Source organism: Choloepus didactylus, chromosome 2 (genome assembly GCF_015220235.1).
Source record: "Choloepus didactylus isolate mChoDid1 chromosome 2, mChoDid1.pri, whole genome shotgun sequence".
In the NCBI taxonomy this organism is placed as follows: domain Eukaryota; kingdom Metazoa; phylum Chordata; class Mammalia; order Pilosa; family Megalonychidae; genus Choloepus; species Choloepus didactylus.
This window is the reverse complement of record NC_051308.1, coordinates 239,396,610-239,671,366: the sequence shown is the minus strand read 5'-3', so window position 1 is coordinate 239,671,366 and position 274,757 is coordinate 239,396,610. Positions and strand designations below refer to the sequence as shown.

The 274,757-nt window shown below is 40.3% G+C and overlaps 2 protein-coding genes and 2 pseudogenes across 5 annotated transcripts; 3 read left to right on the top strand and 1 right to left on the bottom strand.

Annotated features, from left to right (window-relative positions):
• Nucleotides 1-83,004: 83,004 nt before the first annotated feature.
• Nucleotides 83,005-84,117, bottom strand: LOC119514705 (flagellum-associated coiled-coil domain-containing protein 1-like). Its single transcript, XM_037810482.1, has 2 exons — nucleotides 84,009-84,117; nucleotides 83,005-83,919 (listed from the first exon to the last, which is right to left on the bottom strand). The coding sequence occupies exons 1-2, from the start codon at nucleotides 84,115-84,117 to the stop codon at nucleotides 83,075-83,077; spliced, it is 954 nt and encodes a 317-aa protein (XP_037666410.1). The 3' UTR covers nucleotides 83,005-83,074.
• A 26,062-nt stretch (nucleotides 84,118-110,179) lies between these two features.
• Nucleotides 110,180-271,690, top strand: UBE4B (ubiquitination factor E4B). 4 transcript variants are annotated; one of them, XM_037828567.1, is made up of 29 exons: nucleotides 110,180-110,871; nucleotides 177,727-177,913; nucleotides 198,332-198,467; nucleotides 201,978-202,065; nucleotides 203,385-203,529; nucleotides 205,156-205,384; nucleotides 205,809-206,219; nucleotides 206,973-207,125; nucleotides 212,665-212,806; nucleotides 214,370-214,470; nucleotides 215,520-215,634; nucleotides 218,861-218,944; nucleotides 221,429-221,485; nucleotides 222,069-222,185; nucleotides 222,273-222,371; nucleotides 222,951-223,064; nucleotides 224,569-224,767; nucleotides 226,582-226,720; nucleotides 234,093-234,192; nucleotides 243,462-243,589; nucleotides 244,432-244,530; nucleotides 245,305-245,540; nucleotides 253,045-253,171; nucleotides 255,895-256,039; nucleotides 260,629-260,763; nucleotides 263,250-263,441; nucleotides 268,975-269,149; nucleotides 269,717-269,863; nucleotides 270,184-271,690. In XM_037828567.1, exons 1-29 carry the CDS (start codon nucleotides 110,848-110,850, stop codon nucleotides 270,243-270,245), a joined length of 4,086 nt encoding a protein of 1,361 aa, XP_037684495.1. In that variant the 5' UTR covers nucleotides 110,180-110,847; the 3' UTR covers nucleotides 270,246-271,690. The 4 variants fall into 4 exon arrangements, with proteins under 4 accessions (XP_037684495.1, XP_037684492.1, XP_037684493.1 ...); XM_037828564.1 differs by lacking the exons at nucleotides 205,809-206,219; nucleotides 206,973-207,125 and having other exon boundaries at nucleotides 110,182-110,871; XM_037828565.1 differs by lacking the exons at nucleotides 205,809-206,219; nucleotides 206,973-207,125; nucleotides 218,861-218,944 and having other exon boundaries at nucleotides 110,182-110,871.
• Nucleotides 187,932-188,075, top strand: LOC119528403 (annotated as a pseudogene).
• LOC119527984 lies at nucleotides 250,916-252,467 on the top strand (annotated as a pseudogene).
• Nucleotides 271,691-274,757: the final 3,067 nt, after the last annotated feature.

Genomic DNA, 274,757 nt, shown 5'->3' with positions numbered 1-274,757 from the left:
GAGAAGCTTCCTCGGAGGCAGGTCTCTAGGTCCAAGTATTGTCAGTCAGCTGACTGCCTGATTGTGGGTGTGTCCCTTTCCGTACAATCATGAGATGTGTTCTGAGGACCCTTTCATCTCGGACGTGCTGTCAGCCTGATGGAGAGTTGGCATTCAGACGGACCTCTCTCTGCTCTGAGCTGCCACCAACCACATCGCTCCCTGCTTGACCAGGAAGTAGATCTCGAACGCTGATATAATGCCAGCTGCTAAGGGGATCACAGAAGAGCAAGACATAGTCTATGTCCTCAAGTTGCCTAGAGTCTCAGGAGGAGAAAATGTGACGGGTTGTGAGCATCAGTAAGAGACTCCAGAACGAGCGTCCTCGGGCCCTTGAGGATAGGCAACCAGGAAGGCAGGCATTCCAGTTGGGGCTCCTTAGGCCACAGGTAATTTGCTGTTGATTTGAAGTTCAAATTTTACTAGGAGTCCTGTTTTTGTTTTATTTTGTTTGTGCTAAATCTGGCAACCTTAGGTGGGAGGAGCAACTTAAGGGAAGTCTGGAGAAAAACAGGTGTGTTACCTGTGTGCTCCAGCAAGGAAGCCAGCCCCACGGAGGCCGAGCTGTGGGATGGGGTGGAAGGGCCCAGGTACGGTTTTCTGCCTGTTGGAGCTGCACCTGGTATGTGGTGTATCCTTCCCATTCTCTGGTTTTATTCTTCCTCCCGGGAAGCTCCCTCTCCTCTTGCTGTCATTTCATGGAAATTGCCACTTCAATTTCGAAATGAGAATCCAGAGTCATTTCTGCCTCTGGTGTCTTATCAAGCCTAAATGACTACAGAGAATAGTGCTTCCCCGGGCACGTCAACCTGCCCAACAGGTTTTCCCATACTAATGAATAATACGCCCAAAAGTATGTTTTAAAAACATTTTATTAAGGAAAAACTAAAAGTACACAAACTGCATACCTACGTATCTACATACCTACATACCTACATACCAATTTCAATCATAATGTTTTGCCAATCTTCATTTATACACCCCTCTTGTTTTCTTTTGCTGGAGTGTTTTAAAGGCAGTCCCATAAGTAGCTCACCCATAAATGCTTCAAGAAGAGGAATGCTTGAAACTAATTTCAACAATATGCAATTAAATGAAAACAATATGAAAAACTAGCAAGAGGATCTGATAAGCAAAGGATAGTTAGGAAAGGAGGTGGTATTTTTGTTTGTTTTTGCATCTTTTTTTTAAATTGCATTTTTATTGAGATATATTCACATAACATACAATCATTCAAGGCGTAAAATCAGTTGTTCATAGTTGTGCACTGATCACCACAATCAAGCTCTGAACATTTTCATTACTCCAAAAAATAAAATACCAATTAAGAATAAAATAGAACATCCAAAAATTCCATTCCCCTCCTCCCCCCGATGTTCATTTACTTTTGTTCCACAATGATTCAATGTTTTTTTTAACTTTATCAAAACATTAAAAAAACAGCAACATTTCAAACAAAACCAAAAAAAAAGGAATTAAAAAAAAACACAAATAACCTAAAACAACTACATTGCTTCCAACTTGTTTCTACCATACCCCAAGAAAATAAAGACTGTAACCCAACAAAGGAATAAGAAAAACAAATAACCTAAAATAACTTCATTTCTGCACACTTCTTCCTATCATACCCCCCAGAAATTAACAAACCACAGTCATTCCTGAGCATTCCCAGAACATTGTTTACCTTCCATAACTTATCTATTCTTATTAGATTGTTGTCCCCCCTTCACTATTTGCTGTCTATCGCTAGCTCCACTACATTCTACAATATAAACCATTTATTTTACATTTTTCACAGTGTTCACATTAATGGTAACATACTGTATTTCTCTTTTTGTGCCTGGCTTATTTTGCTCAGTGTTATGTCTTCAAGGTTCATCCATGTTGTCATATGTTTCACAACATCATTCCTTCTTACTGCTGTGTAGTATTCCATCGTGTGTATATACCACATTTTGTTTATCCACTCATCTGTTGAAGGACATTTGGGTTGTTTCCATCTCTCAGCAATTGTGAATATTGCTGCTATGAACATCAGTATGCAGATATCTATTCATGTCTCTGCTTTCAGATCTACTGGTATATACTGAGAAGTGCAATTGCTGGATCAAAGGGTAACTCTATATCTAATTTTCTAAGGAACCACCAGACTGTCCTCCATAGTGGCTGTATTATTATACAGTCCCACCAACAATGAATAAGAGTTCCAATTTCTCCACATCCTTTCCAGCATTTGTAGTTTCTTATCTGTTAATGGCAGCCAATATAATTGGTGTGAGATGATATCTCATTGTGGTCTCAATTTGCATCTTCCTAATAGCTAGTGAAGAACATCTTTTCATGTGTTTTTTGGCTATTTGTATTTCTTCTTCAGAGAACTGTCTTTTCATATCTTTTGCCCATTTTATAATTGGGCTGTCTGTACTATTGTCATCGAGTTGTAGGATTTCTATATATATGCAACATATCAGTCTTTTGTCAGATGCATGGTTTCCAAATATTTTTTCTGATTGAGTTGGTCGCCTCTTCACCTTTTTGATAAATTCCTTTGAGGTAGAGAAGCTTTTAGGTTTGAGGAGTTCCCATTTATCTATTTTTTCTTTTGCTGCTTGTGCTTTGGGTATAAGGTCCAGGAAGTGACCTCCTAATACAAGGTCTTGAAGATGTTTCCCTACATTATTTTCTAGGAGTTTATGGTGCTGTCTCTTATATTGAGGTCTTTAATCCATTCTGAGTTAATTTTTGTATAGGGTGTGAGGTAGGGGTCCTCTTTAATTCTTTTGGATAAGGATATCCAGCTCTCCCATCCCCATTTGTTGAATAGACTGTTATGTCCCAGTGGTTTTGGGGGCCTTATCAAAGATCAGTTGACCATAGATCTGGGGTCTATCTCTGAATTCTCAGTTCAATTCCATTGATCAATATCTATCTTTGTGCCAGTACCATGCTGTTTTGGCAACTGTGGCTTTATAATAAGCTTCAAAGTCAGGGAGTATAAGTCCTCCCACTTTGTTTTTCTTTTTCAGAATGTTTTAGCAATTTGAGGCATCTTCCCCTTCCAAATAAAATTGATAGCTAGCTTTTCCAAGTCTGCAAAGTATGTTGTTGGATTTTTTATTGGAATTGCATTGACTCTGTAGATGAGTTTGGGTAGAATTGATATCTTAATGACATTTAGCTTTCCTGTCCATGAACACAGAATACTTTTCCATCATTTTAGGTCCCCTTCTATTTCTTTTAGTAAAGTTATGTAGTTTTCTATGTGTAGGTCTTTTACATCTTTGGTTAAGTTTATTCCTAGGTTCTTGATTTTTTTAGTTGCTATTGAGAATGGAATCTTTTTCTTGAGTGTCTCTTCAGTTAGGTCATTTCTAGTATATAGGAACATTACTGACTTATGTGCATTAACCTTGTATCCCACTACTTTGCTAAATTTGTTAGTTAGCTCAAGTAGCTGTGTTGTCGACTTTTAAGGGTTTCCCAGATATAAGATCATATCATCTGCAGATAATGACAGTTTTACTTCTTCCTTTCCAATTTGGATGCCTTTTATTTTTTGTCTTGCCAGGTTGCTCTGGCAAGCACTTCTAGCACAATGTTGAATAACAACAGTGACAGCGGGCATCCTTGTCTTGTTCCTGATCTTAGAGGGAAGGCTTTCAGTCTCTCACCACTGAGTGCTATGCTGGCTGTGGGTTTTTCATATACGCCCTTTATCATATTGAGGAAGTTTCCTTCAATTCCTACCTTTTGAAGTGTTTTTCTCAAAAAAGGATGCTGGATTTTGTTGAATGCTTTTTCAGCATCTATTGGGATGATCATTTGATTTTTCTCTTTCAATTTGTTAATGTGTTGTATTACATTGATTGATTTTCTTATGTTGAACCATCCTTGCATGCCTGGGATGAACCCCACTTGGTCATGGTGTATGATTTTTTTAATGTGTCTTTGGATTCAATTTGCAAGTATTTTGTTGAGAATTTTTACATCTATATTCATGAGGGAGATTGGCCTGTAATTTTCCTTTCTCGTAGTATCTTTACCTGGTTTTGGTATTAGAGTGATGTTAGCTTCATAAAATGAGTTAGGTAGTGTTCCATTTTCTTCAATGTTTTGAAAGAGTTTAAGTAAGATTGGTGTCAGTTCTTTTTGGAAAGTTTGGTAGAATTCCCCTGTGAAGCCATCTGGACTTGGGCATTTATTTGAGTGAAGCTTTTTGATGACTGATTGGATCTCTTTGCTTGTGATTGGTTGGTTGAGGTCTTCTGTTTCTTCTCTGGTCAGTCTAGGTTGTTCATATGTTTCCAGGAAATTGTCCATTCCTCTACGTATCTAGTTAGTTGGCATATGGTTGTTCATAGTATCCTCTTATAATTTTTTTTTTTAAATTTCTTTGGGAGCCGCAGTAACGTCACCTCTCTCATTTATTATTTTGTTTATTTGGTTCTTCTTTCTTTTTGATTTTGTCAGTCTAGCTATGGACTTCTCAATCTTGTTGATCTTCTCAAAGAACCAACATTTGGTGTTATTTATTCTCTCTATTGTCTTTTTGTTCTCTATGTCATTTATTTTTGCTTTAATTCTTGTTATTTCTTTTCTTCTACTTGGGTTAGGATTAGTTTGCTGTTCATTTTCTAGCTTCTTCAGTTGTTCCATTAGTTTTTTGATTTTAGCTCTTTCTTCCTTTTTAATATATACATTTAGAGGTATAAATTTCCCCCTCAATACCACCTTTCCTGCATCCCATAAATTTTGATATGTTGTGTTCTCATTTTCATTCATCTTTATATATTTAGCAATTTCTCTTGCTATTTCTTCTTTAACCCACTGCTTTTGTTTAGGAAGGTGTTGTTTAACCTCCAGATATTTGTGAATGTTCTAAGTCTCTGATGGTTATTGACTTCTAATTGTATTCCATTGTGATCAGACAATGTGCTGTGAATAATTTCAATCTTTTTAAGTTTATTGAGGCTTTTTTTATGGCCCAGCATATGATCTATTTTGGAGGAAGTTCCATGAGCACTAGAGAAGAATATGTATCCTGGTGATTTGGGATGTAATGTTCTATATATGTCTGTTAAGTCAAATTCATTTATCACATTGTTTAGGTTTTCAGTTTCCTTATTGGTCCTCTTGTCTGGTTGATCTATCTATAGGAGAGAGTGATGTATTGAAGTCTCCCACAATTATTGTGGAAACATCTATTGCTTCCATCAGTTTTGCCAATGTTTGTCTCATGTATTTTGGGGCACTTGATTGGGTGCATAGACATTTATGATTGTTATTTCTTCTTGTTGAATTGTCCCTTTTATTAGTATATAATGACCTTCTTTGTCTCTTTAACACCCTTGCATTTAAAGTCTATTTTATATTAGATTAATATTGCTACTCCTGTTTTTGTTTTTGTTTTTTGTTTTTGTTTTTTTGGCTGTAGCTTGCATGGAATATTTTTTTCCATCCTTTCACTTTCAATTTGTTTGTGTCTCTGGGTCTAAGATGAGTCTCTTGTAAGCAACATATTGATAGTTCATATTTTTAAATCCATTCTGCCAATCTATATCTTTTAACTGGGGAGTTTAATCCATTCACATGGAATGTACTGTAAAGACATTTCCTGAATCAGCCATCCTATCCTTTGGTTTTTGTTTATCATGTATAATTTTTCCCTCTCTCTCTTTATTTCCTTTAATGTACCCTCACTAAATCTCTTTAGTTCTGAACCCTTCTCCATACCTCTCTTTCCTTTCTTTGTTTCTCTGCCGGTAGGGCTCTCTTTAGTATCTCTTACAGGGCAGGTCTCTTGTTCACAGATTCTCTCAGCATTTGTTTGTCTGTGAAGATTTTAAGCTTTCCACCAAATTTGGAGGAGAGCTTTACTGGATAAAGAATTCTCGGTTGGCAATTTTTCTCTTTCAGTATTTTAAATATGTCATACCACTGCCTTCTCGCCTCCATGGTGGTTGCTGAGTAGTCGCTACTTAGTCTTATGCTGTTTCCTGTGTATGTGGTGAATTGCTTCTCTCTTGCTGCTTTCAGAAATTGCTCCTTCTCCAGCATTTGACAGTCTGATCAGAATATGTCTTGAAGTGGGTTTATTTGGATTTATTCTGTTTGGAGTTCCTTAGGCATCTATGATTTGAATATTTATGTTGTTTAGAAGGGCTGGGAAGTTTTCCCCAACAGTTTATTTGAATACTCCACCTAGACCTTTATCTTTAAAAATCATTTGGCTCTCTTTGGTCTGCCTCAAGGTCTTAAGGAAACAATCTCATGGAAAATTGTGAATGAATAAGATCCCTAGATTTTGAAGGCCTGGTTACCATCCTTCCCTCTGCAATGCAGCACCAAAGAGCAAGGCTGAAGAGCCCAGTGGCCTTTGGGCATGTCCCAGCTCTGATTGGAGCAGCCCTAACCGGCCTCCTTCAAGGTAGATTCTTTGGGGTCCAAAGTTTCTCTTGATTAAAGAGTTTAAAGTAGTGGAGCTAAAAATATCGGTTACCAAAGCAGAAGATCTGAGATTCCAGCCACACTATTCATCAACAAAAATAGCCGACACTATTCTTGTTGAAAGAATACTACATGGAATATGGTATTTTATTTAGCATTTGTTTAGATCCACATGCTCAGAACTGAGCCATAATTCACACCTTTTGCCCTCAGATCAGTTTAAAAAGACAAGTAATTTGCTTGAGACAAGAGCCCCCTTGCTTTTTTTTATTTTCTGTATCATGATGTTTCCTGCTGCAAACAGCAGAAAACCTAAATCAAAGTGGTTTAATCAAGAAGGACATTTATTGGCCCTTATACTCAGGAGTATAAACATCGAGAAGGATTCAGGGTTGGTGGGTGCAGTGGTTCAACAGTGTCATCAGAGACCCAAGTCCTTTCCATCCCCTTCCTTGTAGAGGAGAAAATTACTCCTTATCCTCTGGGCAAATCCAGTCTATATCTGCTTCAACTGAAATTCAATCCTGTCCCTAAATGTATGACCCTTGCCCAAGATGGCCAAAAGCCATACCAACCGACACAAATGCTAAAATCATTATCAAGTTATTTCTGTGATTCATTTTCAGGCCAAGTTTTACAAAAATAAGATCTTAGGGGTAGGAAGTATGTATCATTTCTCCGTGTCCTGTTCCCTTGGTCATCTGGAATTTATGCAGGTTTCACACTCCAGAAAGCTGGTCAGAGTTCATAGTTCTGTGCCCTTTTAATGACAAGAGATATCTAATCCCAGGATTTGAGATCAGCCTGTCATATTCCACTGAAGGAATTAATGTCCGTAGTTATAAGAATAAAACAGCCTCATTCTGGGTGATGTGATGCCTCTCTGGCTTCTCAATAAAAATGGCATCTCACCTTTGGAAAAGGTCATAGTCATTCATTCAGTCATTCAACAACATTTATGAGTACCTTCCCCTGGCCAGGCCTTATACTTGACACAGGGGATACTGTAGTGGTGAGTGTGATGAACTTATATTCTAATGTGAAAGACAGTCAATAAACAAGTTTTTAGAAAGATAATTGAGGAGGTGATTCTTGGAGATTTGGAAGAGGCCCAAATACTTCCCTGCCCAAGTTCTAAGTCAACTGTAGAGTAAGACAAAAGAAACAACAAATAGAGAACCAAAATGGCACCTTTATTATGATAGCATCTAGGTTAGAAGTTGTAGCTTAGTGTGAGGGTCAGAAAAGAATTAGCTGTGGCAGATTGTATTTTCCAGTATGGCTGAAACACTATCTCCCATCCCACGTGCTCTTCTTACAGCGTGACACTGACTTACCTTTCACTGAGAGGTGAGGGCCATTGTCCCTCCCTGTGCATGTGGGCAGGCCTGGGACTCTGGCAGAAGTGAAGTCAGATGACTTTGAGACCAGATCATAGAAGATGAAACAGCATCTTTCCAGTTCTCTTGGGACTCTCCCTCTTAGAACCCAGCCCTGGAGCTGTGAGGAAATCTCGGCAGCCCTTGAAGAGACCCCCGTGGAGAGGAAGCTCGCCCCAGCCCCCAGCCCTGGCCGGGCTCTCAGCTAACAGCCAGCACCAATTCCCCAGCCATGAAACAGAAACATTTTGAAAGTGGCTGCTCCACCCACCCCATCTGAAGTTGAAGGGCCCCAGCTAAAGCACGCAGAACAGAAATGACCTGTCCCCAGTGAGCTCTGTCCAAATTGTGGATCTGTGAGCAAATTAATGATTTTTGTTATTTTAAGCCACTAATTTGGGGGGGGGCAATAATAACTGTGAGAATAACACCCCCAGATTAGGGAAAGTTGGGGTCTATGAAACAGATACTCCCAGGTGCACGTCAAAACGGAAAGAGAAAAAAATCTAAGTACCCTGGGTTTAACATTTTTGATGGTGAACTCTACCTGGCTGAGAAACATGATTCAATGGCTGTTGCCCCTAGAGCAACCAACTCATCCCAGTTTGCCTGGGAGTTTTCCAGTGTTGGCAGTGAAGTTCCCATATCCTGGGTTCTCCATCCCAGGCACACCAGGTTGGTTTGTTGCCCTGTTGCTTGGCCTTGCCTGCATCGCCAACCCCCTTCTCCTTTGCCTTCCTCTCCTGGAGAGTCCCCAGGCTCCCTGGCAGCTGGAAGTGCCATATGACCGTTTTGGCTAATGAGATGTAAACAGAAATCTGCTGTGTAGGTTTCTAATGACCAGAAACTGTGATCATCGCAGCTGATGCTTTCCCCTTCTTCCCGCCCTGAATGTGGATGCCATGGCTGGAATCACAGCAGTCAGCTCATCCTAATGAGGTAACAAGCAGAACTAAAAGGCCAACAGAATCATAGAAATGCCAATCCAGTCTTTATGGGGCTGCTGCATCATCACCAGCGACTACTTACTTCAGGACTTCTTGATAGGTAAGAAAAATAAACCCCTATTTACTGAAACCACTAGAATCGGGTTTATTGGTATTATGTTACTTGCAGTCGACACAGTATTTAATGCCCTGAGTTTGCATGAGATCATCTTGTCTTCAACATTTAGGCAGACAAAAAAGTGGGGGCCGGAGCACAGTCTGGGGTACACCCGTGTTTAGGGTTACAGTAGAGGAGGAGGGAGCCCTCAAGGAAAACTGTGGCGTTCCCAGGGCGATAGCCCGTGGCTAAGGAAGGTGGGAGTGGAGAGGGTTTCTAGAAGGCGGTACTGTGTCCAAAGGCCTCCCACGCACCCTTCCCTCTGCTGACCCCTCGCGGCCCCGCCTCCCCCGCCCCCCACCCGGGGGGCCCGGACCTAAGACCCGCGGAGCGCCCCCCGCCGCCGCCCGCCCGCCGACCTCAGCGGCGACAACTGTGAGGGCTCCCTGTGGGCCCTCGTAGGGCGGGAGGGGCCGCGGAGGGGACCCTGGGCTCTCGCCGCCCGCCTGGGGGTGGGGGCGAGGGTGGCATTGGCTTGTCCTGTCTGCCCGTCCATCCCCGTCGGTCTCTCCACCTGTCCCGAAGCTCTCCAGACTCCCGCGGACTTTGGCTGAGGCGCGGGCGGCGCGCGCCGTCTCGGGAGAGACTCGGGGGCCGGCTGGGTGCGGGGGGCGCCCCGGCCCTTGGCCCCTCCACCGGCGACCCTCCCTCGCGGCCACCGGCCCTCGGATTCCTTTAGTCCAGTGGCTGTCGCGGTGAGGGCCCCCGACCGGCAGCAGCAGCAGCTGGCAGCTTGTCCAATGCAGATTCCCGGGCCGGCCCCGGACCAGCGGAGTGAGACCCTCTGGGTGCGGCCCAGCCAACGAGCCCGCACTGCAGTTTTGAAGTTGTCTTGCTCGCCCAGACCCCCAGAGGACGCCCGCCCCGCGGACTGCGTGTGGGGGCTGCAGGGGCCGCTTCCGTCGCGCCGCGCGCCCGACCCCGGTGCGCGCCCGGCCCCGGGTCCCGCGGCCTCGTTTGCAAATTAACCTGCAGCTCACCCCCTCACTCCAGAGCTCTTTGGGGAGAGCCTGGTTTGTGTGGCGCGGTGGGAGAGCAGCTAGGTGACGTGGGGGGGGGGGCGCCAAGGTCTGACAAATGTCCTTGCTTTCCCGGTCACTTCGTCTCGTGCCGTGAGGGCAGAACGCCTCCCTTGCGAACAGGCTTCCAGTTTGTCCTACCCTTCGTCGTGCCTCGGATTTGGTGGGGTTGAGTCCCTGGCAGGTGCCAAGCGCTTTGGCCCACCTTACCCTCTTCTGCGGCACTTTTTTTTTTCTATCAATTCTTTTTTTTTTATTAGTAAGTAAGTTAAAGTAATCATCTGTTCTTGGTCCTTGCCTTGTTGGAGGGGCAGATCAACTCCTTTTACTCTAAACAAAACAAAACAAAAACAAAGCTACCAAACATTTGGTGCAAAAAATCTGACCACTTTTGTAGTCACATAGTATAGCAATACCAGTCCACATATGGCAAGAAGACTATTAACCACACAATTCTTGATCATGTATTTTATTATTGCAATTGCACTACACAGACTATAAGCTTCTTTGATCATTTTTTCATCTCCTTGCTAAGTACTGTCAAATTTGGAGAAATAATAAATTGTGGTTGGATTTAATTAACTGGGTATGAATATATGAATGAATGAGGATTGCACATCTATTGTAAACTAATAGATTATTCAATATTTAGCAAGAGAGAGAACCAGAGTGCCACCTTCTGTGTTACTGCAACCCCATTCTACTAGGCTGGATGAAGCAAGAATCCATCATGTCAAAGAATTTCACATTTTCTGGCTCTGTGTAATCCCTCTACAGTACTTGGAGGTACTTTGGATTTGTTCTGAATAAGATATGAAGCCATTGGAGAGTTTTTGGTAGAGGTTTGACATGATGAGATTTACGTTTTTAAAATATTACATTTAAAAAGACTTCTATGTCTATAATGTGGAGAGTAGAGTAGTCAGCAAGGGTGGACACAAAAAAACAATTTGGGAGGCTTCAAAGATAAAATTTGAGGATGGCTTGGAGTAGGTGTAGTAGTAAGGGCAGATTCTAGGTATTATACCCGATACGATTTATCTCATGGATGGGCTGTATGTTGCCAGGGAAGATAGAATGAAGGATAACTCAATGGTTTGTGCCTACGTGCCTAGAAAAATGTAATTTCTAATTCCTGAGATTTTGGATACTGCTAGAAAGGCAGGTTTGAATTGGAGGAAACAAGAATTCAGTTGCTGACAAGATACATTTGATATGCCTATTATAAATGCAAGTGATACATCAGTAAGTCAATTGGAAGTCTTCAGAACGGAAAGAATACTTAAAGATAGGATGAGCTGAGATTGCAGGTAAAAGTTTTGAGATGAAGCCCTGAGGCAATTGGGGTGTTGTGAAAATTCTGCAGCACTTTTGAAAAACGGGGAGAGATGCGAAAGTGACAAGAGCCAGGCTGGGGTAGAGAGACCTGATTTCATTATCAGACCCTGGGCCTCAGTTTCCCCATCCTTACATTGAGCGGGGATCCATGTTGGTTTATAAGATCTCTGAGCCTTTGGTTGGGTTTCCCCATCCCTTTCTCAAAGAAGTTTTGAGACTAAGCCCTAAGCAGGGAAGTCTCACGTTAAACCTGACTCATACAGCAGGATTCAACCTCATTTCTTCCCTCTATCCTACTCATAAGAAGGAATTACTATTTGGGGTGATGGAAGAGTTTTGGTAATGGATGGTGGTGGTGGTAGCACAACATCGTGAGCATAATTAACACCACTGAATTACATATTTGAATGTGGCTAAAAAGGGAAATTTTAGTTTGTATATATGTTACTACCAATTTAAAAACAAACAAAACCATAGGACTGTACAACACAAACAGTGGACTAAGGTTAATAATATAATTATAATAATATTCTTTCATCAATTATAAAAAATATGCCACATTAATGCAAGGTGTCAATAATTGGGGGTGTTAGGCAAAACTCCCCACCCCCAACACATACACAACACACCCTTAGAAACTCTCCCACAATAGACATAACTGTTACATAAAACCTGCTCTTAGCTAACGTAAAGCCTAAGCAAGAACAGAAACAAAAATTCTCCATAACATAACAACCTCCCTGATGACAACTCCTTACCCTACCCTGAGCAAACCAATCCCCTGACTCAACTCCTTACTTCTCTATCTTACCCACCAACAATTATTCCCCCAGCCCCTCTCCCCAAAAGCTATACAACTGTACTCCTGCCTTTGTTTGGAGCTGTGACCAATCTTAAGCTTCAGTGCACCTGCGCACGGCCACAATAAAACCTTCTCCAGTTGAGCTTTGATCTCTTCTCTTCCTGGTCAAAAAACCTAACAGGGGAGGTACGTGGGAAGTCTGTATTTTCCACATGATTTTTCTATAAACCAACAACTTCTCTAATAAAAAAAAAAAAAAAAAGGAGGAATTAATACTTATTTTCTCCAAGGTTGTGAGTCCTGATGTCCTGATATTTTATTTATATTCCCATCCCCCAAATAAAGTGACATGTGGCCATAAATGTTTCCTTCCCTGGATTCTCTGATTGCTTGTGCAAAGGGTAAAGCTTTACAATCAAGGGTTGGCTTGGAATTCTGCTCTGTAGTGCGTTCCTTTTTTTTTTTTTTTAATTGAGGTGAAATTCACATAACATACAATTAACCATTTTAAAGTGTACAATTCATGGTATTTAGTGTATTCACAATGCTGTGCAACCACAACCATCTGTACCCATTGAATAATCTCTCCCGTCTCCCCTCTCCCCATTTCCTGTTAGCCTCTAATCTGCCTTCTGTCCGTGTGGATTTGCCTGTACTGGATATCTCATATAAAAGGAATCATTCACTGTGTGACCTTTTATCTCTGGATTCTTTCACTTAGCATAATGTTTCTGAGGTTGTAGCATGTGTCAGTACTCAGTTCCTTTTTATTGCTAAATAATATTCCATTGTATGTGCTTCCCTTTTTAGCAATTTCCATGGCCTTTAAGCCAAACCTCTTAAAGAAAAGAACTATTTAACGGAGAATGGAGTCAGAATCAACATTTTAAGTGCGGCTGTACATCTTGTGCTGTGTGTCAACGGGGTGGCTGGTCTATTGTGGCAAAGTAGGCTTCTGAGTGTTGTAATTTGTGTTTTTCAGATGTGTATTGGTGGACTCCATCTGTCCCCAACACTATCCAGCTTTTCTGTATGCTCTGCTGTGATCCCCTTCTTTATACTTTTTTTAAATCATGATTTCAATAAAAACTTGTTGATTATTTGCCACATATTATCTGCCACTGTATTAAATCCTGGAAGCTAACAGAAGCTATTTATTTATTTGTATTTATATTATTTTTATTTATTTATCATTGAGCTCATTTCACAAAGGGTTAAGTCATATAGTATTGAGTCAACATCTTGCTATACAACTCCTGGTCTTATTTTGGTTCAAATTCCACAAAGATACTGAAATCCAGAAAACACATTAACTCTTATTTGCGATGTGTTTTCCAAAAGAAATATAAATGTGCTAGGGATTTCTGGAATAGAAAGACTATTTAGTGTAACAGTGGACTAAACTGGAAACCTGGATAGAGAGCTGTCTGATTGTTGGTAATGGAATCAAAGTCACCTAACTTCTGCATTCCTCCAGTTTCCCCACTTATTAAGTGGGGTTGGTGGACCAGATCTGATATTCTAAGAAGGTCTAAATTACAAACCAGAGGATCTCTTAGCATTTTATACAAAGGCTGAAATAAGCCTTAAACCTATAACCATTTCCCAATAAATGGGGAACAAACAATTTGTCACACATTGCCATTTGTGTAGCAAACATTCTCTTCTCCCTTCCAGATGTAAGAGACTCCCCAGTCCATCCATTTTACCCTGTAGAATATGAGGGTTTGGGACCAGATGGGTCTGAGGTCTCATTACTCAGGGACCACCAGCATCAGCAGCAAGCAGGGGCATCTTAGAACGGCCGACTCTCCTGCCTCACCCCTAACGGACTGAATCAGGTTCAAGGGGGAAGGTCAAAACCCCAAATATAAAAAGAACTCCTACAACTCAACAGTAAAAAGGCAACCCTATTTAAAAATAGGCAGAGGCCTTATAAAGCTCGTTACTGCAAAGGAGAGGCTAGACCTGCTTAATAATTGTGCCTGAGCGTCTCCCCCTGGGTACCTCTTTGTTGCTCAGATGTGGCCCTCTCTCTCTCTCTCTCTCTCTCTCTCTCTCTCTCTAAGCCAACTCAGCAGGTGAATTCACTGCCCTCCCCCCTACGTGGGATCTGACACCCAGGGGAGTGAATCTCCCTGGCAATGCAGGATATGACTCCAGGGGACGAATCTGGACCTGATTTCGTGGGATTGAGAACATCTTCTTGACCAAAAGGGGGATGTGCAATGAAACAAAATAAAAAGTTTCAGTGGCTGAGAGATTCCAAATGGAGTCAAGAGGTCACTCTGGTGGACAATCTTATGCACTATACAGATAACCCTGTTTAGGTTGTAATGCATTGGAATAGCTAGAAGTAAATACCTGAAACTATCAAACTGCAACCCAGTAGCCTTGACTCTTGAAGATGATTGTATAGCAATGTAGCTTACAAGGGGTGACAGTGTGGTTGTGAAAACCTTGTGGATCACACTCCCTTTATCCAGTGTATGGATGGATAAGTAGAAAAATGGGTCAAAAACTAGATGAAAAATAGAGTGGGGGGGTGATTTGGGTATTCTTTTTTACTTTTAATTTCTTTATTCTTATTTTCACTTTTTCTGGTACAAGGAAAATGTTCAAAAAATAGATTGGGGTGATGATTGCACAACTAGATGATGGTACTGTGAACAATTGATTGTACACTTTGGATGATTGTACGGTATGTGAATATATCTCAATAAAATTGAATTTTAAAAAATGAGCAGAGGACTTGAATAGCCATTTTTCTAAAACTTACAAAATGACCAATAAGCACATGAGCAGATACACAACATCATTAGCCATTAGAGAAATGCCAGTATAAACTACAATTCATACCAGTTCACATCCACTAGGAAGGCTATGGTTTAAAGGAATGGAAACTAAGAAGTGGTTGTGTGGATGCAGAGGTATAGGAACTCGCAAACTTTGTTGGTGGGAGTGTAAAATGGTACAGCTGCTGTGGAAAACAGTTTGGCGGTTCCTCACAATGTTTAACAGAATTACCGTATGATCTGTGTGCTGGTTTGGATTACATCATTTCCCTCAGAAAAAGCCATGTTCTTTAATGCAATCTTGTGGGGGCAGATTTATTAGTCTGTTGATGAGGGTGGAAACATTTGATTAAATTATTTCCATGGAGATATGAATCCTGCCCATTCAGGATGGGTCGTAATTAAATCACTGGAGTACTATAAGAGAGCTCAGACAGAAGGAGCTCAGAGGAGCTGAGAGGGACATTTTTGGAGAAAAGCTAAGAGCTGAGGCTGATGCTGACACTTGGAGATGCTTGGAGACATTTGGAGATGCTAGCCCAGAGTTTGCTCTGGAGAAGCTGAGAGACAAGTCCAGAAACATTTTGGAAAAAGCCATTTTGAAACCAGAACTCAGGAGCAAAGGATCAGCAGATGGCAGCCACATGCCTTCCCAGCTGACGGAGGTGTTTTGGATGCCATTGGCCGTTCTTCAGTAAATGTATCCTCTTGTTGATGCCTTAGTTTGGACACCTTTATGGCCTTAGAACTCTAAATTGTAAGCAAATAAACCCCCTTTATAAAAGCCAATCCATTTCTGGTATTTTGCATAACGGCAGCATTAGCAAACCAGAACAACCTGCGATTCCACTCCTAGGAATTTCAAAAGAATTGAAAACAGGGACTCAAACAGATATTTGCATCCCAAGGTTCATAGCAACATTATTCACAATAGCCAAAAAGGCAGAAGCAACCCAAGCATGCTTCAACAGGTGACTGGAAAAAATGTGGTCTATCCATACAGTGGAATGTTATTCAGCCATAAAAAAGGAATGAAATGCTGAAACATGCTACCACGTGGCTGAACCTTGAAGGCATCATGTTAAATGAAATAAGCCAGACCCAAAGGGGCACATATTGTTGATTTCACTGTTTAGAATGAGAAAATTCCTAGGGACAGAGCAGAACAGAGGTTACCAGGGACTGGGGAGAGGGGAGAATGGGAAGTTATTGCTTAATGGGTCTGAATTTCTGTGTGGGGTGATGAAAATATTCTGGAAATAGTGGCGAAAATTGCACAACATTGTCGTACTTGAAGTCACTGAATTGTACACTTCAAAATGGTTAAAATGATTTTTATGTTTTGTGTATTTTAGCACAATTTTTTAAAAAAAGGATTTGCCTTTTAACCAGATCCTCAGGTGACTCAGACGCAAATTAGAATTTAAGCAGCATTGCTTTTCGATATATCAAGTTCTCAGTGGGACAACTGGCAGAATGTAAAACCCATTGTCCTATTGATGTATGTTCTGATGCCAATTTAAACAGAAGTATTCAGACCTTTTGTGAGGACTTCTGCTTCAGGTAATAGCAAACCAATTAATTCGTATTAACACTCCCATTGAAGGCAGCTAAATAAAACTAGAAAACTATATTTTAGACAGAACTTCTGAAGGGGCACCAGGTTGCTAACGAAATAAGAAAGAATTGTCAGGCTGATGTCTGGGAGAGAGAAGGACCCAGAGAGCTGAGCCCAGCGCTTGGAGCGGCTTTTACCTGGGGGGTGTTTGTGATGCTCGGCTATAATTGGGGAGCTCCTGGCATTTAGTGGGGGAAATGATGGTGTCCTGGGTCTGCCGAGGGTAGAGGCTCCATAAATGCCCTTCTTTGGGCTGAGACTCAGAAAATCTGTGCCTGAGGAATAACGGTGTTTGAGGAATCAGCTCTTGAACAGACTGTAGCTTGGCTCTGAGCCATCTGGGCAGTCCAGAAAATCCCAAGACCCATCTCCATGTGCTGCTTCAGGCAGTGGCCATGTTCTCCCTGAATCCTGCCCACTCAGCATTCCCTATTCTGCGGAGGAGCATTTCCACCTCAAGTTTGTTTCTCCTGTCAAAAGTGTAGAGAAGTTTTACACAGAGACATTTTGTTTCATTTCAAGCTGGTGGTGAACTTCTGCAGAAAGGAGACTATAAATTTGGACAACCATCTCAAAAACCAGGAGCTGTTCTGGGATTTTAAAGAGTTTGGGAAACACCCAGAGAGATGGAAAATAATATCTTAAAACATAAAGCCCCTTTTAAATTCAGTTATTTGAACTGATTAATGAGTGTATTTTGTGGGTTAGCACTGTCTCCTATCCCAGCCACATCTTATGACTTTACACAATGAACTAAAACATGTTTTGAAACAGAAAGGTTTATATTTCAGGCGGATAAAGATAGCTCTTGTAAAAAACCTATCTTTTTACATTAGTTAGAAGGAAAACAACCAGGAAATCTGCCCCTTTTGGCAGAAAGCAGGATTTGAGGTCATTGTCCCAATTGAATATTTTAGTTAAACAAAACTCTTGGTATTTTATACGTCATGCATTCAGATTCTTTTTAAAATCTGCACATAGGAGGGGTTTGCATCTCATAACCTGAAAAATTACAATGGTTTGGTTCAAGAAGATTATTTCCAATTTTCCTTTCATTAGAGCAGATTCTCTTCTTAAAGGAAAACAGATTATTCTCTTTTCACATTCCTGCTGGTTATCAATTCCCTAAGGACTGGAACCACGCATTTAAAACTGACTTCTTTACCTTTCTTCCCCAGAGTAAAGATATTTAAATATTTTATTTGTCTGGAGAGAAGAAAGGAAGGTGCCACGGCTATTAGAAACTGTGTCCCACCTTAAGGTTACTTCAATCGACTCCACGAATCTTCTTTGGCTTTAATCTATTAACAAATATAATTTAGGCACTTCTTGAGTGTAAAGGGCTACAAGGAAGGTATTTAAAGAAGAAAGGTGCTGTCTGCTCTGTGGGGTTTCCTATTCCATCGGGGGGAGGGGGTGCCTTCTCCGACCTAGGGCTTTGCACATACTAGGCATTTAGTATATTTACCTTGAAGGAGGAAAATGTAAATGATAGAAGAAATTGTGCAAATTTAGAACATGACTGACCTAAGTGTGGAAGAAAATGCTGTTCTTTGGATAAAGTAGAGAAGGCAAATCTTTAATTCTAGCTATCAAATATTCATCAACTTTATCTAGTAGCTCCTAATATTTTAAGGTGTCAAGGACAGTATAACAGCCTATGTAGATTTCATGAGCACAGAAAGCAGGGCTTCTAAGTTAAAAAGGCAATTATGTGATTTGTAGGGGCAAATTATCTAAATGAGGGGTAAATATGCAAGTGTGTTCCTTTAGTGGAGATACTTTCTTCAAATTACAATATTGGCTGAAAGGACAAGTCAGCTATAATGTTCTAGAATTATTCAAAATTTAGGGTTAAATATACTTTCTTTTCCTTTGTGTAAGGAAAGATATTCTGACTAGAATCTGGGAATCATGTAAGTTCAAAACAATTGTCTGAAAATCCAGCAACTCTGCTGAAGCTTCAGATCTAGTTTGTGCAATTTCTAAGCACTTAAGTCATCCTTATAGCCCCAGTAGCTAATTATATAATAGTATAAGCATTAAAGCTTATCTAAAGGATTAAGCTAACAATCCTGAATATTACTGATTAACTTGAATATAAATTTATTTGAAAATTTTATACTTTATCATATACATGTAAAGAAAACACATTCCATTAAAAAAACAAAATAGGGACTATTCTGCGTAGATCTTTAAGTGTCTTGACGTAGGCCTATTAAGATATATTCTTTTTGGAGTACGCTGCACTTCTTGTATCTGTAATTTTATGTCTTTCATAAAAGATGGGAAATTTTCATTGATTATTTCCTCTATTATTGCCTCTGCCCCTTTTCCCTTCTCTTCTCCTTCTGGGACATCAATGATATGTACATTCTTGTACTTTGTTTCATCTTTAAGTTCTTGGAGACATTGCTCATATTTTTTCATTCTTTTCTCCATCTGCTCCTTTGCGTGTAGGCTTTCAGGTATTTTGTTCTCCAATTCTTGAGTGTTTTCTTCTGCCTCTTGAGATCTGCTGTTGTATGTTTCCATTGTGTCTTTCGTCTCTTGTGTTGTGCCTTTCATTTCCAAAGATTCTACTAGTTGTTTTTTTGAACTTTCGATTTCTGCCTTATGTATGCCCAGTGTTTTCTTTACAGCCTCTATCTCTTTTGTGAAATATTCTCTAAACTTTTTGAATTGATTTAGCATTAGTTGTTTAAATTCCTGTATCTCAGTTGAAGTGTACGTTTGTTCCTTTGGCTGGGCCATAGCTTCGTTTTTTTTGGTGTAGATTGTAGTTTTCTGTTGTCTAGGCATCTGACCTCCTAAGCCACCCCAATCAGGTTTTCCCAGACGAGAACAGGCTCAGGTCACAGAAGGAGGTAATATTCAGTATCTGGTTTCCCTGATGGTTTTTCTTAGAGGATTGATACACCTGTGCTTTCCTGCCCAGCAGGTGCACCTGTCAGCCTGTCACCGCCTGTGTAAGAGGGTGTGGCCTGTGGCTCTCCTCCCTCAGGCTTTGGGGTCTGGTTCCGGAAAGGCAGGCAGTAGAACTGGGCCCCTCCCTTTCCTCTTGGGAAGCTATGCCCCTTCCAGAGAAGTCATCTGCATATCAATAAGTTCTCTGTTTCTCTGACTCTGCTGATCAAAGTGTTTTGATTTTAAAATAGCTGAGGTTGTCTTTACTGCAAAGTGCTGTGGGCTGAAAATGGCTGAGGTTATCTCCACAGAGAGAGAAAGGGACAGAAAAACTCCCAGATTCACCTGTCAGCCAGAGATAGCACCTGATCCTCTGGGCTCCCCGTCCTGAGACCGATATGTCCCCCGACTCTCCCAAGGTCAGTTGTCACCAAAATCCTCTGTCTGCTTGTTGAGGATTGGCTGTCTGTATTGAGAAGTTAACATTAAAACCCCAGTTGGGGCTGGGCTGAGGGAGGGGCTCTTGGCTCTCGGCTCTCAGCGCCAGTCCGCAGTTTTACTTACAGATTTTATGCTGTGATCTCGGGCATTCCTCCCAATTCAGGTTGGTGGGTGATGAGTGAACAGTCACGTTTGTCTCCCCACAGTTATTCCAGGTTATTTACCAGTTTTTTGTGATTAATGAATTGTTCTGGGGGGACTAACAGTCTTCCACTCCTCTCTATGCCACCATCTTATCTCTTCCCTCTGCTTAGATCTTCAAACCATATGGTCTGGTGCGCGAAAAAGCCATGTTCTCTTTTTAAAAAGTAGAAGTAAATCAACCAGCAAGAACTGGCAGAGACTCTTTCTTAAAGTTCCAGAAAACAGTTAAAGGGTTACAGCAACAAGGTGCCAAATCAATGAAAAGGCCACTTGAAAGCAGTGGGATCACCGGTGCCCTATCTGACCACTCCCACCCCACCTGTCACCTGCTCGAGCTGGCCACACTCTAGTTGCAGATCCCCGGGCCCGTTTCTGGAGGGAGCAGAGTAATGCATATGCATATACTGGGAGCACGGATGTCTGGCCCCATCTGTCTGGTGGTGGCCTCAGGGATGTGCCATTCCAGAATTTGCCCTGCACGTAAGAGGGGGTCCACCAAGCCTTCCGGCAGAGTATTGTGGGACAGCAGCAAGTGGCTACCTGGAGCAAGGGATTGCTGGCTGTAGGACATGCAGTGCGTTGTCTGCGGTCGTGAGGAAACTGTTCAATAACCTAACTTCACACAAAGAAACTGGAACAAGAAGAAAAAACTAAACCCAAAATTACTAGAGGGAAGGAAATAGTAAATTAGAGTGGAGATAAATAAAATAGAGACTAGAAAAACAAGAGAGAATTAAGAAAACCACAAGTTGGTTTTTGAAAAGATCAATAAAATTGACAACCTTTAAGCAAACTGACAATGAAAGTGAAAGGATACAAATAACTGAAATCTGGAATGAAAGTGGGGACATTACTTCCAGCTTTAGAGAAATAAAAATGGATTATAAGAAGGTACTATGGACAATTATATGCCAACAAATTAGGAAACCTGGATGAAATAGACAAATTGCTTGAAAATACAAATGACCTAACTTGACCAAAGAACTAGAAAATCTCAATAGACCTATAACAAGTAGAGAGATTAAATTGATAGTCAAAAACCTCCCAACAAACACTCATTCATTGTTGATGGGAATATAAAATGGTGCAGCCACTATGGGAAACAGTTTGGCAGTTCCTCAGAAAGTTAAGTACTGAATTACCATATGAACCAGCAATCCCACTTCTAGGTATATTCCCAAAAGAATTGAAAGCAGAGACTCAAATAGATATTTGCACACTGATGTTCACAGTGGCATTATTCACAGTTGCCAAAACACAGAAGCAGCCCAAATGTCTATCAACTGATAAATGAATAAACAAAGCTTTCTCAGCATGATCAAATGTGGTATATACACACAATGGAATATTATCCAGCTGTAAAAAGGAATGAAGTTCTGATACTTGTGACAACATAAATGAACCTTGAATGAAATAAGCCAGGCACAAAAGACAAATATTTTGTGATCTCACTTATATGGAATAATAAGAATAAGCAAATTCATAGTCAGGATCTAGAATCTAGGTTACCAAGGGTGGGAGTGGAGGTGTAGGGGATAGGGAGTTAATGCATAAATTGTACAGCACTTCTATGTGGGATGATGGAAAAGTTTTGTTAATGGTTGGTGGTGATGGTAGCACATTGTGAACATAATTAACAGCACGAAATTACATGTTTGAATGTGGTAATGGGGGAAAATTTTAGGTTGTATATATATACTAGTACAATAAAAATTTAGAAAATCCATGGTACTATACAACACAAGCAGTGAACCTTAAGATAAACCATGAGCTATAGTTAATAGTGCAGTTATAAAAATGTACTTTCATCAGTTGTAACAAATGTTCTACATTAAGGCAGGTTGTTAATGGTATTTGGAAACCCTGTACTTTCTGCATGATTTTTCTGTAAACCTACAACTTCTTTAATAAAAACAAACAAACAAACAACAGCAAAAAAAACTCCCAACAAAGAAAAGTCCAGGACTGACGGTTTCACTGCTGTATTCTACCAACTCGTAAAGAAGATTTTACACCAATCCTTCTTATACTCTTGCAAAAAATAGAAGAGGAGGGATTACATCCTAACTCATGATACTGGCAAACTGAATCCAACAGTATATTAAAAGGATTATACACCATAACCAAGTGGGATTTATTCCAGGAATGCAAGAATGGTTCAACATATAATCAATCAGTATAATGTACCACATTAATAGAATGAAGGAAAAAAAAAAAAAAACCACATGATCATCTCAATTGAGGCAGAAATGACATTTGGCAAAATCCAAGTCCTTTCATGATAAGAACACTCAGAAAACTAGGAATAGAAGGGAACTTGCTCAAAAAAAAAAAAAAAAAAAAAAAAAAGAAGGGAACTTGCTCAACATGATAAAGGGCATTTATAAAAAAAAAAACCCACAGCAAATATCATACTTAATGTAGATAGCCTGAAAGTTTTCCCCCAAGATCAGTAATAAGACAAGGATGCCTATTGTCACCACTGTACAACATTGTCCTTGAAGTTCTAGCCAGGGTAATCAGGCAGAAGAAAGAAATAAAAGGCATCCAAATTGGAAAGGATGAAGTCAAATTATCCTATTTGCAGATGGCAGGAGCCCATATATAGAAAATCCCAAAGAATCTACAAGAAAGCCCTTAGAACTAATAAATTAATTCAGCAAAGTTGCAGGATACAAGATGAACATGCAGAAATCAGTTGGGTTTCTATACACCAGAAATGAATGATCTGAAAAGGAAATCAAGAAAACAGCTCCATTTATAATAGCATCTAAAAGAATAAAATACCTAGGAATAAATTTAAACAAGGAGTTGAAAGATTTGTACACTGACAACTATGAAACATTTCTGAAAGAAATTAAAGAACACCTAAATAAATGGAAAGACATCCTATGTTCATGAATTGAAAGACTTAATACTGTTTAGAAGTCAATACTGACTATAGTTACTACAAATTCAATACAATTCCTATGAAAATTCCAGCAGCCTTTTTTTTGCAGAAATGGAAAAGTTGATCCTAAAATTCATATGAAATTGCAAAGGGCCTCAAATAGCCTTGAGAAAGGAGAACAAAGTTGGAGAACTCACACTTCCCAATGTTAAAACTTACTAGAAAGCTGTTTCGGTTTGTTAAAGCTGCTGGAATGCAAAATATCAGAGAAGGATTGGCTTTTAAAATGGGGGTTATTCATTCACAAATTTACAGTTCTAAGGCCACGAAAATGTCTCAATTAAGGCATCAATAGGACAGTAACTTCACTGAAGAAAGGTCTATGGCATCTGGGGTTCCTCTGTCATATGAGATGGCACGGAGTCTGTTGGGCCTCTCCTGGGTTTAGCTTCTGGTTTCCATTGCTTTCTCCAAAATGTCTCTGGGCTCCTGTCTTAGTTTCTCTCTCTCAGCTCCTGTGTGTCCTTGCTTATTTCTCCCAGGGCATTTTTCTCTAAATGTCTGGGGGTCCTTTCTTAGCTTCTATTTGGCAAACTCTGGATCTCATCTCTGAGCTTCTCTCCTGGTTCTGGTTTCAATGACTGTCTCCAAGATGTCTCTGGGTGCTTTCTCTCCAAGCGTCTCTGAGCTTTCTCTGTGAGGTCTCTTAAGGACTCCACTAAACTAATTAAGACCCACATTTAAATGGGCAGGGTCACATCTCCATGGAAAGAATCTAATCAAAAGGTCCCACCCATGATTGGGTGGATCCCATCTCCATGGAAACAACCTAATCAAAAGATTCCCCCACAATAGGTCTCCCCCCACAAGAGGGATTAAAAGAACATGGCCTTTTATGGGGTACATAACAGATTCAAGCCAGCACAGCTGCCATAATTAAAACAGTGTGGAACTGGCATAAGCAAAGATGTATACACCAATGGAATAGAATTGAGAATTACAGAGAGAAATCCACACATCTCTGGCCAGTTGATTTTTGAGAAGAGTGCCAAGTCCATTCAATAGGGAAAGAATAGTCTCTTCAACAGACTATTGGGACAACTGGAAATCCACATGCAAAAGAAAGAATATGGACCCCTACCTCTCACCATGTACAAACATTAATTCAAGATGGATCAATGACTAAATATAAAAGCTAATATTATCAAACTCTTACAAGAAAACGTAGGGAAATATCTTCAGGACCTTACAGTGGGCAATGGGTTTTTAGATTTTACACCAAAAGCACTAGCAACAAAATAAAATAGAGAAAATCGACTTCAGCAAAATTTCTTTTGTATATCAAAGGACATCATCAAGAAAATGGGAAGACAAACCACAGAATGGGAGAAAATATTTAGAAACTGTATGTCTGATAAGGGTTTAATATCCAGAATATGTAAAGAACTCCTACAACTCAACAACAACAAAAAAGACAAACAACCCAATTTAAAAATGGGCCAAGAATTTGAATAGACCTTTTTTCAAGGAAGCTATTCAAATGCCAAGAGTATACGAAAGGATACTCAACATCATTAGCCATTTGTGAAATGTAAAGAAATTACAGTGAGAGTTCTCTCAAACCCACTAGGATGACTCTTATTTAAAAAAAATTCTGAAAATAAGTGTTGGTGAGGAAACGGAGAATTAGGAACCCTTGTGTATTGTTGGGCTGTAAAATGGTGCAGCCACCATGGAGAACTGTTTGGCAATTTCTCAGAATGTTTAACGTAGAATTACCACATGACCTGGCAATTCCACTCCTAGGTATATTCCCCAAAGAGTTGAAAGCAGGGACTCAGACATTTTTGTATACCATTGTTCATCACAGCAATAGTCACAGTAGCCAAAAGATGGAAGGAATCCAAGAATCCATCAACAGATGGATGGATAAACAATTTTGATCTCCCACACAGTGGAATATTATTCAGCCATAAGAAGAAGTGAAGGACTGTTACATGCTACAACGTAGATGAACTTGTAGACATCATGGTGAGTGATATAAGCCAGACATATGAGATACTTAGAATAAGCAAATTCATAGTGATTACCAGTGGTAGGGGGATATGGGAATGGGGAGTTATTGCTAAATGAGTTTGAGTTGGGTTTGGGATGATGATAATGGTCTGGAAATAGATAGTGGTAAAAGTTACACTGTGTTGTCAATGTATTTCATGTCAATGAATTATCTACTTAAAGTAGTTAAAATAATTTTTATGTTATGTGTATTTTACCACAATTAAAAATAAATTATTTTTTTAAAAAGGATATTATTGGGACATAAGAAAACTGGGACTGTAGTATGTAAGCTTTATATCAATGTTAAATTCTTGAAGTTGATTAACTGCACCTAAGGTGATTACAAGTTAATATCCTTGTTGGTAGGAAATGTACATGGAAATATTTTGTATTCAAGGAGTATGATATGTGCAATCTGCTCTCCAATGTTCAGAAACCAGATAGATAGATAGATAGATAGATAGATAGATAGATAAAGAGAGAGAGATAGAAAGAGAAAGAATGAGAAAGAAAGAAAGAAAGAAAGAAAAAGAAAGAAAGAGAAAAAGAAAAAGAAAAAGAAAGGAAGGAAGGAAGGAAGAAAAGGAAAGAAAGAAACAAAGAATTATATGACAAAGGTGGCAAAATATTAAAACTGATGTATCTGGCTATCTGGGGGTGAGGTTGGAGGCATGTTGAAATTCTCTGTATGGGGTTTGTATTATTTTTGCAACTGTCCTGTACATTTGAAATTATTTCAAAATAGCAAGTTTTTTAAAAACTAAAAGTGAGGTGAATATCAGCTGGCAGCAACAGTGGGGCTCAGTTTCGTAGTCGGGGTCCCATCCTGCAGCACATCCCACGCTGTGGCCTGGCCAGCCTCCCTTTGCCGTGGAGGGCACAGTTATTCCCTCCCTGGAAGAGCGTTCAGGAAATGGCCCTGCCACTCCGCAGTGTGGCTCTGGGATCGCTCTGCTAATTTCTGCTAAGCTGCAAGGAGAAGAAAGTCAAGTGGTCCTTTGGGCAAAGAACAACATTTCCTTGGGTTTTCACATCTAGAGGAGCTAGCCTGGGGTGTGGGAATTCCTGGTGGACTCCAAAGTGGCCAAGGGAGACCTGGGATGAGATGGTCGGAGCAGAGAGAAAGCAGGTGTTGAATGCCTGCAGGTGTCAATCATCTTGCCAGGTGGTCTCCTTTAGTCCCATTCCAAACCTGAGAAGGTGGTGGTGGCAAAGGGGGGATTTAAAGGCAGCTTCTCTTAGCTCCAAGCCCAAGTTGCCTCAAGATTAGAAGCTTTGGGATTAAGGGTTAAATATTAACAATTGAATCTTAGGTAAGTATGCATTTGTGCAAACTTCTTCGCAATCCTCTACTAAAGTGTGTATGCTCATACGATTGTAATATTATGCTATCATTTAGAACATCTTGCTTTCTGCTTCTACATCTTATTTCCTAGGTAATAGTGAACAGAATGGTTTGACCTGGATAAAAGTCTATGGGCACTAAAATCATTTGGACCACTGAGTTACTAAGTATGGATAACAGAAATTGTTCAAGTTTAAAACAGAATTTTGTCTTTAAAAAGTCAGCCTCATGTATGCATACAATGGAATATTGAGCAACTACGAGAAGGAGTGAAGCTGTGAGACACACAACGAAGTGAATGGATCCTGTACATGGTATTTGAGTGAAGTACGCCAGAAATAAAGGCAAACACTATAATGCTTCACCAATATGGACTAACTACAATGTGTAAACTCAGAATTGAATCTTAGAACATAGCCTGACGTGGACATGATTATTGTAATAGTCCCTAGATTGTAAGCTCTTACAGCAGTCAACTCTATTCCGGAATTGTAATGCCCATCTCTAAACTTTGAGATGCTGATCCCTTAGTGTATAACCTGATTGGTCTCTGGAACAATGCATATCTCTGAGACACCTGAAACTCGGAGATAGAGCTCGGCAGATATGAATGTCAGTATTAGTGCATACAGCAACTGTTAAAAAAAAGCTGAAAAAGAGCCCAGACTTCAATTAGTGATATGAATGAAGCAGATCTGGTTATGAGAAGGGCAAACTGGGCCAAAGGGTAAAGGTCGAAACTGACTGTGTTTTAAACCTTCAACTTCCAAGTGAGACCAAGGGAAGAGATGTCTACTTGGTGCAGGATCTATATTTTCTAAACAGTATAACTCTACAGTTGGTTTGTTCAAACACCACTATTGCATGGAGCTTTGAATAGGAATTGAGATACACTGGGTTGGTATAGGTTACAGTGAAATAGTGACACATCCCAAAGTAATTTGGGCAGAGAATAAAAAATGTATTTACAGGCCCCCTCCCCACCAAGCAGCTGGGGGAAGGTGCAGAAGTGTTGGACTTCCTCACCTGGACTGGTGTTGATGTTGTCAGAAACATTGGGACTGGCGGTTTGATGTGCCTCTATCATGGGACTTGCCCTTGTGGGGCTTGTTACTGCAAAGGAGAGGCTAAACTTGCATATAATTGTGCCTAAGAGTCTCCCCCTGAGTACCTCTTTGTTGCTCAGATGTGGCCCCCTCTCTCTCTCTAACTGAGCCATCTCGGCAGGTGATCTCACTGCCCCCCCCCCATGTGGGACCTGACTCCCAAGGGTGTAAATCTCCCTGGCAACACAGGATATGACTCCCAGGGATGAATCTGGACCCAGCATCGTGGGATTGAGAATATCTTCTTGACCAAATGGGGGATGCGAAATGAGAGGAAATACTTTCAGTGGCTGAGAGATTTCAAGTGGAGTCGAGAGGTCACTCTGGTGGACATTCTTATGCACTATATAGATAACACCTCTTAGGTTTTAATGTATTGGAATAGCTAGCAGTAAATACCTGAAACTTCCAAACTCCAACCCAGCAGTCTGGACTCCTGAAGACAATTGTATAATAATATAGATTACAAGGGGTGACAGTGTGATTGTGAAGGCCTTGTGGATCACACTCCCTTTGTCTAGTGTGTGGATGAATGTGTAGAAAAGTGGGGACAAAAACTAAATGACAAATAGGGTGGGATGGGGAGGATGGTTTGGGTGTCCTTTTTTTACTTTTATTTTTTATTCTTATTCTGATTCTTTCTGATGTAAGGAAAATGTTCAGAAATAGATTGTGGTAATGAATGCACAACTATATGATAGTACTGTGAACAGTTGATTGTACACTGTGGATGATTGTATGGTATGTGAATATATTTCAATAAAACTGAATTAAAAAAAAAAGTCAGTCTCCGCAACCATACATCTGTAAGGTAACAAAGTTATAACATGGTAGTATAAATTGTAAATTTACAAGCAACCAATCACCTCACAGATTTCAAAAATATTTTGGATATAAAGTAATTTTTAAAGTTGTTTTTTTTGGGGGGTGGTGGTGGTGGTGGTGGCAGTTTCCACTCACAGAGGAGGGTTTAAGGAAAGTCAGCAACAACCGTTGTTTTGTTTTGTTTTGTTTTTTTAATTTTGCTTGGTAGTGGTAATAATGGGATGAATATTATTGAGGGTTTAGTCTGAAAGCCAGTATAGCCTGGATCGTTTGCATCTCAAGCTAAAAACTGGATTAAAAAAAGCCTTTTTTCTAAGAAAGTTATAATTGTTTAGCTTAGGAATGAAGGCGACGAATATGATCCTAGAGGCGCCTCCCAGGGCTTAGCCAAGTTTTCCAGGCTGGAAACGGAGGTGGGGGGCACCTGGTGGGGAGGGCCACCCGTGTCCGGGGGGGTCCAATCAGTTAGACGAACAAAGTGAAGCAGGGAGCAATTCCAGGACTAATCCATCTGCAATGAAGTATGTAAGTCTCTGAAATGAGGATTCCTGGGGGAAAAAAATTTTTTTTTAACATAATGGGACAAGCACTAAATGGAACGATGCCTCCTGGGAAGGTCCCAGGTGACGAGCCAGCACCTGAGTTGTGGCGGCACCGATAGGTCGTGTCACCTGCTCTGATCACTCCAGGGGCTCCCGTCCTGGGCCATCCCACTCTGAGTTCAGCCCCGATGGTCCTTATGTTGCCTCCCACATCTCATCTCCACCTGCGCACCTTCCTCCTCGTTCCACCTCATCCTACCCCAGGTTCCTGCAACACACCTGGCACCCCCTCCTCCGAGGCCTCGGGCTCCTTGTGACCTCTACTGGAAACGTTTCCCCAGAAATGTGCATGACCCACTTCTTCACCTCCTTCAGATCTCGGCTGAAATGTCTCCTGACTACCCTAGGAAAAAGAGCAGTTCCTAACGAGGTGCTGATACCTGCTGCGACGTGTATGAACCTTGAAAACATTATGCTAAGTGAAAGAAGCCAGACACGCAAGGACGAATGTTGTATGATTCCACACATGAGGCATCTAGAATAAGCAGATTCATAGAGACAGAAAGTAGATTACAGGTTACCAGGGGCTGGGGGAGGAGGAATGAGGAGTTACTAATCAGTGGGTAACGAGTTTCTGTATTGGGTGATGATGAAGTTTTGGTAATGGGAAGTGGTGATGGTAGCATAACATTGTAAAAGTTACTAATGCCACTGATCTGTACACTGAAAAATGGTTAAAATGGCAAATTTTGTTACACACACACACACACACACACACACACATGTGTACTTTTTTTTTTTTTACCACAATAAGAAAAATAGCCACCCTTATCTCTAGCTGTATAATGTGCTCAAAGCTACTAAATGGAACTGGGATTTGAATTCACTGTCTGTTTCAAAACCCTTGCTTTTCTGAGAATTCCATATTTCTGTGTGCAATCTTTTAAAAAGCTTATTGAAGTTTTCTAAATGTATAGTAGTATATACATGATTGCAGTTGTTTTTTTTAAATCTTCATTTTATTGAGATATATTCACATACCACGCAGTCATACAAAACAAATCGTACATTCGATTGTTCACAGTACCATTACATAGTTGTACATTCATCACCTAAATCAATCCCTGACACCTTCATTAGCACACACACAAAAATAGCAAGAATAATAATTAAAGTGAAAAAGAGCAATTAAAGTAAAAAAGAACACTGGGTACCTTTGTCTGTTTGTTTGTTTGTTTCCTTCCCCTATTTTTCTACTCATCCATCCATAAACTAGACAAAGGGGAGTGTGGTCCTTACGGCTTTCCCAATCCCATTGTCACCCCTCATAAGCTACATTTTTATACAACTGTCTTCAAGATTCATGGGTTCTGGGTTGTAGTCTGATAGTTTCAGGTATCTGCTGTCAGCTACCCCAATTCTTTAGAACCTAAAAAGGGTTGTCTAAATTGTGCGTAAGACTGCCCACCAGAGTGACCTCTCGGCTCCTTTTGGAATCTCTCTGCCACTGAAGCTTATTTCATTTCCTTTCACATCCCCCTTTTGGTCAAGAAGATGTTCTCCGTCCCACGATGCCAGGTCTACATTCCTCCCTGGGAGTCATATTCCACGTTGCCAGGGAGATTCACTCCCCTGGGTGTCTGATGCCACGTAGGGGGGAGGGCAGTGATTTCACCTTTCAAGCTGGGATTGCAATTGTTTTGAAGGTGTTTTTCTTTTTTTTTTTTGGGGGGGGGCTTCAAATGACGTCTTTAAGTGTAAATCCCTAAAGCAGAAAAAGGCAGAGTTGCTCTGAATGAGGCTGGGGTGGGAGCCAGGGCCTCCCCTCTTGGTCTCCTTGTACCTCGTCAGCAACTGGGACAATGCCCAGAACTGCTTCTGCCACGCTGAGCTTCAGATCCATGACCAGAGGCAGAGCCAGCCTACTGACTTTCCCAGAAGCTGCTCAAGCTTTCTAACCAGCCTTGGGTGGAGGTTTGCCCAAAAAGTACATTGAAGTCATAAAAAAAATACATGCAATCAAATATAATGATTTTGAGGACAGCTACTGAATTCTTAGCTTTTGCATCGCAAGTGAATGTTGATTTATTTTCATCTGTTTTTAAAATTTTGTTTAAGGTATTGACTTTGCCACTCGTAAGATAGCCAAATTGCTGAAGCCACAGAAAGTGATTGAACAAAACAGGGATTCTTTTACTGTTCACACACGCAGCAGCCTAACAAACTATCTTGTTAAATTTAAAGTTGGAGAAGAATTTGATGAAGATAACAAAGGTGTGGATAACAGGAAATGCCAGGTACAAATTAAAGGAATAAATAGGCTGTCCATTTTGCAAGGTGAACTTGGCATTCTGCTTAGTAACTCTTCGGATCCTGCCAGAACAAACCAACATTCTTTCCCTTCTCTGGTGTAGAGCTTTGTCACCTGGGACAAGGAGAGGCTCACCTGTGTCCAGAAGGGGAAAAGAACAGAGGCTGGACCCACTGGATCAAAGGGGATCAGCTCGACTTGGTAGTCACTACATTTTATCCTTATGTTTGATGAGTTGATAAATCATTAAAGAAAATGTTGGACAGGAAACCATTATCAATAACCTTACCCTCCTGACTCAGTTGTTTTTAATGTTGCATGTTACCTGCCAAGTCTCTGTCAAATAGTCTTCCTTTTAACTTAACAGAAAAACGTTCTCCGGGCTTCTAAGTAGTCTTCCTGTTGAATTCACTATGTATTTGTTGAATGTATTTAATAGGGTAGCAAACTGGCTGCATAATTTTCCATCAGGTTGATGAGCTGCCATCTTAGTAAAACAGTCCCTTAATTTAAGGGTCCAGGAATATTGTTTTAAGTTCTTTTTTCTTTTTCTTGCTGTTGCTTAAAGCTTTTGCATCCGTTGATTTGCTCCCTTAGCATGAATTTTTAGATGGGATCCCTGCTGCCGGGACAGACACATCACTGCCCCTTGCTACTTTGTTGCATCAGTTTACTATGCCACAGCACAGCATGAATGTACAAACTAATCGGTCATTTAAAAAATTAATTTAGAAGGTATAACATTGTCTCTTAAAGTTTAATCATGGCTTTTTAAACAAGATTTCCTTCCTGCCATGTATATTATGAGAGCTCACATGTTTGAGTGCTAAATCCTTTAAGTGCATTATTTATTTAGTCTTCATCACTCTCCTGTGAAAAGGACACTACAGTTCCCATTTACAGATGAACAAACTGAGATTTAGAGATTCCCCGAGGCTGCAGAGGGGAGATCCCGGGTGTGACAAGAATATGTGCTCCCTACTTTATGTCTTTTTCCTCACTTTCCATGTGAAAGCTATGTGAAAGCTAAGTGAAATCCATGAAGGCAAAATTAAAGCATTTAACGTAAAGTTGGTATTGAAAGGTACTAAAGATATTTTGATTCTAGATTGACAAATATCACCCTCTTGTGACAATAAAAAGAAACTTGCCATCTCCCAAATATGGAACTACCAAGAAAATGCAAACAAGTCTGAGGATTGACATTAGTTGGCTGTAAGAGGAAACGTCCAAATTGCATACACGGGGTATGCATATCCTGTATATCTTCATGGAGCAGAGAAGGGCCTTTGCTTTAAGGAGCCTCACGTGACAATTCTTACATGCCAATTCTTCTGTCTTTCCATCCTCCTTGTCCTTAAAAATGTTCTGTGAAGGCCAAGTGTGCAAACAGACGTCCCAGAGAGCCTGATCCACACCCACTGTGGCCACAGCCTACTGCCGAATTACATCCCAGGATGGACAGAAGACAGCATGTGCTGCTTTGGTGATGGGGCCTTGTGGCGTGAGCGACGTTGCACAGTCCGTACCAGAAGCCATGTGGATTTGGGAGGAAACCGCTCAGATCCAATAAACCTGTCCAAATCACTCTGACTTGTTTTCTTTCTAAATTTAGCATAGCCCATTATTTGAAGAAATATTTGAATGCCTTCTAGGTGCACCAGGGGGCTCACCAACAAATAGGATGTAATTCCTGCCTTCAGGATCCAATGGGGAAGACAGACAAACAAGCGGTCTGAACAGTGGAGATCAGCACAGGCAGTCAGGAGGGCTCACAGGAGGGGCTCAAAACTTGACTTTTGGGGTGGGCAAGTGGTGGCATTGATAGGGATCTGGGGTAATGGAGGTGAGCTTTAAGCTAAGACCTAAAGCAGAGGCAGATATTAGCCAAGCGCAGAAGCAGTTGGGAAGCTTTCCAGGCAGAGGACTGGGGTAAGCTGGAAGGATATTTGAAAAACCGAAAATATTGCTTTAGCTGGAACATAGGGTGTGGGGGTGGGGTGGGAGAAATGTCAGAAGAGACTGGAGTCGCAGGCGGGGGCCATATTGTGAAGGAACTTGAATGCCAAGTGAAAGAGTTAAGATTTGGTCCCCAGGGTAATCAGAAGGTGGTGATGGGTAGGAAGCAGGAGTCTGCATGATGGGATTTGCTCATAGAACTAACTCCAGCCACAGAGGGAAGAAAGGACTGTGGGTGGGGATGCAATTCAGGAGGCAGTTGAGAAAGCCCTGGCAGAAATCTAAGAGCCTGGTGGTGGTGGTGGTGGTGGAGGTAGTCAGGAGTATCCGCAGTCCGGGTCTCAGATCCCGGGAAAGGACTCACATGACTCCTTGGGGCTCTAAAGAAATGGCCAATCAGTTAGGCAGCAGAATCATCAGTCCAAGGTCATGGGTGAGAAGTGGGGATGGTGGAAGTGGCAGGAATCAAGGAAGATGCCCTATTTCTGATCCAGGCAGCTGTAATGAGGTTGAAGCCCATCAGGGAGAAAGGCAGAAGGAGAAGAAGAGGGACATGAGTTTGGAGATCTAGATTTTGAGGTGCCTATGTCCGGCCAGAGTGGGGCTGAGCAGGAAGCAGTTGAATAGAGGAGTCTAGAGGCATGAAGATGTTGCCGAGCACATGAGTTATTGTTGAAAACATGCACATGGATGAGGCTGTCAAGAATATTGCATTTAAAGTGAGAAGAGAGAAGCATGTGGTACAAATATGCAAAGACAGGGTGACCAGAAAGTTGGTCAGGGAAGCCAAGGGAAGAAGATGTATCAGAAATGAGGGGGTCACACCAGTGTCCATCACAGCATTACCCAAAATGGCCAAAAGAGGGAGACAACTGAACTGTGTGTTGACAGATGAATAGATATATAAAATGTACATGCACAGAATGGAATATTATTCAGTCATGAAAAGGAATAATGTTCTGATATATGCTCCAACATGGATGGACCTCAAAAACTTTATAAGTGAAAGAAGCCAGATGCAAGAGACAAATATTATATGATTTCACTTATATGTGAGGCATCTAGAATAAGCAAATTCATAGAGACAGAAGGTAGATTAAGGTTACCAGCAGAAGGGGGAAACAGGGATTTATTGCTTAATGGGCACAGAGTTTCTCTTTGGGGTGTTGAGAACATTCTGGAAATAGATGGTGGTGATAGTTACACAACATTGTGAATGTACTTAATGCCAATGAATTGCAATCTTAAAAATGTTAAAATGGTAAATTTTATGTTATGCATATTTTATCACTTTATTAAAAAAAGGAAAGACGAAATCGGAAGGGGGTTGAGTGTTTAACACTCGCTGAGATGCCAGAGGTAAAAATATGGAAAGACTGGAAGATTTTGCCCCTGGATGAGGATGGTTTCAGAGGCCCACTGGGTACTGAAGGCAGCAGGTGGAGGGTTATGGGATGAGGGGGAGGTCAGGGGGACAGACCACAGGTGTTTGGCTGAGAAGCAGAAGAAACAGGATGGCAGTTTTGGGGAGAATTGGCGAGACTGTGGTGCAATTGATGAACTACAGAATCTATTCTGGATAAGGAGTTAGGAAAGGGTCCATTTATTGAGTGCTTTCTATGTGCCAGACACTGAGCTGGACTTTAGGGCTCCAATGAAGAAGAGCAAAGGAAAGGTCTATGCCTTTGAGGAACTTGCAGTCGGTGGTAATGACAGAATTAAACAGGATAAATTAAGGTCTGTATTAGAGTAAGCCTGGTTTCAAGTAACAGAAGCCGGCTTGTTGGTTCAACCTTAGAGATTATGAGTTTAGAGACCAATAAAGTCAGTTGTACACCCAATTGGATACCGTGGCCCCACCAAACAGAAAGAGGGTGAAACTGTTTCAGATCAGAATCAGGCAATAAAAGAATTAGTGGAGGTTGCAGTCCTAAGTCAGATTTGAGAATTACGTGGCGTGCCACTGAATCAGGTGATGTGGGCTGTGGGACCACCCCTTTTGGAAGCCCCCTTCTCCCTAACGTAACAGCTATTGCTTTGAGGCAAGTTGAAATAACAGCCTATGGTGGGAACGTAAGTTTTTATCAGCATTTATTAATTCATCTGAATATGAAGAACCTGCTATCTGAAGAACTGCAATAATTCCTGGAATGCCACAGTGAATAAAATGAAAAATCCCTGCCCTCATGAGCCTTCCATCCCGGTGGGAGGAGAGAGACAATAAACATAAGTAAAAGTATAGCATGTCAGATGGTGGTAAGTGTGAGGAAAAAACTAATTAGGGAGGGGAAGGGGGATAGGGAAGGCAGCCTGCTGGTGGTGCTCTCTCAAGTAAGACAGCTAGGGAAAGCCTCAGGAAAATGTGACTGTTAGGTGGGGTCTTAAGGTGAGGGGTCAGGGAGAGAGAACAAGTGCAGACAGAGGCCCTGAGCGAGAGGGCACACATTTGAGTTACAGCAGGGAGGTGGAGAGAGCAAGGCGGAGCATGGCGAGAGATGAGGTTTGCCCTTGTCTGGCAGAGGCAGGGGGCTTGGAGCAAGCCTGGACTTCAATCTTATCTGCAAAGACAGCTGCTTGGCAGCCTCTGGAAGTGCCAACTTTCATTTAGGGGATAGAAGTGGTTGACTTTTTTCAATTCTTCAAGGCTCCAAGTTATAGGACTCTGAAAACTTGGGACCAAGAAAGAGAATGTCTCCTTCCACCTCAGCTTGCCAGCTAACCAGTTCTAGTCTAGTTGGCTCTCACTCAGGACTTGACTGAAAGCTCTAAAAAATAACCAGCAACATTTATCTGCCTTTCTTGTGCAAACTATAGTTCAAGTGAAGCAAATAGCTAAGTAAGGAAAGTTCTTATTTCTAGAAGAATGCCAACAAATAGATGCTGAAGAAGTGGTCGATTTAGAAGGTAACCATTTTCCAGTCATTAATGCAATGATCATCAGTGACAGCTAAAAGCATTAGGTGAAGAATTAATAGGATCTTAAAATAGCTAGTTATCAATCCAAACATCATCAAAGTGGGACCATGGGGCACTGTGTGTGTCTGACACGATGCAGTAAGAGGTACGTGGCAGCACCTGTGAACCTTTGCTGGAAAATAAATGGAATCTAAACTAACCTGTAAGTCTAACTACCGGTTTTTGGGAAATATGGGGGATTGAGGAACATGTTAAATGACACCATGCAGATGAAATCAGTCAAGTCCAGAATGTGGGGTAGTCTAGAGAATAAGTAAGTAGTTCTTTCAACCAATAAACTAGGCAGATAAAATGGGGCTAAGAATTTTTCTATATTAAATGAAGTAAAGAAGTTTGAGTCATCTCAGTGACGTGCAATGTGTGGCCCTTGTTAATCCTGATTCGAACAAGCCAACCATATAAAGATGTTTTTTTTAGGGTAATTTGAACACAGACTGGATACTAGATAATTAAACATTATTAATTTTCTTGGTGTGTCTGTGTTATTGTGATTGTTAAAATCATTATCTTTTGAAGACATACCAACATATTTACAAGTGTGCCGGTTTGAGTGTATTGTGTCCCCCAAATGCCATTCTCTTTGTGGTCTTGTGTGGGGCAGAAGTTTTGGTGCTGGTTGGATTTGCTTGGAATGTGCCCCACCCAGCTGTGGGAGATAATTTTGATGAGATGTTCCCATGGAGGTGTGGCCCCGCCCATTCAGGGTGGGCCTTGATCGGTGGAGCTATATAAATGAGCTGACTCAAAGAGGAAAGAGAGTGCAGCTGGGAGTGATGTTCTGAAGAGAAGCAAGCTTGCTAGAAAGGAACGTCCTGGGAGAACGCCGTTTTGAGGCCGGAGCTTTGGAGCAGACGCCAGCTGCCTTCCTAGCCAGCAGAGGTTTTCCGGACGCCATTGGCCATCCTCCGGTGAAGGTACCCGATTGCTGAGGTGTTACCTTGGACGCTTTGTGGCCTTAAGACTGTAACTGTGTAGTGAAATAAACCCCTGTTTTATAAAAGCCTATCCATCTCTGGTGTTTTGCATTCTCCAGCATTAGCAAACTAGGACAACAAGTAACATTATGTATCTAAAAACTGCTTTGAAGTATTCCAGAAAAAAAAGTAACAAAAATTAGGAGTATAGATGAAAGACTTGCACAAATTTTGATAATTTATTGGAGCTGGATCTATAAGGGTTAGTTGAGTTAGTCTCTCTACATTTGTATAAGTTTGGAAATTTCCAGTGCATCTAAAAAGCAAAAAAAGTGCTTAGCACACTCTGGTTTCTCAAATTTTTCTTAGCATTCCCCTAATGTTATAGACTCAATGAGCATGTGGTGTCTTCCCAAAGTTGAGCAGGTGCCATTTTGACCAAAATGATTTACTGCCACATTGCTTATGTCACCAGAGTTTCAGTCCATAAAGATCAAGTCATCAATTCTCACTGCCAAATCTATTTAACCTGTTTCACATTTTAGGGACATTTTGTAACACCCTACTTCCAGAAACTAAATCATGTTACCATTTAGAAATGTGTTTAACAACACATAATAGAAAATGTGGCTAACAATTGCTTAAACAGGTGAAGATATTTTTTGTTAATCTCATATAACAAATTTAGACAGACAGTCCAACTCTCGGATCCAGGAAACTTTAATCTGTCTCTTGGTCTGTCTTGAACAGAAAGGACACAGAGAAACTTCAGAATACTTACCTTCAAAGAGGAAGAGGGGAATAGGCTGAGGGGGCTACTGTAATTCTGCATTTTAAAAGATTATTTATTTTTAGTTGTAGCAAAATATATACAACAAAAATCATTTTAACCATTTTAAGTGGACAATTCATTGACATTAAATATATTGACAATACTGTGTAACTTTTACCACTATTTCCAGATTATTTTCATCATCCTAACCAAAAATCATACTCATTTAGCGATAACTTTCCATCCTTCCTTCCCCCACCCCTGGTAACCATTATTCTGCTTTCTATGAACTTGCTTATTCCACGTATTTCACAGGAAAAATCATACAGTATTTATCCATTTGTGTCCTGTTTATTTCACGCAACATAATGTCTTCAAGTTTCAACCATGTTGTAGCTTGTACCAGCATTTCATTTCTTTTCACAGCTGAATAACATTCCATTATATGGATATACCATGTTTGGTTTTTCCATTCATTAGTTGAAGGACACTTGGGTTGCTTCTGCCTTTTGGCTATTGTGAATAATGCTGCTGTGAACATTGGTGCCAAAATAGCTGTCTAAATTCCTGCTTTCAGTTCTTTTGGGAGTGGAATTGCCAGACCATATGGTAATTCCGTGTTTAACTTCCTGAGGAAATGCTAAACTGTTTTCCACAGTGGCTGCACCATTTTACATTCTCACCAACAATGAATGAGGGTTCCTATTTCTCTGCATCCTCGCCAGCACTTGTTATTTCCAGTTTTTTTTTTTTTCATAATAATCATCCTAGTGGGTGTGAAGTGTTTCATTGTAGTTTTAATTTGCATTTCTCTAAAGGCTAATGATATTGAGCATCTTTTCATTTGAATATCACCTTTGGAAAAATGTCTATTTAAATCCTTGGCCCATTTTTCAGTTAGTTTGTTTATCTTTTTGTTGTTGATTTGTAGGCATTCTTTATATATTCTGTCTATTAAACCCTTATGAGATACATGGTTTACAAATGTTTTCTCCCATTCTGTAGGTTATTGTTCCAATTTGCTAATACCGCTGTTATGCAAAACACAAGGAATGGATTGGCTTTTATAAAGAGGATATTAGGTTACAAAGTTACAGTTCAAAGGCCATAGAAGTGTCCAGACTAAGGCATCTACAAGATGTTATCTTCATTCAAGAATTTTTAGTGTATTGGGATAGCTAAAAGGAAATACCTGAAACTGTTGAATTGCAACCCAGCAGCCTTGATTCTTGAAGATGATTGTATAACTATATAGCTTGTACTGTGTGATGTTGTGATTGTAAAAACTGTGCGGCTCCCACTCCCTTTATACAGTGCATGACAGATCAATAGAAAAATGAGGACAAAAAGTAAATGAATAATAGGGAAAGATGGGGAGTATGGGATGTTTTGGGTGTTCTTTTTTACTTTAACTTTTATTCTTATTCTTTTCTTTGTGTGGTAATGAAAATGTTCAAAAGTTGATTGTGGTGATGAATGCACAACTATATAATGGTATGGTGATTATACAATGGGAATGATTATACGGTATGTGAATATATCTCAATAAAATTGAATTTAAAAGAAAAAAAAAAAAAGAATGGCAAGTGGCATCCAGAACACCTCTGTCAGCTGGGAAGGCAAGTGGCTGGTGTCTGCTGGTCCTTTGCTCCGTGGTTATGTTGCAAAATGGCTTTCTCCAAAATGTCTCTGGGCTTCTGTCTTCACTCCTCTTTCTCAGCTCTTGTGTGTCCTTACTTCTTTCTCCCAGGGTGTTTCCCTCTAAGCATCTGGGGGTCCTCTCTTAGCTCCTCTGGGACAAACTTTGGGCTTCATCTCTTAGCTTAGCATCTCCAAATAGTCTGTCTGCATCTCCATGCATCTCCAAGCATCAGCATCTGTGTTGGCTCCCAAGCTCACTTAAGGACTCCAGTGAATCAATCAAGACCCACCCTGAGTGGTTGGGGTCCTCACTTCCGTGGAAATAACCCAATCAAATGTCTCGCCCACAGTTGGGTGAGTCACATCTCCAAGGGAACACTCAGTCAAAAGGTTCCACCCTAATCAAAAGACTATTAAGTCTGCCCCCACAAGATTTCATCAAAGAACATGGCTTTTCTGAGGGGCACAATATATCCAGACTGGCACAGTTGTCTTTTCACTTTTCTTTCCTTTGATGTACAAAAGTTTTTAATTTTGATAAAGTCCATTTTATCTATTTTTCCTTTTCTGTTGCTTTTGGTGTAAAATCTAAAAATCTATTGTCTACTATAAAATCCTGAAGGTATTTCCCTATGTTTTCTTGTAAGAGTTTGAGAGTATTAGCTTTTATAGTTAGGTCTTTGATCCATTTTGAATTAATTTTTGTAAATGGTGAGAGGTAGGGGTCCACATTCAATCTTTTGTGTGTGAATTTCCAGTTGTCCCAGCACCATTTGATGAAGAGACTCTTTTTTCCCCATTGAATGGTGTGGGAAACAGGGCCTGAAGTTTCTCCTCTCCTTCCCGCTTGCTTGAGGTGGGGGCCTGGGACACTAGGCTCCTGCCAGGACAGAACACTGTCAAGGCACACCTCGTTAAAGTATGCGTGGATGTGAGAATGTGGCTGAAGGTCTGTTTTCTGTTATTGTCCTTGAGATTAAGAGAAGACCCATTTGCAGACTGATGTAAACAACCATGTGAAAATGTCTACGTGCAAGCAATGCATTTCTCTACCCTAAAAGCATAATAAATAAGGGTCTTGGGAATGGGACAGACACACACTCGACTGACAGGCGGTGTGTCCCCTGCTCCCAGTCTGTCAAAGATATTTTTGTCTCTAATCTTCATTTCTGTGTCGCCCCCGGCAACAGAATGGACTTGGCTCCCTTGTCGAAAATCAACTGGCCATAGATGTGTTATTTATATCTGGACTCTCAATTCTATTCCATTGTTCTATATATCTGTGCTTATGCCAATACCACACTGTTTTAATTATGGTAGCTTTCTAGTAAGTTTTGAAATCAGGAAATGTGAGTTCTCCAACTCTTTTCTTCTTTTGCAAGGCAGGTTTGGCTATTCAGAGCTCCTTGCAATTTCATATGATAATATGAGGATCAGCTTTTCTATTTCTGCAAAAAAAAGGCTTCTGGAATTTTGATACAGATTGCATTGAGTTTGTAGATCATTTTGTAGAATTGACATCTAAACAATATTAAATCTTCCAATCCATGGAGCATAGGAAATCTTTCCATTTATTTGAGTCTTTTTAAATTTTAGCAATGTTTCATAGTTTCTAGTATAGAAGTCTTTCATCTCCTTGGTTAAATTTATTCCTAGGCATTTCATTCTTTTAGATACTATTGTAAATGGATTTTTTTAAATTTCCTTTTCAGATTGTTTATTACTGGTGTGTAGAAACCCAACTGACTTCTCTGTGTTTATCTTGTATCTTGCAACTTTACTGAGTTCATTAATTCTAAGGGCTTTCTTGTACATTCTTTGGCATTTTCTCTATATAGGATCATGTCATCTGCATATAGAGATAATTTGACTTCTTCCTTTCTGATTTGGATGCCTTTTATTTCTTTCCCTTGCTTGATTGCTTTGGCTAGAACTTCAAGTATAATGTTGAATAACAGTGAGGGACAGCAATTCTGTATTATTTTAAAGTGGAAGTGATGTTTAAACTGGCATCTCTCCAAACAAATTGGAACATTTCCACAACATAGCTCTCTCTTTTTTACAGCAAGAAGGGCCTCTCAGTGGGGTTCACCAAGGTGGGACTGAGGAAGAGGAGGATTCAGGGAGAGAGAGAGGGAACCAGAGGATGGAGACTGCAGAAGAAGAAGACAGCCTCAGACCCAGCGAGACACTTTGGATGCTCTGATTCTTTTTGCCCTCTCATGCATGCAAACCAGCAAGAGTGCAGCGTTGAACAGCTGATTCCAGGGCCAATCCCAGCTCCTTTAAGGTACAGCCAGAGGAGCACAAAGCAGGAAGAGCCAAAATCAAACAGGAAAAGGCTAATGTTGTAGAAGAGTGGGGAAGAAAATCCATAGATTAAAAGAAGTGAGGTCTAAAAGAATTGAATTGAGAGTTCAGAAATACACCCTCATATCTATGGTCAATTGATTTTTTTTTCCAGGGTTGAATTTTTTTTTTTTTAATTTAAAAATTAGCTTGAGGAAAGAATTGAAAACTGGGTCTCAAATAAATACTTGCACACCAATGTTTGTAGCAACATTATTCACAATAGTCAAAAGATGGAAACAACCCAAGTGTCCATCAACAGATGAATGGATAAACAAAATGTAGTATACACATAAAATGAAATATTCAGCTGTAAAAAGGATTAAGTTCTAATGCATGCTACAATTTGAATGAATCTTGAAGACATCATGTTGAATGAAATAAGCCAGACACAAAAAGACAAACACTGCATGATCCCACCTACATGAAATACCTAAAATAAGAAAATATAGAGAGACAGAGTAGATTACAGGTTACCAGGGGCTGGAGGGTGAGGGGAACAGGAAGTTATTGCTTAATGGGTGCCGAGCTCCTGTTTGAGGTGATGAAAACTTTGGATAATGGATATTGGTGATGGTAACACAACATTGTGATTGTAATTAATACTACTGAATTATACATTTGAAAGTGGTTAAGATGGGATATTTTGAATTGTATATACATTATTACAATAAAACATTTTAAAAAGTTAGTTTGTGCCATAATGCAATAAGTATATTTTGCATTTTTATTTTCAGTTACCCAGAAAGGATTTCAAATGTAGATAATGTATTATCACAATTTTAGGAACATTGGCTGAGATTTGTTAAACACCTTTTGGGTGATTATAGTTGAAGAGATCAATTATTTTTACCTTTTTAATTGAAATTCTCCCTCTTTGTATTATATTATATTTGCTTTACTTAGAAATAGTATTTTTGTGACAGAAATTTCCCTTCTTTTCTGTCTTATGCCTGTTATCACTGTGTCATTCTACCTTTGAGTCCACAGCCCTTTGATTCTCTTGACCCTGTTTGTTATCAACTTTATATTAAATTTTCTCTTTTTGATCTGATCCGCTGAGGAATTGTTTCTTAACAATGTCTAGATGTTAGTCTTGGGGGTGGGATAAAGTGACCCCTACTCATTTGTCATTTTCTTTTTTTTTTTTTTAATTTTATTGAGATTGTTCACATACCATACAATCATCTGAAGACCCAAAGTGCACAATCAATTGCCCATGGTACCACCATACAGCTGTGCATCCATCACCACAATTAATTTTTTTTCAATTTTTAGAACATTTTCATTACTCCTGGAAAGAAATAAAAATAAAAAAGAAAACTCAAATCCTCCCATACCCCTAACCAACCTCCCTACATTGTTGACTCATAGTATTGGTATAGCACATTGTTACTATTGATGAAAGAATGTTAAAATACACTAACTGTAGTACACACTTTGCAATAGGTATATTTTTCCCTATATACCCTTCTATTATTAACTTTTAATTATAGTGTCATACATTTGTTCTAGTTCATGAGAGAGATTTCTAATATTTGTACAGTTGATCATGGACATTGTCCACCACAAGATTCACTGTTTTACACATTCACGTATTTTAACCTCCAACTTTCCTTCTGGTGACATACATGACTCTAAGCTTTCCCTTTCCACCACATTCACACACCATTCCCCACTGTTAGTTATTCTCACAATAACATGTTACCGTCACTTCTGTCCATTTCCAAACACGTAAGTTCAACCTAGTTAAACATTCTGTTCATAATAAGCAACCACTCCCCATTCTTTAGCCTTGTTATATATCTGGGTAACTTATATTTCATGTCTATGAGTTTACATATTGTAATTAGTTCATGTCAGTGAGACCCTGCAATATTTGTCCTTATGTGTCTGATTTATTTCATTCAATACAGTGCCCTCAAGATTTCTTCATCAACCCGTTCTTTTTTCTTTTTAAGACAGTTTTGTTCACCCACCATACATTCTGTCCTAACTAAACAATCGACCGCTCCCTGTATAATCATGTATTTATGCATTCACCGCCATCACCACTATCTATATAAGGAAATCTCCATTTCTTCCACAAAGAAGGAAGAAGCTTCAAAGAAGGTAGAGAGACAAAAGAAAAAGAAAAAGAAAGAAAAAAATGACAACTAAAAAGCAACAAAAGAAAAGACAAAATTAAGCTAACGTCCAATAAAAGAGTCAGGCAACATCACCAATGCCAAGAGTCCCATACCTTCCCTTATGTCCCCCTCTTATAGGCATTTAACTTTGGTATATTATCTTTGTTACATTAAAGGAAGCATAATGCAAATGTTTCTGTTAACTATAGTTTCTAGTTTACATTGATTGTATTTTTTCCCCATACCACCCCATCTTTAACACCTTGCAAGGTTGACATTCATTTGTTCTCCCTCATGTTAAAACATATTTGTACATTTTATCACAATTGATGAGCACTCTAGGTTTCACCAAGTTATAGAGTCCCAGTCTTTATCTTTCTTCTTTCCTTCTGGTGTCTCACAGGCTCCTAACCTTCCTCTTTCAACCATACTCACAATCATCTTTGTTCAGTGTACTTACTTTGCTGTGCTATCATCACCCAAAATTGTGTTCCAAACCTCTCACTCTTGTCTTTTCCTACCTGTCTGTACTGCTCCCTTTAGTATATCCTGTAGAGCAGATATCTTATTCACAAACTCTCTCATTGTCTGTTTGTCAGAGAATATTTTAAGCTCTCCCTCATATTTGAAGGACAGCCTTGCCAGGTATAGGATTCTTGGTTGGCATTTTTCTCAGTATCTTAAATATATCACACCACTTCCTTCTTGCCTCCATGGTTTCTATTGAGAAATCCACAAATAGTTGTATCAAGCTTCATTTGTATGTGATGGATTGCTTTTCTCTTGCTGCTTTCGGGATTCTCTCCTTGTCTTCAACATTTGATAATCCAATTATTAAGTCTCTTGGTGGAGGTCTATTCAGATCTATTCTGTTTGGGGTATGCTGAGCTTCTTGGATCTGTAATTTTATGTCTTTCATAATGGATGGGAAATTTTCATTGATTATTTCCTCTATTATTGCTTCTGCCCCTTTTCCCTTCTCTTCACCTTCTGGGACACCCATGACACATACATTCATGCACTTCATGGTGTCATTCAATTCCCTGAGACATTGCTCATATTTTTTATTCTTTTCCCTATCTGTTCTTTTGTGTGTCGGATTTCAGATGTCTTGTTCTCTAGTTCCTGAGTGTTTTCTTCTGCCTCTTGTGTTTTTCATCTCCATACTAGTTAAAATACTAGTAACTGTAGTATATAGTTTCAATAGGTATATATTTTTTCCTGTATGCCCCTCTATCATTAACTTCTAGTTATAGTGTCATTTCCATACATTCTGCCAGTTGTTTTTCAAAATTTCAATTTCTACCTTATGTTTGCCCAGTATTTTCTTTATATCCTTCATCTCTTTTGCCACATCTTCCCTGAAGTTGTTGATTTGTTTTTTGAGTTGATTTAGCATATTTCTTTGAAAATTTTATTTGATTGTTTCATTCAAGTGAAACAATATCTCACCTGTATCTTAACTGAGGTGTAAGGTTATTCCTTTGACTGGGTCATATCTTCATTTTGTTGTTGTTGTTGTTCTTTTATTGAGATTGTTCACATACCATACAACTATCTGAAGATCCAAAGCATACAATAAATTGCCCATAGTACCATCATACAGCTGTGCATCCATCACCACAATTAATTTTTTTTTCAATTTTTAGAACATTTTCATTATTCCAGAAAAGAAATAAAGACAAAAAAAGGAAACTCAAATCCTCCCATACCCCTAATCACCCCCACTCTGTTGGGGACAATTAAGGTAGCATATATAATATTCACCTTCAGCGATACCAGTAACATGCAACATGGCCGCCAGGGCTGATGCAAGAACAGCCTAAGCTATAATTAGCCTTCTTCAAGGAAGTAACAGTAGTTCCTGCCTAAGCAGTAGCTAGTTCACGCCTAAACAGTAGCCGCCCATTGGCCATCCACCCCAGCAACAGCAACCGCCAATCCCCCTGCATCTGCTTTCCACCCTAGCAACAGCAGCAGCCAATCCTAGATCGCCACCCGTCCTTACTAGCCACTCCCTCCACCCTTAGAGTATATATACCCTGCCTCTTCAATAAAATTTTGCAGCTTGATCAGAAACCTGTCTTGCTGTCATTTCTCATGTCTCTTGTCCCATACCATTCCTCCCTCACAGGACTCGGAGCCTCCGTTGAACGTCCCGCGGGCCAGGACAAACTGGCGCCCAACGTGGGGCCCTGAATTCTGTGAGAGACGGAATGCCGCACTCAAGGAGAGAGGTACCTCACACTCACCGCACCCAGGATCGCCGCGAAGTAACTCGGTCGCGAGACAGATCCGTTCAGCAGTCAAAGAAAGAAAGAAAACCGCACCAGGGATCACCGCGAATAAACTCGGTCACGAGACAGATCCATTCAGCAGTCAATCAGTGCCGGCGAAAGGAAGAAACAGAAAGAAGAAAAGAAGCCAACAAAAGGTAAGCCCCCATCCCTAACATGGGACAAGTAACTTCCCAACACGAATTATATGTTAGTCAGGTCAAACAATCACTCAAGGCATGAGGAACTCGAGTTAAGAAAAAGGATCTTACACATTTTTTTGATTTTTTGTTAAAAACCTGCCCTTGGTTCCCCCAAGAGGGTACTATAGACCACCAATGCTGGCTAAGAGTCGGAGACTGTTTAAAAGATTACTTCCAGGCCTTCAGTCCTGAAAAGGTCCCGGTTACTGCCTTTTCTTATTGGAACCTAATTAATGAAATTCTAAAAGTTCATTCCTCAGCTCCAGACATTCAAAATCTCTGTAAAATAGGAGAGGAAGCTTTGAGAGAGCAATCTCGCCCCGCTTCAGCATGCAGCTCAGTAATTATTAACATGCCTGAATATCCCTTAAACAAAAACCCCAACAGGGATAGGCCAAGTACCCCAACCAGTCAAGCTAGTCTATTGCCCGATCAGCACAAAATCGAACCAGAGGCTGAAATTTCTCCCTCTTGGGAGGCACCGGAGGCTAAAATCTCTCCCTCTTTGGAGAACAACTCCCTTCCTCCGTTTCGGCCACCCCCTTACGCACCCGATTTTCCCAAATCATATTCTCATTTTTATCCAGTCACGTCCTTACCTCACTTCCACGCTTTAGAAGAAGCCACAGAAAATCTCCGGCTATACGCTGATAATTTTAGAGAAACCTTTAAACAGGAGTGGCTGCGAGCCGCCAATTTGCTCGCTGACCTCCGGTTGGCAACTCAAAGCGTTGCAGCCCTTGCGCTTCCAGAAAATGCCCGCTCATCGCGTCCCCATTGCACTCGCCGCGCCTATGCCTTTCCGGTTACACGTAGTCAGACCCAAGAGTCTCAAAATGGTGCCGCCGATTCTCAAAATGGCGCCGCCGGCTCCCAAAATGGCGTTGCCGGCTCCAAAAATGGCGATTCTAGTAGCGAAAGCGAGGAAGAAAAACAATCAACCCCCCCCCGGTTCTGATGCAGAGGAGCAAGAGGAAGCTAGTACTACCCCAACAGTTAAATATAAAAAACTCAGTTTAAAATATTTAGAAAAATTAAAAAAGGCAGTGAATGATTATGGCGCTACCGCCCCCTTCACGCTCACCTTATTAGAAAGCCTCAGTGAAAAGGAACTCACTCCTAACGATTGGTCCCAATTAGCCAGAGCTGCCTTGTCCAGCGGCGATTTCCTGTTGTGGAAATCTGATTATGAAGAGCACTGCAAAAAATATGCCACCCGTAATGCCCGTAAAGCCACCTCTAATAAATGGACATTAAAGAAATTTTTAGGTCAAAGCCCCTACCATCAAAATGATAAGCAAGCTCAATTCCCCCCAGGGCTCCTAGCACAAATACAAACGGCCGCGCTTAGAGCATGGAAAAAACTTCCACAAAAGGGTGCTGCCACTGCCTCTCTCGCTAAATTAATCCAGGGACCTGATGAACCATATACCAATTTCCTCAGCCGCCTGCAAAATATGGCTGAGCGTCTATTTGGGGCCAGCAAAAGCGAGAGTGATTTCATTAAACATCTGGCCTATGAAAATGCCAACGCTGCCTGCCAGGCAGCAATCCGCCCCTTTCGCAGTACTAATCTTAATAACTATATAAAGCTCTGTTCTGGCATCGGGCCCACTCAAACTCTTGGAATAGCCATTGGCGCCGCCCTTCAAAATTTTGCAGCGCAGCATAAAAATTTTACAGCACAAGCAAAGCCTCCAACATGCTATAACTGTAAGCAACCTGGCCATTTTTCAAAAAATTGCCCCGTGCCATGAACCAGTTCCTCTTTACCCATTACTAACAACAAACCCCCATTGCCGCCCTCTATTTGTCCCCACTGTAAAAAAGGGTTCCATTGGGCGTCTGAATGCCATTCTCAAGCAGACATAAATGGCCAACCCCTTAATCCCAAGCCCCAGGGAAACTCCCAATGGGGCCGGCCCCAGGCCCCAACCAGAACGAACCCAGGGGCAGTACGGTTTGTTCAGCCATCCCCAGTCGCAGTACCTGCGCTCCCAACCACAAACCACGCTGCCATATCTCAGACTTATGGAGAGCAACAGCAGGAAGTGCAGGAATGGACCTCTGTACTGCCTCCAAATCAATATTAACCCCAGAAACCAGCCCTCTCCTCATACCAACAGGGGTCTATGGACCTTTACCCCCAAATACCTTTGGTCTCATTCTAGGGAGAGCTAGTGTCACCCTGTGCGGAGTCCAAATCATCCCGGGTGTGCTAGATAATAATTTTAAAGGTGAAATACAAATACTCGCAGCCACTTCAAACAATATTATCTCTATTCCTCTTGGCACTCGAATAGCACAACTTATAATACTCCCCATTCAGCACATCAACTCAAACTTCAAAAAACTCCAGCGCCCTACAGAGGCCCCTGGATCCTCCGACATTTTTTGGGCACAGCCAATATCCCATAATCGGCCCACCTTACGATTAAAATTAAATGGTAAACCATTTGAAGGAATTTTAGACACAGGGGCTGACGCCACAATTATATCCTCAAATCACTGGCCTAAATCCTGGCCTCTCACGGCCGCTGCCACCCACTTACAAGGAATAGGCGAAGCCACAAATCCTCTACAAAGTTCACAAGCCCTGAAATGGGAGGATGAGGAAGGAAACACTGGTACAGTTATACCATATATTATCCCCCATCTCCCCGTTAATCTCTGGGGTAGAGATATTCTAACTCAAATGAAAGTTTTTATGTGCAGCCCTAGTGATACAGTTACTGCTCAAATGCTCAAAATGAATTTTCTCCCTGGCAAGGGCCTAGGCAAAACTAATCAAGGGATAAAACTGCCCATCTCTGTAACACCTAGTACAGCTAGAACAGGACATGGGCACCTACAAAATTTACCCTAACGGCCATTGACATCCCTGTACCCCATGCTGAAAAAATTTCCTGGAAATCCATAGAACCAGTATGGGTTGATCAATGGCCCCTGACTCAGGAAAAAACCCTAGCGGCGATAGAGTTAGTACAGGAACAACTTAATGCCGGACATATTGAACCTACTCAGTCCCCTTGGAACACTCCTATTTTTGTTATAAAAAAGAAATCAGGCAAATGGAGATTGTTGCAAGATTTGTGAGCCATAAACAAAGCTATGGTACCTATGGGAGCACTGCAACTTGGCCTCCCTTCGCCAGTTGCTATCCCTATCAACTTTTACAAAATAGTTATAGATTTAAAAGATTGTTTTTTCTCCATACCCCTTCACCCGGAAGATAGACAATATTTTGCCTTTAGTGTTCCTCAAGTTAATTTTCAAGGCCCTATGCCCCGATTTCAATGGAAAGTCTTGCCACAAGGCATGGCCAATAGTCCCACCTTATGCCAAAAATTTGTTGCTGAGGCCGTTAACCCTATCAGACAGCTATGGCCACAAATCTACATCCTCCATTACATGGATGATATCCTATTAGTAGGTCAAGACATGTCCAAACTACATTCTTGTTTTCAAAACCTCCTTAAAAATTTAACAGCAAAAGGTCTTCAAATAGCCCCTAACAAAGTACAAACTTCAGACCCCTTTTCCTATCTAGGGTTCGAGTTTTGGCACCAGCAAGTTTTAACACCCCGCATTCAACTGCGAACCTCCCATCTATTAACGCTAAATGACTTCCAAAAACTTTTAGGGGACATTCAATGGCTTCGCCCCTACCTAGAACTGCCCACTGAAACTCTTCTGCCGCTCAATAATATCTTAAAGGGAGACGCAAACCCCTCCTCTCCTTGAAGCATAACTCCAGAAGCAATGCAGGCGCTTACCATCGTAAATCAAGCTATCCAAAGTCAAATTTGCTATCAAATAAATTACCACCAACCTTTAATCTTTATAATTCTTGCTACAACTCACACACCTACAGGGGTTTTCTGGCAATCCAATTTAAAACAGCCAAATGGGCTAGGCCACCCATTGCTCTGGGTTCACCTCCCCGCTACTCCATCAAAAGTGCTCTCGCCATACATTTCTCTTATAGCTGCCCTCATAATTAAAGGCCGACAAACTAGTCGCCAATTGTTTGGAAAGGACCCCGATTCCCTTCTTGTCCCGTACACTCAAGATCAAATCCATTGGCTCTCCCAAACCGACAACGAGTGGGCTATTGCATGCTCTTCGTTTCTAGGCAATATTGATAACCATTACTCCAGCGATCCATTAATCCAGTTCGCTAAAATCCATCAATTCACCTTCCCAAAAGTTACTAAAACAAAACCAATAGACTCTGCTACCTTAGTCTTTACTGATGGTTCAGCAAATGGAACCGCAGCATACGTCATCCAAGGCCAAGCATTTTCCATGCACTCTCCCTATACTTCAGCTCAACTCGTCGAGCTCTATGCAGTCCTGCAGGTTTTCTCCCACCTTCAAAACCAACCTTTTAATTTATACACTGATAGCGCATACATAGCTCAGTCTGTACCACTATTAGAAACAACTCCATTTATCAAACCTTCCTCCAATGCAGTCCCCTTATTCTCACAACTACAAAAGCTAATTCTTAAACGACAGCACCCCTTCTTCGTGGGGCACCTCCGTGCCCACCAAAATCTACCAGGTCCTCTAGCAAAAGGCAATGCGCTAGCAGACGCTGCCACTCAGTTCATATGCCCCAATCTCTGTGATTCTCTAACCTTAGCTTCCCAAGCCCATGCTCAACACCACTTAAATGCAAACACCCTCCGCTTAAAATTCAATATTACAAGGGAACAAGCAAGGGGCATTGTTAAAGCCTGCAAAAACTGTGTAACCCAACTGCCAGTCCCTCATTTGGGAGTCAATCCAAAAGGACTCATCCCAAATGAAATCTGGCAAATGGATGTCACCCATTTTGCGGGTTTTGGGCGACTTAAATATATCCATGTTTGTGTTGACACATATAGTGGATTCATTCAAGCTAGTTTGCAAACAGGAGAAGCTTCAAAACATGTTATCTCTCATTTACTACATTGCTTCGCTATTTTAGGCCAACCTAAAATCATCAAAACAGACAATGGACCTGGATACACTGGCAAAAATTTTCAAACCTTCTGTCAACAATTACGAATCAAGCATGCTACAGGAATACCATATAACCCCCAGGGGCAAGGAGTAGTAGAACGAGCACATCGCACCCTAAAAAATGCCCTGTGCCGTCTAGCTGACAGCACCCTCAATCTCACAAAACAACGCCCCCGAGATCTTTTACATCATGCTCTTTTTGTTCTTAACTTCCTAACTCTGGATAATGAAGGACAATCTGCAGCTGACAGACATTGGCATCCCAAAGTGCAGATGCAGCAAGCCACTGTTATGTGGCGTGACCCCTTAACGTCAGAATGGAATGGGCCTGACCCCGTTATCATTTGGGGACGAGGCTCTGCCTGCATATATGACCAACAAAAGGAAGACCCTCACTGGCTTCCAGAAAGACTAATAAGACATGTTAATCCTCCACTATCAAAACAAACCCCAAAATCCCCCCTTCCCTTTAACAATAACCTTTCCAGGGAACAAACCCCTCCCTGAGAAAAAGTTTTTCTTTTTCTCTTCCAGCACGTCGCCAACCTTGCTGTAGCCTGCCCAGAATACGCCCAACCTATGTAGAGCCGGCAACCAGAAGAAGCCCAACTTACAGGTTTGCCCCATCACTGAGGCCACATGAACTATTGGCTCTTACTAATTGGCTCTCTGGCCTTGCTGTTTGCAGCCAGATTGGCAGCTGTTGCCCCAAAACATTGGAGCCCGTTAGAATGCCTCCTGCTTGCTATAACGTACTTGTGCGTTGTAGGGTGCATCACTCTCCTAGATTGCTTTCCTTAACAGAAGAAACCTATAGCCCCTATTAGTATGGCCTTGTTAAGCCTACTGCCATTTAAGGTTGCCACCTTACATTTTCTCCTGCAGAGTGTGCTTAATGACCCAGGTACCGCTATCCACAGTCCCAATCCCCACCAGCCTTGGAAATGGACCTTGGCACGATGGGAAGATTCCAAGATTGTGCAAACCCACGTTACCGCAGGACGTCCTTCCCCAATATTACATGTGCCCATCCTCAAACCCCGGGAAACAGTACTGCAATGCTCCCAACCAATACTACTGTGCATACTGGGGGTGTGAAACATTAGCCACTACTTGGAAGCCTCACGCCCCTGATCATTACCTAACTTTAAAATGGGCCCCTTTTGGCTGCAAGCCCCGTGACCATTCCATCAATCCTTATTACAATAAATATAATTGTCAAAAACTAAATCTCACCGTACAGCTCCCTACTGATCCCTCTTGGCTAATCGGTCGAACCTGGGGCTTCAGAGTCTATTTGGAAGGAGTCGACCCAGGGAGTCTTATCATGATAAAAAAGGAAGCGGTACAGCAAAAACCATCCGCCATAGGGTCAAATGTGGCGCTCGCTCCCCTGCGCCCAACTACCCCTCCTCGCAAACCCGCTAATTATTCCTCCACTACCATCTCCTCTAATTTTTCCTCTATTACCAACCCAACATTGCTACCCTCAAGCTCTTCCATAGGGCTTAACCCAATCTATAACTCACTTTGGTCAATACTCCAAGCCACCTTTCTCTCTCTAAACTCCTCCCAACCTAACCTTACTCGCAGTTGCTGGCTATGTTTCTCTGTTAATCCCCCTTTTTATGATGCTGTAGCCCTTAATACCTCATTTAATATTTCTAACGAAGACCATCCCGCCCAATGTCCTTGGAATACAACAAAAATTGGCCTCACCATGCAATCCGTTATCCACTCTGGGCATTGTATTGGTAATGTTTCCCCCTCCTTAAAAAAGGTCTGTGCACAGTCGTCCTTTCCATTGCAGGGTAAATTCTATATTCCCCCAACAGGGGCAAAATGGCTGTGCTCTTCCACGGGGCTTACTCCTTGCGTATCAGCAAGAGCCCTCACTGAAACAGGTGAAATGTGTGTCTTAGTAACTGTACTACCACATGTCCTCTTTCATAAAGAAGAGGACCTTTATCAACACTGGGATGCACAACCTCCAGCCACGCTGAGGAAAAAGAGGGAACTTGTCACGGCTGTCACCATTGCTTCTCTTTTAGGTTTTGCTGGCCTAGGCACCGGAATCGCCTCGCTTACCCTCCAAAAACAGGGCCTCTCTAACCTCAGAGCTGCAGTAGACGAAGACTTAGCCCGTATTGAAACCTCTATCACCCATCTTGAAAAATCCCTTACATCCCTATCAGAAGTTGTCCTCCAAAATAGAAGAGGCTTAGACCTACTTTTCCTTAAACAGGGAGGGCTTTGTGCTGCATTAGGCGAGGAATGTTGCTTTTACACTGATTATTCTGGAATAGTTAGAGATTCCATGACCAAGCTTAGAGAAGGAATTGCAGACCGCAAGCGTGAATGGGAGGCCCAAGGAGGTCCCTCCCTGGGGGTTCAGTGGAATCCTCCCTTACCTCCTCTCTTACCTCCTCCCTATATTAGGCCCCTTAATAACCATAATCCTTATAATATCTTTTGCTCCTTGGGCCATAAAAAGAATAATACAGCTAGTTAAGGATCAACTTGATTCTGCCCTAGGCAGGCCTATTCAAGTGCATTACCACCGGCTCCACCTCGCTGACCAAGGCGTGAATCTAGACTACTTGAATGCTACCCACCCTGACCCCTGACGGGTAAGAATCCCCTTCCTACGGGAGCAGCATATAACTCAAAAGTATGCTTCTAGCTTATGCTATGATTGGTACCGCTGGGTGCAAGGCAAAGCACTGCAAAGGAGGGCCAAAACAATCAAAGGCCGTTTTTGAGCTCCTTGAGAAGTATGCCTCATTTGCATAGGGGTTTGCTCTGCACTAATCCCCCTCCCCAGAAAAACAGAGCCACAAACAACTTGGGGAATGAGGCCTCTATTTCCCCCAGCAGGTTAATGCCAAAGGAATGCTCAATCAGCATTCTTCCTCCATCCTTTTGAAAAACAAAGGGAGGAGATGTTGGGGACAATTAAGGTAGCATATATAATATTCACCTTCAGCGATACCGGTAACATGCAACATGGCCGCCAGGGCTGATGCAAGAACAGCCTAAGCTATAATTAGCCTTCTTCAAGGAAGTAACAGTAGTTCCCGCCTAAGCAGTAGCTAGTTCGTGCCTAAACAGTAGCCACCCATTGGCCATCCACCCCAGCAACAGCTACCACCAATCCCAGACCCCCAGCAACAGCAACCGCCAATCCCCCTACATCTGCCTTCCACCCTAGCAACAGCAGCAGCCAATCCTAGATCGCCACCCGTCCTTACTAGCCACTCCCTCCACCCTTAGAGTATATATACCCTGCCTCTTCAGTAAAATTTTGCAGCTTGATCAGAAACCTGTCTTGCTGTCATTTCTCGTGTCTCTTGTCCCATACCATTCCTCCCTCACAGGACTCGGAGCCTCCGTTGAACGTCCTGCGGGCCGGGACACCACTCCATTACTGATTCATAGTTTTGGTATAGTACGTTTGTTACTATTGATGAAAGAATGTTAAAATACTAGTAACTGTAGTATATAGTTTCAATAGGTATATATTTTTTCCTGTATGCCCCTCTATCATTAACTTCTAGTTATAGTGTCATACATTTGTTCTAGTTCATGAGAGAGATTTCTAATATTTGTATAGTTAATCACAGACATTGTCCACCACAAGATTCACTGTTTTATTCATTCCCATCTTTTAACTTCCAGCTTTCCTTCTGGTGACATACATGACTTTGAGTTTATCCTTTCCACCACCTTCACACACCTTTTAGCACTGTTAGTTATTCTTACAACATGCTACCATCACCTCTGTCCATTTTCAAATGTTTAAGTTCACCCTAGTTGAACATTCTGCTCATAATAAACAACCACTCCCCATTCTTTAGCCTTGTTATATATCCTCATAACATATTTCATGTCTATGAGTTTACATATTATAATTAGTTCATATCAGTGAGACCCTGAAGTATTTGTCTTTATGTGTCTTATTTCACTAACTATAGTGCCCTCAAGGTTTCTTCATCAACGCATTTTTTAAAACATGGTTTTGCTCACACACCATATATTCTGTCCTAAGGAAACAATCATTGGTTCCCTTTATAGTCACATATTTATGTATTCGGCACCATCACCACTATCTATATAAGGATCTCTCCATTTCTTCCACAAAGAAGAGGAAGAGTCAAAGAAGGCAGAGACAAAAGATAAAGAAAAAAGAGAGAGAGAAAAAAATGACAGCTAGAAAGCAATGAAAGGAATAGATAGCATTAACCTAAAGTAGAATAAAGTCAGACAACATCATCAATGCCAGGAGTCACTTCCCTGTCCCCTATTCCTCCCCCCCCCATATGCATTTAGCTTTAGTAAATTGCCTTTGTTATATTAAAGGAAGCATAATACAATGTTTCTGTTAATTATAGTCTCTAGTTTGCATTGATTGTATTTTCCCCCCAATCCCACCCTATTTTTAACACCTTGTAATGTTGACATTCATTTTTTCTACCTCATGTAGAAACATATTTGTACCTTTTATTACAATCATTGAACACCCTAGGTTTCCCTGAGTTATACAGTCCCACTCTTTATCTCTCCTCTTTCATTCTGGTGTCCCACATGGTCATAACCTTCCTCTTTCAACTGTACTCACAGTCATCTTTGTTCAGTGTACTTACATTGCGGTGCTTCTATCTCCCAAAATTGTGTTCCAAACCTCTCACTCCTGTCTTTTTCTTTCTGTCTGAAGTGCTTCCTGTAGTGTTTCCTGTAGAGCAGATATCTTGTTCACATACTCTGTTATTGTCTGTTTGAGAATATTTTAAGTTCTCCCTCATATTTGAAGGACAGTTTTTCCAGATATAGGATTCTTGGTTGGTGGTTTTTCTCTTTCAGTATCTTAAATATATCACCCCACTTCCTTCTTGTCTCCATGGTTTCTGCTGAGAAATCCGCACATAGTCTTATCAAGCTTCCTTTGTATTTGATGGATCACTTTTCTCTTGCAGCTTTCAGGATTCTCTCTTTATATTTGACATTTAATAATCTGATTATTAAGTGTCTTGGTATAGGCCTATTCAGATCTATTCTCTTCGGGGTACACTGCACTTCTTGGATCTGTAATTTTATGTCTTTCATAAGAGATGGAGAATTTTCATTGATTAGTTCCTCTATTATTGCTTCTGCCCCTCTTCCCTTCCCTTTGCCATCTGGGACATCAATGACACATACATTCCTGCTTTTCATTTTGTTCTTAAGTTCCCAGAGATGTTGTTCATATTTTTCCATTCTTTTCTCTATCTGTTCTTTTGTGTGTAGGCTTTCAGGTGCCTTGTTCTCCAGTTTCTGAGTGTTTTCTTCTGCCTCTTGAGATCTGCTGTTGTATATTTCTGTTGTGTCTTTCATCTCTTGTGTTGTGCTTTTCCTTTCCATAGATTCTGCTAGTTGTTTTTTTGAACTTTTGATTTCTACCTTATGTACATCCAGTGTTTTCATTATATGCTTCATCTCTTTTGCTATATCTTCCCTAAACTTTTGAATTGATTTAGCATTAGTTGTTTCAATTCCTGTATCTTAGTTGAAGTGTAAATCTTTTCCTTTGACTGGGCCATAACTTCATTTATCTTAGTGTAGGTTGTAGTTTTCTGTTGTCTAAGCATCTGGTTTCCTTGGTTACCCCAATCAGGTTTTCCCTGACCAGAACAGGTTCAAGTCCCAGAAGAAAGAAATATTCAGTATCTGGTTTCCCTGAGGGTGTGTCTTAGAAAATTGGTACACCCTGTGAGCCCTCAGGTCACTGTGCTTTTCTGCCCAGCAGGTGGCACCTGTCAGCCTATAACTCCAGACTGGTGTAAGGAGGTGTGACCATGGCTGTTTTCCCCAGGGTCTGGGGTCTGGTTCTGAATGGAGGGTGAGTAGTGGAGCTGGGCCCCATCTCCTTCCTCTTAGGGAAGACAGACCCCCTAGGGAGAGGTCATTAGCATTTGAACAGTCTCTGTCTATGCTATCTCCACAATTGTCTGGGTCAGAGCACTGGGAACTGAAAATGGCTGAGGTTTTCTCCACTGAGCCAAAAAAGGGACAGAAAGCCCCCTTCAGGGCCAGTCCATGGCCACCCTCCAGCTCCCTAAGGTCAGTCATCACCAAAAGCCTCTGTCTGCTTGTTGGGGATTCATAGCTTGTATTGAGTGGACCACATTTGTTAATTAAAACCCCAGTTGGAGTTCAGCTGATTATATTTGCTTGCTTAGAGAGTCTGCTCTCTAGCACCATGAGGCTTTGCAGTTCGGGCTGTGGGGGGAGAGGATGCCTGGCTTGGATCCACAGTTTTTACTTACAGATTTTCTGCTGTGGTCTTGGGCATTCCTCCCAATTCAGACTGGTGTATGATGAGTGGATGTTCACATTTGTCCCCCCACAGTTACTCCGGATTATTTACTAGTTGTTTATAGTTGTTTATTAGTTGTTCCAGGGGGAGAAACTAGCTTCCACTCCTCTCTATAACACTATATTCTTCACATATCTTCATTTTTCCTAGCACAATTTGTAGTTTTCTGTTGTCTAGGCATCTGGTTTTCTTGTTGTCCCAATCAGGTTTTCCAAGACCAGAATGGGTTCAGGTCTCAGTATGGGGCTATATTCAGTGTCAAGTTTCCCTGAGGGTGTGTCTTAGAAGATTGACAGACTTTCCTGTGAGGTCTTGTCTCTAGTTGCTGTGCTTTTCATAACCTGCCCAGCAGGTGGTGCCTGTCAGTCTGTTGCTCCCAACTGGTGTATGGAAGTGTGGCCTCTTTAGTTTCTGTTTTGGCTGTTTTCCCCCAGGCTCTGTGGTCTGAGTTCTGAAGGGAAGGCCGACAGTAGAACTGGGCCCCACCTCTTCTCTCTTAGGGAAGATACACCCTCTAGGGAGTTATCTTCTGTATTTGAATTGCTTCTTTGTCTCTATGACTCTGTTATCTCCACCCCGGTCTGGGTCAGAGCACTGCAAACTGAAAATGGTTGAGGCTCTCTCCACTGAGCCACTCAGGTTGAGAGACAGAAAAAGGGAAAGAAAGCCCCATTTCAGAGACAATCCACAGCCCCCAACTTTCACCCACTGGTCAGAGAGAGCACTTGGTCTTCTGGGCTCCCTTTCCTGGGGCACAGGAGTTTTCTGTCTCTTTAAGGTCAGTTGTCTCTAAAAGCCTCTGTCTGCTTGTTAGGGGTTTGTCTATGTTTGTAACTTGTATTCAGAAGTCCATATTTGTTAATTAAAACCCCAGTTGGAACTGGGCTGAGCTATATTCGCTAGCTCCGTGAATGCTGCTTTCTCCCACAGTGAGGTCTTGCAGCTCAGCCTGCTGTAGGGGGAGGGGGCTCCCAGCATGGTTCCACAGTTTTTGCTTACAGATTTTATGCTGCAATCTCAGCCATTCTACCCAATCCAGGTTGGTGTATGATGTGTGGACAGTGACAGTTGTTCCCCAGGAGTTGTTCTAGATTATTTACTAGCTGTTCCTGGTTGTTTATTAGTTCCTCCAAGGGACTAACTAAATTCTACAGCTCTCTATGCCACCATCTTGCTCCTCCTCTCCTTTGGTCAATTGATTTTTGAGAAGGGTGCCAAGGCCGCCCAACTGGAACAGAGCAGTCTTTTCAACAAATGGTGCTGGGAGAACTGGATATCCATATCCAAAAAAATGAAAGAGGACCTCTGTCTCACACCTGATACAAAAATTAACTCAAAAATGAACCAATGACCTGAATATAAAAGCCAGACCCATAAAACTCCTAGAAGAAAATTTGGGGAAGCATTTTCAAGATCTTGTGGTAGGAGGTGGTTTCTTAGACCTTATACCCCAAACACAAGCAATGAAAGAAAAATAGATAAATGGGATTTCTTCAAAACTGAATACTTTTTGTGTTTCAAAGGACTTTGTCAAGAAGATGAAAAGGCAACCTACTCAATGGGATAAAATATTTGTTAACCATATATCCAATAAGGGTTTAATATCCAGGATATATAAAGATATCCTGCAACTCAATAATAAAAAGAAAAAAAAAAACCCAATTTAAAAATGAACAAAAGACATGAGTAGACATTTTCCCAAAGAGGATATACAAATGGCTAAATGTACGTGAAAAGATGTTCTACCTCACTAGCTATTAGGAAAATGCAAATCAAAACTACAATGAGATGTCAATTCACACCTACTAGAATGGCCACTATTGAAAAAAAAACAGAAAACTGCACATGTTGGAAAGGTTGTGGTGAAATAGGAACAGTTATTCACTGTTGGTGGGAATGTAGAATGGTGCAGTCATTGCAGAAGACAGTTTGGTTATTCCTCAGGAAGCTAAATATAGAACTGCTATATGATCCAGCAATCCTGCTACTAGGTATATACTCAAAAGAACTGGAAAAGGGGCATGAACAGACATTTGCACACTGATCTTCACAGTGGCATTATTTACAATTGCCCAAAGATGGAAACAACCCAGGTGTCCATCAAACGATGAATGGGTAAACAAAATTTGGAATATACATGCAATGGAATATTATGCAGCTATAAGAAAAAAATGAAGTTGTGATGCATGTGACTGCATGGATGAACCCTGAGGACATTATTTGAGTGAAATATGTCAGACACAATAGGACAAATATTGTATACCCTCATGTGCCAGTTTGAATGTATTGTGTCCCCCAAACACCATTATCTTTGTAGTCTTGTGGGGCAGACATTTTGGTGCTGATTAGATTTGCTTGGAATGTGCCCAACCCAGCTGTGGGTGATGACTCTGATGAGATATTCCCATGGAGGCATGGCCCCACCCATTCAGGGTGGGCCTTGATCAGTGGAGCCATATAAATGAGCTGACTCAAAGAGAAGGAACTCAGTGCAGCTGTGAGTGACATTTTGAAGAGGAGCAAGCTTGCTAGAGAGGAATGTTCTGGGAGAAAGCCATTTTGAAACCAGAACTTTGGAGCAGATGCCAGCCACATGCCTTCCCAGCTAACAGAGGTTTTTCGGACGCCATTGGCCATCCTCCAGTGAAGGTACACAACACTTTATGGCCTTACGACTCTAACTGTGTAGCCAAATAAACCCCGTTTTTATAAAAGCCAATCCATCTCTGGTGTTTTGCATTCTGCAGCATTAGCAAACTAGAACAGATTTTGGTACCAGAGAAGTGGGGTGCTTTTGCTGCTGAGTCTGCAAATACCAAACATGTTGGAACGGCTTTTCAAATGGATAAGGGAAAGTTTCTGGAAGAATTGTGAGGAGCTTGATAGAAAAGGCCAAAACTGCTTTAAAGAGACTGTTTATGGAAATATGGACTCTAAAGATACTTCTGATGAGGACTTGAGTAGAAATGATGAACGTGTTGTTGCGAACTGGAAGAAAGGTGATCCTTGTTTTAAAGTGGCAGAGAATTTGGCAAAATTGAGTCCCGGTGTCAGATGGAAGAAATAATTTGAAAGCAACAACCTGGAATACTTAGCTGAGGAGATCTCCAGACTACGGGTGGAGGACATATCCTGGCTTCTTCTTGCAGCTTATAGTAAAATGCGAGCAGAGAGAGATAAACTTAAAACTGAACTCTTGGATTCAAAGAAACCAGAAACTGATGGTTTGGAAAACTCCAGGCTTCCAGGGGGTGGATCCCCAGAAGCTATAGCCCAACATGAGGATTTAACTAAACATGGAACCCAGCCACCGTTTCAGTACAAGGCAAGATTGGAGATGGAGTTATCCAGAAAGGATTTGTGGAAAGTCCTATTGTCTGACTGCTTTGACCCCTGTGTGCTTCATGCAAAGCCAACAGAATTTTTGCGAGATCTTTATAGACAGAGCTGTTGCCAGTCTGGACTGGAGGAGACAGAGAAGGAACAAACTGAAGGAAAAATTTCTTCAAAGACAGAGCCATGGAGGTTAAGGTCTGGAGTCAAGAGGTCTCGGGCTGGGAGAGCGGAGCAGCCCACACGCATGGAAAGGGTGAGTTTGCCCCGGAGGTCGAGGGTGAGCCTTCCGCCTCGATGCTCAGGAAATGTCCTGCCACCCCAAGCCCCAAAGAGGGTGGAGCACATTCGCAGGGAATTGGGGAGAGCCTGGCTGCCACCACACTGTTCTGAAGGGGTTGAGCATGTGCCCCAGAGATGGAAGGGAATCCAGGAGCTGCCCCGATGTTTGAGGAGGGTGGGGCCGAGAAGGTGGTCTCCCCAGTGTGTGGATATGTTGGAGCACTCACCCAAGTGTTTGGAGAGGAAAGGGCTGCCACAAAGGCCCTTAGGAAGGGTTAGACTCCCGCTCTCTCAAGCCCCAAGGATGCAACGTTGTTCTGTAAATGACTCTGACTTTGAAATCTAATGGAGTTTGTCCTGCGGGTTTTAGGAACTGTTTTGGTCCTGTTAACCCTGTTTTTCTTACTCTTTCTCTTTATGGCAATGGGAATGTTTATCCTATGAATATCCCTCCTTTGTATATTGGAAGCATATAACTTGTTCTCAGTTCACAGGTCCAAAGCTAAAGGAGAATTATGCCTTAGGATCCACCATGCCTGTAATTGATTTTGAAAGGATCTTGTACTTAACTTTTGTTACTGAAATGATTTAAGTTTTTGTGATATTGTGATGGAATGAATGTATTTTGTATTTGGAAAGATAATGTCATTTTGGGGTCCAGGAGGTGGAATGTGCCAGTTTGAATGTATTGTGTCCCCCAAACGCCATTATCTTTGCAGTCTTGTGGGGCAGACATTTTGGTGCTGCTTAGATTTGCTTGGAAAGTGCCCCACCCAGCTGTGGGTGATGACTCCGATGAGATATTCCCATGGAGGCATGGCCCCACCCATTCAGGGTGGGCCTTGATCAGTGGAGCCATATGAATGAGCTGACTCAAAGAGAAGGAACTCAGTGCAGCTGTGAGTGATGTTTTGAAGAGGAGCTAGCTTGCTAGAGAGGAATGTTCTGGGAGAAAGCCATTTTGAAACCAGAACTTTGGAGCAGATGCCAGCCACGTGCCTTCCTAGCTAACAGAGGTTTTCCGGACACCATTGGCCATCCTCCAGTGAAGGTACATGATAACTGATGTGTTACCTTGGACACTTTATGGCCTTAAGACTGTAACTGTGTAGCCAAATAAACCCCCTTTTTATAAAAGCCAATCCATCTCTGGTGTTTTGCATTCTGCAGCATTAGCAAACTAGAACACCTCATTAATAAGAGCTAAATATGACTAGCAAACTCATTGTGTTCATATCTGGAACATCTGTCATCAGGGGGTGGAATGAGGGCAGAGGATGGGGAGCTGACCTTGGTTTGTGCCGAATATGCAATAAGGTTGAATGTGGATGTTTGGAAATTGATGAGGGTGATGGGAGTACATTGTGGTGAGTGTAACTGACAGCAGTGAAATTTGAGTGTGATTGTGGTTGAAGAGTAAAGTTTAGGGTCATGTATGTCACTAGAGGGAAAGTCAGAGGATGTAATATGGGACTATATAACAAAGTGAACACTCTTCAGAGAGAAAATGTTCTAGAATTGATTGTGGTGGTGAATGCACAACTCTGCAAATATACTAGAAGACATTGATTGTACATTTTAGAAGGACTGTATGGTATGTGAATTTATCTCAATAAAACTGCTAAAAAAAAAAAGAAGAATTGGGGTATATAACCAAAAGAGTTGAAAATAGGTAATCAAACAAATACTTGTACACAAAAGTTCAAGGTAGAAACAATCCAAATATCCTTTAATAGATGGATACACACAATGTGGTCTATCTATACAATGGAATATTATTCAGTCATTAAAAGGAATGAAGGGGTAAGGACGTTGTTCTGGCATGCTGATGCTGCCATTATGAAAATACCAGAAACAGATTGGCTTTTATAAAGGGGATTATTTATTACATTACAAATTTACAATCCTAAGGCCATAAAAGTGTCCAAACTAAGGCATCAAGAGGATACCTTCACTGAAGAATGTTTGATGGCATCCGGAGCACTTCTGTCAGCTGGGAAGGCATGTGGTTGGCATCTGTGCTTCTCCAGGGAAACTCTGGGCTTCATCTCTTAGCTTAGTATCTCCAAATGTCCTTCTGTCCACAACTCTAAGCATCTCTCAGCATCAGCAACATCTTGGTTTGTATCAGCTCTTTTTAAAGGACTCTAGTAAACTAATCAAGACCCACCCTGAATGGGTGGGGCCATACCTCCATGGAAATAATCTAATCAAAAGTATCACCAACAGTTTCGGTGAGTCACATCTCCATGGAAATAACATGTGCCAGTTTGAATATATTATGTTCCCCAGAAAAAGCCATATTCTTTAATGCAATCTTGCAGGGGACAGATGTATTAGTGTTGATTAGATTGGAATCCTTTGATTGAGTGTCTCAACGGAGATGTGACTCTATCAACTGTGAGTGAAATGTTTGATTGGATAATTTCCATGGAGGTGTTACCTCACCCATTCAGGGTAGATGTTAATTGGATCACTGGAGTCATATAAAAGAATTCACAGACAGAAGGATCTCAGAGCATCTGTGAGTGACATTTTGAAGAGCAACTGAGAGATACATTCTGGAGATGGCCATTGAAAGCAGACTTATGCTAGCTCAGAGTTTGCTCTGGAGAAGCTAAGAGAGCACAAAATACCCCAAGAGCAACATTTTTTAGAATGCACAGGAGTTGAGAGAGGAGCTGGAACCTAACCTGGGATCAGCAGATGGCAGCCACATGCCTTCCCAGTATTTTCTGGACACCATTGGCCTTCCTTCGGTGGAGGTATACTTGTTGATGCCACAGATTGACACTTTTATGGCCTTAAGACTGTAAGTTTGTAATCAAATAACCCCCCTTTATTTGCTTAGGGTGCCCAGTGCCTACCTCCCATCCCTGTGGCAGGCTACGGTGGGTACCTGATTTTTGGGGGAAGACATGGGGAGGGGTGGCAGAGCCAATCTGAGAAATGGCCAGCAAAAGAAACAAATAAAAGATAGAGATCAAAGACAACCAACAAGAAAGCCCTAAGCAAAATAAATAAATAAAACCAATCCATTTCTGGCATTTTGCATAATGGGCAGTATTAGCAAACTGGAACACAGCATAACCCAAATATCCCACAAGATTGGATTAAAACATGGCTTTTAGGGGAACATAATATATCCAAACCGGCACAGATGTCATGAATATGTGACATAAACAGCAACTGAGAACTTCTCTCCATAGATTCTATGATAAAAAGGACACTTGTGAATTGTTTGAAACTCCTGAGGAAGATATAGATTGAAGAAGGACCCTGCAAATGCTGCATTGAAGAAAGAGAAGAAATACTAGGTAGGAATCTTCTGTCCTGGACCAGCCAGACCTCTCCCCTCCCCCTCACTTGGTCTCATGTGGGAAAGGCACAGAATCAGCAGATAGAACCCTCCCACCATGGACACAGACTATAAAATCTCTCACAGCAGTGAGACATACCCCCAGTGTTGGAAGACCCAGGGGACAGAGGAGGACATCTCAAGGCCCAGGTCATTGAGGAACAAAGAGACTGAGAAAACATGGACAGAGACTGTTTTCCATCCCTAAATGCTCTTCCCCCACCCCTGAGCTGTCACATGATCCAGCAATCCTACTACAATGTATTATACTCAGAAGAACTGAAAAAGGGACATGAACAGACACCAGCAGCAGCCAGTGGCCATTTCCCTTCCTCGGGGATGGCTGGAGTACTGGGTCACTGAGGGAGTACTTTGCCACAGGTGGAGCCCCACATTGAGCCAGACTTTGGCTGGCAAAGTGAGGGATAGGAATGCCACATTTTCAGCTCACCTGTGGGCGCAACCTGTGCTTGGAGGCAAAGTAGCTTCTGAGGATAAGTTACTAAACAACACCAACTGTGGACAGTCCAAAAGGTGCAAGGAAACAAAAACACTTTTAAAAAGATGCTCCAGACCCTTTCTTAGCACCACAGGAGCTGGTCTACACACCCTATATGGAAATCAGCCCTGTTTTGGTTGAGAAATACTGAAGACCCAACTGTTAAAACAGGGCTCTAAAACAAACCCAGGTCTTGCTGGCCAGCAGAAAGAACAGCACCACTGTAAGCCAGCAGATTTGCATTATGACACACAGTCAACTTGCTAGGGTGCCCAGTGCCTACCTCCAATCCCTGTGGCAGGCTACGGTGGGCACCTGATTTTGGGGGGAAGACATGGGGAGGGGTGGCAGAGCCAATCTGAGAAATGGCCAGCAAAAGAAACAAAAGATAGAGATCAAAGACAACCAACAAAAAAACCCTAAGCAAAAGAAAGAAAACAACCTCCAGAATAAGCTAGTCAAGAAAATCATATGCCTAGACAGCAAAAAATCATGGGTCACACCAGGATACATGAAGATATGGCCCAGTCAAAGGAAGAAACTAAAACCTCAACTGAGATTAAGGAGTTGAAACACCTAATTAAAGATGTTCAAACAAATCTTCTGTATCAAATCAGTGAGCTAAAAGAAAATATGACAAAAGTGATGAACGATGTAAAGAAGACACTGGGTGACCATAAGGAAGAATTTGTAAACTTGAAAAAACAAATGGCAGAACTTATGGGAATGAAAGGCACAATAGAAGAGATGAAAAACACAATGGAAACATACAACAGACTTGGAGGGGCAGAAGAAAGGATCAGTGAACTAGAAGACAGGACATCTGAAATCCTACACACAAAACAACATATAGGGAAAAGAATGGAAAAATATGAGCACGGTCTCAGGGAACTGAATGACAACATGAAGTGCAGAAATATATGTATTATAGATGTCCCAGAAGGAGAAGAGAAGGGAAAAGGGGCAGAAAGAATAATAGAGGAAATAATCAATGAAAATTTCCCAACTCTTAGGAAAGGCATAAAATTACAGGTCCAAAAAACACAGCGTACCTCAAACAGAATTGATCCAAATAGACCTACTCCAAGACACTTACTAATCAGATTGTTAAATGTCAAAGACAAAGAGAGAATTCTGAAAGCAGCAGGAGAAAAGCAATTCATCTCGTACAAGGGAAGCTCAATAAGAGTAGGTGTGAATTTCTCAATAGAAGCCATGGAGGTGAGAAGGCAGTCACAAGATATAGTCAAGACACTGAAAGAGAAAATTGCCAACCAAGAATCCTATATCCGGCAAAACTGTCCTTCAAAAATGAGGGAGAGTTTAAAATATTTACAGATAAACAGACACTGAGAGAGTTTGTGAGCAGGAGACCTCCTCTACAGGAAATACTAAAGGGAATGCTACAGATGGATAGGAAAAGATAGGAGAGAGAGGTTTGGAGAAGAGTGTAGAAATGAAGACATCAGGAGACAGAAAGAGGGTAGAGATCAAGCATTTGATGCTGAAGGAGTATAGAATGTTCAAGAGGAAACTAATTGTATAGATCCAGAAATGGATAGCACAATACTGTGTGATGGTAGCATAATATTGTGAGTACAATGAACAAAGATGACTATGAGTACAGTTGACAGAGGAAGGTGTGCCGGTTTGAATGCATTATGTCCCTGAAAACACCATTATCTTTGATATAATCTTGTGTGGGCAGACGTATCAGTGTTGAATTCTTTGAGTGTTCCCGTGGAGATGTGCCCCACCCAGCTGTGGGTGATGACTCCGATTGGATAATTTCCATGGAGGTATTACCCCACCCATTCAGGGTGGGTCTAAATTAAATCACTGGAGCCATATAAATGAGCTAACAGAAGGAACTCAGTGCAGCTGAGAGTGACATTTTAAAGAGAAGCTATAGCCAAGAGGGACACTTTGAAGAATGCACAGGAGTTGAGAGAGTAACTGCAGATGAGAGACAGTTTGAAGATGGCCCTTGAAAGCAGACTCTTGCTCTGGAGAAGCTAAGAGAGGACAAACACCCCAAGAGCAACTAAGAGTGACATTTTTGAGGAACTGCAGCCTAGAGAGGAACATCCTGGGAGAAAGCCATTTTGAACCCAGAACTTTGGATCAGAAGCGAGCCACATGCCTTCCCAGCTAACAAAGGATTTCTGGACACCATTGGCCATCCTCCAGTGAAGGTACTCAATTGTTGATGCATTACCTTGGACACTTTATGGCTTTAAGACTGTAACTGTGTAGCCAAATAAACCCCTTTTATAAAAGCCAATCCATTTCTGGTGTTTTTGCATTCCAGCAGCATTAGCAAACTGGAACAGAAGGTTAGGGGTATGTATGACACCAGAAGGAAAGATAGAAGATAAAGACTGGGACTGTATAATTTAATAAAACCAAGAGTGTTCAATGATTGTGATTAAATGTACAAATTTAAGAATGTTTTTGTATGAGGGAAAATGAACGTCAACTTTGCAAGGTGTTGCAAGTGGGATAGTATTGGGGAAAAATACAAACAATACAAAGTAATGTCTATAGTTAACAGTAACATTGTAAAATTACATTAATTATAACAAAAGCAATATACCAAAACTAAATGTCTGTAAGAGGGGCATATAAGGGTGGGGTATGGGATCCTAGGCGTTGGTGATGTTCTCTGACCTTTTTATTTTATTTATTTTATTTTATATTTTATATTTTTTAGTTTTTTATTTTTTATTTTTCTTGTTTCTTTTTTCTCCTCTTCCTCTTTCTTTGCAGAAGAAATGGAAATATCCTCATACAGATTGTGGTGGTAAATGCATAACTATGTGATTATACTGGGAATGGTGTTTCAAAATGTCAACTTTTGTGTGAGACCAAAGAAAGAGATGTTTATTTGGTGCAAAATCTATATTTTCTGTAGCACACTACATAAGTTAACTTGTATGGTCAGTTTACTCAAACACCATAATTACACTGAAATTTCAGTAGGGAGTGAGATCTGATTGGTTTATACAGGCCAGTTGAAGCCCGGATACATCCCAGAGTAATTTGGGCAGAGAATAAAAATGTATTGGCAAAGCTCCCTTGAGGGACTGGGGAAAAATGTGGAAATATGAAACTTCCCTTCCTGGGGGAATTACCAATATTCTCACAAGCATTGGGGACTACCAATTTAGAAGGCCAAGCCCTCTATCATAGGACTTGCCCTTATGAAGCTTATTACTGCAAAAAAGAGGCTAAGCCTACTTATAATTGTGCCTTTATAGTCAACCTGAGAACCTCTTTTGTTGCTCAGATATGGCCCTTCTCTCTAAGCCAACTCTGCAGGTAAACTCACTGCCCTCCCCGCTACGTGGGACATGACTCAAGGGGATGAACCTGAACCCGGCATCGAGGGATTGAGAAAGCCTTCTTGACCAAAAGGGGGAAGAGAAATGAAACAAAATAAAGTTTCACTGGCTGAGAGATTTCAAATAGAGTTGAAAGGACATTCTGGAGGCTATTCTTATGCATTACATAGAAATCCCTTTTTAGTTTTTAGAGTTTTGGAATAACTAGAAGGAAATACCTGAAACTGTGGAATTGCAACCCAGTAGCCTTGCTTCTTGAAGATGATTATATAACTATGTAGTGTATACTGTGTGACCTTGTGATTGTGAAAACCTTGTAGTTCACATTCCCTTTATCCAGTGTATGGACAGATGAGTAGAAAAATGGAGACAAAAAGTAAATGAATAGTAGGGATGGATGGGAGGGATGGGATGTTTTGGGTGTTCTTTTTTAGTTTAAGTTTTATTTTTATTCTTTTTTCTTTCTCAGTAATGAAAGTGTTCAAAAATTAATTGTGGTGATGAATGCACAACTATATAATGATACTGTGAACAACTGTGCACTTTGGAAGACTGTATGGTATATGAATATATCTCAATAAAATGGAATAGAAAAAATAAAAGCAAAACAAACAAACAAACAAAACAAACAAAAAGGAATGAAGAACTCATACATGCTACACTGTGGACGAACCTCAAAAACACTGTGTAAGCGAAAGAAGCCAGGTACAAAAAGTCATGTATTGCATGATCTCATTTACAGGAAACTTCCCAAACAGGTAAATCCCAGGGGTTGTGGGGAGGAGGAAATGGAGAGTGATTCCTAACAAGTTTTCTTGGGGGTGATTAAAACACTTGGAACTAGATAGAGGTGGTGGTTGTAAAACAAAGTGAATGTACCAAATGCCACTGAATTGTACTTGTTAAAGTGGTCAATTTTATACTATGTGAATTTCACCTCAATGTTTTAAAAAAGGAGAGGGATCACTCATATTAGCTCTGCAGTTCACAGCCTTTTCCTGTAGGTCCTGAAGAATACGGGGTTTGGGAGAAAAGGCAGCCCAGGGAGGGTTCCAGGTTCCATGAGGACAACTGAGCGTAGAGCACATTCCCTGAGAAAGGGGGAATTTGTAAGCCATAGGACAGAGGACTTAGGACCACAATGGCAACACCAGGTCAATAGTGTTCAAGTGCTGTAGGCCCAAGCGGTACAATTCACCTGTAGAAACAGCCAACTACTTTTAACAGCCAAAGGACGAAATTTAGTTGAGACAAACAATGGTGTCACAGCTCCACTAGGTGGGCCTGTGGCAACTTCCTTCCATCCTTCCTGCTTTTTTTCCCTCCCTTCCTCCTCCCTTCCTCCTTCCCTTTTTTTTCTCTCTCTCTCCTCTCTCTCTCTTCTCCTCTCCTCCTCCTTCTTCCTCTTATGACTCCCCACAAAATTTTTTTTAAAATTTCCCCATATTGGTGCCCACACAAAATGTGGGGACTGTTCTTGGTTCTTTCCTTCATTCTTTTGCGCCTGCAGGTATGTTTCTTCTGGCATTAAAAAAAAAAAAAAAAAAAAAAGGTTTTTAAGTGTTAGAAAACAAACAAGGGCGTGGCTTCCCCACTACGCCTCGTCCTCTTTCAGCTCGCCGAGGAGAAGCCTGACAAACGGCCTACATGGGCTCGTTCTGGCTCGAGTTGCGGAGTGCCGCGGAGCCCGAGGGAGGCGCCCAGCAGGGCGAGGGCCGCGTGGATTGTTCCGGACCGCCCTGGGGAGCAGCGGCTACGTGTCCCTCTGGGAAAGGGGTGGATGGCGCGCTCGTTTCTCCCGGGACTGGGCGCCGGGCACCGGGGTGCACGAGCTGGCGGGAGAGGCGGAGGGTGACTCGGACAGGCTCATTTGGTCACAACGGTGACCGCGGGGGCCTCCGAGGGCGGCTCCGCCAAGGTGGCCGGAGGGGGAGGGATCCCCGCGGAGGTCCAGGCCGTCTGGGAGGGAAGCGATGAAATGGAAAATTTTTGAACGAGGAGCTGCGCCCCTGGGGGAGCAGGGGAAAGCTTCCTGGGGAGGGGCCCTCTGAGCGCACATCTGGAGGAGTTTTCCCGGGAAGGGCGTTTGCCAGGCTGCGGGTGCGCTCCAGAGCGTGGCATCTTCTGGAACAGCCGAGAATCCCCTGCGCCAAAGGCGGACCGGAGAGGCTGGGCGTGGGTGACGCGGGGGAGGAGCTCCGGCCTCTTGCGCGCCCCTCCCGTGCCCCCCTCCCGTGCCCCCTACGCTCCTCCCGTGCCCCCCTCCCGTGCCCCCCTCCCGTGCCCCCTGCGTTCCTCCCGTGTCCCCTCCGGTGCCCCCCTCCCATGCCCTCCTCCCGTGCCCCCTGCGTTCCTCCCGTGTCCCCTTCCCGTGCCCCCCTCCAGTGCCCGCTGCGGGAAGGAGGGAGGGGCGGCCTCAGATTCTCCCGGGGATAGACAGGATGGGTGTGCAGGCAGAGAGCAGGTAGGTTTGGTTATTAATCGCTGTATATTGTTTTTCACATTTGTCTCCCCAGGATCGACCCCCCTGCCAGTATCCGCTGAATTGACGTCCAAATAGCTGGTTGTGAGTAACCGCCGGCTGTGGGAAACCCTGGTGAAGCTGGGGTGCAGCGTCAGAAGATGCAAGCCACACACGTGGGTGGGGAGGGTGGATGGCTGCAGAGTTCTGATTTACTGCGACAGCGATGAATACGCAAGCCTTAGGGCTCCTCGTGTGCACGGGCCCCTGCCAAGAAGCCGGGTGGAGCCCTAGCGAGTCTTTTATTTATTTTTTTACACCTCCTCCCCCCCCCCAATAAAATTTGCAGACAGTTAAGACGGCTGCCTCTTTCCTCTTCGACCTTGCCTTCTCCTTTGGTCATGTTCGAGTAGCTAAAGGCCTTTTGGGGGAAGTTGAGCAGGCAATATGCTGGGTATTTTTCTTTTTCATTTATTTAAATGTTTTTAATTTTAAATTTAATTTTAATTAAAAAAATTTTTTTATTAGAGAAGTTGTGGGTTTACAGATCATGCAGAAAATACAGGATTCCCATACACCAACCCACCACCAACACTTGCATTGGTGTGGAAAATTCTTTACAATTACACTTTCCATTACAGTAACACTTTTTTGGGAATTCTTCTATTTTTTAACAGTTGTTACATTTGTTACAATTGATGAAAGAATATTAAAGTAGTGCTGAACTAAACTAAACTATGTAATCCATAATTTACATAGGAGTATTTTTTCCCTCATATTCCAAATCTTTTTTTTTTTTTTTAAGCATGTCTTTATTTTATTACTCATCTACCCATACACTGGATGAAGGCAGGGTCAGTCACAAGGTTTTTGCAATCACATGGTCACATGATAAAAGCTATATAGTTACACAATTATTATCAAAGATCAAGTTTACTGGATTATTGTTCAACAATTTCAGATATTTCCTTCTGGCTATCCTGATACACTAGAAACTAAAAAGAAATATCTATAAAATGAGTCAGTAGTCATGATCATTTGTCAAATCCTAATTTCTCAGTTACACCTCTTCCCTCTCATTTGATCATTCTCTCAATCTTCAGGGATATCTATGCAATGACTATTTTAGGTTCTTCATGCTGGAAAGGGGTGTGGACCTTGTTGGGTAGAGGAATGGAACTGGTTGATATTCGTGGAGAGACTGGTATCTCTGGGTTTCAGGGCTTATCTGGCATAGGAACAATCTGGAGGCCTTACATTTCTGAAAAAAATAAACTTATTAATACATTTATAGAGTCTTAGATGAAGCACAGGGTATTCTTTAGGGTTTTCAGGAATATTGTTGGTTGGGGCTTGGCATACTGTGGCAAATTGCAATATCTGGTTGCAGCTTGCATAAGAGTAACCCCCAGAATGATTTCTCAACTCTATTTGAAATCTCTTAGCCACTAAAATCTTATTTTGTTTCATTTCTTTTCCCCCTTTTGGTCAAGAAGGCTTTCTCAATCCCACAATGCCAGGGCCAGGCTTGTTCCTGGGAGTCATGTCCCATGTAGGGGGGAGGGTAGTGAGTTTATTTGCAGAGGTGGCTTAGAGAGAGAGGCCACATCTGAGCAACAACAGAGGTTCTCTGGGGGTGACACTTAGGCATAATTATAAGTAGGCTTAGCTTTGCCATTGCAGAAATAAGTCTCATAAGGGCAAGCCTCAAGATCGAGGGCTTGGCCTATTAAATTGGGAGTCTCTGGTGTTTGAGAGAATATCAGGAATTCCACAGGTGGGGAAGTTCAATGGTTCCATTTTTTTTTTCCTCCAGTCCCTCAAGGGGACTTTGTAAATACTTTTTTTATTTTCTGCCTCAAATACTCAGGAATGTATCAGGGTATTACATTAATCCTTATAGAGTAACAAGATCTCATCCTTATTCTAGGTTCCATGAAATTAGGTTGTTTAAATACACTGACCAGAAAGGTTAGATTTGATTGTATGCTACAGAAAATATAAATTTTGGACAAAATAAACATCTCTTCCTTTGGTCTCACACAGAAGTTGGAATTTTAAAATACAGACAATATCATCCTCTACCCTGTATTCTGATTTACCTTAGTCCTAACCAGATATGCTTCATTCATATCTCTAATTGAAGTCTGAACTCTTTTTCAGCTTCTTTAACAGTTGCTGTATGGAGTAATGCTGACTTTCAGAGCTGCAGAACTCTAACTCTGAGTCTCAGGTGTCACACAGATACCTAAAGTTTCAGGCAACTACCAGGTTAAACACAAAGAGCTCAGCATCTCAGAATTTAGAAACAGTTAAAACTCAGGGATAAATGTGACTGCTGTAAGAGCTTACAATCTGGGAACCTTTACAATGAGCCCTATTGAACATTCTGTACTCCTTAATCATCAATTGCCCAATCCCTGCCCACTTTCTATCTCTGTTAACCTTTGCTCTTGAATTTGATTCTCAGGGTTTGCTCATTATAGTTAGTTCATGTTAGTGAGACCATACAATATTTGTCCTTTCACTTCTGGCTTATTTCATTCAACATAATGTCCTCAAGGTTCATTTACCTCATTGCAAGCCTCATGACTTCATGCCTTTACTGCAGCCACACAATTTTCCATCATATGTATACACACAGTTTGCCCTTCCATTCACCAGTCAATGGACCCATAGGGGAATATACTGTTTTAACAGCAATTTGGAAAGATGTTTTGGAGTGGTCAAGTAAAACCTGGTTCACTGCCATTAACTGTTAGAAGCATTTAATCACAATTGCCTGCATGGAATTCAGTTCAGTAAGCGTTTATAGAGGTCCACCATGCATAACGAGGGCCTGGGAATATGAAACAAAGCTATGAAAAATGAGCGATGAAATCAATTGAGAGTATTCTGACACAGGGAAGTGAATTTTGACAAAAAAATTTTTTTTCTAGATTGTACCTAAAGCAGTAATTCGTTAAGAGGATAAATGTTAAATAGGAGAAATGAAAGGCTCTTGAATTGTTTGATAATGCAATTAATGAAAGGGAGAGAATCAAAAGATTTAAACTTAAATTGCTGGCTAATTTATAGAAAACACCGACACCAATGGAGTTAACATAAAACGTAACCCACAACAAACACGGCAAAGCCAAACTGGTTAATGCATGTACTCAGTTCAAAGAGTATTACAGTTAATCGGTGTAAGAAAACTTGAAATGCCCTGAAATCTTATGGTTCATCTCTGAAACTTCATGGAGGGATTCACAAATTTCAAAGCAGTCCTAAAAATTTACATATTCTTACCAGTAATTAATTGTGAAGCTGAAAGAGACTTTCCTAAATTATCAACAATACAAAGTAAATTTCAATCAAAGACTGGTTTAATTTTTGAATTGCTCCAAAAAAATGATAAAGTTTTCATACGAAGAGGCAACAAGTATTCTGCAGAAAAAATTTTTATAGAGGCAGTTAATAAAAATATGTTATTTCTCTGGATTCCGTGATTTATTTTCTTTTTGTAAATATTCACATTTGAGACTAATTTTGTTTTCTTTTTCTCAAAGAGGGACATCCCCCCAACTCATAAATTATTAATGTTTCAGGCACCACAAAACCTACATCCACCCCTGGTACTATCTAAAATAGCAAACTTAATAATACTATTTATTTAGTCACTTCTTTTTCAGAAGAAGCTGTCATTTAGTTTTCTAATTATTGGGGTGGATGATGGGACTTTTTTTTTTAGAATGCACACTTATTGAACTGTTCAGTATATCATTATACAATTATTTTGAGTTATTCCTTTAAAATACATTAATAATTAGCATTTTCCAATGTTTGGATTCTACTTTGAAGCCAAGTATAAAATGTAATTTGGTTTCATGTTGGTTAGAAACCAAGATTTGACTATAGTACACATTTCTTGGTTACTTCCCTTATATCCACTCACCCCCTTCCCCACAGCCACCAATTTTTGTTTAGGGCTCCTTTTTTTTTTTTTTTTTTTTAATCATCATTTTATTGAGATATATTCACATACCACGCAGTCATACAAAACAAATTGTACTTTCGATTGTTTACAGTACCATTACATAGTTGTACATTCATCACCTAAATCAATCCCTGACACCTTCATTAGCACACACACAAAAATAACAAGAATAATAATTAGAGTGAAAAAGAGCAATTGAAGTAAAAAAGAACACTGGGTACCTTTGTCTGTTTGTTTCCTTCCCTTACTTTTCTACACATCCATTCATAAACTAGACAAAGTGGAGTTTGGTCCTTATGGCATTCCCAATCCCACTGTCACCCCTCATAAGCTACATTTTTATACAACTGTCTTCGAGATTCATGGGTTCTGGGTTGTAGTTTAATAGTTTCAGGTATCCACCACCAGCTACCCCAATTCTTTAGAACCTAAAAAAGGTTGTCTAAAGTGTGCGTAAGAGTGCCCACCAGAGTGATCTCTCGGCTCGTTTTGGAATCTCTCTGCCACTGAGGCTTATTTCATTTCCTTTCACATCCCCCTTTTGGTCAAGAAGATGTTCTCCATCCCACGATGCCGGGTCTACATTCCTCCCCGGGAGTCATATTCCACGTTGCCAGGGAGATTCACTTCCCTGGGTGTCTGATCCCACATAGGGGGGAGGGCAGTGATTTCACCTTTCAAGTTGGCTTAGCCAGAGAGAGAGGGCCACATCTGAGCAACAAAGAGGCATTCGGGAGGAGGCTCTTAGGCACAACCATAGGGAGGCCTAGCCTCTCCTTTGCAGCAACCGTCTTCCCAAGGGTAAAACTTATGGTAGAGGGCTCAACCCATCAAACCACCAGTCCCCTATGTCTGTGGTCATGTTAGCAACCATGGAGGTGGGGTAGGTGAATACCCCTGCATTCTCCACAGGCTCCTCAAGGGGGCACTACATCTTTTTTTTTTTTTCCTTGTTTGTCTTTTTTCTTTTTCTTTTTTTTTTTTTTAACTTTCCCTTCTTTTTTAAATCAACTGTATGAAAAAAAAAGTTAAAAAGAAAACAAACATACAATAAAAGAACATTTCAAAGAGACCATAACAAGGGAGTAAGAAAAAGACAACTAACCTAAGATAACTGCTTAACTTCCAACATGTTCCTACTTTACCCCAAGAAAGTTACATAATATAGCAACATTTCAGTGAACTTGTTCCTACTACATCCATCAGAAATTAACAGACCATAGTCATTTCTGGGCATCCCCAGAACGTTAAATAGCTTATCTGTTCTTCTTGGATTATTGTTCCCCCTTCCTTAATTGCTCTCTACTGCTAGTTCCCCTACATTCTACATTATAAACCATTTGTTTTACATTTTTCAAAGTTCACATTAGTGGTAGCATATAATATTTCTCTTTTTGTGCCTGGCTTATTTCGCTCAGCATTATGTCTTCAAGGTTCATCCATGTTGTCATATGTTTCACGAGATCGTTCCTTCTTACTGCCGCGTAGTATTCCATCGTGTGTATATACCACATTTTATTTATCCACTCATCTGTTGAAGGACATTTGGGTTGTTTCCATCTCTTGGCAATTGTGAATAATGCTGCTATGAACATTGGCGTGCAGATATCTGTTTGTGTCACTGCTTTCCGATCTTCCGGGTGTATACCGAGAAGTGCAATCGCTGGATCGAATGGTAACTCTATATCTAGTTTTCTAAGGAACTGCCAGACTGACTTCCAGAGTGGCTGAACCATTATACAGTCCCACCAACAATGAATAAGAGTTCCAATTTCTCCACATCCCCTCCAGCATTTGTAGTTTCCTGTTTGTTTAATGGCAGCCATTCTAACCGGTGTTAGATGGTATCTCATTGTGGTCTTAATTTGCATCTCTCTAATAGCTAGTGAAGCTGAACATTTTTTCATGTGTTTCTTGGCCATTTGTATTTCCTCTTCAGAGAACTGTCTTTTCATATCTTTCGCCCATTTTATAATTGGGCTGTCTGTACTATTGTCATTGAGTTGTAGGATTTCTTTGTATATGCAAGATATCAGTCTTTTGTCAGATACATGGTTTCCAAAAATTTTTTCCCATTGAGTTGGCTGCCTCTTTACCTTTTTGAGAAATTCCTTTGAGGTGCAGAAACTTCTAAGCTTGAGGAGTTCCCATTTATCTATTTTCTCTTTTGTTGCTTGTGCTTTGGGTGTAAAGTCTAGGAAGTGGCCTCCTAATACAAGGTCTTGAAGATGTTTTCCTACATTATCTTCTAGGAGTTTTATGGTACTTTCTTTTATATTGAGATCTTTGGTCCATTTTGAGTTAATTTTTGTGTAGGGGGTGAGGTAGGGGTCCTCTTTCATTCTTTTGGATATGGATATGGATATGAAAAGACCATTATGGCTCAGTTCGGTGACTTTGGGGGCCTTATCAAAGATCAGTCGGCCATAGATCTGAGGGTCTATCTCTGAATTCTCAATTCGATTCCATTGATCTATATGTCTATCTTTGTGCCAGTACCATGCTGTTTTGGCAACTGTGGCTTTATAATAAGCTTCAAAGTCAGGGAGTGTAAGTCCTCCCACTTCGTTTTTCTTTTTTAGAGTGTCTTTAGCAATTCGAGGCATCTTCCCTTTCCAAATAAATTTGATAACTAGCTTTTCCAAGTCTGCAAAGTAGGTTGTTGGAATTTTGATTGGGATTGCATTGAATCTGTAGATGAGTTTGGGTAGAATTGACATCTTAATGACATTTAGCCTTCCTATCCATGAACATGGAATATTTTTCCATCTTTTAAGGTCCCCTTCTATTTCTTTTAGTAGAGTTATGTAGTTTTCTTTGTATAGGTCTTTTACATCTTTGGTTAAGTTGATTCCTAGGTACTTGATTTTTTTAGTTGCTATTGAAAATGGTATCTTTTTCTTGAGTGTCTCTTCAGTTTGTTCATTTCTAGCATATAGAAACATTACTGACTTATGTGCATTAATCTTGTATCCCGCTACTTTGCTAAATTTGTTTATTAGCTCTAGTAGGTGTATCGTTGATTTCTCAGGGTTTTCTAGATATAAGATCATATCGTCTGCAAACAATGACAGTTTTACTTCTTCTTTTCCAATTTGGATGCCTTTTATTTCTTTGTCTTGCCGGATTGCCCTGGCTAGCACTTCCAGCACAATGTTGAATAACAGTGGTGACAGCGGGCATCCTTGTCTTGTTCCTGATCTTAGAGGGAAGGCTTTCAGTCTCTCACCATTGAGTACTATGCTGGCTGTGGGTTTTTCATATATGCTCTTTATCATGTTGAGGAAGTTTCCTTCAATTCCTACCTTTTGAAGTGTTTTTATCAAAAAGGGATGTTGGATTTTGTCAAATGCTTTTTCAGCATCTATTGAGATGATCAATTGATTTTTCCCTTTCAAGTTTTTAATGTGTTGTAATACATTGATTGTTTTCCTTATGTTGAACCATCCTTGCCTGCCTGGAATGAACCCCACTTGGTCATGGTGTATGATTTTTTTAATGTGTCTTTGGATTCGATTTGCAAGTATTTTGTTGAGGATTTTTGCATCTATATTCATTAGGGAGATTGGCCGGTAGTTTTCCTTTTTTGTAGCATCTTTGCCTGGTTTTGGTATTAGATTGATGTTAGCTTCATAAAATGAGTTAGGTAGTGTTCCATTTTTTTCAATGTTTTGAGAGAGTTTGAGTAAGATTGGTGTCAGTTCTTTCTGGAAAGTTTGGTAGAATTCCCCTGTGAAGCCATCTGGCCCTGGGCATTTATTTGTGGGAAGATTTTTGATGACTGATTGGATCTCTTTGCTTGTGATGGGTTGGTTGAGGTCTTCTATTTCTTCTCTGGTCAGTTTAGGTTGTTCATATGTTTCCAGGAAATTGTCCATTTCTTCTACATTATCCAGTTTGTTGCCATACAGTTGTTCATAATATCCTCTTATAATTTTTTTAATTGCTTCAGGATCTGCAGTTATGTCACCTTTTTCATTCATTATTTTGTTTATATGGGTCTTCTCTCTTTTTGATTTTGTCAGTCTAGCTAGGGGCTTGTCAATCTTGTTGATCTTCTCAAAGAACCAACTTTTGGTGATATTTATCCTTTCTATTGTTTTTTTGTTCTCTATGTCATTGATTTCTGCTTTAATCCTTGTTATTTCTTTTCTTGTACTTGGTTTAGGATTGGTTTGCTGTTCATTTTCTAGCTTCTTCAGTTGATCCATTAGTTCTTTGATTTTGGCTCTTTCTTCCTTTTTAATATATGCGTTTAGTGCTATAAATTTCCCCCTTAGCACTGCTTTTGCTGCATCCCATACGTTTTGGTATGTTGTGTTCTCATTTTCATTCGTCTCTATATATTTAGCAATTTCTCTTGCTATTTCTTCTTTAACCCACTGATTGTTTAGGAGTGTGTTGTTTAACCTCCAGGTATTTGTGAATTTTCTAAGTCTCTGATGTTTATTGACTTCTAATTGTATTTCATTGTGGTCAGAGAATGTGCTTTGAATAATTTCAATCTTTTTAAATTTATTGAGGCTTGTTTTATGTCCCAGCATATGATCTATTCTGGAGAAAGTTCCGTGAACACTAGAAAAGTATGTGTATCCTGGTGATTTGGGATGTAATGTCCTGTAGATGTCTGTTAAATCTAATTCATTTATCAGATTGTTTAGGTTTTCAATTTCCTTATTGGTCTTCTGTCTGGTTGATCTATCTATAGGAGAGAGTGATGTGTTGAAGTCTCCCACAATTATTGTGGAAACATCAATTGCTTCCTTTAGTTTTGCCAGTGTTTCTCTCATGTATTTTGTGGCACCTTGATTGGGTGCATAGACATTTATGATTGTTATTTCTTCTTGCTGAATTGCCCCTTTTATTAGTATGTAGTGGCCTTCTTTGTCTCTCAGAACATCCCTGCATTTGAAGTCTATTTTATCTGAGATTAATATTGCTACACCTGCTTTCTTTTGGCTGTAGCTTGCATGAAATATTTTTTTCCATCCTTTCACTTTCAGTTTCTTTGTGTCCCTGTGTCTAAGATGAGTCTCTTGTATGCAACATATTGATGGTTCATTTTTTTTGATCCATTCTGTGAATCTATATCTTTTAATTGGGGAGTTTAATCCATTTACATTCAACGTTAAAACCGTGAAGGCATTTCTTGAATCGGCCATCTTATCCTTTGGATTATGTTTGCCATATTTTTCCCTCTCTCTATTAATATCCTTTATTGTACTCATACCGAATCTCTTTAGTACTGAACCTTTCTCCAAGTCTCTCTGTCCTGTCTTTGTTTCTCTGTCTGTAGGGCTCCCTTTAGTATCTCCAGTAGGGCAGGTCTCTTGTTAGCAAATTCTCTCAGCATTTCTTTGTCTGTGAAAAATTTAAGCTCTCCCTCAAATTTGAAGGAGAGCTTTGCTGGATAAAGTGTTCTTGGCTGGAAATTCCTCTCACTCAGAATTTTAAATATATCGTGCCACTGCCTTCTTGCCTCCATGGTGGCTGCTGAGTAGTCACTACTTAGTCTTATGCTGTTTCCTTTGTATGTGGTGAATTGCTTTTCTCTTGCTGCTTTCAGAACTTGCTCCTTCTCTTCTATGTTTGACAGTGTGATCAGTATATGTCTCGGAGTGGGTTTTTTTGGATTTATTCTATTTGGAGTTCGCTGAGCATTTATGATTTGTGTATTTATGTTGTTCAGAAGATTTGGGAAGTTTTCCCCAACAATTTCTTTGAATACTCTTCCTAGACCTTTACCCTTTTCTTCCCCTTCTGGGACACCAATGAGTCTTATATTCGGACGTTTCATATTATCTATCATATCCCTGAGGTCCATTTCGAGTTTTTCAATTTTTTTCCCCATTCTTTCTTTTATGCTTTCATTTTCCATTCTGTCATCTTCCAGGTCACTGATTCATTGTTCAACTTCCTCTAGTCTTGTACTATGAGTGTCCAGAATCTTTTTAATTTGGTCAACAGTTTCTTTAATTTCCATAAGATCATCCATTTTTTTATTTAGTCTTGCAATGTCTTCTTTTTTTTTTTTTTTTTTTTTTTTTTTTTAATTGGGTGAAAAAAATTTAATTTAGATAGTAGATACAAAAAGTATAGCTTAAAAGAAAAGTAAGAACATATAAAGGTTCAAATATTTCTTCACACATTTATCTGCTTTCAATCCAGAACCATTTAAATTCATTCCCTTCAAATTGTTAAGAACATGGTGTTAATAGCAGCATGGAAACATAAGACACAAGAAGACGAGGAAGTGGTGAAAGCAATTTCCCACTATAAATAAAGTAACATTGTTAAACTACTGGGAGACACTAAGTGTTAACCATAATCTCCCTCCCCGGTGAGAGGGTTGATAACCTCACCCCTGGTTTTTGTGACAAGTTTGGCTGACTGAGTGTACATTCTGTCAGTCAGAACCCGAGGTACAGTTGGTATCTAGGAGAATGGCAGCAGTACCCTCCCAAAATCCTGTGGGTAGATTTTTATCTGACTCAATTGAAAACATACAGCAACAACAATGAAACCCTCCCATGGTGAGGTCCAGTGCATGGTTCTCCCATGTCCATGATGCTCCCACATCCATCCTGACCTCTGCAGGTAAGTGGGACAAGCAATGGCAGAAACAAGTGAGCCTCCCAGGGTTAAGTTTCACAAAACCTAGGGATGTTTTTCCTTGTTTTTATTACTAACAAAGGATTTATTAACCCTACTTCTGAAATAGCAGAAGTGTTGATTTTTTTTTTTTGTATGTCCAGTCTCTCTCCTCCCAAGCCATCATCCACACTACCTTATAGAATTGGTTTTTTAAAATATAAAATTTTAAATGTTGATTCTTAGCTTGCAAGCTTTTAAAAAACAAATTCCTTTTAGAGTTTCTTTATAATCTGTCCCCAGACTCCCTTTTCAGCCTTTTCTTTTGCTTTTTGAATGTAAACATGCTTCTTTGCCAGCCAGTGTGGCTTGCTATTTGCTAACAGTTTTCACACATTTGCATTTGCGCTTTGTGTTCAGTTTGCTTTAAATATTTAGGAATTAACTTTACTTTAAAAACTATGGTTTTTTTTTTTTAATAGAATAAAATATGATTTTATATTTACTGTTTCTTGGAATTATCTTTGTTGGTTTGTTTTTGATTTTTTGCCAATGGCAATTCACATTGGTTGGCTCACAGACATGCTTTACTTGAGCCTCCCAATGTTGACTAGTGCAGTTTTAAAAAAAAATTAATTTCTACCATTTAAAAAATGGGAGCTGACACACAAACACTAGAGTATGATCTTTTGAAAACTCAGACTATCCAACAGCATTGATCCCTGTGGTCCTTTATGGCAGCAATTGAATGGGCCCAAGAAGTGCCTTCTTCAGCCTGGGCATGCACTCTGCAGCTCACCCATTCCTTCCCCAATCCCTCTCCTCCACCAAATCCCTTGATCCCTTCTCCCCACTTACCAAATCCCCTCCATCAAGGATCGAGGCTGCCGCCAATGGCCATTTATTACTGTACTTGTGCGACTATTTTTCCTGAAGTTTAGCCCACTTATTTGAATTCTGGTGATGGTTCAGAGAAGGTAGCAAGAATTATCAGACACTCTTCCCAAGTCATACGTTAGGGAACATGAGTGAAAAGTGGAGGTGCTGGGCACATGTATGAGAGAATGTTTTTGGAATAAAATCTATAAGTTATCTTTCTTCTAACTAAATACCCAGAGGGGAAAAAGGTACATCTCAAAGTACTGTCAACGTTTAATAGGAAGAACTTCAGTTTCTTTCTAATAAAATCTGTGAAGGTGGAAGAAAAAATAAATAGTACAGTAATCAGAGAAAGCTCAGCTCCAGGTATAGAAAGAATCATTTTTTTCAATGAAGAGTCATGAAAAACCACGCAATTGAGATGTGACATCAAACATTCCCCACTGCTTAGAAGAAAGCAAGCTGAAAGGACAAAAACAGAATCCAGGCAACCAAGAATAAGCTTATCACATGCATTTTCCAAGGAAACCTCACAGGAGCTCTCTAGGCCTGCAGAGATTGTGGTCCTATCTTCAGTTATGGAGAAAAACTTTTTATTCATGATTCTTGTCTTTTGTTGCCAGAGAAACCATCTTCTAAAACGTCAGAATTATCCTCATAAATAGTTAAGGAGGTCAATCTTGCAGATTGCCCTTCAAAAATTTCTTCATTCTTGGCAATTATCTTTTGCCTTAGATACATGTTTTCTTCTGTCAGGATTTGTGTGGTGTATTTATACTGTTCTTCTGCCTCAGTAAGCTTGGTCTGGAGCATTTTCTCCAGATTTCCCACTGTAGCTTTCTCTCTCTGGAGTTCCATCTGAGTTTGATAGAGCGTCGTGTTAAGTGATTCTAGGATAAGAGCTTGTGCATGCAACTCTTCCTCTATGATCTCTTTGGTCTTGCTCAGCTCCTCTAATTTCAAGGTGTCACTTTCATGTTGTTTCATGAGCTCCTCCTTTTCTCGATTGAAGTTCTCAAAGACAGCACCGTAGGATTCATTTAATTTCTTCTTTTCTTCTTCTGACTCTAACTCATACTTTTTTGTCATCCTGTTTTTTTGCTGTAACAGGATCTTTTCCCGCTCCAATTTCTCATCCTTCTCCCATTCTGCCTTCCGCCTTGACCACTTGTCTTCCATTTCATCATAAATGCTGTCCTGATACATATGAAACATATTCTTCAAATACTTATACTCCTTTCCCATCTCCTCTAGCTTCTCTTGGGCAGCCAACATTTCTGTCTTCAAGGCTGCTTTGTAGTTTTTCTCCAACTCACTGATCTCTGCTGCATGTGCCTCTTTGAGCTTCCTGTTCATTTTTTCGAAGTTCTGCTTCATCTCAGCACAGCGGAGATTCATTTCATTGGAGAGATAAGGTAATTCATTGCTCTCTGCTTGTCTTCCTAAATGGGTTTTCACCTTTGGGATGGCAATACGTTTTGATGTTGATTGGAAGTTGCATTTTTTTGAAGCTGGTGAAAGAGGAGCTAGCCTGTGGAGGGGGAGATCTTGCTTGGTGGATGAGGGGTCTTGATTAGCTTCCGTGGTCCCAAGTTCCAAGGGTCCCAACAGGTGCAGTAGACCAGAGGGTTGGGGTACATGGCCCAAGGTCAAGGGCAGTCTAGGCTGCTGGGTCAGGAGGCTCTTGCCGGAGCACTTGTGATCACTCAGGACTCGCGGTGGTAAAGCAGATAAACTTTTAATGGGACTAGGCAATCATCATCTTTACAGGTTCCACCCGGGGCGAGACACCTCGGGGGAGAACAACCTCGATGCGGCCGTCAGGTACGGCTCCTTGTGGGCTGTCTCCGCAATGTCTTCTTTATGCTCTTCTAGGGTCTTCTTGATTTCCTTCATATCCCGTACTATGGTCTCATTGTTCATCTTTAGTTCTTTGAGTAGCTGCTCTAGGTGCTGTGTCTCTTCTGGTCTTTTGATTTGGGTGCTTGGGCTTGGGTTATCCATATCGTCTGGTTTTTTCATATGCTTTATAATTTTCTGTTGTTTTTGGCCTCGTGGCATTTGCTGAACTTGATAGGGTTCTTTTAGGGTTTGTAGACCAGTTGAAGTCCTTATCTCTAATTTATCAGATCTACAGCTTCGTGGAGTACACTTTCTCTAACTAACCAGCAGGTGGCGTCCATGAGCCACCTGTTCTCCACAAGCCAGATCTCCCCTGCTTAGCCTTTTTGGTGAGTGGGGGAGTGAGTCTTGTGGGGCCCAATTGGTGTACCAAGCTTGCGTGTGTAGTTGGTGTTGCCTGCCCTGTATGTGGGGCGTGTTTCTGGGCAGTCGGGGAGGGGGGGTGGCCCTAACAATCAAATCTCCCTGATGATCCTAGAGTTTTAAAGCTGCTGCAATAGTCTAATCCTTCAGTTCAGTCCTGCCACAGTTTGTCTCTGCCACTGACCCACAAGTCTTTGGTATTGGCGTATGGCTCCTGAGACTTGCAAGTGGGCCCCTCTTCCAGGCTGTGCACCCTGGGTCCTCTGTTGAGGGATGACTGTGCTATGTCACAGGTGAGTGCCGTCCCCCCAGGGCAGTTCTGGGCTGCTGGGCTGTGTAGGGAGGCTCCCAGTCTGCTCAAATGATGGCTGAATGGGGCTTTGTTAATTCACACTGCTCCACCTTCCCAGCTCTGGGACATTCAGCTGAGGTTGCAGGGAAGGCTAATGTCCACGCCCAGTTTTGTGGTGTGTGCCTGTTATTTGAAGCACTTCCGTCACACTGGGTTGTCTGGGGCAGCTCTGGGCTATGGGGCTGGCGATGGGCAGGAGTGTTTCCTGTCCACCAGGATGGTGGCTGTGAGCGGACACCCCCCTTTTCTTGGGAAGTTGTGTTGTTTAGTGAATTTTCTCAGCCACTGGATTATTGCCTTTTGTCTCAGAGCTCTCTTAGTTCTGCTCTTGACTTGACGTGCCCAAACTGCAATTCTTTGAAGCTTTCTGTATTGAGCTTCTTAGAGTAATTGTTTTAGAAAAAGCAAAAAGGATTTAAAAAAAAAAACAAAAAAAAAACGGCCCTCCTCAGAGATCTAATGGATTATTGAAATGCTAATAGACAAAGCAACCAGGGCCATTAAGGAAAGGTGCACAGGGCAGAGAGATCAGCTTTGCTTCGGGATTTGCATATGCGCCTCAAGGCCTGAGCTCCGCCCTTCCCCTTTCTGTGTTCACCAGAACTCCAGAAATCCTCTGCTTTTATTTTGGAGTTTTTCGTGTTGTATTTTTTCTATGCCTGTCTCCTCTCTGCTGGGCTGGCTGCTCTCAGAGTCTCTGGTGTCTGGTCTCAGTCTATCTATGGTTGGAGTTTGAATCAGTAGAATGAGTTTCCGATAAGAGCAGCCACTGCAGTTCTCCCTTCTCCTTCCCGGAGCTGACAGCCCCTCCTCCCCCGGGACTGAGCCTGGCAGGGAGGGGCGCGGGTCCCCTGGCCGCAAAAACTTACAGATTTCGCTGATCTCAGCAGTTCCACGTTTTCATGAGTGTTGTATGAAGTATGCCCAAAGACAGATTGCTCTGTGGTGTCCAGTCCACGCAGTTCCTGGCTTTTTACCTACTTTCCTGGAGGAGTAACTAAAACTTACAGCTCACCAGTCTGCCATCTTGCCTTAGGGCTCCTTTTGATTCTGTGGAAGTTCACTCCACTCCAGCTCCAGGGGTGTAAGCTGTGACCCAGACTGAGTCAGTTGGTGCATTGGGACCAGGATTTGTATGTGGTCCAGGGTGGTCTCGATTCAGGATTCCAGCTGGGAATGATGTGAAAAGACAACTTCTCTGGCTTGCAGGGCTCTGAGGAGGAAGCACCCCCAGCGGGGAGGCCATCTGCGCACCCTGAAGGAAGCCGGCCATGGGAGACTGCAGATCCCATCCTGCAGAAAGCAGAGAGAGAACCAGAAGGAAACTCCAGCCCTCTGTTGAGCCCATGAGCAAGCCCAACCTGAAAGTCTACTTCTGGACTTGGTAGTCGGGTAAATCAATCCATTCCCTTTTTGTTTAAGTCAGCTTGAGACAGGCTTTTCTCTTACTTGCACCAAAGGTGCCCTAACACACAGGGAAGTTTTCCTCCTCTTTAATTTACATACATTTTGAAAAATTTTAGAGGATTTGCTTCCCAATTCTCCTGGACTCTTTTTCTCAGTTGCTATTCCTTACCCAGATATTTATAAAAATTCAGAGATGTCCTCAATACAAGGACATGGTAAGGCATGCAGATACAACAACATACAGTAATGAAGTCTTGTAGGCTGGGGCTTCCACTCAACAGGTAATGTTTTGTTTGTTTGACTGAGTGGTGGGGACTTGGGCATGGTTATATTTTTCCTTATTCCTTTTGTTTGTCTAAAATAGTTCATAAGTAAAAAGACTTTGGGCCTGAGTAATCATGCTCAAAACCCAGGAGCATCTGTAGGGCAAGTCTTATCACTATTTTACAGATAAGGAAACTGAGTTATACATGAGGTTCAGTGTCTTCCCTGGAGGGGCACAAAGTTGTGCAATGACAGAGCTGGGAGCAGAAGCACAGACTGCTCTGTTGTCCCTCTCCCTTGGGCTGGCCTATTGCCCTCAAATGTTGGCCCTTCCCACTGTTCTCCAATGCTGATGATCAGAACTTTCCATCTTATGCACTAGATCTGGATCAGACTGTCAGACTGGAGAAGGGTCAGGCACAATTCACGCTCGAAAGTGAGCTGCTCTGCTAAGTCCCCATATCTTTGGTGGTGAAAAACTGGTCTAGTGTAAAGAGAAAGAAAAGAAACGAGAAGTTGAAAAAATACAATGACAATAAAACATTTATGATACATAACATGGGCCAAGCACTGTCCTAAGTGGTTTACACAAATAAAGTCAATTTAATTTTCACAACAATATATGCAATGGCTACCTTCCTATTCTGATTTTGTAGATTAGGCAATTTAGGCTAACTTGCCCAAGGTCACAAGGTTGGTAAAAAGGAGGAGTCAGAATTTGAAACCAGGCAGTTTGGCACCGAAGTCTGTACTCGTAACCTCTACACTCTGCTGTAGAAATGTGCCAGGATAAACTCAGCGTTGTTAATAATTTTACCCTGGGTCAACCTAGATGCTTTAAAAAATGTTGCACCTTTGTTCTTCACTTACGTTCATTTTATAACCTTCCTCTCCTTATTTCTGCTATTTTGGCCACTAAAACATCAGGGGACTATTTCCATGAAGAACACTTTTATTCAATGATCCATCTGTTCACTGCTTCAGGATACCCTGGCGCTTACTGTGTGCTCAGCCATGTGCTGGATGTTTGGAACCCAGAGGACACTCACTTGCATATTCTAAAGTTCCACATACACAGCAGTATGGTCCCCTGTTCCAGGTCCCTGGGTCCCCAATACAGACGTGTTGGCTTCTGAAAGGTGAAGCAAGGTGAAAACACAGCTCTCCATCTTTTGAGACACGACTTGGTTTCTTTCCCCAGGCTTCACGTGGCAGCTACCCAGTCATCTTCTGGATGAGGCCGTGACCTACAGGTGAAGACGTGCCTGATTCTGGCTTTGACCCGCCAAGCAGAGGTTAGAATCAACAAAATAATAAAATGATAAAAATTTACAAGCAGTGTCTATGTTCTTTGTAGGGAAACTTCCCAGGCACTGACTCTATCGGGATCTCAGTTTTTGGTGCCAGGGAGGGCTGATCAAATATCTTTCCACGAAACCACTACCAGATGGTGGCCCTGCTGCACAACCAGCTGGAGAGGCTCATCCTTAGCAAAGACATCCCTTCATGACTTCATCGGGAAAAAAAAGAGGAGGAGGAAAATAGTTTTTCAGTTTTGCTTGTAATAAACATGTAATTTCTTGGAAGAGGACTCTTTTATAAAAAATGTTAACAGCTTTATTGAAGCGTAATTTATGTACCATAAAATTCACCCATTGTAAGTGTAATTTCAATAATTTTTAATAAATGTATATACTTTGCAGCCATCCCTACAATCCAGTTTCAGAGCACGTCCAACACTCCGCGAGCCTGTTTACTGACTATTGTTATTTTTTAGCCTCTTGGTGGAGTCTCAGACAGTGAAACTCAGTGGCTATATTTAACATGAACATTTTTATATTTGCTTTGTTTCTGCCCAGAGCAAGAATCTCTACTTTATTTCCTGAGACCTTTGGAGGATATCATTTCCCTAATTTTCTTGCCCTCTCTTCATTTGAAAAGTCTTCAGTTCTCCACGGATGAGAGGTTTGCTTTTGATATTTACTGGATCCGCTCATTAGCATCTAATTACAACTTCTGTGTGCAATATTTTGGGCCCTTTGCAAAACAGTCTTCTAGTGAGTAACAATAAACAAGATTTTGGTTTAGGTTAAAAATAACAAGTACATTCCTCATCCTTTTCCCTCCTTAAAAATGTTTTCTGTGAATATAAGAATCACCAATCATAAAATCACAGGGTGACCATTTTTTTTCATGATGAGATGTAGATTTATCTCAACACTCTGAAAAATGCTAATCTTAGCTTTGAGAATGACAAACACACAGGAGATTATAATGCCAGCAGTTCCTGGAACAACAATGGGTACTGACTTGGGGGGAGCCAGTAGACTGGACCCCATAGCCTTGGTATTCATGTGCCTTCTGGAGGGGGCCTTGCAGTTGCCTTTCCAACATCTATTTTTATCCTACTCCCATTTTGCCCAACCCATATGTTTGGAGTGGGATTGCTTACACCCCTAGTTCTGTGGGTGGACTCTGATTGGCTTAAACTAATCATGCTTGGCATTTCCCACGTCCACAGTGATTGGCTCAGGGGTAAGTATGTGAACACGGCTGGCGCAATCGGAGTGAAGGATTTTTATTTATTAATGGTAGAAAGATTTCATGCTCCCTCTATCCCCAGTCTTCTCCTCCCCGCCCCCCACCATTTTTGCTTCAGGTTAGGTGGGCCAGTCAAATTCTTAAGTGTCTAAAGCAGTTTGAGTTGGATCAAGTTACTTGAATCATATGGAGCTCTTATGACTATGCTTTACAACAATACTGTAAAGTTTGAGTGCTATTACCAAATCTAATTTGCTTAAAATCTATCTGATCCTGAGCCCATGTTATTAACCACTGTACTAGCCTACCTGTCCTAGCTGGTATAAGTGTACCTATTTTCCTGCACATTGAATGATGCTGGATATCATTGCTAGAGTCACCCAACAAAATGTATGTTCCAAATATCATATACACAACTTGTGCTTTCTAATCAAATACAGGAATGTAAATAAATTAAGATAAAAATTGGAAATTTCCGGAAAAAGTGGTTGCTCCATTACAACAAAGGGACTAAGTTACCTTCAAGTAAAAGAAAAAGGGGATGCATGCTTACATGTGTACCAGATATTTAAATAAAAATATTCATAGCAGCATAGTTTATAATTGCCAAAATCTGGAAACATATGTTCGTCAGGAATAAAATGATACATGAATTGTAGTATATTCATACAGTGGAAATCTTTATGACAATGAACATGAATCAACCATGCAAGTTAAATCAACAACGTGGATTAATCTTACAATGTTGAACAACAAAAAGACAGTAAGATACAAGACAACACATATAGAATAATTTCATTTATATTCAATTAAAAAATAGGCAAACCTAAACTACATTGTTTGGGATATACAAATAGGTGGTAGAATTATGAAAAAAGCAAAGAAACTATCACCATGAAAGTCAGGTTAGTGCCCCCTCAAGAGAGATCCAAGATGGCAGATTAGGAGAGACAAAGCAAAATACTCCTCCATGAAAAACACTAGATAAAAGACAGAAAGTGCTCCAGAATAGCAGTTCCAGGGTTTCATTGGCTAGGCAAGGTCTGCTACATCCACAGTGACCATGCACTTGGTGAGACCACATGACTGACTTTGGAATCAAGTGAGTGTTTGAGGCTGCTGGGGAAACGGCAGTCACCGCACCATGGTTGGGAGTAACTTGGTGTTGGCATTTGGAGGTGCGTTAGTTTAAAAAGATGGAAAGTGGCTGCAGATCTGGCAGCAAGAGCCACGCAGTCAAGCATGGCAGGGAGTGCGTTCCATGCCCCGGGCACCCACCTCGGTATCTGGCGTGGGTGATAGCCTTTCACACACCTGCAGCTAATTGTCCCAGAGCCAGGAATGGGCTGCTGCAGCAGGTGGAGGATGGCAGAAGTGGGAAGTTACTACACCCCATACAGCCATATTTTCAGTGGGCTGGGAGATGCTCCTTTGCAGCACCAGCCGAGAGCTTCCCTTGGGGATTCCATTCGCCTGCGACGTTGCACAGTCTTCCTCTGTGGAGGTCTGCAGAATGCACAGCCTAGATGTGGGGTCCTGCACCATAGTGCAAAGAGCCCTGCACCAATTCCAGGAACTTACGGGCTCACAGCAGAGAGGGACTGTGGGAATCTGACTTGAATGGTTGGACTGGTGCAACAGCTCCAGGGTATTCCAGTTGCAGCCCTGGGTGTGATGGGGAGTTCTGGGTCTTAAAGCCATCTTCCCTGTCTAACTACACAGGGGACACCCCCCCCCACCCTCAGGGCTGGTGTCCCAAGTACACACGGAAAATTGGTGCACTGATTGGACCTCCAAAAGGTTTGGACCCCCACTGACTGCATAGACAAAGTTGGGGAGAACTGGCTTAAAGGTAATAGGTGACTTGGGGGTGCCATCTGCGGGAAGGTCAGGGAAAGTGCACTCCACCAAGCTGTAGCTCTGTCAAATTATAGATAATTCTTCAAATAAGCCTGCATATCCTAAAACAACCCTATCAAGATAAGCAAATGCCAAGAGGCCAAAAGCAACAGAAAATTTTAAAGCATATGAAGAAACCAGAAGATATAGATAACCCAAATGCCCAAATCAAAAATCCAGAGAAGACACAGAACTTGGAGCAATTAATCAAAGAAGTAATCACAAACAACAAGACCATGATTCAGGATATAAAGGACATCAAGAAGGCCCTAGAAGCACATAAAAAAGAATTTGCAAAAGTAAATAAAAAAAACAGATAAGCTTATGGAAATAAAAGAAACTGTTGATAAAATTAAAAAGATCCTGGAAACACATAGCAGTAGATTAGATAACTCAAAGAACAAGTAAATGAACTCGAAGAAAATGTTTTGGAGCATGAAAGTACAAAAGAAGAAATGGAGAAAAAAGTTGTAAAATTTGAAATGGATCTCAGGGATATGATGGACAACATGAAGCACACAAATAGAACAATCATTGGTGTTCCAGAAGGGGAAGAGAAGGGTAAAGGTCTAGGAAGAAAATTCAAATACATTGTTGGGGAAAACTTCCCAACCCTTCTAAATGACATAAATACCCAAATCATAGATGCCCAACAAACTCCAAATACAGTAAATCCAAATAAGCCCACTCTGAGACATATTCCGATCAGATTGTCAAATGCAGCAAGAGAGAAGCAATTCACCACATACAAGGGAAACAACATAAGACTAAGCAGTGACTACTCAGTGGCCACCGTGGAGGTAAGAAGTCAGTGGTATGAAATATTTAAAATTCTGAATTAGAAAAATTGCCAACCAAGAATTCTTTATCCAGCAAAGCTCTCCTTCAAATTTGAGGAGGAGCTTAAAATCTGCACAAATGCTGAGGGAATTTGCTACAAGAGACCTGCCCTGCAAGAGATACTAAAAGGAGCCCTACCAGTAGAGAAAAAAAGAAAGGAGAGAGAGGTATGGAGAAGGGCTCAGAACTAAAGAGTTTCAGTAAGGGTACATTAAAGGAAATAAAGAGAGAGAGGGAAAAAATATATCTGACAGATAAAAACCAAAGGATATGATGGCTGATTCAAGAAATGCCTTCACAGTAATAACATCGAATGTGAATGGATTAAACTCCCCAATTAAAAGATATGGATTGGCAGAATGGATTAAAAAACATGAACCATCAATATGTTGCTCACAAGAAACTCATCTTAGACCCAGAGACACAAAGAAATTGAAAGGTTGAAAAAATATTCCATGCAAGCTACAGCCAAAAGAAAGCAAGAGTGGGGACTGGTGGTTTGATGGGTTGAGCCCTCTACCATAAGTTTTACCCTTGGGAAGACGGTTGCTGCAAAGGAGAGGCTAGGCCTCCCTGTATTTGTGCCTAAGAGTCTCCTCCTGAATGCCTCTTTGTTGCTCAGATGTGGCCCTCTCTCTCTGGCTAAGCCAACTTGAAAGGTGAAATCACTGCTCTCCCCCCTACATGGGATCAGACACCCAGGGAAGTGAATCTCCCTGGCAACGTGGAATATGACTCCCGGGGAGGAATGTAGACCCGGCATCGTGGGATGGAGAACATCTTCTTGACCAAAAGGGGGATGTGAAAGGAAATGAAATAAGCTTCAGTGGCAGAGAGATTCCAAAACGAGCCGAGAGATCACTCTGGTGGGCACTCTTACGCACACTTTAGACAACCTTTTTTAGGTTCTAAAGAATTGGGGTAGCTGGTGGTGGATACCTGAAACTATCAAACTACAACCCAGAACCCATGAATCTCGAAGACAGTTGTATAAAAATGTAGCTTATGAGGGGTGACAGTGGGATTGGGAATGCCATAAGGACCAAACTCCACTTTGTCTAGTTTATGGATGGATGTGTAGAAAAGTAGGGGAAGCAAACAAACAGACAAAGATACCTAGTGTTCTTTTTTACTTCAATTGCTCTTTTTCACTCTAATTATTATTCTTGTTATTTTTGTGTGTGTGCTAATGAAGGTGTCAGGGATTGATTTAGGTGATGAATGTACAACTATGTAATGGTACTGTAAACAATCGAAAGTACAATTTGTTTTGTATGACTGCGTGGTATGTGAATATATCTCAATAAAATGATGATTAAAAAAAAAAAAGAAAGCAAGAGTAGCAATATTAATCTCATATAAAATAGACCTTAAATGCAAGGATGTTATAAGAGACAAACAAGGTCATTATATACTAATAAGAGGGACAATTCAACAAGAAGAAATAACAATCATAAACGTCTATGCACCCAATCAAGGTGCACCAAAGTACATGAGATGAACATTGGCAAAACTAAAGGAAGCAATAGATGTTTCCACAATAATTGTGGGAGACTTCAATACATCACTCTCTCCTATAGATAGATCAACCAGACAGAGGACCAATAAGGAAATTGAAAACCTAAACAATGTGATAAATGAATTTGACTTAACAGACTTACATAGAGCATTACTTCCCAAATCACCAGGATACATATTCTTTTCTAGTGCTCAGGAAACTTTCTCCAGAATAGATCATATGCTGGGCCATAAAACAAGCCTCAATAAATTTAAAAAGAAATTATTAAAAGAAATTTTTAAAAGCACATTCTCTGATCACAATGGATTACAATTAGAAGTCAATAACCATCAGAGATTTAGAACATTCACAAATATATGGAGGTTAAACAACACACTCCCAAATAATCAGTGGGTTAAAGAAGAAATAGCAAAAGAAATTGCTAAATATCTAGAGACAAATGGAAATGAGAGCACAAAATATCAAAACTTACAGGATGCAGTGAAGGTGGTATTGATGGGGGAATTTATAGTTCTAAATGCATACATTAAAAAGGAAGTGTTCTAGTTTGCCAATGCTGTGGAATGCAAAACACCAGAGATAGATTGGCTTTTATAAAAACGGGGTTTATTTGGCTACACAGTTACAGTCTTAAGGCCATAAACTGTCCAAGGTAACAACACATCAGTACTCGGGTACCTTCACTGGAGGATGGCCAATGGCGTCCGAAAACCTCTATTAGCTGGGAAGGCACGTGGCTGGCGTCTGCTCCAAAGTTCTGGTTTCAAAATGGCTTTCTCCCAGGATGTTCCTTTCTAGCAAGCTTGCTCCTCTTCGAAACATCACTCACAGCTGCACTGAGTTCCTTCTCTTTGCGTCAGCTCATTTATATGGCTCCGCTGATCAAGGCCCACCCTGAATGGGCGGGGCCATGTCTCCATGGGAATATCTCATCAGAGTCATCACCCACAGCTGGGTGGGGCACATTCCAAGCAAATCTCATCAGCACAGAAACTTCTGCCCCATAAGACTACATCAAAGATAATGGCGTTTGGGGGACACAGTACATTCAAACTGGCACAGGAAGAAAGAGGTAAAATTAAAGAACTAATGGAACAACTGAAGAAGCTAGAAAATGAACAGCAAACCAATCCTAAACCAAGTAGAAGAAAAGAAATAACAAGGATTAAAGCAGAAAAAAATGACATAGATAACATCAACAAAAAAATGGAATAAATAAAACCAAAAGTAGGTTCTTTGAGAAGCTCAACAAGATTGACAAGCCCTTCACCAGACTGACAAGATTAAAAAGAGAGAAGAACCAAATAAACAAAATAATAAATGAGAGAGGCGACATTACTGTGGATCCGAAAGAACACTATGAACAACTGTATGCCAACAAACTAGATAATGTAGAGGAAATGGACAATTTCCTGGAAACACTTGAAAACCTAGACTGACCAGAGAAGAAATAGAAGACCTCAACCAACCAATCACAAGCAAAGAGATCCAATCACTCATCAAAAAGCATCCCACAAATAAATGCCAGGGCCAGATGGCTTCACAGGGAAATTCTATCAAACTTTCCAGAAAGAACTGACACAGCTCCTACTTAAACTCTTTCAAAACATTGAAGAAAACGGAACACTGCCTAACTCGTTTTATGAAGCTAACATCACTCTAATACCAAAACCAGGTAAAGATGCTACAAGAAGGGAAAACTACAGGCCAATCTCCCTCATGAATATAAATGCAGAAATTTTCAACAAACTACTTGCAAATCGAATCCAAAGACATATTAAAAAAATCATACACCATGACCAAGTGGGGTTCATTCCAGTCATGCAAGGATGGTTCAACGTAAGAAAATCAATCAATGTAATACAACACATCAACAAATCAAAAGGGAAAATTCAAATGATCACCTCAATAGATGCTGAAAAAGCATTCAACAAAATCCAGCATCCTTTTTTGATAAAAACAATTCAAAAGGTAGGAATTGAAGGAAACTTCCTCAATATGATAAAGGGCATATATTAAAAACCCATAGCCAGCATAGTACTCAATGGCGAGAGACTGAAAGCCTTCCCTCTAAGATCAGGAATGAGACAAGGATGCCCGCTGTCACCACTGTTATTCAACATTCTGCTAGAAGGCTTGCCAGAGCAATCCGGCAAGACAAAGAAATAAAAGGCATCCAAATTGGAAAGGAAGAAGTAAAACTGTCATTATTTGCAGATGATATGATCTTATATCTGGAAAACCCTGAGAAATCGATGACACAGCTACTTGAGCTAAAAAACAAATTTAGCAAAGTAGCAGGACACAAGATTAATGCACATAAGTTAGTAATGTTCCTATACACCAGAAATGACCTAACTGAAGAGACACACAAGAAAAAGATTCCATCCTCAATAGCAACTAAAAAAATAAAGTACCTAGGAATAAACTTAACCAAGGATGTAAAGGACCTATACATAGAAAACTACATAACTTTACTAAAAGAAATAGAAGGGGGCCTAAAATGATGGAAAAATATTCTATGTTCATGTATAGGGAGGCTAAATGTCATTAAGATGTCAATTCTACCCAAACTCATCTACAGAGTCAATGCAATTCCAATCAAAAGTCCAACAACCTACTTTGCTGACTTGGAAAAGCTAGTTATCAAATTTATTTGGAAAGGGAAGATGCCTCGAATTGCTAAAAACACTCAAAAAGAAAAACGAAGTGGAAGGGCTTACACTCTCTGACTTTGAAGCTTATTATAAAGCCACAGTAGTCAAAACAGCATGGTACTGGCACAAAGATAGACATATTGATCAATGGAATCGAATTGAGAATTTGGAGATTGACCCCTAGATCTACTGTTGACTGATATTTGATAAGGCCCCCAAAGCCACTGAACTGGAACATAACAGTCTATTCAACAAACGGGGCTTGGAGAGCTGGATATCCATATCCAAAAGAATGAATAGGACCCATACCTCACACCCTACACGAAAACTAACTCAAAATGGATTAAAGACCTCAATATAAGGGACAGCACCATAAAACTCCTAGAAGATAATGTAGGGAAACATCTTCAAGACCTTGTATTAGGAGGTCACTTCTTAGACCTTACACCCAAAGCACAAGCAACAACAACAACAACAATAGATAAATGGGAACTCCTCAAACGTAAAAGCTTCTCTACCTCAAAGGAATTTGTCAAAAAGGTGAAGAGGCAGCCAACTCGATGGGAAAAAAAATTTGGAAACCATGTATCTGATATCTTGCATATATAAAGAAATCCTACAACTCAGTGACAACAGTACAAATAGCCCAATTACAAAATGGGAAAAAGATATGAAAAGACAGTTCTCTGAAGAGGAAATACAAATGGCCAAAAAACACATGAAAAAATGTTCATCTTCACTAGCTTTTAAGGAGATGCAAATTAAGACCACAATGAGATACCATCTCACACCAATTAGATTGGCTGCCATTAAACAGACAGGAAACTACAAATGCTGGAGAGGATGTGGAGAAATTGGAACTCTTATTCATTGTTGGTGGGACTGTTTAATGGTACAGCCACTCTGTAAGATGGTCTGGCAGTTCCTTAGAAAACTAGATATAGAGTAACCCTTCAATCCAGCATTTTCACTTCTCGGTATATACCCAGAAGATCTCAAAGCAGTGACACGAACAGATATCTGCATTCCAATGTTCATAGCAGCATTATTCACAATTGCCAAGAGATGGAAACAATCCAAATGTCCTTCAACAGATGAGTGGATAAAGAAAATGTGGTGTATACACACAGTGGAATACTACTTGGCAGTAAGAAGGAACGATGTCATGAAACATATGACAACATGGATGAACCTTGAAGATATAATGCTGAGCAAAATAAGCCAGGCACAAAAACAGAGATATTGTACGTTACCATTAATGTTAACTCTGTGAGAAATGTAAAATAAATGGTTTCTATTGTAGAATGTAGGGGACCTATTTGTAGACAGCAAATAGTGAAGGGGGAATGATAATCTAGTAAGAACAGATAAATTATGGGGGGTAAACTTAATGTTATGGGAATGCTCAGGAACGACTATGGTTTGTCAGTTTCAGGAGGGTATGGTAGGAACACGTTGGTAGCATTGTAGTTATTTTAGATTATTTGTTTTTCTTATTACTTTGTTTGGTTATAGTTCGTTTATTTTCTTGGGGTAGGGTAGGAACATGTTGGAAGCAATGTAGTTACATTAGGTTATTTGTTTTTTCTTATTCCTTTGTTTTGGTTTTGTTTGAAATGTTTTTTTAATGTTTGTTTTTTAATTTTTTGATAAAGTTATAAACAAACAAACAAAAAAGGATGCCTGAATTTGGAAAAAAAAAAAAAGACATAAGGGAAAAGGTTGTGATCACCAGGGATATGAGGTAGGGGGCATCTGGGGTCTGGTGATGTAGGATTTCTTGACCAAGGTGGGGATTACACAGCGTTTACTTTATAACTACTTGTTAAATTAGTCATAAAGTTATGAACATTTTTGTATGTGTATTATATTTCACAAACTTTCTTTTTAAAGAGAGAAAGGAATATCCCTAGAGAAAAACTTAAGATTTACAATCTTCCTTCATTGTTTTCTGTGCTATTTTACTGGTGGTATAATTTTTCAGAAACATAGACACTATCTCTGTAATTAAGTCCAGTTGAGAAGTGTACTAGAATGTCATTTGGAAACCTGTTTTTCTAAATTATGTAAGCTAGAACCACATTCTGGAACCTCATTTTAAATGTATGATATAATGAAACAGGTGCTAGATATACCAATGAAAAAAAAATTCAAGTAAAATACATTTATATATAAGTATCTCCTAATACATAGATAGAACATTGACAAAAAACTTTTGATTTTTTAATAGTGGCAAAAAATAGAAAGTGGCTTATGGGTCACAACTTGCATGACTGATTTACTGTCTTTATTATGTCTCCAGTTGTTCACAGACACAGACACACACACACACACACACACACACACACACACACACACTGCTGGAAGTTGGGGGAGATGGGAATATGCTCCTTTTATCTTTCCCCTCACAACAAACATGTAACCTTATAAAATAAAACCAATTATGTATTTGTTGGGTGGCTTTCTAAATTCAGTACACAATTCTTTCTGCTTCTCGTGTCTGCTGGATATTAGCCACATCATAGTTGAAGCTACTGGAAATATTAAGAGAGAGGAAGGAGAGGAAAGGGGTAGACAGTCTTTTTTAGCTTCTGATACTATGTATCTTGCCTGTGTTCCCAGACCCCCTTATCTGATTTGTTCGATTTGCTCCTCACAATGTCGTGGCCTTATACCACTTCCCTTTCTTACTTCTTTCTGATACCTTTATCAACTTTTTCTAAGAGTAAACAGAGAACAAGGGAGGTGACCTAAGATGAAAATATACCCAAGAGGTCAAGTTTCCTCCAGAGAATCCTTTTTTATTTAATAAGGAAAATAGATACTGATTTGAATGGTTCACATAATTAAAAAATATATCAAACCTTTTTTATTAAAATTCAACTATTCATTAGGTTTAAAAAATTAAACAAAGCACTCCTAAGATTAATTTTTAAGTATAATGTTAACAGAAAAAATCGTTAATGAAAGAGGTGGAGTTAGCTCAAATGTTTAGAAGACAGATGACAGATAGATAAGAATGCTATCACAAATGTGTCAAAATGTTAAAAGTTGGCAAATCCAGATACCTGAGTGGGGTATATTGGAGTGCTTTGTATTGTTTTTGTGTTATTTTTGCAAATTTGCTGTAAGTTTGAAATTATTTCACAATAAAATTTGGAATAAAGAAAAAAGAAAATGTAAAATGAAAGTGTGCTTTTCTGAGGATTATAAAAATGAATTATCAGGTTTTAAAATGTTCGAAAATAGTGAAATGCTTTGAGGTCATTGTAAAGAAGGTGGTTGTGTAGATTTCCATCAGAATCCTGTCTGCACCAGTCAGTCAGAAGTTATGTCCTCCAAACAAGAAGTAATCATCTGTTTTTCTTCTGGACTCCTCTGTTGTTTTCTTTGAACCACTTTTTTTAAGAAATTCAGTTTTATTGAGATATATTCATGTGCCAGTTTGGATGTATTATGTCCCCCAAAATACCATGTTCTTTGACACAATCTTGTGGGGGAAGATGTATTATTATTGTTGATTAGGTTGGAATCCTTTCATTGAGTGTTTCCATGGAGACATGACTCAATCAACTGTGGGGGAGACTTTTGATTGGACAATTTCCATGGAGGTGTTACCCCACCCATTCAGGGTGGGTCTGAATTAAATCACTGGAGCCATGTAAAAGAGCTGACAAACAGAAGGAACTCAGAGCAGCTGCAGCTAAGACAGGACAAAATGCCCCAAGAGGAACATTTTGGAGAACACCATTTTGAAACACAACCTGGGAGCAAGCGGATGCCAGCCACGTGCCTTCTGAGCTAACAGAGGTTTTCCAGATGCCAATGGCCACCCTTCAGTGAAGGGACCCTATTGTGGATGCCTTACCTTGGACACTTTATGGCCTTAAGACTGTAACTTTGTAACCAAATAAACCCCTTTATAAAAGCTAATCCATTTCTGGTGTTTTGCAAAATGGCAGCATTAGCAAACCGGAACAATTCACATACTATACAATCATCCATGGTGTAAAATCAACTGTTCACAGCATCATCATATATATAGTTGTGCATTCATCACCCCAATCTATTTTTGAACATTTTCCTTACACCAGAAAGAATAAAAATAAGAAAAAGAAAGTAAAAAAAACCACCCAAATCATCCCCCCATCCTACCCTATTTTTTATTTAGTTTTTGTCCCCATTTTTCCACTCATCCATCCATACACTGGATAAAGGGAGTGTGATCCATAAGGTTTTGAATTACTATCAAGGCACCTAACACTTTCTACCCGGTGTTCTGTACATGCTTTACCTTCATTGTAAGTACCTTACAGGCAGAGTAACATCTGGCATGTCTTAATCCATCATTTCGTCTTTGCGCCTTGTACAGTGCATTACCCATTATAGGTGTTCAAGAAGTGGTTACTGGATGCAAGAAAAATGAGCGATTGAGTCAGCATCACTGGGTTCATTTCCTGGCTTTGGCAACCACATCTGCTTAGAGCATCAGCAACAGCCCCAGTCATTAGGTATCACTGTATAATCCAGTGGAAATAAAATCCTACTCCAGGCAAAAGGGACTCTGAATTCTAAACCCAAGTAAGTGTCAGAATAGACAAATTTCAAATAGTTAACATTAGAGCCTTTAAGTGAATCACAGGTGACCCCTGTGGTCATAGCCAAAAACTGCATATGGTTAGTTGCCAACAGGGCCTCTAAAGCAGGAGGCAGTCCTTAGCAGGCACACTGCACCACTGAAAGCAAAAAGAAAACTGAAGTCTGGAAAATTGCTAACATCAAATCCATAGCATGATCTAGTCCACAGAGGCTTTATGTAAGAAAAAAATTTCCTTTCAAGAGGAAATATCCTTTTCCAATTTGTAAGAGAAGGTCAGAGTTCTTAGATTCAAAGAGGAACATGCCAATAGTACAGGGCTGTGGTCTACTTTTTTTCTAAATCTTTGATTTTCCTTCCTCCACTAATAATTCCTAAGAACATACAAGATATGCTATTATTTCTCCCAGTCTTTAAAAAGAAAACTTTTACTTCACTTCTCCCTCCAGCTAGGGTCCCATTTCTCTGCTCTCGTTTGCCACAAGACTTGAAAGAGTTGCCTACGAGCGTTTTTTCTTAAACACCCAAGTTTCTGCCTCCATCACTCCACTCAAACTGCTCACAACCAAGGAACTGTTTGGTGCTGAATGCAATGGGCACGTCCGAGTCTTTATCGTACATGACTGGCACCAGCTGATCACTCCCTCTTTCTTAAAACACTTGGCTCACTTGACTTACCGGATACCTACCACCATCTCCTGGCTTTCTTCCTACTTCAAGGCCAATCCTTCTCAATCTCCTTGGCTGGTTTCTCCACAGTTCCCAGTCTCGATGCTGGAGGGCCCAGGGCTTAGTCCAGAGACCCTTCTCTTGCTGTCATTTGGTGATCTCATCCTGAAATTTCATCTATGCGCCAAAGATGCCAATTTATGTCTCCAGAGTGAACCTCTCTCCTGAACTCCAGATTCAAATATCCAACTGTCTACTTGACATTGTTACTTCAGTATCTAACATATACCTTTGATTTAATATGTCCCAAACTGAACTTATGTTCCCCTCAGAATCTGTTCTACCCACAGTCCTCTGCAGCTCAATAAATGGCAATTTTATCCTTCTGTTAATAGGTGGGGTCATCCTTAACTTCCCTCTTCTTTCCTTACACATCACATCGAAATTCTGTTGACTCTCCCTTGAAAATATATCCTGAATCCACCCACTTCTTGCCCCTTCATTGCTGCCATCTTTGGTTGATAACTGTGCCTCTACCCTAATTGGTCTCTCTGCTTCTACTTTTGTTCCCCTGCAATCTGTTTTCAACAGGGCAGTCAGAGCGACCCTTTTAAAACATAAGGGAGATCACATCACTCCTCTGTTCAAAACTCTCCAGCAGCTCCCATTTTAGAGTAAAAAGTCACAGACATCTTCTTCTACGTCTTTTCCTGATGCTTATTCTGCTTTGGCCATACTGGCCATCTCCCCAGCCACCTGCCTGCTCAGTCTCTCTGTGCTTTCTAATCCCTCTGCCTCTGATGCTCTCCCTGGCTCATTTCTTTCCTTCCTTCAGGGCTTTCTTCAAATATTACTCAGGAAAGTCTCCTCTGACCACCCTATTCAAAATGGAAACATCCGTCTCTAGCATTTTTCCCCTGTTGGGCTTTATTTTTCTCTAAAGCACATATCATATGTTAATAGATGATACCATTTACTTAACTCTTCTGCTTATTGTATGTTACCCCAGTAGGATGGAGGCTCCATGAGGACAGGGACTTTTGTTTTTCTCTCTTTTGCTGTTCTACCTCTGTGCCTAGTCAGTGCTCAGTAACCATGTATTGAATAGTCATGCACTTTTCTCAGTACTGAAGTTTCAGCAATCAATGAGAGAGACCATGTCTCTGACCTCAAAGAATTTGCATTCTCATGGAAGCCCAAAGGCAACAAACAAATCAACAAGCAAATGAAATTCTTTCCAATCTTCATAAGTGCCAAGAAGGAGCTAAATAGGGGATATGTTGAAAGGAGGTGACTTTAGAGATAGGGGTCAAGGAAGGCTAACCCTCTGCTAGCAGGTAAACCCCATGAGCCTGTGGACCCTGTCCACTGCAGCATTTCCTGGTGTGGGGGGTTCTCAGTTTGGAACCTGTTGAGAAATAGGACCTAAGAGATGAAGATATGGAGTTTTTTTTAAAAAATCAACTTTTACTACTGATCTAATGCTTTATCCCAGAATTAGAAACACTTATACCCAGCTAGTCAGGGGTACAGTTGGACAACCATAGGGCTCTCACAAGGACAGGGCCTGCCCCTGTTAGCTTGCTTCAGCAAGGAGAAGAGACCAGAATTTCCACTCTGAAGGCAGGTGGGCAGGCAGGGGATCAGAAGGAGAAAAGCCACATGGCATACTGAGTCTAGCATACTCAGTTTCAAATTCAACAACCAGATACTCATTCCTCCTACCCAGAGAAAGTGTGAACGAGCTGGTTGAGTGGAGCCAGAAGTGGTGTACAAATTCTTTCTCCTCTCTGGAAACATAAAGAATAGGGTATAAGTGTTTTCCCCTGACATGTGGGAGCATGAAAATGGGCCGCTCAGCTCTCTTGCTGAGGGGAGCATGGTTGACTGATGACTCCAGCTGTTACCCCTCTGGATCCAAAACAGTGTTTGTGAGATGGTCATGCTTCCCACCGACTGCTCCCACATGTGAAGGGCAGTATAGATTCAGGCCCGTTCCTGCCAGAGCTGGATCCCTCTAAAGCACCTTAGACTTGAGGACACCCATCTGCTCAGTTGAAACTTCCTTAGAATGGCTTTGCTTGTGAGACTCTTTCTACTCAATCCTCTTTCCTTCCCCCTTTCCTTTCACTGGTGTCAGAACTGCGTCATGATCTCTGAACCTTTTCCTACTCCCTCCTTTTTATCGTTCACAGGCATTTCCCCCAATAAATCTCTTGCATGTCTAGTGCTGTCTTGGTGTCTGCTTCCTGGAGGACCCAGAGAAACATACAGGTAATATCCTCAACACCTAGAACAGCACTGGGGTGTCCAGTTGTTAAATGAATTAGTGCACGAATGCAGAGGTGATATTTGAGATAAGACTTGAAGAATGAGAAGGAGCCAGCCATGCAAAAGACAAGGGAAGGAGTTTTAAGACAAAGGAGACACCAAGTGCCAAGGCCTCGAGAAAGGAAAGAGCGTGGCTTACTGAAGAACGAAGGCCACTGGGACTGAGATACAGGAGAAGGGGAGGGTGGTATGAGATGAGCAAGAGAAAGAGGAGTGGCCACATCTCATAGGGCCACGTTATTAGTTTCCTATTGCTGCTGTAACAAATTGTCACAAACTTAGTGGATTAAAACAACACAAATTTATTATCTCACAGTTCTGGAGGTCAGATGTATAAAAAGGGCCAGCAGGGCTCATTCCTTTTGAAAGCTCTAGGGGAGAAGGCGTTTCCTTGCTTGCTTTTTCCAGCTTCTGGAAGCTACCCCCTTTCCTTGGCTCATGACCCCTTACTCCAACCTCTCCTTCTGTTATCACATCTTTTCTGACGCTGAACCCACCTGACTCCCTCCTGTAAGGACCCTTGTGATTCTATTGAGCCTACTTGGATAATCTTCCCATCTCAAGGTATTTAATTTCAACACACCTGCAAGGTTCCTTTTGCTATGTACAGTAATGCTCACATGTTTGGGGCATTAGGACATAGATATCTTTTGGGGGAGGGCATTTTCTGCTTTATAGTTCTGATAAGGAGCTTGGGTTTTATTCAAAGGAAGTCACCAAGGGATTTTGAACAGGCGAATTACATGATCTGATTTATGTTTTAAGAAGGTCACTCTGCTTTCTGAAGCATAAGATTGAAAAGGTACATGAGTGAAACAGGGATTCCAATTAGGAGGCAGTGAAGTAGTCTACACAAGAGACAACAGCTTGGATTCAAGGCTCACAGAGGAGTTGGAAAGAAGAGAATAATAGGTTCATGGTGATGTGGATTACAGCAGATTGCAATTTGCTGCTTGAGGGAAAGGAGGAATCTAGGATGACTCTGAGGATTTCGGCTTGGGCAACTGGGTGACTAACAATGACATTTTGCCTGGGGTGGGGGCAGATCTGTGGAGGCGAAGTGTCTATTAGGCAGTCCAGTGTAAACATCAATTAGGCAGTTGGACATATAACTTTGGAACTCAGGAAAGAGATGTAGACTAGGGATAGATAGTTGGCAGTCAGCATCTATCTATGCTCTGCAGAGCCACGGAACCGGTTAAGAACTCCCAGGGAAGGGGTGTTGATAAAAGAGGCTCGACGCAGAGCACTGTGGCACTGGGTGAAGGAGGCAGCAAGTGAACCTGAGAAAGAGCTGGCTGTGAGACAGCAGGGAAACCAGGAGAGGGGGCCTCATGGAAGCCAATGCGGGAGAAAGTATTTTGAGAGTGCTCAACTGTACTAAAGTTGCTGAGAAGGCCAGTAAGAATTGGGCATGGATGTGAACTGGTCTAGTGACCTTGACAAGAGAATTTTTTTTTTTTTTAGAATGGTACAGACAGGCTAGACTGGGGCAGACTGAGGACCCAGGAGGAAGTGGAAATAATATGCACAGATAACTCTTTGGTGTTCAGAGAAGCAAAGAAAGGAGTAATCTGAGGCAGGGGGGATGTGGGGTCCAGGTAGAGTTTTTTTAAAGGCAGTGTTCCCACGGCAGGTGTGTACCCAGTGGAGAGGGAGAGGAGAGGGGATAAATGTTGGACCAAAGTCCTTAAATAAAAGTGAGAGGAGAAGGAATCCAGAGTCCAGGTAAAGGGGTTGGCTTTTTTTTTTTTTTTTTAATCTTTCCATGTAAGTTTATTAAGTTTCAGAAGTTCCTCCAGAAAGGGGTTGGCTTTTGATGGCAGCAGGAAAAACAGAATACGCTTACAGATATGCGTACCTCTGTAGTGCTAAAGGAATATGAGGCAGCAGGAAGACATATTTTGATCCAGTGAGCTCTCTATGTTCTGGCACTTGATTAAAAGCTATCATAAAACATTATAAGTTCTACAATTCACCGTCACCAAATGCTTTTTTAATAGACCAGAAGGCTATTTATTTTCAAATGAAAAAATTTTCCTTTATAAAATAACAAAATTTGCCCGATGGATACCTTTATTTTCCGTCTCCATTTCAGTTTGCACCTTATCTGTTACTGGTAGTCAAGAGTATTTTTGCTCACCTCCAAGTGATTCCAAGAACTATTTTGTCTAAGGCCCTGATGCTTGGTAGTTCCCAAGGGAGGCAGACAGATTATTTTGCTGGTCCAAAGGAGTTATGTAATGCTCAATTGGAAAAAATTGAGGAAAATAATGAAAATATAGTGGGAACAACTTCAAAACACTTTTATTTATGATGATGTGGGAAAGCTCCCCCTACGGGAATTAGTAGAAACTCCATCACTTAGATGGGTTAAAACACAAGAGTAAAGGACACTTAAATGTATCAAAGGGGTAAAAACTGTGAAAAGCCCCTGGGAAATACATTATATGGCCAAAGAGAATTTATCTCTAATTTTTGTGATTCTACAAAATTATATTTGAAGAAAGAGTACTTTAGAGTTGAAAGGAAAAATAGGGGGAGTGGAGCTCCCTTGTAATTGGTAAAAACATCCACGTATTTCTTAGCCTTAATATAATGAAATATCTTTAAAAATCAACTCTATGCCATGTCAGAGTTCAGAAGTTAAACCATTGATAAAGTTAGATAGAGCATGACATTTGTGGTGAATAAAATACTGTGGCATAGGTCCCTATCTGAGACTCTATATAAATTTCACTCACTAAGTTTATTTTTCAGAAATTTAAATCCTCTGGTGTTCCTATGCCAGATAAGTCCCCAAACCTCGAGGCAACAGCCTCTTCAAGAACATCAACCAGATGCAGCCCCCTTCCCCATAATGTTGCAACCCCTTTTCAATATGAACAAGTTAGGGTGGTCACTGAAGATCGGGAAAGTGATTAAACTAGAGAGAGGTAGGTGTAGCAACAGACAAGATAGGATTTAACAAAGGATTATGAATACTGAACCTTTATATTAATTCTTTTTTTTTTTAAGATGCTAGGGTATTAGAATAGCTAGAAGGAAATAACTGAAATGGTAGAACCGTAACCCATAAGATTCCTTGAAATCTGCTCTACAGCTACTCTTAATTTGTACTTTGAAATTTATCATCATTCTGTATATATGTCATATTTTACAATAAGGAAATAACTGAAACTGTGGAACTGTAACCTATAACATCCCTTGAAATTACGTATGTAACTACTTGTTAAATCATACTTTGAAATTTGTCACCTTTCTGCATATATGATATTTTTCACAATAAGGAAACAACTGAAATTGTGGAACTGTAACCCATAATATTCTTTGAAATTTGCAAACTACTTATTAAATCATACTTTGAAAGTTATTACTGTTTTGTATATGTTATATTTCACAATAAAAATGTAAAAAAAATATTGTGGCATAATAATCTTCACAATGTCACCACTTAGCAAATAAACAGTCATTAGTTTATCCTGCATTTTTTGAATATCTTCTGTGTGCTAGCTATTGTTATCAGGAACTTACAAAATATATGCGAAGATATTTGTATGATAGGGAAAGAACTCAGGAGAATCAAAATTCCTAACCATTTTCTTACCTGATTTGGGGAAGGTCATTTAACTTCAATGAGTTCACTTTCACCAATCAAAAAATGGGAAGGATATATTCTTATAAAGTATTTCTTTTCTAAAAGTTTATTGTAGCATAATTCATATACAATAAACAGAACACATTAAAGCATACAATTTGATAAATTGATATATGTGTATACCAATAAACTCATCACCACAATCATGATAACAAACATATCCATCACTCCCCCAAATTTCCTTGTTGGCAGTTCCCCTAAAAGTTAAACAGAGTTACCATATGACCCAGCAATTTCACTCCAAGAGCAGTGGAAACATGCCCCCCAATGTACAGAGTGTACAGAATGTTTACAGTAGCATTATCCATAGCAGCTAAAAGATGGAACTTCTGTGTGGATAAACAAAAATGTGGCATATTCATATCCAATAGTATAATGGAATATTATTTGGCAATAGAAAGGAAGGAAGTACTGATACATGTTATAACATGGATGACCTTGAAAACATGATGCTAGTTGAAAGAAGCCAGACACAAAAAGGCCACCTATATATGATTCCATCTACATAAAATGTCCAGAATGGGCAAATCTATAGAGACAGAAAGTAGATTAGTGTTTGCTGGGGGTTGAGAGGAGGGGGAAAATGAGGAGTGACTACTACTGAATATGGGGGTGATGAAAATGTTCTAAATTTAGATAGTGAAGATGGCTGCACAAGTCTGCGAACACACTAAAATCATTGAATTGCACATCTTAAAGGGTGAACGGTATATGATTTATATCTCAATAATGATGATAAAGGAAGTGAACCTATTAACATTAATGTCATCAATAGGCCAGATTCTCGCTTACCCAGAGTTCCTGAAGAGTGGATAATATGCAAAGCCCTCAGGGCTCTAATTTCACTCACAGATTCCACATATCTAGCAGTCAGTTAAACTATTTTTAACCATGTAGCAAAGAAATTGTATTTTCTAATCCTGGAATGCAATCTTTAAGATCATAATTCTGTGAACACGGTATATTCTTGGTATGTGGGAAAATCTGGAATACAATGATACTGTTATTTTTTTATTATTAATATTTTTTTATTAAATTCAGTTTTATTGAAATACATTCACACACCAATCATCCATGATATACAATCCACTGTCCACAGTATGATAACAGAGTTATGCGTTCATCACCACAATCTATCTCTGAACATTTTCCTTACATCAGAAAGAACCAGAACAAGAATAAAAAATAAAAGTGAAAAAAGAACACCCAAATCATCCCCCCATCCCACCCCATTTGTCCTTTAGTTTTTATCCCCATTCCTCCACTCATCCATACACTAGATAAAGGGGGTGTGATCCACAGGGTCTTCACAATCACACTGTCACCCCTTGTAATCTACATTATTATATAATTGTCTTCAGGAGTCCAGACTGCTGGGTTGGAGTTTGGTAGTTTCAGGTATTTACTTCTAGCTATTCCAATACATTAAAGCCTAAGAGGTGTTATCTATATAGTGCATAAGAATGTCCACCAGAGTGACCTCTCAACTCCATTTGGAATCTCTCAGCCACTGAAACTATTTCATCTCATTTTGCATCCCCCTTTTGGTCAAGAAGATACTCTCAGTCCCACGATGCCGGGTCCACATTCATCCCCGGGAGTCATACTCTGCACTGCCAGGGAGATTTACACCCCTGGGAGTCGGGTCCCACGTAGGGGGGAGGGCAGCGAGTTCACCTGTCGAGATGGCTCAGTTAGAGAGAGAGAGAGGGCCACATCTGAGCAACAAAGAGGTACTCAGGGGGAGACTCTTAGGCACCATTACATACAACTTTAGACTCTCCTTTGTGGTAATGAGCTTCATAAGGGCAAGTCCCTTGCTCGAGGGCTCAGCACATCAAACCGCCAGTCCCAATGTTTGTGACATCAACACCAGTCCAGGGATACTGTTATTTTGAGGGTTCCAGTTCTATTTGGATATTAGAAAACATTCGTATCTCTGTCCAGCTGAGGATGGCTTCTCTTCACTGATTCGGAACGTCTTCCTGGTACATGCGTGTGCGCTTCAAAGCTTTTGGGTCTCTCATCCATTCATAACGTTCATATTTTAGCATCTTTTGAACACACTTAAAAAATGAATCGAAGTTGTTTGTGATAGAGTGTTCTTCCAAATGAGCTTTCTTCGAGGCGGTGGAAGAGAGTCAAAAGAGAGTTTTCAGAATATGAGCGGCCAAACGCTGTCCCCAGAAAGGAGACGTTGTTGACTTGGTTTCGGGCTCGGCGGCGGCGAGGTGATGCGCGTGGGGCTCCGGCGACTCCCAGGTCACTGACAGGCGAAACTGGGAACCACCAGGGCGCGGCGAACGGCCCAGGGGTGTGCGTCCGCCCCTTCAGGCCGCGGCGCGGGCCCGGCGCTGTTCCTCGGCCGCCCCCGCCGGCCCCCGCGGCCTCCCCCAGCGCGCCCTGCCCGCGCCTGCCCGGCAGGAGCCTACCTGGGCCCGGCCCGCCGCGCCCGCCGCCCCCGCGCGGTCGCCATGGCACCCGCTGGCCCCGCCCCCCGCCGCGCGCCCGCCCGCACTCCCTCTCGCCCCTCCCCCCTCGGGCGGGGGAGGGGGCGCAGACGAGAGGAAATCGGCGGCGCGACGTTCGCGGCCTATTGGCTGCCGCGTCCCGGACCCAGAAGCCCCGCCTCTCCGGCGGGGTCACGTGATCCCTTTCAAAGATGGCCTCCCTGTTGTTTTGATGAATAATACTTGGTGGGGCGAGGGGGTAAGAGTAGGGGTGGAGGGGTAGGAGGATTTACTCTTCCAGCGAGAGGCCTCGCGAGTCCCGTCCTCCCCCTCCCCCTGCCCGGGCTCCGGAACGGAGGCGGGGCGTGGCCGGTCTGCTTTGGGAGGGGAGGGGCTTCCCTCTTCAGTGGTGGGCTCGGTCTGGGCGATTCTGGGGTCCCCTTACCTCGGGGCACCCACTCTGCAGCCGAACGCTTCCCGCCAGGGGCGAAGGGTAGGAAGGAGAGCAGGATCTGCTGGAGGAAGCGTCGCTGCCTCACCACCACCCCGAAGACGCAGCAGGCTCGTGGCACTAGAGGAGCTGGAGACGGAGCTCCCTAGTCTGTGTAACCTGGGGAAGCAGAGGCTATAAGTGGCGCCTTAAGATAAACCCCGCAGCAGCAGCAGCAGTGGTGGCCAAAGGAGGCTGCTCAGGGCACAGGCAGCTGTAGGAGGCTCTGGGGTGATTGGAGTGACCGAAGCCAAGGCAGTTCAGTGCCTCTCGGTTCTTATTTTTTAACCTCTGACTATGCAATTCTGAAACCTCCCCCATTCGGGGGACCAGACAGTCCGCTCGGACACCGTCCACTCTCCTTTCCTCCCGCCCTGGTCTCGAGAACAGAAGGATTTCTCCCTAACTTCTTTCACCATAAGAGGAAAACGATGGAGGAGCTGAGCGCTGATGAGGTGAGGGAGGTTGGGAGACACCTTGGGAGACTAGTTGGCAACTCTTTGGCGCTTTGGAGAAGGTTGATATTGCGCCAGTGGTGCCTGGCCTTTGAGCTTGGGAAAGGAATGGAGATGACATTTTCAAAGAATAAAATGGTTACCCAAGACGGTCCCCGTTGTATTCGCCCTTGCCCTCTTTCTGCATTCTGAACTTCATTTGTTTCTTTTGGAGTCTTTTAGGACTGAAAAAGAGGAGAACGTTTTGAGGTGTTCGTTCTTTTCTTAATGGTGTTCAAGCAAAAGGGCTAGATGTACAAGTTAAGTGTGTGTGCGTGCGTGTGTGTGTTTGCTCATCCCTTACAGGAGGGATTTAAAGAATACTTTTGGATGGAATCAGTGTGTATAATAGATGTATGTTTTAAAGGCAGTAATTGAAATTCCAAGTATGTGTGGCTTTTCATTGTATAAGTTGGTTAAACATACCTTTGTGTTTGAGGGCAGCCTACAGACAGAATCTTTGATATTCAACAAAATCTGTATCTTCTCTGCAGTTTAGAGAATTCTAGTTAAATTCTAGTAATGTAGCAGACTATACTGACTTCAGACATACTTCTCTTTCATCCTACTTTTTCCTAATTCTTGTCTTTTTCACACTTGGGTTTTGCTGTAGCAGAGACCAAACAGGAAGCAGATGGAAGCAAATGACTTTGTAAACTACCCCCGTTCTCATTTCTGAAAGGAGTCATATAAATCCCCTTCTTGATATTTTTGAAGATTCTTTAATAAGACTGTCACAATGACAGTGGCAATTAGAGTACAAGGAATTTCCTGTGATTCTCTTGACTCTTCTCTTCCTTTTTGCAAATTGGGAGCTTCCCTTTCAGGACCCCTGCTGATCTCATCCTCTTCAACAGATCTCATTTCTTCCACCGGTTCATATAAAACTTCCCTACAGTATTGTGAAAGTAGTTATGCATCAGATCAGGTTGGTTGTACTGTAAGACTTTCAAGCTCTAGATTTAGCTACAGAATAGTCAGTGTGTTTATGTAGGGACTAAAATTCTCCAGGGATAGAACATGCAAGTGGTGGGTTACGGGTCAGGTAGGAAAGGAAGCAAATAATTGGCTTGGTTGTGATACTTGGCAGTTTGGAAAGTCAGGATTGCCTATTCTGTGTTCCTGACTTTGTTTTCCTGAGACACATCAGGAATGTCATCTTAAATTAGAAGAATATTGAACCAGTTTCTTTCAGTCAAGTAAGAACTATTAAGAGATCCCTTTAGAGGGGACTTTGTTTTATGTAGTTTTAAAAAATGTCTTCTTTTTTTTTCTTCTTTAGTATTAATTTTAATGGGTAATTTCTTTTGGTTCGAGTCTGTTTTTCAGTAGTCCTTTTCTTCCAAAATTTCTTTTTTTCTTGATCTCTAGAATTGTCCCTGTTTTTGAGGTTTTACATACTTGAATTTTCACCAAGAAATTGTTTTTAAGCCAATAAAGCATACAGAGCAGTTAAAGATACTGTATAATCTGAAATGTGTCTCTTCACTTTACTCAGTCTCTAAGGAGGGTGTAACTTTTTTGTTACCATATAAGGAGCAAACGTAACCTTGTGGTGGAGATATAAGAAACTCAAGGTCAACAGAATATTAAAATAAATGTGAAAGATTAAATGCACTAAATAAGATCAATATAAAATTGTCTTCAACAAATCAGTTGGCCTAAACACAAAAGGACAGTTAAATAACAGGTACGTTTACTCTCGGCAGAACTTAGAACAAATAGGTTTGGGGGAAATTTTTCTTTAGGATTTTTTTTTTAAACCCAGTTTCTTTAATTCTGGAATTTGGTGAGCAATTCTCAACAGAGACAATTCTAAAGCTTTTGTCTTTGTGTAGTTTTACTTTATTGGTGGGCATTTGTTGTGTCACACACACACCGATTTGGCTAGAAAACATATATTTGTATTATTGAATTCAAACACACATTTCAGGGGTTAAAATGGGCACAACAGTGGTCTTTCCATCATGATTAGGAAATTAGGCAAGGCAGAATTTCGTATTTTAACAAAATGAAAATTTAAGAGAATACGACCTATGAAAAATAAAGGCTTGTGTAACATAACCAGACTAGTAGCTTTAGAAAGATCTTATATCTGGGTTACTTTTTGGTCCCTCTCATAGATCACCTTAAATTCTTGTGCTTCCCCCCCCCCCCCCGCTTTCTGCTTTATAAATGAAATGCTTCTTTAACTTCACTGCTGTGTATTATTTTTATAGTGCACTACAGTGAATTTGTGGCTATATAGAGCAGATCCATGACTAAGTTCTTTTTCTTCAGGTACCTACATTCCAGAGCATCGTTATTTCCATTACATTCATTCTATAGCCTACTCATGTGTTGTTTTTCATATACCAAGATGATGCTGTGAGTAGGGCAGGCATTCTAAACTGTTTTCAGCAGTGGTGATGAGGTTGCATTGAAATGATTGGTGGGTTATTTTTTGTTTGTTTGTTTTTTGTTTTTTTTGCTAAATCTTTTTAATGACCTAGTTTGCCTGCAAGTTGGCTGGTTGGGATTGAGGGTGTGGCCGTGGTTTTAGAAGAGTGTTCAAGGTGTTTCCTCCCTGCTCCCCAAGCAGAGTATGGAGATTAAACTTGTGACCTTGAACTTCTTAGCCATGTTCTGCAAGTGGAAAGGAACTGACAGTTATTAACAGCCTTAGAAGCCTGCTCTGTGCCAGGCACTTTACAGCCACGGTCTCATTTGATAAGACAGTGTAATAAGTAGGTACTCTTCTCCTTATTTTACAGGTGAGGAAACTGAGATTTAGGTTAAGTAGTATGCCCATAGTCACCTGGTTTAGAAGTGGCAGAGCTGGAATTCAAACCCAGGTCTCCTGACTCCAAAGCTCTTTTTATGACATTTTACTGCTTAACGACTGACCATAAATTCACCACAGTTTCTGTATAAATAGCCTCCTAATATATTTACCATTCTGTGTGATATGCATAGTTTTTCTGTAGAAGGGTTGTTTTGTGTGACTGCATTTGTGATGTGATTAGGTTTTTTGTCTTTTTGGTACTGACTCATTCCTGTCCCATTCCCCCCAGTTGGTCATTTAACAAACATTTTAAAAGCAGATTCCCAGCCATGTGTTAGGCAGGTTAGGGGAAAGACAATCTTTTTTAGAAAAGAAATTATAATTTAATTGGGGGGAGGTAGCTGTAGTGTGCTATGTGCTGTTGTGGAGGTATGCACCAGACACTAAGAAAGGCACCAAGAAGGGATCCCTGGTGGGGCAGCCTCTTGGTGAAGACTTTCAAGGGATAGTTCGGCTGGGTAGTGGTTGCCAGGTGAAGAGCCCTTGGAACTGTCTGCGAGGCTGCGGGAAGCCCAGGTACTGGTAGGAAGCAGGGTGGCTGGAGCACAGGATTTTGCCTGGGGGAGCGGTGGCAGCTAAGGCAGGCACCAGGTTTTGGAGGATTTTAAGAAATGCTTAAGAGTTTGAACTTTCTCTGTAAGGCTGTAAGAGGCCTTTGAGGGATTTTCAGGGATTATAAAGATGACAGGCAAAGGTGTTGAAGGTGGATTGGAAGAAGGTGGCTGCAGGCTTCGAGACAAATTATGAGGTCACTGGTGCTATCTAGGAGCAAGGCAGTAGACTCTCAGCCTCTCTGCTGAGGCTGTGGCAGTGGGCATGGGAGGATGTAGACAGACACTGAAAATACCGGAGATTTAAGTTAACCCAGTTCTAATGATCAGTTTGATGTGAAGGGGGTGAGTAAAGGAGAAAGGGAGAAGATGACTCCTTGGTTTCTAGCTTGGGAAAAGGATGGATTCAGAGTAGGATAAGGAATTCCAGACAAGGAGAAGATTTTGGAAAAAGCTTATGAGCTTAGTTTTGGACTATGGAAAGATAAGACAACATGGAGATCCCCACCCTGGCCTTTTTGCTCTAACACCTCCACCCCTTTGGCCTGTTTTTTCTTTGTAACAGGTGTCAGGACCTAAGCTCATTGTTTTCCTGGTAGATCGTTGATACCTCTGACTTTATAGCCAGGGTTCTTCTTCCTCAAGCCTGGTAGGAAAGTGGGATGTAGCTTCCCAGGCCCCTGCTCCACTCCTTTTGTTCACTTTAGAAAGGAGACAAACGATGTTGAGCAAATCAGCCAACACTTATTTGAGCCCTTAATAGATGCTAAGCATTCAACTTGCTTAGTAAGTTGGTATTGTTGTTATCACCATTTTACAGATGTGAAAATTGAGGCCAAGAGAAATTAAGTAACTTGCCTAAAGGCACACAACTAGGAAATGGTAGAACCTGGATTTTAATCTGGAGAGTTCTTAATTCCTTTACTAAACTACCTCCAAAACAGACATAACCTGAGCAAGTTGTAACATTTACAGCATTCTTTTTTGTCCCTTTTGAGCTTGGGAATGGAAGCCCTGGACTTTAATTCTCCAGCTATTATTGCTGAGACTGGGGCTTGTCAAATAGCCTCTTACTTTTGTGGCAGAAAAAGGCCAGGTGATTTCTGACGAGGGCCTTTGCTCTGTACAGAGGACATTTTCACGCAGGATGCTTGTGTACCTGGGTGGTGATGTCTTCCTATAGGTAGTTCATTTGGCAATATTTACTGTTAACTTGCTACAAATCAGACACTGATTCTAGTGGGAGGAGACAGATGATAAACAAAAATGCACATGTACATGTTACTTGATGATAAGTGCTATGAAGAATTATAAAGTAGACTAAAGGGATAGAGGACAGTGGGGGTATGTGGGGCATATGTGGTTTTAGGAGGAGGCTTTGGAGTAGAGGTTCAAAAGATGAGAGGGAGCGAGCCATGTAGCCATCTGGGGGAAAAGTTTTCCCAGGTACTGGGAACAGTAAGCACCAAGGTCCTTGAGGTGGTGGATGCATTTGTGACCTGTGACCTGTGCCAGGAACAGAGAACAGGCCAAGTGTGGCCGGAGCCTGGTCAGCAGCAGGAGAGAAAGGCAATCATTCTTTTAGTAAATATTCACTGAGTGCTTGAAACTGTTTCAGTCAGTTCTGAGATGCCCATTTTTTCCTGCGCATTTTAACTTCTTTGAGATTGGGATGCTTCTTACAATGGGTGTTGTAATCACCCTTGGCCAGGTGGCAGTGTGACACTTGTCATTTCCTGTTTATGTGTGAACCTCGTTATACCTGTTCATATTATTGCCCCTTCAGTTGAGTTAAGTGCTACACATGTTAAATTTAGTTGTCCTTTCAAATGCCTTCAAAGAATTACACTTTGATTCATCACTGAAAGCAAATATTGCTTTGTATTGCAGAGATGAATGGAAACACCGTGGGAGGTAAATTTGATATTAGTAAAGAAAATGTTTGTTGGAGGAATAACCACAATTACATATTTTATTGTACAGCAACAACCAAGTGTGTTAGGGGGCTTTAAAAAGGTAAAAATCCGTAAGTCTATGACACCATGCCACATTTTGTAAGTGAAAACATAGTTAGAAGGCTTGCCTTTCACAGCCAGCAATGCACCTGAAGGTTAGAGACACTCCACACCTCTCAGAAAGAAATCTCAAGGCAACGAGAGGCTGTGTAATGAATTGCTATCTATTGTTCAGGCATTTTGTCATGGATTAACTGGCAGTGTAACTTGGAGGTGCAAGAATAATGATATGTGATAATCAGTGACATCTTATAAATGTAGTTCGCATTCTAGACCATGAGAATATATATACCAATGGTCAAAACAGAAATTCCTGTCCCCATAGAGCTTACCTTCTCATTTATGTTTTAAAAGATTCATTCTGGCTGTTGTGGAAGGGAACAAACAGATAGAGGCGGATGAAAGCAGAGAGAAAGGTTAAGAGACCACTGCAGGAGTCCCAGTCAGAGATGATGTGGGGCTGCCCACCAGGGCAGGTGGTGGAGAAGGTGGGGAAGGGTCAGATACTGGGTGGCCATAAATTTTGTGGGTAAAGCCAGTAGGCTTGGGTGATGGATTGGATGCAGGCTTTGAGAGAGAGAGCAGAGTCAAGGCCAGCTGGGTGAGGCAGGATCTCATTGAGTGGACCATTGTAGCAGAGAATGTGAAATGGCAGCTGTTTAGGCCAGCTAGATGTTTGTTTCTCTCTAAATAGAAGTCTAGGTAGGAGGCTGGGGCTGGTATGACAGCTCTATGCTCGTTGGGGTGTAGGCGCCTGCTCTCTTACCGCACCACTTTTCCTAACATATGGCTTCCATCTTTTGGTCTGTTGAAGTCTGCGTTCTAGCCAGACAGAAGAGAGGGGGAGAGAAAGGGTTGCTTCTTTCTTTTAACGACATGGCTTAGAAGTTGCACATATCACCTCTGCTCAACTCCTACTAGCCAGAATCTAAGCCACATGGCCACAGTTACTTGCCACGAAGGCCAGGACATAGAGCCTTTACTGGGTGGCTGGATATTCAGCTAAAAGTTTTCTCACATTTCTTTCCAAATCCTTCTTCCCATACCTAAAACGTACTTTGCACCTTCCCAAGGGAGATAACCCCAAGTCAAGTTCAGAGTCCAGGATCATGAGGTGACGTGTAGCCCTCTCTGTCAGGTCTGAGCGAAGCTCCTCACAGTCGAAGAACCTTTAGATTAAAACATAAGTTATCTGCTCCCCCCCCCCCTCCATGTACTGTGATGGCGTAGGATAGGATAATGGAAATAAAAATGCCTACTTGGAAAAGGGAAGAATGGGGAGAATACGTCTCTCTCTGGTCCATGGCTATTATCAACTCCTGCTTGCCAGGCTGTGACAGCTCCCTGCTTTGGCAGTGATGGGACTTCCTGCCAAGCCCGCCCAGCACCCTTAGTTCTGCTCTCTTGTTCCTTGCCCTCTCTGGCCTCTGGCATTACCCTTGGGGTAGTTTTTCTTGTCTGTTTTTATCTTGTGCCAGGGCTGAAGTAGACAATGGAGAATATTCCCTTCCTGGGCCTGAAGAGTTTCGCTAGTTTTCTTCTAGCTGGATGCTGAAGGAGTTGGCTGTTTCAGCCTATTTGGGCCCCAAATCACCAGACTCCAAGTAAACTTAGACTGTAGACCATGGCCATTTCCTTGATAGATCTGTATTCCTTTTTATCTCTTCATGCAAATCAGCAAGCTGTAGCTTGAGTCTGTCTCATTCTTGTGGGTACTTCTTGCTTAAAATGGCAAGAAGCCAGTAAACACCCAAATTCTGAATCGTCCAACCAGTTCCCCTAGAGTTACAGGTCATGGTGTCACGCAGGCTGTTTTCTAAGGTGTCATAGGCTTTACCGAAAGTTTTCTTGTGGCCTAAGAAGAGTCATCAGCTTTCCTTCCTGCAATAACCTGTACCCTTGCTGATCCCTAAGCCAGTGCCACATATTTATATTTTGTTACAGTTGGCTCACTTCCAGGTTCCAAATTCTACATGTTAGTCAGGGTAATGGTTTGACTGCTGCAGCAGAGAGATCCGAATTCAAAAATAATGGCTTAAACAAGATAGAAGCTTATTTTTTCTCTTAAATAAAGGTCAGGGCAGGTGGTTGAGTATGGTTTATTAACTCTACCATTACTAGAGAGGCAGACTCATTCTGTTTTGTCCTCTATCATTCTCAATATGAAGCATTTAGCTTGTAGACCATGGTGGCTGCTCTAGCTCCTGCCAGCACATCTGCATTCCAGAAAGGGGAGAGGGAGGGCTTGCTTCTATCCCTTAAGCCATGATCAGAAAGCTTCATATATCATTGCTTACATCTCCTTGGCCAGAACTTACTCATGTGGCCACACTTAGATGCCAGGGTGGCTGAACTCACATTAGGAAGTACTCTCACAGTGGTACCTAGATTTTTTAGCCTAAGCAGCTAGAAAAAAGGAGTTTTCCTTCACTGAGATGAGAAAATGGAAAGAGAAGATTTAGAGTGAGAAAATAAGTTATCAGTTACAAATGTGTTAAGTTTATGTTGTCTTTTATTTATCCAAGTAGAGATGTCAAGTAGGTCATGGGAGAGAGGGGTTTGAAATTTGAGGGAGAGTTTGGGGTTGGAGATGGAAGGCTGGGAGTTGTCAGTATGTCTAGAGTCATGACCATGGGCAGTTTACCCAGGGAGGTAACATAAATAGCCAAGAGGCCAGAGCCCTGAGCCTCAGCCACTCCAGGGTTCAGAGGCCAGGAGATAATGAAGATCCAGCAAGGGAGGTGGAGAAGGAACAGCCAGTGAGTGGGAGGGGAGGAGGGAGCCTTGGCATCCAGGAGAAGGTAGTGTTTCACAATGGAGGGAAGATTCAACTCTGTCACATGCTGATACAGGAAGTTAAAGGTGGACCAAGGAGTATCTGTGGGATTTGGCAACACGGAGGTCCTTGGTGATTTGGAGGTTGTTGGTAAGGCCATCAGCTGACTGGAATAGGTCCGAGAGAGTAGGAGGAGAGAGTAGATGGCTCAGAGTGCAGTGCAGACTCTGGATGGAGGATTCATTGGTTACGGTCAGTGAACACATGGGTTTAAGAAGTGAGGACAGATTTGGTGAGCCTGTCCTTCTCATTAATTCCTTTATTTGTTCAGTAAATATTTTTTCAGTGTTTACTTGGTTTCTGTCACTTCTCTGAGATAGGAAGTAAAGATGTAAACTAGATTTGTATATTTCTAGCAGGATGTTTTGGGCCTGAAGAGTCCCCAATATAAATTTTGAACCATGAGCTGAGGAACACTAGATCATATTATAGTTTATTTTTAAAGTTTTTTTTTTTTTTTTTTTTTTAACTGAGTGGCAAATGTGTATGCCTAAAAGATCTGAATATTACCAACTCCATTTGTTTAATTTCAGCAAATCTTTGGAGTGTTTTTCTCTCTGTCGGGTACTGGGGATATACATGTAGAGGTGCCATCTTGAATCTCAGCGAGACTTGCCTGGTCTTTTTCTCCAGGGATCTCGTTCCCAGTTGGGGAGAAGCAGACCCAGCCAGCTAGCTTCCAGTGCTAGAGAGGTATTTAAATACAGAAGCACGTCTAAGGGACATCTCATTCTGACTGTGGAAATCCGGGAAAAGTTCTTGGAGGATTGAGTTAGTTTTTGAAAATGGTTGGGGTTTTGATATTTAGCAGGGTCTCCTGTGATGATGAATGGCTCCCTTATTTTTTTTGCAGGACAAACTCTAGTACATTCATCTTGAAATTGATTGTAAAAATATGATTCATTGAGGAAAAACTGAAGATGGTGAAAAATCTCTGATATTGATAGGTGCTTGCTGATTTGAAAGGTTCTGAAATGCGATTTTCAAGCATAGCCAAATGTGTGACCCCAAACTCTCCTACACCACTAAGTATCAGTGGCAGCAGCCACCCCAGGAGGGACAGGAGAAAGTTTTTATTACGATTACATCTCCTATCCAGGACTGAGCACATGCACTGGAATGGTCTCTTTAACTTGGTCTATCTCCCACTGGAATTTAGGCTCCTGCCTGTCTTGTTCACTGCCTTTTACCCAGCTCTTAGGGCCGGGGGAGTTGGCCCACAATAAATATTTGTTGCATGCCTGAATGAATACAAGGTGTCTGTCTCTTCGTGACTCCTAATTCTCCTGCCACAATAGGCCTTCTCAGTTGCAACCTTAAGTTGCCTTTGTTACATTAAGGTAAGCTCTTGATGAAAGAAACCTTGTTGTCAGATTTGTAATTCTGAGTCAAATATACCTGGGTTTTATGTGGAAAAACTAACTGTGTGACCTTGGGTAAATTACTTAACATTTCTGAGCCTCAGTTTCCTCCCTTGTAAAATGGCCATTGTGCTTCAGATTAATTACACTAATATGTAAAGTGCCTCAGGCAGTGCCTTGGCAGAGTGGGTTCCTGAGTAAGATTGACCTGTATGTAATTAGAATTTTAGTTGGTGCCCATATTACACCCAAAAAGCCCTTTGACTGTAACCTTGCTGACGGCACAGTGGAGGCCTCCTTACTGGTTAAGTTGCTAATGGGCTCTGCTTTGTGGGGAAGGCTGGGTTGGAACCCTCTCTCCAGTGCCTTATACTTTCCCAAATCTCTTCTCACTTGGGCCAGCTTTTGTATTAAGCCGCATTCCCTAGCCCTCGTCAGGCCTCCTTGCCCTTTTTATTAAAACCTGGAGTGATCAGGTGGCCTGAACGCTCCGAGGAGGTAAAGGTGGAGCAAGGAGTTTTGAGAGGGAAGAAATCAGGCATAAGGGGAGCTGAGGAGCCCAGAAGAAATGCGCTGCATCTCACAACTAAAAAATACAACTCAAGGTATCTCACTCTGCTCAGGACAGATGACTTATTTTGCCTTCTGAAGGCAAAATAAATACTCACCAGCTGCCAAATCTTGACTATCTTGTCCAGTTCTTCGAAGACAGTATTGAAGTTGAGAAAAGAGTCAATTTTGGGGTCCCAGTAATGAAAAATGTTCTACCTTGCTTGACTAATGACTTTCTAAGTAAACATTGTGAAATGTATTCAGCACACATTGTTTCTCTGTTCTCTTTCAGTGTTTGGTGTAGATTCAAGATGTCTAATAACATCAAGGTGATTTAATTAGTTAAATTTTTTGACTGAATGAGTTAGCACTTTGCTTTTACAGACTTTTTCCGGAGCCGAAGCTCCTAGAATTTCCACGAAGCAAATAATAGTGAACCCCAATTAAGTTGGGGGCTTTGTCAGTCCTGTATCTGGACTTGTACCGGGACCGGCTTCGTGGACGTGCAGCTGTGCAGTTGGGAGGGCCCCAGTCTTGGGTTAATGCTCTGATGTTACTGTCTTGAAATTCTTAACTGATTTTGAATGAGGGGTTCCTAAATTTTCATTTTGCACGGGGCTCCACAAATTCTATAGCTGGTCACTGACTTTCTCTGTGTAGTGGATATATGTCTGGGGTAGCATTTGACTAGATCCTGAGATTATGGGAAACCATATGGCGACTCACAAAAGGGAGATGTTCATCTTTGATGGAGAAAATGTTAATATGTTTCTAACTATGATGCCACCTCATTAATAGAATTTCTAGAAAATTTTAAGAAGTTCCTACTCATATATGATACTGAATCTTTGGATAATTCACCCCCACCCCCCTTTTTTGGGGGGATGGGGGATTAGTTATAAATAATAGGTTCTTTTTTAAAAAAACAAGATTTGGGATATGTAGGCATTTATTTCCATGTTATCTTTTTCATGTTGTACATCTTATTTCTCCAATCTTGATAAAACTTCTTTTGTGTTTTACCAAGTATAGTATATATTTTGCTCATGTTTTTACATTATAAACATTTGTTTTTATGAAGTATGAATTTTTCCCAAAAAGGTTGTGTTTAAAACTATAAATCATAAGCGATTTTAAAAATGTTATTAAAAATGGTATCCAAAGGCTAGTTTACTGTAGTATTTATATATGTAAACATTTAATTCCTGTAGTATTATATCTGTAAATACTTATCTATGTTGTTGGTCAATTTGGCGTTATGATTAACCACAAATAGCCACATATAGATTACCAGTTTTCAAAAACAGTAAAGTGTATTTAATGTTAAAGATGAAAAAAGTGTGTATATATTGATATCCCAGTGGGGAAAACTATTTGAGAGGGAAATGAAAATTAGTTGGAAAAATGTAAAAATACGTTATACTTTTAGCAATCTTTATAATCTACTCATTAGAACTTTTTATGTATGATTTGATTTACTCATAAAGCCATTATGTTTAGGGTATTGAGAAATTTGAATGGCTAGAAAAGTCATCAATAAAATTTTTTGGAGGTGGGATGGAGGCAATAATTTAAAATGCTAAAAATGCTTTTAAAAAACCACATATTTTTCCTTACTGTGTACAACTTTAACCCTAAACCTACATGGAGAAAAAAGTATAGCCTCTCTGAGCTTATTTTAAACATCAGTTATGTAAAGTAGATGTTGGTGTACTCATGAGATTTTTGCTTCAGGACTGCAAGATACTATAATGTGACAGCAAATATACATTTGTGTCTTAATCATGATAAATACAGATCAGGCATCTAGTCCATCTTCACTGGTATTTTGTCAGAAATTACCACCTTTCTTCTTCTTCAAGGATAAAAATAAAAATAGGAAACAAAAGAAAGAAACAAAATCTTTGTTTGGAATCTCACCATCCAAAGGTACCCATAGCTTACATTTTGGTGTACTTTTCTTCCACTATTTTTTTCTAAGTTAGGTTCATCCTACCCCAACTAAATCTTCTTACGTGATTTTTTTTCCAGAATCACAGATTTTTTGAACTTGAAAAGATTTTAGATTTAGAAATAATTTTAGCCTTCCCACTTCATTTAAGATATATATATATATTTTTTTTTCTGATTATAAATTCAGTAATGTAGATTCAGAATAAAGAATAAAAGGAAAAACAAGAATCACATCTAATGCCATAATCCAAAGATGACCACTGTTACTTTTTTGGCATATTCCCTTCCATTTTTCTCCAGTGTGTTAATATTTTATGTGCTCTGCTGTTCCTTACGTCTGCGCCTCTGCTCCACCTGGAGCTTTACCAGCCTCTCCCAGCATTACCAGATTTTCATCTTTTGAGATGCAGCTGAGGTGTCATCTTCCCTCTGACAACTCTCATTCCTGCTGCCCCCAGACCCCGATTTGGTGTCACTTAGATCTCTGCACTTAACCACACTGTTTTTGTGGCCAGTTCCCTTACTAGGTTGACAGCAGAGAATGTCACATTTATTTTATATCCCAAAGCCCGTTTATCTCAGGGATGTAGTAAAAGTTTGTTGAAGCAATAAATAAATATTAGAATTATACCATGTATGGTTTTATGTCTTGCCTTTTCAGTTCACATTAGATTATAAGCATTTCATTTACTTGCAAATTAAACATCATTTTTAACGGCTACAGATTTTTCCATCATCATGTAGGTGTACCATAAATTATTAGTCTTTTCCCAAATGTAGGAAATTCAGGCCTTGTCAGTTCTTTTTACTTTTATATGTGATTTTGGAATAAAGCCTTATATATAAATCTTTGTCTGATTTTCTGATGGTTTCCCTGATTTCTAGAAGCAGAATTTTTGGGTCAGAGGGTGTGGTCATTTTTAAGACTTTTGTACAATATTGCTGGGATGCTTTCCAGAAGAAGGGGGGGCGAGCAACCACCTCAGTATCAGACAAGGTGAGGGGGGCACGGGGCTGGGGGGGTAGGTTAATGGAGTGCTGGAATTTTCTGTGTCACCTTTTTGTGATCTCCTGTCATTTTCTCAAGATCCAGAGATGGTAGTGCAGCATGTTTGGTGGCGCTCCATTTGTGTTTTGGTTAGGGTTAGGGTCAGAGATCGGCTTTGAGGAGAAATGAAGACAACAATTGGAAGGGAAATATAATATAAATGGGCACAGATGCCAGTGTGCTGCTTTTTCTATGTATGACTGTTTTTGATCTTAAACTTGTCATAACATGTTCCAAGTTTGCCTTTCCTTTAAAATCACCTTTTTTTTGTTGGTATGCCAGAAATAGTAATAATAGTAGCTAGCATGTTCAGCGCTTATGATGTGTTAAGCACCTTACATAGGTGATTTTATTTAACCCTATGAAGTAGACTATGATTACTGTTCTTGTTTCATATGTAGATGAGGAAAGTGATACCTAGGGAAGTTAAGTCACTTGCTCAGGGTCACACAGTCTTTTCATGGGCTGAGTCTGGTCCACCCCATGCACTATCCAATGTTCCTAAAGACCCTGCCTCCCAGTGTAGGCCTCTGCTAGCTAAAGGGAAGAAGTCATTGCTGCTATACTACAAATAGAAATCTTAAGCAGCCTGCAGTTACCTTGGCAGACAAGTATGACTTTGCTCAGCCTCCACTCCCCTCATGATCGTGTGCCCCTCTGAGTGACGTTGCCTTCTACTTCTCAGAGGAGGTGGATAGCGTCAGGCACTTCCTACCTGACCCTCCCACCCCACAACGTGTCTACGCTTGTTCTTATTATTGTCTTCTCTCTGTTTTCAGGAGATGAAGTTTGCCTCTTCCTAATAAAAATTGTATTTGTGGTAGCGGGGGTAGTAGATGAGAAATATTTATTGAGAGCCAAGCACTGTTCTCCGGGCTTGATTTTTACAGAGTACCATCTAAGCTAATGGTGTTTTCTGGGTTGAATCCTCTCCTGCCAGTGCCTGGCTCTCCTGCTTATCTTTACAGTCTTGTCTTTCCTTCTCTACTCTTTGATTCAGAAAGTCTTCAGTTCACTCATCTTGTAAAACAACAAAATGCCACATTTGGTCCTGTGCGCCCCTCCGGCTGTCACATTATCCCTTTCCTCCCCCCCACCCCTCAAAAGGAAGGTGAAGTTTATTCATTTTTTCAACTATTTACTTTTTTAAAAAATTAGAGAATATGTAGGTTTACAGAAAAATCATGCAGAAAATAAAAGTGGGGAGAGATATATGGGAATTTAGACTAGACTCACAAAGGGGAGGTCTCATATCCCCCACTCATGGCTCAGACCCCCTCCCAACACACACACACACACAGTTTTGGAGGATTTTTCCTTCTTCACTCCAAGTGCCCTTGCTAAGACTGTCATATCCCCCAGGCACTTTTCAGAACACATTATTTAACTGTTCTTTGGCCTTTGACCCTGGTGACTTCTTTTTTTGAGAGTCTCCTCTTTTGCATACTGTGGATGTACTGCTCTTTCTTGGTTCCTTTTTCTCATTCCTGTCCCCACCCCAGAGTGCTCTTTCCCTGCGTGCACCATCAACGATGATATCCCTCAGGATTCTGTTCTCGATTCTCAGTGCCTTCCTTCCCCTCAAGGTGTAGTTGATGGATGAATGAATGAATACCCCGTTCTTGGACATTTATTCATTTATTTTCCACATATTTATTTGGTACCTCCTTTGGTGTCTGCTCAGTTCTAAGATGCTTGGGATCCGAATGTGAATCAGGTAGCAAAGTTCTGCCCTCTTGGATCTTCGAGTTTGCTGCGCTGTTTATACTGATGATTCCCAAATTCCTTCACCAGAGCTGCCTCCTGCCTGAGATCTGGGCAGGGCCGGCTGGGAGAGCACATGATGCTCAACCTGCCACAGCATCCACAGAGCCTCGGGGGATTTATTGGAGGATCACCCAAGACTCACCACACCTCAGTACTTTGATCAAGAGTTCTGTTGAAAGCAAGTTTTTAATTTTTGTTTTAAACTTTATTGAAACATTACAAAGTACAAATTTCCCATTTTTGTTTTTAAAGTCTTTAAAAACAACTGTATAAATAACTATTCTTGAGGGAAAAATGAAGCAGCACTGAGGTCAAATATAAACCTCCTCTACTACCAATTTTAGGGGAAAAACTGTATATTTGGATTTGCCTCCATAAGTTGAATTTATTTTTTATTATTATGTTTAACAGCTTTATTGAGGTATATTTGACATACAAAATATACTGCATATATTTAAGTTGCACAAATTGATAAATTTTGGCATATGTATATATCTGTGAAACTCCATCAGGAAAAAGGTGATAAATGTACACATGACTAATTTTATTTTTTAAATTACAAAAGCTGTGCAAGCTTGTTGAAAAAAATATGTATAATATTAATAATTAATAAGAAAGTGAATACATTTCCACCCTCCCTTGGGTAGTCTTTTAAAATTCAAATCTGATCAGATTTCTTCCTTTTCTTAAATAGCTTTCATTTCTTCAGTTGCCTTTGAGTATAGACACAAATCTGACGGTTTGGCCTGGTGTCCCACCCACCTGTCCAGCTTTCTCTGGCAGGATTCTCATTACCTTCCAGCATGGCAGGCGTAAGTCAGATTCTTAAGGCATAGCTCTCAGGAGCATGTTTTTATGGAGGATTGAGTGAAGGATATGTCACCTGTCCATTCCCTGAAAGAGTGGTTTTTAATCTTTTTTTGGGTCAGGACCTCTTTGAAAATCTTATGAAAACCGAGTACACAGCCTTCATGGAGTTTGGGGTTTAAACTCCTTTTCCAGGTGCTCTTAAGATCTATCCTTAAATCAAGCCACACCAGCACACGTAATGCCTGCACCTCCTCATTCGGCCACCCTAAAATTGCTTCCTGGAATCATCTTTTGGCATTAAGCATCTGTTTATATTGAAGAATGTCATCGATCACATCCTATGTGGCTATACCTGCGTAAGGTGTGCTACTCTCGCTCTTGGCTTTATCTTCTTTTTTTTACCATCATTTTACTTCTGTCCTAGTTTCCTTATCTATATGATTTTAACTTAATTTGACTAAGTTAAATTAAATTACAAATACACTGTGTTTTTTGTTACTCTCCATTAATCTCCCTAGAACAAGAAAATGAATACTGTAAAATAAATATCTCCTGCCTATAGGGTATTTTTGTTTGGGTTTTCTTACAGGCACCTCATACTCAGTAGTTTAATTATAGCTTATTTCTTAAAACCTCCTTCTGTTATTCTCAATTTTAGGGAATTTCACTATCCATTTAGTTCTCTTGCCCTGAACTCTAGACTTTTCACCTTTTCTCACATTTCATTTCTAAATAATGACGAAGTTCTATTGTTCCTACCCATTCAGTATTTCTGGAATCTTTCCCCTCCAGGACACATCCCTATTGCCCAGGCTTGCTTTTGTCTCACCTCGGTCCATTCTTTTCCAGTAGCTAGAGTGATTTGTTTTAAAAGACGAATCTGACTCAGCTATTCCCCTGCTCAAATCTTTCACAATTTTTCTCCTGGCTTCATGGAAAAGCCCAGCTTCTTAGGATGGTATTCCAAGCTCATTTATGAGCTTGTCCCAGCCTGTTTTTCTTGCCTCCTTATCATACAGCTCAAAATTCCCTGAACGCTGCATGTTCTTACAGAGCCTCTCTGCCTTGGCTGCTGCTTCTGCTTCCCTTAACCTGGCTGACTCCTACTTGTCCTTGAAGAAGAAACTCAAATCAAGTAACATGCACAATGTAAGATTTTCAAAATTACTCCGTGGGATGATTCAGTCATGACATCAATAGTGCAAGGGGATTTGAATCCTGAAAAACGAATATCAAACTGCTGATAGTGTCTCTGGGGCACTGAAATATTTATAAACATAAACTCTTTGGGTTATAAATAATAGAACAAGTTGATCTAGTTTAAGCAAAAAAGGGTATTTATTTTAAGGATACAGGGGTCCTCTTTCTGATCCCGGGGACAGAGGGAGAGCTGGGTCACAGCAAGAGAATGGAACCAGGAGTCTGAATGCTGCTGGGGCTTTCTTTGTCATATGTTTCTACTTCATTATAGTCACCCCTTGCACACTTTCCCCCATTACCTTTTGCCTCTTTCTCACTTCCTCATCCTCTCTTGGCAACCCTGGCTAATCTAGCGCTATACCTGCTATGCACAGCTGAATGTGGCAGGAGCAAACAGAAGCCCTGCCGGTGGGTCTCATTTTCCCCTCAACTCTATTTTGAAAACTCTCAAATCTGCAGAAAGGTTGAAAGAATAGTGTAATGACAGTCTTCACCTAAATTCATCAGTAGTTGACTTTTTACTTTTTGCTGCATTCACTGAATCTCTATAGGTGCATACTTTCATACACACACACCTTGGTTTTGGCTGAGCTGTTTGCAGTATGGAGAACAATAAAGCAGAACCTCATGGAGAAGGTAACATTTGAGCAAAGATTTGAAGTAGGGGAAGGAAGCGGCCAAGCGATCATCTGGGGGAGGAGCAGTCCAGGGGAGAAAGAGGCAGCAGTTCAGCGAGTGACCACTGACGTCCAGGTGTGTGTTGGAGGAAAAGAGACCCTACCGCACTGTCCTGCATTATTGCTCAAATAGAAACTGCCTCTTCCTAGGGGTAGGAAGTTCTCTGTCCCACTGGTGGTGGGCTTGGCCATGTGGCTTGCTCTGGCCAATGAGATGTGAGCGAAATGGAAGTGTCCTGTCTGGGCTGGTACAGTTTGCCATGCCTCTTTTCCCTGCGCCAGGACAAGTAGTAATGTTCCAGAGAGAGGCTGTTTGTTTCCCGAGTGCTGGAGGGAAGACAATATGGAGGAGAACTGCTCTTGTCACCTGGGTGGTCTCATGTTTTATGGACGTAGTAGGGCAGACTTAGCGGTTTTCATTCTTTTCACTAGAAACTGTGAAGAGAGAAGCTAGGAAAACTAGAAATCTATTATGTATCTTTTCCATTTGCATTTAGGCATAATTTACACTAATGCTAATATCTATTGTAAGGTAAATTTACCTCCTTTTAAAAGCAGGAGCTATCAGAGAGAATAGAAAATACATTGTTTTCTTTTAGACCTGTAGCATTGTTAACTTCCCCATGAAGCCATAACAGATGCATCAGACTGACTTGCAGCTCCCTCATTTGTGTCTGTTTCCTCTACTCTCATTATATCTTGCACAGACTTTGTTATGCTACATTGTAATCATTGATTTTCTTCTGTATGGCCCACCCTGTAGACTATGGCAGGGTGGGGATTATGGTGTGATGGCTTTGGTGCCTGCTACAGTTTCTGGTGCTAAGTAGGGGTTTAATAAATATTCCAACAAAGGACTGAATTTTCTTGGCAAACTTATGTCATAAAATGCCATTTTTCTCTGCCTTATTTACTGGCACTGACTAAACGTTGAACCAGAAAAAGGAAATATTCTTTATATCTATAGAAAATATTCATCATCACTATCAAATGAGTTTACTAGTATTATAATGTTGTTAATTAGGGTATCAGTGCAATATCTGAGATGCCAACATTCCATACACTTATTCAACCAAAATTTGACAAGCACTGTGTCATGTGAGGAGTAAGATTGCGTCTATCCCTAAGTTACTGTACCTTTAGAAGGAATTTTCAGCTGTAAAGATCAGTGGTGTGTGGTCAAGTATGCACTCCAGAGTTAGTTTCAAATTCACTCTCACTTTCCAGTGGTGTGACCTTGCTCAAGTCACTTAACCTTTCTGAGTTTGGTTTCTTCATCTGTAAAATGGGAAAATAAATGTACTGCGCTTTTTGGGTTATTAAGTAAGTTGTAAACCCCTTAGAACAGCATCTGCCACATGACTGTGCTGGGTAAGTGTTGATCATAGTGTTATAGATGATTCTTCTACCTCATGGTTTCCATCTCTGGAAGTAGTCATCAGTGACAACATAGCCTAGAAAACTTATTATCTGTGTGCCGAATTAGCTTCCTTTCTGCAGGAGAGGTGATAGAACTGAATTGAGAAAAAAGGAGATGTTTAGTTGTGTTGGGTTGAAGTCTTTGAAGGAGAATCTAAATCACTTTCTATAATGTTAAGATTGAAGGGGAAAAAAAAGAAAAAAAAAAGATAAAAGGGAAAAGTGTTTTTCTTTAATTTTGGCATCATGTACATAAGTCTGACAGCGGGAAACTGAATTTAACATAACTGGGAGAGCTTTAAATAACAAGACTTCTGGAGCTTTTGAATTAAAATTAAATTTACATTCTGAAAAATTTTAAGGCACCTGATGAATTTTAGATCAGAGTACTGTGAAGTTCAGATTTAAATGCGTTTATTTTAAGATACATTATTGGGCTTAGATGAGGCATATTGTGAAAATGTCATAGTGTTTTTAAAAGTTTTAGGTATGGCCTGCTATTAATAAAGAAAACAAAGCCAACAATAATTATCAAAATAGGAGATATCACTAGAAGGAGCTCACACCAAAAAGTAAATATTTGAAAGTGGGTTTCTTTATATTCAAATTTTATTTTTTTTAAGTAGAAAAATAAGATGCTTTTGTATAATGACTGCTACATTTGAAACAATGTTTTATGGATTTATTTATTTTTTTTTACAAACTGCTAAAAATAAGTGGAACAGTTTGGCCTATTCTATCTTAGCTTCTGCCTGATGCCGCCACAATGGCCCTTGCTGTTTTGAACAGTAGCTGTTTTGAATCTATTTTTAGTGTACCAGGGGCATGAGGGTAGGAAATGCTACACCAGTAAAGAACAATTTAGGGAAGAGCCCATTTTAATGTCATTTGTGAATTAAGAACTGAAACAGTCAAGATGAGAAAAACTCTAAGAATGAAATATTGTCATCGGTATGTTTGGGTTCAAGTTGTGGTTTAAAACATAAGTTATTGAGGAATTGGAAGTTCCTTTTTTATGCTTTTGGTTTCTTTGTGACATCTAAGAAAAAAGAATTTTGAAGGGCTTTCAATTCACTAAAATTTATACCAATCGTATACTTAATGTAAAAATGTGAGAATTATGACATGAGTCAACAAAGAGGAAAAAGTTTAATATTTTGGTGTGTTGGGGTTATTTTCAGATTACATCTCCTATGTTCTGTTTGTGGTAAAAATGAATTGCTGCTGTGGGCCGCCCAGGGCTGTTTCTCCTTTCTCCAGAAGGTTCTTAAGATGGGGTTCAGGCCAGGTTCTACCCGGTATTTCCTACTGATTCACGTCACATGCCAACCTGTTTCTGCTCCTTCATCCCTCCCAACACCCCAGAGACCGCAGTATATTTCACAAAGTCTTGATTCTTCAATCTTTTTTTTTTTTTTTTTTTAAACCTGTGTTTGTGAAGTGGTGGGAGTGGGAACTGGGGAATACGAGCACAGTGGAAATCTTTCTTCTTGGAAAACTTTCTTCCTACTTTTAAAGCCCATCTTGCAATGAGTCAGAACATTCATTCTATGTTTTTATTACTGAATAGAACATCTGAATTTAACATTTCAGGCTGAAGTTGGCATGCAGATTTAAGGTAACTTCATATTTTTTCCAGGAACCGTGGGTGAGCTTTTTCAATGGTAGTGATTATATGAATTAATAAATAGTAAATTTTATGTGCACTTCATTTTTCTAGTATTTTTCATTTATTTCATTCATTCAACAAATATTTAGAGAGCTCCTACTGTGTGCCACTCTTTTTTCATTGTTTTTCATTATATTTTCATTATGCTATTTCAATCCAAATAACATAAAATTAATTACCTAAAAATGAGTAATTCCATGGCATTTAGTACATTTGCAGTGTTTTGCAGCCTTCACCTCTATCAAGTTCCCAAACATTTTCATCACCCCGATAGAATCTATTGCCAAATCCAAGGTCATGAAGATTTACTCCTGTATTTTCTCCTAAGAGTTTTATGATTTTAGTTCTTACATTTAGGTCATTGATCCATTTTGAGTTAATTTTTATATATGATTTGAGGTAGGAGTCCAACTTCTTTCTTTTGCATGTGGAAATCTGGTTGTCCCAAACACCATTTGTTAAAGAGACTGTACTTTCCCCCATTGAATTGACTTGGCACTCTTTTCAAAAATTAATTGGTCCTAGATATATGGGTTTTTATTTCTGAACTTTCAATTCTCTTCCGGTGGTCTAAATATCCTTATGCCAGTGCCACACTATTTTGATTACTGTGGCTTTGTGGTTTAAGTTTTGAAACTGGAAAATGGGAGACCTCCAACTTTGTTCTTTTTCAAGTTAGTTTTGACTAGTCAGGGCTTTGCCATTCTGTATGCATTTGGTGATTGGTTTTTCCATTTCTGCAAAAAAGATTGCTGGAATTTTGAACAGGATTGCAATGAAACTATATACTACTTTGGGTAGTATTGCTGTATTAACTATATTAAGTATTACAATCAATGAACATGGGAGGTCTTTCCATTTGTTTAGGTCTTCTTTAATTTCTTTCAGCAATGTTTGTAGTTTTCAGTGTACAAGTCTCATACACACTTGGTTAAATTTATTCCTAGATATTTTATTCTGTTAGATGTTATGGTAAATGGAATTGGTGATGCCAAGGAGTCACAACAAATACAGCTAATCTATGGTGGGTCAGCATCCAGATTTTCTAACTGATCCTTGGGTCATTTCACTCTACCACCGTATTTGTTATCATATTTTAAATGTGGCCCACTGGGATCTACAGTCCGTCTGTTCTCATTGCATATATGTCTTCATTTCTCTTCCTTGGTCAGGGTAGACTCCATGAACGTAATTATAATCACTCCTTTGCATATACCTTCAACTCCCTTGACCCTCCCTCTCTCTAATGTACTTGCTTTGCCTTGGTTAAATTCAACTTTCTATCTACTCTGCACCTACACTTAGGATGCTGTTTGTGGTGAGAGAAAAATACATAATCATGATGATTGGACTTACTGGTTTAATTTTGAATTCACAACCACCAATCTTAAGTGGTCATGAGCTTGCTTAGTGCTGCCCAACGATTCTACATTTATTCTCTCACTGTTCCATATGACTACGTTTTACCTTCTGTTCTCTTTTTAAATCCTCAACACCTCTTCCCATCCTCTCAGCTGAAGGCCTTGCTTCATATTTCACTGAGAAAATAAAGGCAATCAGAAGAAAACAGCTACAAGTTCCTACCATCACATCTACCTTACTGTCTTCCATCTGAACCCACTTTATCTGTCTTCTTTCCTGTTACTATGTGTGAAGTCTGTGCTCCTGTCCAAGGCTACCCTTCCTGGGGTGTGAGCAACATCCCATCCCCTCTCACCTACTAAAAGACATTGCTCTAGTGTTTGTTCCTTCTCTCTTCTGCATCTCAACAGTTTTCTATCAGCATGCATTCATGCCGTACTCTCTTGCATCTTTAAAAACAAACAAAAACCTCTCTTGATCCCTCTTTCCCCCACCTGCTACCATCCTCTCCATTTATCTATCCTTTTTAAAAAAAATTCCTCAGAAGTCTATATTTCCTTTCTCCACTTCTTTTCTTCCCATTCTTTTTTTTTTTTTTAATCATCATTTTATTGAGATATATTCACATACCACGCAGTCATACAAAACAAATTGTACTTTCGATTGTTTACAGTACCATTACATAGTTGTACATTCATCACCTAAATCAATCCCTGACACCTTCATTAGCACACACACAAAAATAACAAGAATAATAATTAGAGTGAAAAAGAGCAATTGAAGTAAAAAAGAACACTGGGTACCTTTGTCTGTTTGTTTGCTTCCCCTACTTTTCTACACATCCATCCATAAACTAGACAAAGTGGAGTTTGGTCCTTATGGCATTCCCAATCCCACTGTCACCCCTCATAAGCTACATTTTTATACAACTGTCTTCGAGATTCATGGGTTCTGGGTTGTAGTTTAATAGTTTCAGGTATCCACCACCAGCTACCCCAATTCTTTAGAACCTAAAAAAGGTTGTCTAAAGTGTGCGTAAGAGTGCCCACCAGAGTGATCTCTCGGCTCGTTTTGGAATCTCTCTGCCACTGAAGCTTATTTCATTTCCTTTCACATCCCCCTTTTGGTCAAGAAGATGTTCTCCATCCCACGATGCCGGGTCTACATTCCTCCCCGGGAGTCATATTCCACGTTGCCAGGGAGATTCACTTCCCTGGGTGTCTGATCCCACGTAGGGGGGAGGGCAGTGATTTCACCTTTCAAGTTGGCTTAGCCAGAGAGAGAGGGCCACATCTGAGCAACAAAGAGGCATTCAGGAGGAGACTCTTAGGCACAAATACAGGGAGGCCTAGCCTCTCCTTTGCAGCAACCGTCTTCCCAAGAGTAAAACTTATGGTAGAGGGCTCAACCCATCAAACCACCAGTCCCCTATGTCTGTGGTCATGTTAGCAACCATGGAGGTGGGGTAGGCGAATACCCCTGCATTCTCCATAGGCTCCTCAAGGGGGCAATACATCTTTTTTTTTTTTTTTTCCTTGTTTGTCTTTTTTCTTATCTTTTTTTTTTTTTTTAACTTTCCCTTCTTTTTTAAATCAACTGTATGAAAAAAAAAAGTTAAAAAGAAAACAAACATACAATAAAAGAACATTTCAAAGAGACCATAACAAGGGAGTAAGAAAAAGACAACTAACCTAAGATAACTGCTTAACTTCCAACATGTTCCTACTTTACCCCAAGAAAGTTACATACTATAGCAACATTTCAGTGAACTTGTTCCTACTACATCCATCAGAAATTAACAGACCATAGTCATTTCTGGGCATCCCCAGAACGTTAAATAGCTTATCTGTTCTTCTTGGATTATTGTTCCCCCTTCCTTAATTGCTCTCTACTGCTAGTTCCCCTACATTCTACATTATAAACTATTTGTTTTACATTTTTCAAAGTTCACATTAGTGGTAGCATATAATATTTCTCTTTTTGTGCCTGGCTTATTTCGCTCAGCATTATGTCTTCAAGGTTCATCCATGTTGTCATATGTTTCACCAGATCGTTCCTTCTTACTGCCGCGTAGTATTCCATCGTGTGTATATACCACATTTTATTTATCCACTCATCTGTTGAAGGACATTTGGGTTGTTTCCATCTCTTGGCAATTGTGAATAATGCTGCTATGAACATTGGCGTGCAGATATCTGTTCGTGTCACTGCTTTCCGATCTTCCGGGTATATACCGAGAAGTGCAATCGCTGGATCGAATGGTAGCTCTATATCTAGTTTTCTAAGGAACTGCCAGACTGACTTCCAGAGTGGCTGAACCATTATACAGTCCCACCAACAATGAATAAGAGTTCCAATTTCTCCACATCCCCTCCAGCATTTGTAGTTTCCTGTTTGTTTAATGGCAGCCATTCTAACCGGTGTTAGATGGTATCTCATTGTGGTCTTAATTTGCACCTCTCTAATAGCTAGTGAAGCTGAACATTTTTTCATGTGTTTCTTGGCCATTTGTATTTCCTCTTCAGAGAACTGTCTTTTCATATCTTTTGCCCATTTTATAATTGGTCTGTCTGTACTATTGTCATTGAGTTGTAGGATTTCTTTATATATGCAAGATATCAGTCTTTTGTCAGATACATGGTTTCCAAAAATTTTTTCCCATTGAGTTGGCTGCCTCTTTACCTTTTTGAGAAATTCCTTTGAGGTGCAGAAACTTCTAAGCTTGAGGAGTTCCCATTTATCTATTTTCTCTTTTGTTGCTTGTGCTTTGGGTGTAAAGTCTAGGAAGTGGCCTCCTAATACAAGGTCTTGAAGATGTTTTCCTACATTATCTTCTAGGAGTTTAATGGTACTTTCTTTTATATTGAGATCTTTGGTCCATTTTGAGTTAATTTTTGTGTAGGGGGTGAGGTAGGGGTCCTCTTTCATTCTTTTGGATATGGATATCCAACTCTCCCAGCCCCATTTGTTGAAAAGACCATTATGGCTCAGTTCGGTGACTTTGGGGGCCTTATCAAAGATCAGTCGGCCATAGATCTGAGGGTCTATCTCTGAATTCTCAATTCGATTCCATTGATCTATATGTCTATCTTTGTGCCAGTACCATGCTGTTTTGGCAACTGTGGCTTTATAATAAGCTTCAAAGTCAGGGAGTGTAAGTCCTCCCACTTCGTTTTTCTTTTTTAGAGTGTCTTTAGCAATTCGAGGCATCTTCCCTTTCCAAATAAATTTGATAACTAGCTTTTCCAAGTCTGCAAAGTAGGTTGTTGGAATTTTGATTGGGATTGCATTGAATCTGTAGATGAGTTTGGGTAGAATTGACATCTTAATGACATTTAGCCTTCCTATCCATGAACATGGAATATTTTTCCATCTTTTAAGGTCCCCTTCTATTTCTTTTAGTAGAGTTATGTAGTTTTCTTTGTATAGGTCTTTTACATCTTTGGTTAAGTTGATTCCTAGGTACTTGATTTTTTTAGTTGCTATTGAAAATGGTATCTTTTTCTTGAGTGTCTCTTCAGTTTGTTCATTTCTAGCATATAGAAACATTACTGACTTATGTGCATTAATCTTGTATCCCGCTACTTTGCTAAATTTGTTTATTAGCTCTAGTAGGTGTATCGTTGATTTCTCAGGGTTTTCTAGATATAAGATCATATCATCTGCAAACAATGACAGTTTTACTTCTTCTTTTCCAATTTGGATGCCTTTTATTTCTTTGTCTTGCCGGATTGCCCTGGCTAGCACTTCCAGCACAATGTTGAATAACAGTGGTGACAGCGGGCATCCTTGTCTTGTTCCTGATCTTAGAGGGAAGGCTTTCAGTCTCTCACCATTGAGTACTATGCTGGCTGTGGGTTTTTCATATATGCTCTTTATCATGTTGAGGAAGTTTCCTTCAATTCCTACCTTTTGAAGTGTTTTTATCAAAAAGGGATGTTGGATTTTGTCAAATGCTTTTTCAGCATCTATTGAGATGATCAATTGATTTTTCCCTTTCGAGTTTTTAATGTGTTGTAATACATTGATTGTTTTTCTTATGTTGAACCATCCTTGCATGCCTGGAATGAACCCCACTTGGTCATGGTGTATGATTTTTTTAATGTGTCTTTGGATTCGATTTGCAAGTATTTTGTTGAGGATTTTTGCATCTATATTCATTAGGGAGATTGGCCGGTAGTTTTCCTTTTTTGTAGCATCTTTGCCTGGTTTTGGTATTAGATTGATGTTAGCTTCATAAAATGAGTTAGGTAGTGTTCCATTTTTTTCAATGTTTTGAAAGAGTTTGAATAAGATTGGTGTCAGTTGTTTCTGGAAAGTTTGGTAGAATTCCCCTGTGAAGCCATCTGGCCCTGGGCATTTATTTGTGGGAAGATTTTTGATGACTGATTGGATCTCTTTGCTTGTGATGGGTTGGTTGAGGTCTTCTATTTCTTCTCTGGTCAGTCTAGGTTGTTCATATGTTTCCAGGAAATTGTCCATTTCTTCTACATTATCCAGTTTGTTGCCATACAGTTGTTCATAATATCCTCTTATAATTTTTTTAATTTCTTCAGGATCTGCAGTTATGTCACCTTTTTCATTCATTATTTTGTTTATATGGGTCTTCTCTCTTTTTGATTTTGTCAGTCTAGCTAGGGGCTTGTCAATCTTGTTGATCTTCTCAAAGAACCAACTTTTGGTGATATTTATCCTTTCTATTGTTTTTTTGTTCTCTATGTCATTGATTTCTGCTTTAATCCTTGTTATTTCTTTTCTTCTACTTGGTTTAGGATTGGTTTGATGTTCATTTTCTAGCTTCTTCAGTTGATCCATTAGTTCTTTGATTTTGGCTCTTTCTTCCTTTTTAATATATGCGTTTAGTGCTATAAATTTCCCCCTTAGCACTGCTTTTGCTGCATCCCATACGTTTTGGTATGTTGTGTTCTCATTTTCATTCGTCTCTATATATTTAGCAATTTCTCTTGCTATTTCTTCTTTAACCCACTGATTGTTTAGGAGTGTGTTGTTTAACCTCCAGGTATTTGTGAATTTTCTAAGTCTCTGATGGTTATTGACTTCTTTTTTTTTTTTTTTTTTTTTTTTTTTTATAATAATTTTATTGAGATATATTCACATACCACGCAGTCATACAAAACAAATTGTACTTTCGATTGTTTACAGTACCATTACATAGTTGTACATTCATCACCTAAATCAATCCCTGACACCTTCATTAGCACACACACAAAAATAACAAGAATAATAATTAGAGTGAAAAAGAGCAATTGAAGTAAAAAAGAACACTAGGTACCTTTGTCTGTTTGTTTGCTTCCCCTACTTTTCTACACATCGATCCATAAACTAGACAAAGTGGAGTTTGGTCCTTATGGCATTCCCAATCCCACTGTCACCCCTCATAAGCTACATTTTTATACAACTGTCTTCGAGATTCATGGGTTCTGGGTTGTAGTTTAATAGTTTCAGGTATCCACCACCAGCTACCCCAATTCTTTAGAACCTAAAAAAGGTTGTCTAAAGTGTGCGTAAGAGTGCCCACCAGAGTGATCTCTCGGCTCGTTTTGGAATCTCTCTGCCACTGAAGCTTATTTCATTTCCTTTCACATCCCCCTTTTGGTCAAGAAGATGTTCTCCATCCCACGATGCCGGGTCTACATTCCTCCCCGGGAGTCATATTCCACGTTGCCAGGGAGATTCACTTCCCTGGGTGTCTGATCCCACGTAGGGGGGAGGGCAGTGATTTCACCTTTCAAGTTGGCTTAGCCAGAGAGAGAGGGCCACATCTGAGCAACAAAGAGGCATTCAGGAGGAGACTCTTAGGCACAAATACAGGGAGGCCTAGCCTCTCCTTTGCAGCAACCGTCTTCCCAAGAGTAAAACTTATGGTAGAGGGCTCAACCCATCAAACCACCAGTCCCCTATGTCTGTGGTCATGTTAGCAACCATGGAGGTGGGGTAGGCGAATACCCCTGCATTCTCCACAGGCTCCTCAAGGGGGCACTACATCTTTTTTTTTTTTTTTTTTCCTTGTTTGTCTTTTTTCTTTTTCTTTTTTTTTTTTAACTTTCCCTTCTTTTTTGAAATCAACTGTATGAAAAAAAAAGTTAAAAAGAAAACAAACATACAATAAAAGAACATTTCAAAGAGACCATAGCAAGGGAGTAAGAAAAAGACAACTAACCTAAGATAACTGCTTAACTTCCAACATGTTCCTACTTTACCCCAAGAAAGTTACATACTATAGCAACATTTCAGTGAACTTGTTCCTACTACATCCATCAGAAATTAACAGACCATAGTCATTTCTGGGCATCCCCAGAACGTTAAATAGCTTATCTGTTCTTCTTGGATTATTGTTCCCCCTTCCTTAATTGCTCTCTACTGCTAGTTCCCCTACATTCTACATTATAAACCATTTGTTTTACATTTTTCAAAGTTCACATTAGTGGTAGCATATAATATTTCTCTTTTTGTGCCTGGCTTATTTCGCTCAGCATTATGTCTTCAAGGTTCATCCATGTTGTCATATGTTTCACCAGATCATTCCTTCTTACTGCCGCGTAGTATTCCATCGTGTGTATATACCACATTTTATTTATCCACTCATCTGTTGATGGACATTTGGGTTGTTTCCATCTCTTGGCAATTGTGAATAATGCTGCTATGAACATTGGCGTGCAGATATCTGTTCGTGTCACTGCTTTCCGATCTTCCGGGTATATCCCGAGAAGTGCAATCGCTGGATCGAATGGTAGCTCTATCTCTAGTTTTCTAAGGTACTGCCAGACTGACTTCCAGAGTGGCTGAACCATTATACAGTCCCACCAACAATGAATAAGAGTTCCAATTTCTCCACATCCCCTCCAGCATTTGTAGTTTCCTGTTTGTTTAATGGCAGCCATTCTAACCGGTGTTAGATGGTATCTCATTGTGGTCTTAATTTGCATCTCTCTAATAGCTAGTGAAGCTGAACATTTTTTCATGTGTTTCTTGGCCATTTGTATTTCCTCTTCAGAGAACTGTCTTTTCATATCTTTTGCCCATTTTATAATTGGGCTGTCTGTACTATTGTCATTGAGTTGTAGGATTTCTTTGTATATGCAAGATATCAGTCTTTTGTCAGATACATGGTTTCCAAAAATTTTTTCCCATTGAGTTGGCTGCCTCTTTACCTTTTTGAGAAATTCCTTTGAGGTGCAGAAACTTCTAAGCTTGAGGAGTTCCCATTTATCTATTTTCTCTTTTGTTGCTTGTGCTTTGGGTGTAAAGTCTAGGAAGTGGCCTCCTAATACAAGGTCTTGAAGATGTTTTCCTACATTATCTTCTAGGAGTTTAATGGTACTTTCTTTTATATTGAGATCTTTGGTCCATTTTGAGTTAATTTTTGTGTAGGGGGTGAGGTAGGGGTCCTCTTTCATTCTTTTGGATATGGATATCCAAATCTCCCAGCCCCATTTGTTGAAAAGACCATTATGGCTCAGTTCGGTGACTTTGGGGGCCTTATCAAAGATCAGTCGGCCATAGATCTGAGGGTCTATCTCTGAATTCTCAATTCGATTCCATTGATCTATATGTCTATCTTTGTGCCAGTACCATGCTGTTTTGGCAACTGTGGCTTTATAATAAGCTTCAAAGTCAGGGAGTGTAAGTCCTCCCACTTCGTTTTTCTTTTTTAAAGTGTCTTTAGCAATTCGAGGCATCTTCCCTTTCCAAATAAATTTGATAACTAGCTTTTCCAAGTCTGCAAAGTAGGTTGTTGGAATTTTGATTGGGATTGCATTGAATCTGTAGATGAGTTTGGGTAGAATTGACATCTTAATGACATTTAGCCTTCCTATCCATGAACATGGAATATTTTTCCATCTTTTAAGGTCCCCTTCTATTTCTTTTAGTAGAGTTATGTAGTTTTCTTTGTATAGGTCTTTTACATCTTTGGTTAAGTTGATTCCTAGGTACTTGATTTTTTTAGTTGCTATTGAAAATGGTATCTTTTTCTTGAGTGTCTCTTCAGTTTGTTCATTTCTAGCATATAGAAACATTACTGACTTATGTGCATTAATCTTGTATCCCGCTACTTTGCTAAATTTGTTTATTAGCTCTAGTAGGTGTATCGTTGATTTCTCAGGGTTTTCTAGATATAAGATCATATCATCTGCAAACAATGACAGTTTTACTTCTTCTTTTCCAATTTGGATGCCTTTTATTTCTTTGTCTTGCCGGATTGCCCTGGCTAGCACTTCCAGCACAATGTTGAATAACAGTGGTGACAGCGGGCATCCTTGTCTTGTTCCTGATCTTAGAGGGAAGGCTTTCAGTCTCTCACCATTGAGTACTATGCTGGCTGTGGGTTTTTCATATATGCTCTTTATCATGTTGAGGAAGTTTCCTTCAATTCCTACCTTTTGAAGTGTTTTTATCAAAAAGGGATGTTGGATTTTGTCAAATGCTTTTTCAGCATCTATTGAGATGATCAATTGATTTTTCCCTTTCGAGTTTTTAATGTGTTGTAATACATTGATTGTTTTTCTTATGTTGAACCATCCTTGCATGCCTGGAATGAACCCCACTTGGTCATGGTGTATGATTTTTTTAATGTGTCTTTGGATTCGATTTGCAAGTATTTTGTTGAGGATTTTTGCATCTATATTCATTAGGGAGATTGGCCGGTAGTTTTCCTTTTTTGTAGCATCTTTGCCTGGTTTTGGTATTAGATTGATGTTAGCTTCATAAAATGAATTAGGTAGTGTTCCATTTTTTTCAATGTTTTGAAAGAGTTTGAGTAAGATTGGTGTCAGTTGTTTCTGGAAAGTTTGGTAGAATTCCCCTGTGAAGCCATCTGGCCCTGGGCATTTATTTGTGGGAAGATTTTTGATGACTGATTGGATCTCTTTGCTTGTGATGGGTTGGTTGAGGTCTTCTATTTCTTCTCTGGTCAGTCTAGGTTGTTCATATGTTTCCAGGAAATTGTCCATTTCTTCTACATTATCCAGTTTGTTGCCATACAGTTGTTCATAATATCCTCTTATAATTTTTTTAATTTCTTCAGGATCTGCAGTTATGTCACCTTTTTCATTCATTATTTTGTTTATATGGGTCTTCTCTCTTTTTGATTTTGTCAGTCTAGCTAGGGGCTTGTCAATCTTGTTGATCTTCTCAAAGAACCAACTTTTGGTGATATTTATCCTTTCTATTGTTTTTTTGTTCTCTATGTCATTGATTTCTGCTTTAATCCTTGTTATTTCTTTTCTTGTACTTGGTTTAGGATTGGTTTGCTGTTCATTTTCTAGCTTCTTCAGTTGATCCATTAGTTCTTTGATTTTGGCTCTTTCTTTCTTTTTAATATATGCGTTTAGTGCTATAAATTTCCCCCTTAGCACTGCTTTTGCTGCATCCCATAGGTTTTGGTATGTTGTGTTCTCATTTTCATTCGTCTCTATATATTTAGCAATTTCTCTTGCTATTTCTTCTTTAACCCACTGATTGTTGAGGAGTGTGTTGTTTAACCTCCAGGTATTTGTGAATTTTCTAAGTCTCTGATGGTTATTGACTTCTAATTGTATTCCATTGTGGTCAGAGAATGTGCTTTGAATAATTTCAATCTTTTTAAATTTATTGAGGCTTGTTTTATGTCCCAGCATATGATCTATTCTGGAGAAAGTTCCGTGAGCACTAGAAAAGTATGTGTATCCTGGTGATTTGGGATGTAATGTCCTGTAGATGTCTGTTAAATCTAATTCATTTATCAGATTGTTTAGGTTTTCAATTTCCTTATTGGTCTTCTGTCTGGTTGATCTATCTATAGGAGAGAGTGATGTGTTGAAGTCTCCCACAATTATTGTGGAAACATCGATTGCTTCCTTTAGTTTTGCCAATGTTACTCTCATGTATTTTGTGGCACTTTGATTGGGTGCATAGACATTTACGATTGTTATTTCTTCTTGCTGAATTGCCCCTTTTATTAGTATGTAGTGGCCTTCTTTGTCTCTCAAAACATCCCTGCATTTGAAGTCTATTTTATCTGAGATTAATATTGCTACACCTGCTTTCTTTTGGCTGTAGCTTGCATGAAATATTTTTTTCCATCCTTTCACTTTCAGTTTCTTTGTGTCCCTGTGTCTAAGATGAGTCTCTTGTATGCAACATATTGATGGTTCATTTTTTTTGATCCATTCTGCGAATCTATATCTTTTAATTGGGGAGTTTAATCCATTTACATTCAACGTTAAAACCGTGAAGGCATTTCTTGAATCGGCCATCTTATCCTTTGGATTATGTTTGCCATATTTTTCCCTCTCTCTATTAATATCCTTTATTGTACCCATACCGAATCTCTTTAGTACTGAACCTTTCTCCAGGTCTCTCTGTCCTGTCTTTGTTTCTCTGTCTGTAGGGCTCCCTTTAGTATCTCCATTAGGGCAGGTCTCTTGTTAGCAAATTCTCTCAGCATTTGTTTGTCTGTGAAAAATTTAAGCTCTCCCTCAAATTTGAAGGAGAGCTTTGCTGGATAAAGTATTCTTGGCTGGAAATTCCTCTCACTCAGAATTTTAAATATATCGTGCCACTGCCTTCTTGCCTCCATGGTGGCTGCTGAGTAGTCACTACTTAGTCTTGTGCTGTTTCCTTTGTATGTGGTGAATTGCTTTTCTCTTGCTGCTTTCAGAACTTGCTCCTTCTCTTCTATGTTTGACAGTGTGATCAGTATATGTCTCGGAGTGGGTTTTTTTGGATTTATTCTATTTGGAGTTCGCTGAGCATTTATGATTTGTGTATTTATGTTGTTTAGAAGATTTGGGAAGTTTTCCCCAACAATTTCTTTGAATACTCTTCCTAGACCTTTACCCTTTTCTTCCCCTTCTGGGACACCAATGAGTCTTATATTCGGACGTTTCATATTATCTATCATATCCCTGAGGTCCATTTCGAGTTTTTCAATTTTTTTCCCCATTCTTTCTTTTATGCTTTCATTTTCCATTCTGTCATCTTCCAGGTCACTGATTCGTTGTTCAACTTCCTCTAGTCTTGTACTATGAGTGTCCAGAATCTTTTTAATTTGGTCAACAGTTTCTTTAATTTCCATAAGATCATCCATTTTTTTATTTAGTCTTGCAATGTCTTCTTTATGCTCTTCTAGGGTCTTCTTGATCTCCTTTGTATCCCGTACTATGGTCTCATTGTTCATCTTTAGTTCTTTGAGTAGCTGCTCTAGGTGCTGTGTCTCTTCTGGTCTTTTGATTTGGGTGCTTGGGCTTGGGTTATCCATATCGTCTGGTTTTTTCATATGCTTTATAATTTTCTGTTGTTTTTGGCCTCGTGGCATTTGCTGAACTTGATAGGGTTCTTTTAGGGTTTGTAGACCAGTTGAAGTCCTTATCTCTAATTTATCAGATCTACAGCTTCGTGGAGTACACTTTCTCTAACTAACCAGCAGATGGCGTCCACGAGCCACCTGTTCTCCACAAGCCAGATCTCCCCTGCTTAGCCTTTTTGGTGAGTGGGGGAGTGAGTCTTGTGGGGCCCAATTGGTGTACCAAGCTTGCGTGTGTAGTTGGTGTTGCCTGCCCTGTATGTGGGGCGTGTTTCTGGCAGTCAGGGAGGGGGGGTGGCCCTAACAATCAAATCTCCCTGATGATCCTAGAGTTTTAAAGCTGCTGCAATAGTCTAATCCTTCAGTTCAGTCCTGCCACAGTTTGTCTCTGCCACTGACCCACAAGTCTTTGGTATTGGCGTATGGCTCCTGAGACTTGCAAGTGGGCACCTCTTCCAGGCTGTGCACCCCGGGTCTGTTGAGGGATGACTGTGCTATGTCACAGGTGAGTGCCGTCCCCCCAGGGCAGTTCTGGGCTGCTGGGCTGTGTTGGGAGGCTCCCAGTCTGCTCAAATGATGGCTGAATGGGGCTCTGTTAATTCACACTGCTACCCCTTCCCAGCTCTGGGACATTCAGCTGAGGTTGCAGGGAAGGCTAATGTCCACGCCCAGTTTTGTGGTGTGTGCCTGTTATTTGAAGCACTTCCGTCACACTGGGTTGTCTGGGGCAGCTCTGGGCTATGGGGCTGGCGATGGGCAGGAGTGTTTCCTGTCCACCAGGATGGTGGCTGTGAGCGGACACCCCCCTTTTCTTGGGAAGTTGTGTTGTTTAGTGAATTTTCTCAGCCACTGGATTATTGCCTTTTGTCTCAGAGCTCTCTTAGTTCTGCTCTTGACTTGATGTGCCCAAATTTCAATTCTTTGAAGCTTTCTGTATTGAGCTTCTTAGAGTAATTGTTTTAGAAAAAGCAAAAAGGATTTAAAAACAAAACAAAACAAAAAAAAACGGCCCTCCTCAGAGATCTAATGGGTTATTGAAATGCTAATAGACAAAGCAACCAGGGCCATTAAGGAAAGGTGCACAGGGCAGAGAGATCAGCTTTGCTTTGGGATTTGCATATGCGCCTCAAGGCCTGATCTCCTCCCTTCCCCTTTCTGTGTTCACCAGAACTCCAAAAATCCTCTGCTTTTATTTTGGAGTTTTTCGTGTTGTTTTTTTTCTATGCCTGTCTCCTCTCTGCTGGGCTGGCTGCTCTCAGAGTCTCTGGTGTCTGGTCTCAGTCTATCTATGGTTGGAGTTTGAATCAGTAGAATGAGTTTCCGATAAGAGCAGCCACTGCAATTCTCCCTTCTCCTTCCCGGAGCTGACAGTCCCTCCTCCCCCGGGACTGAGCCTGGCAGGGAGGGGCGCGGGTCCCCTGGCCGCAAAAACTTACAGATTTCGCTGATCTCAGCAGTTCCACGTTTTCATGAGTGTTGTATGAAGTATGCCCAAAGACAGATTGCTCTGTGGTGTCCAGTCCACGCAGTTCCTGGCTTTTTACCTACTTTCCTGGAGGAGTAACTAAAACATACAGCTCACCAGTCTGCCATCTTGCCCCCCCCCATTCTTTTTTCAACCCACTCCAATCAAGCTTTCATCTCCCATGTTCCATCAAAATAGCTTTAAGGTCCTCAGCTACCTTCTTATTGCCAAATCCAATGGTCATCTCTCAACTTTCATGTTACTCAACCTATTAATGGCATTGACACAGTTAATCACTCTGTTGAAATTATCTGTTTGGTTTCTAGGAAGCCACTCTCACTTTTTCTGGAGAACTACACCTAGAGGCCCCCTGACATTTCTTTCTCTATCTCCTTTATTCGTTTCCCCTCATCTCCCCAACTCTGTTAGTGGATTGTAGTGCTCCATCTAAGACTTCTTAATCTCTGTCTGCATCAAGTATGTAGGTGCTCTCATCCCTGCTCATGGCTTTAATGCCATCTAGGGGCTCACAGCTCTCCAGTTGTCATCCAGACCTTTGTGTTGCACATCAGAACATGTATCTATTTGGCAACTCCACCTGCATATTTAATAAGCATGTGCCTAAAAGAATTTTGATTCTCATCCCCTACCCCATTCCTCTTACCGTTTTCTTCATCTCAGTGAACTTGATCTGTTTCGTTGGTTAAGCCCAAGACCTTGGTATCATGTTTAGCAACTCTGGTTCTATCCTACTCTGCATCCAGTCCATCAGCAAGTACTGTGAGCTCTAATCTCAAAATATATTCCAAATTGACCTCATACCACGGTATTCATCCTTGTCCTCCAGGTCCAACCCATCATCCACTCTCCCCTCGATTATTGTTGTAGCCTCTTAAGTATCCTCCCTAACTACTCTCTTTTTCTGCTTCAATTTATTCTCCATAGCAGCCAGAATAATAATTTTCAAATGTAAGGCAGATCATGTCACTCTTCTGTTCGAAATCCCCTGGTTGCTTCCCAAGGCCAGTGCTCTTACAGTGGCCCTAGAGGTCCATGCGATCTGGCTCCTTCTCATCTCTTACCTCATCATCTACTATTTTGTGTACCTCTTTCTCCCTTGCTTATTCTGCTCCAGCTCCACTGGTCTTGCTGATCTCGAACATACCAAGGACACTTCCACCATACTCCCCAGGTACACACATGGCTTGCTTCTGCTCATCTTTCTGTTTTTTCCAGATGCCCATTTGCTAGAGAGGCTTTTCCATCCATCTTACATAAAATTGGGTGCTCTCTCTCTAGCATGCCTTTCCATCCCTCCCTCCCCTACTTCATTTTTCTCCACAACACTCATAAACACCTGACATCCTTTTTGTTCACTTGGCTGTCATCCTTTTAGCCTCCACTACAAAGTGAGCTCCATGAGAACAGGAACTCTAATGTTTAGCTTACTGTGGCACTTGGTGAATGCTTGTTGAATGAATGAATGAATATCTGAAGAGGAGTCAGTATCCCAAGTCTGAAAAACTGTCTGGGTTTTGAATACTCGGTTAAACACCCTTGTGTGTGGCTTCAAAACTTCACCCCCCCCAACTCCATTTATTAATTTCTCCCATCGGTCAGAATGTCCAGGGCTGTTATGTGCGTGGCACTGTGTTCCATGCAGGAATACAGTGGTGAATGAGACAGACGTGGTTTTCTCATGAAGCTTTTCTTTTCCTGGGGGAACAGATGGAAGACAGTAAATAATAAATAAAATATTTACAGAACAAGAAGAATGCTCAAAGGACATGAATGGAGGCAATAATATGAAAATGAATGTAGAGGGGAGGGTTGTGCTGTCTGAGAAGGTTGTGCTGTCTGAGAAGTCTTTTGGAGAAGGTGACATTTATGCTGAGAATGGAAGGAAGAGAAAGAACCGGTCATGCCAAGAATCAGGGAAAGCATTCCTAGGCTAAAGGAATTGCTGGTGTGGAGGCTGGAGGTAAGATAGAGATTTAAATGTTCTAGGAACTGTCTGAAGGCCAGCGTGGCTGGCGTGGAGGGCCATGGGCCTGGAGAGGTGGTTAAGTGGCTCATTAGGCCATGGGCACTTGAGCTTGGTTTCAAGTGCGGTGGGAAACCATTGAAAAGTTTCAGGAGGGGAGAATATTTTTAAAGAATTACTGGCATTGCTATGTAGAGAATGAATTGTAGAGGGAACTATGATAAAGTGATTATCACTTAGGATTTTATTCTATACTTAGAAGTAGATTTTTAAAAGTCATGTATTACTGATGATTGCATAAATAAAATGGAAAATATTGGCAAAACAAATTGGTTAAGATATTCCAACAACTTTTTCGTATATAGAGTTTGACTCTTCTGACTTACCTTAAAGTAGTCAAGGAGTCCTCAGTAGCTGGTCTTTCTTACTCAGCATCATCGTCTGTGCCATTAAGAGTGTTGGTGATGCAGTATTTTTTTAATGCAATATTATTGAGATGCATTCACACCTCATAGAAACCATCAGAAGTATATAGTCACTGGTTCACAGTATCATCACATGGTTGTGCATACAGCCCCATGATCAATTTCCGAACATTTTATTGCTCCAGAAAAGAAAAATAAATAAAAAAGAAAACACTAATCCTCCCATACTCCTTATCCCCTCATATTATTGACCCATAGTTTTGGTGTGGTACATTTGTTACTTTTGATGAAAGAGTAATAAAATATTACTGTTAACTGTAGTCCATAGTTTGCAATAGGGTACATTTTCCCCCATATACCCCTGTCTTATTAACACTTTATAATAGTGTCATACATCTGAACTAGTTCATCAAAGAGCTTTCTTTTATTTGTAAGTTAATCATAGACATTGTCTACCACAAGATTTACTGTGCTATACATTCCTATGTTTTAACCTCCAACTTTCCTTCTGGTGACATTCATGACTCTAAACTTCCTCTTTCCACCACACTCATACACCATTCAGCACTGTTAATTATTCTCACAATCATGTGCTACTGTCACCTCTGTCCATTTTCAAACATTTAAGTTCACCCTAGTTAAACATTCTGCACATATTAAACAACCATTCCCCATTCTTTAGCCTTATCCTATATCCTGGTAACCTATATTCTATATTTTTTGTCTGTGAGTTTACATATTATATTAGTTCATATTAGTGAGATCATATAATATTTGTCCTTTTGCTTCTGACTTATTTCACTTAACATAATGTCCTCAAGGTTCATCCATGTTGTCACATGCTTCAGGACTTCATTCCTTCTTACTGCTGAATAATATTCCATCCTATGTATATAACACATTTTGTTTATCCAATCCTCTGTTGATGGACACTTGGCTTGTTTCCATCTTTTGGCAATTGTGAATAATGCGGCTATAAATATCAGTGTCCAAATGTCTGTCTCTGTCCTTGCTTTCAGGTCTTTCAGGTATATCCTGGGTAGCCGGATTGCTGGGCCTTAAGGCAACTCTGTACTTAGCTTCCTGAGGAACCGCCAAACCATCCTCCATAGTTGCTGTACCATTTTACATCCCCAGCAGCACTGAATAAGTGCTTCAATTTCTCCACATCCTCACCAACACTTGTAGTTGTCTGTTTGTTTAATAGCAGCCATTCTAGTAGGTATGGGATGATAGCTCCTTGTGGTTTTGATTTGCATTTCCCTAACAGCTAGTGAAGCTGAGCATCTTTTCACATGATTCTTAGCCATCTGTATTTCCTCTTTGGAGAAATGTCTATTCATGTCCTTTGCCCATTTTGTAACTGGGTTGTTTGTCTTTATTATTGAGTTGTAAGATTTCTTTATATATACTGGATATCAAACCTTCATCAGATATGTGGTTTCCAAATATTTTCTTCCATTGAGTCAGTTCTCTTTTCACCCATTTGGCAATGTCCTTTGAAGCACAGAAGTATTCAATTTTGAGGAGTTCTCAAAACTTTTTCTTTTGTTGCTTGTGCTTTGGGTGTAGAATCTAAGAAAACTACCACCTATCACTAGATCTTGAAGATGTTTTCCTACGTTTTCTTCTAGGAGGTTTATGATACTGTTCCTTATGTTTAGGGCTTTGATCTATTTTGAGTTAACTTTTGAGTAGCTTGTGAGATGGGGATCCTCTTTCATTCTTTTGGTTATAGATACCGGTTCTATTGGTTATAGATATCCAGATATTGAAGAGACTGTTCGGTCTCAGTTGAGTGGGCTTGGGAGCCTTATCAAAAATCAGTTGACTATAGATCTGAGGGTCTGCTTCTGAGCTCTCAATTTGATTCCATTGATCAGTATGTCTATTTTTATGCCAGTGCCATGCTGTTTTGACCATTGTGGCTTTATAATTTTTAAAGTGAGGAAGTGTGATACCTCCCACTTCATTCTTCTTTTTCAAGATGTTTTCGGCTATTCAAGGCCCCTTACCCTTCCAAAAAAATTGTTGATTAGTTTCCCAATTTCTGCAAAGTAGTCTATTGGAATTTTAATTGGTATTGCATGAATCTGTAGATCAATTTGGGTAGAATTGACATCTTAACAACATTTAGCTTTCCAATCCATGAACATGGAATGTCTTTCCATTTATTCAGGTTTCTTTGATTTCTTTTAGCAGTGTTTTGTAGTTTTCCCTGTATAAGTCCTTTACATCCTCACTTAAGTTTATTCCTAGATATTTGATTCTTTTAGGTGCTATTGTAAATAGATTTTTTTCTTGATTGCCTCCTCAGATAGCTCGTTACTAGTGTATAGAAATGGCATTGATTTTTTTTTTTAAGTAACCAAAGGAAACATTTTATTATATTTTCCAGATCACTAACCACTTAATCAAACAAGCTTGGTAGCCAAGATAGCATAAGTTATCTCCTAAGAGAATAACCCAAATTTTGAAGTCACTTGGTAATTTTTTTTTTAATTGTGGAATGTAACATATTTACATAGAAGTAATAACTTCCCTAGTGCAATTTAACAAATAGTTCGAGATCAAATGTCAAAGAATATTATGGGTTACAGTTCCACAGTTTCAGTTTTTTCCTTATTGTGAAATATAACATATATACAAAATGGTGATAACTTTCAAATTACAATTTAATAAGTAGCTATAGAGCAAATTTTAAAGAATGTTATGAGTTACAGTTCCACCATTTCAGTTCTTTCCTTCTAGCTTTTCTAATACCCTAGCAACTAAGAAAAAGAAAATTATATGGAGATTCAGTATTCATAATCCTTTGTTAAATCCTAACTTGTCTGTTGCTACCCCTTCCTCTAGTTTAATTACATTCCTGATCTTCAGGAGTGTCTAGGGAGTGATCACCCTAACTTGTTCATGTTAAAAGGGGTGTTGACAATGTGGGAAAAGGGGACACAATTGGTTGATGTTCTTGAAGAGGCTGTTGCCTCTGGGTTTTGGGACTTAGCCAGCATAGGAGTTCTCTGGAGGATTTAAGTTTCTGAAGAATAACGTTAGTGAGTGAAACTTTTTACCGAGTCTCAGATGGGGACCTAGGTATTCTTTAGAGTTTTTCAGAACTGCTGTTGACTTGGGGTTATCATACTGTGGCCATTTGGCATATCTAGCTGAAGCTTGCATAGGAGCAGCCTCCAGGATAGCCTCTCGATTCTATTTGAAATCTCTTAGCCACTAAAACCTTATTTTGTTGCCTTTCTTTTCTCCCTTTTGGTCAAAAAGGCATTCTCAACCCCTTGATGCCAGGGTCAGGCTCATTTCCAAAATCCATGTCCTGCGTCGCCAGGGAGACTCACTCACCTCGGAGGTTCTGTCCTACATTGTGGGGAGGGTGATGAATGTAATTGTTTGCAGAATTGGGCTTGGAGACAGAAAGTCCACATTTGAGCAGCAAAAGAGGTTCTCTGGAGGTGACCCCTAAGGCATAATTATAGGTGGGCTTAGCCTCTGCTTTACAACCATAAGCTTCACAAGACAGCGCCTCAAGATTGAGGGCTTGACTTATAAAATAGGGGGTTTCTAATTTCTCACAGCATATGTTCTATCCATGGTAATCAATCAATATCTCACATTATCATCACTTAGTTGTACACTCCTCATCGCTCTCCGTTTTAAACAATTCTCATGACACAAAATACCCCATAGCTCTTTTCAGCTCTAAATTAGTTGTCCCTAGTGTTTGTGTGGTACTAATAAGGTATTCCTATTAATTATAATTCCTTGTATGCAATATTATAGATTTTCCCCATATACCATTCTGTTGTTATCTCTCTGTACCAGTGTCATATCATGCAAGCATATCATGCAAGCACCTATCTGTATCTGTAGTGTTGATCTGTGGGATACATGTCTTTAAACAACCCCTTTCAATCTGTTTGCCTTACAATCCCGTTAACAAACAATCATCATCCCTATCCATTCCCATACCTTTAAATTCACCCTTATTAACATATCAGAATACATTAGGTTATAATTTCCCCTTCACTAGCCTCTGTCTGTCTCTAGTTCCCCAATATTCTACATTATAAGACATTGATTTTACAGTGTTCAGGGAGTTCATATCAGTGGTAACATACAACATCTCTCCTTTTGTATCTGATTTATTTCACTTAGCATTGTATCTTCAAGGTTCATCTGTGTTGCCATATGTTTCAGGACCCTGTTTCTTCTTACCGCTGCATAGTATTCCATTGTATGTATATCTCACATTTTGTTTATCCGTTTTTCTGTTCAAGGGCACTTGGATTGTTTCCATCTCTTGGCAATTGTGAACAGTGCCACTATGAACATCGGTGTACAAATGTCTGTTCGTGTCACTGCTTTCAGATCCTCAGGTACATACCAAGAAGTGGAATTGCTGGATCATAGCATAGTTCGATATCTAGTTTTCTGAGAAACTGCAGACTGTCTTCCACGGCAGCTGTACCATTATATATTCCCACCAGCAATGAATAAGAGTTCCATTTCTCCACATCCTCTTCAGCATTTGTTGTTTCCTGTTTGTTTAATGACAGCCATTATATTGGTATGAGATGTTATCTCATTGTGGTTTTGATTTGCATTTCCCTAATAGCTAGTGAAGATGAACCTTTTTTTTTTTTTTTTTTTTAAACATGTTTTTAAGCCATTTGTATTTCCTCTTCGGAAAAATGTCTTTTCATATTTTGCCCATTTTGTAATTGGGCTGTTTGTACTATTGTTGTTGAGTTGTAGGATTTTTTTAGACATGCAGGATATCAGTCTCTTATCAGATATATGGTTTCCAAATATTTTTTCCCATTGAGTTGGTTGTCTCTTCACCTTTTTTGACAAAGTCTTTTGAGGCACAGAAGCTTTTGATTTTGAGGAGTTCCCATTTATCTGTTTTTTCTGTTGTTTCTTGTGCTTTGGTGTAAGGTCTAAGAAGCTACCTCCTATTATGAGGTCTTGAAGATGTTTCTCTATATTATCTTGTAAGAGTTTTATTGTGCTGTCTCTTATATTGAGGCCTTGAAGATGTTTCTCTATATTATCTTGTAAGAGTTTTATTGTGCTGTCTCTTATATTGAGGCCTTTGATCATTAATTTTGGTATAGGGTGTGAGGTGGGGATCCCCTTTCATTCTTTTGGATATGAATATCCAGTTCTACCAGCTCCACTTGTTGAAAAGACTGTTCTGCTCCAGTTTCATGGATTTGGGGACCTTATCAAAAATCAGTCGACCATAGATCTGGGGTCTATTTCCAAACTCTCAATTTGATTCCATTGTGGCAGTACCATGCTGTTTTGACTTCTGTGGCTTTATAGTAGGCTTTAAAGTCAGGAAGTGTAAGTCCTCTCACTTTGTTCTTTTTTAGAATGTTTTTAGCAATTCGAGGCCCTTTCCCCTTCTGTTCTGGTTTCCTAATACTGCTGTTATGCGAAATACCGGAAATGGATCAGCTTTTATAAAGGAGGTTTATTAGGTTACAAATTTACAGTTCTACAGCCATAAAAGTGTCCAAACTAAGACATCAACAAGAGGATATCTCAATTGAAGAATGGCCAATGATCAATATGTCTATCTTTGTGCCAGTACCATGCAGAAACAGCATTGATTTTTGCATGTTGATCTTGTATGCCGCCACTTTGCTGAACTCACTTATTAATTCAGATAGCTTTGCTGTCATTTTTTCTGGGTTTTCTAAGTATAGGATCATGTCATCTGCAAGTATTGACAATTTACTTCTTCCTTTCCGATTTGGATGCCTTTTCTTTCTTTTTCTTACCTAATTGTTCTAGCTAGAACATCTAGCACAATGTTGAATAGCAGTGGTGGCAGTGGGCATCCTTGTCTTGTTCCTGATCTTAGAGGAAAAGCTTTCAATCTGTCACCATTGAGTATGATGTTAGCTGTGGGTTTTTCATATATGCCCTTTATCATGTTGGAGACGTTTCCTTTGATTTGTACCTTTTGAAATGTTTTTTCTTTTTTCATGAAAAGATGTTGAATTTTGTGAAGTGCCTTTTCTGCATCAATCAAGATGATTATGTGGTTTTCCCTTTTGATTTGTTAATGTGGTGCTTTACATTAATTGATTTTCTTGTGTTGAACCACCCTTGCATACCTAGAAAACAACCCCCTTGGTTGTGGTGTGGAAATCTTTTTTTTTTTTTTTTTTTTTAATGTTATTGAAATATATTCACACACCATACAATCCATCCAAAGTATACAATCAGTGGTTCATATTATCATCACATATCTGTGTGTTTGTCACCATGATCATTTTAGAACATTTGCATTACTTCAGAAAAAGAAATGAAAAGAAAAGAGAAGACCCCGAACATTTCATACCCTTTACCCCTCCCTCTTATTGACTACTAGTATTGCACTCTACCCAATTTTTAGACTTACAATAAAGGTAGGTTAACTAAGACAGTATAGTATTGTCAGAGATAGATATATAGGTTAGTGGAATAGAACAAATCATCCAGAAGTAGATCCATGCAATCACAGGCACCTGACTTTCCTTCCTCCCTCCCTTCCTTCCTTCCTTCTTTTTTTTTTTTTTTTTTTTTGCTATATAGTTACACAGTCATTACCAAAGATCAGGGCTACTGGATTATAGTTCAGCATTTCCTTCTGGCTATTCTAAAACACTAGACATTAAAAGGAAATATGTACATAGTGAGTCAGTAGTTACGGTCACTTGTTAAATCCTGATTTCTCAGTTACACCTCCTCCCTCTTATTTGATCGTTCTCTCAATCTTTGGGGATACTGGGCAATGACCATTTTAACTTCTTTGTGCTGGAAAGGAGTGTTGACCTCATGGGGTAGAGGAATGAAACTGGTTGATGTTCTTGCAGAGACTGGTACCTCTAGGTTTCAGGGCTTATCTAGCATAGGTCAATCTGGAGGCCTTAAGGTTTTGAAAAAATAAACTTACTGAGAAAAACCGAGAACAACTTTTGTAGAGACTTAGATGGAGCCCAGGGTGTATAATTCTTTTAAAATGCTGTTGGATTCTATTTGCAAGTATTTTGTTGAGGATTTTTGCATCTATATTAATTAGGAAGATTGGTCTGAAGTTTTCTTGTAGTATTTTATCTGGCTTTGGTATTAGGGTGATGTTGGCTTCATAGAATAAGTTAGGTAGTGTTCCCTCTTCTTCAATTTTTTGGATGTGTTTGAGCAGGAATGGTGTTAATTCTTCTTGAAGTGCTTGGTAAAACTCACCTGTGAAGCCATCCAGTTCTGGGCTTTTCTTTCTTGGTAGGCTTTTTTTTTTTTTTTTATTGAGATTGTTCACATACCATACAGTTATCCAAAGTTCAAAAGTGCACAATCAATTGCCCATGGTACCGTCATACAGCTGTGCATCCATCACTACAATTAATTTTTTTTCCAAGTTTTAGAACATTTTCATTACTCCAGACAAAAAAGAAAACTCAGTTCCTTCCCTACCCCAACTACCCCCCTCTCCATTATTGACTCATAGTATTGGTATAGTACATTTGTTACTGTTGATGAAAGAATGTTAAAATACTGTTAACTGTAGTCCATAGTTTGCAATAGGTGTATTTTTTTCCCTATATTCCCCTCTATTGTTGGCTTCTAATTATAGTGTCAAACATTTGTTCTAGTTCATGAAAAGAGATTTCTAGTATTTGTACAATTAATCATGGACATTGTCCACCACAATATTCACTGTTTTACACACTTCCATCTTTTAACCTCCAACTTTCCTTCTGGTGACATACGTGACTCTAAGCTTCCCCTTTCCACCACGTTCACACACCATTCAGCACTGTTAGTTATTCTCACAATAACGTGCTACCATCACCTCTGTCCAATTCCAAACACTTAGGTTCAACCTAGTTGAACATTCTGCTCATAATAAGCAACTTCTCCCCATTCTTTAGCCTCGTTCTGTATCATGTTAACTTATATTTCTGTCTGTGTGTTTACATATTATAATTAGTTCATATCAATGAGACCATGCAATATTTGTCCTTATGTGTCTGGCTTATTTCACTCAGTGTAGTACCCTCGAGGTTTCTTCATCATACCTTTTTTTTTTAAAGATAGTTTTATTCACTCACCATACTTTCCATCCTAAGTAAACAATCAGTGGTTCCCTGTATAGTTACATATTTATGTGTTCACCAGCATCAGCACTATCTATATAAGGAAATCACCATTTCTTCCACAAGGAAGGAGAAGTCAAAGAAGGTAGAGAGAAAAAAGGAAAAGAAAAAAAAAAGGAAAAAAAAAAACACATGACAGCTAAAAAGCAATGAAAGAAAAGATAGTATTAAACTAAAGTAGAATAAATGAGTCAGACAGCATCACCAATACCAAGAGTCCCATACCCCTCCCTTATATCCCCCTCTTATAGACATTTAGCTTTGGTATATTGCCTTTGTTACATTAAAGGAGGCATAATACAAAGTTTCTGTTAACTATAGTCTCTAGTTTTCATTGATTATATTTTTTCCCCAGTACCACCCTATTTTTAACACCTTGCAAGGTTGAAATTCATTTGTTCTCCCTCATGTAAAAACATATTTGTACCTTTTATCACAATTGTTGAACACTTTAAGTTTAACTGAGTTATACAGTCGCAGTCTTTACCTTTCCTCTTTCCTCCTGGTGTCCCACATGCTCCTAACCTTCCTCTTTCAACCATACTCATAGTCATCTTTGTTCAGTGTACTTACATTGCTGTGCTACCATCACCCAAAACTGTGTTCCAAACCTCTCACTCCTGTCTTTTTCTATCTGTCTGTAGTGCTCTCTTTAGTATTTCCTGTAGAGCACGTAACTTGTTCACAGATTCTCTCATTGTCTGTTTGTCAGAGAATATTTTAAACTCTCCCTCATATTTGAAGGACAGTTTTGCCGGATATAGGATTCTTAGTTGGTGATTTCTCTCTTTCAGTATCTTAAATATATCACCCCATTTCCTTCTTGCCTCCATGGTTTCTTCTGAGAAATCCACACATAGTCTTATCAAGCTTCCTTTGTATGTGATGGGTCGCTTTTTTCTTGCTGCTTTCCAAATTCTCTTTATCTTTGACGTTTGATAATCTGATTATTAAGTGTCTTGGCGTAGGTCTATTCATAGCTATTCTGTTTGGGATACCTGCGCTTCTTGGATCTGTAATTTTATGTCTTTGATAAGAGATGGGAAATTTTCATTGATTATTTCCTCTGTTATTACTTCTGCCCCCTTTTCCTCTTCATCTCTTGGGACACCCGTGACACGTATATTTGTGCGCTTCATATTGTCATTTAATTCCCCAAGATGTTGCTTGTATTTTTCCATTCTTTTCCCTGTCTGTTCTTTTGTGTGTAGGAGTTCAGGTTTCCTGTTCTCCAGTTCTTGAGTGTTTCCTTCCGCCTGTTGAGATCTGCTGTTTTATGTCTCCATTGTGTTTTTCATCTCGTGTTGTGCCTTTCATTTCCATAGATTCTGTCAGTTGTTTTTTCAAACTTTCGATTTCTGCCTTATGTTTGCCCAGTGTTTCTTTATAGCCTTCGTCTCTTTTGTTATATCTTCTCTGAACTCGTTGATTTGGTTTTTTGATTTAGCATATCTCTGAAAATCTTTAATAGATTGTTTCTTTAAAGTGAGACAATATCTCACTTTATCTTGGTTGAGGTGTAAGTTTGTTTCTTTGACTGGGCCATATCTTCCTTTTTCCTATTATAAACTGTAGTTTTCTGTTGTCTAGGCATCTGGTTTACTTGGTTACCCCAGCCAGATTTTCCCAGGCCAGAACGGGTTCAGGTCTCAGAATGGAGTTATATTCAGGGTGTATCTTAGAGGAATGATACAGTAGGATTTTCTTTTCTTTTCATCCAGCAGGATTACCTTTAGTAGTTCTTGAAGTACAGGTCTCTTATTCACGAACTCCTCAGCTTCTGGTTATCTGTGATTGTTTTAAACTCTCATTTTCGAAGGACAGTTTCGCTGGATAGAGAATTCTCGGCTGGCAGGTTTTCTCTTTCTATATCTTAAATAAATCATACCACTGCCTTCTCACCTCTGTGATGTCTGATGAGAAATCAGCACCTAGTCTTGCTTGGTTTCCCTTGTATGCAGTGGATAGCTTTTCTCTTGCTCCTTTCAGAATTTTCTCCATCTCTTCAGCATTTGATAGTCTGGTTATTGGGTGTCTTGGAGTACATCTATTTGGATTTATTCTGTTTGGAATATATGGGGCTTTTTGGATTTTGCATGTTTATGTCTTTTATAAAGGTTGGGAAAATTAGAATATTTCTTCGAATATTCTTTCTGGCCCTTTTCCCTTCTCTTCTCCTTCAGGGACACTCATGATGTGTATATTTGTGTCCTTTGTGTTGTCAATCATTTCTCTGAGACCCTGCTCAAAATTTTCCATTTTTTTTCTCCTTTTGTTCTTTTGTCCATTCAAATTTGGTTGATCTGTCTTCTCCTCACTGATTCTTTCTTCTGCCTCTTCAAATCTGTTGTCTCCACTATATATTTTTTTTTCATTTTTATTGAGATTGTTCAGATACCATACAAATTATCCAAAGATCCAAAGTGTACAATCACTTGCCCCTGGGTACCCTCATACAGCTGTGCATCCATCACACTTAATTTTTGTTCAATTTTTAGAAACTTTTCATTACTCCAGACAAGAAATAAAGTGAAAGATGAAAAAAGAAAAAAAGAAAAGGAAACTCTAATCCTCCACTATCCCTAACCAACCCCCCTCAATTGTTGACTCCTAGTATTGATATAGTACATTTGTTACTGTTTATGAAAAAATGTTGAAATACTACTAACTGTAGTATATAGTTTGTAATAGGTATATAGTTCTTCCCTATATGCCCCTCTATTATTAACTTCTAATTGTATTGTCATACATTTGTTCTGGTTCATGGAAGTGATTTCTAGTATTTGTACAGTTGATCATGGACATTGCCCACCATAGGATTCAGTTTTTTTTTTTTTTTTTTTTTTTTTTTTTTTAAATCATCATTTTATTGAGATATATTCACATACCACGCAGTCATACAAAACAAATTGTACTTTCGATTGTTTACAGTACCATTACATAGTTGTACATTCATCACCTAAATCAATCCCTGACACCTTCATTAGCACACACACAAAAATAACAAGAATAATAATTAGAGTGAAAAAGAGCAATTGAAGTAAAAAAGAACACTGGGTACCTTTGTCTGTTTGTTTCCTTCCCCTACTTTTCTACACATCCATCCATAAACTAGACAAAGTGGTGTTTGGTCCTTATGGCTTTCCCAATCCCATTGTCACCCCTCATAAGCTACATTTTTATACAACTGTCTTCGAGATTCATGGGTTCTGGGTTGTAGTTTGATAGTTTCAGGTATCCACCACCAGCTACCCCAATTCTTTAGAACCTAAAAAGGGTTGTCTAAAGTGTGCATAAGAGTGCCCACCAGAGTGACCTCTCGGCTCCTTTTGGAATCTCTCTGCCACTGAAGCTTATTTCATTTCCTTTCACATCCCCCTTTTGGTCAAGAAGATGTTCTCCGTCCCACGGTGCCAGGTCTACATTCCTCCCTGGGAGTCATATTCCACGTTGCCAGGGAGATTCACTTCCCTGGGTGTCTGATCCCACGTAGGGGGGAGGGCAGTGATTTCACCTTTCAAGTTGGCTTAGCCAGAGAGAGAGGGCCACATCTGAGCAACAAAGAGGCATTCAGGAGGAGACTCTTAGGCACAAATACAGGGAGGCCTAGCCTCTCCTTTGCAGCAACCGTCTTCCCAAGGGTAAAACTTATGGTGGAGGGCTCAACCCATCAAACCACCAGTCCCCTATGTCTGTGGTCATGTTAGCAACCATGGAGGTGGGGTAGGCGAGTACCCCTGCATTCTCCACAGGCTCCTCAAGGGGGCACTACATCTTTTTTTTTTTTTTTTCCCCTTGTTTGTCTTTTTTCTTTTTCTTTTTCTTTTTTTTTTTTTTAACTTTCCCTTCTTTTTTCAAATCACCTGTATGAAAAGAAAAGTTAAAAAGAAAACAAACATACAATAAAAGAGCATTTCAAAGAGACCATAGCAAGGGAGTAAGAAAAAGACAACTAACCTAAGATAACTGCTTAACTTCCAACATGTTCCTACTTTACCCCAAGAAAGTTACATAATATAGCAACATTTCAGTGAACTTGTTCCTACTACAACCATCAGAAATTAACAGACCATAGTCATTTCTGGGCATCCCCAGAACGTTAAATAGCTTATCTGTTCTTCCTGGATTATTGTTCCCCCTTCCTTAATTGCTCTCTACTGCTAGTTCCCCTACATTCTACATTATAAACCATTTGTTTTACATTTTTCAAAGTTCACATTAGTGGTAGCATATAATATTTCTCTTTTTGTGACTGGCTTATTTCGCTCAGCATTATGTCTTCAAGGTTCATCCATGTTGTCATATGTTTCACCAGATCGTTCCTTCTTACTGCCGCGTAGTATTCCATCGTGTGTATATACCACATTTTATTTATCCACTCATCTGTTGAGGGACATTTGGGTTGTTTCCATCTCTTGGCAATTGTGAATAATGCTGCTATGAACATTGGCGTGCAGATATCTGTTCGTGTCACTGCTTTCCGATCTTCCGGGTATATACCGAGGAGTGCAATCGCTGGATCGAATGGTAGCTCTATATCTAGTTTTCTAAGGAACTGCCAGACTGACTTCCAGAGTGGCTGAACCATTATACAGTCCCACCAACAATGAATAAGAGTTCCAATTTCTCCACATCCCCTCCAGCATTTGTAGTTTCCTGTTTGTTTAATGGCAGCCATTCTAACCGGTGTTAGATGGTATCTCATTGTGGTCTTAATTTGCATCTCTCTAATAGCTAGTGAAGCTGAACATTTTTTCATGTGTTTCTTGGTCATTTGTATTTCCTCTTCAGAGAACTGTCTTTTCATATCTTTTGCCCATTTTATAATTGGGCTGTCTGTACTATTGTCATTGAGTTGTAGGATTTCTTTGTATATGCAAGATATCAGTCTTTTGTCAGATACATGGTTTCCAAAAATTTTTTTCCCATTGAGTTGGCTGCCTCTTTACCTTTTTGAGAAATTCCTTTGAGGTGCAGAAACTTCTAAGCTTGAGGAGTTCCCATTTATCTATTTTCTCTTTTGTTGCTTGTGCTTTGGGTGTAAAGTCTAGGAAGTGGCCTCCTAATACAAGGTCTTGAAGATGTTTTCCTACATTATCTTCTAGGAGTTTTATGGTACTTTCTTTTATATTGAGATCTTTGGTCCATTTTGAGTTAATTTTTGTGTAGGGGGTGAGGTAGGGGTCCTCTTTCATTCTTTTGGATATGGATATCCAACTCTCCCAGCCCCATTTGTTGAAAAGACCATTATGGCTCAGTTCGGTGACTTTGGGGGCCTTATCAAAGATCAGTCGGCCATAGATCTGAGGGTCTATCTCTGAATTCTCAATTCGATTCCATTGATCTATATGTCTATCTTTGTGCCAATACCATGCTGTCTTGGCAACTGTGGCTTTATAATAAGCTTCAAAGTCAGGGAGTGTAAGTCCTCCCACTTCGTTTTTCTTTTTAGAGTGTCTTTAGCAATTCGAGGCATCTTCCCTTTCCAAATAAATTTGATAACTAGCTTTTCCAAGTCTGCAAAGTAGGTTGTTGGAATTTTGATTGGGATTGCATTGAATCTGTAGATGAGTTTGGGTAGAATTGACATCTTAATGACATTTAGCCTTCCTATCCATGAACATGGAATATTTTTCCATCTTTTAAGGTCCCCTTCTATTTCTTTTAGTAGAGTTATGTAGTTTTCTTTGTATAGGTCTTTTACATCTTTGGTTAAGTTTATTCCTAGGTACTTGATTTTTTTAGTTGCTATTGAAAATGGTATCTTTTTCTTGAGTGTCTCTTCAGTTTGTTCATTTCTAGCATATAGAAACATTACTGACTTATGTGCATTAATCTTGTATCCCGCTACTTTGCTAAATTTGTTATTAGCTCTAGTAGGTGTATCGTTGATTTCTCAGGGTTTTCTAGATATAAGATCATATCATCTGCAAACAATGACAGTTTTACTTCTTCTTTTCCAATTTGGATGCCTTTTATTTCTTTGTCTTGCCGGATTGCCCTGGCTAGCACTTCCAGCACAATGTTGAATAACAGTGGTGACAGCGGGCATCCTTGTCTTGTTCCTGATCTTAGAGGGAAGGCTTTCAGTCTCTCACCATTGAGTACTATGCTGGCTGTGGGTTTTTCATATATGCTCTTTATCATGTTGAGGAAGTTTCCTTCAATTCCTACCTTTTGAAGTGTTTTTATCAAAAAGGGATGTTGGATTTTGTCAAATGCTTTTTCAGCATCTATTGAGATGATCAATTGATTTTTCCCTTTCGAGTTTTTAATGTGTTGTAATACATTGATTGTTTTTCTGATGTTGAACCATCCTTGCATGCCTGGAATGAACCCCACTTGGTCATGGTGTATGATTTTTTTAATGTGTCTTTGGATTCGATTTGCAAGTATTTTGTTGAGGATTTTTGCATCTATATTCATTAGGGAGATTGGCCGGTAGTTTTCCTTTTTTGTAGCATCTTTGCCTGGTTTTGGTATTAGATTGATGTTAGCTTCATAAAATGAGTTAGGTAGTGTTCCATTTTCTTCAATGTTTTGAAAGAGTTTGAGTAAGATTGGTGTCAGTTCTTTCTGGAAAGTTTGGTAGAATTCCCCTGTGAAGCCATCTGGCCCTGGGCATTTATTTGTGGGAAGATTTTTGATGACTGATTGGATCTCTTTGCTTGTGATGGGTTGGTTGAGGTCTTCTATTTCTTCTCTGGTCAGTCTAGGTTGTTCATATGTTTCCAGGAAATTGTCCATTTCTTCTACATTATCCAGTTTGTTGCCATACAGTTGTTCATAATATCCTCTTATAATTTTTTTAATTTCTTCAGGATCTGCAGTTATGTCACCTTTTTCATTCATTATTTTGTTTATATGGGTCTTCTCTCTTTTGATTTTGTCAGTCTAGCTAGGGGCTTGTCAATCTTGTTGATCTTCTCAAAGAACCAACTTTTGGTGATATTTATCCTTTCTATTGTTTTTTTGTTCTCTATGTCATTTATTTCTGCTTTAATCCTTGTTATTTCTTTTCTTCTACTTGGTTTAGGATTGGTTTGCTGTTCATTTTCTAGCTTCTTCAGTTGATCCATTAGTTCTTTGATTTTGGCTCTTTCTTCCTTTTTAATATATGCGTTTAGTGCTATAAATTTCCCCCTTAGCACTGCTTTTGCTGCATCCCATAGGTTTTGGTATGTTGTGTTCTCATTTTCATTCGTCTCTATATATTTAGCAATTTCTCTTGCTATTTCTTCTTTAACCCACTGATTGTTTAGGAGTGTGTTGTTTAACCTCCAGGTATTTGTGAATTTTCTAAGTCTCTGATGGTTATTGACTTCTAATTGTATTCCATTGTGGTCAGAGAATGTGCTTTGAATAATTTCAATCTTTTTAAATTTATTGAGGCTTGTTTTATGTCCCAGCATATGATCTATTCTGGAGAAAGTTCCGTGAGCACTAGAAAAGTATGTGTATCCTGGTGATTTGGGATGTAATGTCCTGTAGATGTCTGTTAAATCTAATTCATTTATCAGATTGTTTAGGTTTTCAATTTCCTTATTGGTCTTCTGTCTGGTTGATCTATCTATAGGAGAGAGTGATGTGTTGAAGTCTCCCACAATTATTGTGGAAACATCAATTGCTTCCTTTAGTTTTGCCAATGTTTCTCTCATGTATTTTGTGGCACCTTGATTGGGTGCATAGACATTTACGATTGTTATTTCTTCTTGCTGAATTGCCCCTTTATTAGTATGTAGTGGCCTTCTTTGTCTCTCAAAACATCCCTGCATTTGAAGTCTATTTTATCTGAGATTAATATTGCTACACCTGCTTTCTTTTGGCTGTAGCTTGCATGAAATATTTTTTTCCATCCTTTCACTTTCAATTTCTTTGTGTCCCTGTGTCTAAGATGAGTCTCTTGTATGCAACATATTGATGGTTCATTTTTTTTGATCCATTCTGCGAATCTATATCTTTTAATTGGGGAGTTTAATCCATTTACATTCAACGTTAAAACCGTGAAGGCATTTCTTGAATCGGCCATCTTATCCTTTGGGTTATGTTTGCCATATTTTTCCCTCTCTCTATTAATATCCTTTATTGTACCCATACCGAATCTCTTTAGTACTGAACCTTTCTCCAAGTCTCTCTGTCCTGTCTTTGTTTCTCTGTCTGTAGGGCTCCCTTTAGTATCTCCAGTAGGGCAGGTCTCTTGTTAGCAAATTCTCTCAGCATTTCTTTGTCTGTGAAAAATTTAAGCTCTCCCTCAAATTTGAAGGAGAGCTTTGCTGGATAAAGTATTCTTGGCTGGAAATTCCTCTCTCTCAGAATTTTAAATATATCGTGCCATTGCCTTCTCGCCTCCATGGTGGCTGCTGAGTAGTCACTACTTAGTCTTATGCTGTTTCCTTTGTATGTGGTGAATTGCTTTTCTCTTGCTGCTTTCAGAACTTGCTCCTTCTCTTCTATGTTTGACAGTGTGATCAGTATATGTCTCGGAGTGGGTTTTTTTTGGATTTATTCTATTTGGAGTTCGCTGAGCATTTATGATTTGTGTATTTATGTTGTTTAGAAGATTTGGGAAGTTTTCCCCAACAATTTCTTTGAATACTCTTCCTAGACCTTTACCCTTTTCTTCCCCTTCTGGGACACCAATGAGTCTTATATTCGGACGCTTCATATTATCTATCATATCCCTGAGGTCCATTTCGAGTTTTTCAATTTTTTTCCCCATTCTTTCTTTTATGCTTTCATTTTCCATTCTGTCATCTTCCAGGTCACTGATTCGTTGTTCAACTTCCTCTAGTCTTGTACTATGAGTGTCCAGAATCTTTTTAATTTGGTCAACAGTTTCTTTAATTTCCATAAGATCATCCATTTTTTTATTTAGTCTTGCAATGTCTTCTTTATGCTCTTCTAGGGTCTTCTTGATTTCCTTCATATCCCGTACTAGGGTCTCATTGTTCATCTTTAGTTCTTTGAGTAGCTGCTCTAGGTGTGTCTCTTCTGGTCTTTTGATTTGGGTGCTTGGGCTTGGGTTATCCATATTGTCTGGTTTTTTCATATGCTTTATAATTTTCTGTTGTTTTTGGCCTCGTGGCATTTGCTGTCCTTGATAGGGTTCTTTTAGGGTTTGTAGACCAGTTGAAGTCCTTATCTCTAATTTATCAGATCTACAGCTTCGTGGAGTACACTTTCTCTAACTAACCAGCAGGTGGCGTCCACGAGCCACCTGTTCTCCACAAGCCAGATCTCCCCTGCTTAGCCTTTTTGGTGAGTGGGGGAGTGAGTCTTGTGGGGCCCAATTGGTGTCCCAAGCTTGCGTGTGTAGTTGGTGTTGCCTGCCCTGTATGTGGGGCGTGTTTCTGGGCAGTCGGGGAGGGGGGGTGGCCCTAACAATCAAATCTCCCTGATGATCCTAGAGTTTTTAAAGCTACTGCAATAGTCTAATCCTTCAGTTCAGTCCTGCCACAGTTTGTCTCTGCCACTGACCCACAAGTCTTTGGTATTGGCGTATGGCTCCTGAGACTTGCAAGTGGGCCCCTCTTCCAGGCTGTGCACCCCGGGTCCTCTGTTGAGGGATGACTGTGCTATGTCACAGGTGAGTGCCGTCCCCCCAGGGCAGTTCTGGGCTGCTGGGCTGTGTTGGGAGGCTCCCAGTCTGCTCAAATGATGGCTGAATGGGGCTCTGTTAATTCACACTGCTCCCCCTTCCCAGCTCTGGGACATTCAGCTGAGGTTGCAGGGAAGGCTAATGTCCACGCCCAGTTTTGTGGTGTGTGCCTGTTATTTGAAGCACTTCCGTCACACTGGGTTGTCTGGGGCAGCTCTGGGCTATGGGGCTGGCGATGGGCAGGAGTGTTTCCTGTCCACCAGGATGGTGGCTGTGAGCGGACACCCCCCTTTTCTTGGGAAGTTGTGTTGTTTAGTGAATTTTCTCAGCCACTGGATTATTGCCTTTTGTCTCAGAGCTCTCTTATTTCTGCTCTTGACTTGACGTGCCCAAATTTCAATTCTTTGAAGCTTTCTGTATTGAGCTTCTTAGAGTAATTGTTTTAGAAAAAGCAAAAAGGATTTAAAAAAAAAAAAAAAAAAAAAAAAAAAAACGGCCCTCCTCAGAGATCTAATGGGTTATTGAAATGCTAATAGACAAAGCAACCAGGGCCATTAAGGAAAGGTGCCCTGGGCAGAGAGATCAGCCTTGCTTCGGGATTTGCATATGCGCCTCAAGGCCTGATCTCCGCCCTTCCCCTTTCTGTGTTCACCAGAACTCCAAAAATCCTCTGCTTTTACTTTGGAGCTTCTCGTGTTGTTTTCCTTCTATGCCCGTCTCCTCTCTGCTGGGCTGGCTGCTCTCAGAGTCTCTGGTGTCTGGCCTCAGTCTATCTATGGTTGGAGTTTGAATCAGTAGAATGAGTTTCCGATGAGAGCAGCCACTGCAATTCTCCCTTCTCCTTCCTGGAGCTGACAGCCCCTCCTCCCCCGGGACTGAGCCTGGCAGGGAGGGGCGCGGGTCCCCTGGCCGCAAAAACTTACAGATTTCGCTGATCTCAGCAGTTCCACGTTTTCATGAGTGTTGTATGAAGTATGCCCAAAGACAGATTGCTCTGTGGTGTCCAGTCCACGCAGTTCCTGGCTTTTTACCTACTTTCCTGGAGGAGTAACTAAAACATACAGCTCACCAGTCTGCCATCTTGCCCCGCCTCCAGGATTCAGTTTTATACATTCCCATCTTTTGACCTCCAACTTTCCTTCTGGTGACATATATGACTCTGAGCTTCCCCTTTCTACCTCATTGACACACCATTCAGCACTGTTAGTTATTCTCACATGTTGCTACCAACACCCCTGTTCATTTCCAAACATTTGAGTTCATCCTAATTCAACATTCTCCTCATATTAAGCAACCACTCCCCATTCTTAAGCCTTGTCCTATATCTTGGTACCTTATATTTCATGTCTATGAGTTTACATATTATAATTAGTTCCTGTCAGTGAGACCCTGCAATAATTGTCCTAATGCGTCTGGCTTATTTCACTCAGTATATTGCCCTCGAGGTTTTGTCATCAACCCATTTTTTTTTTTAATATGGTTTTGTTCACTCACCATACATTCCATCCCAAGTAAATAATCGATGGTTTTCTGCATGGTCATACATTTATGTGTTTACCACCTTTACCACTATCTATACAAGAGCATCTATATTTCTTCCACAAGGCAGGAGGGAGAGTCAAAGAAGGTAGAGAGGCAAAAGAAAGAGGAAAAAAAAATTACAGCTAGGAAGCAGCAAAAGGAAAAATAACCTTAAATCAAAGTAGAATAAAGAATCAGACAATACCACCAATGTCAAGTGTCTAACATGCCTCCCCTATCCCCCCTCTTATCTGCATTTACCTTGGTATATCACCTTTGTTACATTAAAGGAAGCATAATACAATGATTCTATTAGTTACAGTCTCTAGTTTATGCTGATTGCATCCCTCCCCCGATGCCTCCCCATTTTTAACACCTTGCAAGTTTGACATTTGCTTGTTCTCCCTCGTAAAAGAACATATTTGTACATTTTATCACAATTGTTGAATACTCTAGATTTCACCAAGTTACACAGTCCCAGTCGTTATCTTTCCTCCTTTCTTGTGGTGTCTCACATGCTCCCCACCTTCCTCTCTCAACTGTATTCATAGTTACCTTTGTTCAGTGTACTTACATTGTTGTGCTACCATCTCCCAAAATTGTGTTCCAAACCATGCACTCCTGTCTTCTATCACCCTGTAGTGCTCCCTTTAGTATTTCCTGTAGGACAGGTGTCTTGTTCACAAAGTCTCTCATTGTCTGTTTGTCAGAAAATATTTTGAGCTCTCCCTCATATTCGAAGGACAGCTTTGCTGGATACAGGATTCTTGGTTGGTGGTTTTTCTCTTTCAGTATCTTAAATATATCACACCACTTCCTTCTTTCCTCCATGGTTTCTGCTGAGAGATCCTCACATAGTCTTATGAAGCTTCCTTTGTATGTAATGGATTGCTTTTCTCTTGCTGCTTTCAGGATTCTCTCTTTGTCTTTGACATTTGATAATCTGATTATTAAGTGTCTTGGCGTAGGCCTATTTATATCTCTTCTGTTTGGAGTACGCTGCGCTTCTTGGATCTGTAATTTTATGTCTTTCATAAGAGATGGGAAATTTTCATTAATTATTTCCTCTATTATTGCTTCTGCCCCCTTTCCCTTCTCTTCTCCTTCTGGGACACCAATGATATGTACATTATTGTACTTTGTTTCATCCTTGAGTTCCTGGAGACATTGCTCATATTTTTTCATTCTTTTCTCCATCTGCTCCTTTGCGTGTAGGCTTTCAGGTGTTTTGTTCTCCAGTTCCTGAGTGTTTTCTTCTGCCTCTTGAGATCTGCTGTTGCATGTTTCCATTGTGTCTTTCATCTCTTGTGTTGTGCCTTTCATTTCCATAGATTCTTCTAGTTGTTTTTTTTGAACTTTTGATTTCTGCCGTATACATGCCCAGTGCTTCCTTTACAGCCTCTATCTCTTTTGCAATATCTTCTCTAAACTTTTTGAACTGATTTAGCATTAGTTGTTTAAATTCCTCTATCTCAGTTGAAGTGTACGTTTGTTCCTTTGACTGGGCCATAACTTTGTTTTTCTTAGTGTAGGTTGTAATTTTCTGTTGTCTAGGCATGGTTTCCTTGGTTATCCAAATCAGGTTTTCCCAGACCAGAACAGGCTCAGGTCCCAGAGGGAAGAAATATTCAGTATCTGGTTTCCCTGCGGGTGTGTCTTAGAAAATAGCTCTACCCTTTGATGCCTCGGGTCAGTGTGCTTTTCTGCCCAGCAGGTGGCGCCTGTCAGCCTATAATTCTTGAGTGGTGTGAGGAGATATGGCCATGTTCTCCCAGGCTCTGGGGTCTGGTTCTGAATGGAAAGGGCCCCACCCCTTTCCTCCTAGAGAAGACAGACCCCCCAGGTGGAGGTCATTAGCATTTCAGTGGTCTCTCTCTCTGCTTGTGCTGTCTCCTCCCTTCCCCGAGTCACAGCCCTGGAAACTGAAAATGACTGGGGCTTTCTCCACTGAGCCAAAAAAGAAACAGATAGTCCCCTTCAGACCCAGTCCAAGGCAACCCTCCAGCTCTCCCAGGTCAGTCGTCACCCAAAGCCTCTGTCTGTTTTTTGGGGCTGCGTACCTGTAGTGAGCAGTTCACGCTCGCTACTTAAAACCCCAGTTGGAGCTCACCTGAGCTATATTTGCTTGCTGGGAGAGAGCTTCTCTCTGGCACCACCAGGCTTTGCAGCTCGGGCTATGGGGGAGGGGGTCTCACGACTTGGTTCCGCAGGTTTTACTTACAGATTTTATGCTGTGTTCTCAGGCATTCCTCCCAATTCAGGTTGGTGTATGATGAGTGGATGGTCTCGTTTGTCCCCCCGCAGTTATTCTGGATTATTTACTTGTTGTTTCTGGTTTTTTGTAGTTGTTCCAGGGGGACTACTTAGCTTCCACTCCTCTCTATGCCGCCATCTTGCCCGAGTCGTCCAGTATATTTTTAATTTCATCTCCAGTGTCCTTTCTTTCCATATCTGTTATTTTTCTATGTATTCTTTCAAATTCTTCTTTATGCTCTTCTAGTGTCTTCTTAATATCCTTTATCACTTTATATACGTTTTCCTTCATTTCTTTGAATTGATTCAGGAGATTTGTTTGCACATCTTTGATTAGTTATTCTAGATTCTGTATCTTCTCTGACTTTTTGATCTGTTCCTTCGACAGGGCCATTTCTTCTTGAGTTTTAGTATGCCTTGCAATTTTTTGTGATATCTGGTCATCTGATTATCTTGATGGGTCCATTCTGAAGGTCAATTTCTCTCTCTTGTCCAAGGTTTCATTGTTGCCTGGGTTTGTATTAGGGCACTTCTTTGATAGTTGGGTCGTCTCATACAAAACAGGGCTAGGTACCTGTGCAGGTGGTACAGACCAGCTCCAATGGGCCTGGGACAGGGTCTAGAGAGGTTCTGGAAAGCCCTGCAGTTCCCTGCACTTTCTGGCCTGCCCAGCAGATGGTGATGTTTGGTTATTTAATTGTCCTCAGAAGCTGTTTACCTCCTGGAGCCCAGGCAGCGTCTGACTTTGCGGGGCTGCAAGTGCAGGTTCCTGTGCCCTCACTTCACCTGCCAAAACCTGGCTCAGTGTGGGGTGTGCCCCCCACTTTAACTGTGGCAAAGGATTCCCCTAGCCCCAGTCTGCAGCTGTCCCCTGGGCAAGGACTGGGCCTCCAGCTGCTGATTTCCTCGAGGGTGGAGGAGGGGCACTGGGACCCAGGGCTGGAAACACAGTCTCTGTCCATATTTTCTCAGACTTTTTGTCCCTCACTGACCTGGGCCTTGAAATGTCCTCCCTGTCCCCCAGGTTCCCAAACAGTTGTTTTGGGTAGTTTCATCGTGGGTACTTGCTGCTTTAAGGGAAGATTTTGTGGTTTTCCTCCTATTTCTACATTTTATCAAATCCTCCTTGCTGCCCTTTTGTATTCCACCCTCCCTGGCAGCTTAAGTCCTGCCGTGGGTCCCTGTAGGCTTGGGTCTCTGTGTCTGGATATAGTGGGAATCTGTCTCACTGCTGTGAGAGATTTTATAGTTTGTTTCCCTGGTGGGAGGTGGGAGGGATGCCAGCTGCCTCCTCTGTGCAGTTCCTAAGCAGTGTGAGACTGAGTGAGGGAGAGGGGAAAGGGCTGGCCAGTCTGGGATGAAAGTTTCCTGCTTGATATTTTTCTCTTTCTTCAAGTCAGCATTCATGGGCTCCTTCTCCAGTCTATACCTTCCTCCAGAGTTCTGAACAAGTAGGAATTGTCCCTTTTTTTTTCACTGAATCTCTGGGGAGATTCAGTCATCTCCATGTTGATGACTTCACCCACGTGATGCAGTCAGTAATTTTTAAAAGAATCCACGAAAGAACTCAGCCATTAGTTGTGGTCTCTTAAGCTGGCTTGTCTTGATTCTCCCTTGGGCGCATTGCTAAATACATCTCAGGGAGCACCTTCCTTGACCCATCCCCATAGCAGTTTGTTTCCTGAAGGAATACTTTGTCCTCTTGTTGTCTCCAGGAGTTTTCTTCCAAGCCACTGATACCCGTTCTGATCCAATACTTTTTATATTCTCGCAGGCTACTAGTGATAAGTGGCCATTGATCATAAATCTCACTGAGTATAAGACGCTTGTTGATTTCAGAGATACTATGTTTAAAAAAATTACTATATTGTTTTTCCTTTGGCCAACTTAATAAATTTAAAATTGAATCATCGGCTTTTGTTTGTCTGTGAAAAATTTAACCTCTCCCTCAAATTTGAAGGAGAGTTTTGCTGAATAAAGTATTCTTGGTTGGAAATTTTTCTCTCTCAGAGTTTTAAATATTCTGATACCAACTTACCTTCAAGAAAGGACAGAAAGAAATTTTGAGTACCTTCTGCTTAAGAAACAGTCAGGTAGTTTGTATATATATATATATATTTTTTTTTAATAAGAAAGTTTATTTTGAAATAAATGCAAACTTACAGGAACAGTTGCAAAAACAGTACAAACTCCATACATAGAACTCCAGCATACCCTGACCCCCCACCCCCGATACCCCGATCCACCACCTTTAACATCCTGTCACACCACCATTTCTTTGTTGCTTTCCCTCCCTCCCTCTCTCCCTCCCTATCATCCATCATCTTTTGCTCTGTCTTCTGAACATATGAGAGGAAGCTGCACACATCCTTGAAAAAAACAATATAATTCACATATACATTTCCCATGAGCAAGAACATTCTTTTATGCATTCCCATTAAGCGCAGCTAAGAAGTTCAAGAAATTCAACCTTGATACAAAGCTTACATTCTATATTTCCTTTTTTTTTTTTTTCGCTTAAGTCCCATCTGTGTCCCTTTGAGCCTACTCTCCTCCATCCTCAGATCCCATCCAGGATCATCCTTGGCATTTAATTGTCATCTATTTAGACTGTCTTTTTTTTTTTTTTTTTCAATTGTGGAAACATATATACAGCCTAAATCTTCCCATTCCACCCCCTCCCTAGCCTTCCATTAATGGGATTAATCACATTTAGAATGTTGCAATGCTATCACCTTCCCACCATCCCTTTCTAGAAGTTTCCCTTCACCCCAAACAGAAACCCTACACTCATTTCTTAACTCCCCATTGCCCCTTCCCCCACTTCTCGGAACCCCTACTCTGCTTTTCATCTCTGTGGTCATATTCGCTGATACTTTCTTTGTGTTTACCGTGGGGCTTAAATTTAACATCTTAAATCTATAACAACCTTGTTTTCCTTTGATACCAACTTAACTTCAGTATGACACATAAACTATGTTCCTATACTCCCTCATTCCCCCACTTTTATGTAGTTCTTGTCAAAAATTACATATTTTACATTGAGTCCAAAGCCACTGATTTATCATTACAGTTTATGTATTTTAGATCCTGTAGGAAATAAATAGTGGAGTTACAAATCAAAAATACAGTAGTATTGGTATTTATATTTACTATGTGCTCTTTAGTGGTACCCTTTATTTCTTCATGTAGTTTCAGTCAATTGTTTAGTGTCCCTTCCTTTCAGCCTGCTCAACTCCCTTTAGCATTTCTTATAGGACTGATCTACTGGTGGTGAAGTCCGTCAGCTTTTTTCTCTGTTGGTAGGGGTGGTCTTTTATTAGCAAAATCTCTTAGCATTTGTTTGTCTGTGAAAAATTTAAGCTCTCCCTCAAATTTGAAGGAGAGTTTTGCTGGATAAAGTATTCTTGGCTGGAAATTTTCCCTCTTAAGAGTTTTAAATATGTCATGCCACTGCCTTCTTGCCTCCGTGGTGGCTGCTGAGTAGTCACTACTTAGTCTGATGTTGTTTCCTTTGTATGTGGTGAATTGCTTTTATCTTGCTGCTTTCAGAACTCGCTCCTTCTCTTCAGTATTTAACGGTCTGATCAGAATATGTCTTGGAGTGGGTTTATTTGGATTTATTCCATTTGGAGTTCGCTGGGCATTTATGCTTTGTGTATTTATATTGTGTAGAAGGTTTGGGAAGTTTTCCCCAACAATTTCTTTGAATACTCTTTCTAGACCTTTACCCTTCTCTTCCCCTTCTGGGACACCAATGAGTCTTAAATTTGGACATTTTATTTTATCTATCATATCCCTGAGATCCATTTTGATTTTTTTCCCCATTCTTTCTTTTGTTCTTTCATTTTCTGTTCTGTGATCCTCGAGGAGCCTGAGTTGTTGTTCAGCTTCCTATAATCTTATATTATGAGTATCCAGAGTCTTTTTAATTTGGCCAACAGTTTCTTTTATTTCCATAAGATCTTCTATTTTTTTATTTACTCTTGCAATTTCTTCTTTATACTCTTCTAGGGTCTTCTTTATGTCCTTTATATCCTGTGCCATCTCTTCTTCATGCTCTTGTTGCCTGTCTGTAATTCTTTGATTAATTGTGCCAAGTACTGTGTGTCTTCTGATCTTTTGATTTGGGTGTTTTGGTTTGGGTTCTCCATATCGTATGGTTTTATCATATGCTTTAAGATTTTCTGTTGTTTTTGGCCTCTTGGCATTTGCCTTACTTGATCCCTAATTTGACAGTACTGCAGCTTGGTGGCATACACTTTCTCTAACTAACCAGCAGATGGTGTCCATGAGTCACCTATTCCCCCCAAGTCAGTTCTCCCCCACTTTGTCTTTTTGGTGTGTGGGGGTCTGATTTTTGTGTGGTCCAATTGGTGCACCAAGTTTGGGTGTGTTGCTGGTGCTGTGCACCCTGAATGTGGGGCGTGTGTCTGGGTGGTTAGGCAGGCAGGGCAGCTTTAATAATCAAACCTCCCAGGTGTTCCTGGAGATTTAAGGCTGTTACAGGAGCCTAAGCCTTCATTTCAGTCTTTCCACCATTTGTCTCTGCTGCTGACCCACAAGTCCTTGGTATTCGTGTAGGGTCCCTGGGATTTCCGAGCAGTTCCCCCTTCCCAGCTGTGCTCTTCCAGGACCTCTGCTGAGGGAGGGACGTGCCATGTCACTAGTGCACGCCAGCCCTCCAGGGAAGCCCTGGGTCGCTGGGCTGTGCAGGGGCGCTCCCAGCCCGCTTCAAAGATGGTTGAATGGGATGCGTTAACTTCCCCCTTTTCGCACAGCTCCGCCCTCCCAGCTCCAGGACAGTCAGCCGTGGGTGTATTAAAGGCCATTGTCCATGGCCGATATTGTGGCTTGTGTGTAGTGCTGTGGGGAAGATTCCCCGTCACACTGGGTTTCTTGGTGCAGCTCTGGGCTGTGGGTCTGGCCCTGGGCAGGAGCGTCCCCCACCTGCTGGGGAGATGGCTGCAAGGAATGCGTTTTTTTTTTTTTTCTCCTTTTGTCCCCCGTCTGCTCCTCTGGTCTCGAGACAATCAGCAGCAGGTTTGGGAAGGGGTATCCTCCATGCCAGGCACTGAAGCATTAGCCCAGCCCACTCCCGCTGTGCTTCACTGCTTGGCTCTCTCTGTCGTATCTGCAGCCACTCCCGGGCTTTTTTTTTTTTTAAAGAACTAGTCCGTCTCCAAACTCCAGCCCACCGTTTCCCCACACTGCAGCGTGGCCGCAGGACTTTCAGCCAACTCACTCACTTGTTTCAGAATGCAGGCTCCTGGTTTCGCCAAATGCACATTCCCTGTGGATTTAGCAGACCTTGTCTGGCTGGTGCATCACTGGCAGTGGTGTTTTGGGTCACTTTCTGGTTTTTATCTAGTATTTTTCACGGAGGTGTTTTTTTGCCCTGTCTCACCTAGCCACCATCTTAGGTTCTCCTCCAGTTTGTATATTTTTAAAAGCCAAGGCCCTCAGTTTGAATACAGTTATCCATGACAGCCAATTCGGATGCAATCCTTTGAGTCTAAAGTTAATTTCACAGAAGAGAGTATCATTTTTGAGTCTAGAATGTTTCCAGAGGACAATTCTTGTGGCAGAACAGAAACAGTTATAGTATCAGTCGTCACACAAATAGGTTCCTGCTTGTCAATATTTGGACAAGCGGGTAGGGTAAGATTTTATTCCTCTAATGCTTCAGCCTGCAACTTTATTTCTTACGTTTCTTCTAAATGTCTTTACTGTTTATGTCATAGTCTTCTGGTGCCCTCTCCCCACTTAGTCTCCAGAGTTTCTTTTACTAGCACCTTCTGAGGAGGATGGCTTTAGATCTCCAGGCAGTGGATGGTAGATCTGACACTGGAAAAGTGTTTAAAAGAAGGAATTTGAGGCCTCTGTTGTTCCTGGGCCAGAATGGTGAGGAACCTCTTGCAGAGGCCTTGGTGAGACACACTGGTGACTTGGACAGGGCAGGTGGCAGGGTCTAGAGAAGAGAGGGGGTCTCAGGGTACACTTCAGAGGACTCAGATAACTCATCTGTTTGTGGGAGAGTCGGGGAAGTGGGGCCTGAACAGCATGGATTCTGGGTCTCTGGCTTGAGTGATGGGGTGGGGAACAGATTGGGGTGGGATTTCTGGTCTACTTCTTCCTACCCCCCCCCCCCCCCCCAGTTAAGTGTTCATGAAAGAAACACTTCGTTGTTTTCTTTCAGTGGTTTTTCAGGCCCATACTGGCTCTTCCTTGGATGACTTTGTGATGACCGTTACTTTCTCCCAAGCATTGGGGGCCTGTTCCCACCAGAGGCTGTGCTGGACTGGAGGGAGGTACGGATGAGGAAGGCAGAGGCGGCATGGTGGGGTGCAGAGTTTTGGTCTCAGGATTCCTTTACACTCTTATAAAACACTGAGGACCCCAAAGAGCTGACATTTAGGTGGGTTGTATCTATTGCTATTTACCATAAAAGAAATGAAAACTGAGAAATTTAAAAAAAAGTATTAATTCTTTGAAAAGAACAAAACCATTAATATTAACATAACATTTTAATGAAAAAACTAGTTTTCAAACCAAAAAAATTTAGTGAGAAGACTGACATTGTTTTCACTTTTACAAATCTTATTGTCTGACTTCACAGAAGATAGCTGTGTTCTTATATTTGTGTCTGTCTGAATTTGTTGCAACATTACAGATCATGTAGCCTCTGGAAAACTCCACTGTACACTTGTGAGACAATGAGAGTGAAACAGGCAAGTGTCTTAGTATTATCATAATAGTTTTGGCCTTATAACCCCCCTGAAAGGGTCCTGGGGACCCTCTTCCCCCCACGGCAGAGAATCCCCAGGCTGTTGATACACTGGTAAGAGCACAAACACTGAGCCCAGACTGTATGGGTTCAAATTCCAGCTCTGCCACTTACCAGTTGGGCATGTTACCTAACCTCTTTTTGCCTCACTTTGCTCATCTATAAAATGGGCAGAAGATCAGTTACTACGTCAATGAATTGTTATGAGAAGTAGATGAGTAAAGATTTGTAAAGTACTTAGAACAGTGCTGGAACACAATTAAGTTCTACCTATTTATTAAATAAATAAAAAAAGACCTCCTTTCCCTCAAGGTTAATTTATTAAGGAAACACGGACAACCAAAGGAAACACACGGACAAGGGTTTTGTGTAAGTTCAGTGATAGATGTGTTTGCAGCAGGGGCACAAGGTGGGACTTCTAAGTTTGGGGGCCATGAGTCATGTTCTTGCTATATGAAAACGATAAAAGGAACAGATTTTCTGCAGTGTTAGAATGACAGAGTCTTAGTTCAAATGAGGTCTGTCCCAGTTAGCGTTTTTTATAATTTAATTTTTTCATCTTTCTTATTTGCAATGGAAAGAATGTGACCAGCTTAGTTAGTTTGCTTTTTGATGCCTATTTAGAATCAGAAGCCTTATCATAATTGTTTTGTATAGTCATTGCTTGGGACAGAGCAAATGGTCAATGAGAGTTTATTGGCTGGTTTGAATAAAACGTGGGGAAACATTTCTGTGGTCCCCTGGGGATTTTGTGGTATGTTTGTGTGATCACTTGCTGACTCTGGAATATTATAAGGAAGAAGGGGCAGATTTTATTTTTGGTACAGCTAACTAAGAAAAACGTGATCGTTTTGCAACTGTGAATGATGGTAAAATTTGTATCTTAATGTAACTTTTGTTTCTTTCTCATTTTTTTGATTTTTAAAATCTCACCTTTTAAAAATGACCAAGTTTTATAGCTTTATTAAAATAAAAACAAACATTAGTGTGATTAAAAGTAAGCCACAGTGTCAGTCAAGGAAGTGATCAATAAAGATGGTAAGAGGATACTGTTTTTAAAAGTGAGGTGGTAACTTGATGGGATAGTAGTATGCTAGATTATTACTTCTCAGATGAGGACCTTTTTTCCAAGGCATATATAGCATCTTGATTATGTAATGCCTTTCCTTGGTCTCTGTATGGTTATTGATAATGTCAGTGATATTATTCTCAGGCAGAATTGTGTTTCTGCTGTTCAGTTATGGAATGCCCTTCTCCCCCTGCGTGTTGTAGATCCGAAGGAGGCGCCTTGCACGACTTGCTGGTGGACAGACCTCCCAGCCGGCCACCCCGCTCACCTCTCCCCAGAGAGAAAACCCTCCAGGACCTCCTCTAGCAGCGTCAGCCCCGGGCCCCTCCCAGAGTCTTGGTCTCAGTGTCCACAACATGACCCCAGCTACCTCCCCAATAGGTGCATCAGGTAAGCCGGCCTCTCACGTCGGATGCGTTTATAATTCTGATCCTAGCTTTCTGTTAAACTTAACAGTTGTCATTTTTCCATAAAAGGTTAAATGAAGTAGACGTCAACTTTTTAAAATGCTGCAAGCAGTAGTTTAAAGAGTAAGATCATTGTAGTGTGTTTTGTTATTGTCCATTCATTTGATAATGATCTGTTAAAATTCTTTTCCTTTCCATAAATTTTATCTTTTTGTCCAAACACGGACAGGTCTTGTCTTTGATGGCAAAGTGATTAAGACTGAATTTAGTTCTGCTGATTTTATCAGTTTGGTTGAAGCTTTTATTTTAAAATAAAATAATCGGAAAATGCAAGCTTGAAATAATAGTTAAAACGGCAAGCCTCTTATTAGGGACTTCTTTGTCTTCATTCTACGTTGGCACAGAACTTTTTCTCTAAGTTTTCGGATAATGAAACTTCACCTGATATGATCCTTTATAACACTCCCTGGACAACCATTTAACTATGGTAAAGGTTTATTTCTTCATAGTAAATAAGCTCAAAGTTGATATGCAGGACTGTCTTTGTTGGTGAATGATGATACTGACTCATACTGTATATTTGAAATTTCTTTTTCTAAGTGAACTTCTCTTTTAAACATAATAATATTACGTACTTTAGACTCTAGTTATGAAAAAGGTGCTAAAAGACTTGCATTAATTATCATATCATCTGATAATTTAACAAATGCTTGTTAGTTCTGCAGTTATTTAATGTGCTCTCCCTCAGTAAGCCTTCTAAATAGTCTGTCTTCTTGATGCAGGGTTATTTGTCAATTAAAAGTATTTGCAGAGCTCCTCTTATTGTAACTCTGAATTATTAGGTATCAGTGTAGATTCTTTTCTGTGTAAATGTAAATGCTTGTTTATAATTCTGCTAATCATAAGAGAGAGATTCAGGCTGAAACATCAATTAGCAATAAACCATGCCTTAGCACAAAATATCTCCTCCAAACATCTTTTTGGAGAACCTGTGTGTCTTCTGGTGGGGTTGAAGGGTTCAGGATTCCAACTGCGTTTCTATGTCTTTCTTGGAGATGGTGCTGATAGTAGTGTTGCTTGCTTACCATGATCAGGGCATGTCTCAAAGGCTGGAATTTATCAGAGAGAGATAAAGAGTTGGGGAGGGAACTTAAAATCTCATGGCATCAGCAAAGGTCAAGCAGAAGACCCAGAACTCCACTGTTCCTGGCAGCCTCCTCAACACTACAGCTCAGCACTGTTTCTCTGTTGGGACCATCATGAGCAATCCTGCCTTGTCCTTTATCCCTTCATAATTCAGCCACCAGCTCTCCCAGGTCCTCATCCCTTATCCCCCAGTCTCCAATCTCTACCTGGCTCGGTACATAAAACTTTCTGACCTTACCTCCTCCCTCCTCAAATCCTGAAATTCTCCTGGCCAGTCACCACCCAAATCCTATTCTGTGAATACCCCTTCCGCTTGGCGTGCTCACCAAATCCAAGCTCTTTCCCTGCACTTCCTCTGTGCTGGAAGGTGGGGTAGGTATCCTCCTTTGCTCCATTTCCTAAAAACACCTGGCTTTGAATTGCGGGTCCCCAGACTCGACTCCCCACCACCCTTCCTTGTTGCAGCCATCCTCTGATCCCCTCTCCCTACCTCATTCTAGTCACCATCTCTCTCTCTCCAACACCGTGTCTGTCTTAATTCAGGATGATTTCAAAATCCACGTGCATGATCCTCCCAGGACACTGACCGACCTCCTTTGGTGACCTTGTCTTCTGCCCAGCTTCAGCTCTTCACCGCTGTGGTCATTTCAATCTCAGTGACTTTCTAACCCACCACCTTCAGCTTTCTATTTCACCCTCTCTAATGCCCAAATCCAGCAATCCTTCAGGCCCACTGGGGTCTGCATTTCATTGATTCTTTCACCTTTTCACTTTCTTTACCTGTGCTGCCTCCCCATCCCCTGTCCCCCATGTCTTCACTACCCTCCTTTCTCTACCCAAATCCCATATTCTCCCTTTCCTCTCTTTTCCTCTCACTTTGTTTTACTCACTTGGTTAAACCATGATCCTGGTTAAATCCCATTCCCCACCCTCTCTCTGTCTTATGCAGCTGAGCAAAGCTAGAAAAAAATTCAGAAGCATGCTACCTGTCTCGTTTAAAATTCATAATCACGAAATCAAGTGAATTCTTAATGCTGGCAGGCAGTTATACCGTATTTCTCTGTTTCCTCTCCCACTCAGCTAGATGGCTAGTTCATACCTTCCCTTTGCCTGAAATCTGTGGCACCTCATTCCCCATGCACACTCTCAGCTGATGGCCTGGCTTCCTGCTTCACTGAGAAAACAGGGGCAAGCAGAAGAGAACTTCCCATCATCACATTCGTCTACCAACCTGTACATGTGCCCAGTTCTTGTTATGCAACCGTCCCTGCCCCTATTTTCGGCCATATCTTAGATCCCATCTCCTCTTAGCTACTCAAGGCATAGCTCTGGCATCTCCCTGTTCTCTGCTTCTTTGTCAGATTTTCCATCTCAACTGGATTTTTTTTTTTTTCTGCATTTACACATGCTGTTATTTCTTCCACTGTGGAAAGGGGGGGGGCGGGCAAAAGAATTCTCTTGGTCTCATTTCCCTTGCCAGCCTCCATTCCACATCTCTTGCAGTGAAACTTCTGGAGTAAGTTGCTTGTCCTCTCTATTTCCTTCTTCTGTCCTCACACCTTCTGTTGAATGTCCTCTATTCAGGCTTTCGTTGAGGCCTCCCATGGTCTACTCTGAGTCGCCATCATTACCATTTGGCAGGACTTTCTCTGTCTCCTCCTTGAAATGCTTTCTTCTTTTTGCTTCCAAAAACCATACTCTTCTGGTTTTCATCTTGTCTCTACCCGTACCTTCTTAGTCCTTTGTACATTTCCTTTTTGTTTCTCTGGCTTCTGAATGTTAGGGCTCCAGGCCTCAACATTTAATCTATTGTTCTTTCCATCTGTGTTTATTCTCTTAACTGATCTTACCCAGTTTCCTGGCTCTAATTACTATTCGTAATCTGATGACTCTTTATATGCCTCCAGCTCCAGCTCAGATCTGTTCCTTACACCTCAGATTCAAACACTGAACAGTCTACTTGACGTTCCCACTTTGAGGTCTAATTAGCATCTCACAGTTAACTTGTCCAAAATTGAGCTCCTGGTATTTCCCCACATCTCAATAAATGACAGCTCAGTTTTCTGCTTGCTTAAGCCTACAACATTATCGCTTCTCTTTTTCTCATACTCTAGATCAGGGATTGGCAAAGTAGAGTATTTTCAGCTTGGCCAGACATACAGTCTGTGTCACAACCATTTACCTCTGCCAGTGTAACATAAATCAACTGTAGACAATATGTAAAATAATGAGTATAAAATATAATTTACAAAAACAGGTCATGGCCGGATTTGGTCCATGGGCTGCTGTTTGCTGACCCCTGCTCTAGATCCATCAACAAAATATAAGACGAATCTGACCTCTTCTCAGCACCTCCGCTGCCACCACCCAGGTCCCACCACCACTGTCTCTTGCTGGATATTGGAGTGGCCTCCTAACTGGTATCCTCATGCCTGTTGTCATTTGCTTCAATCTCTTCTCGAAATAGAGCCAGAGGGGTCCTGCTAAAGCATAGGTACAAATATAACATTCTAGAAGAGCAACGTTATTTTTCACGGCAGTCTCCTTATATTGCCTTCCCAAACTAACAGAATGACTTCGGCAACTCTCTAAAAGGCTTGTTCTTGGCAGTGCACCTCTGTGTTGTGAAGTCCTGATTATAATTCTCTCATCATCAGTATTACTCATAATCACAAGCAGGTAGATGTTATTAGGCATGCTTTTGGTAGGTTGGATAAACAAACTTTCACGAATTAATACATAAACATTTAAAAATTAAAAAAAAAAAAAAAAAGCAGAAAGCAAAACTTCTCCAAAGATAGCTCACGTCCATCCTCTGTTCACAACTCTCCGTTGTTTCCCACCTCGCTCCGAATGAAAGGCCGAGTCCTCGCCGGGGCCAGGGCTGTGTGTGATCTGGCCCGATTACATCTCTGACCTCCTCTCTCGCTGTTCTTCTCCCCACTCCCTCTGCTCCAGTCATCCTGCTTTTTCCTGCTGTTCCTAGAACATTCCAGACATGATTCTAAGTTGGGGCCTTTACACTTGCTGCTTCTTTGCTTAGAATCCTCATGCCCTAGAAATCTACATGGCTAATTTGCTTAGTTGTTCAGGACTCTTTATTCAAATGCCACCTTTTCAATAAGGCTTCGTTTGGCCACTCTGTGTAAATTGCAACCCCTATCCTACATAGATACTTTTTCTTCATCGCTCTTATCACTAATTGACATAGCATGTATGTTACTTGTACAGTTTGTTTTTGTCCGCCTCCCATACTAGAGCGCAGTCTCCACGGGGACAGTATCTGTCCATATTGTTCATGGCTGTGCCATGACTCAATGGCACGTCGCTAGTACCTGGTAGGGCATGGTAGGCTCATGGTAGGCCTGACCCAATACCTGTGAATTAATATATGAATTGCATGAGAAAACAGCCAAAACAATATAGGCATGTGTGGCTTAAAGAAAAGAAATTTCAAGAGGATATGATAGCTGTCCATTCAAAAAAAGTGAGAAGTTACCATGAGGAAGGTGCTTTTTTTCTGTGGGTCTAGCAGGTAGATGTTGGGCCAGTGGGCAAAAGATTTATAGAGACTTTTGCTTCAGGATCAAAAATCACCCTCTAAACAGAGACAAACAAATTCTGGGTGATCTGCCACCCTTGGTAAGGAGATCTTCACCTAGAAGTGATTTGACAGCTTTCTTAGTTAAGTTTCTTCTGGTTGCAAGTTCTTAAAGCAGGTATTGGGAAACTGTAGGCAGCCCCTCAAGTTGCTCCTCCCAGTTGTCATCCTTACTTCTTTCATTGCTGCCTGCTTCATTCCTCCGCACCTCTGCAGACTGGCATCTTGTCCTTCTCTTGTCCGTCAGGTTGGCCTCTGCTCACTCCTTCGTGGCCATGTTAGTCCAACCAACCAAAAGAGACTGGCTCTGAAGCCACATTTCTGTGGAAGGGACTGCTTTCCCAGCTTGGGCAGATGCCTGTACTAGACAGGTGAACTGAGCCAGGGGTCAGGATTGCATTATGCACAGACGCCACTCTTGTTTTAACCGTTGCATGTGCATGGGAGGGGAGCTGGGAAAAAGGAAGGGAATCATTTGTTAGTTGGACAGTTATTCCAAGAGGTCTCTAGGATATTAGGGGTTTTGGAGATGCAGATTAGGCCCTGGAAGGGAGAATGTCTAGGTGACCTTTAAAGGTACCTTCTCACCCTGAGATCTGTGATTCTGGTGGTCTTTTCTGCCTCCTGTTTTTGGCACACACACACACACATATGTAATATGATATGCATGTATTTATACGTTGAGTTCTTTTATATTTAATTATAAGGATCAGCATTTAACACAATAATCATTTAAATATTTTAAAAAGAAATCCTGCCCTATTACTGGACATTCAGGTTTTTCCTATACATCTTTCTATAAGGATATTTTAGCACTTGTCCCTAGAAATGGAGTTGGTGGGCCAAAATTTTAGTTTTATTTAAGAAATATTTCCAACATGTGGGGAAAGAGTGGGTGTAATAAAATGAACTTGTGTTTTCCACCTCCAGGCTTAAAAAACAATTGCAAATAACAGTAATGTGTGTGTCTTTCCTGATTGCATCCCCTCTCCTCCCTACTCTGCAGCGTCTGTCCTTGGCATTTGTCCTGTCCTTGCAGGTCCATACACTTTTATAGCCTGTGTCCGTGCACAGCACTTGTTTCATGTGTTTTGAAACTTCGTGGCAATGGCATTAGGCTATGCAGATTTCTGCAACTTGCAACTTTATGCTTTTGTAACACGTTATGACTTTTTAATGTGCTTTTGCTGAGTTTCCATTGAATTCTTGTAAGATTTGATTTGGGGGCTCATTTGCAAACTTCTGCATTAATCCATATTATACACTTTATCAAGAGGTTACGTAGTGTAGTAGGGGTAGTCCATGGGCTATGGAGTCCTGTTGATTTACATATCCTAATCGTTCAATAAATATTAACTTTGTTAGATTTGCCATTCTTCCAGCCCCTTGATATCTTGAATTCTGATTTTCTTATCTAGTAGATTATTTCTGCTAGTTTCCTATTATGCACGAATTTGATCAGCCTAAAATCAACATCCTCATTCAAATTGTTGTGACAGTTGTTGACTGTAGGCAGGGCCACAGGCAAATCTCAAAGCACAGGACCAAAGCACACTGCAAGTGACATTCTCTAGATCAAGGTTACAGGTGCAAATATCCCCAGGGAATAGGGAGTGGGGTTTAAGGAGTACTAAAACAAATAATAAGCTGGAGAGTGCAAAATTCAATCCATAAACATTCTAATTCAATTTTTAAAAGTAGTTTTGTTGGCCAAACAAAACAGGTCGGTGGAGTTTAGCCAGGTTGTCCTCATCTGGATCGCACTGACTCAGGTCCTAGAATGTTCTTTCAATTCATATGCTTTCATCTAGTCCACATTTATTATCTTGTCTAAAAGATGTTACAAGAGATTCTTTAAGTTGCTTTGCTGAGATTCTGATATGCATACCCATCTCATGTCCCAGTCTCGCGGGCTGGTAATATATCCTAAAAGTAAAGTAAGTTCTAATTAGCCAGCCCAAGTCGTACTTAGTCCAGGTCAGCTTCTGGTGGTCACGCGTAACTTTCCTAAGTTTCTCGGATTCATGTTTTTAATGGCACTTGTTCAGAATCAGTATTAAGCTGAGAGGTCTGTAATTTTCAGGTACCTTCTTTCTCTTGCTGAAAATCGGATCTACATTTCTCATCTCCAGTCTCCTAATATCTCTCCTATTCTCTAGGACTTTGGGGAGATCACTGCAGCTTGCCCTCCTTCACAGAGATCCCCAAAAATCCTGTTTACTTTTTTTCCTAGTATTTTTACTATATGAAACTTTGTTTGCTACCTTGTTCATCATCTCTGCCCCTTGCAGCCCCCACCTGAATATAAGGTTAGGGAGGGACTGCCTCAGTGTTGTCCAGTACATCACTCATGTGTAGCACCTGGTAGGTGCTTTGTAAATGCCCAGGGTAAAATGATGCAATGAATGAAATACTCTGTTGGAAGTGTTAGAAGCGAAATAGTAATTGTGCTCTATTTCAAGTGTGCCTTCCTTTGCTAACCTCACTCCTATTGCCACAACCAGCAGGCCAGTCTCTCTGCTTTTCCTGGTGCTCTGAACAGAATTTTAGAAATTTCTAAGCCTATTCATTTTCTTTTAGAATATCTCAGACATCCAAAAAAGGTATAAAGGATACATTGTTACAGAGCATTACTTTAGCCTGTTTTTAACTTATGAATGGACAAAACTTTTCTTGAAGATCATTGCCACATTTTCACAGTCATCCTTGATTATGTTGCTTTTGCATTTAAGTTCATCCCGCATTTACTTAGAGTTTATTGCAGGCCAAGCATGACGCTAGGTCATGGGGATGCCAGGATGAGTAAGGCTTAGTTTCTTTCTTCTAAGAGCTTCTGTCTAGTTGGGGAGAAAAGGTTCTTTTACTTCCTTTTAAAAATTTGTGCTTATTAGATTCCCAGGAGAACAGACTGGTTTTCTTCGTTTCTTCACCCACCTTTTTCCTTTGGATCATTTTATGATCAGAAACATATTTCTTTAGAACTTTTTCCTTTTTCCTTTATAACTTCTTAATCCCCTTGGCTGATTTTATTTTACAGGCTTGTTTTGAAATTGTGCTTGCTTATCTTCCCTCTGTTCCCTCTGATGTTTACCCATTAAACATTTTCCATCTAACCAACTAAAGCTTTATCCTTCCTGGTCCTCTGGACCTCTCCACAGATGTGGCCCTTCCCACCACTGATCCTTTATCAATCAATTTCATCTTGACAGAATTATTAGGTCTAATGGAACGGTCTTCCAGTTGCTTTTTCTACCCTTTATGTCAGTTCCTAACCACCGTGGTTCCAGGGATGCCTTTAGTTGACATCCCTGAAAAGAGCTTTAAATGCATGTAATAAAATACACAGAATTACAAAGGTAATCAGCTATATTGATTATATAATCAGTTATATTGAATATATTTTGAAATATCAAAATATTGAAGGATTGTGATATAGCAATTTATGTGCTTTATTAATGTGCTAAAGGAAGGAGCTAGCAGCTTGTCAAAAACTACTGTGATTTTGACTCCTTGAGTCCTGTCTGTGTCAGGGAGCCCCACAGACGGGCTCTGCCTTAGGAGCTAGTGATGCAAAGACAGACAAGTCCCAGTTAGGGGTCTCTAGTGCATCCCGTTCAGTGTAAGGAGACAGAATTGTGAAGCATTAGAGATGCTGGTGTGGTGTACCTGACACAGTAGAGCCACAGTCACTTCCTCAGGCTCAAGGCTGTGGTTTTTTTGTTGTTTTGTTTTTTTCCCAAGAATTTTAGCGCTGGGATTATCTTAGTGAAAATTCTGCCAAAACGGTTATTACTTCCATATCCCATGATTGTTAGTCGTATCCACTCTCTTCATGTAACTCCATGTCCCGTCTTCTTTTCCCAGCCCTCAGATTTGCCCAAGAAGACCTATAACCCGTAGAGACAGTGCCACATAAACCATTCACAATTTCGATTGTGTTTGTCTTGTTTCCCTAGCTACATTGGAAACTCTGAATTAGCTAACTCGTATTTCTCTTCTATTTGTTGAACTCAGAGTAGGAATCCAGGGAGTAATTCGGTTGATTTGAGAATTTGCTGAGACTTTTCTCTCCATATCTCTCCAGTCTCCCAATTGGAATCTAATGGAGTGAGTCTAAGAGAAAATGAAGGTTTTGACATCTTTGGGTGCAGAAGGTTTTGTCACTTTTGATGCCTGGAATTGAACGCTCAGACTAAGACCCTTGATGCTGAGTCCCAGCTGGCCTCCAGCCAAAGGATGTCGGCGGGTTTGGCAGGATTAGTCTCTTGAAGTGGACTCATTTGAGCCACACCTTTTCCCTGTTGCCTTATCAGTCCCCTCTTTCCTTTACTAAGCAACTCTTCTCTGCCTGTCTTCCTCTTGTGATAGTATTTTGACTTTTTTTTTTTAGCTGAATAAATCACCTCTAACTTTAAAAAAAACTGGAAAGGGATGGAGATTTTCCTACTTCAGTTCCATCATATGTGAAACATAAGTGACTTACCAAGTTAGAGAGTTTACTAATAGCGTCCTTTCCATTTGATGCTGCAATCATAAATTTAGGAAGCATTCCAAAAGCCCCACTGTATACTTAAATATCTATTAAAGATACCTACTGTGAAAGGTACTCTGCTAGTTATTGCAGGGGAGTGGCTCTAGATAAAGAGTGAATATGGCATGATACCAGTTTTTAGGGAACTCAAAATCTAGTTATATGCATCTATCCTTTTTAGACTACAAGAGTTGGGTAGACTAATATAATTTACATTCATTTGTTCAGTGTGGATTTTTCAAAAAGTTTTGTAAATACAGAAGCATCGGTGAATAAGTAGGGATTATATTTTACGAGATTATTTGAACTGATAGATTGGGGGGAAAAAGCCACTGAAGACTGGTGAAATAAGTTTCCCCTTCCCTCTTATCTAGTACTGAGGTATGCTGCAGAGTAGACCAGAGCACGCGTTGACTTAACAAAGGCTCGTCTATTCTCTAACCTCGGGGATTTGCTGTTATTCCTCATTCATTTCTCATCTGCTGATACAGGTGTGACTGTACAGTTTATAAACACTTTCTATTTTATGATTTCACTGGGTCTTCTCAGTGGCCCTGTGAGATTGGCTGCACAGATACCAATGTTACTAGTTGCCAGGTGAAAATTTTAAGTAGAAGTGACTTGCCTTAAGGTTACATAATTAGAAATTATGGACTCAGGGTTCCAGTCCTAGTCTTTTCTTTTAAATTATTATTATATAAACTTCATTTTGTAATAATTTTAATCGCTTCTCAGCCTTTTGGCTAAGATCAAGTGTAGTATTTTGGAATAATTTTAGATTTACAGAAAGGTTACAAGATGGTACAGAGAATTCCCATATACCCTTCTGTACTGTTTTTCCTAATGATAATATCTGGTGCATTTTTCAAAACTAAGAAATTAACCTAGGTATATGACTATTAACTAAACTAAACAGAACTTTCCCTAGTTTCCTCTCGTCTGTGATCATTTGTTTTTCATGACCTTGACGATTTTGAAGAGTACGTGTCAGTTTTTTTGTAGAATGTCCCTTAATTTGGTTTTGTCTCATGTTTTTCTCCTGATTAGACTAGAGTTAATAGGTTTTAGAAGAGTAACCACCTGGATGAAGTACCCTTCCCACCGTATCCTGTCAGGTCTGTGACGCCCACATGACATCACTGGTGGTGATGACCGATGTGGTGACCTTGGTCACTTGGTCCGGGTGGTATTTGCTGGGTTTCCCACTGAAAGTTACTGTTTCGCCCTTTCTACTCAATTCTTTGGGATACTTAAGGGATGGGAATTAAGCTTCAGTCTCCTGAAGGAGGGAATATCTCACTGTTATCTGGAATTCTTCTGTAAGGAAGGTTTGTCCTTCTATATTTAATAGTATGTGTTCTTCTGGGGTTTGTAATGCCAAGCCACCACAATGTATAAACTTGTTTTTGTGGTTTTAGAATGAATAAAACATACAGTTTTGGTTTAAAATAGCTGTAATTGAAGAACTGTTCAGCAGTTTGCGGACAGAGGAAGTAGCAGCATTATTCTGGGAACCAAAGGCCCTGTGTTTTAATATTTGCTCTGTTTCTAATTTGCTGAAGGTCCCAAGGGAATTTCTTAGAATTTGTAGATGTCATTATTCTTTTTTTTTTTTTTATTAAATTCAGTTTTATTGAAATACATTCACACACCATACAATCATCCATGATATACAATCCACTATCCACAGTATGATAACATAGTTATGCGTTCATCACCACAATCTATCTCTGAACATTTTCCTTACATCAGAAAGAACCAGAACAAGAATAAAAAATAAAAGTGAAAAAAAACACCCAAATCATCCCCCCATCCCACCCCATTTGTCCTTTAGTTTTTATCCCCATTCCTCCACTCATCCATACACTAGATAAAGGGGGTGTGATCCACAAGGTCTTCACAATCACACTGTCACCCCTTGTAATCTACATTATTATATAATTGTCTTCAGGAGTCCAGACTGCTGGGTTAGAGTTTGGTAGTTTCAGGTATTTACTTCTAGCTATTCCAATACATTAAAGCCTAAGAGGTGTTATCTATATAGTGCATGAGAATGTCCACCAGAGTGACCTCTCGACTCCATTTGGAATCTCTCAGCCACTGAAACTATTTCGTCTCATTTTGCATCCCCCTTTTGGTCAAGAAGACACTCTCAGTCCCAAGATGCCGGGTCCACATTCATCCCCGGGAGTCATACTCTGTGTTGCCAGGGAGATTTACACCCCTGGGAGTCGGGTCCCACGTAGGGGGGAGGGCAGCAAGTTCACCTGTCGAGATGGCTCAGTTAGAGAGAGAGGGCCACATCTGAGCAACAAAGAGGTACTCAGGGGGAGACTCTTAGGCACCATTACATACAACTTTAGATGTCATTATTCTTTATCTGTTGAAGAAGTGGGTTGGATAAGATCTTTAAAGTCACCCCTCCCCCCCATTTAAATATAGCTTTTTTACTGAGGCTTTAAGGTCCCTTAGAGCAATTCCGTGCTTCTTTTTGTATTAGGATTTAGCAGGCCCATGTGTGTGTGTGTGTGTGTGTAATATTGCAACAGCTCCAGCATTATAGCTTAAAAATAAGTATTTGGTCTAGTTTATACCTGAAAGAAAATATCATTCAGGAAATAATACTACAGTACTAAGATGAAAATCTTACAGAATTAAAACCCTTATTTCTTTTAGAGCTCTGGACTCCCCACATGGAATGCATAATTTAACCATAACAAGCTCTTATCAGGTATAGAAGTTTGGAAAACTGCCATCTTGAAAATTTGTTATTCATATGTTTTAGGCAGACATGGTTTCCCTATGCTTTTTTTTTTTTAATTTTGAAATAAATTCAAAGTTACATGAATAGTTGCAAAAACAGTACTAGCCCCATACACAGAATTCCATCATACCCTGACCCCCCACCCCCGATAGCTCAATCCACCAATTTTAACATGCTGTCACATCGCTATTTCTTTCCCTCTCTATCTATCTATCATCCATCATATATTTCTCTGTCTTCTGAACATATGAGTTAGCTGCACACATCCTTGAACATACACTATAATTCACGTATGTACTTCCCATGAATAAGAACACTCTTTTATGTAATTCCATTAAGCACAGCTAAGAAGTACAAGAGATTCAACAATGATACAATGCTTACATTCTATATTTCCTTTTCCTTATGTCTCAACTGTGTCCCTTCGAGCCACCTGTCCTCCACCCTCCAATCCCATCCAAGTTCATCCTTAGCATTCAATTGTCGTCTAGTTAGACTTTTTTTTTTTTTCTTTTTTCAATTGTGGAAACATATATACAGCCTAAATCTTCCCATTCCACCCCCTCCCTAGCCTTCCATTAGTGGGATTAATCACATTTAGAATGATGTTATGCTCTTTCCCACCATCCATTACTAGAAATTTCCCTTCACCTCAAATAGCAACCCTGCACTCCTTTCTTAACTCTCCATTGCCCCTTCCCCCATTTCTCTTATCCCAAACTCTACTTTTCATCTCTATGGTTATATTATCTGATAATTTCTTTGTGTTTACTGTGGGGCTTAAAATTAACCTCTTAAATCCTATCAATCTTGTTTTTCTTTGATACCACCTTCACTTCAATAGGGCACATAAACTATGTTCCTATACTCCTTCATTCCCCCACCTTTATATAGTTGTCTAAAATTACATATTTTACACTGAGTTCAAAACCACTGATTTGTCCTTAGAGTTTGTGTATTTTTTATCATGTAGGAAGTAAATAGTGGAGTTATAGTTCAAAAATTATTGACTTCTATTTGTATTCCATTGTGTTTAGAGAATGTTCTTTGAGTATATTCAGATTTTTTTTTTTTTTTTTTTAAATTTCTTGAGGCTTGTTTTATGTCCCAGTTTATGGTCCCTTCTGGAGAAAGATCCGTGATCACTAGAGAAAAATGAGTGTCCTGGTGATTTGGGATGTAAGGTACTATATATGTCTGTTAAAATTCTCTATATCTCTTTCTCCTTTCTTTGTCTCTCTGTTGGTAGGGCTTCCTTTAGAATCTGAAGTAGGGCAGGTCTTTTATTGGCAAAGTCTCTCAGCATTTGTTTGTCTGTGAAAAATTTAAGCTCTCCCTCAAATTTGAAGGAGAGTTTTGCTGGATAAAGTATTCTTGGCTGGAAATTTTTCTTTCTCAGAATTTTAAATATGTCATGCCACTGCCTTCTCACCTCCATAGTGGCCACTGAGTAGTCACTACTTAGTCTTATATTGTTTTCTTTGTATGTGGTGAATTGCTTTTCTCTTGGCTGCTTTCAGAACTTGCTCCTTCTCTTCCGTATTTGAGAGTCTGATCAGAATATGTCTTGGGGTGGGTTTATTTGGATTTATTCTATTTGGAGTTTGCTGGGCATTTATGCTTTGTGTGTTTATATTGTGTAGAAGGTTTGGGAAGTTTTCCCCAACAATTTCTTTGAATACTCTTTCTAGACCTTTACCCTTCTCTTCCCCTTCTGGGACACCAATGAGTTTTAAATTTGGAAGTTTTATTTTATCTATCGTATCCCTGAGATCCATTGCGATTTTTTCAATTTTTTTTCTCCATTCTTTCTTTTGTTCTTTCATTTTCTGTTCTGTGGATTTCTAGGACACTGAGATGTTGTTCAGCTTCCTCTAGTCTTGTATTGTGAATATCCAGAGTCTTTTTAATTTGGCCAACAGTTTCTTTTATTTCCATAAGATCTTCTATTTTTTTTATTTACTCTTGCAATGTCTTCTTTATGCTCTTCTAGGGTTTTCTTTATGGCACTTATATCCTGGGCCATGGTCCTCTTGATGTCCTTTAAATCCTTTGCCATGTTTTCATTCTTTGATTGTAGTTCTTTAATTAATTTTGCAAGGTACAGCGTTTCTTCTGAAATCTTGATTTGTGTGTTTGGAGCTGGATTCTCCATACTGTCTGGTTTTATCATATGCATTAAGATTTTCTGTTGTTTTTGGCCTCTTGGCATTTGTTTTGTTTGATAGGGTTCTTTCAAGTTGTATCAAAAAAAAAAGGATATCGGTCTAATTTTTCAGAGACACAGTTCGGTGGCGTACACTTTCTCTTACTAACCAGCAGATGGCATCTGTGAGTCTTTAATTTGTTAGAATTGCAGCTTGGTGACATACACTTTCTCTAACTAACCAGCAGATGGCATCCGTGAGTCACTTATTCCCCTCCAGTCAGTTCTCCCCAACTTTGTGGTATGTGGGGATCTGATTCTTTTGGGGTCCAGTTGGTGCACTTAATTTGGGTGTGTTGTCGGTGCTGTCTGCCCTCAATGAGGGCGTGTGCCTGAGTGGTTTGGGAGGAAGGGCAGGTTTAACAATCAGATCCCCCAGGTGTTCCTGGAGATTTAAGGCTGTTCTCTGCCGCTGACACAAAAGTCCTTGGTATTGGCATAGGTTCCCTGGGATTTCCGAGCAGTTCCCCCTTCCCTGCTGTGCTTTTCCAGGACCTCTGTTGGGTGGGGGGGGGCCTGCCACGTCACAAGTGAGCGCCGGCCTCCAGGGAAGCCCTGGGCCGCTGGGCTGTGTAGGGGTGTTCTCAGCCCGCTTCAAAGATGGTTGAATGGGACGCGTTAACTTCCCCCTTTCCGCACAGCTCCGCTCTTCCAGCTCCAGGACAATCAGCTGTGGGTGTATTCAAGGCCACTGTCCACGGCCGATATTGTGTTGTGTGAGCGATGCTGCGGGAAAGACTCCCTGTCAGGCTGGGTTTCTTGTCTCGGGTCTGTGCTGTGTGTGCAACCGGGCAGGAGTAGCCCTGCCCACTGGGGAGACAGGTATGAGGCTGGCTTTCTCAGCTCGGCTCTGCGCTGTGTGCTCGGCCCCGGGCAGGAGCAGCCCCATCCGCCGGGTCGATGGCTGTCAGTCTGGGCCTCTCAGCTCGGCTCTGCGCTGTGTGTTCGGCCGGGGCAGGAATAGCCCCAACCACTGGGGAGACTGCTGCAAGTTGTGCGTCTCCCCTTTGTTTCCCTGGACCCGAGACAATCAACAGTGGGTGCGGGAAGGGGTATCCTCCACCCCAGACACCGAGACGTTAGTCCAGACTGCTCCCGTCTTATCTGCAGCTGTTCCCGGGCTTCTTTTATTTTTGTTCTAAAAGTCCAACGCACCGTTTCCCCCCAGTGCAGCATGGCCGAGGGATTCAGCCTACTCACTCACTCGTTTCAGAATGCAGACTCCTGGTTTCACCAAACGCACGTTCCCTGTGGCTTTAGCAGAACTTGTCCAGCTGGTACTACTTTGGAAGTGGTGTTCTGGGTCCTTTCTGGTTTTTTATCTAGTGTTTTCCACGGAGGTGTTTTTTTCTCTGTCTCAGGTTGCCATCTTAGGTTCCTCCCCCTATGCTTTTATACACGCCCTCAGTTTTTGGAGATTTGTTTTTAAGTTGATATGTAGGGATTTTACTCATCTTCTAAAAAAAGGATCAGAGGTTATATCTGGGTTTTAATTCTTTAACATCTGCCTTTATGGAGATGAAGGAAGAAAAAAATCCTTATTCTTTGAAACTTGGCTTCCTGTCAGTGATTTAGATGTTAGGGGTGGGAGAGGGTGAAGACAAACATGAGCGTGTGTGGTTTGAAAACAAAATGATATTTTGTACTATCGCCTTGATTTGCTTTTACTCAGGATATATACTGACTTCTAAATAAAGTCAAGAAGAGCATGAGTTTTTAAAAAGAGTGGGATCATGTGGTGTTAAAAGATTGGGGAACCCTAGTATAAATAATCAGTTTTGGGGAGAAATTGCCCCACTTCACTCAGAATGTGAAGTTCACATGGAAGGTACAGGAAAAACTATTCAAAGTTTTTATATAACTATCTTTGATGTCTTATAATATTATAAATAAGGCATATTATACTATCTATTATACCCTGATACTGTATTTTTATATTGCACACATAGTTTTAAGCCACATCTCGTTTTCCTTTCTGTAACATAGGTACAGTATATATATGTTTTTGTTAGTGAAAATAAGCTTTATTACATCAAGTAATAAATACATCCAAAGATGCACACAGTTTTGGTCATTTTTTTCCAGATGTTTTGGTCGATTTATAGGAAGCATAGAACAGAAATCTACGTACAGTCTTGGTATGAAAATTTTCAGGGTCCCTGTTAGGTTTGAGAGGTTACTCTTTCATTTAAATTTATAATTTTGCACTTTTTAATTGGCTTCAAAGCACTAATAGTCATGCAAATGCCTAAGCAAAACAGAAGTTATATTAAGCATAATTTACACCATGTGACAAACTGGAACTAGCTAGTAGGTGAAGTGTTCTGTCAATATTTATTAAAAATAGAATCCTTAGGAAGTCCTGAAAAATCTATGACAAAGCTACTAGAGCTAATAAGTGAGTGCAGCGAAGTGGATGGGATACGAGATCAATATGTAAAAGTCTGTAGTGTTTCTGTATGCTAGTAATGAGCACTTTCAGGAGGAAATCAAAACAAAAATTCCATTTACAATAGCAACTAAAAGAATCAAATATCTAGGAATAAATTTAGCCAAGGATGTAAAGGACCTGTATTCAGAAAACCACAAAACATTGCTAAAAGAAGTCAAAGAAGACCTAAATAAATGGAAGGACATTCTGTGTTTATGGATTGGAAGACTAAATATCGTTAAGAAGTCAACTCTACCCAAATTGATTTACAGAATCAACACAATCCTATTCAAAATTCTGATGTCCTTCTTTGAAAAAATGGAAAAGTCAATTATCAAATTTTTTTGGAAGGGCAAGGGGCTCCGAATAACCAAAAACATCCTGAAAAAGAAGGACGTTGGAAGACTCAAACTTCCTGACTTTAAAGCATATTAAAAAGCTACAGTGGGCAGAACAGCATGGTACTGGCACAAAGATAGACATATTAATCAATGGAACCAAATTGAGAGTTCAGAAATAGACCCATGCATTTATGGTCAATTGATTTTCAATAAGGCTGCCAAGTCCACTCAACTAGGACAGAGTAGTCTTTTCAGCAAATGGTGCTGAGAGAACTAGATACCCATATCCAAAAGAATGAAAGAGGACCCCTGTCTCATACCTTATGCAAAAATTAACTCAAATTGGATCAAAGACCTAACTCTAAGAGAGAGAACCATAAAACTCCTAAAACAAAATGTAGGGAAGCATCTTCAAGATCTTGTGGAAAGCAGAGGTTTCTTAGACTTTACACCCAAAGCACAAATAATGAAAAAAAAAAAAAAGATAAATAGGACCTCCTCAAAATTGAAAACCTTTGTGCATCAAAGAACTTTGTCAAAAAGGTGAAAAAGCAACCTGTTCATGGGAGAAAATATTTGGAAACCATGTATCTGGTAAGGGTTTAAATATCAGAATATATAAAGAAGTCCTACAACTCAATAATAAAAAGACAACTCAATTAAAAAATGGGTGAAAGACTTGAATAAACATTTTCTAAAGACGAAATACAAATGGCTAAAACGTACATGAAAAGATGCTGAACTTCACTAGCTATCAGGGAAATGCAAATCAAAACCACGAGATACCATTTCCCACCTACTAGGATGACCATTATCAAAAAAATAGAAAGCTACAAGTGTTGAAGAGGATGTGGAGAATTTGGAACACTTCTTCACTGCTAGGGTGAATGTAGAATGGGACAGCTGCTTTGGAAGGCAGTCTGGCGTTTCCTCAGCATGGTCAGTATAGAACTGCCATATGATTCAGCAATCCTGTTACCAGGTATATACTCAGAAGAACTGAAAGTAGGGAAGCAAACAGACATTTGCATACCGATGTACATAGTGGCACTATTCACAATGGCCAGAAGATGGAACCAACCCAAATATCCAGCAACCAACAAATGGATAAACAAAATGTAGTTTAGACACACAGTGGAACGTTATTCAGCAGTAAGAAGGAAGGAAGTCCTGAAACATGGATGAACCTTGAGAACATTATGTTGAGTGAAATAAGTCAGAAGCAAAAGGACAAATATTGTATGATCTCACTAATATGAGCTAATTATAATAAGTAAACTCTAGAATCAAATTCTAGAATATAGGTTACCAGGAAATAGAGTGACGGTAGAGAATGGGGAGCAGATGCTTAATGTGTGCAGAATTTTTAACTGTGTTGAATGTAAATGTTTAGAAACAGATAGAAGTGATGGTAGCACAGTGTGGTGAGTGTAATTAACAGCACTGGTTTATGTGTTTGATTGTAGTTGAAAGGGGAGGTTTAGAGTTGAGGATGTCACTAGAAGGAAAGCTCGAGGATAAAACAGGGAACTGAATAATAGTGAATCCTCTGGCGGACAATGGCAGTAATTAATAGCAGAAATATAAAAATGACCTTTCATGAACTAGAACAAATGTACGTCACTGCACTAGGAGTTATTAATAGAACGGTATGTGGGAAAAATTGTACCTGTTGCAAACTATGCACTATAGTTAACAGTAATATTTTAGTATTCTTTGTTCAGCAGTAATAAATATACCACACCAATGCAAAGTATCAATAATAGTGGGGGATAGGGTTATGAGATTTTTTTGGGGGGGTAATGAAAATGTTTTCAAATTGATTGTGGTGATAAATGCACAAACTGTGTGATGATACTGTGATTGTACACTTTGGATAGATTGTATGATATGTGAATATATCTTAATAAAACTGCTTAGAAAAACAGAAGCCTTAGAGTTGTATTAGCTGATGAAAGGGAACAAAGAACAATTTGGGTGACATAAATGTATTCAGAAGAAATTAAAGTGAGATATTGGTGTCTCAGAGGCAGACTTTTCTGTGTATTATTTTTTTAATTGGTGCTGTAAAACAAAAAACCCTGGATACTTACTAACTACTTAAAACGCAGTCCTAATCACAACTCTAAAATCTTTGCTCCATCTTAGAGACTGAAGGCAGAGCCTAGTGAGCCATGGGAGAACGGGGAGGGGGAAAACTGTCACCATTTTGAAAACAATCATTTCATTCTAAACAAGGGAGATGAACTGTAACTTCTCATCTTGTAAAAAGTTGGCAGTCCTTCAAAGTAACAAGGCAGCAAGGATCTGGCTTTCTGTTCCATTTGAGCCAGCCCTCTTATGTGCGTGATGCCTCGTTGTAGTCTCTCCATTGCACTTTCGCTTCTCGGGAAGGTGGGTCTGATCTTTTTCTTCAGTCCTTTGATGATGGCCAGCAGCTCAACATATTTGCTTTGGGGCACCTGATTGTTCCCAGGTTCCTTGGGTGAAGCTGAGAGGTGGCAGCCTGTGGTCACTCACCAGCTGGAGGTACTGTGAGGGTGTCCCATGCTGGTAGGAGGAGAGTAGACACTTGCAGCCATGTTGAGGGTGGTGACAGGCATGTGCACTTTCTTGTTTGCTTTGGAAGACACTCCTGCAAGCAACAGGACGTACAGGGCAGAGCCCAGGAGGGCCCTTGCAGTGTTTCTTAAAGTACTTGCAAATGCCTGGGTAAAACATTCTCATTTTTGGTAGTAAGGTATTTACAGAGTTAAAGTAAATTTTTAAATTCTACAAAAAACCTTGATTTTAAAGATATTAATGAGAAAATTGCTATTAAAAAATTGTTCCAATAATGATGATTATAGTTCACTACACTGTAGACTCTGTGAGGGCAAGAACAGTATCATGTTTTTTTATTTTCTCCAAATTCTGACTATCACAGAGAAGATATCCAATCAATAAGTGGATTCATCTATATAGAAGGACATTGCTTAATTGAATCACTTTGCATTTTCTCAACATTTTATGGAAATTTCAAGTATATAGCAAAGGTGAAAGAATTTTGCAGTGTGCACTCGTATACCCACCATCTAGATTCTACCATTGACATTTTACTGCACTTGCTTTATCACATATCTGACCTTCTGTCTCTCTATTCATTCATTAATATGTCTTATTTTTGGTACATTTTGATGATTTCTGTGGACTGTCATGGAAGCTACTTTGTTTTCAGGGACCACAATTTGAATTGGTGAAAGTGAAGGAGATGAGGAATCAGTTTTAGGTACTGGGGTATAGCTCTGATACCACATATAAAATTATGTTTTCTTACTGATGTTCCTTTAGCTTTAACATTATTTCATGTGGGATTTAATCTTTCATGTATTTTCTTTTTAGGAGTAGCCCATCGAAGCCAGAGCAGTGAAGGAGTCAGTTCTCTCAGCAGCTCACCCTCTAATAGCCTTGAAACACAATCTCAGTCTCTCTCACGCTCCCAGAGCATGGATATCGATGGTGTCTCTTGTGAGAAAAGGTAAAATGAAGGCAGTTTTCCAATGAGCTACTAAGGGAAAGCTCCATTTACTTTAGTCCCTAGTTCAGCAGTCTCAGATGCCACCAGAAGAGCCATGCCAGACCTTAGCAAATCAGGGCTACACTTATTAAATTCGAAGGTGTTTGTATTATTCTGATATATTTTTTGTACTTTTTTTTGTTGTTGTTAAAATATCTTTTGTGAAATAATGGTATAGATAGTAGAAAAAAAATTTAATGTCCATATTTTGTAAATGCAAAGTTGGCAACCAGGTGTCAATCGCTACAAATTTCTAAAAAGTTTTATTGATTGGTGAAATGTAAAAGTTTGCAAGGGTTCAAACAGGTAAGCCACATTCTCCAGGAGCTTATGAGGATCATGTAGCCTACAGCAGAGCCTCTCTATGCTGCACATGTGCCATGAACGGGGAATAGAGTGGCTGAGATGTAGATTTCTTTAGCTCTTGGGGAAGTCGGAGCTGCTGGACCCATCTCCTTTGCCCTCAATTATGCCCCTCTCTTTATTTCAAAATGTGAGACAAATATCATTTTCTTTGTGTATCATATGAAAAAAGGTTGGAAAACACTGGTGTAGAGCACTTGGTGGGGATGGGGGTGAGGAGCCAGATCAGAGATCACTTAGTGTAAGACAAGAATTCAGGAAAGTCTTTACCCTTGGGGAGAAGATCAAGTAGGAAAAAACCCACCTCATAGAGTAGGAATAATTGTGTTCTCATTACGTTTTTAAAAATCAAGTCAGCTTTTAAATTTCATGACCACTCTGTGACCATCATGTGGGTTTAGGACCTAGATTTACACTATTGGTATAGTCTGAAAAACCTCCAACTAAGAATTATATACAGTGGGTCCAGGTCTGTAGTGCCTTTACACAGTCTAGCAGAAACAAACACTTATCTTCCAAGTCTTCAGAGAATTTCAATAGAGAAAGTAGCAAGAAGTAAGAGCTCACAGTCAAAAATCACAAAATACACTAGAAAACAAGCCACCATGAGCAAGAGTTAGCAGAATGAGTAACAACAGAATTATTCTCCCAGAGACTTCTGGGTTTGTAATTATCAAATAAGGGATACAAAATATGCATGTTTAAATAAATAAAAAAGGGAATTGAAGACATGACTAAGGTGCAAGAGACTATAAAAATAACAAAGCACATTTGAAAAAGCATCATTTCTAGAAATGAAAATGATAATTAATTAAAATTAAAAACAGTGTAAAACAGTGAATTAGACATGGCTGAAGAGAGGTCTAGTAAACTGGAATATAGAGCTGAAGAAATTACCTGAATGCACAACAGAGGGAAAAAGAGATAAAAAAAATAAGAAAGATGTTTAGAGATATAGAGGATAGAGGTACTTCTATCTAGGAGGAATACCGCAAGGAGAAAATAAAGAGACTTGGAGAGATATTTCTCCCCTTATTACATATTCTTTTCTTCTACTTGTTTTGAAGCCATTATAAAAAAGATAAATGATGAGAATTTTTCTAGAGTTGATTAAAATATAATTATATTCAGGAACATATTTACAAAAATTTTAATCTAGATATTGACAAGTCAAATACTGTAACACATAAAAAAGGCAGGTGGGGACTAACATATGGGATTAGATGCCAGGAGAGTGGTTACCCTGGGTGTGTGAACTAGTAATGGGAAGGGTCTCGGAGGGGGGAGCTTTTGGGGTACTGGTAATATTCTAATTCTTGATCTGGGTGCCGATTGCTTGGATGTGTTTACTTTGTGAAAATCTATTAAGCCAAACACATATGGTCTTTGCACATTTCTGTATGTATATGTCAATTAAAAGTTTACTTAAAAATAATATAGTGTATTATAACATATCATAATCAACTTGGATTTATTTCAGGAATTACTAATGTCATTCACCACATTATATATTAAAGAGAAAAGCCTCAAAGTCTTGGTAGCTGCAGAAGTTTGATAAAAGTCAGCATCAATCTATGATAAAAATCTTAGGAAATAAAGAGCATCCTTAAACTGACAGCATGGCAGAGACAGAGTTCAGCAAATAGTCCATGTGCTCTCCTGCATTTGCCAGTCTCCTTTGCAGTTGGATTGGGGCTTAGTGACTAGATCTGACCAGTAGCCTGTAAGTGGAAAGTGACGTGTCACTTCTGGGCAAAGGCAGTTTAGCCGATGTTCCTCCTTCATCCCTCTCTTCTCTTGCTCCAGTGACCTTGGAGGCTGCGTATTGCAGATGGCATAGATTAAAGATGAAGTAAGGATGCTTCACTCTCATCAGATTTTGCGTAAGCAAGAAATAAACCCTTATAGTGTTAAGCCTCTAAGATTTCATAGTGTATCTGTTACCACAACATACCTTATTCTGACTAACAAAAGATGTCTACCACAATACTATAGCAACTTTCATATTTGGTGGTGAAAAGTTAGGAACACTCTCTTTAAAAATCAGGAATGAGAATGAGGATGACTGCTATCTCTGCTTCATTTCAACATGGAGGATCCTACCCAGTGCAGTAAAACAAGAAGTAAGGATTAGAATTACTCCAAAACAATTATTATTTGGAGATGAAATGATTATCTACATGGGAAACTCTTATGCTAGTTGCTTATAAGAGTTCTATTTCTAAAATCAATTATATTTCTATATGCCAGCAACAAAAAATTAGCATAATTTTAAAAAGGTGCCATTCACAAGTTCATTTAAGAAATATATGGTACCTGGGAATAAATTTAGCAAAAGAAGTAGAAGCTTATTGAAAAACCTTAGAGAAGGTCTAAATACTGGAGAGAGATAACATGTTCTTGGATAGAGAGGCTCAATAACATAGTGTCATTTCTTCCCAACTGAGCTCCAGAGTCAATGAAATTCTAATCAAAATCCCAGTGGGGTTTTTTAAGGCACCCAACAAGCTGATTTTTAAGTATGTATAGAAGAGGAAAGGGCCAAGAATTGACCTAGCAGATACCGAGGCTTATTGTGAAGTTTTTGTAAGTAAGGCAGTGAGTGTGGTATTGGCTCAGGGACAGACATTGTCTAATGGAACAGAAATGCGTCCTCAGAGATAGATCCACACATAAATGAAAATTGGACATATGACATAGGTGATTAGTGTAAAAAGAATGGTCTTCTCGATAAATGGTGCTGGGACAATTGTTTATTTAATGCAGAAAAAAATAGTATCTGTACTTGACCAGTTTTTGTAATAAGGCTCTGGTTGAGTGTTAAATCATTTACAAACAATATGTCTAGAAAATCTGCTCTAATGAATTTTTGGAAAGAGAGCCCAAGAAAATGGCAACATGGGAACAATATTTGTAACATGTGATAGACAAAATGTTTATGTCCTAATATATGAAGAGCTCTTAAAAGTAAGAAGACAGAAGATGAACCTTTATAATTTTGATATCCTGACTGGTTTTGACTGTTTTTAAACTTTTCCTCAAGCAGCAGCTATGAGATTGTATGGGTTTATAAAAAGTAAAATGCATGTTTTTCCTTTATGTTTAAAGCATGTCCCAGGTGGATGTGGATTCAGGAATTGAAAATATGGAGGTTGATGAAAACGACCGAAGAGAAAAAAGGAGCCTCAGTGATAAGGTTGGTAAGAGATGAAACCCTTGCTTTGGTTTTAGTTCAGGTAATATAAAAACACCACTGTTTCATGTCTCGTATTTTTAAAGTCTATTAGAGTGAGCCACCCCAAATCAGCAAATCCTTTTTAGGAATTTTTTTGAAAAAAAAATGGGCCATGTGTTAGTGTTCTCTAGAGAAAAAACATCCAACACATCTAATTGGCTCGTGTGACCTTGGACGGCTGTCAAGTCTGAATGCCGTAGGGCTTGTTTCAAAGTGGAAACTTCAATAAAGGTGAAATAGAATTCCCCAGGGTAGAAGTAGAGGCAGAATTCATCTATCTGACTTCTGAAATACTCAGTTCTGGCTTTTAACGTCTCCAACTGATTAGATGAGGAGACTCCTCACATTGTTGAGGGCAGCCTTCTTTGTTGATTGTCGATGCAATCAGCCATAGATGCAATCAGATGACTCTAGATACAGCCCATCTAGGATATACTCTCCCAGTAACAATCAAGCCAGTGGTTGCTTGACCACAACCAGACACCATAACCTAGCCAAGATGACACATGAAACTGACCATCACAGGTAGCCTTGTATACCCTTATTAATGGAAGTATAACTCAGCACTTTATCTGTAAAATCTTTCAGTTATTTTAGGTCCATGTTTTTTAGTCAGAGAGTTTCATTTATAATAGGAGTTAATTTAGAGCTAATTAGAAATTTTTTCTTTTGGTCTTTTTCTTAAGCAAGTAGATCATCACCTCTTTGATAGTATTCTGAAGAAAATGTTTGGGACTTGAAGCCAGAATATGAAGAATCTGGTAGCAAGTAGAAGCTTTTTGAAAACATGAGACCTTTCTATTTTGTCATCTGAGCTTAGTTCCCCATCTTTGGAAAAGGATTTTTTTTGTGTGTGTCACTCCCCGTTCAGTAAATTATTAGGAACCCTTAAGCAGGACATACTGATGATTATGAGAAGTTTGTAGCCTCCCAATGGTCTGATGTTTTTCTTTTTGTATCATTCTTCAATGTTTTCAAAGGTACAAAGGTACAAAAATTGAGAAAAGTCAGTAAATAGTATCTGTGTGCATCATTTAGTGCTCTTCTCCCACAACTCTATAATATTCTTGCTCTGTCCAACTCATAGGTTGTATCCTAAGCACGCGAGACCTAGAGTCACAGTAACAGGTTTAGTTTTCCTAAAATCAGTGAGTGAATAGTTCTATGCATTTTAAAAGTATCTTTGTTAAATACATTAAATCAGAATTAAGTGTTTCTATTGAAGTATCTAATTCATAGCTCCTACTACTTGAAATTAACTCCAGAATCTTCTTCACAAGGAGCCTTCGTCGGGTTCTGAGGTGTCTGAAGAGCAGGCCTTACAGCTGGTCTGTAAGATCTTTCGTGTCTCCTGGAAGGACCGGGACAGAGACGTCATCTTTCTTTCTTCTCTTTCTGCACAATTTAAACAAAACCCAAAAGAAGGTAGGAATCAAGCTCAGCAGTCTTATTTCAGATTACTTAAGATGGAGGAACTTTTGTCATTCTCTGTTGTCTACATTTGCTTACCTTTCCACTGATCTTAATGATAAAGTATTTTTTACTTCCATGATTTCTACAAAAGGAAACAAACAAGTTAATTGCCTCCATAGTCTCAGGATTCGAGTCTTTTCCTTTTTGCAATAACAAGGTGCTTAGAAATAGCTTTAGTTCCTCCAGAGAGCCTGAGAGGGGTGGTCTGTGTGACCTATAGTTGCTTTAAGTGCTTACCAGGCCTTTGGAGACAGCAGAGTACATCTGCACGTTACAGCTGGTTAGTGAGAAAGAACATCGGGATATTTTGCTGTTTCCAGGATTCCATTTTAAGAGGCTGTCTGCTAAGCCGCACTTACAATAATTAAACTCTTAACAAGATACCAGATTTATAGGACCCTATTATTTTTCTTTACAGTAGTCATTTGGAATACTGAAGAGGTTAGGGACTAAGAGTATTCCTTGTGCATATCTCTGGAATATAAGCTCCCTGAAGGCAGGGATTTTTGTCCCTTATAATCACTAATGTATTTATTCCCAGTGCCTAGAAGGATGCTTGCACATAGTATCCCTCAGTAAATATATATACACACACACACACACACACATATGTATGTGTGTGTGTGTGTGTGTGTATATATATTTTAATGAATGAATCACCTTTCCTTTTCTATGGTGCCTATTTTCAAAGGCAAAAAAAAAAACATGCTGCATGTTCCTGGAGGATAGTCTATTTCTGATTTTACTGAGGTCTTCTTATTAATTCTAGTTATAGAGATTAGCTTAGGAATCATGAGTTTCAAAGCCCTGCCACTTCTTATTCTTATTGTAAATCTTAAGATCCTCAAATCTCTCTTGCACACATGTAAGTGCTGATTTTTAATAACCGAATTAGATAAGAAATGTACGTGGGTTAGAACATTTATTCGCTTAGTGATATTTAAAATATATCTAAAGACCTATAGTAAATCAATTGTGCGCTGCAGAGAATAAGAAGGAAGATAGAATGTAGGATATGTTCCAGAAAGCCAGGTGGTAACTAAATATTGGGACCCGTCATAAGGGTCCATTTGTACGTAATGGTTTTACTGTATCTAAAACATATATAGATTGAGAAGTAACAACCCAGTTGCATTTGTAGTATAATAAACGACCCTTTATTGTTGGGAAGAGCTTCTTCCTATCAGTTAATATATATCAGCAGTGATTCTCATTGACCACACTCTAATTTTTTTTTTTAAGTAATTGTTTTATTTTGGAATAAATTTAGATTTACAGTAAAGTTTCAAAGACAGTGCAGTGTTCCCATGTACATTTATCTCAATTTCACCTAACATTAACATCTTACGTAAATATGGTACATCTGTCAAAACGAAGAAATTAACTTTGACAAGTTACTATTAACTAAACTCCAGACTTTATTTGGATTTCACCCGTTTTTCCAATAATGTTATTTTACTGTTCCAGAATCTATTATGGGGTACCACATCAGACCTCTTTGGTTCAACTTGATGTATTCGAGCACCGTGTATATGAAGAACTGTGTGTAACCTGTTCTTTATTCTGCCTTTCCAACAGTGTTTTCTGATTTTAAGGACTTGATTGGCCAGATTTTAATGGAAGTGCTAATGATGTCCACTCAGACCAGAGATGAAAACCCGTTTGCCAGTCTGACAGCTACATCCCAGCCAATCGCAGCAGCAGCTCGGTCACCAGACAGAAATCTCCTGCTAAATACTGGCTCCAATCCAGGAACAAGCCCCATGTTCTGCAACTTGGGTTCCTTTGGTGCCAGCTCTTTGTCTAGGTCAGTGTGGTTTTCTTTGCGTATCTAACTGGTAGTAAAATACCCTTGTCAGGCAAATGAAGTATCATATTTTGGGGGAGTGGACTTAATCACTGAAGGTGGTATTGTCTTTCTCAGGTTGATTTCTTTGGCTTACCATGATTAGACTACTGGTAAATTAAATTTTAGAAACAAATGGTCCAATATACTACATTATTCTTCGGAAAAAGGGCTTTATCATATTGCATGTGTAGTCTCTAGATCAGTGCAACAATTAAGTTATAATTATTTAGATACATGTCTCATGAATCTGTATATGTGAACCCTTAAGAGATATGAAATGTAATTGTACTAGTCCCTAAAAGTCAATATTTTCCATTTTAGTTACTTATTTCAAGTGTTTCTTTGATTTTCTCTCCTTTCCTCTCTTTCTCAACTAATTTAGCCTCTATGGAACTAGTCCAGCTCCCAGCACCAGTTTCTGGGTCCCTGTGCCAGTGACGAGTCCCTCCTTTGCCTCGCCTTCCAGGGCAGCCAGCCAGATGGTTGTGCCTTACATTTCCCTCAGTCCTCATAGCGCAACTTCTGGAAGTGCCGCAGGAAGCCAGCCCTTGTCGCCACGATATCGTCCCTACACTGTCACCCACCCCTGGTGGTCTTCAGCCTCTGCTAGCCCTCGGTCCTCAGGCACCTCCATTCTGTCTGGCACACCCAGCCTGCCTGCCCTTGCTAGTAGCCCTCAAGCAGTGCCTGCCAGCTCTTCCAGACAGAGGCCCACCACCCTGGGTCCACCTTTACTGTCCGCCTCCCCCACTGCCGTGAGCAGACGCCCCTCTTCCCTAAGGATTTCTCCTAGGTATTTATTCAGCAGGAGAGTTGTGTGCATGTTTGCAGTGCAGGGAAAGGAGATTAACATGATTTGGAAGGACTGCAGTGTGACACTGACCTTGGTTACATGTTTTTTTCTGTTCTGGTTTATTAATCCGTGTGGCTAACTAGTTTGGTAGACACGCAACCCAGGTCCGTGCTTTTGCCAGGCTCTGATAACATCTGAAAGTATGGGTTGCTGAGTGGCAAGTCCCTTTCTTTCCTTCCATCACCCTCACTCTTCCTCCTGTAGAAAAATAAATGAATTCATTTTTGAAATCTAGTTAACCTATCCTTCCTCACTGCAAATGAATTTCAGAGAATATAGTCCATGTTGTGTTGAGAGCTGGGGCTCACGGAACCGCTCTGGGTTGACTTTTGCTGAAGTGTTGCCCATCGTGGTTGAAATGCAGTCATCCCAAAGGGCTGTGAGAGGAAATCTGGTCCAATATCCATTACCTCGGGGGCCTTGGCCTGGGGCAGTGATCATTCCTCAATTTTTGGCTGCATGTAAATTTTAGCCTCTTAGAAGAAGCGGTAGCAGAATTCCATTCATCCGGTGTCCCTTTCTCTCAAATGTTACCTATATATTTCTATAATTTAGGTAGGGTGTTTCCCCCTGCATGTCAGTAAACACAACTTTTGGTATAAGATTTATTTAAAAGGTCAACAGTTGCAAAAGCTTCCACCCCTCTTGTTTTCCTTTGTTCCCTGATGACCTTTTTTGCTTTTGTTGTGGTAGTATGTACGACAATCCTTTCTCCTTCCTCTTCCTCGCACTCTCTGGGGACAGTAGTGATGACGAAGACGAAGAAGAAGATGATGATGATGGTGATGATGATGATGATGAAGGTGGTGGTGGTGGTGATTTTTCTTGTGTCCAGTTTGGGTCCAGGTATCAGAGGAATGGAGTCTTACCCCTGCATGTGCACTAGGTGCTTAGGAACTTACTTTTATAACCCTAATTAGGGGTGTGCTTTGAATCCAAACTGAATAGCTCCAAGTGAGGTAGACTAGAAAGTCAAGATGTGAGAAAATGCATGTCTCCATATGTTATCCATGTTTTATCATGGGATAAAGTGGCCCATGGGAAAATTTTCATAGTTACTACCTAGTAAGTTTGGAAGAAAACTTATGTATAACAAACATGAATGAGAGATTAAAGATCAGTCATAATTAAGTTCATCTACCCTAAGATTTACAATGAGGGACCCTTCATTTGTCTATTATGAGAGTGTTCATGTGAGCTGCCAAATGTGAGAAGCAGGTACTCTGCAAGACATGCTTTCTTAAGTACAGTTGCATGGATTGCTGCTATTTAGGAATGGCAGGGGGCTGGGACTTGTGTGTGTGTGTGTGTGTGTGTGTGTGTGTGTGTGTTTGTGTTTCCCCCCTTCTCTCAAGCTCAGACTGGGCAATGCATTGAAGAGCACATGGGGCCATGCTTTCTGTTATAACTGTGATTCTGCCTTCACTTCCAACCTTGAATTTGGCTAAGCCCCTCCTTGACCTCAATGAAGCCTGACTTTATCTGCTTGGATGGCCTTTGAAATGGTGGCAGAGGCTAAAACACAGTTCTTGATGTTGAATGTTCATGCCCGAAAACCTAGTGAAAAAAGACTCCTTGGGTTTTTAGGTGACTTTGAGCGAGAACATTTAATAGCACCTTCTCTCTGACTCTCTGACTCATTGTCTTACAATTTCGCTCTTAAATTGAAGTTTCCTCTGGACGGGGTTGGTATTTGTGCCCAGCACTGTTCAAAAATAACTCCAGACTATAAATAGAGACCGCAGTAGGAGTTAGGTACACTTCATTAAAATTGACAGTGTTCAGAAGAATCCTTAAGAGCAGATAAAGACGGAGGAGAATGCTGATGCAGCACTGAATATTGACTCAGGAAAGTGGATATTTGTATTACATTGAATATTATATTGCTATTTCTCAAGTAAATTTCCCAAAGGATAAAATCTTACTGTGTGATTATGATACTGCAGCAGGTATCCTTATTAGGAAACAATTTCCATACGTGGTAAATGTGCTTTGTTATCTGTTTTACTGCAGATTATCTGTGGGAGAAGTACTGTCTCTTCCCTGGCCTGTTTAATTTTCACTTTCTCTAACAAATATATCAGATTGTATGCTGCTTTAACTAATTCCTCTCTTTGTAGAGGTCCTAACCCAGGCCCAAATGTTCTATACCTCAGAGAAGGAGTAAAACTTACTGATTGGGTAATAATAATAATAGCTGCAAATACTTATTGAGCACCATGTGCCAGAGGCTCTGCATTCTGCAGACACTATCTCATTTAACCCACACAGTAGCACCACATGCTAGGTTTCTCAGCGAGGAAGCTGGGGTACAGGCGGGTTCAAGTCATACATCTGGTAAGTGGCAAAGTCTGAATTCAAACTCAAGCACCCTGTCTTCAGAGCTCATGTTCTTTACCACCATGACGGGCTGCCTCTGGCTTTTCCATTTTTGCCCCTTGGGCTTTGTATTATCCTTGTTCCTTACTAATTATTTCTCTATCGAGCATCTACGCATCTACATTGTTCCTAGGTGTGGAAATGACAGCATTTTACTCCTTAATTACAAAATTGCATTCTAAGCAGTCATCGTGCCCTTTGCTGGCTGTTAGAATGAAATCTGAACTGTCCAGATCTTGGCAATTTGTAGATTTTGAATAGATAGCAAAAAGAACGTAAAAGGGCAGGTTAAGATACATAAGATATAACTGATTAAACGAAGGAGAAGCTCACTCAGGCAAGTTGGATCAGAACCAAGAAGAGGTAGTCAAAAACCTTGTTAAATTTAAGCCAATCAGCAGTTTTTTTCCCCCTTTCTAATCGACCTTCCCGGAGGGTTGTTTCTTCTGAAGTAAGCAATTTTAGCACCTACTTCTTCTTGTAAATTGGAGGTCACTGGTGAAAAGGTCCAGAGGGGTGGGTATCTATGTCTGCTTCCATTTGCCCAGTGGAGCTGATGTATTGCAGATCTTCTTGGGAGGAATTGGGACATACGTTTGTATGTGAGTTATTTATAGTGGTGGTGATAAGGGTTAATGAAGAAAGGTAAAAATTCCTTCTTTAGTGTTTTATTGTCCTTTGTGAAAGAGCTGTATGAATGAGAAGGAATACTTTTGGTAGTAGTGGAAATGAGCAAAGTGAAAGAATTATCTAGTGATAAAGATACTGTAGGAGTTGTTCTCAGGCGAATTTTTCCAGTTGTTTCCTAGGAAGCTGATGACTGGGAAGAAAGTTTTTGTTTTTGTTTTTTTATCTTTTTTAACTGCCTAGATATGCAGTCAAATTTTGACTGTTGTGAGCCTCTGCAAATAGAGAGAGAGCAGGGAAATTAGAGAATGGTGGAAAACTATGACATGCACCTCCTTCTTCTTTTGTGCTGGCCATCACTACACTTGGGGGTAGCCTTGAAGGTTTGAGTCCAGCCCTTTCACTTTTTTTTTTTTTTTAATCTTTTGCACAAACGCTTTGTTGTCATGAATTACTATATTTAATTTCTAAATGCAAAAAAATGTATTTTTGAGATAAATAGAACTTGGTCATGATATATTTTAGTAGTTGTATATTCTGATTTTTTAACAGAATCTCAAGATTTTATAGCTTTCATAATAAAATAAAATATGAAGCATAGCACTGAATCAGTTTGCCCTTTCTATTGTGGCCTCTTCCCAGTTCAAAATCTTTATGCCTTTTACTAGCCAGCATTCTCTTTGATCTGTACCTGGGATCAAAGTATTGAAGTCTCAGCACAACCATCATTGTGGTTTTAACCTTCTTCTAGAGAACTGGCTTGGTCTGTCCATCCTAACTGTTCGGCATACAGGAAAGTCTTATTCTCCTTGTACTGTGTCACTTTGTGGGTTTGGTGCTTGCCACACTTCATGCAGAAGTTCCAACCCTTTCTCTTTGACTCTAAAGACCCTAGTGCGGGCTTTGACCTTTGACACTTAGGATAACATTGGTGAGACTGGGAGCTTTCATACTCAGAGCCAATGGCTGCTCTTCCACTTTGGGGAGTGATCGCATCATTTTGAAATATACTGAAGAATCCTGGGGTTTGCTCTCTATTTTTTCTTTGGTTGAATTTAATTTCCTTTTTTTCCCTCTTCTCTTGAGAGTGTCATTGGGTGCTTGGCTGTTGCTCCCCAAGGCACACCAGCATCTCTTTCAGGGCCAACAGTTCTGCAATGTGTGTGAGTGCCTTTCACTGCACTGCGTGGCACCAGCAACCCCCTGCTACATACGTTGTCACTTTTCGTGTCTCTCTGAAATATTTGTGGTGACATTTCAAGTGACAGTGAGGGGTTCAGATTTAATTTGAAGCTAAATGGAATGCATTGCTAAGAACGGAGCATAATTTCAGTGGCAAAGGCATGAGCAGATGTGCTCTAGGTGTTCTTGGTTCACACAAACACTCACCTGCCGGCTTTGGGGACTGCCTCACACTGATTCCCCACCGCTGGCAAGGACCTTGCCATCAAATGCAAGGTGCTTTTCATTCCAGAAATGTAAAAATGTGAGAAACTTGGAGCTTATTTTCAACAAAATGCATAGTTTTACATTTTCGTCTTAAACATGAGGAGGATTTATTTTCATTGTCGGCTGAGAGAGCTGCTCAAAAGAAATCTACTGTTAACTGTGTGTAGGTACAGCACTGTATTAGCAAAGTTCATCTTTGAAAAGTGCAGTGAACATACTCATTGAGTCACTAAATGTCAGAAGGATTAGGGGAATAGCAGAGAGCTTGAAACTAAAATTGCTGCAGATACAGACAAATCTCTCTTTATTCTCCATTCTGCTTTTTGGGATTCACTGCACTTTGTATACTTGTTGGTTCACTTTTCTGTTTTGTTTTTATATATGTTTTTCCTGTGCTTTAATATAGTACTTACTTTTCTGTTGTCAAACCAGTTAACAGCAGATCCTGCTAATACTTAATGAAGTGCACTTAAAAAGTTAATTGATATAAAAACACAAGAATTAATTGTTTTTGCTTTTTGAGGGTTTCCATGCTTTCTCACTCATTTCTGTCAAGGGCTCCTGTTGGGCCCTTTGTGGGGGGCTCAGGTACATATTCAGTCAGCAGGGAATTGCCTGCCCCGTACTTCCCTTCCTTTTTATCATACCCACGTAGTAGGTGGTAGGACTCAATTCACTAGACGGGGCTGAAAGCCTTAGATTTAAACTGGCATTATTTTTATTCTCTGTGCTGAAACACTTTTAGTATCAGTTTCACTCTGGTCAGTCATGTATATTTTTCCAAAATTCCAAGGTTAAGTATATATTCCAAATTAATTATGTCTCTCTATCTGCCTGTTTATCAAATGGTTAATATTTCAATTCCTCTTGTCCCTTTTAGTTTCTTGCCTCTGTCTGCCACAGGGACGTCTCTCAAGTTCCTGATCTTCTATATGTAATGTTTTTGGCTGAGTTTGTGTTTTCTCATTTCCTGTTCATTTCAAAATTCCTTGTCTCTTCCTGTGCCATGATTAATCTCTTCGTATCTTTTGTGTACATCAAATCAATTTGTGAAGTAAACATCAGATTTGGTATGTGACCTGTGGATGATTGACCTTACTGTTGATTCATTTCCTCACACCTAACCGTTGTGATTTTTGTCTCCGAGATTGTGGTTCTGGATAATGACACACTGTGTCCTGCTGACATCTTCTACAGCACTTCCACGTCACTTCATTTAAGCTCCACTGCAGCTGAGATAGAGGTCCTAAGTTCAGGTATCAAGTAATAATAGGGCTGAGAGTAGAACACAAGTTTGGATACTCCTAGCCTAACATTTTTGTTTTGTTTCATTTTTTACTGTACCACTTTGCCTTGTCACTGAAGGTTTTGGAAAATTTTGTGTTGAAGGCAAATATTTTCACATCCCCTTCTAACTGGATAGTTTTCCTTAAGCTGTTAACCTTCTGTCAAATGCTGGGTCAAGGCTTTTGAGGTTTAGGCTAGAAATCATGAGGATGAGGGGTGTTTTGTCAGCCCCTTATAACTTCATGCCTAAAGAGTGTGATTACCACAATAGCATAGTCTGCCTCTAACCTACAGTCTGCTTGAGTGATGCTGATCCATTTCGATTAAGTGTTTAGTGCTTGGCAGCAATTTTTAGCCCCTCTGGTTTTATAAGTTGCCATCCCTCATAGGGTTTGGTGTTGGGTTACTGGTCATACTTTCTTCTTAGGTCCATAAATGTTTACCAAGGAATACTGACATTGGACTTGGAACAGGTGAAACGAGCAATCAGATCCAATCATGGTTGCATGGGTGCTTGTGCCTTATCTTGGGGTACAGGGACCTGACAGGCTTTCTGCGGCAGAAATGCAAACTCGGTCAAAAACAAGTAATGCAAAGAGATAAGAGCACTAATGTTTTTCCTTTTCATCTTTTCTTTCCAAAGTTTGGGGGCCTCTGGTGGGACGAGTACTTGGGATTCCTACAGTGACCATTTCACCATTGAAACCTGCAAAGAGACAGATATGCTGAACTACCTCATCGAGTGTTTTGACCGAGTTGGAATAGAGGAAAAAAAAGCACCAAAGGTAATATGGAATAGATTCATTAAAAACAAAACAAAACAAAACAAACAAAAAAACACACTGGTTATCTGTTTGATAAATAATCATTTTTTCCCTGAGACTTGAGAAGCATTCATTCATTTATTCAACAAGTAAGTAATGTAAGTAGCTGTGATCACCTGCTGTGCTCCAGGCACTGTACCAGGGCTTGGATTGTGTCAGTGAGCAGAACAGACAGAGATCCCTGCCCTTGTGGACCTCACATTCCATTGGAGGGAAAAGTGTCAGGGCCAAGATGTGAACTAGGCGGCGTGGGTTCAGAGCCTCTCTCCTGACCACTGCATGGTAGTTAGCTACATGGCCCTGAGAATTTTGGGTAGTCTATCATAATCATTAATAATAACTGACGTTTTTGGAGCACCGATAGGCTGCCAAGCACTGTAAGAGCTATAAGTTATTTCAGATTCTCAGTTGTTCATCCAGTCTAATGGAGCCCAGTGTTTTTTCCATTGCGTGAATAAGAGAATGAACTTCAGAGAGATTAAGTTATTGTCCAGAATCACATAAATAATAAATTGCAAAGCTGGGTTTAAACCCAGGAAACTTACCCTTTTCACACTATTACATACTGAATCCCTTCTTTATTTTCTCATTCCTGTTGCATTTTCTGGTTCTAATTTTACATTAGAAGCTAATCCAGTTGGCCATCTGTTAGTTTCATATTTGTGAAAGGCCTTTTTGGGGGTTGTTGCACTTAACCTTTGCAAAAGCAAAAGTTACAGGCATGTTTCTGAGATTCCTGAATAGTCACTGCAAACTTCCCCCTTTCTTCTCTGACCGTGGGTGTCACCAGGGCAGCATACATGGATGATCTCCAGTTTGTTCAGTATGATAAAGAAAGTGAAAAGCATGCCATTTTCTTTTTCTTTTTTTCTTTTTCTTTATGCAGTTTTATTGAGATATATTCACATACCATACAAACCATTGGAAGTATACAATCACTGGCTCACAGTGTCATCACATAGTTGTACATTCAACCCCATGAACAATTTTAGAACATTTCAGTACTCCAGAAAAGAAATAAAAGGAAAAAAGAAACCCCCTATCCTCCCATACCCTTTATCCCCCGCTATTATTGACCCATAGTATTGACTTAGTACATTTGTTACATTGATGAAAGAGTGTTAAAATATTACTGTTACCTGTAGTCCACAGTTTGCAATAGGTACATTTTTTCCCATATATCCTTCTATTATTAGCTCTTTGTAATAGTGTTGTACATTTGTTCTAATTCATGAAAGAACTTTTTTATATTTGTATAGTTAATCATGGACATTGTCCACCACAAGATTCACTGTGTTACACATTCCCGTATTTTAACCTCTAGCTTTCCTTCTGGTGACATACATGACTCCAAACTTCCCATTTCCACCACATGCACACACCGTTCACACTGTTAATTATTCTCACAATAACGAAACACGCCATTTTCTGGAGACCTATTTCTTCTGATTTTTGTCAGTTTTCAACAATATGGGATTATTTTGTTTGTTTCTTGTTCTCCTAATCCCCAACTTTCTTTTTCAGATGTGCAGCCAGCCCGCAGTCAGCCAGCTCCTAAGCAACATCCGCTCTCAGTGTATATCCCATACTGCTTTAGTGCTACAAGGCTCCCTGACACAACCAAGGTATAAAACACCATTACTTGGGCATCAGTAGCAGGGAGAGGACCATATCCATCAGGGCTGGACTGTCCAGCCACCTGGAACACCTAGAAAATCACCTAGAAAATCAGAGTATTCAACTACATGATCTCTAAGGTCCTTTCCTTCTCTAAAATACTATGAGAGTGAAATACTTTTTCCTCTCCATCTCCTAAGGTAGTGCAAAACATATTTTAAAGAGCAATTAAAGTTAGTTGTTCAGATTAATTATGTGTTAAGGGTTTTGTGTGTTTGTTGTGACTGAGCATTGTTGAAATGTGTGGCTATCAAGGCAGAAAACGAATAATTTAGTTTAAAAGCAACTGCTTGAAATCAGTGGAGCTATTCAATAAAATGTGCAGATTATCACTTTCTGTACATCACACAGTCAGTTTCTGTTATTCAGTAATAAAGAACAGTGATGTAACAGATAATCTGGGAATCACCCAATATGTGCTATATTATTTGTTTGCTTCTAGGTGTCCCTAAAGGTTTCATGTTTAATAAAGAGGAGTGTTTGTAGATTACATTTCTTTTATGCAAGAATATCTGAAGGAAAAATGACAAAGTTATAACACTTATTCATGCTAGATGTTTTTATATTATTTTCTATGCTTTAGCTGTATATATTTTTTGAACTACCAAAAATGTCCTAAATGCTTAAAAAATGTTCTAAGATTTAAATGGATAAGGGTTTTAACAGTCCTCAGCTACTGCTAATCTTTTCTTGAATTGGATGAGGCATACACAAATAAGTAAAAGAAACATGTAATGCTTCATTTTTAAAAGACTGTATGTAGGAAAAGCTGGACTCTCTGCAACTTCCTGTAATCTTTCACTAAAAATACCAAAAAGTGATTACTAACAGCAAGGGTGATCTTTTGCCTATAGCTATTGTGTAGAATATTTGGGAGTTTTAAAGTTCAACTTTTGACAGGGCAGTTGCTGCTAACATGCCATTTCATGTGCTACTGTTGTTGTCACGTGATAATGAGTTGGCTTCATGGCAGTCCTTGGATTTTGTGTGTCCACAGGTCCATGCAGCAGCCGTCCTTCTTGGTGCCATACATGCTGTGTAGGAATCTCCCATATGGCTTCATTCAAGAACTGGTGAGAACAACCCACCAGGATGAAGAAGTGTTCAAGCAGGTAGGGTTTTGTGAGTTTGCTACTGCAGCTTTTAGCCTAAGAGCTTTTAGGCTGATGCTGATTTCTAAATACACCATATTTTGAAAACGTCTGCTCCTGAATTTGAACATGCATGGGTTATTTGCTCAGAGAGAAGCCCTCCCTGAAATTCCTTTCTTGAGGAAATCAGTTTGACAGCTGCATTGTTCAAATCATGTGCCCATTTCAACTAATCAGTTAAGCATCAAGTATTTTAAACAGTCTGTGCCAGGTGCTTTGGGCAATAAGAAGTATTTGAGGTCCCATCCTTGATTCCAGGGAGTTTATACCAAGAGATAGCATAAGGCATGATGTGCATTTGCCACATGAGTAGTGTTAAAAATAGGTTCTCTGAGTTTATAAAAAGGGGATTAATAAATTAATACCAAGTTTGTTTAGTGATGGTCTTGCACATCACGTAGAATGTTCTCACCACCAAACTAGGAATGATGTCTCTTATCTTACTAATTACTTTGTCCATTTAGTATTTGTACATTGTTTTAATACCTCTTTGTATAAAGTAAGATGAAAATGCAGAAAAGAGATATTTAGTAATAAAGCTCTTTACTTAACCTCGAAGGCTTCTTCCAAGGTGAAAATTTGTCATTACATTTTTTTTTAAACAAAAAGCATTTATATTGTCACACATTTTCTGAGAGTCAAGGTGTCATTACATTTTAATTGCTGTTTTATAGCCCCATATTGTAAAGTAACCGCTTGACCACAGATAGTTTCACACGAGCTGTTTCCATTGATAAGGGATTTTTATAAAATTTTCTTACAATTTGCTGTATCATCATTTTTTTCTGATTAAAAAGAATAACAGAAGCAATAGTAATAATTGATAAGAATGCTTTAAATTCTGGTTTTATACCTAATATTATTCATAACCACTAATTTTAAGACCTTTGAATTCTTGGAAATGGTGTTTTCAGCAGTCCTCAAAACTTACAGGTAGTGTTGTATAGTCTATATGTGGAATTCATTGACTGCTTATCTTAGATAAATGGTCTTACAGACTTACAGACATATTTAAGGCGGCATAGTGAGCTTTTCCCTTCTAGAAAGATAAGTGAATGCTGATGAAAATGGAAAATTTAAGTGATATACCAGTTTATATGCTCAATATGCATTAATAAGAATATTCTTCCTGTTAACAAAGACATCATTCGTGGAACTCAGAGTAGTCTTAATTAAATAAAATCAGCCCAGTTATCAGCTGGAAGTGGTAAATTATGTCTAATTTATTCATAAAGAAACTTATACAGAGGATGTGGAATGATCTGTTTATTTTTAACCTCAGAATTCTGCCTTTTTTGCCACTCAATCTTGAACACTCGTTTTTTTATTAAGTTAGTATGTGTTTTCCTCGAGAGAGAAATGATGAATATTATGGAGCTGGTGAACTGAAAAAGTTGTTTTCCTTTTTATCTTAAGAGTGTGGCAAAATTGAATTATCAAATCTTTTCACTGAAATTTCATTCTCCCTTCTTTAATATTTGTGAGTTATTCACAGATAAGTAAACAAATTAGCAGCTATAATTAATGAATTAATGGGAATGAATTGATATGAATGAAAATGAATTAATCGAAATAGAATTAATGGAAATGAAAATTTGTAGCACTTTTCATCAGTGCTGGGAGGTATATATTTAAGAATAAAAGAATTATTTAAAATATATAGGTCTTTTATAAATAGTATACTGATTGACAATTTGAAAAATATTATGCGTAATAACATTGTATCTGTTTATTATAAATTAAACCCTCCTTGCTAAAGAGGATAACTCTACTAGAAAGAGTAAAAGTGTTTTACTTTATAGTATTCCTGAAAAAATTTTTTAGAGATTTTACTGAGTGACCAACTATAGAATTTACTTTTGGTGATTCTGGAACTTCTCTTTGTTTGCTTGTCTTCCTTGACTGCAGTTTTGGGATTCCCCACTCCCTCACTTGAGCATTACCTTTCTGTTCTTAGCTGGCTTATGAAAAAGCGCATCACTCCCCCCACCACCCCGTCATCCCCATCCCCCGATAGCTTGAGCCGTAAGAACTAGAATGATCTCTTCCAGAGCTGTGTTCATATCTAAAGATTTTCCACAGACACCTATAATCCGGGGGACCATTTTATTGCACTGAACTTTTTAAATGACAAAAGTGTATGATACAATGGGGGTGAAATTAGTAGGAAAGGGAATTTTTCACGTTTCCTAGAGGCTTGATAGAGCACTCACTTTACAACTCTTTGGCATTCAGATTGTCAGCTGTTGTTTACAACATTTTCTATTTAATGTTCCTAATTTTGAATGCCAACCAACTCCATGGCCTAAATGAGTGCATTGTGAAATTTGACGTTGAGCTGTGTTGAGCCAATCTTATATAGTGTTTATATGCCACAATGTTAACAGTGAAGCTCTGATACCCAGTTACTGTGTTAATGCCACTATGTTAGTTTAAGACACTGTTGGTTAGTGTTAAGGCATTCTAACCAAATTTTCTTTTTCCATTTCAAAATTTTCCAGCTTTGTCTTTGATCTGCTTAATTTAGGTTAATATAATAATAATACCCATTATTGGTCTGTTTTTCTTGTTCTCTTCAAAATAAACAGGGGAAGAATGAAGGAATTATTTGGAGGTGGGAGGGTGGTAACAAGTTACTGAATTTTTTGGTCTGTTTTTCTTGTTCTCAAAATAAACGGAAAAAGTGAACGAATTATATGGAGGTAGGAGGGTGGTAACAAGTTACTGAATTTTGTAAGATATTGATAGAGTTGAGGAAATATTGGAACATTTAGCCTAATTTCTTTACAGATTATAAGTGCTTGGTAATCAAAAACATACTGGTCGCTGAAATGTGCAGAATTTTGTTGATTAAAGCAAGTGAGATCCCTGGAAGTTCCTTCAACAGGCTCCAGATTTGTGAGTTTCTATTGAATTACTGGGAGTCCTGCCTGAGGACAGTTCTGTCAGGCTGTTAGGGTCCACCGAAATCCCCTTGTGGAGAATCCAGCACATTCGTTTGTGGTTGGCCTTGTTAAAGGGCAGGTCAGTGCTGTGTGGCTGGGTCCTACTCTGCTTTGTGTGCAAGCAGCTTTTCCTTGGGGAAGGAGTGGGAATGTGTGGACATCCAGATTCAGCACTTTATTTGACATGCTTCCCATTCTTGAATTTTCTTAAACTTGTATCTGATTTTGTTTTTTTCTTGTAGATCTTTATCCCCATATTACAAGGCCTGGCTCTTGCTGCCAAAGAGTGCTCCCTCGATAGTGACTACTTTAAATACCCCCTCATGGTAAAACTTTGTTTTCATTTTGTTCTTTAACCCATTTAATAGATGTTTTTCTTTCAGATTATTTTAACACACACTTTTCTTTCAGGTCCATGATCAGCCTTGTTTTCAAATTTAAAACATGAAACCCCTGTGTTGGCCATGCAGAGTGTTGGTGGCAGTGCGATCATCAGTGAAGACAGTTAGCAGCCCGCACATATCCCAGGTCCTAGACAGGAGTTAGTGATGCCCTTGTCAAGATCTGCTTTGCTATACTGTAGGCCTTATAAAAAAGACAATCACTGGTGGTACACTTCTGATTCTCCTAGCAATGAGTATACTGTATTTGGAATAGGGAAATTTGGTTATGAACAACCATGACAAATGCAAAAAAAAAAGTAGAGTTCTAATAAGAAAAGACAAATGTATCTTTATGTAGTAACTTTCTACAGAAAATCTCCTGTTTGCTGAGGCCGTACACCCCACCTGCAGGCTTCGCTTGGAGAGCCCAGATCTGCTTAGCTCCTTGAGACACTGAGAGCAAGCATGACTTGTAGACAGAACTTTGAGCTCAGTTCTCATGGTGGGACTTGACTGTTTGGAAAACACTGGAACCAGAATGAAAATAAGACATTCTTCTTTGAATTTGGTTCTTTGAACATTTGGGAGAAAAATATTTTGAAATGTTACTACATTTCATCCTAGACGTATCAAGGGGAAAAATATCAAAATATGAAATTAGTTTTCTTTAGGTATAAGTACAACCTTGTGTAAATTGAGGCCTTGGTTAAATTGATCTTTTCTACTGCATCTCTTACCCATTGTCCTGAAATGCTTCTGTTTGCCCATTGATTCAGTTCTCACCGAGCATCTATTCTGTGCCAGGTGCTGGGAACACAGGGGCTGAGGAGACAAGTCTCTCTCCTCACAGTGCTTTAAATCTACCACAAAAACTAAAACTGCAATGAAACAGATAATTATACTGCAATAAATGCTAAAACCGAGGGGTGCACAGAGGGCACCTTTCTCTTTAAAAAACCAAAGCTAATGTCGAAAGGCTAACGGTAAAGACAGTCTGGGAAATGAGAAGGTGAAACAGAAATTCTTTCTTTCAAAAATAATTTTGAATGGATTTGTGCCAGAGCTCTTTTTTATTGCACATGCCTTTCAGGTTCTAATAGCATTCTACTAATCCTTATTCTTTGTTATATCTGTGGCAGATGAAAGGAATTGGAATAATGTGATTGTTTGATTTCAGTGTTGAAATATTTTAATGATCATTAATTATCACTATATTATGTAAATTTTGCTTCATGGAATTGTTAGCTTTTTGGTTTTGGCTTAAATTAGCGTGACATTTCAGCGAGGAGTTTTTAGTATCAGATATCAACAAAATGTCTTTCTTGGTCAAAAGACAAAGGCCTCCACTGTGGTAGACAATAGTTTTATTCTCTGCCATTATTGATGCTTGTACAATTACGAGAGTGCAGTGAGAGAGATACAATAATGAGAGGCAGGAGGAGGAAGTGTGTTGGAGCTGAAGTCAGAAATAATTGTGATTTTCTGAAGGTGGATCCCAGAATCATCTGACAATTTTAAACACCTACGGATCAATGCCCCTGTCCCGCTCCCTACCAGACACTGTGATTTGATTGTCAGGGGTGTGGCGGGGGTGTGGCCTGGTGTTAGGAATTTCAAAGGCCCCCTAAGTGATCCTGATGTGGGAGCTCCTGCCCTGGACACTTCTACTTCCCAGAGCTCTTTGAGGCTCCTCAGTGATGTGCCAGTTCTTAAGTGCATGGACCCAGAAGCTTCCTTAGCTGGTTTAGCAGTTTTACAGCTCTTTCCAAATCATGGAGCAAATTAAATTCACTATTAGAAGAGTAGTGTTTGATTTGTTCACCATGGCCAAGCGAAGTATTAAATTGTGTATGTCCCTAAAAACTACTTTTCATGATTCTCTGAGAATGATTGGAGCGCCAAAGGAAAATATTGGATTTCTCAAAAATACCGGAGTATTTTCTTGTTTTATACATGTTCTGACTCTGACAGCTTATTAAATTGTAATTATTTATGGTAATGTTCAACACTGGCAAGACTAGCCATCTGAAGTATATGAATCAAATTTCTTGTTGACATGGAAAGATGTTAAGTACAAAAAAGCATTTTTTTTTTTGGTAAAAATATATATGTTTATCTCTATGTGTTTATACACAAGAGTCTGGAAAGCTGTTAACCAGAATATCAACAGGGGTTATCTCTGGGAGTAAAGTTTATATTTCTGTTTTATCTGACGTTCGTTTTTTTTTGTTTTTTGTTTTTTGTTTTTAACAATGTGCATGTATTCATTTATTAATCAGAAAAATATCTGGGAAAGCTGATATCATTTTGGAGGGAGTGCATATATATGTATTTATAGCAGCATGTAAAGCTATTCCTTGATATTACAAATGGCAACTAGTTTACGATGAAGTACATTGAAGTGGCTCTTTCTGATTTTATTTCTAGGCATTGGGTGAGCTCTGTGAAACCAAGTTTGGGAAGACACACCCTGTGTGCAATTTGGTAAGTGTCTGTCCGATGGGCTTGTACATTTTCAGTGAATATATCTTAGAATGCATTCCTTAAATAACGGTATCTGAAAAACTTCTCTTGAACAGCATTTTAAATTTTCTTTTAGGTGTAAGTAACATGTTTAGATGGCTCGCAATTGTTAAATTGTTGTGATATACACTATTTACTGGGATGCAGTTTTTTTAACTTTCTTTTCTGTGTGGGTGTCTTTTTCTTGGATAAGTATTTTACAACTAGTCCTCTGGCAGAAACATTTACTCCAGTCCTTTGGTAGTATAAGAATAGTTCATTAGAACTCCATCAAAGAGTATTTCAAAATGTAAAAATTAAGAGAATATCTTGCAAGAATGTAGTGGAATTAGGGGTTTTTCTTCCTTCTGAGGCGAAGGAATACCAACAGGGATCCTAAACTGTGTGCCTTGTGTTTTTGGATGTTAAGACAGTCCTCATGCTGGTGGCTAAGAACCAGCTAAACAGGTTGCCTGTTGAGAACTCTATTCATGACATTTTTACGTCACCTGCCTGTTGAGCAGTTTGATTTGCCTCTTCCTTCCTTTTTTGTTTTTTTGCATAGGTTGCTTCTTTGCCATTGTGGTTGCCTAAATCCTTAAGCCCTGGCTCTGGACGAGAGCTGCAGAGACTCTCTTATTTGGGGGCTTTCTTCAGCTTCTCAGTCTTTGCAGAAGATGATGTAAGTACTGTGGCCATTTGTACTTTGCTGCTCTAATGTGCTGATTCCTTTGCAAATGGTGATTGGATTTCTTCCTTCTCTTTCCAGGTTAAAGTGGTTGAAAAATATTTCTCAGGGCCTGCCATTACCCTGGAAAACACTCGCGTGGTTAGCCAATCTCTGCAGCATTACTTGGAATTGGGAAGGGTAGGTGTTCAGAAATGAAACTAAAGGATGACTGAAAGAAAAGCTAGATGAAAGTAAACTGGGTTTCAATAACAGCAGCAACAGTAGCATGCTGCCCTTTTTCTGTAGCAGTTCTGGAGGACGGTCCTCAGTTTACTTGCTAGGTTTTCTCTCCAGCTGGCCCTGGGTCATTTAAATTTTGAGGGTGAGGGAGAGCTATTAGTTTGTACATATATCTCATTAATCCACTTTGTCCCAAATGTAGATTACTATGTCCTTAGATCCAAAACTTAAAAGCAGAGAAATTATAGGCTTGGGAAAATAAGGTAATTTGCCTATGGAAAGGAAATAACAAAGGCTCTTTTATTAAACTATAACTACCTACCTCCTCCGCTCCATATTCTGCCCTAAAATGCTTTCATGCTGATGATCTTGACACATTCGAATATGAGCATTTTTAATATTCCCTTTGTAGTTCAGTTCTCCTGAAATGAGTGGAAGTAGGAGAAGAGAGTGTGGGAAGGAGGCTAGCTGTTGAAGTCAAAAAGGATTCATGGTTAAAATTGTTCTTTTTCTTCTATTCTTAAAAATAAATTTCAGCAAGAGCTTTTCAAGATTCTGCATAGTATTTTGTTAAACGGTGAAACCCGTGAGGCTGCTCTCAGTTACATGGCAGCTATCGTCAATGCCAATATGAAGAAAGCACAGATGCAGGTAGGAGTCCTAAGGATGGCTTATTTTTTCATTAAATTCATTCACTCAACTCATATTTATTCAGTATCTAGCAGACATTGTTCTGGGAATTGGGGATACAGTGATGAACAAGATTGAAAAGCTTCCTGCTTTCGTGGAGTTTTATCTTCTGTAGGGCAAGGTAGATGGTAAATGAGTAGACATATAAATAAAGCAAGGTAAATAATTGACAGTCACCGCAGAGGGGCTGGAAGGAAGCTATAGGAGAGATTTGTAATGAGTGGTCAGGGAGGGCCTCTCTGAGGAGGTGACATTAGATCAGAGACCTCTCTGATAAGAAAGAGTCAGCCATTGCGAGGCTGAGAAAAGAACATTCTAGATATATGTAAAACCCTAAGGTGGGAATGAGCTGGGTTTGGAGGTTGGAAGATAGTGAAAAGGAAAGGGAAGGACAGATCACAGGGTCAGAAGGGATGGGCAGGGGCTTGAACAGCTTGCGCTTACACGGTAAAAACTGTAACGGGAAGCCCTTGGAGGGTTTTTCATCAAGGAAACCACAAGCTCTGCGTAGAGTGGGCTAAAAAGTGAACTAAGGAGGCCATTTCCAGGGTCCTGATGGGAGAGCCTGGAGACTTAGACTCCTTTCTGGAGTAGAAAAGTTAAAAAGGCACCCTTCCCATATTTTTAATAAATAATTAATGAGTGATGTGATGTTCCCAAAAGGAAGAAGAAAAAAGTTTAGAGAAGTGGTTAAGAGCGTGGACCCAGCGTCACATGGCTTGGATTTCCAGTTGTGGGTCCACCATTTACTAACAGTGTGACCTTGAATGAGTTTCTTAACCTCTCGTGCCTCAGTTTCCTCATCTGCTGAATGCAGATAGTAATAGGACCCAACTCATGGTGTTACTGTCTCTAAAGCTCTTAGAACTCTCTGGATGGATTATATGGCATGTGCATATATCGCAATAGAATTGCGTTAAAAATAATAACAGTTAAAAATAATAGCAATCGAAGCTCTTAGAACAGTGCCTGGTACATAGTGAACAATCACTCAATTTTAAGACATTCTTATAATTGTTATTATTTTCTTAAGGCAGGACTGTGACTAATGTTGTCAATGCCAGCTGGAAAAATGACTAGTCCAGTGGTAACCCAGTTGTTCTGATGCTCTTGAGAGGAATAGAGAAGAGAAAGGAAGCAAGTTTATTGTGTTTCTGCTTAGTAATTTTGAGAATCTTAGACTAATCGCTTATATTCTCTGAGCTGTAGATTCCTCCTCTGTAAAATGGGATAACATTATCACTGGCCTCTAAGGGTTATGTTAAAGATTCAGTGAAAGAATGTAAAATGCTTCATGTGTAGTTAATACTCAACAAATAGCAGCTGCTATTAGGATGATGACGATGACGATATGTATGTCCTTGATATGGTCATGTTTGAATGTTTGGTCTCTTTTCATGTAGAGTTGTATTAAAATAATCTATTCAAGTCAGTGTTTTAAATGCTTCTATTTCATGTTTCACAGACAGATGATAGATTAGTGTCTACAGATGGATTTATGCTGAATTTCCTTTGGGTGCTGCAGCAACTAAGTACAAAGATCAAGTTAGAGACGGTGGATCCCACGTATATATTCCATCCAAAGTGTCGGATTACTCTTCCAAACGATGAGACGAGAGTGAATGCAACCATGGAGGATGTGAATGAGTGGCTGACTGAACTTTGTGAGTAATATGTTCATAATTAGGTCTTTAGGATGCTGTGCTCTTATTTGGATGTTAGTGATTTCCTCAAAAATTGTTATTGCATCTTCTTACAATGAATTTTAGATGATGATACACAATAAAAATTAATTCAGTAATTAATACTGGACTAGCCAAAGAAAAATAGACATATAGACCAAATGGAAGGAAATATAGTGCTTTAAGTTAAAAAAAGAATAAGTGGATATATAAGTAATTTCTAATGATAAAATATTATACAGTATAATTATATTTCTAAGTAAGAAATATGATAAAGATGATGGCAGTGACTTAGTTATATAGATTTTATGTGTGCCAATTAAAATTTTCATGAAATATATCATAGATCTTAACTGATGGTGTCAAAAGAAGTGCATTTTCAAGGTGTTAGGATTGTTGATCTTTCTTGAACTCCATATTGTAAAACATGTTTGTGGCAGACATGAAAACCATATGGTATTTATTTTTTAAATATTATAAAATTTTCATGGAATAGCATAGGGATTCTCTGCTTGCCTGGTTGTGACAGCACCATGATCAGTTGTACAAATTCCAGAAAAATATTTAAATTGTCCTAAGAACTAAGTATCTGGCAAACAGTAAATCAGTATTTGATGAATGTCATTTGAATAAGTGGTTATTGGTATGATCTTGGGGTGATCCCTCTTAGACTAATAAATTCCAGAAGAGTGAAAGGGTTATATATTCAAAAAATAAAAATAAAAAATCTAGTAAAAAATATGAGAAAACTGAATAGAGGATTTGACTCATTTTGAAGGAAAGAGAAGTTTATAGATGATTTAAGAAAAGAAGTGTATCATCAGAGATAATATGCATGTGTTTTAACATATAAACATCTTTTATAGAGTGAGATTAAAATAAAAGAAAGGGGGAAAACATGTCACATAGCTGATAAAAGCAAAATATAGAACTGCTATAAATGTTTAAGGCCAAAACTAAATTCCACCAAGAGACAATTTTTTTTTTACTTGAGAAAAAACATAAGCAGTAAATGTCGAAAGAATAAAATATACTTATAGGAAAATATATATTTTTTGTAGGAATTAGATACAAATTGGAAGAAATTCAGGTTTCCATTATAGATTTACAAGTTAGGCGAAAACAAAGTGATAAAATTAAATGTAAGTTTGTGAAGAAATAGGTGGCATTTAATCAATTTGTTTATCTCAAGTGAATTCTGGTGATCCATAACAAAAATTGTAATACTATCATTCTTAATAATTCTACTTTTCAGAATATAGTCCTAAAATTTGGGGATAAGGGGAGGCAAAAAGCAATTTTTGTGCATAGATGCTCCTAGCACTACTGTTTATACTAGTAAAAAATTAGAAACCACAAAGAGGCCCAACAGTAGGGAAATGCTATGGAATCTGTAGTGTGTTAACATAATCTAATACTAGTTAGAGATTTAAAATGATGCTTGTGTACTGTATTGAAAAATGGAAATGGTCATTTGAAACCTGTCAGGAAGACACATCACAGAAGAACATTGATATAAATCTACCTAGACATTTAAACAGATGGGGCAGAATACCTGGGTATTAAATGGAGCTCACAGGAGTTCTATTCCTCTTATAATGTTATAGTTAAGTTTATGATATTTTTTAATGCATCCTTTTATATGGTGTGTGAATATATCTCAATAAAATTGCCCAAAAAAAAGCATCCTTAAAGCTCCTTGAAATTCAAGTATAGTTTTCTTTTCTGTATTGTGCTTTTTCTCTGATTTACTCTGGTGACAGATTTTTATTTCAGGGATTATACATTTTTTTTAGATGGAGATCAGCCTCCATTTTCTGAGCCGAAATTCCCAACGGAGTGCTTCTTCCTCACCCTGCATGCCCACCACCTCTCTATTCTGCCGAGTTGCCGTCGATACATCCGTAGACTTCGGGCCATCAGGGAGCTCAATAGGTATGGACTGGGAATGCCTGGGTCATGCCTTGTTCTCACGAGCAGGCGGTTCCGTTGTGGCAGTAGATTTGAACGTGGGCACCACCTGCCTCCACCGTCAGGTCCATGTGGGCCAGTGCTCTCTACCTGAAGAAGTGACCCAAACGTGGTTTCTGAGCATTCTGAACCCTTGGTACTCTCCCTCTCTGTGGTTGCTTTAGACTTCCCTTCATATTTTTTATGGGCATGGTGATACCAGGATGCTCTTTAAAGGATCCCCTGGGTGCCAGATATACCCCGCCCTCCCTGGACTATGTGACAGTAACCCTGGTGTCCCTTGGTAATCGAGATCAGTTACCCCCACCAACACGTAATTCCCGATTTACTCTGTTGTCCTGTGACATAAGGTATCCAAAATGGCCAGGTGGCAGCCTCAAATTCCAATGCACTGGCAATGTTGTTGTTCTTTTTAATCTAAGCATTTTTCCCCATGTTCTAGCACCTCCAGACAAACGAATGTCCCAGGAACAGGAAGCAGACGTTTTTTAGAGAGGTCATCTGGAATACTAATAGAGTGGTCCCTTCTACTTCCACTGTTTGGTCCAGGACTCATGTACTCTGCCTTTAAGAGACGCTGTGTCATATCTCTATCTCGGTCTGTCTTCTGTACCCTGGAATATAGCTCTCCTGACCTCGCAGGGTGCTGCCTCTGAACTGTTCCACTCCTCTCTGGTGCCACTTGCTTTTGGGTGGTGGTGTAAAATCACTGACCCCTAGCCCATTACCTCACTTCTTTTGCTGTAGTGTAAGTCCCTTCAACAGGAGCAGAGTCGTCCAGGATACTAGGAGGGTGAACATGACGTTCAGTAACTCTTGACTGGCATTTTTGACAGAAGCATGGTAGTCAGGCAAGAAAATCCATTGGCTAGAATAAATGCCTCATCCACAGAGTACAAATTATCCCTTCTGGGTGGAAACTACCCAGTATCTGTCTGATTTTTAGTCCTTCCTGCAGTGGAAGCCCATTGACAAGTATTCACATGAGACATAAAATTCTTATTCTCTGAGCCTTTTCTCAAAGCACTATGCATATTCATCTTCCCCAGTTCTCATCACCAATCTGCCAATCGTGTTCATTCAGAATGTGTAACCTTCTGGTTTAATTGTTAGCTACTGCCATAAATTATTGTAAATTTGCACCTCAGGCCATCTCTCTGGACACAAAGTGGACCATAAGAAATAGCACTCAAAATTTGGCTTTCTGGGAGGATGTTCCTTCTCTGTTGGTTATCAGTCACTTGTGAATAGGGCAGTAATACCATAGCAGTCCACTTAGAGCTGATACTAGAAAAGCATTAAGAGCCAGCTGTAAATGTTTCCTTCTTCAGTCAGTCAATTGTAGGAAACTGCCCTTGAGATCATAGGAGCAGGTTAAGGGGAGGCTGGCAGTGCTGTTAGGACCTGCCAGAGCTCTGTCCATATGTACTTTTGCTTGCTGGTTGGCACCACTGACTTCATGTCTTGGTCTGTCAGTTTCCAGCTCAGATTTCTTTTCACCTGATGTTCCCTGGTTAGCCTTCAGTTTCTTCTAGGACCCAATAGCAAGCCAAACACTGTTTCTGGAAAATCGGTAGCTATTTGCCAATGCAGCAGTGGCTTGGCTGCAAAACCCTAGGGGTATTTGTGTGAATCTTATCAGGACTAACCACAGGTTCTATGACAAAGCTGCTTGCACTGCAGATGGGGTCAGCTGGGGAACCTTCTATTCTTATGAGGCCCACTCAAAGCTGTCAGCGTGATGAGTTACTCAGAAAATGGGTTAAAGTAGTATGCAGAAATTCAGAATATGATACCTCCAAAATCCTAAGAGTTTAACAAGTTTTGTGACTCTTCGTTAGTGATAGAATATGCTAGGAGTATCAACTGTTTTTGACTTTGGGTGGAATTCCAAACCACTGTACCCTCAGACTTCTGAGAAGACAGATCCCTGAACTTTCATGTGATTTATCTCTCAATCTGTGTCCTATACAGGTCTGCCTACCAGGATTTCTGCTACTACTTATTTGCCAGATCTTATCAGCAAGGTGCTATCCATATAGTGGATCAGGATTGATGTTATCTATGATATGTCAAAACAGTTGAGTCTCTGCAAACCAAATTATGACACAGAGCCAGAGAGTTAGCTAAAGACTGAAACAAGGCTGAGGCTGTATTTCTAACTCTGCCAGGTGAAAGCGTTTTCCTTCTGGTGTTCCCTCTCCATTGGGTTAGAGTAGAACACATTTATCCACTCAACGTCTGCATACCAGGTGCCAGAAAGTATGTTATTTGTCCCAGTAAAATAACCACATTTGGAACAGCGGTACAATTTTGAATCAGTACTGATTACATTAACAGTAATTTATTGTCATTGTCCAAGACCCATCTATCTTACAGTATTGATCAAACAGTACAGTTAAATAGGAATGTGATGGAGATCACCCACCCTGCATTTTCAAGTCCTTGATGGTGGCGATAATTCACAGGTCCTCCAGGGATGCATTTTTGTTTTTTTGGTTTACTATTTAGAAAGTAAACATATGTTTAAAAATTTTATTGCTTACCATTCCTTTTTATATTTCATACTATCCTTCTGGAACATTTTCTTTTGTTTACCATTATGTTGGGAGATTCATCCATATTTTTGTATATAGCAGTAATTTGTTCATTTTTACTTTTATAAAGAATATTCCTTTGTATAAATATCATATACTTGACCTTTCTACTGTTGGTAGACATCTGGGTTGTTTCTAGTTTTTGGTTATTATGAATAAAGTTGCTATGATCATTCTTGTATGTATTACTTGGTGCACGTATGTACACATTTGTGTCGGTATGTATCTGGGAGTGCAGTTACAAGGTCACGAGTATGCACATGTTCATCTTTCATAGATGATACCAGATAGTTTTCTAATTTGCAGTAGTATAGCGAGAGTTCCAGTTGTTCCACATCTTCTCCATTTAGCAGTTTCTTTTCTTCTTAGCCATTCTGGTGGATGTGCAGTAAATTTCATTATAGTTTTAATTTGAATTTCCCTGATAATTAATAAAGCTGAACACTTTTTCGTTTGTTTATTGGTCAGTTGTATATCCTCTTTTGTGAAGGACCTGTTCTAGTCTTGCCTATTTCTCTTTTGGGTTTCTGTCTTACTGTTTTGTAGGAGTTTCTCAATATGTTGTGTTTTTTCCTAATTATGCCAGTTTTAATTTGTTGGTAATTTCTGTACCATCGTTTTTCCATATTTTGAGTGCAGTTCATATATCATATACATAATCATCATTCTTGATGTTTTTGACTAAATTCTTTTGGATATGAGTGATGTCTTTTGATAAAGCAGAAGATCTGAATGTTAACATAGTCCATTTTTCCTTTATGATTCATGCTTTGGCATCCTATTTAAGAGATCTTTACCTACTCCCTACGTCATGATGATACTTTCTTGTATCATCTTCTAGAAGTTTTATTGTCATACTTTTCACATTTAGATCTACAGTCTACCTGTAATTGATTTTTGTGTATGGTACAAAGTAAGGGACAAGGTTCATTTTTTTGTTCCCATATGGTTATCCAGTGGACTTAGTCCCATTTATTGAACAAATTGTACTTTCCCTACATCAGTAGTGCTTTGATTATAAATCATCTGACTATATGTGGGTTTATTTCTGGACTATATTCCATTCAAATGGTATTCTTAGCTATCTTTAAGCCCATTCCTCATTGTTTTATTTCTGAAACTTTTTAATAGAATGTGATAATTGGTAAAGAAAAATCCTCCAACTTTGTTCTTGAAGACTGCTATTATTTAGGTCGTCTTTAATTTTGCTCAATGAGGTTTTGAAATTTTCTGTGTAGAAGTTTTGCATATCTTTCAATATATTTCTTCCTAGGTATTTGATTTTTTAAAATTGCTGCTAGCATATAGAAATACAATTGATTTTTGTATATTGACCTTGTATCTAGTTTCTAGCTATCTTGCTAAAGTCATTTATTAATTCCAGTAGTTATTTCGTGGATTCTTTTAAGATTTTCTTTCTACATAATCATGTTATCCACAAATTGGAACAGTTTTCTTGCCTTCTTTCCTATTCTGATACTTTTTTTTTCATGCCTTAGTGCACTGGCTACAGTTTGTGCAATGTTGAATAGAAATAGCCTTCTTGAAATTCCTGTCTTGTTTCAATTTATGAGGAAAGGCTTTCTCTATTTCAACATTAATAAGATGTTTACCTTGGGGTTTTTGTTTTTTTCATTTGTTTGTTTTGTTTTGTTTTGTTTTTTCTGTGTGTGTGTTTGTAAAAAAACACAATACATCCCCTGTTGTCAGATTAAGGAAATTCCCTTCTATTTCTAGTTTGCTAAAAGTTTTTATTCTTTTCTTAACAGGAGTTGAATTTTATTAAATGCTTTTTTAATGTCTATTAAGAAGATGAGATTTTTTCCTCCTTTATTCTGTTAATATGGGTGAATTAGATCAATTGGTTTTCTGATATAAGCCAGTTTTTCATTTCTGGACTAAACTCAACTTTTATATTATTTTTTTATCTCATTGGATTCAGTTTGCTAATATTATGTTTGGGATATTTGAGTCTATGTTCAAAATAAAGATTGGCCTATTATTTTCCTTTCTTCTTAAGTTCTTCTCTAGTTTTAGTTTGACGATTATACTCATAGAATGAACTGGTGAGTGTTCTCTCTTACTATATTCTCTGGAAGAGTTTATTGTATAACAATGTTATTTCTTCTTTAAATGTTTGGGAAAATTCACTGATAAAGGTGTCTGGACTTAGAGATTTTTGTGTGCGTAGGTTTTAAATAATGGGTTTTATTCATTAATGGATTTAGAACTATTTAGATTTTCACCTCATCTGTGTCAGTTTTTCCATTTCATATGTCAAGTTTCTAAATTTTTAGGCATAACGTTGTCATAATATCCTCTTTTTGTTCTATTAATGTCTGTGGGATCTTTATTACTACCTTTCTTCTACTTTCTTTTACTTTGGCTCTTTTGTTGATGCATCTGTTGCTCTTAAATCATTCATTTTCAGCCCTTCTTTTCTTATATTTGCATTTAAGAATTAGTTTAACTTTCAGCATAGCTTTAGCTGTAGCCCTCATTTTTTGGTTTGTCATATTATTGTACAATTTAAAATTCTGATTTTCATTAAAAGTTTTTATTTCACCAGTGAGTTATTTAAAAATGTATTGTTTAAATTCCAGATTCTTGAGAGATTTTCTATTTATTTTTTGTTACCGATTTCTGGCTTAATTCCATTTCTTTTGTGAGTGTCTGTTTACAATTTTATTGTGATAAAATATGTAGGCCGTAAAATTTTCCATGTTGATAATTTTTAAACGTACAATACAGTGGCATTAATTACATTCACGATATTGTGCAACTATCACCACTCTCTTTTTCCAAAACTTTTCCATCACCCCAAACTTTAGTGTGTGTTTTTAATTTATACAAACTTATTTTTTTAACTGAAAACCACTGTGTTTTAACGGCCCGTCTGAACTGCAGTGTGGACGTCTAGTTATTGTTTCTTCCATGATATTCTGCATGATTTCTGTCCTTTCAAGTTCGTTGAGACTTGCTTTATAGTTTAACATTTACATTGGTAAATGATCCATATAGACCTGAAAAGACTGCATTTTCTGTGTTGTTTTTTTACAGTGTTCTATATGTGTCAGTTAAATGAATTTTGTTAATCTTTTATTCAAATTTTCCTTATCTGCTGATTTTATCAGGTTGTAATATCAGTTATCAGGAGAGGCTTATAGGAATCTCAAACTGTAGTTGTGGATTTGCTGTTTCTCCATCATGGGATGGATGCAATCCTAGATTGCCTCACTCACACTGACTTTGAAGGGTCCATTAAAATGGCCCTGTCTGCCACAGTCACTTGTGGCCTACAGGGGACAGCTCTGATTATGCTTTTGAGAGACGTTGACATTCCCCTCACCTGTGTATTTTTCAATGCCATGATACAAGAAGTGTCATCTAGGACATAGTTGGGCTGTGTGTGTGTGTGTCTGTGTGTGTGTGTTTTCAGGGGTGGGGATAAAGATTGAGTAAGTCACACATGGTAAATCTACATTAATATTCTCAGCTGCTCAAGTCTAGGGAAGAATCCATTTCCTTGCCTTTTCCACCTTCTGGAGACTGCCCACATTGCTTGGCTGTTGCACTTTCCTCCATCTTCAAAGCCAGCAGCATAGCATCTTCAGATTTTCCTCTCTTTCTGACTTCTGCTCCCATCATTACATTTCTTTCTCTGACTGTGACTCTCCTGCCTTCCTTTGCCTTGGAAGGACTCTTGTGATGACATTGGGCCCAGCCAGATAATGCAGGATCATCTCCCTGTCTCAGGATCCTTAACTATTTAATCGCAGCTACAAAGTCCCTTTTGCCATGTAATGCAACTTATTCACAGACTCTGGGGATTAAGATGTGGATATATTGGGGGAGGGGGACATTGTTCTGTCTACTACGGTCATGTTTCAGTTGTAGACACACTAATCCACTAAAGCTGAGACAAGCAGAGGAATATTATAGGATACTGTTTGGTTTATTGAGTCACTGGCATGTCTGGAAAAGAAGATTCCCAGAACTAGCCTTGGAACATGGCTTGACACAGAAGTTGCTTCAGGTTTCAGCCCAACAGTGGAGCCTCTGCCACAGCTTCCAGAAGAAGGATATCCACCATATGCCACCAGAAGAACCATGTGGCTGCCACTTCACAATACTTTAAACATTTCTGCCTTCAGTGAGGATTCATCTGCTTGGTGGAAGCTGGGTTGTGTGTAGAAATGCTGGCAGCAAGGGAGTCTGGGAAATTTAGTTTTTAAATATTTATCAGTGTGTTTCCAACACTGTGTCAGGGTAGACAGGGCTGAAATAGTGTCAAGTGAGCTGGTCATGAAGATGCAGCATACTGGGTGACCAGGGAAGAAAATCTTGCCAGATAGGTGATATTTGAGCAGATACCTTGAAGGAAGTGAAGGAGCAAGTCACAAAGAAATTCTCAGAGAAGAGCCTTCTAAGCAGAGGGGATCAAGAATTGTAAAGGGGTAAAAGGAGATGCTGTTAGTAAATAGCCTTTTGCTTGGATAATTGAGTAGGAACAGGATTACAATATTTTATCAAATCTGAGCTGCCATCAATTTTAAGACATATCATTTTAGGAGCAAATAAGAAAGACACTGCACATCAAACCATAGCTTGCTATTGATTTTAAAGATGTTAAAACATGGGAAAAAATGGGTGTTTTAGGATCAGTTAAATGATCAAAATGAATAGACAAGGTGAATATGTGTGTTTTCTTTCATTTGAGTGTTAGTTGTTGATTTCAGGACTGTGGAAGATTTGAAAAATAATGAAAGTCAGTGGAAAGATTCCCCGCTGGCAACCAGACACCGCGAAATGCTGAAGCGCTGCAAAACTCAGCTGAAGGTTTGTACCGTTAATTGGAATAATTATAGACTAGTCTCATAATAGTAATTTTCCCTCTAGAATATGTGCCTTGAATGATAGTTGATTACTCTTATTTTTTCTTTATTATTCTTTTCCCCCCACGATAAAATAGTACATTGTAAAACTTACTGATACCTTCCATGTATCTATATGTAATTATTTAAATCTCAGGTAGAATATGCAAATGTAATAGACTGAACTGCCAAATGATAATGTGAATTCATAACGAGTTTTATTGTCTTCAGTTTAATATCACCTCCCTCTCCCTATCTTTGTCCAAGATCCACTGCCCCAACACACACATGCATACTTACAGACACTCCAGTAAATCCAGGCATGCATTTTCATGATATAGACTAAATAGGTTTGTGGTGGTGGGAAGGTCTCTTTCTTTTGTCCCTCCTTCTTTGTTTTTAATTGAAAACAGTACATTCTACAGAACCTAAATATAGATGCGAAGATTTCTGCTTGTAAGACATAGCTGAAAGCAAATGCTGGCTATGCTATACATTTATGCCTTTGTCTTAGGTTAATGTTTAAATTATAAAAGGTGAATGTTTGCTGTTCGTGCTTTGGGTTTATAGTAGAATGACATATGAACATTTTACTTGATAATTGCATTCTGGTAGAAGTGAAAATTTCAGGCTTAATTTAAAACTTTTAATTTAAAAAGTTTTAATTTAAACCAAGGGCTCTTATCTGCTCTGTGTAGACCCCCCCAAGCATTCTAAAGATATGTCTCAAGGGATCTGTGAACTGTTTGGCTTTTTGTATCAGTGCATGTGTGTATATGCATGCATAGGTGTGCATGTGTCGTATGGATGCCTGTGCATGTGATTTTCAGGAGGGGAGAACACTTCAAGAGGATAATCCAAAAGAGGTTAATAACTATTGGTAAATAATGTGTGAATAACATGAAGGCTACATAGACAAATAATTACTTCACCACTTGTGCTGGCTTAGCAAATAAAATTGATTTTTTTTTTAATTCAGTTTTATTGAAGTACATTCACACACCATACAATCATCCATGGTATACAATCAACTGTCCACAGTATGATCACATAGTTATGCGTTCATCACCAAAATCTATCTCCGAACATTTTCCTTACATCAGAAAGAATCAGAACAAGAATAAAAAATAAAAGTGAAAAAAGAACACCCAAACCATCCCCCCCATCCCACCCCGTTTGTCCTTTAGTTTTTATCCCCATTTTTCTACTCATCCATACACTAGATAAAGGGGGTGTGATCCACAAGGTCTTCACAATCACACTGTCACCCCTTGTAATCTACATTATTATATAATCGTCTTCAGGAGTCCAGACTGCTGGGTTGGAGTTTGGTAGTTTCAGGTATTTACTTCTAGCTATTCCAATACACTAAACCCTAAGAGGTGTTATCTATATAGTGCATAAGAATGTCCACCAGAGTGACCTCTCGACTCCATTTGAAATCTAAAATGTTAAAAAACATTTTAAACTTTTTATTTTGAAATACTTTCAAACTTACAGGACAGCTACAAAATAATACAAACCCCATAAAGAGAATTCCAATGTACCCTATTCTCCCCAAATCCCCCAAAACACCAGTTTTAACATTTTGCAACATTTGCCATATTCTAACTATCAATCCGTTAATCTCTACCTGTCTATTTATCAATCCATTTTCTGGACACTTGAGTGTAGATTGTATACATCATGCTGCCTGAACAAAAACACTGCCACGCACACTTCTAAGAACAAGGCTATTCACTTACGTAACTATCTTAAATGCAGTCAAGTTCAAGAAATTTAACATTGATACAATCTTACAGTCTATATTCCAATTTTTTTATGTATCCCAATAATATACTTTAGATCTTTCTCTCCTCCCTTATTAGTTCCCATCCAGGATCATGTATTGCCTTTAATTGTCATTTTCTCTTTGATAGCTCTTTTTTTCTTTTAGTTGTTGAAAACATATATATAACGTAAACTTTCCCATCTTAACCACTCCCAAGCATAACATTCAGTGGAATTAATCACATGGTGTGGTGCCCTCACCACCTCCCATTACTGAAACGTTCCCATCTCCCCAAACAGAAACCCTACACCCATTATGCATTAACTCCCCTGTTCCCCCTTTCCCACCTCTGGCAACCAATACTCTACTTTCTGTCCCTATGAGCTTGCATATTCTCTAATATTTTCTTTGTAGTTATCAGGGCTCAAATTTAACATCCTAAATCTTTAACAACCTTATTTGCTTTGGTACCAACTGAACTTCAATAGTATACACAAACCTATGCTCCTGTACCCATCCATCCCTTCACCTTTATGTGGTTTTTGTCACAAATTACATGTATATTCATTATGAGTCCAGAACCAATGATTTCCCATTTTATTTTATGCATTTGCCTAGGAAGTAAAAAGTGGAGTTGCAGACCAAAAATGCAGTAGTTCTGGCATTCACATTTACCCATGTCAGCACCCTTACCAGAGATCTTTGTTTCTTCATGTTGATTTGATCTTTTTGTCTATTGTTTTTCCTTTCAACCTGCAGAAATCCCTTTAGCATTTCTTCAAGGGCTGGTCTAGTGACAGTCCATCAGCTTTTCTTTTTCTGGGAATGTCTTATTACCTCCAGTTTTTTGTTTTTTTTTTAATTTTATTGAGATTGTTCACATACCATATAATCATCCAAAGATCCAAAGTGCACAATCAGTTGCGCACGGTACCATCAAACAGCTTTGCATCCATCACCACAATTTTTTCCTTCAATTTTTAGAACATTTTCATTGCTCCAGAAAAGAAATAAAGACAAAAAAGAAAATTCAAATCCTCCCATTCCCCTAACCACTACCCCTCCATTACTGGCTCACAATATTGGTATAGTATGTTTGTTACTGTTGATGAGAGAATGTTAAAATACTACTAACTGTAGTACATAGTTTGCAGTAGGTATATTTTTCCCTATATACCCCTCTATTATGAACTTACAGTGTCATACATTTGTTCTAGTTCGTGAAAGAGATTTCTAATATATGTACAGTTAATCACGGACATATCCACCACAAGATTCACTGTTTTATACATTCCCGTCTTTTAACCTCCAACTTTCCTTCTGGTGACATACGTGACTCTGAGCTGCTTCTTTCTACCACATTCACATACCATTCAGCACTGTTAGTTATTCTAACAATAACATGCCACTGTCCATTTCCAAACATAGTTAAACATTCTGCTCATAATAAGCAACTGCTCCTCATTCTTTAGCCTTGTTGTTTATCCTGGTAACTTATATTTCATGTCTATGAGTTTACATATTATAATTAGTTCATATCAGTGAGACCCTACAATATTTCTCCTTACGTGTCTGATTTATTTCACTCAATAGAATGCCTTCAAGTTTTCTTCATCAACCAGTTTGTTTGTTTGTTTGTTTGGTTTGTTTGTTTTTTAAGACGGTTTTGTTCACCCACCATATATTCCATCCTACGTAAACAATCAATGGTTCCCTGTATAATCACGTATTTATGCATTCATTACCATTACTACTACCTATAGAAGGACATCTCCATCTTCAAAGAAGGAAGATACACAAAAGAAAAAGAAAGAAAAAAAAAAGACAGCTAAAAAGCAACAAAAGGAAAGATAGAATTAAACTAAAGTACAGACAGCATCACCAATGCCAAGAGTCCCATACTCCTCCCTTATGTCCCCCTCTTATGGGCATTTAGTTACATTCAAGGAAGCATAATACAATGTTTCTGTTAATTATAGTTTCTAGTTTGCATTGATTGTATTTTTTCCCCAATATCACCCCATTTTTAACACTTTACAAGGTTGACATTCATTTGTTCTCCCTGATATAAAAACATATTTGTACATTTTATCACAATTGTTGAGCACTCTAGGTTTCACTGAGCTATACAGTCCCAGTCTTTCTCTTTCTTCTTTCCTTCTGGTGTCCCACATGTTCCTAACCTTCCACTTTCAATCCTATTCACAATCATCTTTGTTCAGTATAGTTACATTGCTGTGCTACCGTCACCTAAAATTGTGTTCTAAACCTCTCACTCCTGTCTTTTCCTATCTGTCTGTAGTGCTCCCTTTAGTATTTCCTGTAGAGCACATATCTTGTTCACAAAGTCTGTCATTGTCTGTCAGAGAATATTTTAAACTCTCCCTCGTATTTGAAGGACAGTTTTGCCAGATATAGGATTCCTGGTTGGCGTTTTTTTTCTTTCAGTATGTTAAATATATCACGCCACTTCCTTCTTGCCTTCATGGTTTCTACCAAGAAATCCACACATAGTCTTATCAAGCTTCCTTTGTATGTGATGGGTCACTTTTCCTGTTTTCAGGATTTTCTTTTGGTCTTGGACTTTTGATAAGCTGATTATTAAGTGTCTTGGTGTAGGTCTGTTCAGATATATTCTTGGATCCATAATTTTATGTCTTTCATAAGAGATGGGAAATTTTCATTGATTATTTCCTCTACTATTGCTTCTGCCCCTTTTCCCTTCTCTTCTCCTTCTGGAACACCCATGACACATACATTTGTGTGTTTCATGTTGTCATTCAGTTCCCTGAGACGTTGCTCGTATTTTTCCATTCTTTTCCCTATCTGTTCCTTTGTGTGTAGGATTTCAGGTGTCTTGTTCTCCAGTTCCTGAGTATTTCCTTCTGCCTCTTGAGATCTGCTGTTGTATGTCTCCTTGGTGTTTTTCATCTCTTGTGTTGTGCCTCTCATTTCTATAGATTGTGCCAGTTGTTTTTTCAAACTTTCGATTTCTACCTTATGTTCACCCACTGTTTTCTTTATAGTCTTCATCTCTTTTGCCATATCTTCCCTGAACTTGTTGATTTGGTTTTTGAATTGATTTAGCATATTTCTTTGAAAATCTTTAATTGATTATTTCATTAAAGTGAAGCAATATCTCAACTGTATCTTAATTGAGTCTAAGTTTGTTCCTTTGACTGGGCCATATCTTCATTTTTCCTAGTGTAATTGGTAGTTTTCTGTTGTCTAGGCATCTGGTTTCCTTGGCTACCCCAATCAGATTTTCCCAGACCAGAACGGGTTCTGGTCTCAGAATGGTGCTATATTCAGTGTCAAGTTTCCCCGAGGGTATGTCTTAGAAGATTGACAGACTTTCCTGTGAGGGCTCTAGCCACTGTGCTTTTCCTAACCTGCCCAGCAGGTGGCGCTTGTCAGCCTGTCACTCCTGACTGTTGTAAGGAGGTGTGGCCCCTTTAGTTCTCAGCTTAGGCTGTTTCTGTTTTGGCTTTCTTCCCCCCAGAACCTGGGGTCTGAGTTCTGAAGGGAAGGCCAGCACTAGAGCTGGGCCCCACCTCCTTCCTCTTAGGGAATTTACACCCTTTAGGGAATTATCTTCTGCATTTGAATTGCTCTTTTGCTCTCTGACTGTTATCTTTACCCCTGTCTGGGTCAGAGTGCTGCAAACTGAAAATGGCTGAGGCTTTCTCCATTGAGCTACTCAGGTTGAGAGACAGAAAAAGGGAAAGAAAGCCCACTTTCATAGCCAGTCCACAGCCCCCCAGTTTTGCCATCAGTCAGAGAGAGCAACTGGTCTTCTGGGCTCCCTTTCCCAGGGCACAAGCATTTTCTGGCTCTTTAAGGTCAGTTGTCCCTAAAAGCCTCTGTCTGCTTGTTAGGGGTTTGTCTATGTTTGTAGCTTGTATTCAGCAGTCCACATTTGTTAATTAAAACCCCAGTTGGAGCTGGGTTGAGCTATATTCGCTTGCTCCAGGACTGCTGCTTTCTCCTACAGCGAGGTCTTGCAGCTCAACCTGCCATGAGAGGACGGGGCTCCCAGTATGGTTCTGCAGTTTTTACTTACAGATTTTATGCTGCAATCTCAGCCATTCCACCCAATCCAGGTTGGTGTAGGATGTGTGGACAGTCATGATTGTCCCGCAGCAGTTGTTCCAGATTATTTACTAGCTGTTCTGGTTGTTTATTAGTTGCTCCAGGGGACTAAATAGATTCCACTCCTCTCTATGCCACCATCTTGACCCTCCTTCCCTCTCTCATTTTTGAAAGACAGTTTTGTCAAATACACTATTCTTGATTGGCAGTTTTTTTGCTTTCAGCTCTTTAAATATGTCTTCCGTCTGCCTTCTTGCCTCCGAGGTATCTGATGATTAATTGACACTATATATTATTGAGGCTCCCTTGTATATGACATGTTGCTTCTTTCTTGAGGCTCTCAGAACTTTCCCTTTATCTTTTTTAACATTTGACAGTTTGATTATAATATTTCATGGCATGGTTCTTTGCATCTCTTGGATGTGTATATTCATCTTTCATTAAATTTGGCAAGTTTTCTGCCATTATTTCTTTGAATATTCTCTCTGCCCCTTTCTCTTCTCCTTTTGGAACTCCCACTACATGCATATTGGTGCACTTGACAGTGTCCCACTGATTCCTCAGGCTCTGTTCACTTTTCTTCATTTTTCATCCTTCTGCTCCTCAGATTGGATGATTTTACTTGTCTTATCTTCATGTTCACTGATTCTTTCTTCTGTCAGCTCCAATCTGAGGTTAAACCCCTCTAGGGAATTTTTAATTTCTGTTACTGTGGTCTTCAGCTCTGTTTGGTTCGTTTTCATAATTTCTGTCTCATTACAGATATTCTCCTTGTGTTCATCTTTCGTTTTCCTGAATTCCTTTAATCTTTTTTTTTTTTTTAAATTAGAGAAGTTGCCGGTCTACAGAAAATTCATGCAGAAAACACAGAGTTCCCATATACCCCCCTATTATTAACACCTTACATTAGTCTGGTACATTTATTACAATTGATGAAACAATATTATTATAATTGTATGATTAACCATAGTACCTGGTTTACATTAGGGTTCCCTGTTTGTGTTGTATAGTCATATAGTTTTTTTTTTTAATTTTTATTTTAATAACATATGTACAACCTAAAATTTCTTCTTTTAATCATGTTCAAATATATAATTCAATGTTGTTAATTATATTGACGGTGTTTTCATACTGTCACTACTATCCATCACCAAAACTTTTCACCCCAAATTCCTTTATTTCATTGTCCATGATTTCCTTTAGCTCTATGAGCATATATAGGACCTTTTATTTTTAATGGTCTATGTCTGCTGTGTCCCAGTTCTGATCCTCCTCATTGATGGTTTCTAATGCTTTAATTTTCTCCTTTGCCTGGGCTGTCATTACCTGCTTCTTCATATATTTTGTAATCATTTTTTTGAAATGTGGACATTTTAATACTTTAATGTGTTATTGCTAGAATTTAGACTCTGAGATATCTGTTTTTAAGCTTGTATCCAGCTAGCATTATGACAGAGCTTTCCTCGAATGCCAGGAGCTAGCAAAAAAAAGGGGGGGGGGGATGCTATTTCCCAGTATTTGCAGATTGACCTGTGCAAGTGCTCTCCGTCAGAGCTTATGCATACAATTAGTATAGAGAATAGCTCGAGGCTAAAGAGTAGGGGCCGCTCTGATCCTTTCTGAGCTTGCCCCTTGTCTTGGGCATGAATATATGGTCCCACAGTAAAAGTGTCCTCATGGTCCCAAGCACTGACTGTATCTTACAGGCACCAGTCCCTACACCAGGCTGCCACTTGAATGTTCCCCCACAGCATTCTGTAGGAAAGCTTTATGAGCCTTCTTCTAAACGCAGGGCAAGTTCTGGGACAGTGAGTCCCTCAGGCCACTGCCAGACAGATTCAGCCAGACATACATGCTCCCAGTATGTGCATGAGGGTTACTCTGCTCCCTCAGGAACTGGGACCAGGGATCCGCACTGGGAGTCTGGGCTGGCTCAGCACCAGGCCAGTAAGGGAAGGGGGAGGGGCCAGCCAGGGTGCCAGGAGATCCTACCACTTCTAGGTGGCCTTTTTCTTGATTTGGCGCTTGCCCTATTACTGTAAGCCCTATTAATTGCCCTATTAACTGTTTCATGGAGCTTTGAGAAAGATGTTTCTGCCTGTTCTTCTGGTTGTTCAAAGCTTCTGTAGGGGGGTGGAGCCCTGAAGCATCTCACTCTACCAACTGATTGGGGCAGGCAAATAGATTTGATTTTTAGCTCTGAAAATTCCTCCAAAATATATAATATTCATTTAGGCTAAGAATAATCATAATTACTTGTTTGTAGTTTTACGTGAATTTTGATTTCTAGATTTTTTTGGTTAGATACAGTATCTTTTGCCAAATAGCGCTATACTCTTTTTAAAAATAAAGGTTATAGTTCTTGCTTCTAACCTTAATGGTCTTCATTTAATAAAATTAAACGTAATACTAACAATACCTTACTCATTTCCAAGCACATTCCACATACATTATTTCAGTAGGTCCTTTCCGTAGCTTTGTGAAATTTTGAAGGTACACGTTACTGTCCCATTTTACAGATGAGAGAACAAGGTACAGAAATGATTTGGCTCCAGCCGTACAGCTGGAAAGCAGCCAGTGCTCCTGACCCCTGCCTGGGACTTCCGTGCCATATGAGGATGCCTTGGGCACCATGTTCTTACTTCTCTGTTTCATGGCCTCAAGCACATTTTCTTTCAAGTAATATGAGGATTATTGTAATACTCTTCTTTGTTCGTCAGAGGTTGTGGGACTCAAACATGGAAAAATGCTCATGGAAGTACTCTGTAAATTTTAAAGCATTGTTTGTTATTCCTCTTGCGTTGGTAGCATAGAGAATGCCCTGATTGTTTGGTGACAAGAGCTCTTGGAGAAGGGAAAGGAAGAGAACGGGCTCTTTGCCAGATACCTACAGTGTGCCTGGCAGCCTGTTAGCCCTTAGCTATTTTAGCTTATTTAATTCTCACAGCAGTCCTCGGTCGTACCCTTGGTAGATACGCATTTTGCCCAAGGGCAGCTCCTAAGTGGTGAAGCTGGAGTTCATGCTCGTATTTGTCTGGCTTCTTCCCACTAACAGTCCCTGACTGACAGAAGTCCCCTCTTCAAATCCCTCCTCTAGTCAAGATATTTAAATATAACAATCATAACTAATCTTCTGAGCCCTGACTATATGCTTCACTTTGCTTGTACTCAGTGGTTTGTGAAGCATACCTTTTATTTTTCTCAGAAAAAAGATCTTGAGCCTTGACCAACATCCCATAGCTAGTTAGAGACGAAGCTCTAGAAGCCCTAGGAACTAGATTCCCCCGTCTCCTGGCCCCGTCCCTGCCCAGGCAGACACAGGTACTTAGCTGCCCACTAATCGATATGGGTGGCCATGCCTACTTCTCCAGAAACTGGTGCGGTGCAAGGCCTGTGCTGATGCCGGTTTACTTGACGAGAGCTTCCTGAGAAGATGTCTGCATTTCTATGGCCTCCTCATTCAGCTGCTGCTCCGCATCCTGGACCCCGCCTACCCCGAGTGAGTGTGCCCTGTCCTCTTCACCTGGACGCAGGGTTTCTGGGCTGTGCTATCTTTATCGTTCTTCAAAGTCAAAAACTAAAACCCAAGCCCTTCGTTTGCCAAGAATTCACTTCTGTTTCCAGATTATATTTATATACGCTGTGGGATTAGTGTTGGTAATATGTGTTTTCCTGAAATTACGTACAGTAATAAGTGAACGTAAGCACTGTTATTTCCATTTTGACGTAAGACGTTTTACAAATTGGCTGTAAAATCTTTGGTTGGTAGAAAAGGAAATGTGTAAAATGGAAGCTAAAAGTTGGAGGTAACAGGATATTAGGCCTCCCAAGTTCTAGGTCCAGGGAAACTCCCAGCTAATGCAGTGAGTAAGCTCAGAACCTTGTCTCTTTGTAATCAGTTGAACATGTCCTCCAGGCAGTCGTTTTTTATTATGAAGTGTCCGGGTCACTGATGTTGATGAGATTGGCCAAGCCCTCTGCAGGTGTGGAAAATGTTCTTTAAAATACATGTGAAGCTCTATTGTCTCAAACAGTTTTGAGTTTCACAAAATGATCAAATATGACCTTTTAATTTCCTTCCAATTCTTTTTATTGCTTTAACCTTAACAGGAAATCAAGGGCAGGAAAAACATTTCACACATACCCTAGCTTATCTACTGTCTTCATTGTACCCTGTTCATTTCTGTTTGTGGTTTCCTTGCCTGTATAATTCTACATAGTTTATTACATGTGAATTTCTCCCCCAAATAAAATACTTATTTGTAACAGCAGTACAATATCCCTTGTAGTTTGATGTGTCGTGATTTTATTTTGTAAATTGTGCCTTTTTTCTCTTTGCAGTGTAACACTGCCTTTAAATTCAGATGTCCCCAAGGTATTTGCAGCATTGCCTGAGTTTTATGTAGAAGATGTTGCTGAATTTTTATTTTTTATTGTACAGTAAGTGCTTTTAATTTATTACATAGTTCTAAATTTTTAATTTAATGTGTACATGATATTATGAACTCTATTTCAAGCCTCCATTTTATGCCTAAAATTTTATGTAACTGCTTTAATTGAATACTGCCTCCACACTGTAAAAATAAATACAGCTGTGGCACCATGCCAATTCCAGTAATATCTCTAAGACAGAAGTAGGATTAACAATGCTGATAATAATGCATTCTGTGAAAATTGAATTGAATTTCTAATAGTTGAGTGTTTCTGAGAACAGAAGGAGCATATAGTTGATAAATATCTGAGTGAACATCCAAAAGCCAGAAATACCCACATCTATGTTTTCACCAATATTTTTCTCAATTCCAAAGTTGAAAAAAACTTGCCAAAAGATGGTTTGAGTTTTAAAGTTGACATTTTGAGATGATTTTTTTTTTTATTAGAACAATTAACTTCAACGCATTTTAAAAATTGAACACCTTTTGGTAGGGAAGATCTTTTGTGACATTTATCTGATTTAGTCATCACTTTGATTTAATTTCTATGACATAATAATTTAATATAACATGTTACAGACAATCTAAGCCTTGGGTTGTGCATCTGTCTAGTCATAAAGTAAATAGTCACGTTAAGCTCAACAAGTCTTGCAGGGGATTCAGTATCATCACCCCTAGACCTATCCACCCTGTCCTTCCCTTCCCCACTTAATGACATTAGCATTCACCCAAGTTGAGTTTCTCAGAGATTTCTTTTCTTACTCTTCTTGCCTCTACTCAGATACTCTCCTCAGGTGCTTTACGAGCCCTGCACTCAGGATATTGTGATGTTCCTTGTTGTGATGTTGTGCAACCAGAACTATATCCGAAATCCATATCTGGTGGCCAAGTTGGTTGAAGTCATGTTTATGACTAATCCTGCTGTTCAGCCACGAACTCAGAAGTTTTTTGAGATGATTGAAAATCATCCTCTCTCCACCAAGTTGCTGGTACCTTCCCTGATGAAGTTTTATACAGGTAGGTTGCTGTGTGTACAGTATGGCAGCTGGCAGTGAAAGTTAAGTAAGGTGGTCTAAAGCCAGTGGACAGAGCTACTCTAAACCTGTTACCTAATATCCTGGCATCCATCTGAAAGTATAACCTACTAACTCACTGTCAAAAGAGCATGTACTGTTGGCTGTTTTTCTTCTGGGGAATAGGAACATCCCACTGATCGTTCTACTTACTACTGTCTTAGGATTCAGTAGTATCCATTGGAAGTAAATGGCTAGCATTGAGATCCAACTGGTAAATGCAGTACAAGTTGTTTTTATCTGAATGAAATGACCTGGTTCATTTTAGTTTTGAACCTGCAGCATTAGTTCTGTAACACAATCATGACCCAGAGATTCCAGCGTGTGGATAAAACCTGTAGCATGTTAAAAGATGCTTATTGTTGGACCCAACTCAAACCAACGGAATCAGGAGCCATCTTGGGGATGGTCTGGGAGTTTACTCATTCACTCTTTCAACTATTGTTGAGCATCTGCTGTATGCCAGGCATTGTTTAGGTGCTGGTTACACTGGAGAACAAGACAGAGAAGTGTTAGACACGCTGCAAGGAGGTCCTCTTCTTCTGTTGGAATTATATTCAAAAATTTTATTTTTAATTTGCCTTTTGAACTGCAGATGTATTTTCACAAAGCTGTTTACCCGTGGGACCTATTAACCCATCCTCTAGCGAAGGCTCAAAATTGTACTCATGGAACATTTTCCTAACAATTTCTGTATTCCTTCCTCAAGGAAAGGAAATTTGTCTTGTGTGTTTTCTCATCTTCTATTGAACCTAGCACTTTCTGGGCACTCAGTAAAGGCCTATGGCCCTTAGTAGAGTGCAGTCACCACATGTTATCCCATTTATCACGTATTACCCGTGCTCTTGTAAGGAACCCTGGGCTGCCTGGAGCAGCAGCTTTGACTGGTTTGAAGATTCCTCTGTGTTCCTCGAGTCATCCCTCCCTGTCCACCAAGACTTGCTACTGCTTGTTTTGGGGCAGTGCTAACCTCCCTTCCTTCCTTCTTTCAGAGAGTTCCAATCATTTGTCTTCCTGCTTTGCCCTTTGTCACTATTGTTTTATGGCCTCTAATAAGAGTTTCTCTCCTTCCTCAGCCTCCCTTTATCCTTCTGAGCCTAAAGCAAGTACACAGCCCTTTGAAGTTTTGTTAGTCTTTGCTTTGGCAACATCAAAGAATGCTTCTGGGTGAAAGGCCCTTTCTTGGCTCCCAGCCCCTGTACAGGAGGACCAGAGGCCACACAGATACAAATGTGCATTCCTCATGCACAGGACAGAACTTAGCACAGGGCCTGGCACATACAGTAGGCTTAGTTGGAGTGAAGATAATTCTGCATTTTTTAAAAATGAGGTACCATTTTCCCCTTCTCACATTTATTTTTTAGGCTGAAAATAGGCAGTGCTGACATGGCTGTAGAGAAATAAACTAACCTGCAAGAACCTATTTAATGTACCCCACAGCTAGTATACATAATTAGTGCTGCAAAACTCTCATGAGAATGTAAATTTATAAAGTCTTTCTGGAAGGCAGCCTACGTTGAAAGCCTTAAAAATGTTTATATCCTTTATGTCAGTCAAGGTCCATTCAGGAAACAGAATAGTTATTTTAATAAAGAGAATTTAATATAGGGAACTGGGCAAATAGGTGTTGGAAGACCAAGAAGGCAAAGAGGTGCATTGGGTTGATGCAGATTGTAGCTGCAGGAAGCAGCCATCATCATCCCCAGGGCTGGGGGATCAAAGGGAAGAGCCTGGGGTTCTTAGAACCCAGCAGATGGAATGAGGTTGTTGCAGACCTGGGGAAGGCTGCTGGTCAGCTGGTACCCTGAGGACGGGCATCGTTGCTGGTCCTGGGAGAATGGAGCAAAGCTGGAGGCTGGAACCAACCACTGCTGCCGGGATGAAGAGCCACTGCTGACCCCAAGGACCAGGTCCCTTCTCTCCCCTCCGGTGTCCGCTTCCCCTGCAGTGCCCCCTGTTGGCAGAACCGGACAGAGCGCCACCCGGCAAAGGCATCACAAGCAGAGTGGGAATGGCAGGTTAGGAGCTGAGAGATAACAGCTAGATAACCAGCATGCGCTTACTTATCAATTTAATTTCTAGGGAGAAAAGTTATTTCCCTAGTAATTTGTTCTGGGAAATATTTAAAAAGGTATGTAAATGTTTATAATGACATTCACTGTGGCATTATTTATAATACAATATAATGAAAATATTTAAAACAACCTAAATTTATGCACGATGTGGATAAGTTAAGTAAACTACAGTTTAGCCTACAGTAGACAAATATGAACCATGAAAAATAGTGTTGTGTTAACTTACATTAAGTAGTTAAGAAACAAAAAATAAAGAAAATACCAAGTGATGAAATAACATATAAAGTATGATCACATTTTGGGGACATCTATACATGATAGAAAAAAGTATGGAAGGGTATATACCAAAATAGTAACAGTGAGTTGGTTATTTTTGAATGGTAGAATTATGGATACATTTATATTTTTTTCTGTTTTTAAAAGCTTATCTGAACTTCTTAATTTTTTTTTTCAATAAACATGTATTATTAGTATTAAAAACAAATTAAATGCATTTTGTACTCCATGCTCTGGGCCTAGTCATTTGATGTTGGAGATAAAATGTGTGTGTGTGGAGGGGGGGGTTGCCTGTGAGACCAGTGCTGGGTCTGACGGATCCCCAGGGGTAATGTTCCAGGAGCCAGCGGGAGAAAACAGTGTGACCCCTGGCCCTGGACCCCCTCTGTCAGGGCATGATACCTATGCTAATCACACCCACCATTACGAATGCGTTCTCATCCTTCCGTTGGTTACAGCAGTTCTAAAGTTAGATGCCATAAATCTCTCCATTTTGCAAATGAGGAAGCTGAAGCTTAGAAAGGTCAGGAAGCTTGCTGGAGGTGAACAGCCAATGAGGGGCAGAGCCAGCACTCTCAGTGGTGGGATTTGGTACAGATGCTCCTGGCCGCTGTGCTGTTCGTCCAGTTACCGAGGGGCTGGCACCGAGAGAGCCTGGTCTGGGGCTGCACTTGGAGAAGGGAAGCTGACCAGACAATTCCTGGGGCCCTTGGAGGAACTAAGGGGGACCAGGAATTTGCCAGAACCAAAAAGGATGTCCTTTGGGGAGGGGGGCATCACAGGCATGCCCCCAAATTCCTATGAACCCCATCTTAAGTCCTGTTGCTCTCTGGCCTGACTCCAGAGCATGCCTAACTCTTGGGCCTTAGGCTTGGGAATTGTCACCGTGTACAGGATGGATACGTGAAGTAAGCTCCTCCCCAGAGATTGTGCTAGCCTGCTTAGAAAATGCTAACATGGCAAATTTTCTTTCAAAATAATAGTATTTTTTTTATATCACAGCAGTGAGTTCCCTAAGGATCAGCTCCCAATACTTGGTGCTGCTCAGAACGTGGAAGAATGCTGATAACCAAGACTTATTTTTCAGGGCTGTTCTCTGCATCAAAACTGATCTGGACCAGAATGGTCAATGTTAGGCAAAATTGATTAAAACACTAATCCAGCAAATACTTACGAAGCTCCTACTGTGTGTCAGCACTGTTTTTGATGCTTGGGCACAACAGCGAAGAAGTCAAAAACTCTGCCTTCGGGGGTCAGACATTCTACTTGGGAGAGAGACACTGAACAAATAAGGCACTTTCACATCGCGCGTGTGGGCAGAGGGTGCGTGCTATTTACCGGGTAGCCAGGGAGGGTCTCTGAGGAGATGGCTTTTTAGTGACATCATAAATGAAGCCAAGGAGTGGACCCTAAGATGTCAGGCCGCAGTGTGGCAGACAGAGTATACAGCCTCGAGGCATGGACAGGCTTAGGAATCAAGGCACAGCAAGAGGAGCCCCATGGCTGGAGCGCAGAGAGCCTGGGTCCCCAGGGGTGAGGTGAGGTCAGCAGGGAACAGTTCATGGAAGGCCTAGAACGAGGACTCGGGAATTTGAACTTGGGCGGGTCCAGTTTCAAGGAAATATTATGAGTAAGAAAAAAAAAGTGTTGTGAGAGATCTATATTGATGAATAATAAGTTAACAGTATTTTCTTAGCATCTGCCACATTCAGGACACAGTACCAGGTCCTCTGGGCAGTTTTAGATGATATAGAAGGCACAGTGTCTTTCTCTTGGAGGTTCCGCCTAAATCAGCTCTCCACACTTTAGTTCACACTTTAATACAATAAATAAAATGGCACTTAGTTCATCATAAAGGAGGGCTGACTTAACGAATACAAATAAGTACTTCATGAATATGGATAAGTACCTCTTTCTGTGATAGGTGTTATGTTATTCCTTCTTTTTTCTTTTTAAGTATCTTTTTTAGTCACAAAAAATAGTGTTCACTATTTTAAAAATTGGAAAATGTTGGAAATACTAAGAAGAAAATAAAAATTAGTGATAATCTCTGCACTTGGGAAGCCTCTGTTAATATTTTGCTCTGTCTTTTCTATATATATGAATGATTGGGTCCAAACTCTGTATTCTGTTTTGTAACCTGTGGTTTTCACTTAATATATCATGATTATTTTTTTCATGCTTCCTGTTGGGCATTTGGATTATTTATATTTTTCTCTCTTACAAGTAGTACTTTAGTACATATCCTTGGAGATCTGTCTATGAACATGCTCATATGTATTTTGAGGACATTTATTGGTCGGAGGGATGGGCTTATTTATGGTTTGTGATGCGTTTTGCCAAATTGCCTTTGGAGAGTTTGTATCACCATTTGCTCCCATCAGCATTTGTTAGTGAGCCTATTTCCCCATGTCCTCACCTAAACTCAGTATTGTTATTTTTGACTGCCTTAATTTAATAGGTGAAAACTATTACTTTATTTTAATTTGCTTTTTAATCTTTTTCTTAAGCCTGTTGCCTTTACCTAACAGTTTTTTCTCTACTTAAAATTTGTCATGAATTCAGGAATTTCTCTTGCTTCAGCCGTTTGTCATTTGGATAACCACCTTTGATCTTTGCTCCATTTTAATAGGTATAGGGACTTTGATAATTGGTAAAGCTAGGTGATGAATACTTGGGGACTCGCTTTGCTTTACTCTGCTCCTGTACATGTTTAAAAATATCTGTGGTACAAAATATTTTTAAAAAAAGAAAACACATTTAATAGGTGTATGACCCTTAATAAAATTTAACAAATTTTTTTTTTTCCCATTAAGTGATGATCATTTGAAGAGCTGTAGAATTTCTAGAAACTAATAACTTAAAATCAGGGGCAGTAAGTTGTGCCCCGATGTTGAGCTGGAGGTGCCTGATAAGCACTTTTAATGCTGACTTGGTGGGGTAGGGAGTAGGGGGTGATAGTCGGGGGTGGTGGAGAAGGAGGTGGCGTGAATCACTTACAAATGGCGCCAAAGCCAAAACTCCAGGAGGGTAAGCGAGCCTTGTGCTTTCATGGGCCTCTCCTTTATGAAGCAAAGTATGTAAAGGTTACCCTAAAGGACAAAGAAGTGAAATGCTTTCTACACTACAGTTATTGGAATAAATACAGGTGAATGGGTCCCTGAAAGCAGAGTACTTAAAATACCTGGGCACCAGTCTTCAGAAGCAGAGAGAACTTCAAAATGCCAGCCAGTCGCAATATGCAGAGGGAAAGATGAGGGGCTGCCCCAGGAAAGCCGTCTGGCCTGCCACAGAAAAATATTGAAGCAGAAATACAAAGAACAAACAAAACACCTGGAAATGGAGATGGCGGCTGTACCAGCGAGACACCTCAGCCTCCTTGGTAGAAAAGGGCCCCGAGTAGATCCTGGTGTTTAAAAGGAGGGAACATTCGTGAACAGAGTTGAAGTAAAGATTCCTGAAGGACTAAAACCATGGCTTGTTGATGACTGGGACTTAATTGCCAGGCAAAAAGGCTCTTTATCTTCCTACCAAGAAGAATGTGGATTCCATTATAGAGGATTATGCAAACTACAAGAAACCTCCAGGAAGCACAGATAATAGGAAATATGCTGCTAATGAAGTTGTGGCAGGGATAAAAGAATACTTCAGTGTGATGCTGGGCACTCAGGAGAGACCACAGCTGGTGGAAATCCTTGCAGATCACCCTGTGCAGCATGGAGCGCCACACCTACTCAGGCTATTAGGACTAATTGGAGCAAAGTTGGCCTAGACAGCTCTGGATGAGAAGAGCTTCGTTTACCCCGAACTGTGTTCATGATTTCCCGAACTACCTGGCAGAGAATTCCACAACTTTGTTTAGCACCAGTGGCTCCTCCTGAGTACCATGGTAAGCCATGGGAGATTGCCGACACTCACGCATGGATCTCATAAACGCCTTTGTATTCTTAGTCCTCCTCTTGTACAAATGATGTACTTTGAAAATGTTAGTGTTCAACAATTGATGTATGTTTGATTTCTGTTTGATTTTAGACAGAGAGAAGCAAAGGGGTTGTGCGCCTTTTTCCTCCTCTTTCTGTTTTTTTTAATTTCAGCATTGCTACTGTGTATTCAGTGATGGATAAGGGAGACGTGCTGTGGAGTGTTTTATTGCCTAGTTGACAAAGCTGCTTTTGAATGCTGGTGGTGCTGCTATTCCTTTTGCACTACGTACTTATATAATATGTGTTAATATTATATGACAAAATGCTCTGATTCCTAATGCCGAAGGGTTCTTGTTGGTGTGTTTACTTGGTCTCAGCCTCCTTCAAGCTTTCCAGATGGTACTGCTAAATGTGGGCAGGGTTGTCTAAATGTCTGGCTTGAAAAATATACTAGTTCAATTCAGTGTATATAACTGGGCACATCCGTGCATTCATTGTGTATAATTGGGCACACTCATGCATTCATCGTGTATAACTGGGCACACTCATGCATTCAGTGTGTATAACTGGGCACACTCATCCATTCAGTGTGTATAACTGGGCACACTCATCCATTTGTGCTCCTTTTTTTTTTTAATGGTGCTTGTGGTAAAGAGTTCATCCTTGCAAGTCATCCATGCTATTCCTTAGGCTTTTCATCTTTGCTAAGATCGTTGAAGAGTGGTGGCTTATTTCATGGTTTTTGTGTTTGTGTCTAATACACAATTTAACATGACAGACTCAGTGCATTTAGAGCTGTGGTTTTCTGGAAAAGTCTTATTTTTTTAGGAATTGCTTTTCGGATCATCAGTTAATTTTTTCTTTAAGTTAAAAGAAAAATTAGGGGTGGTGTGATAATTCATCTCCCGGTGGTTGATGACTTGATGCTCTCCCAGTGAAGCCAAGTGATTTCCCAGCCCAGTCCCCTTTGGTATTCTGTCATGGCCAGACCGCATAGTGACATTTTTGTCTTTAAAACAAGCTCATAAATTCTCTCATGCCAGATATAGGTAAAAATTTATCAGATCTCTGATTTTATAGATTTTTGTTCTCGCAATAACACTGTAGCAGCAATAACTGCTTTTCAAAGGGTAGAAAGTCGTGTTCCTTAATCATCCCTGTCCTCCTTCCCTAGATGTTGAACATACTGGAGCCACCAGCGAGTTCTATGACAAGTTCACCATTCGCTATCACATTAGCACCATTTTTAAAAGCCTTTGGCAAAACATAGCTCACCATGGCACCTTCATGGAGGAGTTCAAGTGAGTATTGGTCCCCCAGTGTCACGGCTTGTTCTGCAAATCACAGGTAGGACTGAGGCTTAAAGGGTTCTTGTTGGTGTGTTTACTTGGTCTCAGCCTCCTTCAGGCTTTCCAGATGGTACTGCTAAATGTGGGCGGGGTTGTCTAAATGTCTGGCTTGAAAAATACTGCTGAACTTTAGATTTGTTGGGATACTTCAGGGATGGTATACATAAAAAAAGACTCTATGACTATTCTGAAATGATGTGTTTTGTTTTTTGTATTTCTATGATTACAATGTTAGATGAAGTTGTCAGAATGACAAGTGAGTTCTTACAGTGTTCTTGATTATGATATAAAGCTTTAGCATTAGAAAGATTAGCGAGACTTTAGCTTTAGAAGCATTTAAGTTAGGTTGTCATTTACAATATCATTCTTTGTATTAAGGCTCTAAGTCTTTATTGAAGACTTTTTATATACCCACCTGAAATTACCTTTTTATATACCGATTCTATCTAAATCATCTGCCGATGCTGAAAAAATAAAGGTGGATTAAAATATTGAACTCTCGAGTTATTCTTCAGAAGAAATTTTATCCCTCTACTTGGGTCTTTTGGGGCTTTGCTCAAGTCCTTCCATCACTTGTTAACTGAGTTACTAGTCAAAATACATATATTACTGATGGAGTAACCGTTTGCTAGATAGCTTTCTGCAGAGTAAATTCTTTGCTTCCATGAACTGCTCTTATGGTCAGTGTTATGTTCCAACAACAGCCTGGCACGAGCTTAGGGGACCAGCAGACCCACAGCTTAGCCTTTGGTGGCTTGGGCGTGCTTGTTCTGCATTTTCATCTTTCCGGAGATCAGGGGCTCCTGCCCTTGTTCACAGGAATTTCTCTTCCCCACGCATCGGCTTGCCATCCCCTGATTACACAGGCTTAGAGCTGAGGGTAGCTCCTCTTTTCTCCACTTGTGTGGCAGATAAAAAGTCTAAGAGAACTAGTCTGAGCTGTCTCAGTTCATCTGCCAGTTCCTCCGTTGTAACATGAACCATAGGATAGTGCCTTAGATTGGGAACTTCAAGTTCTTATAAAATGAATTAATATTCTACTTTATCAATATTATAGCTTCCAGTTTTTCCTCTATGTGTCTTTGCTTTATAATGAGGAGTAACTGTATCAATAGTTCTCGTCTCTTTTATGTGGGTAATTATTTGTCCCTTTTTTTTTATATCTTGATGAGTTTGAGCTTATTTCCTTTTCTAGATTAGAGGAGTATTTTGTTTAATTAAAAACATTGAAAGAATGAGAGCCAGACGTGTGCTGGTAAACTTGCTGTCTGGGAAACAAACAAAAAAACAAAAACCAATATTTGCTGGTTTTCCATGGTGTAAATACTTCCACTGTGGCTGAATTTGAGCTGGCAAGGGAATCAGTTTACAGAATTCCTGAATTTTTAGCAGTTGGTTCTTCTGAGCCATGCAAGGTGGCTCCAGCACACCTCTGGAACGAGCGTATCACAATTAAGTAAAAAGAGTAACCCTGTAAGGTAAACACCCCTTTCCAACATGAAGAAGTTAAAATGGTCATTGCCCAGAATTCCCTGAAGATTGAGAGAAAGATCAAATGAGAGGGAGGAGATGTAACTGACAAATTAGGATTTAATAAATGACTGTGACTACCAACTCATTATATCGATATCTTTTTAAGTGTCTAGAGTTTTCGAATAGCCAAAAGGAATACCTAAAGTTGTTGAACTGTAATCTAGTAGCCTTGATCTTTGATAATGATTGTATAACTATATAGCAAAAAAAGAAGGAAAAAAAAAGTCAGTTGCGTGTGTTTATATGGATCTACTTCTGGATAATGACTGATCGTTATATCCCTCTCTAACAATACTACATTGTCTTAGTTAACCCATCTATATTGAAAGTCTTAAAATTGGGTAGAGTGCAATACTAGTGGTCAATAGGAGGAGTAAGGGGAATGGGACATTTGGGGTTTTCTTTTTTCTTTTTATTTCTTTTTCTGGAGTAACATATATGTTCTAAAGATGATCACGGTGATGAATACACAAATATGTGATGATACTATGAACCATTGATTGTATAGTTTAGATGGATTGTATGGTATGTGAATATAACTCAATAAAATTACATTTTTAAAAAAGTAGCATGAAAGACGGACATATAAGCCAATGTAATAGAATTGAGAGTTCAAAAATGGAGCCATACATCCATGGCCAACTGATTTTTGCCAGGTACATTAATTGGGGGAAAGAATAGTTTCTTTAACAAATGGTGATGGCAAAACTGGATATTCACTTGAAAAAAAATGAAATTGGACCCTCTACATCACCTTATTTAACTCAAATGGATCAAGAACCTAAGCGTAAGAGCTAAATCCATAAAACCAGGGGCCAGAGGTTCAGGGAGAAGAGGGAGTTATTACTTAGGGGGTGCAGAGTTTCTATTTGAGGTCATGAAAATATTGAGATAATGGATATTGGTGATGGTAGCACAATATTGTGAATGTAATTAATAAAGCTGAATTGTACACTTGAAAAAAAAAAAGAAGAAGACCTGATAATCCTTGAATCCTGCAGTAGCTAAGTTGCTCAAAGGTAGACAGTCTTGTTGGGCAAGATGTTTGGTGCCCTGAATGGAGGCACCACTTTCCCTGGTATCTGCTGCAGTGTTTGTTTCAGGGAGACGAATGACCATGTACAATATAATTGCCTTTTCAGTTCTGGGAAGCAGTTTGTTCGTTATATAAACATGCTGATAAATGACACGACATTTTTGCTCGATGAAAGTCTGGAGTCTCTGAAGCGGATCCATGAAGTGCAAGAGGAGATGAAGAACAAAGAACAGTGGGACCAGTTGCCGCGGGTGAGGACACGATCCCAAATGCTTTGAGAGCTGTTCGGGGACTTGGGCAGGGCTATGCTTTGGGTGCTGCCTCCGTGGATCCGGGAACTTTGGAGCTGACTCACTTGTAGGACTTTTCCCACCTGCGGGATTCAGTGAAGTTATACCCCAGGTTTGGAGTAGGAGGAAATTTAAACAATTGATCTGAAGCAAAGAAATGAGTTGAGAAGCCTTTCGAAGTGTCCTGAAAACTCTCCTTGCCTTTTTAATTGTAAAGAGTTTTTTTGAAGAAGAACATTTATTATCTGAATATATCAATTGAGATTTGTGGTGGTAACTAGGAAATAAATCTCTAGAATTCTGTGGACTAGACAAGAATTTAATTTATTCCTGTGGTTTTCTCTAGACAAATATCTGTACTGCACATAATCTTAAGTTTTTTTTTTTCTTTTAAGTGATCTTGGTTTTTTATATTCAGCTTATTAATAGAAAAGAGGCCTGTTTTGCCAGGTTCCATGAAAAATTCACACCACATGCCCTTTTGCTAACATTTTTTGCAGCTTTTAGTTGGGTCCTTGGTCAGTTACCAGGCCCTTGACAGCTACTGGTGACTTCATATATTGGTTAGTTCTGTTTCTGGTGCTGTCAGACTCAGAATCACAACTGCTTTCCAAAAGAGTTTCTCATATAAAAGTGGAGAAGACTACTTTTTCTTTACTTGCAGTAGCATTCCTAAAATGAAAATATTGCAGGGTTTCTAATGTCATAAAGTCAAAAAGTATCTTAAACATAAAATATTGAAGCAAATTTAGGGAAGGTTTTCACTCCAGGTATTCCTGTAGCATTGGTGAGAATTGTACATCTTGCTATAACCAACATGCTTCAACTAAAAACTTGGTTGAAGCACTAAGTACCTGCATGGGGCTCCAGTCAGGATCCATGAGTGCTGGATTTCTTCCATGTCCATGCCCACTGCACTCCTTGAGCCCCTCTGATTTTTATTCCAGACATCATGCATTGGTCTTCTTCTCTTTCCTTGGCACTTGACTAGCACCCCCTGGAATACATCCTACCCACCACTTTTGCTCCTATGCCTCAAAAACCTCCCGCGGCTCCCCATCACCCACAGCATGGAGCTAGCCCCTGGCTTGATGCTCGAGACGTCCCCCATGTAGCTCTCAGAGATCCTTCCAGACCTGCCTCCATTGCAGTCATTTACAACAGTCTGGACCAGTCTCCAGCCCCACTCAGAATGTGCAGAGGAAGCAGGAGAGGCATAATTGAAAGAGCCCCAGTTCTGTAGTCCTGGACACCTGGGTTTGAGAACTGGCATTGCCACACATTAAAAGTTACTCAAGCTCTGTTTCCTCATCCATAAATCAGAGAGAATAACTGCCTTGCAGAAAAGCTAGGAGGAGAAATCATGGGTGGGGAGTACAGAGTTCAGGACTGACCCAGAGAAAATGCTTAGTATGTGTTTCAGTTTGCTAAAGCTGCTGGAATGCAATATACCAGAAATGGGTTGGCTTTTAACAATAGGGATTTGTTAAATTACAAGTTACAATTCTAAGGCCGTGCAAATGTCCAAATTAAGGCATCAACAAGAGGATACTGTCTCTGAAGAAAGGCTCCTGGCATCCAGGTTTCCTCTGTCAGATAGCAAGGCACATGGCTGTCATCTGTTGGTCTTTCACTCTCGGGTTTCCTTGCTTTCAGCTTTTTATTCTAGTGGCTTTCTCTCTGAGTCTGTGGGTTCTCTCTTAGCATCTCTGGGGCATTTCTCCCTCCCTCCCTCCCTCCGTCTCCCTCTCTCTTTCTCTCCAAATGTCTCCGCCTTTTTTCCTCTCATAAAGGACTCCAGTAACGAATTAAGACCCACCTTGAATGGGCTGGGTCATCTCTCAATTGAAACAACCTAATCGAAAAGGTCCCATGCACAATAGGTCTGCCCCCACAAGGATGGATTAGGAGAACATGGCATCTTCTGAAGTACAAAACAGCTCCAAACTAGCACAGTGTGTGTAGTTCCTATTGTTTCATGTATCTGAGACACTCCTTCTGTACAGAATGCCCCACTTTCCATGCTATGTATCAAAATCCTACCCGTCCTTTGAGTGAGGTCTTGTCCAAATGCTCCCTCATGCTTCCCCCATCAGTGTAGCTCAAAGTTCACACCTTTCTCTCTACTTCTGGAGCACCCACTTCATGCCATTCATGCTGACCATTGTAGACCAGCTTATATTGTAAATGTTGGGGTACAGGTCTGTAGCACACTGTTGTTCATAGTCATGTTTAATAGTTTTTCTTTATCAGACAACAAACATGCACTGTTGATTTTTGTGCTAAGTGGGGGGGGGAGGTACAAATATTCCTTAACAATTGCCATTTCAGGAATCATTTTGAATTGGCCTTGAAGTCACTTCTTCCTTCCCACCTCCCTGGCTGCTCCTCCTCTTCTCCCCATCTGTAGATGCTGGAGGAGTCCAGTGCTCAGCCCACAGGTCCTCTTCTTTTTCCATGTGCACTCCCAAGGGCAGCATTTCTCAGTGGGGTGCCAGTTGGAATTTGGGGTGGGACAGCTCTTGTGACGTTTAGCATCTGTGGCTCCTTACATTTAATGCCAGTGACACACCCTCTGATTCCCAGTTGTTGGGTGAGCAGACACCCCCACACATGGCTTGATCCAGGTGAAAATCACTGTTAGGTGACCTCATCTGTTCCAAAGCTTTAAATATCTGTATTCTAAAGACTCCCACATTCATCTCCGTAGCTCAGACCTTTCCTGACTCCAGACCTGTAAAACCAGCTGTCGACTTTTCTCTCTAGCTCGTGGTCTACCTCAAACTCAGTTTGTCCAAAGCTAAACTCTCCAAGTCTGCCCACTGTCAATAAATGGCAACTCCATTCTACCAGTTGCTCCAGCCCAGTGCTTTGGCATCATCCTTGATTTTGTTCTCTCCCTCCCTCCCTCCTCTCTTTCTTGGCAAATGCTTCTGACTCTATCTTAAAATATATCCCCTACCTAACCACCTCTCTCCACCTGTAGGCCTCCATCCTCTCTGACATGGATTGTTGCAGTAGCCCGTTTGGTCTCCCAGCTTCTACCTGTGCCCCCATAATCACACTGCAGCTGGAGGGATGCTGTCAAAACTCAGTCCCCTCATGATGACCTGTCTGCCCCGAGCCCCTCAGAGTCAGACCCTGCATGGGGAGTGTGGCCTGCTGGCTGCTGCAGGAGCTGGTCCCCCAACAGCTCTCCACCCTCGTCTCCCCCCACTCCTCTCCACTTACTCTGCCCAATCACACTTGCTCCTTGGTCTTCACAGATACACAAGGGCCTTTGCACTTGCTCTTCCCTCAACCTGGAGCACTTTTCCCCCAGATTGTTGCCGCCTGCTTCCTTCAGATAGCCGCTCAAATGTCACCTGCTCAGAGAGGCCTGCCCTGGCCACCCTTTCTAGAACATCATCTCCTGACCCCAGCACCACTTTTTCTCTCCCCTTACCCTGCTCCATTTTCGTCATCACCATCAGACCAATTGGGCATCTGGGTGTTTATTTGCTGATTGCCTATCCCCCTGTCTGTCACACTATGCCCTCTCCCCAGTGCTGGCTCAGGCTTTCTTTCAGAGGCTCCTTCTGGACCGAGGAGCAGTAATCTAGTTACCTAGCATCATCACAAGTCCACTGAGCACAACCAGGGGCCCTGTATCATGCAGAAGGCACACATTAGGTAGCTCCAGCCATTCCAGCTGCTTCCCTCTCCCAGCAAAAAGTGGGAGGGCATATGTGCAGATGGAAGGATTTAAGTCTTTACTGATGTGTCTGTATTTTATCCATCACAGAGCCTGCAGAGCTCCACCTTACTTGACCCACGAGACACACGATATTATCTTGTTCCCAGCCCATGACAGAAGTGCAAGAGGAGGGTGGTGCTAGAGGCAAGCAGGCTGATTTGTAAGGGGTCACAACCTAACAGTGTGGCAAGACAAGATTCAAAAAACTCAGCATTCCAGAGTCACTTGGTATAGGGGCAAAACCCATGTGCTTTGGTACTGTAGCACAATGCATCACGTCTTTAAGATAGTGATGACTAAGTAAAGGTTGTTATTAAGGGAAATGAACTGAGATTTATTACATACCAGCACATACCATGTATTATGTTAGATTCCCTTATTTTATCCTGCATGGAAGCCGATGGTGACTTATTTTATCATTGAGGAAATCAAGGCCTGTGGCAGTTAAACATTGTGCCCCCGTCAGCTTGCTCAAAGTATTGCCTGGCCCTGGAACACAAAACAGCCTGACTCAGAAGTTTTCAGAATCAAAACTCTTTCTAATGCATCAGTCTAGCAATAAAATGTTTAATGCATTTTCAGGGAATTTATATCCAACATGATTGAAATAAAGAGTTCTGATGCCAAAAGGAATAAGCTTCAGTTATCTGGAAAATTCACTCGTGTGGGTTGTTATACCATGCCCTAAGCCTGTTGGCTTTATTACGTACTTTTCCAGTTATGAGCTGACTGTTTTATTTCTTTCATTCTTGGCATTTTGGTGAGCTTACGGGGAGTCCTGAGATTTGTTCAGCATTTGTTTGGTGTTTCCTAGGACCAGCAGCAGGCCCGCCAGTCTCAGCTTGCTCAGGATGAGCGCGTTTCACGCTCTTATCTTGCCCTGGCAACAGAAACTGTGGACATGTTCCATATCCTCACCAAGCAGGTCCAGAAGCCGTTCCTCAGACCAGTGAGTACAAACATGGGGGCAGCTTGTTTTATCTATTGAATCCTGCACTGAGTCTCTGTCATCTGTAACTTAATTTAGTTGTTGAAATCCTGGACATCTCAGTGTCACAGTCATACTGATAAGTGCAGTGTTGTTAGTGATTTTGTATCCATTTATGCTGATCGATACACGCAAAGCCCTGTTGACAGACTGAAGTGAACCTGCCCAGTTCCACTGCCAGTCTGCAGACTCACTTCCAAGCTGACTTCATTTATTTTCTGCTGAACCAGCACATTGGATTTTTAATGTTGAAGCTGCTATATATTTCTATCGTGTACCGATTCATGTGTTTTATTTATAGGAAGAGTATAAGTTAGCAACCAAGTGGAAATTGGAGTATATGAAGTAGAAATAACTGATAATGTATAAGATCTTTGGTTCTCTTAGTTGTAGCTTTGTAACACTCAGCAAGCCAGAGGTTAATGAGAGCCTGTCTTGGGGCTTATGGTGGATCAAAAGTGGTCCCAATGCGTGGCCTTGACACAATTGATAAGACCTGGGTCCTGCTTCTGAAATTGAAACAGCACCATGACGGAAGAGCTCTGCGTTTCTTTGACCAACCCCACCACGCGTTTAGAAGCCTCATGGTGTGACCAGGACAATGAAAGTGAGGAAGACAGGAAAGGGACCCAAGAGTCAGCAGTTAAACCTGGCTGTATGGAGACAGAGTTTACGATGGGATGTAATTTTACTACGTAACACTGCCTCGGATTTTCTAAATTCACTCTCAACTGTTCCATGACTCATTTTATCACTTCCAGGGGAGGCAGCATTGCTGCATCCTGGCCTGTGTGCAGCTCAGAGATGGGTCTCTTCCTCTCCTTCCCCTTTCCATCCCACGTCTCTTCATAAACAGATCTCAGTGCTAGAGCATTGGAATCTGAAACAAAACAGCTTCCTATCGAAAGCTTGAGAACACTGCAACTAATTTAAACAAGATAATACAGTCACCTGCTTTCCTTAAAGGTTTGCAAAATGACAGTTCATTAAAGTTTTTCTTTAAGGGCCAGAGAGCAAATAATTTAGGCTTTGTGGGCCACAAGGTCTCTGTCTCCACTACTTGACCCTGCTGTTGTGGCATGGAAGCAGCCACAGATAAAACATAAACAAACAAGAGCTGCTGTGTTCAGGTGAAACTTTATTTGCAAAAACGGGCAGTGGGCCACATTTGGCCCCAGGTAATAGTTTGCCAACCCCTGCTCTAAACCTTGTTTTATTTCATGTTCAGTGACTCCAAAGGCAGTGTCATTTGATTGTTAGAAGGTTGAAAGCAAAAATAAGTTATCTGAGGCTAAATTATCATAAAGCCTATTTTTAATTCTAAATTCTTCCTTTTTTAAAGGAAATTACTGAAAACTAAGCCTAATATGTTCGTGTTAATTACAGTGAATTTTTTCGAGGCCTGCCTGCCTGGACCTGAGCCATGGGTGCACCCTCTCTGGCCTGCCCAGGGTCCCTCTTCTGCCTACCTTGATGCTTCTGTCCCCTTTCCCTTCACTGCCCTGCCTTTTGCCTTCTTTACTGGCTGGTTCAAGACCCTCCACTTCAAAAACCTTCAGTGACCAGCCCTATCCTCCTCTCACCACTCCTTTATTCCACAACTTATGGGCAACATTAGCACTTTACTTTGTGCAAAAACAGGTTCTTGAAAAGCTGAATATAAGTTGAATTTGTATCAATCCAATCATTAAATCCAATGAGAAACTAAAGGGAATCTACCACAATTCCTTTCTTAGGGCCAGTGTTTAACACTCTATAGTCTAAGCCCAATTTTCCTATTCCAGGTTTGCTTAAAGCAGTGTATGCCCAACTGTAGTGTGTACTGGGTCAACTTGTGTGTTGTATTTTATAATTATTTTCTAATTGTTTCATTTAAATTTACTTTGTCTCTCTGGTTAGCTTTAAAACTATTCAAGACCTAAATCATACCTTCTACTTCATTTGCATATCTCTCCTCACCATGTCTGATAAATAAATAAGAATGGCATTCAGTATCTAAACTGTCATTCAGAGACTTTTGAAATTTATAGAAAAATGATGTAGAAATTGATAGCTGGAAGAGCATACACAAAAACTTTTGTGACTTGCATGATGACGATGGATTACGAATAATTTCCCCTTTTCCTGTTTTGCAACAAATTTGGAGTAATACTTATTTTTGTGATTATAAACATGAATTTTAAGAAAAGCTTGCCTACTGTTGACATTTATAAATATTCCAACCCTTCAACATTGCATTAAGTTGTAGAATTTTCAAATTAGAAATGAGGAATAAAGAAATTTTTGAATATAATATTGTCCTCCGTCAGCTTATGATATACAATATATGGAGGGGATTCTTTGAAGTTGATCTAGTCAGTTCCTGTTCCTTCATTGAAGTAGGAGTTTTTGGTTCTTCTTGCTTGTCTCAGCAGCATGAATTGTCCTGTTACCCTATGATTTCCTAGGAACTTGGACCCCGATTGGCTGCAATGCTGAACTTTAATCTTCAGCAACTCTGTGGCCCTAAGTGCCGTGACCTGAAGGTAGAAAATCCTGAGAAATATGGCTTTGAACCAAAGAAGCTGTTGGACCAACTGACGGACATTTACCTGCAGCTGGACTGTGCTCGGTTTGCTAAAGCCATTGCTGACGATCAGGTCAGTGCCACGTCTGGCGGAGCAAGGCCATGGCTGGGGGGTCCAGGGTTCAGGCTGCTAAACTAGGAAATTGGAGTTTGCCTCGCTGTGGATTTACTGGCAGATCTTGTGCAATCCCATACCCGTCTTTCCCTGGATTTTCCGTTCTTGACATGGAGGAGGGTGATAACTTTTCAAAATTGTTAGTTCTTAATATGAAGGTGGAAATAATGACCACAGTGGCAGGGGAAATTGTCTGGTGCAAATAGAGATGTGTTGCTTGTTTCCTTTTGTAAGTAAAGAACAGCTTTGGCTTCCAGATCTTCCCTGGTTTACTTCTCACCTGATTTTGCTAAGAGCCCACTCAACAAGTCCATTACATGCACAGAAGAGCCCTATTTTTTCAAGGCACCCAAATCTTCTTCCCAAGTTCCCTGCTTGGGTGCTACCATAATTTTTGTGGCCTTTCAGGTTTAAAACCTCGTGTGGTTATCTTTACATTCTTCCCTCTCCTTTATTTCCCTGTCCCCTGTGATCAGATCTGTTTCTTGACATGGTCTCGTGCTTTTCATTTCCACAACCCCCAATTAGTCCAAGCTGCCCTTCCCCAGCCACATACGTTGAACTATGTACTGTCTCCCTAGCCTACAACCACATAATACTGTGCGTGTTTAGAAATGGGAGCTGTGTGGTCGTCTATAGGGAGGGAAAGAAAATGGAAACACTCAGTGTGGTGCAGTCATCTGCCTTGGGCAGCAGCAGGGCTGCAGGGGGCTTCTCCAGCCCAGCCAGAGGCCAGGGGATGAAAAGCCCCCCCATCCCGGCTCTGTCACTGTTACTGTAAAGACACTTGGAAGAGCCATTTAGGTTTAGTGAGCTCCCTCTTCTCCTGATAGGTCTTGCTGTGGTTATCACCCAACAGTGGAACACAAAGTTTGCAGTGAGACGGTGGAAACTGAATGGATAACAAGAGTGCTGCTTTTCCTGGGTGACCAACAACACGTCCACACAGCCTGGGAATGCCTGTGGCTTGTGGCAGCCTGCAGTGGCATCCAGCTCACCTGGTAGACAGGGTTTTCTGCACAGTGGAATGTGGGTGTTCATAATGTCTGAATAGCCCTGCTCTTCCAGGTTCATAAAGCAAACGCACACCAGGGCCAGTGGCATGATGGAGAGAGCAACACAGTCTAAGTGGATTATTTGCTTCCTTCTGTAGTGTGTTGTTTGTGTTGGTGGTTGGGCACTTCCTGTTTCTACTGGCCATAAACTGAGTAGGGCCCTGCCTGTCTGATTGTTTTGGAAGAGGGTGTGAAGGGTTGAAGATGGAAGGAGGGAAGGCTAGAAAGCACCAGAGAAGAGGAAGTAGTAGAACTGTGTTTTCTCTTTTGGAAGCAGTAGTTTTGGTTTGGTTTGGTTTGGTTTGGTTTGGCATGTCTTGTTTTCCTGGGGAGACAAAGGGAAGATGAAAATGGCAGTTTTGCAAGGAAGGAAACAGAGTCTTCTTTCCCTCTCTACCAAGTGGGCTGAAGATGAGCATCCAGAAGGTTGCAGAAAAGGCGCCAGTGTGGGAGCCACTCGAGCTTTATAGTGACGAAGCTGAGGGGAGAGTCCCATGTCAGAAGAGATATGGGACAGAACAGGTGGTCCTGGAGCTGAGGGGATCCCCAGATGGGAAGGACTTAGTGCCTCAGCGATCTGGGCTGAGGGCCACTCTGGCCGGGCTTTTATAAAAGGGCGGACTCCAACTCCTTGGACAGACCGCAGCTCTGCTGTTTGTGGAGTATAGTCTGTGGATGCCATTTTCCATTTAAAAACAAATAATGAAAAGCCCATCTGAAGTCATACTTCTCCCATACGGAGGGAGTTAATTGCTTGCTCCCCTAACATCCTAGAATACTGAGTTTGCATCTCACAAATTCAGTGCTTAATTTTCTTGTTTATTTAAAAAATATATTTTTTAGCTGATGTGATACTGATGTAACAAAATTAACCATTTTTAAGTGTGCAATTCAGTGCTACTTAGGTTCATTCACAATGTTGTGCAACCATCACCTCTATCTAGTTCTAAAACATTTTCATCACCCCCAAAGGAGACCCCATACCTATTAACAGCCCCCCCCCATTCTCCTATCCCTTTGACCTCTGGCAACCACTGTTTTGGTTTCCTAGGCTGCTCAAAGCAAATACCATGAAATGGGTCAGCTTAAACAATGGGAATGGATCTACCCCCACTTTTGAGGCCAGAAAAATGTCCAAATCAAGGCATCATCAAGACGATGCCTTCTTCTTGAAGACCAGCTGCCGGCCATCCTTGGCTCCTCTGCCACATGGCAAGGCCTGTGGCGGCGTCCGCTGGTCTCTCCCTTCTCTTCCAGGCTTCGTTGATTTCGGTTTCTTGCTTTCATGGCCTTCTTTCTCTCTGACTGAATTTCATTCTCTTATAAAGGACACTAGTAATAGGATTAAGACCCATTCTGATTGAGGTGGAATATACTGTAACTGAAATAGACTCTTCAAGAGGTCCTACTTACAATGGATTTATACCCGCAGGAGTAGATTAGGTTGAAGAACATGTTTTTCTGGGGAACATACAGCTCAAACCATCACAATCACTAATCTGCTATCTGTGTCTATGGATTTACCTCTTCTGTATCTCGTATAAATGGAATCATACACTGTGTGATCTTCTGTGTCTCTCTTCTTTCACTTAGCATAATGTTTTCAAGGTTCAGTCACATTGTAGCATGTATCAGTTCTTCATTCCTTTTTATGTCCATTGCATGTATAGACCACAGTTTGTTCAGCCATTCATCTGTCGGTGGACACTTCGGTTGTTTCCACCTTTTGGCTCTTGTGAATAGCACTGCAGTGAGCATTCCTGTACAAGTATTTGCTTAAATACCTATTTTCAAGTCTTTGAGGTATTTATCTAAGAGTGGAATTGCCGGGTCATATGGTAATTCTTTTTAACTTTTTGAGGAACTGCCAAACTGTTTTCGACAGTGGCTACATCCTGTTACATTCCCGACAGCAATATACAAGGGTTCCGGTTTCTCCATATCCTCACCAACATTTGTAATTTTCTGCGTATGTGTTTATGTGTATGTGTTTAATTATAGCCATTCTAGTGGTTGTGCAGTGGTATTTCATTGTGGTTTTGATTTGTATTTCCCTAATGACTAATAATTTTGAGCATCTTTTCATGTCCTTATTGTCCATTTATATATATTCTTTGGTGAAATTATTCCAATCCTTTGATCGGTTTTTAACTGGGTTGTTTGTGTTTTTGTTTTGAGTTGTAAGTGGTCTTTATATATTCCTTGTTAGTAGACCCTTATCAGATACATGATGTGTACATATCTGTAAGATCCATGATGTCAAAACAAAATCTATGCTTCTTCTCTGTCCCCATCCACACTGAACTTAAAAGAAGAAGCTCATTACTATGTATTTGGTCTATTCGTTGATGTCTCTGCTCTTTGAAGCTGAGTGTCATGCCCCTTATTGTGGTACCCTTTGATTTCTTATATTCCTTATTAACACTGCTGTATCTTAGAAGTTGACTTGTAAGCAAGCACAGATCCACAAATAGGGTGGATAATATTTTATGACGATAAGAAATGGACCATGAAATGCTATTTGTTACAAAGAGTTCAAAAACACATGGTGAGATAGTCTCAGGATTGTCTACAGCTGCGCCCCTCCCTGGGCCTCAGTAATTCCCTGTGCGTTTTTGCCCTTCGTGCCTCTCGTATCTTTGTCATTTGTCCTCTGTGCCCCTCCCCAAAGGGAATGGGACTGTGGTTTACCTGGGTCATGGTAAGTAGGCACTGAATAGATGTAGAATGAGAATTAATGTGGTTTAGTGTTAGAAGACTATGACTAGGCTCTCTGAACTTTTCCGGGTTACAGATGATGGCTTTTAAGATTTTTGCTAGGCCGTGGCACCCTGCTGACACTTTACCCTTTCTCCTCTTTTTCCGTCCATTGAATGGATTAGTCAGGGGCCTGGGTGACTGGAGAGAGAAAGTGGGCATGTGCACTTATTTAGAAACCAACACTAAAAAAAAGAAAGAGCAAGCAAGGAATGTCAATCCGGTGCTCTAAGAGAACATGAGGACTGAGACGAGTTCATACTGTAGATGTTGATGTGAATCCACAGATAGAAATCACAGGTCACACTGTTGAGAGCAAACGCTCAGGAGAGCAGTAATGGGATACCCAGGAACCCGCAGTTAGGTAGCTCATGAATTCAGGAGCAGGAGCACCTCCAGGCTGAGGCCGAGTGCTGGGGAAGCTGATGCTCAGACCTTGCAGACATGGATGGCGCCAGCCCAGGCTGGTGTTTTGGCACCAGGGCGGGGGGGGTCTTTGGGGAAGAGATGTGCCATGGAACCTCAGTCAACACAGTCTGCCTGGCACTCGGCAGCTTGGCTGGAGGGTGCCCCTTTTCCTGTGGCCCACTGGCTAATTCTCACAGACATGAAGACTTACAGATCAGGGAGGGGAGTCAGACAAACACGTTCCTCTCTCTGTTTCACAGGGGTCATGAGGATGAACAAAGGCTGATTCACCGACACTCAGTGGAATTTAGTTTGGGTGTAAGTTCTTTGAGTGTTATACCTGCTGTGATTTGAGGTTGTGGACCTGTTCACACAGAGCCTCATTTACTCATCCCCTTCCTCTGTTTGCATTATTAGTTGACACATGACCAATGTTTGTGCCATAGATGCAAAATATGACATACTTTGGTATTTTGTAATGGCAATATTTGGTATGAATTAGGCACCTGTGAGGTAGTATCACTGTCCTCATGTTACACCCAAGAACTATGGGGCTCAGGAGAGCTAGAGATTTGCCTGAGACCACACAGCTAATATGTGGTTGAGCCAGAATCCACACCCAGCTCCTCCACGCCTGTGGTGGGCTCGTCTCTAGAGCACCCGTCCCTCTCCAGCGAGCTGAATCGTGTCCACAGCCAGGCCCACTCAGCCCTGTATCTGGGCAGTCCAATGTCAGGAGCACCTCTCTTTTCATAGTGTTAAACAAAATAATCTTAAGGGACTGAGAGCGAATGGGAGTAAATGTCTTTCAAGTGTGAACTATTTTGAATTGTTTTACAGTATTTACCTTTAGGGAAAGAGCTGAAATTTCTACCTCCTCTCATACTCTACTAGGGCACCGTGCCCTTGAAGGACTGAAAGAGATTAGAGTCTCATCTCTTTTTAACATTTAAATGTGAATAGAAATGCATGCTTACTGTAAAAATTCAAAAATTCCCTTCATTTGCCTCAATTCTGCTGCGCTCTCCAGAGATAATGACCTTTCACAGTTTGACATGGATTATTCTAGTCTTCCTCTGTGCATTTATTGTCACATATAAGTATATACACACACACACACACACACACACACACACACACACACAATTCTAGGGCTTTCTTTTTTCAAGGAATAAAAAACCACAGAGGAATTATGATAGATATTCTCTGCAGCTTGCCTTTTTCCCACTTAAAATATATTCACTTCTCATGTTGCCTTTCCTCATTTGCAGAGATCCTACAGCAAGGAGCTGTTTGAAGAAGTTATTTCAAAGATGCGGAAGGCAGGGATCAAATCCACAATAGCAATAGAGAAGTTTAAGCTTCTGGCTGAGAAAGTGGAGGAGATAGTAGCCAAGAATGCCCGTGCAGAAATCGACTACAGTGACGCCCCAGACGAGTTCAGAGGCAAGTGGATGTCGCTCTTTTCAAAGCCAAGTTCTCTGATTTGGCGTTCACTCAATAAAATGTAACATTAGCAAAGGACATGCTGTGCTTTCCATTTCTTACTAGTGTTTGTAGTTGCGTTTTAAAATACCATCTGAAATTACATTTGCCTGCTTTTAGTTTGTGTTATAAATTAAAGGGAGAAAGATTTCAAACCAGATGATGACCCTGAAATTCTAAGGGCAGCCGTGCCTTTGCAACTGGGGATCGCCGTTTCCAAAGAGTCCTGACAAGTCCCTATAAAGGATGCCAGCCCGCATCTCTGTGCCCTGCTGGGAGGGCCTGCCACTGTGCCCATTTTTCCCTCCCAGTGGTAGGTTACTTTTCCCTTGAGGCAAGCCAACGTGTATGCCTTTATCTAGCACCAATTTCACCCTAAACTTGGGGACCTAGCAGGGTACATCTGATTGCTGCTCCAATGGGTATATTTTTTCCCGGTGGCAGTGGCTTTGTTTCGTTTTCTTTTTCGGTGTCAGGCTTTCTTGTTCGAGTGGCATTTGACTGACAGAAGGCGCTTTGTCTCTGCAGACCCACTGATGGACACCCTGATGACGGACCCCGTGCGCCTGCCCTCCGGTACCATCATGGACCGCTCCATCATCCTGCGGCACTTGCTGAATTCCCCCACGGACCCCTTCAACCGACAGACACTGACAGAGAGCATGCTGGAACCAGGTAGAGGAGGGCCAGTGCGGTTTCCCGTGCTGACATCCGTACCAAGAAGCTAAGTCAAAACCATCCACCAGAAATTAATCAAAAGACGGACATTTATCACATCCAGAAACTCTGTATGGAAAAGACAGGCAGTGCCCTTAGTTCTCTTTTACTATAGAATTCCCGTCCTTTCTTCTCCTGGTCCCATTTCTTCTGCAGTCCTCAGCTTAACGAGGGAATAAATGGCCTTTTCTTTCTGTGTACACAGAGCGACGAGCCCCGTCACTCAGGAGGAACCTCCCAGCTGGGGCATTAATCCTTCTTTCCCTTTCTTTCCTCAGTGCCAGAACTGAAAGAACAGATTCACGCCTGGATGAGAGAGAAACAGAACAGTGACCATTAAACCACCCCTCCCCACCCTCCGCTTGAAACAGCCAAGGCCCGCGAGGCGAGCAGCAGCAGCATTGGCGGGAAAATGCCATGGAAACGTTGGAGGCCCAATGTGGCAGGTCACACCGAGAGCCTGCCCAGAGCGACCCCACCGTGGACATCTGGAAGGACAAGAATGAGGACAGGAGCCCGATCCCTGTACATATATTTAAGTGACAAACACAGTCAAAAGCTTGAGGGACAAATTTTATGATTGCTTGTGTAATAAAGCACGTCCTTCATATGTGACAATTTGGGGCTTTGCAGCAGAGTCTTTTAGTAATGACGAGTGGCTCTGGGCAGCGTCCCCTTCCTCATCTTTTTCTTCTTTTTTTTTTAAAACCCAATATCCATTGATTTGATTGTGATTAGAGAACTTCGGACATTTTGCTGCTAAAGAATCTTTTTCCCCCTCCTCCTTCCTGACCCTACTTGCACTGCTGTGGATTTTTTTTTAAGAGAAGCAAAGACAAAAATAAACTCCTTTCCTTGGCCCCCAAACGTATATTCTGTGAGATAACTGTGCCTGCAACAAAGTGTTAATCCTGGGATCGTATTTTTATATCATATTCACATATTTGTTTTTTTAATTGGTGTTAGATGACATGATTAATAAAAAAGGCAAGATATTTTCAGAATTTGAATTTCAGTTTTTATTTTTTTTTTCTTTTGAAATGTCCCTTTTGAATTTTTTATTCTAAACAAAATGAAGAGAATCTTGTTGCTCTGGTTCTTGTAAGAAGCCCTCTGTTAGGAACCTAAGAAACAGCTGCATCGAAGGGGGTGTTTAAGTGTATCAGGACTTACATGACTTACGGTTTTGGGGAGGCAGGGGTTAAAGGAAGATTTTTTGTTTTTTTTTAATGCTATATGACAGTTCTAAATCTTTGCAGTTGTCCTATCAGCTTAAATAAATTCCTTAACTCCTGAATCTGTGAGTTCAAGGCAGGGGTCATTTGTGCTATGTGTCCTTTGGGGCTTGGCCTTACCAAAGCAAAAACTATGTTTTTCTGTTTAAACACACATGCACATACACACACACACACGCACACACACACACGCACACATATACAACTTTTTGTATTACTGCTCCCTACTTAACATACTTGAATTCTTGAATTTCCTTTGGGGTAAAAAAGGATTTAAAACCATAAAGTGTTTTAAAGAAATTAAGTCTAAAAAACATACTTTCTTTTTCTTTTCCTTTTTTCCCCTCCACAGACAATGTCCTCTGTTCAGTTCCCAAGTCAAACTACAATAAATGGTGATACCCATTCAGAAGGAATTTTCTTTGAGTCTCTTCTTTTCTTTGAGTGGAAGAAAAGGGGTGGGTCAAGAGCAAGGGCCAAATGAGTTTGCATGTGATGAATTATCTTTTGGAGTTGCTATTTTTTAAATAAAACTTTCTTATATGTGTCAGCAATATGTGTTTTCATTCTACTTTTGGTTTCCCTTTTCAGTGTTTGCTTGAGGGGGTCAAGTTTTGTCACGTTCAGTCTTTTGCCTTTATCAGGTTGTTCCCCTGTCTCACATATCTTTTCCCTGACCTTCAAGATTCTTATTTAGGTCCAACCCATTTCATAAACATTTTCTTAAATGCACCAATAATTATTATGGACCAGCTCATGTCCTAATAATGATGATAACAGTAAGAGCCAGCACCTGTACAGCCAGGCACTATGCAAAGACTTTTACAGGTGACCTTTCATCCTCCAGGAGGGCCACTGTCAGCAACTCTCTTTCTTAGTTTTATTTTAAACAGGTCGGGTGGTGCAGAGACATTAGGTAACTTGCCCAAGGTCACCTGGCCAGTTAGTGGAGGAGCAGGTGTGCTGGCTCCAGAGGCCGTGCTCTTAGCCTCCATATCTGTTCCTTCTCTTGAGCGCATTTTGACTCAATCATTTTTTCCCAAAAAAATGGAATGTATTCATTGTAATAAAAGTTTTAGAAAATATAGATGAACAAAAGAAGAAAATATAAATCACCTATAATCCTACCGTGCAGATAGATAACTGCTGTTAATTTGGTTTCGTTTTTACTAAGCTGTTACATATATATATATATATATATATTTATGCCTATAAAATTATACTGTTTACTGGCTTCTATGCTCAGTTTTGTTTGTTTACCCATCTCATGAATGCTTATTGTTTTTTTCCTTTCCATCTAGATTATAAAGTCTTGAGAGCCACAGATTCTGTCATATTCTTTGAATCCCCCGTTCATCCATGAATGTAATAGGATGCTGCCTTATGTCTCATGCACTCATCGTTTTGAATGTGCCGGATGTGGGGGTCTCAAGGACCTTCAGCTGGGTAGAGAGTGGATGCAGTCAGCCTCTGGCCTCTACTATCTAGGGGAAGCTGTTTTGGATTTTTAGTTTTAGTTAGAGTCTCAAGGTTGCTCTTTTATAGAAATGTTTGATTGTCTTTAATCTCTTAATTAAGGATATTAAGATAAAATAAAATTTTAAAAATGTTAAAGGTGGGTGGCCCTGGCTAAGAGAAAGAGGGTCAAATAGGAAGGGAAATCAAAGAATCAGATCAGAAAAAAAAAAAAGATCCTTGAGAGAAACACAATTAAATAACTTCTCGCTTGTTTTGTGATTCACTATTGTGTGGGTCTTAAAAAGGAGTTGATAGAATATCTTTTGAAAAAATAGCCAAGTACATTTTGTTCACATTTTGTAACCTTTGGATTTGGCACATAAAATAGTGAATTCTAGTGTTTTTCATGGGGTGCTGGTGACAGGCATAGGCCCCACCTGACTAGGTAGGCTTTTGACTGGAGGAAACATCCAGTGTAACCCATGAGTTTGATTTTGGGATCAGCTAGTGATGGGCTGAGGGAAGCCATCCTTGGTTGATAGAGATGAAAACTTAAAATTCATGAGTGTACTCATGAGCAAGCCACTCTTACAGGTTTTCATTTGATCCTGTCAACAGGCTTATGGCAATACTGTTGTCATCCTCATTGTATAGACGTATAAAACCCAGGCACGAAGCAGTTAAATAACTTGCCGAAGATCTTGTCGATGATGAGCAGTGGAGCCTGTATCTGAATCTAGGTCATCTGAGCTTCAGAACCTGTTCGCCTCACCACCCCTGCTGTATGTGAGTAGTCCAGAATGGGCCAAGTCCAGAACAGTTTAGAATGCCCAAGAGATCTGGAGAAGCAGGACAACATTCTGCTTCTAGGCCTTCTAGTCAGCAGCCCTGAGCACTAGACCTAACCCTCATTCTAAGCAGTTCAACAGCTTCAATTTCATGGCTTTAATTCCAGCCACTCACTGTTGACTCCACATGTATCTCCAGTCAAGGCCACTTCCTTGTTCTGCAAACACTGGACACCTTTCAGACATCTAAAAGGCCATCAGACTTAACATCCGAACCCAAGTTCCTTATACTTTACCCCAAACTTTACTCCATCTCAGTAAATGCAACTCCACCCTTCTAAGTCACTTAGGCCAAAAGCTTTCATGTTGCTCTCTCACTCTATATCCGACCCATCCACAAATCTCTCAGCTCTGCCTAGAGTGTGTCCCACAGTGCCACCACTTCTCTCCATGGCCACAGCTGTTACTTTGGTCTGAGTCACTGTTCTCTCCTGGATGAATGCAGTAGCATACCTGCCCTCCCTGATTCTCCCCTTGTCCTTTCTCAAAACAGCAGCTGGAATGATCTGGTCAAAACTTAAGATTATGTCCCTTCTGTGCTCAAGACTCCTCCAAATAAAAGCCATCCCATACCTACCCCCAGCTCTCTGAGCTCATCTCCTGCACCCTTCCCCTCACTCAACCTCTTAGCCACATGGGCCTGAGTGCTTTTCTTAAGTTTGCTGGGCACACTGTCCATCACTGCCAGGGCCCTTGTACTTTCTGCTCCTGCTTACAAGGAGTCCTCTTCCCACAGACATTCACACAGCTCACTCACTCCCTATTGCCTTCAAGTCTTTATCAAATATCACCTTGGTGAGTCTTTCCCTGTTTGCCCCAGTTAAAACTGCAACCACTTCACCTACTTCTGCTGTCCCTTGCTATTATTTCCTTTCTTTGCATTTTCTCCCTAGAACTTATCATTAGCTAACATACTATATTATCAATTTTACTTCTTTACAATCTGTTTTCCCCACTAGAATGTGAGCCCCATGAGGGCAGAGACTTTAGTCTGTTCTGATCTGTGTCCCCAGCACCAAGGAGAGTGCCTGACACAGAATAGATGCTCGCTATATATTTGTTGAATGAATTAATCTTTTCATATATTTCTCATTCTGGTTGTCTCCATTATCTATTGCTGCATAACAAAATTATCCTCAAACTTAAGGGCTTAAAACCATAACAGTCCGAGATAAAAATCTCTCACAGTTCTTGAGTTTCTGAAACAGGCATACAAGAGGACCAAACAGAAACCATATCACCCTTTACAACCTAGGCTTGGAAGTCACATAGCATCACCTGCATCCTAGTCACAGCCTGCCTGGTTCTAAG

Excerpts from the sequence above, each read along its gene's own strand:
- LOC119514705 (XM_037810482.1), bottom strand. The coding sequence starts at position 84,117 with ATGTACCCCAACCCTCTGGTCTACTGCACCTGTTGGGACCCTTGGAAC. Across the intron at positions 83,920-84,008 it reads CAAGATCTCCCCCTCCACAG|GAAGACAAGCAGAGAGCAAT; the intron begins GCTAGCTCCTCT and ends AAACCCATTTAG.
- UBE4B (XM_037828567.1), top strand. The coding sequence starts at position 110,848 with ATGGAGGAGCTGAGCGCTGATGAG. Across the intron at positions 198,468-201,977 it reads GGTGTCTCTTGTGAGAAAAG|CATGTCCCAGGTGGATGTGG; the intron begins GTAAAATGAAGG and ends TTATGTTTAAAG. Across the intron at positions 202,066-203,384 it reads AAAGGAGCCTCAGTGATAAG|GAGCCTTCGTCGGGTTCTGA; the intron begins GTTGGTAAGAGA and ends CTTCTTCACAAG.